At 41.2% G+C, this 288,358-nt stretch overlaps 2 protein-coding genes across 4 annotated transcripts; one reads left to right on the top strand and one right to left on the bottom strand.

Annotated features, from left to right (window-relative positions):
• Window positions 1-68,067: 68,067 nt before the first annotated feature.
• On the top strand, window positions 68,068-68,382 carry LOC308533583 (vesicle-associated membrane protein 3-like; the record flags this gene model as incomplete). Its single annotated transcript, XM_081111617.1, has 1 exon — window positions 68,068-68,382. The coding sequence occupies one exon, from the start codon at window positions 68,068-68,070 to the stop codon at window positions 68,380-68,382; it is 315 nt and encodes a 104-aa protein (XP_080967743.1).
• Window positions 68,383-90,199: 21,817 nt separating this feature from the next.
• On the bottom strand, window positions 90,200-234,956 carry RUNX1T1 (RUNX1 partner transcriptional co-repressor 1). Of its 3 annotated transcripts, none has more exons than XM_081110883.1 (11): window positions 234,863-234,956; window positions 148,059-148,196; window positions 145,203-145,444; window positions 141,508-141,597; window positions 136,711-136,892; window positions 127,241-127,491; window positions 121,470-121,555; window positions 120,491-120,692; window positions 108,010-108,078; window positions 102,232-102,422; window positions 90,200-92,116 (listed from the first exon to the last, which is right to left on the bottom strand). In XM_081110883.1, the coding sequence occupies exons 1-11, from the start codon at window positions 234,888-234,890 to the stop codon at window positions 91,841-91,843; spliced, it is 1,755 nt and encodes a 584-aa protein (XP_080967009.1). In that variant the 5' UTR covers window positions 234,891-234,956; the 3' UTR covers window positions 90,200-91,840. The 3 variants fall into 3 exon arrangements, with proteins under 3 accessions (XP_080967009.1, XP_080967010.1, XP_080967008.1); XM_081110884.1 differs by lacking the exon at window positions 234,863-234,956 and adding an exon at window positions 226,912-227,110; XM_081110882.1 differs by lacking the exon at window positions 234,863-234,956 and adding an exon at window positions 205,807-205,896.
• Window positions 234,957-288,358: the final 53,402 nt, after the last annotated feature.

The raw sequence follows: 288,358 nt of genomic DNA on the forward strand, positions 1-288,358 counted from the left end.
AGATGTATGATTTTATTTTCACAAGTTTCAGCCAGGGATCATTGTGCTGCCAGTAAAAAGCAATGGTGCTTGGAATCAATTATGAGGACAAAAGGCTTCCAGCTAACTGAGATGTGCAGAAAGGTTGTTCCTGAGTGAACTCACCTTGTGTAAATATGTAAATATCCCCTGGTTAGCCAGGAAGCAAGTTGAGATTGTTAGCACTGGTAAAACGCACTGCTTGGGGATTCAATGTCTCACATTGAAATACAGTGGGGCCTTGACTAACGAGTTTTTTGAGATACCAGCTGTCTCTCCGCTGGTTTTTTGCATTGAGTTGAGAGAGTAATTTGAGTTAATGAGCTCCTTAACGAGCTCCTTAACGAGCTCCTTAACGAGCTCGGTCTCGGAACGAATTAAACTCTTAAGTCAAGGCCCCACTGTAGTCACTCACTATTGATTACATATAGTTTTTATTTATTTTTTAAATCCTCGCTCAAGGACATGCTTAGAGAGAAGGAGGAAGAGAGAGAGAGAGAGAGAGAGAGAGAGAGAGAGAGAGAGAGAGAGAGAGAGAGAGAGAGAGAGATCAAAGTGAGAGAGAAACATCCATCAATTGCCTTTTGTATGTGCCCTGGCCAGGGATTGAACCCAAAACCTTTCAGTGCCAGGATGATGCTCAACCAACTGAGCCACTCTGGCTGGGCTACATATAATTTTTAGATATGTTTGTGTTTGTGTGTGCATATGTTGAGATAGAGGAAGAGAGAGAGAAAAAGAAGAAATAGAGAAGACAGGGGGAGAATAAAAAACAAACATTCACAAAATGTCAGCTTTGCAGGAATTTGAGTGTCGTATTCTAAACGTACAGAGGACATGCCGACAGAAGCATTTCAGAATGGTGTCCTCACACTTTCTCTTCAGTGCAGAACTCCTGCCTGGGCCATCCTAGTTCTTTTCTAATTCAGGCTCTGTTGTGCTGCCTTGGCACATTTCTCTCTCATTTCCTCCCTCCACAGGCCAATGGGTACCATGTCTTCTTAGCTTCCTCCAAAAGTCATTGTCATTTTAACCCTATGAAGATAAACTTCCTAGTTTCAAAAGATAGAATTGAGAACTGATTATGTCCTTTCTAAGCATACCGGTCTTTTCTCAGAGAACAACTCATTAAGAAAGATGAAAACAAATGCCCGAATTCTACCTACCACCTTCCCTGGACTCAGCATGAGGAGAAGAGGGAGCTCCTACCCCAAGGAAGAGGACAGACTCTTCAGAGGACCATTTACACCAGAAGGAGGTGCATGAACATGATCCCGGTCCCCATGTGTCTCTGAGAAGTGCTCCATTCATTTCCTCCCGAGAGAGAAGGACAGAATTCTTCCAGGAAGCACCAGCAGGCACAACAGCAAGAACAGAGACCGCAGTGCCTGCCCTGTCACCTCAGCTGCCCCAGGCTGTTCCCTTTATAGGGCGCCATAGGCAAAGCCCAAGTTTTGCAAGGGCAGTCTTCCAATTCTTCACAATTACATTCCAAAAGTCAAATATTCCTCGTTTCTGACACGGCACTGTTTCTGCACCACAAATAACCTGCATGCTTGTCCTTTAAGCTTTAACAGTGAGACAAAATAGATCATAGTGTTGAACCCAAAGGAAGAAAACGATTGAACCACATAGTGATCGCTGAAGGGGCTCTTAAAAGGGATCGTTTGAAGACCCTCAACAAGGTAACCACAGAACCAGCTCAAACTGGTCCTTCTGTCTAACAAGACCCAGAATGAAATTTTAAACCTTGGTTACACCACTCACCAATGATACTTGTGAGCACCACTTGTGACCACTTGTGATACTTGTGACTCTCTAACTGCTCCCCCTGTGGAACCAAAGGACGGGTGATTGACCCTAATCTCAACACTGGAACGCTTGTCAAAGCAAAGGATCCATTGTCCAGGAAGCTCTGGTGCTGAAGCCTCTTCAATCTTGCCTCCTTTCTCCTCACTGGTGCACTTCCCAATAAAAGCATTTTTTTTCTTTTCTCAAAAGCTGGTGCCATGGGATTGGCCTCTCTGTGGGTCAGGCAGTGAGCCCTTGCTCAGTAACCTAAACACTATGCTCACTGATGGGTGTGGAGGGCGGCCCAGGTCCTGAGGGTGGGAGAGAAGAGCCCTCATCGTAGGCTGGTCACTGGTTCATTACGCGAAAGGAAATCAGGCCTGTAATACTGCCAAGACCAGCCTCTCACTAGCACGTCTCCTGTGTCCTCTTATGAAAAGGGGGTCTTTTTTTGCTACTGTGATTTGTGTTAACCTAGAAAAGTGTCAACTATCATGTGAAGAGGAAGACAAAAATTAATCCTGCTATGCATACATTGCCTCCCTTAATCGTAATTATCTTCGCTTTACAAATGAAGACATTAAGACAAAGAGTGTAAGGGATTTGCCTTGAGTCACGTAGCTAACAAGCAGCAGAACCATGATTAGAAGCCAGGTCCTTCCCCCTTCAAAGGCTGTTGCTTTTAACCAATGAAACATAGTGCCTCTTAGAAAGACGGTATTATTTTGCCTCCATTCATTTTTTTTTCATTCATTTGGTGCACAACATTTTCTTCGTGCCTAATATGTGCCAGTCACAACACTTGGGGGCCTAGGAAACTCCTTTAAAGTTGCAGAAATCCAACAAAAGTCTTTCAGAAAAGAACTGCTTACTGCACTCATGTCTGATGGAAGACAGAGTCCTTGAACCCTTCAGGGACCCCAGTCTCCTGCTCATTTAATCAATTTGTCCCAGATTAAATGGAGCAAAAAATACATGAAAAAAAAGTAAGTTTATGTATATGTTCCCGTTCCCCCCAGATGTAACGCACACACATTGTTAAAGGCGAGTGTCCACACCAGTCAGAACAAGGGTTCTTTGAGGAGTGCAGGCCAAGCAGATGGAGACTCTCACTGCTGCTTCCCAGCCCTGTCACCTGACATCTGAGTCCCATAAGCAACAAGTCTAGGCAAGATAAATTGAAGAGGGATGTTGCTGCTCTTTATGTTCAGGTGTGGAGCAGCTGGTAAAGGCCAGGGGACCTCAAAGCCGTAAGCAATAAATTCTGTTGAAACTCTGGCCCCTTCATATGACTCCAGATTTCTCACATTAATAATCGCTGCCCTGAGCAAAATGGAAACTCAGGTGTTTCCAACATATCCACAGAGTCACCTGGTTTGGATTCATAGCAGGGCCTTGAAAAATGACAGCCCGAAAGCTGTGATTTATACAGGGAGAAAGTAATTAAGAAAAACTTCCCAGAAGGGCAGCCTCAGTTAAATTTGTTTCACGATCTTGATTAGAATCCCTGAAAAGTCAAAGAATCAATTTGAGTATATCCTGAATAGGTATGTGTACACACACACACACACACACACACACACACACACCTAAATGTTGAAGAGTGGATTGAGCTGTTCGGGTTATTGGCACTAACTCAGAATAGTATGAAGGTGTAAGCTGTCATTAGATTACATGCTTATAAAAGTTTTGCACACAAAAAGAAGGGGGAAAATTATAATTTATGCAAAAAAATAATTTGGCAATTTAACTATACCAAAAATTAAGTTGGACTTAGGGGATAACTAATTGAAAAAATCATATACCGGTTATTTTCAAGTGTCTCTTGTGTTAAAAATTATTTTGCCACAGTTTTATCTTTTGAATCACATGCATCTCTACATATAAATATGGCGATAGAGATGCAATGTGTCAAGAGTGGATTTTTGCACTTTGTTCTTGCTTTGGGACTAAGAGCCTATGTGTTTAAGGTCTGTAAAAACATACTTATATGATTATGGCAGCATTATTCCCAATAGCCAGATATTGAAACAACCTAAATGCTCTTTAATGGATGAGTGGATAGAGAAAATATGGTTTATTCAAGGATGGAAAGAAGTAGGTTTACAGTTGTGAGTACACGAAACACTGAGTTTATTCTTATATTATTATTTATTAATTATTGTACTATTTTCCATAGGAACAACTTCAAACTTACTTTTGCCCCACACTCTGTTAGTCTGTAGTGAACCCAAGGCTTGAGTTCAGATGATATAACTTCAAATTTCAGTCTCTTAGTTTCAATGTCGGTCTGCCTCCAAGGAAACTGGGAGAGATGAAAGCCTGCATATAATTAGGAACACACGTGAACATGTCAGATCTCTTCCCCCCTACTGCTATCTGTGCCAGTTGAAATTCTGCCCTTTCTTTGAGATCTGTCCTCCATAGTTGGAGAGCTTTGGGAATCCTATGGCTGTGAATTCAAATCCAGTTCTGTCTTCTACATTGTGCGATGGGGAATGGATTGCTTAACCTCTATGAATAATTCCTACCTCACAGGATTGTGGCAAAGAATAAATATATTGGCTTATGTAACATTCTCTTCGTGACAGGCACATAGTAGGTATTTAATAAATGTAGCTCTTGTCTGCTGCCTCTGCTGTGAAGACTGTTCTATTTCTCATAACTAGAAGAACTATTTTCTTTATGTTTTTATGGACCGTTGTTTTATCTACCCTTATAAGGATACCATGATTATTTAATGGTGCTCCATTTCCCCAATTAACTTGTAAAGTATTTGATGTCAGCATTGACCCCTTTTAACCAACCATATTTACTTACTCATCCAAGAATGGGGAACGGTGCATAATTTTGTCATTAAAATTCTGGCACAGAAATTCAGTCATGTCAGGAAGAGACTATGTTAACAATTCCTTGAATATTTTAAAAGTTCAATGAATCAAGAATAGCAGATTTTGTGAAAACTAGAAGCTGAATAAAAAGAAGTTGAAAATGGATGAATGCAAGCAAGATTAAAAATGTTCCGTAGTTATCCTGGACTCTAAGCAGAGATATTGTGAATGGCTATGATAATATTTTGGAATAACACCATCTGAAATAATAGTCACCTGCTTAAATTAATGAGTTAATCAGGTCATTGGGCCATCACGCTAAAGTTCACATTATAAAACACCCAACTGACTGCATGACTGACATTAATACTGAACTATGTTGTGAGTTGAAGCATTGCAAAGGCCACCAGCTTACATTAACCAAAGCTATCTGAGAATGGGTTAAAAGGAAGACATAGAATAAAGTTTTATGGAGACATTTTGTTAAACACACAATAGAATATGCAGATAATGTATTATAGAATTGTATATATGAAACCAATATATATAATATATATCTATTGGTTAGTTTTATTAACCAATGTCACCCCAATAAACAATTAAAAATTTTATGGACATGTTTTTCATAATGACTTTTAGAATGAGGTGAATTGTACATATGATTCTTTAAATAACCAAGAAAAAACACATAGGATTATCCATTAAAATAAATCTGAGGATTCAATTTTTAAAATAATAATAAAATTTTAAAAACTTACAAATCCTTAAAAATAAATTTGTAAGAAAGTATAAAATGGTGCTATTCAATTAATATAAGTACTATTTAATGGAACATGGTTGTACTAAAGGAATCAGTTTCATTTCAATTAAGGTGAAGAAAGCAAAACAACAAGCCAAGTAATTAAAATAAAACTATTATGAAAACATAAAAATCTTAGAAGAAACCACAGGCAGCAAAATCTCAGATATCTCTCGTAGCAATGGGTTTACCGATACATCTCCTAGGGGCAAAGGAAACTAAGGAGAAAATAAACAAATGGGACTACATCAAAATCAAAAGCTGCACAGTAAAAGAAACCATCAACAAAATGAAAAGAGAGCCACTGCAGGGGAGAACATATTTGCCAATGATACAACTGATAAGGGGTTAATTTCCAAAATATTTAAAGTACTCATACAACTCAACAAAAGGAAGATAAACAATCCAATCCAAAAATGGGCAGAGGACCTGAATAGACACTTCTCCAAAGAGGACATGCAAATGGCCAAGAAACAAATGAAAAAATGCTCAAAGTCACTAATCATCAGAGAGATGCAAATTAAAACAACTATGAGGTATCACCACACACCTGCCAGAATGGCTACCATCAACAAATCAACACACAACAAGTGCTGGCGAGGTTGTGGAGAAAAAGGAACCCTAGTGCACTGCTGGTGGGAATGCAGACTGGTGCAGCCTCTGTGGAAAACAGTATGGAGTTCCCTCAAAAAATTAAAAATGGAACTTCCATTTGACCCAGTGATCCCACTTCTAGGAATATATCCTAAGAAACCTGAAACACCAATCAGAAAAAATATATGCACTCCTATGTTCACAGCAGCGCAACTTACAATAGCTAAGATTTGGAAACAGCCCAAGTGCCCATCATCAGGAGAATGAATAGAAAAGCTGTGGTTCATTTACACAATGGAATATTATCTATATATATAAAAAGCCAGTGGCCTTAACACCGTAACGCTGCCACAACCAAACGAGCAGCAGTTCTCGCGGAAGGTGGGGCAGGGTGCGAGCCACTAGCAGTGGAGAGCTAGGAGCAGCAGAGAGCTATGAGCAGCGATGGGCAGGGCCTCCAGCTGAGGCAAGCGGAAGCAAGTTACTTGCACACGATTTTGTATACGCTGGGCCTCTAGTGTGGCTATAAAAAAAGAAGGAACTCTTACCATTTACAACATGGATGGACCTGGAAAGTATTATGCTAAGCGAAATAAGCCGGTCAGAGAAAGATAAGTATCACATGATCTCACTCATATGTGGAATCTAATGAACAAAATAAACTGATGAACAAAATAGATCCAGAGACATAGAAGCATGGAACAGACTGACGAATTTCAGAGGGAAGGCTGTGGGTTGGGAGAGAGATTAACCTGGGAACTTATATGCTTATATGCGTAGCCCATGGACACAGACAATAGTCTGGTGAAAGCCTAGGAGGGGCGGGTGCAGGGTGTTTATCTACTTATGCACACATTGGGTTAATATTTAATGAGCACATGTGCACCCTGTGCTAGATACTAGGGATGAGATGCCTCCAACTGGGTCACTGCCCTCAAGTAGACCATAATTTGTAGGCAGTCGCAGGCACAAAGCAACTAATTATGTTATTCAATTACGGTTAGTTAATTGGGGTGTGAATAACTCTGCCTGAAGTTATCAGGGAAAGTGCCTCAAAGAACTGATATCTTAGTTGGGCTCTGACAGATATGGCGTTGGTGAGAGAGGATAGAGGGAGTCAGGGAAGGTATTCATCAGATGGATTGGGCTAGAAGGAAGGCGAGCTCTCTTGGGCAGATTATAACTTGAACTGTTTAGTAAATAGTAGCCTGGCTGTATTATAGACTTGAGGAGTAGGAACCCTAGAAGAGAAGGTGCGAAAATCAGTTGGGAATAGTTTTTCAAGGGTTTTGTCGCCAGGCTAAAAGGGTTGCTGGGCTTCATCACATAAGCAAAATAACTGACTTTTTTTTTTAAGAGAGAGAGAATGTCATAAGCAGATATATGTTTTAAAACAGCTATAACTGAAGTGTGAGCTGAATTGGAGTTGAAAAAGACTAAATCAAGAGAAAATGACTAAATTCGGTAATTGGATAAAAGGATAGATATCACATAATTTATTATCCTAATTTTTATGCAATGGAATCATTATTTCTTCTAACTAGTCATTGACCAATTAGCTGGTTTCAATAAGCCAGATATCATTTGAGAGCTTAAGAGATCAGAAGTTTAAAATTAATTAATAAAAATGAATTAGTTAAAGCTAATGAAAACAGTTAAAGATATATTATTTTGACAAAAGATATTAAATTAAATGGTTAAATTCATTATTGAAGATACTCCTGGCATAAATGGTAAGGTGGTAGATAGTAACAAAATGCTTCCTTTCAGCAGGGAAAGAAGTTGCTCAAATAATGTATTATCATTGGCTCAGTAGACTTCAGTTATTTGAAAACTTAATCTTTATTTTTTTTTTCATTTAGAACACATTACTCTGTATAAACCTAGAGAGGAAAATATTTACATTAAAATAAAAGTTATTACATGTAAAGAGAATATGTTCAAAGAAAGAAATGAAACTAAGCTTACTTTTCTTTGAGGTGCTTTAATTGGAAATGAGATGTGCTTTATACTGAATTAGGGAAAATGTTCATTATCTAAATATTAGAGATAGGGTAGTATTTGATTCAGGAGATTCAACCAACTGGCTAATCTCAATCAATCAGAGTCTCGAGGAGAAATTTGAACTTGGTGTACAGGGGTACTAGTCAATGATCAGAAGTGTGAAGCTGACGGGGATACGTAAAGGGGCAGCATTGTCTTTTGTGTTCTAAGTATATGGCAAAGGAGAGAGTGGTAATCTAAAGAGAGAGGAAGCAAAAGCAGAAAGATCAGAGATCATGATATCTTGAAAGAAAAAAATCAGGAGAAGAGTAGCTTAGCTGCTGAGTACTTTCTATATACTGGGGCAAATGTTTATATGATTCCTTTGTGTCTTTGCAGTACATTTTAAATTTTTTGTTCAACGTTGCTTCAGTGGGTTTTTCATCAGTCAAGTAATCTTTAACCAAGAAGTATATGTTTTCTCTATCAACTACAACAAAATTAGGCAAGAATATTGGGTATCCTTGGACAATAAACTATTCTGAGATTAAACATATCAACATATTAAAGATAGGCAACCTAACCCTCCTAGCTTTACTTCTAGAGTGTCTCAAATTTTTAAAAACACGTGTTTAATGTTTACATGGCATTTCATAGAGCTCTGGAGGGGTTTTCCACAAGCATCTTCTAGAACCTTGGTCGAGTGTCAAACATACTCTGCCCTGAATGAGAAAAGCTATTAATTGCCTGTATTTGAGAAATAAAGTTAGTATGAACTCAGGTACAGGAATCCTCAGGAAAAAATTTCCTATTTTTCTCAATTCCTATCATCATGTGGTAGTATTTTCCCAGGTCTGCAATATGCCTAGGAATAGATGCATGAATGTATGATGGATGAGTGTTGGATAAGAATGGGGAGAGGGATGGGTGGATGGGCATGTGGATGGATGGATGGATGACTGAATGAAGCCTAGACTCTTAAAAGCAGGCACTACAAATTTCATCTGTAATTACATACTTACTCTTGTTTGTTAAATATGTGGAAGGTTTAACAACTATTCACAAAAGCTTTAAAATCTCCCTCCAACCCACTCTACAATCTAAAGCTGCAGCCAATTATTTCTCACTTAACAGGAAACCTCTGACAGAGCTGCCCTCAACCACTCTGAATGCAAAGCAAAGCATCTGCTGCATGTAATTGCAGGGAAGAGGTGGTGGTGGTGGGGCGGGAGACAGAAATAAACCAAATATAGGTGTTGAAGAACTGTCTTCTTCAATTAGTCCTAACAGAGATTTGTATTTATTGCCTTTTATAGAAACTCGATTATCCTTTTTATAACTCTAGCTGCCCAGGATTTGATTTAACCAGAAAACATGCTAGTAATTTGCTCCTCCGTACAGACATGTTTTTTTTCAGGATCTAGAAGTTATGGTAATGTCTTTGCTGTTCTTTCCTTACATCAATCAGTAGTTCCTTCAGAATGAAAAGTGCAGGTCAGACACAAGACACAGAGGAAGGACCTCTGTCAAGCAAGAAAGTATACTATTAGATTAATTTAAGCTCGCATTCTCTGGGACAATTCCTAACTTGAATATGATGTATATTGCAATTTTCTATATGCAAAATTACCATAAGCTACAGAAGTCATATGGAATATGCCACCTATTTAAATAAAAAATAGAGGTCCGTATAGATTTTTAATTGCTGCATGAATAAAAGAATTTGCATTAGTGAGTCTCAGTGTGGAAATCCATACAAGGAAAAAAATCCACCAATTCTTCCATCTTTCTAATTCATCTACACATATCATGTATCTTCCTGAGGACTGTATCCAATGAGATTTCACTTTGGCTTTGATTTAGTAATACTATTGAGGCATATGATTTATTAGATTCTAGTGCATGTTTGGATCCTCAAATGATGGCTAGATTTAGTATTGCCCTAGGGAAACATTAATTATTTATAATGATGGCATTTGATTTACTTTGAGAGAAGAAATTAGAGCATTAAATGTAATAGAAAAACAAGCAATACATAATAAGCGCTACTGTTGGCTTTTCTCCCCAATTTTATCTAAAATTGATATTTTTAACAAAAATATTCCTGTTCTTAAATATCCATTAGTTCAAATGTGATTAAATTATCTGTGTGCTCAGTCAGTGTGCTGCCGCCCAGGAAATGCTTTGGGGTCTGAGGAGACTAATGGTAAACTATAAAGCTCTTCGAATAAACAGGAGTGTAAATCACCCGCAGGTTTAGTCAGCTCTAACTCCAAGAATGTACAGGCTTGGAAAAGAATTATTCAACAATATTTCTTTTTCAGACCGCTCTTCAGAGAAAACAGCTAATTTAGATGGAAAGAAACAGATTTCAAAGAGAACTAAATATAAATCTCTTGAGCACCTTACCAAATTGAGGGGAAAAAGAGAGGAAAAAGTATGCATTTTACCATGGACATCTATTTATTTTCCCTTTTACTTTCCTAAGGAAAGGTGATAGGAAAAATATTAGTTAGGTCACACTCGCTTTTGATTATAGGTTTTTTAGTCCAATAATATTTGACAGATTTATAAGACCCCACGGAATGATAAAGCCACACTTCCCTTATTCAACCCTTTGAAAATCATGGCCTGTATAAAAAAGGCATACAAAACAAGTAATTTGATAAGATTATGCCAAAATACCAATTTTTGTACCTAAGTAGTCCTCATTTATTTATTGCACAATGGGTCCATCTGGGAAACTGTTGTACCAAATAACAGGTTTTTCCTAAGACCTAGTTTGGCACCTTTTACAGTGAAAGGATAAAACTGTCAACCAGCAAACAGAGCTAGTAGTTTAAACGATGTTTGCATAAGTTTAAAACTCAGTCAAGAGTGAAGGAGGTGAAAGGTGGGAAGGCAAAAACATCTGCTCTAACAGCTTGGAAGAATTTGTAACAACCAGCAAGATTCCAATTCCTTGACACCTTCCGATGCCTTGAGAAAATACCATAGTTAGGGCTCATTCATTGTGTTTGGAATGTAAGGGTATTATTTGTAGATGGCTTTTCAAAGGCAGGGGTAATACCGTATTTTTGTATTCCTGAAACTGAGAAGTGATGGGATTTCAGAATCTGGGCACTGTACATAGCTCTGGTATCTCTTTCAGAGGGACTTCTCAGGCAGTCAGAGCCACGTTGCTAGCAACACCTCCTCTCTTCTGCTTTCAAATGGCACAATTACTGGGGCTGATGTTCCCTAAAAGAGACTCCTTGTCAATGCAGCCACAGCTGTAGCTCTTCGTAAAACTGCAAATAGGTCTGCTAGTGTTGCAGAGTGGTTATCTGGGGGTATTTTGATATAAGTTAGCTTCCGACTATGTCTGCAATTATTTAAGCAGTTTCACAGGGGTTCCAATGAAGACATTTTTAAAAGGTTCAAATCATTCTCTATCTTCATGGCACCCAAAGGACAGATCCCAATTCCAGTACTCTGTACCCACCAAACAGAGTTCGGGAGTTGAGATTTAAAGCCTTGGATTTACTATGCACTAATGTTTGTTCCAAAGTTGTGTGCTTTCAGATACAACAATATGACATTTAATTTTACGATCGCTGTTGAAATCGTGCTTCCAAAAATAATATGACAGGTGAGTTTTTGCCTGATAAGTAAGGGAAGATGAGAGCCATGCAGAGAGCATCTCCCAGCTCTGAAGCAGCAGATATCTTTCAGCTATTTTTATTCTTTCTTCTCTCTAACAACCCAAAAGCTCAAACCAAATCTGTCATCAAATTTCTCATAAAAACAAAACCAAACCAGAAAAAAGAAGTAAAGTGAGTGCTCATGCATCTGTTTGCTGAAAGACTCCCGGGGGGGGGGGGAAACCTCATTTCTACCTAGAAAATGAAATGTTTTGTTTGTTTTTGTTAATCCTCATCTGAAGATATTTTCCCCATTGATTTTTAGAGAGAGTGGAAGGTGGGGGGAGAGGTACACAGAAAGAAACATCGATGTGAGAGAAACACATTGGTTGCCTCCAGCATGTGTCCCGACCAGGGCCAGGGATTGAGCCTGCAACCAGGGTACGTGCCCTTGATTGGAACTGAACCTGAGACCCTTCAGTCTGCAGGCTGACACTCTATCCACTGAGCCAATCTGGCTAGGGCTAGAAAATAAGTTTTGACACTGAAAGGGCAAACATCAAATCCTAGGAAAGCCTAACCTATAGTCTCCAGGTGGTGTACATCAAAATAATTCAATGGACTTCTAAAACTGTATCTCCTTTAGTTCCAGCCCTGAGGTTGTGACCCAGGTGTCTAAGTGTTATTACGTACTCACAGGTAACCCTTGTGTGCCCTACTCTTTGTTTACACTGAGGTTATGTACACAGAAATTCTGATTTTTAGCAATATATCCACCTTAACATCTTGCCATTACACTTAAATTAATTCCAATTCTCTTCCGTGGTAAATGCTATCTGGACATAACCCAGCCTGGGATGAACAGCAAAAATGTTTTAAGCGATAGCACAGGGCCAGGAAAATCTGTCGTGGTGAATGCCAACAAAGAGTTCGAGTCAGTACACAGACCTTAACAGAATCCGTAAGCAGGCCAACTCAGCACCATGGACAGCGCCCACAGAACTGGGAACCTTGCCTTCCATGGGGCTGCTTTGGATTTCATTGCAAGCCCTTTCAAAATGACGGAGTCAGGCCTGATTCTTGTACAATTCCTCAGACCTCGGATGGTTCTAAACCGAAAGTGTTTATCACCTGAAGCTTTTTTTTTTAATTGTTTAAAGTATTACATATGTCTCCTTTTTCCTCAGTTGACCCCACCACCACCACTCCCACCCCCAGGACAAGCCCCCACCGCCCCACTGTCCATGTCCACTGGTTATGCTAATATGAATGCATACAAGTCCTTTGGTTGATCTCTTACCTCCCCCCTTCCCCCGCCTTCTCTCTGAGGTTGGACGGTCTGTTCAGTGTTTCTTTGTCTCTGGATCTATTTTTGTTCATCAGTATATATTGTTCATGATATCCCACCTATGAGTGAAATCAAGTGGTATTTATCTTTCTCCGACTGGCTTATTTCACTTAGCATAATGCTCTCCATGTCCATCCATGCTGTTGCAAATGGTAAAAGTCCCTTCTTTTTTATAGCAGCGTAGTATTCCATCGTGTCGATGTACCAGCATTTTTTAATCCACTCATCTGCTGATACATGTGGAGCTTTTACAACCAATTCACAGGTCTTACCTCAGCTCCTCTCCTTCGGATGCTCTGTGATGGGTACAAGGACACAGGTATATTCTTACATCTTTACAGATGCATCTGGAAGAACTCTGGGGTCTCCAGAGGCCTCCAACTCCTTATCATTTGATCACTCAGTCTGATTAATCCTGCCAGCTTCCAGGCACTGATCAGACAGTCTGTCAGTGGGCACCCTGATCATCAACAAGATTTGTATATGGTAGTTTTTATTATTATTATTCTGGTACAGAGATATGCTTAGAGTCTCACCTAGTCTCACATTATTTTTTGTTCCCTTTACTATTTCTTTTAGCACTACTCCATTGTTATGGGTTAAATTCTCTCCCTTCAAAAGAATGTGACCATATTTGGAAATAGGTTCTTTACAATGGTAACCAAGTTAAAAGTAAGACCATTATGACAGGCCCTAATCATTATCAAAAGGGAAATTTGGGCAGGGATGAACGCATACACAGAGAAGATAATAGGAAGAGATGCAGGAAGAAGGTAGCCATATGTCTAGAGCAGTGGTCGGCAAACTCATTCGTCAACAGAGCCAAATATCAACAGTACAATGATTGAAATTTCTTTTGAGAGCCAAATTTTTTAAACTTAAACTATATAGGTAGGTACATTGTGATTAACTTAATTAGGGTACTCCTAAGGCTTAGGAAGAGCCACACTCAAGGGGCCAGAGTCGCATGTGGCTTGCGAGCTGCAGTTTGCCGACCACGGGAGAGTAATGCACGTAGGAACAAAGAACTGTCAAGGACTCCCAGAATAGAAGCGTCAAGGAAGGATAGTCCCCTAGAGATGCCAGAGAGAGTGTGGCACTGTGGACTTTGACTTGAGAATCCAACACCCAGGACTGTAAGAGAACAAATTTCTGTTGTTTTAAGCCACCCATTTTGTCCTTTGTTATGACAGCACTAAGAAATGAGTGCACCCATCAACAGCTAAATATTTCTGTAGTGCCTTATAGTTTATAATAGACTCCAATTATCATAGTCAATATAAGTAACGAAGTGAAAAGTATTAGTGATATGCTAATTTTACAGATGAGGAACCGAGATTCAGAAAAGTTGAGTGAGTTCGCAGACATCATAAAGAAATATTGACGTGGCAAGAACCAGGCACAGAAACCTGTGCTCCTCACCCTTCACCACCTTTTTTATTTGCAATCGTTTTCCAATCGAAAGGAGAAAACATTTGCTCCTATGTTGCAAATAACTTCATAAGATAGAAGTTTCAAATTCTTTCGTTTTGATTCAAAGCTATTAACAAAAGTCAGCAATGAAAGTTGTGTGAGTAACATGGGTTCAAAACTTTTCTCTGCTACTAATTACAGATATGGCTATAAGTAAGTTAAGTATGCTACCTGAGACATGGTTTTTATTGTTAAAAGTCAAACTATAATTATCAAGTAGGGGTTTTTGGAAATATAAACGAGATAGCACATACAAAGCTCACAGGAGAGGCCTTGCAGACAGTGGATATTTAATGGATGTTCGTTTCCTCATTCATCCCCTTGCCTTAGATCACTTGAATGCCACTTCAACATAAGCTTGGATGTTTAAACACATGCTTAGGAAACAATGATTCATCTTCATATATGGACAAGTCAGCATGCACTATTGATTAAAGTCTTGCGGTTGACATGAGAAAACCATCTTGACCACTTTAGTTTTACATCTTAGAGGCTAGGTTTAAGCTAGAGAAACGTTTTCTCTTTTTGATTTGGACACATTTTAGCATTTGGCTGTTATTTAGTCAAGAACACATGCTCCTATCCCCAGTCTGGAACACACAAGGAAAGTAGGCTAGAGGTTAAGGTTGGGATCACATTGATTATTCCTGGGTTCTTCTGTAGCATAGAAATCACTAAGGTCAAGAAAATTGTCATCACCTATTTCCACAACCAGACCATAATTTGTGACCCCAGACACAACGGAGCCTGGTGTTATAGACCAAAATCTCTCTAAACATCTACCAGTTATCATAACAAAACACTGACATTTTCATATTTAAAAATATATTTGTTTGCATAGTCAGGTTCTTTGATGGCAAGGGATAGTAAATATTTCAGCAAACTGAGTTGAAAATAGCATTTAAAAAAATAAATTATTGTGTGACTATTATGTTCCCTCATTTTTTTTTCCCCACCACTGGTAATCTCTACAATCTCAGGGATTAGGAAGTGTTCCACCTGAGATCAGATTCTGACAGATTAATGCGGAATAGAGCATGAAGGATTTAAAAATAAAATGTAAAGCATCAAGGGCTGGTGCTCTGTAGATGATATGATGTCCCTGAAGAATGGCAGCTCTGGGGTTGATCAGAAAATGGAGGATGAGCACTGGGAAACTGAATTTTTAAAACATGAAGAAATTAAATAGGATTGACTTTGATGTGTTGCTCCCAAAGGATCTCCAATGCAAACTCCAGGCAGATAAACAGATTTTAATTATTATGCCCAGCAAAAATAATATGAGACTTATACCACATGAATGGCTGATATTTTATTTCTAAAGTGTTTGAGTTATTTTTAAAAAAAACATAGAATTTAAATTTATTATCTCTTTTCTGAATCTCCTTCTCTCTTTGTTTCAGCTCCCTTTTCTCAATAAACTATTGAGAATAATGCTGCAATGAACATACAGTATGTTTTTAAAGACCTTAAGCACCAAGAACAAAGGGCAAACATCCACTCTTTTTTTAAATATATTTTATTGATTTTTCACAGAGAGGAAGGGAGAGGGATAGAGAGTTAGAAACATTGATGAGAGAGAAACATCGATCAGCTGCCTCCTGCACACCCCCTACTGGGGATGTGCCTGCAACCAAGGTACATTCCCTTGACTGGAATCGAACCCAGGACCCTTCAGTCCACAGGCCGACGCTCTATCCACTGAGCCAAACTGGTCAGGACCAAAAATCCACTCTTGACAGGCCCACACCAGCTCCATGACTTGCCCTCAAGACTCCTCACAACCCATGCTCTCTCCAGCCACATTTCCTGTCCCAGGGCAGTTTGACCCCAGGACCCCTGCACCTTGCACCTGCTCCAGCTAAAACTCCAGGCCCTGGTGAGGACTTCCCGCAGCCTGAGCCTGCTCCATCTACAACTCCAACTGGCCTGCCAAAGTAGACCCAGCATGGCTTGCCCCTGATCTACCCCATGACTCACACCCACTCCAGCTAAAGTTCTGGACCTGCCGTGGCTGGCCCATGGGACTCCACACAGTCTGAGCTCAGATCAACTATAGCTCCTACCAGCCTGACCAAGAGACCCCAGTGTGGCTTGCCCCACGGACTTCAGGCAGCCTGTACCTACTACAACTATAGCTCTGGGCCCCAGTGGGACCTGCTCCTCAGACTCCCTATAATCTGAGTCCCCTCTAACTACAGGTTCAATTGGCCTGCAAGGTTGACACAGTGCAGTTTGCTCACCCCAAATACAGCTCCAAGCACCAGCATGGCTTGCCTTCGGGACTAATCACTACCTGAGCCCACCCCAACTTCAGTCTGCCTGCCAAGGGAGCCTCAGGGCGGCTTGCCCTCAGAACTTCTTGCGGCATGTGGCTGCTACAGCTATGGCACCAGCTGTCCAGGTGAGGTGATCCTGGCCTGGCATGCTCCTGGGACTCTCCCTGGACTGTGCCTATTCTAGCTCCAGCTCCAGCTGACCTGCCAAAGAACCCAGCTCACACGGTCTACACAAGGTATGCTCCTATATAAGGCCATTCCTTTAAGACCAGGAGTGGTAGTTGTTTTGCCTAATTCATGAAAACACACACACACAGAGACAGCCAAAATGAGGAGACTTAAAAACATGTTCCAAATAAAACCCCATAAAACAATAACAAAACTAAATGAAATAAGACAAGCAATATACTTGATAAAGAATTCAAAATAATGGGGGAAGGACGGATAAATTAAGTGATAACTTCAAGAAAGAGATACATGCCGAAACCGGTTTGGCTCAGTGGATAGAGCATCGGCTTGCAGACTGAAAGGTCCCAGGTTCGATTCCGGTCAAGGGCATGTACCTGGGTTGCGGGCATATCCCCAGTGGGAGATATGCAGGAGGCAGCTGATCGGTGTTTCTCTCTCATCGATGTTTCTAACTCTCTATCTCTCTCCCTTCCTCTCTGTAAAAAATCAATAAAATATATATATATATTTTAAAAAAGAGATACATAATATAAGAGAAAGACTCAGAAATTGGGAATACATTAGCTAAAATTTTTCAAAAATACAGTACATGCTTGGCCAGTGTAGCTCAGTGGTTGAGTATCGACCTATGAACTAGGAGGTCATGGTTCGATTCCGGTTAGGGCACATGCATGGGTTGCAAACTTGATCCCCAGTAGGAGCACTTTTTTTTTTTTTAAATATATTTTATTGATTTTTTACAGAGAGGAAGGGAGAGAGATAGAGAGTTAGAAACATCGATGAGAGAGAAACATCGATCAGCCGCCTCCTGGACACCTCCCACTGGGGATGTGCCCGCAACCCAGGTACATGCCCTTGACCGGAACCGAACCCGGGACCCTTCAGTCCACAGGCCGACGCCCCATCCACTGAGCCAAACCGGTTTCGGCAGGAGCACTTTTAATAAAGAAAAGAGTCATAGACTGTAATAGCTGTAAGATATTTGGGTTATGAGAAACATTATACTTTTAATAACAGTAAATCATGGTGATTAAGAGGGTTTTATTCTGTTGGGTCTCTGAGGATGTTATTTAAAGTCCTTTAAAGATTTTAACCCTCTGATTTTCAGGAACTCCCTAGGATTTTGTATGGCTCAAAAATAAGAAAATATCTGTAAAGTGGTTACTGTAAAGCTTGGTATGATAAACATTTGGAAAATAGAAGCTATTATCAGTAGTATATTTGTTATTATTCACTGTCTTTATTGTAAATGATAATAAATAATGTCTCATTTAATAGACATGACCAAGGAAATTGAAAAGGAATTGGAATTATTCTCTTCATGATTCTTTTAGGAAAGGTAACGGAAAAGGATTTCAGGTTTCCTCCTCCAGCACATGACCTAAACAACAGATTTACAAGCTACAATGGAACAACTTGAATGGCATAAAGAATTCGTTTTTATTTTCCAAGGGCAGAATTAGTTCTATAAATAACCCACTCTTCAGTGGGAGGGGGACCAGGGTCATCTAAAAAGCAGGGTACAAAATAGCAGTCTTTTTTTATTGTCTAAAGTTTTATATGTGTTTCCTTTTTCCCCAATTGAACCCCCCACGCCCCCCCCCACCCCGCAGCCATTCCCACCCCGGGAAAGCCCCCACCGCCCCAGTGTCTGTGTCCATTGGTTATGCTAATATGCATGCTTACAAGTCCTTAAAAAACACAAAATAGCAGTCTGCCCTGTGTTAGGCAGGGACCGCCCTGAAGGTAGAGAGGTTAGACCAGACTATCACGGGTATGGGGTCTTTCCTTTTAATCCTGGGGTCTTTAACAGCGACTCGAGTCTTTGAGGGGATGAAACCCTGCCAAATGGCTTCAGAGCTGCCACTGGAATGCCTCTACATGAGACAAAGGTGGCAGATTGGAGTGTGAAAACTGCTGAGGAGATGTCCTGTCAATCGACTCCTGATGATGCTGTGGCGAGAATCCTTCTCAACTGGCTGCTTCCTGGAGTGCTAACGCGCACTTCTATCAGAGAGCCAGCTTGGCTCCAGGGGAGGAAGTGTTGCTGAGCTCTCCCCTCCATCAGTGCTAGGAAAAGGCCTGTGAAAAGTGCCATCTGTGAGACGAGGTTCTTTCTGGTCTAATGTAGGCCTTTGACAGTATTAATAGACGAGTGTTACAGCAACTTCCCAGAAAATACAGATGTCCCGAAATCGTGGGTGGTTCTTCTTTTAAATCTCCCATTGCCACCCCTAGAAGCAATGAGCCTGCTGGGATTCAGGAATATCTCTTCCAGGTTCTGTAACAAGTCAAACGACGGGGAGGGTAGCAGATGAATAGCAACAAAATGCTGGGCCGCTGGTTTCCTATTCATAGCCTTCTATTGCAGTGGTCCTCAACCTTCTGGTCCTTTAAATACAGTTCCTCATGTTGTGACCCAGCCATAACATTATTTTCGTTGCTACTTCATCACTGTCATGTTGCTACTGTTATGAATCGTCATGTAAATATCTGATCTGCAGGATGGTCTTAGGCGACCCCTGTGAAAGGGTTGTTCGACCGCCAAAGGGGTCGCGACCCACAGGTTGAGAACCACTGTTCTGGTGGGTCTCTAAGGATGTTCTTTAAAGACCTTCAGACACTTGTTTAGCTCTACATTTTGTGTTTATTTGCTTTTTATGAGTATAGGACCAGTGAGGGGTCAAGGGTCATACTAGACTTTGGGTCCACAGAATTGTGTAGCACTTTGCACAGTTTTTTTTTTTCTCTCTCTAAATCTTTATTGTTGAAAGTGATAGCCAGGTTGATGGAAACTCAGTTATGGTGCCCACCTTGCAAGCTCTGTGGGGAAAGGGATCAGAAAAGGAACGCTGGCCTCTGCCAGCACCTCTGTCTGGTAGAAAGCTGGCCCTTCAGCTCTCTCCATGATGCCAGACACTTCAGTTCCTCCCCATATATTCCTGGTGCCTTTTGAGCTGCAGCCCCAGTGTTGGTGCTAAAAAGGAGTGAGTCTAAGTATGTCTGTGCATGGGCTCTTTAAGAGGAACTGCCTGGGACTGCTGCAGCCCTTTTTCTACTCAGCCATAATTCCTGCTGGTCTTGACAGGCAGAAGTTATGGGGACTTCTCATCCTGGCACTGGAACCCTGGGCTGGAACCCAGGCAGTGTGGGGCTGGGATCTCTTGCTCCTAAGGGAGGACCTCGGAGGCCAAGATATCTCTCTTGGTTTTTATTTGCTACAGGTGGGTGTGGGTCAGCCCATTCTGCATCTCCGCCTCTCCTACCAGTCTCGATGTGGCTGCTTATTTATAACTGTAGTTGTAGGACTTCTGTTAAGTGAGGTTTCAGGCGGTTGTAAATGATGGCTGTTCTGTAGTTTAGTTGTAACTTTGAGGTGGTTGTGGGAGAAGGCTGGTGCCGCATTTACCTACATCCCCATCTTGAGCGGAAGCCCTGCACAGGTAATTTTTTACTGTGTGTCAGGAAAGCAACAGTTTACTAAGAGCCAGTGTATCTAAATTAAACGTGATGATAGACCAATAATTAATTGGGGTATTTGGATTGCATTCTGGAAGAACAAGAGCTGTGGATTTATCCTGCTACCTGTCTGCTAGCAATTAGGGTTTATCAAGAGCTTACGGATGAAAATAAATGTGATGATCATTCATGGGTCACTTCTCCTTGACTGCAGCTTATCTTTTCTACTTTGCAGTTTAGTTCCCTAATTGCTGAACTATTCTTTCTCGAAGAGATCTCAGACACATTTTCAATGCTATGGCAATAGAAGTTCTTGGGAATTCACATAGTGACATTTTGTTAGCAGGGCTTTTCAGAGAAATTTAAAAACAAACACAATATATGGAGCAGCATAATAATGAGGTGCTAATGAGACGTCTGGGATGATAACACCCTAGAGAATGTGACAAGCGGGAAGAAGAGGAAATAAACTGTTAACCACATGTCCCTGCTAGTAAAGTTCCATGTCCTGTCTGTATGCGATATACCCTCACGTGGTTTTCAATTCAGTGGATAACAGGAGTTTTCTTTGGGGGTATGGGCAGGGAGAATGGGGGTGGTCAGAAGAAGAGAACGAGACAGATCTAAAGGGAAATGGCTATGTGTTGCTTACCCAGGGAGGAAAAATCTAAAAGGAGCATACAAGAAGAAATGTCTTCGCTGGACATTCCATAGAGTGAAAGTCCCTTTAAAAGAGATCAAATAGCAGCTTCCTGTCAAGATCGCAGAATAGGCCAATGCTGTGCTTGCCTCCTCCTCAGATCACATCAAATTTACAAAGAAACGACAGGCCAGCCATCATTGAGATCTGAAACCCTGCTGAACAGAAAGTCTGTAATTAAGAAAGTACAGAAGCCATGTGGAGACTGGGGGGAGAGGGGGAGATGACACATGGGCTGGTTCCACACCCACATGTGACAGCTAAAAATTGAGAAGGATATCTGGGCTCAGTGGGCCCCCACTGAAGGGGAGTGAGAGGTCCCAGCTGGGAAGAGAGGTACCTATGTTTTCTAACTATAAAAATTAGCAGAGATTGAGGCTTAGCTGAGACAGAAGGCAGCTGGAGTCCCAGGCATTCCTCTTAAAGGGCCCCCACCCAGATTTACCTGCTGATGGACTCCCTCCCTCTGAGCTCCAATGCTGAGGCAGCAGCTCACAAGGAGGCAGGTACATATTGAGGGGAACTGAATTGCCTGGCATTGGGGTGAGGACCAGAGGGGCAGCTTTCTCCCAGAGAGAAGTGCTAGCAGAAGCCCTTGTTTATTTGCTGAGTCCCTACCCCACCATGGAAGACCCAAGCAGATACCATATCTGAGTCCCCATCATGCTCTGGTGATTCCCGGAGACTCTGCCCCACTTCCACTCTATCTAAAAGCAATGGGAAATTATCCTTAGGTGAGGATGAAAATGGAAAATAAAATGAAAAGTCATATGCATCCTTATGCTCACTACAGCATTATTTACAATATCCAAGATAGGGAAGCAGCCTGTCTCCATCAATAGACAAATACATAAAGAAGAAGTGGCACATATATGCCATGGAATATGGCACAGTCATATAGAGAATTAAATCTTGTCATCTGAGACAACACGGATGGACCTAGAGGGCACTGTGTGAGTAAAATAAGTCAGACAAAGAAAGGCAAAATACCTATGTGTAGAATCTAAAAAACAAAATAAACAAGCTTACAGATACAGAGAACATTTTGATGGTGGCCAGGTGACAGAGGGGTAGGGAGAAATGGGTAAAAAAAGGGGAGGACCTTAAGAAGTACAAATTTCCAGTTATAACAATAGTCATGGGGATTTGAAGTAGAGCAAAGGGAATACAGTTGATAATCTATAATAATAAAAGCGTAATATGCTAATTAGAATGGACGTCCTTTCGGGACAAAGCCAGGGCTGCAGCCACCTTGGCTGAGAGGGAGGGATCCAGGCAGTCAGGGCTGCAAAGGCCCACTCTTACACGAATTTCATGCATCGGACCTCTAGTATTGTAATAATTATGTATGGTGTCAGATGGGTACTAGACTTATTAAGATGTTTATAAGTTATATAAATGTCTACTCATTATGTTGTATACATGAAACCAATTTAATATTATACAGTAACAGTAATTAAAAGATTAAAAAAATATTTTTAAAAAGAAGATCAAATGTATGCTTCCATGTTCATAGTAGCATTATTTACAATAGCCAAAAGGCAGGAATGTTTCAAATGTCCATCAATGAACGAGTGGATAAACAAAATGTTGTATATTCATGTACAACAATGGAATAATGGAACATTATTCAGCCTTAAAAATTAGTGATATTCTGTCACAAGAAACAACATGGCTGAACCTCAAAAATATTGTGCTAAGTGAAATAAGCCAGACAAATAATACATGATACCACTTATATGAGGTACCTCAAATTCAGAGACAGAAAGTAGAATGGTGGTTACCAGGGCATGGGGGAGGAGTGCATGGAGAGTTAATATTTAACATCTGCTGAATGTGAATGAATGATAGTCATGGTTACACAGAAATGTGAATATACTTAATACCAAAGAACTATACATTTAAGATTTGTTAAGATGTCAAATTTTGCTTTGTATATTTCACCACAACAAAAACAAGGAATCAAGTAAACATTTGAAAGAGCATTTCTCAAATTGGTTCTAAAAACTTAACAAAAATGGAGTTCTTCATAAGTTATTATAGTGTTTGCTTGCAGAGAAAATAATTTCTTTAATATGCTTGACCAACCAAACTTGATTATGTCTTAGACAAGACCAAGAACAAAAGTCTGGGGAAAAGATTTTGAAAAAAAACAACAACAACAAATCGGTTGAATTTCTTATGAATGTCTCAAGACAACTATGACTATTTTTACTTATTGAGAAAACTAGCAAATAGGGTTAACAAAACTCCTGATCCTTTCCGGGGGCTTTCCAAGTACTTATGTGGGAGTGGGTGGAGGTGGATAAACATTGGTTATACACATACAGTCCTTTCAGAGGCAGAACAGAGCAATGACAAATGGGACTCAAAGGTCCAGGCACAAGGCAATGTTTAAAGCTACCTGGGGTAAAAAGGCAGAGGGACACAATGTTCACTAGTTTCTATCGTAATATGACATTTATTAGCCATAATATTTTTCAATGTCCAGGAAGAAATTTAAGGGCAAGAAAGACATTCACTGGGTTGTACTGGGAGAATATTGGCCCAACCAATGTACTGAGATGTCCAAAAAGGACTAGCATGGTGTACGAATGCATTTTCTCTAGCTAAGAAAAAGTGATTTACTCAGCAAAAGAGAATCAAAGTTGTACTTACTTACTTTTCTTTTTAGCCATGACTGTGCTGAGTTTGTGGAGTTATATAGCATCTAATTATTTTCAAAGTATGTATCTCAAAAATAACAAAAACAGAGACACTGAGTTAGTGCAAAGTTACTGAAAATATTATTTGAAATTCTCCAGAATCAGGAGTCTCAACTATATGATTTGGATTAAGATCTAAATAGCTATTTGCCAGCATTGTCCTACTCTGGAAGTGTTCTTTTTCCAAAAAGTGTGAAATGAGATATTATCACCTTTAAACACATGCACATGTTTAGATGGCAAAGGCTATCACATACACATGAACACACACAACACAAAAAATAAGTTGTTCAATTTTATAAAATAGGAAACCTTATAGAATATAAAGCCTTAGCCTAAGGCAGAGCCAATCTGATCTTTAAAATAATGAAAAAAGAAAGTTCAAATCAAATTTGAAAAGAAATGCCCAATCATCCAAATGATTGTCTACAACATCTATACTAATAAAAGGGTAATATGCTAATTAGACTGGATAGATCAGACGTCCTTCCAGACAAAGCCACGGTGGTGGGGGCCAAGGCAAAGGCGGTTAGAGGCGATCAGGCCGGCAGGGGAGAGCAGTTAGGGGCAATCAGGCTGGCAGACAGAGGGGTTAGGGGCGCTCAGGCAGGCAGGCAGAAGCAGTTAGAGGTGATCAGGCAGGCAGGTAGAGGTGGTTAGGGGCGATCAGGTAGGCAGGTGAGTGGTTAGGAGCCAGTGGTCCTGGACTGCAAGAGGGATCCCGGATTGGAGAAGGTGCAGGCTGGGCTGAGGGACCCCCCAACCCCCCTGCACAAATTTCATGCATCGAGCTTCTAGTAATGTTAATATTAAGGCCATTACATTTCTATGTCCTCATGGTGCTGTAAAATAATACACACAGTCAGTGACTCTGAATAAAAATGCGAGGTACCAGAGAAAAACTAACACATGCCATATGAAAGAACTTCTCAATAAAGAAAATTGCAGATATGGATATTGCATAGGATATTGATTTTTAAATGGACTTAAATGAAAAACTGTTAGTATTTTATAAACCTTCCTTATGTCAAACAATAGCTCAGTTCTATGATCCAACTCTATAAACTTAATCACTCCCATATGATAAAAATATTACAAATGCTCCGCAGATAAAAACTTTTAGAAACAACATTTTCTTGTAAAACTGACTCATTCTGATCAAAATAGGATATAGCTCTAAATTGCAAAATCTCTATTTAGTTATTCATAAATAATACTAATAGCTTGCATAATAGTTGAGAGTATATGACAACACAAAACAAGGCCAAATAGTTAAATTAAAAGAGAAAAGGGCCCTAGCTGGTTTGGTTCAGTGGATAGAGAGTCGGCCTATGGACTGAAGGGGTTCCATTCCGGTCAAGGGCACATGCCAGGGTTGCAGCCTCGATCCCCAGTAGGGGGTGTGCAGGAGGCAGCAGATCAATGATTCTCTCTCATCATTGATGTTTCTCTGGTTCTGTCCCTCTCCTTTTCTCTTTGAAATCAATAAAAATATATTTTTTTAAAAAAGGGAAAAGGTAATAGATTACATGTTTGAGTTCATATGTTAATATCTAATCAATTAGAAATGGATATACCTTATGTTCATGTAGATAACACATAGAACTTTCAGTATCATCTCTCCACTTCCTTTATTTATTTTATTTTATTTTTTCACATGTTTACCGTGACACACATTTTAAGAAAGAAATAATTTCTGAGCTTATTTATGGACTTGTTCTTGTGGTAAGTGCTCTCCTGCCAGCCAGAGCTAACTCTAATCATTCATCCCTTAAATACATCATAGTGTAGATTCACCGCACTCCCTCATTAGCATTCATTAGCAATTAATCAACACAGCAGGGGTCTCTAGAAAGTTCAATAATCCATAGGTATATTTACATTAAAAGTGAGCCAACATGAGGAGAGATAAAAACCAAAAATGAAGAAAAAAAAAGAAATAGGAGATGCACAGTGTCAGATCTGCGGGAGAAAACTAAAGTTTGATTGAATCTTTAAAAAAACAAAAATCAACAGAATTTGGTTATTCAGCCTAAGACTTAAACTCTTGATTAACAAGCAGCAGCCTGCACAGCTCTATTTCAGTTGTCACACACAGATTTATGCTCCCGTCAGCTTGCTGAGTACATTTGTTCCACTTCAAGTAAGCTTTATGTATTGTCATTATATCTTCAAAAGGAACGAAAAGATGTTGTATCCAATTTTTTGCAATTGTGAGCTATAGCTTAATTTAGTTCTAAATTGTTCTTTCAGAGAGTTGGGAGTTATAATGGAAGCCTATTTTCCTGCAGGATGAAGAAAAAAACTCCTGCTGTGGAATATAATGCCCATGGCTGAGAGCTGTATTGTACCCACTGAAGTGTCTCTCTTCAAAATGAGAGATGTGGGGGTGGGGGGGGAGGGGCGGGTACCTTCCCCGGTCAGCATCTGCATAGCATCGGAAACCCTGAAGTCCTCTTCTGCCTCACCTCCCTGAATTCCTCTGAACACTCCGCTCACCTAGCCTCAGTTTCCCCAGCAGGAAAAACAATCTCAGGGTTTCCTGAGGGTGAAAAAATTAACCATGACCAAATAATTGGCAGGCATAATATTTCAATTATTTGCATTAATTATTTCAATTTACCACCTGACCTTAAAGTAATTTAAAATTACTGTGCTCGCATGAGAAAAGGGATAGCCGCTTCAAAATAATATTCACTCACAAAAATATGTCTGAAGGTGCCATAGAGGTAACACCTACGGAAGCCATCCTGAGCTCATATAAATAAAACCAACGTAGGAAACAAATGCTGAATGAGAGCTGATGTGTTTTAGCATGTGAAACATTCCACTTACATGGACAGAGGAGTTCTCGCCTACCTGATGGTACCAGGGTTACAAATGATGTTCACTTGGCTGGCACGTGTTGCAGCTTTGGGCTCAGGCCATGAATTGGAAGCATTTATCCCCAAACAAACACCTCAAACTTCAGGGTAATGCAAACATCCTGCATCAGCACACTTATCTCAGCAGCAGGAGGACCAATTGTTGTCAACAGTATTGCATGGTTTGGGGAGTCGTAAATGGCCTTGTAGGATTTTGGTCTCACACCGCAGTGGGAAAAAACCCTACAGTATGTAATATATATATATATATATATATATATATATATATATATATATATATATATTTCCCTCTAAAGAAAATCTCACAAATGTCAGTTTTTTTTGAATTGGTCTAGTCTAGTTTTTATGGTTATAATTCAAAATAAGAGCGAAGTACCTGGTAGTCAGTATGGCTCATTATTTGAGTTTCAGAATAGACTTCCAAACTCTTCTGAACTGCTATCACCTCTCTTTTGATGGAGTTGTTCTGGATGTTTCCTAAAGGAAGACGATATTCTGGAATTATTTAGAAGAAAAATCGCCTTTTAAAAAATAATGTATGAGTGTATGTGTGTGTGTGTGTGTGTGTGTGTGTGTGTGTGTGTGTGTGTTTTCAAATACCTTTGGTCAAGGTTCAAACTCATTTGTAGTGCACATTTCAAAGAGCTGGTAAGGTTATGCTTAGAAATTGTTTTTATTTTCTGCTTTTCCATGTTATCCCACCAATTCATTGCACTGGAGGAAAACAATACAGTCTGGATAGAAACCGAATTAGCTGATAAAAGCATTAAATTAGAGACATGTTAAGAGATCACTCAGGCCATTGAAGACTACAGTGTGCTATTAGGCCCAGCGGTAGCCCCCATCCTCATCATCAGAGCTTCTGACTGCAGTCACTGGCAGAGACTGACAGACTCACATCAAGACACATCAAACCTTCATACATTTTTAAATATCCCAAATGATCCTAATGGCGAATGTAAAACAATTTGGGAATTCAATATAAGGGAAGAAATGCATTCCAATGCAAGACCAGACAAACATATTAGCCAATACTCAGAGTATTAATGGACCTTAGAAATAAATCTGTCCAGTTGAATATCATTCCTAAGGCCTCTGGACACCAAGGATGGTCTTTAGGCTGGGGGTGGGGTGGACACAGTCAGGAAATGGGAACAAAGGTGAACCAGGTGGGAAAAGGGGATGGAAGTCTGTACCAATGGGAGATGCAGACAGAGAAGTGATTGTTTTTTATCTCCTGTTTTTTAGAAAAACTGAATCATGCAATACACCACTTTCCAGCCATCCAGTTATACAAACTAGCATTCTAATTCTCATGAAGGCAAAAAAATTAAAAACGAAGCTGCCTGATGACGCTGTGACTCCACTTCTGGGAATCTATCCAAAGAGACCCAAGACACTGATTCAAAAGAATATGTGGGCCTCTGCAGCCTTATTTGCCATCACCAACCTCTGGAAGCAGTCCCAGTGCCCATGGGTAGGTGAGTGGACAAAAACGCGGTGGTACATTTACGCAACGGAATACTGCTGGGTCGGAAAAAAGAAGGAAACGCTACCCTTTGCAGCAGCATGAGTGGACCAGAGAGCATTTTGGGAAGTGAAATAGCCAGTCAAAGAAAGACAAGTACCACAGGATTTCACTCATCTGTGGAATCCAATAAGCAAAATGAACTCAAGAGCCAAGTGGTGACAGACACGTAGGTAGTGGGCAGGATGACAGCTATAGGGGTGGGGCCTCTGGGTGGCGGGTGGCATGGAGGGACTGTGCATAGAAGGAAAATAAAAAATAAAAAATAAAAGCAATGCACACTGACCACAGTGTGTTGATTGCTGGAAGGAGACGGGTGGAGGGAGGTCGGGGAAGGTAAAGGGGCACTAAATGGTGATGGCCGGAGCCTTGGGGTGGTGAACACACAGCACGAAGTACAGAGGATGTCTTGGGGACTTGTGTCCCTGAAGCCTGTGTCATTTTGTTTCCCACTGTCCCCCCAATAAATTAAAAAATAAATGTCATCGGTATAATAATTCTTACTTTAAAGGGTTGTTTGGGGGTGAAGAGAAGTGATGTCTGTGGGTATAATTCCAGGGTGCTCCGCAGAGCCATTCACACTCAAGAGCCTCCCAGATGCTTCTGGCTCATCAGGCCTGACAAACCAATTACGGACCATTGCGACGCCTCCATTCTTACTGAAGTCTTTCCCTTTAAATCCAACCAATGCTGATTTTTCTCTCTTGTTGAATATGTTTATTCACTCGCAGGCTATAATCCGCCCAGAAGTATTATAAATAGGCTCTCCCCTTTTCCTAATTATTGTAAATAGGCTCTCCCCTTTTCCTAATTATTGTAAATAGGCTCTCCCCTTGTCATAAACCTTTGCTCGTTCATTCACTCAGTTGATAATCAGTTATTAAATGGTTATATGTGCCAGGTAGTGTTCTAGGTACCTGGACTATAGTAATAAAAAAATCAACCAAGGTTTTAAATGCCAAGTCAAAAACTTTAATGTGTTTCCTTAACATACTATGTCTGAGCCCCCACGTATGTTGCAACCAGTTTCAGTGGATGGAGTCTCACCACTAATTGAGAGAACATATGCACCGAAGGGAAGGCACAAGGAATCCTGACAGGGCTGTTCCTTCTCGCAGGCAGTGCCCGTTTCTAGGCCTCTCCTGAGAGCCAGACCCTGAGAGTCCAAGCATTGGGACTCATTCTCTACTTGAGAGTCACTAACATTACGCTTCAAATAATTGTGATTAGTTCCAGGTCTTTCAAGGGGGGTGGGTCTTGTCCTAATTGGACTTTTGAGGAAGGGGAGCAAACCTAATCGTTTTGAAACCAGTGCTGGAAATGGAAAATAGATGATTGTGCCTTTCCCCCTTTTCTGACCAATATGCATAGCTGGCATTTATTTGTGAGTCGTTTCGGGAACTATGCAATTTAAATTTTCATGCATCTTCTAGCATACAGGGAAATCTGGAATTGACATAGTTGAAAACACATGCCTCATTGCTGAGTTTAGTTATAGAGACCAGATGCATCCTTTGAAATTGGGGTTTCCATTATTCCTGGGTACAGTATCTATAATAATAAAAGCGTAATATGCTAATTAAAGTGGATGACCTTCTGGACAAAGCCGGGGCTGCTTGGGTCCCGGGTGCCTGCTGGTGGCGGAGGGAAGCCGGGGTCCCTGGTTCCAGAGGGAAGCTGGTGCCAGCAGCTGGGGGAAGGAAGGCCTACTCTTGCACAAATTTCAGGCACCGGGCCTCTAGTGAAGTGTATAAATGACAATATTGGGGGGAGGGCTTCCTAACAAATGGACATACTGCAAAAAAAAATGTGTACATAGTCTGCCATAATGATGTCATTGCTGTATTTGTTTAAACCCTGAATTCCAACAGGAGGTAATGAGAACTCATTGAGGAAGCCATAAAATACACAAGGATGCTGGGGCTATTTGAATAGAAACCTCTTGAGGGTAAATCAATAGTCTTTTGTGATGTTTTGCCCTGGACCTAATGAGCAATTAAAGGTGAGAGGGCATCAAGATTCTTACACAAAAATAAAACAATTTAGCAAGCCCGAGTGTCAGATAGAAAGAGCTGCATTTGAAGCTCACAGTACAGAGCCTAGAAGGAAGATGAAATGCAGGTTAGTTCTTTAGTGATCTAAAATAAGGCAATCAATGAGGACACTTTCATAAGATTTAAAAAAATAAAACTTGCTTTCATTTAAAAAAAAATGAAACTTTCTACTGCTATCGATTCATCTTAAAGGTCAATCGGGTACTTTAACCTTTCATTTCATCGTGATGTAAACTTTGACGTTAGGGTATTCCTAATGTTTTATTTCATTGTTACATGCGACATACACAGATGCACCACTAAAGATGGCTATGAATAATAAAGGTGATAATTGATCATTCTGAATAAACTGAATCCTGTGAATTGAATCACAATTTATAAGTTTGGGGAAAATTTATTATACAAAGAAGTCTCTTCATGAATATAATCACCGTCTCCCTATAACTCTATGACAGTCTAATGTGCGCAGTAAAAGTACGCATGTAAGTCGGTATCAGAAGGCCATGTGAATGTAACTGCCCTAATTTGGGTTTTTTTTTTTATATTTTATTGATTTTTTACAGAGAGGGAGGGAGAGAGATAGAGAGTTAGAAACATCGATGAGAGAGAAACATCGATCAGCTGCCTCCTGCACATCCCCCACTGGGGATATGCCCGCAACCCAGGTACATGCCCTTGACTGGAATCGAACCCGGGACCCTTCAGTCCGCAGGCCGACGCTCTATCCACTGAGCCAAACCAGTTTCAGCCCTAATTTGGGTTTTGAGCTCCTTCTGTGACTGTCAGGGTTAATTTTGCTGTGTAGGATATAACATTATCAAACTACTTACAAAAGCTCTATTCTTCAAACCTTATTCTTGGATTCTCTTACTTTTTATATATCTGGCTTTATAAAATGCGGATCCAGTCTTATTCTATGTACCTATGTACTTCTATGAGTATAACTTAAAATCAACACATAAATTCTTACCTAAATGAATCTGTGATTACTGTAAAAAGTTTAAGATGATTTTCTGTTTTGAATTAATTAAGAGCAACTTTTGATTATAAGAAAAGATGACTGTATGAGTGTGACTTAGGAAGTTGATTTGATTTCTAGATAAAGTGCTCAGCAACAGCCTAGCATTTTCAAAAAAGCAATCACTGAGAATTTCAGGGATCATGGTTATTTTGTATGAAAAGTACCTTCACACTGATGGCACATGAGTTATTGCTTTGTTGTTAGTAAAAACATGTGGTTAAAACATGCATGCATTTTTTTAAAGAAAGCTTGCATGTAACAGAGTGACAATAATCTCAGGAAAAAAAATGTTCAAAATTTGACACTAGGCAAAAGAGATTCTGGGTGATCTTCCATTGCAGTACTTGGCTTGATGTTCTATTGGCTGGGCAATATTCAACACTAAGGGTAGAGATTGTTAGACTTTTTTTTTGGGGGGGGGGAGATGCAAATAAGATGTATCCAGTAAAATAAAAACCTCAAATGTTTCCATTTTTGGCTTTTTAAAAAAATATATTTTTATTGATTTCAGAAAGGAAGGAAGGGAGAGAGAGAGAGAGATAGAAACATCAATGATGAGAGGGAATCACTGATTGGCTGCCTCCTGAACTCCCCAACTGGGGATTGAGCCCGCAACCCGGGCATGTGCCCTTGACCAGAATCGAACCTGGGACCCTTCAGTCCACAGACTGATGCTCTATCCACTGAGCCAAACCAGCCAGGGCCATTTTTGGCTTTGTTGGACACTAACCAGTTTTATATCTAATGTAGCAATTTATCTAAAACATTACTTTGTTAAATTGCCTGTATGTACTAGCTTCTCAAAAAACATTTTTTGAACCACCTTTCAATATTTTACTGTTTCCCTACTAATTACTAAATTTAATAAGCCCTAGCTGGCTTGGCTCAGTGGATAGAGCATCAGACTGCGGACTGAAGGGTCCCAGGTTCGATTCCAGCTAAGGGCAGATGCCTGGGCTGTGGGCTCGATCCCCAGTAGGGGGTGTGCAGGAAGCAGCTGATCAATGATTCTCTGTCATCATTGATGCTTCTATCTCTCTCTCCTTCTCCCTTCCTTTTTGAAATCAATAAAGAAATATATTTTTTTAAAAATAGAATGTGATATGTGTTTATTTTGTATGTCATGATTTTGCCTCTTGGAAAATTATACTAGCAAACAAAATGAACAAGAACAGAGACAGGAAAGCTCATATTCTTTCCTTTATTTCCCTTTCATAGACATTTCTCTTTATTTTCAAGGTCCTATTATGTTTTCAATTCTTACCTGTTTGTTCATGTTTTTTTTCTCATTTCTAACTTACATGTAATTCACATAAAAATTTTACTGCCCACCCTAGCCAGTTTGGCTCAGCAGATAGAGTGTCAGCCTGTGGACCAAAGGGTCCTGGGTTCAATTCCAGTCAAGGGCACATATCTGGGTTGCAGGCTCAATCCCTGGCCCTGTGGGAGGGCGCATGTGGGAGGCAAGCAACTGAGGTGTCTTTCTTACATCGATGTTTCTCTGTCTCTCCTTCTCCCTTCCACTTTCTCTAAAAAGAAAAAAAAAATCAATGGAAAAATATCCTCTGGTGAGGATTAACAACAACAACAAAAATGTATTGTCCTAAAATGGTTTTAGAGATTTTTATCTACAAAGGCTTTTTTTTTCCTGTTCAGAATGAAGGTCAACCGAATAACCTATGACCCTGAGAAGCAGTAGAGCACTTGAGTAGTGCACCGCGTCTTGACGGTACATCACTCTATCATGATGCATCCACTTCTGGGAAAATGGCTGAATTCCTGACTTTTTATTTTTAAAATTTTGTATTAAGACTTAATTTGTTCAGAGCAGGTTAAGGTTCGTAGAAAATTTGAAGGGAAAATAACAGAGATTTGCCATATAACCTTTGCCCTCCTCATGTACAGCTTCCTCCGTTATCAACATTGCCCACTAGAGAGGTACATTTGTTACCACCCGTGGAACTACCTGGGCACCTGGAAAGCTTAACATAACACTTCCTACCATGTACTAGACACAATGAATTTACTTAAGGTATAAGTATAATCTGATTGAATCTATTCTGTAAAATAATAATTAAAACTATCATTTACTGGATATTTCCTATGCAGAAGGCACTCTGATGCGTATCATCTCATCTAATCCTCAACACAATCATGCGAGGTAAAGATTTTCATTATCTCCACTTTACAGATGTGGCAATAGTGGAAAAGAATATTTAAGCAGCTTGACTGAGTTAGGGACTTCCACAGAGAAGCCACCTGTTTACTATTTGCCCAGACTTTCCAAATTCTTTAGCGTACAATGCTCTACATGCAAGCAAATTAAAGGCAATTTCTTCTAATGCCACCTTAAAACAGAACCACTCGTTTTATTTTCAATCAGGGCCCTTACACTCAGAATTTGGCTAGTCGAAAGTAAAATGAAAATTACAACAGAATAAAAACTGCAATGGACATCATAACAGTAAAGCTTTAAGCATTTTATATTTTCACTAGAGGCCCAGGGCACAGGATTCGTGCACTGGTTAGGGGGTGTGGCCTGCGGTGATCAGCCAGCTGTGGGAGCACTGCTCATCCCAGTCAGCCGTGTGGCGGTGGACTGGTCCTCTGAGTGGCTACACTGTGGGAGCACACTGACCACCAGGGAGCAGATCCTGTGTTGAGCGTCTGCCTCCTGGTGGTCAGTACGCATCATAGCGACTGGTCGACCAGTCATTCTGGTCATCCCGCCGTTTGGTTGCTGGGCTTTTATTACATAGGATATGTATTCCTCTCATTTTTAAGTACTGCATTTACTTAAACACCAAGAGGTGTCCATATAAATCCTCGCTATGTACAGTGAACTGGCAGGAGTCATTTAACTTTAAAACATTATAAGAATCATAAGGAAAAGAACTACTTTTTATATTTTTAGAAATTTTGATGGACTATTTTACTGAGTGACAGCCAATGAAAGCAGACAAGCAATGCAACATGATTAGACAACTACCAACATATGGAGCTGTTGGAAATCTCAGCCCCCACGGGCAGCAGAAACGGGAGAGCAGATTTCTGGGACATTTTACACATTAGTACATAAACAGTCTGTTAAGAAATCACACTTTTCAGATGTCTATATCCTACAGTCTTTAAGGCATTACAAACTATCACAAATGAGACTTGCAAGGAAAAGTTTCCTAGCCTCAATAGAAAGTGACTGTCATCAGAGGCAAAGTCCAGGAATATCAAGTGAAAAATAATAAATCTTTTTAAAAAGAGATCTGATTGTGGGTTGTGCACCACTACAGCTTAAAAAATACTCAGTAAAGTTGTTGTTTTTTCCCTGGAGATGTAATATTTTGCAGCAAGGACAGATTTGAGCAAGGTTGAGTAAGAAACTAGATTTTAAAAAGGACATACTAAGAAAAAAAGTGCCTGGTAAAGCAGCCCTAAAAGTATATTAAAAAAAAAAAAAGCATTTGGCAACACATTGTAAAATGGGATAAATCAAAAGCTAATTAAGAAATCAAAATATATGGAGCCAATATCATAAAAGTGAGGGGGACAATATAGGCAGCTTGGAAGCTAATTAGAGTGGAGAGGTGATAATTGTATGCACTGGGGGAAGGCAAACTGTAGTGTTGAATGAAAATGAGGCAGAGATTGAGAAGAAAAATATCTCAAACACGTCTGCAGTGTGGTAGTAAATATTCAAACACAAAAATGTGAGAAATAAACCCCAAGGTGAGGTGAAGAAAACCTCTTATTAACCCTAAGCTTCATGGCTTAATAGACTCTACAAGGCCATGGTTCCTTGAAAGATTCAATTGTGGGTTCACTCTTCTGCTCTGCTGGATAAAGGATGCTCTCTAGTCATCTGTGTTCCCTTATTATTATTAATTTTTAGAGTGAACTTGAGGAAGCCTGAAGATTGGAGATTAGAGATCAAACTTCAGTGTCTAAATCTTTTCCCTGAACTGCATGCCAACATATTAATTATTTTATTTTATTTTTTGTTTTTGGTTTATCCAGTCTCCACGGCTCTGGGTTGTTTTTGTTTGTTTGTTTTTCCTTTTCTATAAAATTTGTCTCAGACTTATTGCTGTTATACTTTTCTTTCTCAAACTATTAGCCTTTCCAAGAATTTCTGCCAACTCTCATTCTATATCTCAGCCTGGTGATAACCTATTTGGTGAGATGCCTGTAGAGCTTTACGACAAATGACCAATGAAACAAAGACAATGCTTCTAAAAAAAAAATTAATTTGCTGAAGTGACAACTCCCAATCTGTGGCTAAAAAGCAACTTGAAATTTGGTGAGACCCAAAGTTTCTATGTTCTCTTGTTCCTAACCCTTGGAGACCCTGAACACAGAAGCTCTGAGCAGTTAGCTTTCTATGGCCTTTGTCAGAGCAACAGTATGCTTACATAAACACTCCTGTAGGACAGCCTCTTCCAACTGCTCCCATAAGTTCTATCCTTTTATAAAGTGATAGGAAGGATGGATACTTCAAGGTGATGATTAGATTGTTTTTGTTGAATTGCTTGTTTGATTTCTTGCCCAATAAACTAGTATTATTTATTAACTTCTGAAAGTATTATTCAAAGAAAAAAATATTAAAGCCACATTCTATACTTGTTTTAATTAACCAAGTGTCAAAAGCTACAGAAAAAGTACGCAGAGGAAAGAAAACACAGCATAGCATACAGTTAATGGATTAGCGGATTATAGGGACTGAAAAATTAATGTAATATATCAAAGAAAAAAAATTTGAATGGACTCAAAAATTAGTGATAGACTGAAAAGGGAATAAAACAGAACGGACTGATGAGTTTCCTCCAAGGAATTTCTTTAGATGACATCTGGTTGTGTTTGTGTGACGAGCAGAGTGATGTGTGTCACTCTGGGCCTATCCAGGGTGTGAGCTCCTCTCTGTCGTCTTCGGGTCAGTATTAGAGGTCACAGGTTGATGATGGAGAGAAACACAGTAGGGAAGGACCTGTGCCATAAAGAATTTGGTTTGCCCATGTCCTTGGTTCCTGGGAGGGAGCCTCTAAACACTTGGAATTTCCCAAGTGATCAGAGTGTCTTTGTTATTCATCCTGGACCCCTAGTTTACTCCAATGAGATGACTCAGAGGGCTGCTCATGCCAGAAATACCAACCCTGTGATTAGAGGGTTTAGGTTTTGAGCCATGTGGTATCAGTGGAATCTCCAGGGAGGGGATGGGTGTTAGACCTTAGTAACAAGGCCAATGGTTCAATCAATGATGCCTGCGTAATGAAACCCCAATAAAAACGATGAACTTCAAAGATCAAGGGAGGTTCCCTGGTTGGCAAAACCCTGGGTAATGTTACTCATCATAATGCCAGGACCCTTTCATATCTTGGTCTCTGCATATCTCCCTTTGGCAGCTTCACATGTGTATCCTTTTGCAATAATAACACTGTAATTGTAAGTATATCACTTTTCTGTGCACTGTGAGATGTTCTAGAAGTGAATTTTAAAACCTGACCGGGGCAACAAGAACACCTGAATTTATAACTAGTTTGTCAGAAGTAAGTGTGGCTGGGGACTCCCAAACTTACAGCAGATGCCTGAAGCAAACACACTCTTGGGTGGGGGCTGCTCCCTTAACCTGTGAAGTTTGCCTTGACTTTGGGTAGTTCATGTCAGATCTATGACCTGAGTCACAACCTGGAAGCCTACGAGTCTTCTGGTATTGAACTGTTATGTGAATAAAAATAACACCAGTGAGAAAAGAAATTAATGGAACCTGAATGAACACTGTTTGGTCCAATAATTTTTACAAAAAGTTAGACAATATATCTCATTGATGTAAACCTGTGATATTTCTGTTTTAAAAAAATTAAACCAATGAGCTTGGGGGACTTATCCTATATAATAAAAAGCTAATATGCAAATTGACTGAACAGTGGAATGACTGGTCGCTATGATGTGCACTGACCACCAGGGGGCAGATGCTCAATGCAGGAGCTGCTCAGCCAGAAGCATGGGGAGCAGGCCTAAGCCGGCAAGCGGACACCCCCTGAGGGGTCTCAGACTGCCAGAGGGCACAGGCTGGGTTGAGGGACACCCCCTCCCCAGTACGTGATGTCCTGCACTGGGCCTCTAGTATGTAATAGTAACCAGAGTTACCCTAACTGCATTACTATAAGCTCCCTTTTTCCTTCAGGTTTACTCAAAATTCTTCTCCTCATAGACTCTCCATTCATCCAATCTAAAATTTCAGCTCCCCACCTAACATTTCATATCTTCCTTTGCTGTTTTATTGTTTCCTTAGCACTTATTACCATAGCAGTCATATATTTTATGTATTTATCTTTTAGGTTCGGCCTCCTTTGGTAGAATGTAAGCTTCAAGAAGGCAGAGATTTATATTCCGCTTGTTCGCAGTTTTAGCTGTGGTGTTTAGAACAGTGTAGCAGGTAGTAAACGTTTATTGAATAAATGTATGAATCAATAGGCAGAATGTATTAGACGGATAAACAGATGGCAATGAGACAGTTCATAAAACATATTAAATTTCTATTATCAATAGGTGAGAAAATAAAAACTTCAAGTGAACTAGTAACAATAGTAATGGAAAGAAAATGGTAAATGTGTGAGTCCTTTAGAAATAGAAGCCATAGGGCCTGGGACCTATTAGGGAACAAGGTGATGAGAAGGATATTAATGAAATCTTAATCTTCAACAACCAGGGGGACTGAGGAAATTATGATGCAGTTAACAGAATTAGAGACACCATGAAGGAAATCTGGTTTTGAGGAAAACAGTAAGCTTAATTTGGGACAAGGCATTTAGACACTTTTCAAAAATCTTTTGGCCAAACCATACAGTGAAAACCTAAAAATAAACAAACAGGAGTTAGAAGCTGAGGAGTGTCGTGGAGGATATTCCTGAATTAAACAGAAATATCACAGGTTTATGTCATGAGATATATTGTCTAATTTCTTTGTGAAAATAAAAATTATTAGGCCAAATAGTGTTCATTCAGGTTCCATTTACTTTGTGTCTTTTAGAGACCCACAAGTGAACATTAAGAGAGTATTAGAATGTTACGGAGACTATTATATTAGAAAATCTCATGGATAGAAAATTCATTTATTGTAGACCAGCAGGTTTATTTACTACGTTCAGCATCTTCAAAACTCTTGAGAATTGAATGGATCTTATCTTTATAGCTGACAATAAACCTAGAGTACTTCATTACTGCTTCTTAATAACAAAGCCCTTTTGCAACCAAGCAGGTCATAAGCAGAACTGAAGATGAGTAATCACATCGAAACAATTTAGATGATCCATCATCTCACATATGCATAAAATATTAAACATAATGAACATGTGAGGGAGCTATTGATATATTCCAATTCAAGTCACAACAAAACACAAATGCTTCTGAGAGGCTGAGAGGATTTATTAGGTCCAGGGGTTCATAAATGTGAATAAGTCAAGCCCTTCAACGTGTGTGACTTGCAGTCGAAGCCAAGCAGCAGAACTCCTAACTCACTGGAGATCACAACGAGCTCTTTTTATTGAATTATTATGAAAAGGCTGTTTCAGATTGAGCCATATATTTAAAACCACCCCTATTTGCATTGTGAATTTTATAACAAGTTATATTGCATACACAGGTCTCCCCAGTAATGTTTGTCTGCCTGGCTTCTATTTCAGAAATCATTCTACCATCTATATTCTTCCTTTAACTCCCTTGCTCTCCCTTATCTTTGAGCCCTTGTGTTTTTCCTCATCTACCGTGTCCCATGCTCTCCGTGTCCCTGGGGCCATGTTGTTCACTGCCTTCGTCTTTGTACTTGTCCCTGCTGTATCCGAGGCCCTCTGTGTGGGATGCCCTTCCTGTCCTTTCCAAGCAAAGTTTTTCCAAGTGTGGTCAGAAAAACCTAAACCATTTCCATCAAGATAATTTATAAAAAGTGTCAATTCCACTCAAGAATTTTCATTTTAACAAGCTCCTGTAAAAGATCTTTTCTGGGCATGTCGTGATCGGTTCCATCCTGGCACTGTGCTGCAGCAGATCGGCAATTGTTCATGCCCGTATGTACCGGCTGGTCTTCGAGACATACCTACCATCTGACCACATACATCGGATGCCTAGTAACTGCTACATGCATAGTTTTTTAGGCTTGACAATGACAGATACTGCACCTTCACAGTTAATTATCTCAGAATGTGGGACAGAGTGGGGGAGGGACAGACACAAACCACTCAAAATTGTTTGGGTCTCCCCAGACCTGGTGGCTTCTTGATCCACGCAGGCAGGCTTTTTTTGTCACTGCCTCCATGTGCCTAACTAAGCAGTTAAGGACCACCAGGGAGCCTCCCGACTCAGTGGGTGTTTAATTTGAAGTTTACCCTTTATATTCTTCAATGATGATTCCATAGCCAAACATAATAAAAATAACTTTATCTGGGCTATAATTATAATTTTTGTCAATACTTGAAACACATAAGTCTGTCAAATCAGCACCCCAGGTGATTTTTACACACAGAAAAGTTTAGGAACTTTTTTTTAGTCCTTGGTAGATTGTTGCAGTAAAGGACCCCAATCTATATAAAAAAAGCTTAAGCGACTGTTAACAGCAGAACAACCAGAATGACCGGTCACTATGATGCACACTGACCACCAGGGGGCATATGCTCAATGCAGGAGCTGCCCCCTGGTGGTCAGTATGCTCCCACAGGGGGAGCACTGCTCAGCCAGAAGCCAGGCTCATGGCTGGCAAGGCAGCAGCAGTGGCAGGAGCCTCTACCGCCTTCGCAGCAGCATTAAGGAGCAGTGAGCAGGCAGGCAGTAAGGAGCGAGGGCATCCCGAACTGCGAAGGGGATGTCCACCTGCCAGCTTAGGCCCAGGGGGGTTGGCCCTAAGCTGGCAGGCAGACATCCCGAGGGCTCCCGGACTGTGAGAGGGTGCAGGCCAGTCTGAGGAACCCCTCCCCCAGCCCAGTGCACAAATTTTGTGCACCGGGCCTTTAGTATATTCATACATCACTGTACGCATGTCCCTTTGTCATGTGACTTTGCCATTTCTTCCATCAAAAGTGAAATCTATTTCTCCATTTCTTGAATTTAGTCTTAGTTATGTGACTTGCTTTAACCAATATATCAATAATACATGTGACCCAAACAGAGGGCTTATACATTGGAACTTGCCATCTTTGTCCCCATGTGAATAAGCTCAGGCTAGCATGTAAGATGAAGAGAGACTGCCGTAGAGAGGTTCAAGCCATTCCCGCTGTCCCAACCTTCTAGGGCTCAACTAAGACTGCAGACATAAGAGTGAGACCATTCTAGACCATTCGTTCCAAGCTGAGTTAGCCCAAACTAGAAGAACCAGAGAGCCAAACCACATATTTGTAAGATATAATAAAAAGGCATTATATTCTTGAAAGTCTCACTGAGGCCCTTGAAGCGCTCATTAAGATCCTTGAACAACCTTAAAACCATTGTTTTGAACTCTGTATCTAATTGTGTGCTTGCTTCCATTTCATTTTGTTTTTGTTTTTTTGTTTTTTTCTGGAGATTTCTTTAGCTCTCCCCACCCCAGAGCACATCACCCTTTCTCTTTTGTTTCCCCAGAATACTATATTCCTAACACTAACAAGGGCGGGGGGGAGAGAGTGCTCTTTGGCAGTGTATTAAGTTCTAGTACTGAATTAATCTCAACATATCTACATGAAAGATAATTTTATCCCCACTTTTACAGATGTGGAAACTACAGCTTAAAGAGGTTATATAAATTACTCAGGATCATACAGGTAGTACTAATGGTAGATGCAGTATTTAAATTGACAGTAGATTCTGGATACCTTGAGAATCAAAACACATTTTCATTTGTTTTTAAGCCAGATACTAGACATAATTCTGGGAATAACACAGGTGCTCAATAAATAATTGTCAAATAGAATTGACCTTTAATGTTATACTTATCTTCACAGGCCTTGTTCCTGGTTTGTCTTTGATCAATTTTTACCTACCACTTCACCACAAAACCAAAACACAAACAAAGAAACAAAAACCCAGAAAATTGAAAATGACAACTTTATGGTCTCAAGTATTCTGAACTATAGAATAGTTACCATTGTAATTAGCTAGTAATTAATAAGAAGAACGGAGCAAAAGGAAGGCCAAACATTATAAGCATGGCCATTTGGGCTACTTCACCAGGAAGCTGCAATGTCACACTCCCCAGGGAACCACCGGTGCATTCACTGCAGATTACTGCGGGAAGGGGCAGGACAAAGGGGAAGATGAGGGCAGGCACAGTGAGTCACGGTGACATAGGGAAGGTGCCTGTCAGTCTAACCGGGAACAGAGATTTTTGGCCCGAGGGGGTGGGGCGACTGCAATCCCATGAAAATTTGAGGATTCAGAATCCCAAAATAAAGGAACATTCACTCTCTTGATTCTTGTGGCTCTCTTGTTCCTCTGGTTTTGCTCCTACTTCCTTGCATTTGCCTGTGTTCCTTCCATAGCCACATGGCTGATGGCCATGCAGACCCCACACAAAATGGACTACAGCTGGGAACACACACGAAGCTGGACTGGACCATGCACAGGTGACATGGAATCTCTGGGCCACCGCTTTCATCCCAGCCCTGACAGAGACAGAGCTGGGTGTCTTCCTTGGCGGGAGGAAGGGAAACCGGGCCTGGGAAACCCAGGGATGTAGTTTCACGCAAATCAATGCCACGCATTCTCCCACGCGATACTCAGAAGATTCCTTTTCTCATGACATCTCATGAATCCCACTTCCCCCAGCAGTAGGTAGGGATGGGAAGAGCGCCTCGCCAATAACAGTATGTTTTAAAATGGCTTTCATAGGCCCCTGCCAGTTTTAGGGTTTGACTTTGGTGTTATGCCCTCCCTACAATAGTCATATTGTAATGTATCTTGAATGAACAGACATTTGTATGGCTCACTTAGATAGCAAGACCTTAATATTTATTAAAAAGAAGCATTTTCAGGGGGAGGGTGGGGAGGGGAGAGATCAACCAAAGGACTTGTATGCATGCATATGAGCATGACCAGTGGACACAGACAGTAGGGGGGTGAGGGCATGTGCTGGGGGGTGGGAGCAGACGGGGAGAGGTCAGTGGGGGGAAAAAAGAGACATATGTAATACTTTCAACAATAAAGAATTTAAATTTTTTTTAAAAAGAAGCATTTTAAGAACAAGATATGGGTGGGAACTGTGACTACCAGTCTGTCCTTTACATTGAAATATGACATACTCTATTTTTAAATCATGGTCAACTTTTATGTTTATATCAACCAATACAATAACTCTGAACCCATTCATGCTTTGTTGCCATGCCATTTAAATGAGGAATGTGGCATTATGCCTGACTTAAGTATAGTACATTCAAGATTGAGTCTTTTCTCTTTTTCCTCTATATGCATACTGCTGACAAGCATTAGCTAGTTAATCTCAGTGTCTCGTGTGTGTGTGTGTGTGTGTGTGTGTGTGTATTTGGGGGAGAGAGAACACATGACATTACCAATGTGAGAGAGGAAAACAAGGGTCTGAAAGAGTTTTTAACTTTATTTCTGATACAACATGAGCAGCCAAGTAGGACAAGAGTCACAATTCTCTTCATTAAAGTCTTATTGTTCCTCCTGGCAGTTCTGGTCTTCACTGAATGTTGTCAAAATTTTCAAACTTTTCCCCAAACATTTGGAGTTTTCAAAAAATGCATTTTGCTCCCAGGCAGTTTTCCATCCACTGTGGGAGAAATTGAAACAAACCCAGAATTGCTTATTCAAGCAAACTTAAATCCTTATAAAAATTAAAGCATGCTCAATTTCCAACGTGTTTAAAAAGTTTAATGTATTTTGTCCTCTTTCTTAAAATTGCTCTTCAAATGGTTTGGATTTACTCAAACATAAAATAGAATTTTGCCAAGAATCTTCTCCCTACCCTTAATTTTTAAACCCATGTGTATTTTAAGGGAAATTTAATACATATGTTTCTAATTCATGCACACTTAACTCATCGGAATCTTGTTTTGTAAGACCTGTTTGAAGTTTAAGAAGTCTTTTTGGAGCCTCCCTTTAATAACTCTTTTCAGGCCTTTATTCTTAGACGCAGGAAGTCACATTTTGCCAGGAGTAAATGAATGTCAAACCCCAAAAGTTCACATTTAGTCCAAAACTGACAGCTAGGACACTTTGTTAGTGACTTTCAGAATTGAGTTCGTTTGCCCTTAGAATAAAGGTGTTTGATATTTGTAAGCCCCAAGCTCATCTTGTTTGAACATATAAAAATCATCAGTGGTATTTGTGAAAGAACACAACTTTAAGCTAATTATTCGAAACACATCATAAAATTATTAAAGATTTGCTAATAGACTTTTCTAAAAAGCTAAGGTTGTTTTTGCAAAATAAAAACACAGAAAGTGGTGGATACTAAGCCAGAAATAAATGTTAATGGGGGAGTGAGGTGGTGATGTGAGATACAGACAGATATCATTAAAAAGTAATAGATGACAACAGCTCAGTGCATGTGAACACAGTATAACAAAGATGTTGATGAGTTTGTATCACGGGTCCATGTATCATAGAATCTGACATGTCTGGAATATGAGGATTGAAAAAGAGCAAAGGGGCTCAAGACAAGACGCTGAGCAACATGTCATTAATGAATTACAAAGACAAGGAAGACAACAGAGAAATCTGTGTTTCAAAAATGACTACTTAGAATAGGATATTATCCCACCAGATTTCGTTGTCACTTCCTGCTGATGTTAGCAGCTGTTCTCTCTGATATTCTATCTTTATGCAGCCTCCTAGGTGCACTGCCGACAGGCAGGAAGAAGAACCATCCTCTATCCCTTTGGCCAAAAGAAGTGAAAATCACCAAGACAGAACCTCACAGCTACCTTGGTTTCTTTATCCTCATTCATCCGTTTCAAATAAAATCAGCAATGCTCACGATTGTAAGTGGAGTGAGGAACATTACACTTTTTATGTCGCTTTCTATGGAAAAGAGCATGTGCACAGCCCAGTGAGGATCGCGAAGAGGGCTATCGTCGCTGGCTGGAAGAGCCGCCAGAGGTGAAGAAAGAATGACTCATGCAGAGTTATGCTTGCACTGAAAATGAGTTTTGCTTGTCTTGAAAGAGGTTCTCTTTCCATCGCTCAGTAAGACAGAGAGAGAGCTGGCCCCACGGTGAACTGAGGCAGCCCTCCGAGGAATCGCCGGCACTGTGACAGCTCTGAAAGGAGGGCCCGCAGTAGCACATGTGTTCCTCTTGATCTGTCCCCTGCTCAGGGGAGAAAGCCCTCGATGGAAACCACAATGTTACTAATCCATTACGTTCGCGCTTCCTGTGCTTTGCATCCTCCCTCTTTGTTTTCCATGATTTCCATGATCACTCTCTGATTGTATCTCATTCTTTCTAGGGTTTCATTTTTCCCCCTTTTCCTTCCCCGACAGTCTCCTTACCGCCCCAACTTCACGTAGCCTTCGTTCCAGTTGCATTTCTCACAAATGTGTCTCTCTGTGCCGCCTCACATCCCATCTGCTCTGTGTCCCCAGCTTCACCTCTTCCCGTGGCTGGGTCGGCCTGCCTTTCCTCTGGGCCTGGGAGCACAAAGGCGGCCGCTCCTTCCTTTCATTTTCCTCTTTTCCTAACGTCACTTCCACCCCAAGCCTCAGCTCTGAACTGGACATGGGTAACGTCGTATGAACAATTCACATTGTATTTTGCTTGACAACAGACAAGAAGGTGTCCTGGCCAGGTAGCTCCATTGGTTAGAGTGTCTTCCCAGTACTCCAAGGTTGTGGGTTCGATCCCTGCTCAGGGCACTTTCTAGAAACAACCATTGAATGAATAAATAAGTGGGACAAAAAATTGATATCTCTCTCTCTCAAATCAATAACTAAAAACAGAGAAGGGGAGAAGTGTACAAATATTTAGGAATTGTCTCATTGTAGAGGCACAGACGTACTTGATAAGCTAGTGGGTCCATTGTGATACTAACCATGAAGTTCTCACCTGCTGGGGCACCTAGCCATCGCATTAAGACCTAGGCTTGGCTGAGATCCATGGTGGTAGTTGCCTAGGAGGGCGCTGACCTTGCCAGCTCTTAGGAGAAAACTGAAATATACAAATATATAGACAGCCATTGCTCCTGCAAGACCACTGGGGGCTGAATGATCAGCTTCTGAGCAACGGAGAGAAAGGGACTGAATCAAGACGTCTGAGAAGCCGAGGAGGCTCTCTGCAACTGGGTGAACTCTCCAGGCCAGAGGAGCCAGCGGGCCCCCCTGTGTGTGTCCTCCTCCGTTTGACAGGGTGGGCAGAACCTCTGTTCGGGTGCTTTGGACCCCCTGAGATCCCACCACGACTCTGTGCCCACCCACATTGCCTGGAGCTTTGGCCTGGGAACACGGGCTGCAAGCAGCACCAAGAGGCCACGCTCCGGCCTCCCTGTGGGAAGCAGCATGAGCCCAGCGAGCCAGCTCCCTGACGACGGTGACGCCAGTGTCTGTGATTTACCTGTGGGCCTTCCATACGTCCCTTCTGGAGAAATGTGTATTCGGGTACTTTGCCCCTTTTTAATTGGTTACTTCACTTTAGTCCTTATTGTTCTGGAGTTGTAGGAGCGCTTTCCATATTTTGATTATCAGCCCGTTAGCAGATAAATGGTTTGCACATGTTCTTCCCATTTCGTAGGTGGCGGTTTCTCTTTGTTGATGGTTTCTTGGACGATGCAGAAGCTTCTCAGTTTGATTTAGTCCCCCTTGCTCATTTTTTATTTTGTTGCTTGCGCTTTAGGTGTCATGTGAGAAATCATTACCAAGACCCATGTCCAGGAGCCTTATACCTAGGTTTCCTTTCAGGAGTTTTATAGTGTCAGGCCTTCCACTTAAGGCTTGAATCCATTTGGGGAAAAATACTTAAATTTAAATCAGTCCCATGTTCAATATGTGTTTGAGCATCTCCATATACCTGGCAGCATAGTGTAGGCAACTTGCAAATACCTTGTGATTAGCATTTGTCCCTAGAAAATACTAAAATGTATTTTTATTAGTATTTTTAATACTAATACTAATATGTGTAGAAAGAATCCAAGGGAAATACATGAACCATGAAACAATACACACTGCATAACGTGCCACAAGTAGAGTTTCATGAAATTCTATTCAGTGACATTAGAAAAGAGTCATTTTTTATTATTTTTAAACATATTTTTATTGATTTAAGAGAGGCAGGGAGAGAGATAGAAACATCAATGATGAGAGAATCATTGCATGCCCCCTACTGGGGATCAAGCCCTCAAACCCTGGCATGTGCCCTTGAGCAGAATCAAATCCAGGACCCTTCAGTCTGCAGGCTGACACTCTATCCACTGAGCCACACCAGCTAAGGCAAGATAATATTTATTACCTTTACATCTCTAGTGCCTAGCAGAGTGCTGGAGAACAGGGAGCAAATTTAATGTGTTGATTTAACAGCTTACTTTGTTCCACTGGTATTATCATTGCAGTTTCGAAATTGTTTTTCCTGACACAGTGAGAAGCTCTACTCACTCAAGCAAATTGAGAGTCTGTTTCTATTAAGTCTATTAATTATTTGCATTGATTTAAAATTAGAAAAAATGATCAAGAGAAATAATCCTAAGCCATTCCCCCCCATTTATTTATCCTGCGTGTTGATGGAAACAATAATATGAAAGGCCTTGAACATGAGTACCTTACGGTTTCCTAAGGCACCACCCACCTGGCAGATGACTCTCAATGCCAGCCACCGATAATGCCTTCCCCTGCCCATTCAGGCACTGACCATCAGAAACCGAACCTGAACTGCAATGATTCATCCAAAATAGACCTGCTACCCAAACCTTTCCCCTCCCTCCTTCCCTCCATCACTGCTCGCTCCCAACCATGAAAATGTCAGGACAGCACATTTGCGACAATGGCCCTCAAAGCCTGAGGAATCAGCAGGGGGCAGAGAGGACACCAGAAATAAAAACATCCGGGTGGCAGCAGCATTCACATCTCCCTGCCATTTCCTGCCAGCCGGGCCTCCCCTGTCTGCCTGGGTGCTGGTCCTATCCAACTTTGGTCTTGTATCAATTTTTAGCAGCATGTATAATTTACTGCATGGAGGGCGATAGAAACCCGGCTTTCTACACCATTGAGCCTGCAAAGGATGTGGAGCTTCAGTTCCTTAATGGTGTCATTTTGGCTGAATGCTATTAACAGATTACCCCTGCCTCGGGGCAGCGGGGCATGTGTGGCAGAGAGATAACCTTGTGTTCCTAATTTAATATTAACTGTTTTCTCCATAGCACCTCTTTCCAGTACATTAACAACAAACCAGTATGGCCTTGTCCCCTGTGGTCATATTCTGTGGCAAAAAAAAATTAAATAAATAAAAATAAAAATGGATTACAGGATAGCAAGCTTCTGAAGACTTCCAATGAGGGATTACAAATCACTCACCACCCACTCCACAGAAATGAAAAAAATAAACAGTCTCAGATTCAATCAAGTTCAATTCCTCCAATGGGGCTTTCCTACACTTCAAAGGGTGCTCTTATTAATGTCGGGGCGAACAAATTGAACAGTCATTTTTCCTCCCTTTTTTCTGTGAAAGCCTCCAGTGGTGTTCAACATATAGTGAGATCAAGAAAGTATGTTATTTTAATTTTTTTTAAGTGACTACACTGTCACAGTGGAAGATAAAAGTCTAAGCCATTTACAGAAAAGCCTTTATGGAATTTTCATCCTATTCCGCTCCCGGGAGCTAAATTTCTATCCCGCGTTAGCTATCATAGCACGAGGGTATTAGTCGCCTCCCTTTGCAAGCAGCCCAGGGCTGTCGGAGGTCCTATCACCCTCCACCACTCACATCCACGGGCATTGTGAGTTTATCTCATCTTCCGCAGCAAGTACCCAGCCCGATTCATTCCTGCAGGCCACCTTACTAATAACCTATTCCTTATCAGGCCCTCTCCACCTCAGCTTGTGATCAAAGACCCAATTAATAGAACGGAGAAAGGTGAAGCATTCAAATAATGGAGACAGCTGTTCTTCTCTGGTGGAGAAAATCCATTTGTATTGTGATCACACTCCCAAGTTCTGCGGCTCCCGTTTAATTGTCTCCCTCCATTTCCGCTGATGATTAAAAGAAACAGAAAAAGAAAAAGTCACAATGAACGCCAAAGAGAATGGCAGAAACATCACCGGCTCTCAACTCAGTCTGGGAATTATCCATCCCAAAGTGAAAATACGAGTAGATAAGGGAAGGAAATATCCAGCAAAGACCATATCAAAAAAATTTAAGTTATTTTTTTCAAGCAGCATTCTCTATTCATCATTCTCTCTTTTATTTTGTTCCCTTCTTGCCCTATCCTGTATTGCTCAACTGTCTACCTCAGAAAAGCAGAGGATGATAATATCTTCAGTTCCACATGAGTTAAAAAGTAATTAAAGGCAGAGAATAATCGTAATTGGTTGGCGGAGACATTTTTATGAATTCCATGCGCTTATGGATGCAAGAAACCCTATTAGAGCTCTGACAAGAAGTTGGATGTTTCTCTGAGAGTCACATCATTTTCCCCTAGGCTGGTTTTTCAACTGTTTATTTTCCCCCTTTAAACATTTTAAACATTTCCTGCCTTCAATGACATGTATACTTTTCTCAACGGAGCCCCAACATGAAAAGATTTTTATCAGTGATTCTCAGACATAAAGTATGACCGTGGCCACATCATTCCTCTGCTAAGAAATTGGTCTTGTCTGTGGATGCTCTGGCCCTTCTGCCTGCTAATGGAGCAGGAAAGGCCTCGTGGTATTTCCTCTTAATAAAAGTGTGTCAGATTGAAAAAAGCTGGAAGAGAAACAGCGATGGTCCTTTGCTCTGACTTCGTGTGGAACATATTTCCTTGTAAGTGTCTAAATCGAGATGGTGTTTGGCTTTGCCAAATAAGAAGAGAAACATGTACATCGTTTTTCTTCCCTCGGGATAATTCTCTTGGAAAGCAAGAATGAGAATCACATATTTGAATTCCTGCCTGAACACATATAACTAGCAAAATAAACACATACAAAGCTATGGCAACACAGTAAATAGAGACAGAAAAATCTTAAAGGGATGTTCTCCTCCACGGCTGAGAGCTCGCAGGGGACTCCAGGGTTTGCGGGAGATCGAGTAGAAAACAAACCAAAACAGCGTTAGGCATTTGCATGTAAGATAAACACTTAAAAGAAGGTTTTATGGGAATAAAGAATAATAAGGACCAGTAAACAGGTTGCTCTTATCCTTTTTCCTTAACGACAACTGTTAGAAACAACAGTATTGAATTGACTTTGTTGTTGTTGTTGTTGTTAATCCTCACCTGAGGATAGTTTTTTCATTGATTTCTAGAGAGAGTGGAAGGGAAGGGGAGAGACGGAGAAAAACATCGATGTGAGAGAGACGCATCGATTGGTTGCCTTCTGCACACACCGAGACACACACACTTGAACACAATCAAACCTGTGACCTTTCAGCCTGTGGGCCAGTGGTCTAACCACTGAGCCAAATGGCTAGGGCTGAATTGACTTTTTACTTTTATCCTGAAATAAAGCAAACCTTGTTTTATTCACATGTTATAGATCTGCATAACCTTTGCTTAATGTTGAGCCTAGAGCAAATAAATATGAAATAAAAACAATTCACCCTCCCAAGAAGGAAAAATAGTAAAAGCAGCACTATCGGTAATTTTCCTTAGGCATACTAAAAATAGACACACTGTTGATGTCGATGAAATAAAAAAAAACAAACAAACTATGAAATGCAGCTTTAATCTTTCAGCCACAAAAAAAAAAAAGATCTACAAACTTTCAGTTTTTAGTGTATTTTAATTGTATCTATATAAAGGCAATAACATAGTTATATAGTTAATTTTGTGTAACAATCTCAAAATTATGAAAAATATTTTTTTAGATAAACAGACTCTGTTAGTCAACATATGAAAAATTATATTGTAGTAATAACCAACCACAAGAATCTCAGTGGTTTAAAACATTAATTTCTCATTTACACTGTGACCAATAGGGGTCAGCAAAAAATAAACTGATGAACAAAATAGATCCAGAGACAAGGAAGTATGGAACAGACTGATGAATCTCAGAGAAAGGAGGGAGAATGAGGCAGGAAGAGATTAATCAAGAAACTTATATGCATACATGCATAACCCATGGACACAGACAATAGTGTGATAAAGACCTGGGGTTGATTGAGGGGACAGGATTGAGGGGGTCACTGGGGTGAAGAAAGGGGACATCTGTAATACTTTCAATAAAGATAAATTTTTTAAAAATAGGATTTTAAAAGTGTTTTCATCTTTAAAAGAGTATAAATCTGTATAACTTCTTTCCAGGTTGATTTGGCAATATCTACCAAATTTTAAGTATATATCCTTTAACTCATCAATTCTAGTTCTAGTTAATTAATCTACAAAGATGTACATATAAGCATATTCAATATAAGAGAAAACACTGAAAATGACCTAAATATCCTTCCATGGTTTACTGAGTAAATAAATTGTAGTACATACCTGTGGCAAAATATTAAGCATGCCTTAAGAAGAGTAAATTATGGCACTATGTGAAAACCAGAAACATTTTTTTTTATATATTTTATTGATTTTTTACAGAGAGGAAGGGAGAGGGATAGAGAGTTAGAAACATCGATGAGAGAGAAACATCGACCAGCTGCCTCCTGCACATCTCCCACTGGGGATATGCCCGCAACCCAGGTACATGCCCTTGACCGGAATCGAACCTGGGACCTTTCAGTCCGCAGGCCGACGCTCTATCCACTGAGCCAGACCGGTTTCGGCAAAACCAGAAACATTTTAAAGATCCATTCAGACATTCATTTGTTCGTTTATTTGTTATTTCAGTATGTACTTATTGAGTTTATACTGCATGGTAGGCACTGTTCTAGATACAGCAACTCCACAGTAAATGAGATAAACATAACCCCTAGCCCATGGAGCCTATATAGAAAAAAGAAACAGAAAAGAAATAAATCAATAGATAACACATTATGTAGTGTGAAGTGTTACAAGGAAAAAATGCCGCGTGAGGGACTAGAGAGCGATGGGGTCAGTACCGCTGTGACAGGGTCATTTGGAAAGTTCTTTCTGAAAATGTAATAGTAGAGAAAGGAACTGAGTTAAGTGAAGACATGGGCCCCACGGACGTGGGCAGGAGAAACAGCAGGAAGTGAGAAGTCACTTGCGAAGGAGGGAGGGTGCTTGTCCATGTTTGAGAAATAGTAGAAAGGGCAGTGCGGTTGGTACTGTAGGAAAGAAAAGAAGTAGAGGATGAAGTTAAAGATTTAATTTATTTTGTAGCGTTTGACATCTTTTTAATGAAAAGAATTAATTTTGAAAAGCATAATTTAAAAAAATCTATAATAATAAAAGCATAATATGCAAATCAACCGAATGGCCGAACAGCGGAACGACCATCTGGACGACCTTCCAGACAACCTTCTAGGCGAAGCCGGAACTGCCAGGGCCAAGGCAGCCGGGGCTGTGAATGCCTACTCCTGCATGAATTTCGTGCATAGGGCCTCTAGTTACCACATAAAAAGACATGAAATTCATTAAAGTTCTTGGTAAATCTGTCAAATTATTTTCTATAAAATTATACCAATTTAAACATCCACTCACAGTGTATAAGTATCCCCATGAAGATATATTCTTATCAGCATAAAAGATTATAATTTTTTAAAATAACTGATCATTTTTCATATGCTGCTTTTTTGCTGATTTAATTTGCATTTTTAAAGTAAAAACAGTTAAATTTGGGGGACATCCAATTTTCTCTTTAACTTATTTTCCAGATTCCAAGCCATACTGTGAGAATAAATTTCTATTGTTTCAAGCCACCAATTATGTGGTGTTTTCGAACCAGAGCCTAGGAAACTAGTACATTGACCACCTCTAAATCTTTTATTTATGATAAAATGAATCAATTCTCATAATTAAAAAACATGGTTCATAACCATTCTCTTGCCTGTACTTTATCTTCTAAGAGAATGCTCATGGGATATTATATTTTTACAAATAAAATTATTTGTAAAACTGCATATATGATAAGTAATTAATAGTGTGAATATACATACCTTTGTCAGGAAAACTGCTTATTTCATGTTACATATCATTTCAAAATCAGGAATAATTGAAATAAGAACAAAGAAATATTAAAATGTAAACCTAGTATTGACTTCCTGAAGGGAAAAAAAAAAAAAAGCTGTGATCAAGGTTTATTAATAATCTACCAAAATAGTGAAAATATACTGAAAATAGATTTCTGCAAAATCCAGAGGAGCGCAGACTAAGTGATCAGCAGCATGAGTTATAAACAACCAGCCCAGGCCAGAGGAGCTTGATTGATTTCCTTCCAGTTTCATTACAAAACTAGAGCACGAAGGAAACCCCGCAGTAGACGCGCTATATTTGAGCATTACCAAAATACTTTAATTGGATCTCATAAAATCCTACTTTAAAATGGAGGTAACATTGACCTGCACACATACACATTCACACCAATGGAAAATGGGTGAAAGGAGTATAAACAAGGAATAAAGATAAACAGCAGCAGACTGAGTGTGTGAAAGAGCTACCCAGTAGTGAGTCAAAAGAATCAGGCTTAGACTGAGCTCCACTTAACATCGACCGTAATAACGAGGGAGAATGGATGGCTTTCCATGTGGTCATTAAAACAGCACAAGAGACTGACTTGGGGAGCCCTTGAACCCTATGGAGAAGTCGGGATCCAATGGAGTCACCACAGCACAAACAAGTAGGCAAGATGTCAAATGAGTTTTTTCACACACACACACAAAAAAAACAAACAGATGAAGTCCTAGGAAACAGAGGTAATGGTAGGAGAAGTTAGAGCATTCAGTGAAATAACTACACGATGACGAGTAAAACATAACACAATGATGTGAAAGCCAAAAGAAAAAGACTTCACGTTGACTTAGAGCAGTGGTTCTCAACCTTCTGGCCCTTTAAACACAGTTCCTCATGTTGTGACCCAACCATCAAATTATTTTCGTTGCTACTTCATCACTGTAACGTTGCTACTGTGATGAATTGTAATGTAAATATCTGATTTGCAGGATGGTCTTAGGCGACCCCTGTGAAAGGGTCGTTCGACCGCCAAAGGGGTCGCGACCCACAGATGGAGAACCGCTGACTTAGAGGCTGAAGCATGCTGTAGTTAGAAAAGCTCACTTGAGTCTAAGACTCTGTACATAAATAAAGTCTACTCAAAGTTAAAAAAAGTAGTTTTCCCCCCTGATTTGTGTTAAGAAAATTGAAAATTGGTGAAAACCTTTGTCATCTTCATGGTAGATTCCTCAGCGGGTCACAAAAATAATTCTTACTGGCACATGTCTTAAAGCTCTCCCTCCTGATCTATAAGGGTGTTGTTTAGAATAGAATGATGGTGTGGATTGATTGAAATGTAAAGAAACATTCATTTAGCAAATATTTGCAGCACAAAATATGTGATAGACACCTACCTAGGGCATGTCGTTTACTAATTTTTTTTAAAAAATAGGAATACCTGCTCTCATAAAGCTTATATTCTAATGGAGATAACCAGAAAAAAAAAAAACCACCGAAAATAAACAAACACAATATGGACAAATAAAGCAAGTAAAATGGAGTGTGATAGAGCAGGAAATGTACTATTTTGGATAGAGAGGTAAAAGACGGCAACTTTGGTGAGGGAACTCTTGAGTGGAAGAAGCAAATCCTGCAGATATAGGTGGTCAGAATTCTCCATGTAGATGAGTCAATGCAAAGGTGGGAAGACAGGAGACTAGTCAGTGTGTTCAAAGGCCGCAAGGAGACCAACAGGACAGAAGCAGGTAAGCTAGAAGGACAGTGGTTGGTGATACAGCACACAGGTAACCAAGAGACTAGGATCTTATTCTAGCAGCAGCTGGCATGGAGAGACACTACCGAGACCTCCTGCTGCACGGAGCATGATTGCCCGGCAGGTCCAGCAGCTGTCCCACAGGATTCACCCGCACATGTTTGCAAAGCCACCCTGCCAGTAGGCTGCCCCCTGTCAATGCCTGAGCACGTCAGGGGTACCACTACAGGCACATTCCTGCCCAACGCAGGCCTCTCTGAAAGGTGTCTTTGGCTTGGATACTTGTGAACCTGCCACTGCACTGTCCACAGCTGTCCTCCATCACTTATCACCACCACCACTGCCATCAGCCCGGCCTTCAGAAACAGGACATCACTCACCTCTTGTCCACTTCTTCCCAAGTGCGGGATCGAATCATCAATGCCCTTCGTTAAATAAGTTGGACAGTAGAGGCATATGTGCATTTAACTTACATGCAGCAGCAAGAAAAGAGAGAGACAGGTGTGGAGGGGGAGAGAGAGAGATGATTAAAAGAATAAAGTGAGGCACATTCAGCCCCCAGTTTTCTTTCAAAGTGACTGTTCATTAGAGGTTGGTCAAGCCACTTATTGTGGGAGTATTTCGCAGCTCAAAGTATGATTTAAAGACATGTATTTTTGGAACAGGTTATGCAAGAGGATCATGGATACACCTGAATAGTGCCACGTAGTACAAATACAACATAGGGTTTATTGCGGCAAAACCTTAGAAGGAGAGAGGTAAACGAACATACGCATTGCATGGTAGAATAATGATTCTACAGCATTGGTAGTCATCGCACACCATAGCCAAGATTCCAGGAGAGAGGGGCCTGCTCACCTGGCACAGCAAGAGAGAATGAGGTATACAGTTACAGGTTAGCCTCAGGGGTGCTGGTGAACAGCTAAGTTCTTTGAGTACCAGAAAAGATTTCAAGGACTCTCTAGGCCCAGAAACAATGCTACAGGTTATATCTCCCTAACTCCAATGTCCGCAAGAGGGCCCCAGGAAGATCCATGTCTACCCAAATGCTGACAACAGCGAAAGGCTGTGCTATATCTTTGCAAACTCAATCCAGCTCAATCAGCTCTCTGCTAAGCTACCAGGAGAGAATAAAATGACCTTCAGAATCATTCACATTTTTCTCTCATCAGTACACATAAGCCCCTAAATATAATTCAACATCTGATCAACAATCAAAGAAACAGCAACTTGATGGACTTTCATTTCTGCCCCACTCATTTCTTTGTCTTACCTTGAATCAAAATCATTTTCTTAGCTACTTTAATATGATGTATATAAGTACTATAACTTCGATAAGTTTTTTTAAAATTTTTATTTTTATTTCAGAGAGGAAAGGAGAGGGAGAGAGATAAGAAACATTAGTGATGAGAGAGAATCACTGTTTGGCTGCCTCCTGCATGCCCCCTACTGGGACCCTTCAGTCAGTAGGCTGACAATCTATCCACTGAACCAAACCAGCTAAGGCAAAAACAGGGTTTCTTTAAAAAACATTTTTCACCATGAAACTAAGGATACATACAGATAAAAAATTATAATGTGCACACTGAAATGGAGACTGAGCCTGTTGCTTTCTCTAGGTGCAGCCATTGACAAGTTAATAATCTGCTCTATCAAACGTCTTGTTTTTCAGTTCTTGCTTGAGATCCAGAGTGAGAACAAGTCCATTGGCATACTAGGAGACTGTAGGAGAATTTTTTAATTTCACTACTTAGAGGTCATCAGAGGGCAAAGACAGGCAAGCGAGTGAACCATGGGGAAGGACAATGAGTCAACTCAAAGAAACAAGGAATGATTAGTGACCAGATAAAATGAAGGAGTCTGCTTCAGGACTTCTTGTCCCACTTTAGAGACTTGGTTTAAAAGTAATATTATAACTGTTTTCAACATGTTATAAACAAAATGCTCTAGACTTAGTATCGTGCATGATTTTTCCTGGGGCAAAATCACTTCTCTTTGAAAATAAACTTGAAAAAATTTAAATATATATGGATGAAAAAATAGCATTTTCTCCCTAAAATTACATGTACTGAAAAGCAGATTGTAAACACACACACACACACACACACACACACAGAAAAAATACACTTTGTGTAGACATCTGGAATGGAATTCAGGAATTATCTTTTATATTCCACAAAATAATATACCAAATTATCTCCATTCACTCTCCATTTTTAGACTGTACTCAACAGGCACATTGTACAGGAATTATCAGCAGTTAGAGACAAATAGTGAAGAAAGAACATATGCACAGTCACAGAGCATGTTATATGGTTAGAGCATCCTATATCATTGCTAATGATACAAAGCTACTAGAGACATCTTTGTGTTGAAGTTTCCAATAGGATAATTAAGAATGATGCTGTGAAAAAAAAAGTGATATTGTGAGCTCAGAGGGTGAGATGAGCTTCTAAAAGAAGGAATTTCTCAGAAAAAAAAAATGAAGACATCATTTATTTAATGACTTTTTTCTGAATGTTTACTCTGTGGCTATAAGAAGCTTATAGTATACTAGAGGGCCGACGCACGAAATTCATGCAAGAGTAGGCCTTCACAGCTGCGGTGGCTGCCTCGATCCCGCGGCTGCAGCCCCAGCTTCATCCAGAAGGTCATCCGGAAGGATGTCTGGTCTAATTAGCATATTATGCTTTTATTATTATAGATTAGGAAATATAGATAGTAAAGAGGTAATTACAAAGTAGTGTGATAGCAGTAATAAAAATTGCTAATATTTATTGAGCACTTTAATACCACATTAAAATACATTCTCTCTTATCTAATTTAGACTTCACAAAAACGTCACAGAAATTTATTATTTCTCTTACAATACTTATTACAATTACTACCGTTGCCCCATTTTTCTGATGAAGCAACTGAGGCCCAAACAGTCTAAATATGTCCCTGAGCTTACTCAACTGGTAAGTGGAAGAGATGCAACATTGTGTGGCTTCAGGGTTATATGTTAAGCTCTCCTTTACGCGGCCTGCAGGAGAGGAGGGCTGGTAAGGAGCCAGGAAATGGGGCAGTGACCTGGCCTTGCAGAAGGAAGAAAGAGGTGAGCAATGCTTCGCTGAGAAAATAACTTACTGGTGACTCCCTATACTTTTCTCTCCCACAAGGATTTATTGATCATTTTATCATCAAGAAAAGTCTAGAGGAAAATGCCTGCTTGGCTCCCTGTGAGAGGCTGCATTGCCATGGAGCCAGGCCTCTTTGGGAGAGAGAGACCTTTGCTCACCCTGCAGAGCGATGTCACCTTGGGCAAGATTCTGTAAAAGGGAGATAAAGCGTTCTACCGCCAGGTGTATTATGGGAATGGAATGAAATAAGCTTATCTCTGTAAAACACTTATGCACCGCACACTACATAAGCACTAAAGAAATAAGTTGGCAAAGGTTCCAGTACCCAATGCATCTGCAGACATTCTCTGGGAGATGAGCGCTCAAGTGGCTGTGCTTAGGGTGCCTCCTCATTCCCAGCTTCTCTCGAGTGGAATTGTGAGGTTCTTGGTGGCTGCTGTGCGGGAAGACCTTGGAGTGAGATGGCTGGAGGCTTGGTCTTGGCTTTTTATGAAAAGAGCTAGAGATTGGAGTACAGACATCCCTGGATTCAAATCTCGGCTCTGTTTCTTAGTTCTTGGACAAATAATTTAATAGCTTGATTTTCAATTATTTTTTATTGGTGAAATAAAATAACAACTCCCGGAACTAAACAAAGCTTGACATCAAGTAGGAAGTAAAATGGTGCCTTATTAGCAGAGCATTTTAGGAAAATCCCATTTATCTTTGGGTTTCACTTTCCTAATTTATGTGTTAAAACTTATGGAAGGCCCTAGCTGGTTTGGCTCAGTGGACAGAGCATCAGCCTGCGGACTGAAGGGTCCCAGGTTCGAGTCCAGTCAAGGGCGCACGCCCGGGTTGCGGGCTCGATCCCCAGTAGGGGGCGTGCAGGAGGCAGCCGATCTCAAAGCCATGGAATCTGAATCTGTGGGAGGGGGATTCCGTGTGCTGGTTGTTTTAAAGGTCCTCCCAGCAATTCTCATGTGCAAATAACACTGGCCTATTCCAGTGGCTCTCAAATATGATCTTCATCAGAACGCTGGGAAGCTTGTTAAAACGCAGACTCCTGGGTCCCACTCGCAGAGCTGATAATGGGCCTGCATGTCTAATGATTACCAGGTGAGGCTGGGGTTGCGGGACTGGGAGCCACACTTGGAGAACCACTAGCCGATACTTTCATGTAGATTGCAGTGGACTTTGGGAGAAGAAACGCCAGAAGGGCTATTTTATGGAGGGAAACGAAGAGACGAGAAATGAAAATAACAGGGTGCCTTAGGCATAGCAGTTTCCTACGTAATCACTTCCATGCTGCTCACAACTGCATAGAGATGCCAGAAACCACAGAATGCCATTCAGCTGAGAGATGGAGGCAACAGAAGAGCCAATACACGGGCAACACACTCTGAACTAATTGTCCTTAAAGAATCCTGAGAAGGAAAAGGCCCAAGGGATGCTGGCGAAGAAAGACATGCCATGTGTCTCCAAATAGCCTATCGCTCCTCCACCAAAGCCATCATCAATTCAGTTCTGGTATTAAAGCTCTGTTTGAATAGACTGATTTCTATTTGTGATTTTAAGAGATATCTTTATGTCTGCATGCCATACTCAGCCTGTTGGCTTTGCGTTAGTTAACAGGCACGTGGAGTGGCAATTAACGGTGCTATTGTTTTCCACTTTTCCTTCATGTTTAATGTCTATGCTGCATCCCAGGTTTCCAGCAGGCGGAGAGGGTCAGTTTCCTGGGTAAAGGCAGGGGGTGCAATGCATCTTTAAATGCAACGAGGGTGCTCTGAGCACTTAAGAGCTTCGGTTCAGCATTTTGCAATCACATAGCTCAGAATAATTTATACAATCAATTAAAGAACATTATCAAGGGATGATTTGACTATTGTTGCCATGCCAACCAGTGAAATGGTGCCTTCATGTTTAAAACCTGCACCTGGTGATGGATGAAGCTGATTTGGAGGACTCAGACACAATCACAGATGTCCAAAGGTGTGGAGGGAACGTGAGTTAGAGCTTTCATGGTGTGCCATTTTACCGGCAAACGGGTGCTGATAGCATGTTGCTCACTTTCTCATTAAAATTCTGTCACTTATCACAGTGTTCTGCATTCAGAGCTGAAACTGAAGTGAGAGTGCACTTAGGAAAATATGATAGCTAAATGGATGATGTTCGTTTGCAGGCTGAATTCACTTTTTTAAAGTTTGTGTCAGCGTATTTATGAAAAGTCTGTTAATTAGGTACAGTTTTACCCACCTAAATGGATATGTCTTAAATACTTTCACAATGATAATTAAAATTTTGGATGGCCAATGGCTTCCAGTGCATTGAGCTGAAAAGTATTTGAAGTGGGTCTCTATGGAACACAACAGAAATAGAAAATACACTTTCCAATGTCCATATGTGGCCTGATTTTTTATGCTAATGGCCACGATGAAATCAATGAACCTTCAAGACTGCAAGGTAGACTGGTCTTTTAATTCACTGAATGCCAGAAATCAAGGGAGGTCCAAAGGCATTCTTAAGTATAGACTCTATATTGGTAAGCAACAGAGATGAAATTAGAGCTCATATATACATATATGGGATTGGCAAGCCAATTCTCTATCCAGCATGCCAAAATTGTTTGCCTTATTAAGTCAGGCCTTTCATAAAGCAATTGATTATATGATAATATATGATAATAATATGATAGATGCATTGCCCATAATATTTTTAATAGTGTGATGGTTATACATTTAGACTCTGGAGCCAGACTGTTTGATCCTCAACTACCCTCCCTTGCTAGCTACATGACATTGGGCAAGTTATTTGATGTTTCTGCCTCAGTTTCCACATCTGTAAAATGATAACAGCATTCACGTCATAATATTGTTGTGAGGATTAAATGAGTTACAATATGTAAAGCACTTGGAATAGTGCATGGTCGTTAGTATATGTATCATTATTATTACTGCTTTATCTTTTAAGACTCTTAGCCTTTCTATAAATAGTGGTTGAGGCGATTACTAATTTTTGCTTTCCATTCATGAGTCCATGGAACCTGGAAAGTAAAATGCAAAGTTCAGTGATATGCTGAACTGCATGATCTCAGGAAACGTTACACTGAAATAAAAGAAACAATGTAAATAAGATGAAATAAAAGGTGGTGGATCTAGGCGCAGGGAGCAGACACTGTGATGGTGTTATCTCATGTTCTATAGCAAAATGCGGTTTTCTCCCACCTCCAGCTCTTTTTTGAGGTGTAACAAATACTAACCAAGGGAATATTTTGTAGGACATAAAAAAGAAGCAGAGATACTTTAAAGGAAAACAGTCCCCAAGGTTGTGCTCAGAGACCAGGTTCGCAATAAAAAGATGATCTTTTAGACTCGCAGCGGTTCTCAACCTGTGGGTCGCGACCCCTTTGGCGGTCGAACGACCCTTCACAGGGGTCGCCTAAGACCGTCCTGCATATCAGATATTTACATGACGATTCATCACAGCAGCCACATGACAGTTATGAAGTAGCAACGAAAATAATTTTATGGTTGGGTCACAACATGAGGAACTGTCTTAAAGGGCCAGAAGGTTGAGAACCACTGCAATAGAAGAATATAAATAGGAAACCAGCGGCCCTGCATTTTGTTACTATTCATCTGCCTGTGCATGGACCACCACACGTTCAAGTTCACGCAGTGCCCCTGCGGGACTGGGGAACATGGCCTATAGCCTGGACACACAGACAGACGCTCCTGCTGCAGACAGAAGGTGGGCTCTGTGTGCCTGGAGATCCACCAGTGCTGAGGGCACCCCAAAGCCTGCTTGCCTCATCAATAAACACCCAGCCAAGAACAAACGCTGTGGAAAGCAGAGAGAGAAGAAAACATTGATTTGTTATTCCGCTTATTTATGCATTCATGGATTGCTTCTTTTTGTTTTCTTCATATATGTGCCATTTCCCAGAGCTCCATTTCCCCCTGTTTTTGAATTTATTGGGCTGACATTTGTTAACAAAATTATACATGTTTCATATGCATAACTCCACAACACATCATCCGTACATGCATCACCCCACCCCGAAGTCAAGTCTCCCTCCATCACCATCCATGGACAGCCAGCTGGCGGACAGCTGGCGGTTGGGGAGGGGGTATGATTGCTTCTTGTATGTGCCCTGACAGGGGATCAAATGCTCAACCTTGGTGTGTGAGGACGCCACTCTAACCACTGGGATACCTAGCCAGGGTTAGCCAGGGGTTTTGATTTTCCTGCCTTTGTTCACCTGACATCCTCAGCCTAGACTGACCAGCTCCTGTCAGCATGGTGACGATCTACTGTGTCAGCTACTCTTCAAAGTCTTCACTCACTATCACTGAAGAATTGAAAACACCGACCTCCCATTTCCAATATACTTCTATTGTGCATTATTACAGATTTTACTTACTTATTTTTCTCAACTACTGTGCTAAAAGTCAGAATTTTTGTCTTTTTCAAATTGGCACCCCTGATATGTTGGACAGTTCCTGGACTATGGTAAATGTTAACAAAAACCTGTTGAAAACATGAATGAATGAGAAGATTAGACATAGGCTATATTGACAGACACACACAAGCCTTCGTGCATATGCACATACATATATTTATATAGATACATTATGTGTACCATGTCTCTCCTCATGGCACTAACAAAGCTCCTCTTTCAAAGAATTCAGGGGGAAAAAATAGAAAAATATTAGGACATTGGGATAAAACTGAGTTTGGTAAAGCATATGTTGAGTGAGCAGCCACAGGAAACTGCCTATTTTAGAAAACTATCTAAGAAGCTTAGTGAATAATATAATACTTTCAACAATAAAGAATTTAAGTGAAAAAAAAATTCTCTTTACCATAAAAAAATAAAAAGCTTAGTGTACAAGGGTTGGCAAAAAAAAAAGTAGGTTAAATTACCTGCCGTCATTACCTAAAAGATAATTCATCAGCAAGGATATGAAATAATAACAATAAGAAGACAAAGAAGACAAATAAATAATATAATGATAAATAAATACATACTAGTACGTCCATACATACACACATACATACTAGTACAAGAATAAACTCTGTTTCAAGTACTCACAACTACGTATAAACATACTTTTGTCCACCCCCGTATTATTATCAACATCAACCACAAACACACATACCCACAGGCTCACTGAACTGCAGAAATAGTCAGAATTCTGCCTGAGAAACGCAGGGAGGGCATGAAGGCCTTCTCGATGACAATGGAAGACAGTTTAAGGCTCAGTGACTTTTGATGGGACAGGAACATTTCTGGTCACTAGAACGGCTTTTGCTATCTTTCTTTCATCATGAAAAATAATGAAACACAGATCCCCTTCCAACTGGGACAGTCTTTCCAGAAAAAGACTCAAGTTCGGGCGTTGGAGTCTCACACCAAGAAAACGGAGCAGGGAAAAGCCACGTTAGGGAAAAGCCTGCAGAACATACTTGCCCTTCTCCACCTCTGGTTTCTCTGACTTCCTAGTTCTAAGAAATAGTTTTTCTTGAAGGGTTATTAAAAAAAGGTGCATGAGGATTTTTAGTCGTTGAATAGCTCTTATGAAACGATATCACGATGAGCTAAGTGAAAATTAGAGCCACATGCCTAAGATTTCCCTGAGAAATACACATATCCTTTAAAATAAAGAACATAAGTGCCAGGAAAAGAAATATGTTTTTAATTTGCTTGAGTTGAAACATTTGAAACACATTTTTAGATAGTTGCCCACAATTTTCCAAAAGCCATTGAATTTCTTATAACCCCTAAAAGATGTCTTTCTTTTTAAGGAATGGCAGGGAGCCACTGGCTCATTAACTAACTCAAAATCCTACCTTCCATTGCCTTTGACCATGACTTTCCCTTCCCACCTCCCACAACTCTAAGTTTCTCTTTGTGGGCCCTTCTTTCAAAATCACTAGTATCCCAGTTCTATATTTTCCCATTGATTGGAAGACTCACACAGGTAACTGCAAATCATAAGGCAAAGCCATACTAAGAAAGGAACCCTAGTGCACTGCTGATGAAAATGCAGAGTGGTACAGCTGCTATGGAAAACAGTACGGAGTTTCCTCAAAAGAATTAAACATGGAACTGCCATGATCCCACTTCTAGGAATATATCCTAAGAATCCCAAAACACAAATCAGAAAGAATATATTCACCCACCCCTATGTTCATAGCAGTGCTATTTATAATAGCTAAGATCTGGAAACAGCCCATGTGCCCATCAATAGATCCTATATAATAAAAGCCCAGCAACCACATGGCAGAATGACTAGAACGACCGGTCGACCAGTCACTGGGACGCACACTGACACCAGGGGGCAGAGGCTCAATGCAGGAGCTGTCCCCTGGTGGTCAGTGAGCTCCCACAGGGGGAGTGCCGCTCAGCTAACTGGGATGAGTGGCTGCTCCCACAGCAGGCCAATCCCCGCCGGCCACGCCCCCCACCAATGTGCAAACACCGTGCACCAGGCCTCTAGTGAGTGGATAAAAAAGCTGTGGTACATTTACACCATGGGATACTTTGCAACTGTAAAAAAAAAAAAAAAAAAGGATCTCTTGCCCTTTGAGACAGCATGGAGGGACCTGGAGAGTATTATACTAAGTGAAATAAGCCAGTCAGAGAAAGACAAGTGTCACATGATCTCACTCACTTGTGGAATGTAATGAACAAAATAAACTGATGGACAAAATAGATCCAGAGACATAGAAGCATGGAACAGACTGATGAATCTTAGAGGGAACAAGGGTGGGGCAAGGAGATTTCTTCCAAAGAACTTATATGCATCTATGCATAACCCATGGACACAGATAATAGTGTGGTGAAGGCGGGAGGGTGGGGGGCGCGGGTGTGCAGGATGGAAGGGGTCTATAGGAAAACAAAAGGGACATATGTAATACTTTCAACAACAAAGATACATTTTCAAAAAGTCATACCTTGCATAATTCATATAATTTCTCTAAATGAAGGGTGCTAGAGAAAGGCCAGAAAGAGGCAGGATAGCTTCTGGAGCACTTTTTAAAAGTCTGCTGGTCAGAGAAAGTGCCCTGCAACTTTGCATTTCCGAGTAGCAAGACATTATGAACTGAATTCATGATGAAAACATATGCTCTCCTTGTTAGACCTTCCTGGGGTACATCTGGAAATCAGAACTTAGAGGGGAGGAAGACCAGCTGGGTTTGCTTAACAGAGACCATTGCAAAGTTTCCTCAAACAGGCTGGAGGAGTGGGAGCGGGGGAAGTGGAAGATTTTGATAAATTTCTGTGGTCTTTCCTCTGGACAGTTTGAAATGGGTCCTATCAGAGAGCTTCCTTGCTCTCTTCACCTCTCCCACCTTGTTATATTTGACCAAACGAAACAGTTTCTGGTCTTGGGGGTTCGTATTTTTAGAGAGAATTTGTTTTGCAATCAAAGGAATAACCATTCCAATGCTTGACATAGATTGATTTTGCCATAAAAAAAAATCTGAGTGAAAAAAAAAAAGCAGTTATAAAATGGTTTCAACAAATTTGGATTTGGGTGCCTGACTTTGGCAAATGACAGAAACTACCTGGTTTTGGTAAAGACATTTGGGTGGAAAACATGTTTATTTCAGCTCTGATCGGGCTGCCAAAGAAAGGATTATTTCTTAACATATTTTAGCAATTGTCTCTTTCAAGGTATGATTCACCTTTTCCATCTTTCCAGTAGATGGAGGTCTTCATGGAGCGTCTGATTCCTATTGTATCCGAGGGTCCCAGATGTCTTTTGTTCTATCTGGCCAATGAAGGCTCCTCCCCTGTCACTTGGAATTGAAGGTGGTAACCTGAAACCAGGGCTACTTTATGTCAGTAAGGCCTTTGTAATAACTTCGGGAGCCTTTCCCATCCTGCACCAGAAGGCCTCAACTTACCCTGTGAAGGTGTCCATAACACCAGGCAAGGTCTATCATTTCCAGGGGCTCTTGGCATCACACTAAAGTCTATTTGCCAATTGTCTCCTGATACTGTCCCTCGTGTTTCTACCCCTTTTATGACTAGAGCTGACCCGACTTGAGGATTGTTTCTGGTGAAAATCAGGCAATTTCGTACTACCTTTTCTATGGTCTTTTGCATTTGTGGACTGACGATAAACTTTGCAGCCAATGAAAAGTTGGATCCCTTCCATAATGGGTTTCTTGGTGCAAATGAGTAATCATCTGTCCCATTAAATGTCCGGGGATAAGCACGTGTCCCTGTTCGTTATAAACGCAGGCTTCTTCGGTTGTGTTGTACTGAGCATCTAAGTCTGGAGAGTTGGCATGAAAGTCACCCCCCGTCTGCTCTCTGGAGATTCATTGTTGAATGCTGTGGCTTCACCAGAGACCAATCCATACTGGGAGTGATTGCTAGATCCGTAGCATTTGGGTCTTTGGTTTATGCCTCCGGTTTTGTGGTTTGATCAGCCAAATTATTTCCTTTTGCTAGATCACTATCAATATTTTGGTGGCCTTGGCAAGGAACTATGGCCACTTCTTTGGGCATCATGACAGAATCTAATAAGGCCAGTATTTCCTCTGCATGTTCAATTTCTTTCCTGCCTGATTTTAATATACCCTTTTCTGTCCACATAGAAGAAAACATAGTCAGTAAAATCATAGACATTTCTTGTAACGGTATTTTTTCTGATATGTCTCCTCAAGCAAGGGAAACCAAAGAATAAATAAACAAATGGACTACCTCAAACTGCAGGGTTTTGCACAGCAAAGGGAACCATCAACAAAATGAAAAGACAACCAACTAAATAGGAGAACATTTCTCCAATGACACGACTGACAAGGGGTTAATGTACAAAAGTTATGAAGAACTTACAAAACTCAAGAACAAAAAAAGAAACAATCCACTTTTAAAAATGGGCAAAAGGGGAACAACTGCAATAATGTCAACGTTTAAAAATTTTTATTAAAAAAGTAAAAGAAATAGGCAAAGAGCCTGGACAGGCACTTCTCCAAAGAGGACATACAGACGGCAAAGAGGCATATGAAAAGATGCTCAACATCACTAAATATCAGAGAAATGCAAATTAAACCCCAATGAGATATCCCCTCACACCTGTCTGAATGGCTATCATCAATAGATCAACGAACAAATGCTGGCGAGGATGTGGAGAAGGTGGAACCCTGGTGCACTGCTGGTGGGAATGCAGATTGGTGAGCCACTGTGGAAAGAGGCATGGAGTTACCTCAGAAAATTAAGAATGGAACTGCCTTATGACCCAGCCATTTCACCTCTGGATAGACATCAGAACAAGCCCGAAACATTGATTTGAAAGAATGTCTGAACGTCTATGTTCACTGCAGCATATTTACAATAGCCAGTATGTGAAAGCAACCTAAGTTCCCATTAACAGACATTTGAATATAAAAGTTGTACTACATGTACACAATGGAATATTATTCAGCCATTAAAAAGAATAGGAAATATACCCACTTGTGAGAGCATGGATGGACCTAAAGGGTACAATGCTAAGACTGAGAAAGACAAATATATGATTTCACATATATTCTCAATCTTAAGAGCAAAATAAATAAACAAAATAGAAATAGACTCATAGATACAGAGATCAGACTGTTGGTTGCCAGAGGGAAGGGGGCTTAGAGGCTGCGTGAAAAGGCGAAGGGATTATGTAGTACAAATTGGTAGTCACAAAACAGCCATGAGAATGTAAAATAAAGAATAGAGAATAGAGTTAATAATATTGTAATATCTACGTATGGTGTCAGGTGGGTACTTGAAATATCAGGGGTATCATTTTGTAAAGTATATGATTGTCTAACCACTAGGATGCACACTTAAAACTAATTCTATATAATAAAAGATTAATATGCAATTCGACCAAACGGCAGAACAACCGGTCGCTATGATGCGCACTGACCACCAGGGGGCAGGCGTTCAATGCAGGAGCTGCCTCCTGGTGGTCAGTGTGCTCCCGCAGGGGGAGCACCACTCAGCCAGAAGCCAGGCTCACAGCTGGCGAGCACAGTGGCAGTGGCGGGAGCCTCTCTCGCCTCCGCGCAGTGCTAAGGAGCAGCAAGCTGAGCGGTAAAGAGCAGTGAGCAGGCGAGCGGTAAGGAGCGAGGGGTCCCAGACTGTGAAAGGGCGCAGGCCGGGCTGAGAGATCCTCCCAAGTGCACGAATTTCATGCACCAGGCCTCTAGTATAAAATAATATTGAGTGTAAAGTGTAATTTAAAAATTAAGAAAATAATTAATTAAAATAGTTAAGAATTGATACATGCTACAACATGAAGTTTGTGAACATTTTGCAAAGAATCAGTCTCAACGGATCATATATTGTATTATTCTATTTATATAAAATTTTCAGAATTGGCAAATCTATAGAGGCAGAAAATTGATTAGTAGTTGCTTAGGGTTAGTAGGAGTATGGAGCAGGTCACTGAAGGATAATGGCTTAGACCCCAGTTGGTTGATTCACAGTCAGGCATATGCCCTGGTTTTGGGCTCTATCCAAATAGGCAGCGTGCAGGAGGCATCCCATAGATGTTCCTTGCATGGGTGTCTCTCTCCCTCTCTCTCTCTCTCTCTCTCTCTCTCTCAAATCAATAAAAACATGTTTTTAAAAAAGAGGATAGGCCTCGTCCGCCCATCCGGCCCCGCCCTGTGACGTCATCGGCTCCTGCGCCGCCACCGCTCCGCCCAGGTCCTGGTCTCCGGTCCCTCTTCGCCGCTCCGTCGACACTCGCCCGCCGCCACCGCCGCCAAAATGTCTACGGGTGCGCCTGCAGGTCCAAGCGCTGCCTCCGGCAGTAACCGCAAACTTCAGCAGACACAGAACCAAGTGGATGAGGTGGTGGACATCATGAGAGTGAACGTGGACAAGGTGCTGGAACGAGATCAGAAGCTCTCCGAGTTAGACGACCGCGCGGACGCACTGCAGGCAGGAGCTTCGCAGTTTGAGACCAGTGCTGCCAAGTTGAAGAGAAAATATTGGTGGAAGAACTGCAGGATGTGGGCCATAGGCATCAGCGTGGTGGTCATCATCATCATCATCATCATCGTGTGGAGTGTGTCCTCATGAAGAACCAGCCAGCCTCCAGCCTGCGGTTCCGGAAGCCTCTTCAAGACTTTGACTTAGAGCCTGCTATCTTATCAAGCTTACAAACTGTAATGTGTAAAATGATTATTCTCTGCTAGTTAATGTAAAGTTTGATTTTTAGGAAATGTGCCCTTTTTTAACATGCACTCCAAACCGGAAGTGTGGTCAGCCCAGCCCGCAGTTTGCACAGTGCCTTCACCACTTCACAGGGCTGATGGGAGACTTCTGGAGTCCCAGAGTGCGTCACCTGCAGTCGCGCTGTCTAGCGATCGCCTTTAGTTCCAGTTAGGGAACTTCCTTCCAAGTTAGCTGTCCTCGTCACGTGACCTTGTCTTCAGAACCACATTTAAACCTTTGGGTAATCAGCTCTCCCGTCTGTGCCTTCCAGAGAGAACACTACTGTCCCTCAAATCTGTGACCATAACAGGTTGTGCCTTATTTGCTCCTTTTCTGGTTCCTTATGCGAGAACCTCTGCTGTTTAAAAGCACTACTGATGCTCTCACTGTGTTTAAAATAAGATGCTGGTAAAGAATTGTTGTTCTTACATTAGATACGAAGATGTTTACGTTCTTGTTACTGTTTTGTATCATATTTTTAAAATATTTTAATCAGAAATAACCTCTTTAAAACATTTTGATAGAACTATGGCTATGACCAAAGTTCCCATTTTGCCAAAAAGTTAAATCCAGTAAAATGCCCTTGAGTCTGCTCCTGACATAAATCCAGAAAGTGACCAATGGAACGCCAGGTGCCTTCAGAATTCAGGTTGTAATATTGCTTGTGAAGCTTCTACATCCTCAGGCCTTTCTTGCCTTAAAACCTTGCAGGTGTTACAACTCCCCTTCCTAGTCAGCGCGGTTCCTGGGGTTAGAGAAGGTTCCAGCTAGACCCCGACCCTCTCTCACCCAGAGACAGATGGCAGGACACAGCCGTGGGCTCCGTGTATCTCTGAGAATGATGTGAGCAACAGCGTTGTATGTCGCCTTCAAGGAAGACCCTCTGTGAACTGGTCAGGAGTGGCCCAGGCCTCACAGCCTATCGCTTTTTGGAGTTTGTTTCCATGTTCGTTCATATTCCCCTTCCTGGGTCTGTCTCCGACATCAGCTGCCGGTTAGCGTTGGTCAGGGCGGCTGGCTTCTCACAGAGAGCTGCCCGAGACACTGTCTGTCTTCGCTGTCAGACGTAGACTGTCGGCACAGGTGCTGCTTTGTCCCCTGAGAGGGTTCTGTGGGGACTGTCAGCATCAGGCTGTGCGGCTCAGGGCGGGCAGTCAGGTAGGAATGAAGACAGGCAAGGCGGCCCCGAGGGAGAAGCAGAGGTTCACACTCCGCCTGCGTCCTGGGGCGCTCACACGCTAGCCCGGGCTTGCAGAGCAGGCAGCCGAGTCCACCAGCACACAGGTCCGTTCCTTTGGCATCTGTCCCCTACGGCGCTGATGTGAGTGAGAACCCGCCGGCTGTGAGGAGGAAGCAGCCGTCAGTGTAGGGACGTCTGCCCCCTCCGCTCAGGGTCTCTGGCCGCGTCTGACGTGGAAACTGGTGCTCTCTCCTTGGCCTGTGCTCAGCCCCATGTAACCCACCGGCTCCTGCATTAACCCAGGATGCCTCGCTCGTGCCTGCATGTAGCTGGGAACTGCCCACTGTAATGACTTCAATAAAGTGTTTATCAACATCAAAAAAAAAAAAAAAAAAAAAAAAAAAAAAGAGGATAATGGCTAAGAGGTACAGGGTTTCTTTTTGGGGCGATGAAAATGTTCTAAAATTGATCGTGGTGATAGATGCACAACTCAGAGAATGTAATGAAAGGTGTTGAACTATGCACTCTAAAATGATGAATTGTGTAGTATGTGAATTATATCTCAATAAAGCTTCTCAAGGAAAATAGGAATACTTATCCTGAGGTCATTGTCCTGAAATGAAATATAGTAGGCCTTTTGTGGTTTAGTCACCAAATTTTAGTCCTTAATCCTCTTTAAATACAGTGGGGCCTTGACTTACGAGTGTCCGGACTAACGAGTTTTTTAAGATACCAGCTGTCTCTCGGCCAATTTTTTGCATTGAGTTGACAGAGTAATTTGAGTTAACGAGCTCCTTAACGAGCTCGGTCTCGGAACGAATTAAACTCGTGAGTCAAGGCTCCACTGTACATGTTCTTGAATTTACACTGTGTTTCTTGCTTAGTTAATTTTCTAGTCTTCCTAGTGCAACTACAGTGCCACATATTTCCACTGTTTGTGCAGATAAGCAGCCTTTGCTTCAAATGGATGTTTTTATTAACACTACGCCTAATGATCGAAAATAAACATGTGCAAGTCTGAGCTCTGCTGACTGCCTCTGACTCTCCTCCTGCTGGTTCCCGCTGCGAAGGCTTGGCTAGGGAAGCGTGCAGGCTCCCTGCTTTATCGGAGCATGGCCTTAACTGGCAGTCACAAGTGGAGTTCATCCTGAAAATGAACACTGACGTTTTTCTCTTTATCATCCTGATTAAGAAAATTCATAAACATATGCCTGTAAGAAGAGAAATAAGTTAAGTTCCATTCAAAAGGAAAAGCTCTACACATGGAAGACTGGGTTTTTAAAAGATAATCCTTTTTTCTTTGATGAGTACAAGCAGAATTCCAGAATCTGAAATCAATGTCCCAAAACTAAAGTCAGGAACTAAGGCAGAATATTTAAATAGAGAGAGAGAGAGAGAGAGAGAGAGAGAGAGAGAGAGAGAGAGAGAGAAAGTAGACACCTAATAATTTCAATTAACAAAATTGACACTTTTTGGGGTGTGATAAGAGTTGGTTGTTTTTCTTTTTTGTTTGCCTATAAGCTTTTGATTGCATTAGTCACCACTCCATTTTCAATAATTCATACTTCACTCCATTTTTATGGTACCAGAAATTCTCTACCCTCATTTTCACACATTGCGTCAGAACCATTCTAATAGTAGGGAGATGAACCTGGGAAATTGTCCTGACAGACACAGTAGATAACCCTTGAAGGTTTCTACCAAGTGGAATATTTTCATAGAAAACATTTACGTCAATATACAAAAACCAGGACATGAGATAAAATCTATTTACCTTCAATAATTAGGTATTCTAAAATAAACATGAAAGAATTTAGCAAGATATTAAACATGAAGTGATTCTACAAATTACAAGATGTTATACAAAGATTAGTTAGTATTAATACAGTCAAACCTTGGTTCTCGAATGTCTCCCATCTCCGGTTTTTCGGTTTCCGACCAAGTTGTTCAAGGAAAAAAGTCTCAGTCATTGAACAAAACTTTGGTTCTTGACCTGAGAACCCTTTCTATCCGCGTGACAGAAAGCCTCTCTCAGGCCACAAACAAAGGAGAGACTGCAAGCCAGTTTACCGCTAAACCTGTGCTGTGACTATTTTGTGGATTTTGTTTTTGCTTTGTTGCTGGTGAAATGGACGACTAGCACAATTCTAAAACAAAAAGAGGCCATCAAGGGTGCGAATGTGAAAGAAACAACAATCACAGGCCATTAAAGAGGTAGAAAAACCGTAGTTAATTTGGATAAAGAAAAAGCAGTTAGCTGATGACAGCATTCCAGAGGCAGTGATATATGCAAACGTGAAGATGCCGGATACTGAATTCCTGTAAGACACCCTGGAACCAGGGCTGAAAGTGGTCCCTTTAAGGCTAGTTGGGGGTGGTTCGAGAAATTTAAGAAAAGAAGCGTTTGTTTACAGATTAACCAGTACATTAAACATATACTGCATATGAAAAAGGTTAAAACAAGAGATCAACCAAAGGACTTGTATGTTTGCATATAAGCCTAACCAATGGACACAGACACCAGGGGGGTGAGGGCATTAGTTGCGGGGGGGGGGGGGGAATGAGGGGCAATGGGGGATAAGGACACATATGTAATACCTTAATCAATAAAGGAAAAAAAGAAAAGAAAAAGGTTAAAACAGGGAATCCTCTGGGGGTCTGGAACAAATTAGTTTAATTTACATTATTTCTAATGGGAAAAAATGATTTGTGTTTTTTTAACAAATCGCTTCTCAAACAGCCTTCTGGAATGAATTAAGTTCCAGAACCAAGGTCCCACTATAATTTCTAAGAACATATCCATTTGTAAAGCTGATGAAGTGAAGAATTCATAAAACTGAAATGTCAATCTGTAAAGTTCTATGGATATAAAATTGTAATTCAAATTGAAATAGGAATTTTAGGGGTGAAATAGGCAGGTTTAGGGAATTTTTAGAATTGGGGGTCCATGGAAATAAAACACAGGGCTACAGAGCAGAAGTTACATTTCCATAAGACAAGGGAGCATCAACAGTTATATTCCCATAAGGCAAGGGAACTGGGAGTAGCCAAAAGGTCTATATTTACAAAATAAAAGAGGAGGAAGAAAGCCCAGAGGGACTAGGAGAACAATGAGGGAGAAGGCCATTATATGTCCCATGTGATGTTTGACCTTTGAGCTCAGGAGTTACTATAGTAACCAAATCGAAGGGAATATTGACCAATCAGAGGGGATATAAGGGCACAGGAACAGCAGCCTATATTAACTGTGGACACACGAAGTCAGTGGGACTCTTTCCCCATCCCCACGTGGGAGTCTGTGTTGTGAGATTCTTCTCCCTTTCCCACGTGGGAGTCTGTACTTGTTATTCAATAGTAAAATTACAGTACTATTTTGATTTTTTTACATTCCTTCAACATGCTGTTTTATGTTTGTTTGTTTTTTAACGTAACATTTTAAAACCACCTACTCCTACTACTAATTCACATGTATTGTTAAAATGCTTGTACATAGCCCTAGCTGATTTGGCTCAGTGGATATAGCATCGGCCTGCAGACTGAAAGGTCCTGGGTTTGATTACAGTCAAGGGCACATGCCTGGGTTGTAGGCTCGATCCCCAGTAGGGGGTCTATAGGAGGCAGCGGATCAATTCTTTTCTTTCATCATTGATGTTCTATCTCTCTCTCCCTCTCCCTTCCTCTCTGAAATCAATAAAAAATGTATACATTAAAAAAATAATAATAAATTACAAATGAACATTAACAGGAAATGTAAGAAAATGGGGGGGGGGAAAAGAGAGCGTGCAGAGTATTGCCATTCATATAGTTGAAGGGAATGAAACCGAGAAAATAAAAGAATGACTCATGGACAAAGGCAACAGTATGGTGACTGCCAGCCCATAAAGGGGCATACATGGTGATAGAAGGAGATAATGAGACTGAGAGGATTTGACTCCCCCATATATTTTCCCTCCTTAATGTGACCACACACCACGATAGATTCCAAAGACCGTGATACATTTGACAGTTACAAAACTAAAATAGGTATATGCCTTGTCTATTTGATCATGGGAGACAACAAGTGTGCATATGTATTGAAAGTGCTCTAAATTCTTATGCAATTCTTTCTGATGACGCTTAATAGATTATAGCTATTGAGTTTTTGTGCTGCATGCCGCCTGAGGAGGTCGTGAAGAGGTTTTTGTTATGTTGGCACTTTTCTTTGTCTAAAACTTAAAACTCCATTCATGTAAAAATTCACATGAGAACACCATGAGGGGCTGTTTTACCCTTAAGTGGTGTCACCTTTTGGTTGAGGCTCTGTCGGCATGCAAAGCAGCGTGTATGATCTGTTTTGTCCTCCCAAGTTCTGTCTCATTTATTCACAAAATGCGTAGCGGAGGGACAAAATCAGCTCTATGACTAGCTTTCAGCTACATCGTCACAGTGGTGAAAAGGGGTGTGCGAGTGAAGAAAAAAAAATAGCCCATGTCGACTGCCAAAAGTCTCTTCTGTATTGTAAGAAAAAAAGAAAAAAATTAATTGCATTCACTGATGACAAGTGTGGGTGCCTTTGGCAGGCAAGGGGAAAGGACTTTGCCATGTATCTGCTGTTCAAAAACCCTTCCCATTCTGTTTAACACTTTCTTCCTTCAAGTCATCAAAAATAATGTTTTACTGGTTATGCTGACACCCTCCTAATGCCAGAATTTTCCTTGCATCTCAGATGTAACTGTCATGATCTGCATCAAGTGTGCTGTCTTTTTCTTAAATGTAGCAGATATGTAAAAAAAAAAAATACCTTTTGAAATCATTAAGCTGAAGTTTTACTTTGGCTTTATGAACACGAGTTCAGATCCGCACTGGAAAGGATAAGGAAAACATTCATTTTCAACCCTCAGAAACTAATTTTACCTCCCATACCATGTGGTGTCTTAAAGCAGGCTAAGCCATATTTGTTTGCTGACCACACCATGTGGTATAAAATAAGACGATTTTAGAAGGTGAATTATTTTAGTCATTTCCCTTGTAAAAATGGTTTCTTTTGGGATATTTTTAATGTAAAAGAGAAACATAATTTGCCCACAATAAAATGGGAAAAGCAGAAATTCACTACAAGTTGTTTCATGGAATAATTGTGTTATTGGAAATGTAACTGCAAACTGAGTCATATTTTTCCATTGCCTTGTTTAATATGAGAAAGATGTGATCGGTATCTTTTTTGCAAATAATATATTCAGTGCCATATTCTTGGAAAAACTTTGATTCTGCAGTGTTTCTACTATCTTTATCTTTCATTAACTGACCTCTTCTTAAACCTTTTATTACAAGTGTCAAAGAGTATAACTTCTTCAGATTGAAGCATATGGTTTCTGTAGTTTCTGCAAATAATCCTCCACCTCCTCCTTCCTTGATTCTTAGTAGAATTAAATGGGATCCTTTTTCTAGCACATAATCTTATGGATAAATTGAAAGTAGAATCTTAATTCTTCCAGTGGTTTTGTGCTCCAAATTACATTCAACTGAATATCATTCTACCTAGAATCACCTAGCCAAAAATAACCAGTCAATGGTGCTGCCACTGTGGAGAACAGTATGGAGTTTCCTCAAAAAACTAAAAATGGAACTCCCATTTGACCCAGTGATCCCAATCCTAGGAATATATCCCAAGAAACTAGGAACACCAATCAGAAAGGATATATGCACCCCTATGTTCATAGCAGCACAATTCACCATAGCTAAGATTTGGAAACAGCCGAAGTGCCCATCAGCAGATGAGTGGATTAAAAAACTGTGGTACATCTACACAATGGAATACTACACTGCAGTAAAAAGGAAGAAACTCCTACCATTTGCAACAGCATGGATGGAATTGGAGAGCATTATGCTAAGTGAAATAAGCCAGTCAGAGAAAGATAAATACCACATGCTCTCACTCATTTGTGGAATATAATGAACAACATAAAATGATGAACAAAATCAGATCTAGAGACAGAGAAACATCGACCAGACCATCAAACCTCAGAGGAAAGGTAGGGGAGGGTGGGGGTAAGGGGATGAGATCAACCAAAGACTTGTGTGCATGCATATAAGCCTAACCAATGGACACAGACAACAGGGGGGTGAGGGCATGAGTGGAGGGGGTAATGGGAGGATAAGGACACATATGTAATACCTTAATCAATAAAGAAATTAAAAAAACAAACAAACAAAAAAATAACCAGTCAATAAGATGAGCGCACGCGCGCGCACGCACACACAGTGAAGGATAAAAGACACAGAACAAAAGCAAATTATCAAGAAATAGAATTAAGATCAACCAAAGGACTTGTTGCATGCATATAAGCATGGTTATGGACACAGACACCAGGGGGTGAGGGCATGAGCTGGGGAGGGGGGCAATGGGGGCATAAGGACACATATGTAATATCTTAATCAATGAAGAAAAATAAATAAATAAAAAAGGAATAGAATAAAATCAATAACAAGCCAGAGAGGGAAATATATATATTTTTTCCTGTTACCCTATAGAGCAGGGTAGCCAATGGGCCCATAAGGCCCACAAAATCACTTAGTCTGGCCTTGCCAAGGCATTAGGGGTGAGTTAATTAAATGTTGGACCAAATAAAGCAGGCTAATTTTTAAGTTGATCATGTATGGCACCCAAATGATGTTATAAGTATCCAAATGGCCCTTGGCAGAAAAAAGGCTCCCCACCCCTGTTGTAGAGGAAAAGTACTAAAACAACATGGTGCCTCATGGAACCCATTTAATCAATCACTAAATCTGTTGGCTGAATCATGGATATATCTGGTAACCATCACCACAAGTAGTCCACACATCAAGCATGTTGCCTAAGGTTGTTCTATTACCAAGAGTTTCAGAAACACAAGTACTCTAGTTTGCCAGTGGATCTTTCAAATCTGTTTAGGCCTGGTTGGGTTCCACCAAGGGACACATTAGAACCCAAAGGAAAAGAGGATTTCAATGTAGCACATGTGATAAAAATACTGTCACACATCTCTGCCTTACAAACACAGTCTACACAGGTAGCATAATCTACTCAGAATAAATTTAATATATTACTATACACAAATGTACAGCTATGGGATACAAAATAAATACTGGCCATAATAAGGTTTGGGGGGAAAAAGCAAAGCAAAGAACTAGTTTTAATTCATTAGCATCAACAGGAATATAAAGATATGGTGGCTCTCTACTCATACTCTTGTTTACCAAATAGTCTTGATAAAACCTGATTGATTGATTTTATTTATTTATTTTTTAGTGTCTTTTATCTCTGACTGCTCTTTTTTTTGTACACTTTATTTATTTTTTTTATTATGTAAAAGAATTTTTCCCAGCACCTTTTCTCCCCTCCATGCCCTCTTCCACCTTCGCCATAATGCTGTCCATGTAGCAACTACACTTGGTTCTTCAGGATGACCCCATCTGAGTAAAAGCATTTCAGGGGAGTGACTCTGGGAAAGCCCACTCCCCAGCCAGAGGTTAGGAAGTCAAGCGCTGGTTTCCACAAGGAGTAGGAAGGTCTCCTTTTGTGGGAAGTTTCCCGAACATAAAAAGTCTGTGTAAAAGCTGTTCTGTGACCACACATATGACTTGCACACAAGATGGCAACTCCAAGTCACATGGAAGCCAAGGTTCCAGAGACATAGAAACCATGGTCCTTTGAGAGCAAACCTGACAGAGCAGAGATCCAGACAAAAGCAGTCCCAGGAGAGACAGAGCTTGTAAGGGAGGGAGAAGCCGGGCTGTCCTTGCTCAAACTGATCCCATGTATTTCCATCAGACACAGGTCCCTGGACCACTGAAATAGCACGTTTGTAAATGCATGCCCCACAGGGAACTCCTTCAAAATGTTGACAGAGATAAATAAATCTAATAGTGAGCCTCTCAGAGAACAGAGGGGTGATTATGTTTCTAATGGGTTTAGGAAGTGCTCTTGGATGGTGTTTAACAGAACTGAGCTTTGACAGCCCACACACTTGGTTTGAATCCTGGCTTCACCGATTGCCTTATCACCTCCCCATGTTCTAATGTCATGAAAGGATGAGTCATGGCTCATTTACATGTACATCAATGATAGCCCCTGCCTTGACACAGAACTTAGCAATTAATGTTTGCTGAACAAATTCTTTCCACTAGTAGTAGCAAAAATTGATTTTACTCCTTTAGATTAAATAGACTATACAAGGGACTACTTGGTAATTAGGGAGAAAAATGCACTGACAGTATGGGTTCCCAACAATCCAGGTTGGAATGTATCATTTCTAGAAGGGTTGCTTTGGAAAATTAATTGTATATCATTTTTTAATTGCCACACATGCATAAAGTGGCTTCAAAACCCCAGATAATGATTACGGTGGCTATATATCACATTGACTGTGACATTGCTTCTTCTAAGACCAAAAGCTAGTTACCATCTCATAGAATATTCACTGCCCTCTCTCTTTCCAATGTTTGTGTCTAAACATTGTTTCTTAAGCACTCATATTGATCAAACTGACTAATACTCTTGGTAGCAATGATGAAACACTATTGATTTCCTCTTGTAAACCCCAGCTCCAACTAAAATATCTGGAGTGTTGCTTCCTTGAACCCCATACGAGCTCTCTTTTCAGACCTCTTCCATTCTTATTGATTACATCTGCAGAAGGAAATCAGGTGTGAAAGTCATTAGGCCTCCTCACAATAGGACAGATTTTGACTCTTATTGAACTCTCATGTTCTCTCTTCCCTAATTAAGGCACAAGAACATTTTATCACGGGGAAAGAATGAGCTAGATTACAAGTCTTATTCCTTCTAATGGCATGCATTTCACCCAGTTGGGGGGATAACATATTTCTTACTTCGTTGCTTTGCTAAGAGCCGCTCACTCCGTTCTTCCAAGGGAAGAATAAGGAGCATGATTTTACATAAAAAGAGCGCTCTGCTATGCAGGCTACAAAAGAGAAATAAAGTCTACAGCTGTTCTCATTTTTTTTTTCACTAGACATTTTAAAACACAAATAAAGAATAGCATGTAAATGAGTGAGTGGCACAGAATCTTATTTTAGAGCTAGAATAACCCTTAACGTTGACAGTACAAAAAAAGCAGTGACAAGCATCAGCTTTGGAGGTAGGTGATCGGGGTTAAAGCCCTGGTTTTAAATTGACTGGCTGCGTGACCAAGGCTTAGGCAATTTACCAAACCTCCTGCAACTCAACATTTCCTTCGGTACAGTGATAATTTAATAATAGTTATAAGAACAAATAATAACATAGACTAAACTGCATTAAAAATAAAGAAAAATGATAAAATGTGACTGTAACAAAAACTTCCTCATAGGTTTGTTGTGAGGGTTAAATTAACACTCAATGCATGTTCTTTATTCTTTTAATATTCTGCACATTTCAATCCCATAAGCATAGCATGTTAAAAGAAAACAAACCAAAAAGCTTTCCATAACCTTTTGTCATCTTTAGTAATTAAATGAAAAAGCCTCCAAATGTTTATTTTTTTTAAAGCCCCAATGAGAATGTGTGATGAGGAAAAAAAAAAAAAATGATTGATCTCTATGAAAAAAAAAAAAAAAAAAAAGCCAAGATACAGAATTGCTCCAGACTGGTAGTAGTTTACTATAAATATGCAGACAGGATAATCTGGTTCACTTTTACCAGCTTATTACTACTGAAGTATTCATAAGAACAGGGTCATTTGATGAAGATTCAGCCTACAATAGTTCAGCTTTTGTTGATCCCAGATTTAAATGATTATTAAGAACAACAACAAAATAGCATTATTATTAGCATCTAGCCATGATAAAGGCCAGATCTACCAACTTGCACAGAAGTAGACACTTTATAAGCAAAAAGATGGGCATTAGGAATTGGAAAGCCCAGAAAATACAAATTAGATTGTATTTTACAAAATACGGCTGCTATCATTTTCAATGAATTTCTAGGGACTCAAACAAAGATGACAGAATAGTAGACCCCCTTCCACTTCTGAATTAGGCCTTCTGCCTACTTTATACTTAGGTTTAGAAAATGCAATAACGATGATAACAGCTGTCTAACGCTGTGCCAGGCATTCTACCTAGTACTGTGTGTGCATTATTTCATTGAATTCCTACAACAATCATGAGGAGGCCAATTCATTGTTCAAATTCTACAGATGAGAAAACTGAGAGTAGGAAGGTCCCAGGTCAGGGCTGGTAAACTGTTCATCAGTACTTCAGCTGGGCCCGAAGCTGGGCTGTGAAGAACCATTCACACAACCTCTAAGTCAGGTGGAACTCCCTACCTGAGTTATTCAAAGACTCCTTACCGCCTTGTCTATCCTGTAACTGTGAGTCCAAGGAGCTCCAGAGCTGGTGCAGCCCAGGGAATAGATATGTGGATAACTGAATTTTTTCCCATGCGCTCCTTCCCCATTGCCAGGTGTGTTCCTGTTGGAGCACAGGTCCTCAGGCGCCGGGCATTAGACAGAGAAGACACGAGAAATCACAGGCATATACAGGAGAGACTATTGCAGGCCAAGTAGCCATTGCTACTCTAGGGGCCATCAGACAAAGTCGCTCTTCAAACTACAAAAGCAGCTGCACAAAGCAGCCCAGCCACCTGGCTGGTCAGTGGCAACTGATATCCACGCTCAAACAGGAGAGGCCTCACGCTAACCCGTGATGCTCGTGCTACATTAACATAAGCCGGTTATATCCTCGCCCGCACGCATGTGTATGGCAACTTGGCCTTGGTCATCCGGCGTACTCTGGTTAGGGATCCCACAGCCCTCGAGGCCATACTGTTTAGAGGTGAGCTTTCCTTCTTGATGCCAGAAAAGGAGAAAAACCTGCTAATTTGCCTTAGATCTCCTGGTGCTAAGTTCTGGGGAACAAGGTGGAGCTATAAGGTTACTCAGAGAAAGTCACCACTAAGGAGACATATGTACTATTATTTGTAATACTTTAAACAATAAAATAAAATTTTTAAAAAAGAAAGTCACCCCTGTGAAAACTGCTCCTTTAAGTTTTTAGGCCACTGTGGATTTTATTGATGTAATGCCTTTGGAAGGCATTCAGTTGAAGAGAGGAAGTATGCTATACAGAAATAAGCTTCAAAACCAGTTCTGAGACAATAGGAGGCTTTTTTGTTCATTAGCTGTATAATAAAGAGAAAGAATTTAACTTCTTTGGATCTTGTTTATAATGTGGGCATAATGTAATAATTCACTTACTGTAAGACACACCTTCTTTTGCCTTTTAACATCTCTGAAATGGAGGTGTCTTACAACCGATAGCATCTTCCAATCTCTGCTTGCCAGGTGGCAGTGGTGAGGGATGTGTTGTTACCTGTGTATGTGCAAACAAAAGTCACAGAATGGGTGGCAATGGAGACAACAGAGCATTCAGTGAATCTCGAGGCTCTATACTAGGAGTACGGGGAGGATAAAAGATAGGGGTACTTGTAATGTGTTTATAAATACAAAGCATACACATAAAATGTTAACTCTGAGTTTGTTTTCAGTTTATACTATCTCCTTCCAAAACTTCCTTGGGGCAAACTAAGTTTAAATATCTTGTCCAATGCCGAAACCGGTTTGGCTCAGTGGATAGAGCGTCGGCCTGCGGACTGAAAGGTCCCAGGTTCGATTCTGGTCAAGGGCATGTACCCTGGTTGCAGGCACATCCCCAGTAGGAGATGTGCAGGAGGCAGCTAATCGATGTTTCTCTCTCATCGATCTTTCTAACTCTCTCTCTCCCTTCCTCTCTGTAAAAAACCAATAAAATATATTTTAAAAAAAAAATCTTGTCCAAGGTGGTTCAGTTAGGCAGACTTGGTAAATGGACCTATTCCCAGCCTATGCTGTTCTTAACCACTCAAACTCAACTTTCCAACTGCCCGTGGGTGAGAGCAGCAGCACAGGCTATGGTGCGAAGAGTTTAGAAAAGGTGCGATTCTGTTTGTGCTATAGAAGAGAATAAAGTGGGGTTGGAGAGCCAGCGGGGACTTTTTCCACCAGAAAGGAGCATCAAGAGCACTCGAGGGAAGAGGGTGTGGGCAAAGGCACAGAGGCAGGAAGAAGATAGCAAATTTATCCGTAAATAAATGTGTGTGTTTGGTAAGGAGAGTAGTGGTATCTAGAGGTGGGAAGAAGGAAAATGAATTATGAAAGGCCTTGAATCTAGGCCACGGTGGTCAGCCTTAATTCTGAAAACTGAGCTGCCAGTAAAGATTTCTGAATTCATCCAAGTTGAAGAGTTGCAGTTGGGGAAGATTGCTCTGTGAGGTGTATGTAGTTAGGAATGATAAAGAGCTGACCCTCGTAAATTAAATCCAAGGGGGAGGGACTGGTAAAGTCTATTTGTACGTAAGGTCTTGTTTATAATAAATGTAATAGAAAAGAGGGGCAATACATTACAGAAGCTCCAATGAATAGTGCCTTGTAGAAAGTGTTCCAGTAAGTTTGGGAACTGTAGCAGTACACAAAAGTACCTGATTATTCCAATACTACACTTTTCAGATCCTTTGGCCCTAAAGTTTAGGGGATATAAATTATATCATTACTCACGTGTTGGTCATTAAATGTTAACATTTTTTTTCCCACTTGGTGCCTATTACTGACTTCTGAAACCAGAGTTTCAATGAACATAGTTTGAGAAATGCTGAGTTACTCATTAACCCAGTTACCCCTCTTTAATTAGTAGGTTCTATTCCAGCCTTGAATGATCAACCTCAGACTCCTTATAAACATCTTTTATACTAAATTTAATATTTTTGACTCAGAAAGATAGGTGACCAAGTTACTGAAATTAACTTAGATGATAACATTGCAAGAACATTTTATGAAAGTAGGCAGCAATCACAACTGACATGAATGCATATATAACATCCGGATGTATATCATGTCCCCTCACACCCTCTTCATGGCATCTTCCTGGCCTCGTTCTTGTGTTGCTCCTCCCAAGAACATTCCCTGAAGCAAGTGCAGGGTCCCCAGTCAGTGAGTTGTGAACTGAACAGTTTTGGAAACCTGCGCAGTCTCTACTCTCTACTCCCTGATGACCAAGTGTTCTCTCCAACCCTTCAGGGAGATAGGGCGAGCTCTACAGTAAGCCCAGGATCACCATGGCTCCACCGTCATCAGTAGCTGCTACCTGTGGGTGGATATCTCGCATAGAAGGAAACAAAACTGCCTCCCGTGGCCTGTAGGGCTGCAGAAAAGCAGAAAGTGCTGCCTGTTCACCTTGACCCCAGCCCTACCATTTCCTTTCTCATGCATGCCCCATTACCATTTTCTCATGATTTTCAGCGAGTCCCCATCTAGGAGCCTTCATATATATTCCCTCAAACTGGCATGCTCTGCCCCCAAATGCTCATGTGGCTCACTCCATAACCAGGATTCTTCTTAAATATAACTTCCTTCGAGTGACCTTCCTACGCCATCCAAATTAATACAGTTCCACCCTCAAGCCCATCACTGCTATTCCTCTATCCTGCTTTATGGTGGTGTGTTGTTGTTTTTCTAGCGCTTATCAGTTACTAAATATTTATCTAATGACTTGCCTTTCTCTTCCACCAGAGTATCAGTTTCAGGAGAACGGAGATTTCTTTCATTCACAAATGTGTCCTTAGAGATTTTGATTCCGCAGGTCAGCAGCGGGTCCCAGAAATCGACTTCTAATTGGCAGCCCAGGTTGCGTTGAAACAACTAAGTAGAACAGTATTGGGAGGCACTAATTGACATCCAATTTCCCCTAATTCGAACTTGGTGGTTGTTATTGGAGGTTTACTTTGTGGTTGTCGTCCCATCTGTTTTGTTGGTTTTTAAGAAAAGAAAAATGCCACCCCTTCCATAAAACCTATGACTCAATGTTACATGATCTGCCAGGACTCATTTAAATAGTGACAATGATATCTGCGAAGGGAAATAGAAAGCCAGAACCGCCTGGAGAGATGGGGCAATCTCCAGGTAATTGAGAAATGACTCTATGCTGAAGAAAGTAGAGGCTGCTAACTTGCTGGACCCCCGTCAGTGAAGCCTGGTCATGGCTATCTTTGCTCATTTTCAGCTCCTGTCACATAACATTTATGTGACACGTTCCCTGCTATTGTCCTACCCCCAGTGTCTATGTTACTATCATCCACTCCTCCCACGTGGCTCGGTGGGTTACGCTGACATGCCTGAGGGAAGTGGAATGGGATTTTCAATCATAATATCAACTGGTTATGTTTGTTTTTTTCTGGGAAAGGACTAGCCCTGGATGGAGACTCTGTCTCCTGGATCTTAGTTAATCTCTGTGGGAGCAACTCAGGGGCAGCAAATGCTGGCAGACTCACCGAGGGACGTGCTGCCTAGACTCTGCTTTTGGAGAGAAAAGGGTGAGCAGATTCCTGCTCTCAGCCTCTAGGATAAGCTTCACGGAAGGGCCTTCATGGGATTTCAGGAAGGAGGCAGGTATGATTTGATAAAGTACTAAGATCAAAGAAGGGAAATAGCCGGCCTGTGTGGCTCAGTGGTTGAACATCGACCTATGAACCAGGGGGTCACGGTTTGATTCCCTGTCAAGGCACATGCCCGGGTTGTGAGCTCGATCCCCAGTGTGGGGCGTGCAAAAGGCAGCCCATCAATGATTCTCTCACATCATTGATGTTTCTATCTCTCTCTCCCTTTCTAAAATCAATTATATATATCTATATCTATCTATCTATCTATCTATCTATTATCTATCTATCTATCTATCTATCTATCTATCTATCTATCTACCTATCTATCTATTTTATAAAGAAGGGCAATAGTTCTAAATATAAAGAGGTCTGTTGTTAGTAGGTGTAGGAGGAAATGCGAGAGATAAAGAGAACAAAAACTCAAGGTGAGCTAAGCAGTCAGAAAAGGGAGCAGAGATGGGAATCCAGAACCTAGAAGAGTCCTACATGCTCGTCCGTGAGACCGTGAGTCCCACGACATCAGTTGTCCCTGTAGCCAGTGGTCGGCAAACTCATTAGTCAACAGAGCCAAATATCAACAGTACAACGATTGAAATTTCTTTTGAGAGCCAAATTTTTTAAACTTAAACTATATAGGTAGGTACATTGTTATTAACTTAATTAGGGTACTCCTAAGGCTTAGGAAGAGCCACACTCGAGGGGCCAAAGAGCCACATGTGGCTCGCGAGCCGCAGTTTGCCAACCACTGCTGTAGGCTGTTAGATGCCTGCAACCCCGAAGGGTTTTCTAATGTTCTGCTTGTGGAAACTACGTGCGTGCATAAATGAACAGAGAACTGTAATCATGAACTGTGTGTTTGTCGCCAATAACCACAGTGACCCCGTCAAATGGTGAATTGAACAGTTCCCCCCCCTTCGGCATTCGTACCCTCTGATGCTGGTAAACAGTGGCCCTGCTGCCTCCTCATCACCCTCTGATCAAGCTGCACGGGATTTAATCTTCCGCCTTCAAGACACTGCTCCAGCCGGTTAAACCAGTCCCCTTGCTTTCCGTACCCCCAGCCAATTTGTTCATTTCTGGAAAAGCTGGCACCGCATTCTTCTAGCTGCAGACTCAAGGCTGTGTTTACAGGAAATATTTACTGAGTGCTGACTGGGTGCTTGGCCCGCGTTAGGCCCAGGAAAGGGCTCCCGTTGCCACTGATTTTGTGCAGGTACAGCCATGGCTTCCAGGTGGCCAGGTTCTCCCCCAGTTTCAGATTCTCACGGTGTAACTGATCTCTTTCTTGACAGTGGAAAACAGAACTCCAACACAAGAACATTAGCCTTAAGAACCAAAAGTAGATATTCCTTCTCTTACCCATCAGAAGTTTTCTCTCCAAATACATTTTTTTCTTTTTGTAATCCTCACCCTAGGATATTTTCCCACTGACTTGTAGGGAGAGTGGAAGAGAGAGGGAAGGACAGAGAGAAATACCGATGTGAGAGAAACACATCAATTGGTTGCCTCCTGCACTTGCCCCAACCAGGGCCTGCAACCCAGGTACGTGCCCTTGGTCGGAATCGAACCCGGTACTCTTCAGTCCTCAGGCCAACGTTCTACCCACTGAACCAAACTGGGTAGGGCCCCAAATAATTTTTATTAGAATAAAATCAACAATGATATTATCTTCATCTTAAGGAGTTCTCACAGGCTTCCTGTATATAATCTTGAAGTGTTTTCAACAAATGTTCTATGATGCTGAACATTCCAGAAGCAAATCCCCAAATTACGTTGGCCCTCCAGCCCTGCTTATATGGAGAAGTGGCCTGGGAAAGAAAACATTTTCTGTACTAATTTGTCTGACTCAGTTTCCCCAGTATGACTGAGAATAGACTGCACAGGGACAGGTTTGAGCAAATACAACTTTATTTATTCACCTTGGAGTACGGGTATCAACACCCATGCAGAAAGCACCCCTTTGTTCATTCCCTCCCCACCCATTTCAGAAAAATAGCTCTACGTTCTTTCACAGTAACCAAACATCATTAACACAGCTAAAAAATGGTGTCCACTACCATTTGGATTTTGCTCCTATTTTTCATGTAATCTACAAAGCATTTCCTATTTGTCCAACATATCCACTTGTATGAAAACATCTCAGAGGTGATGTGTTCAACAACTACTTAGAAGGGAACTGTTTCATTGGGTCTCATTTCTTTCTTATCTGCTAGTTTCTGGCCCATTTTATTCTGAAGAGAAAAAAAGATATATTAACACATTAAAGCAGTGGTTCTCAACCTTCCTAATGCCGTGACCCTTTAATACAGTTCCTCATGTTGTGGTGACCCCAACCATAAAATTATTTTCATTGCTACTGAACTGTAATTTTGCTACAGTTATGAATCGTAATGTAAATATCTGATATGCAGGATATATTTTCATTGTTACAAATTGAACATAATTAAAGCATAGTGATTAATCACGAAACAATATGTAATTATATATGTGTTTTCCGATGGTCTTAGGCGACCCCCGTGAAAGGGCTGTTTGACCCCCAAAGGGGTCGCGACCCACAGGTTGAGAACCGCTGCATTAAAGGCTAAGCAACTTAGGTCCGGATGGCCTGTGTTTATGGAAAATAAATCATTAACTACTGCATTAAGTATCCAATCCTAACTATCACAATGGTGGGGGCGGGGGCGCGGAGAGGCAGGGATAGGGAGATGTCCATTATTAATTTAAAATTTAGTTTTGTATATTTTTCCTTGTGTGTGTTGCCAAGTTCCTGGAGTAAGAAATGTGAGAAAAGCCCCATTTCCCAGGACAAGTTAGGGAACCAGGCCTTGGGACAGGTACTTGCTGAAGCAGCGGAATTGATGGTCTCGGGAGAGCCTCCCCCATAACCCGCACCCACCATCATGCCTTCTCTACACACAGGTGTTTGCATGTTCTGTCCTCTTGTTCTTTGCAACCACCTTTTTGGTCCATAAAGTTGGGAACATTCGGGAGGAAGAGGTATTTCCGCTAGAATGCAATACATAATTAAAAAAAAAAAAAAAAAGCACCAAGAGAAACAACACCAAGAAACAAAATCTTGTGTCATGAAAATTACACATAAAAATTAACAGGAGCAGAGAGGTTGGGGCTTCAAACTCCAACCAACTTTATAACTACAGCGTGAAAAAAATATGTGGATGTTTAACGATGTACGAACACAAGAGTGAAGTCCGGCCGGCGTGGCTCTGTGGTTGAGCATCGACTTACAAACCAGGAGGCCATCGGTTCGATTCCTTGTCAGGGCACATGCCCAGGTGGCGGGCTTGATCTCCAGTCGGCGGGCTTGATCTCCAGTTGGGGGCATGCAGGAGGCAGCCCATCAATGATTCTCTCTCATCACTGATGTTTCTCTCCACCCCCACCCCTCTCTGAAATCAATACAAATAAAAAATAAAAAATAATAAAAACAAGAAGAGTGCAAATGCTGGCGAATTTAACTCGAGAAGCATGGTGGACAAGGCAGCTGGAAGGCAGCTCTGCACCAGGGGGCCTGCCAGTCAGGAGGGTCTGGGGGAGCTGAGCAACCCTACAGCCAGAGCCTATAAGGTCAGCACGACCCCCTCTGGAAAGGTGTAGACTCATTTCTCATTTGCAGTTCAACTAAGCAAACCAAGCTCTTCTTCCCTCTGACAGCAGATTCCCCTCACACTCTTCCAGCTCCTCTCGCCTGGGTAGCATCACCCCGGAACTAACCTGACGTGTGCAGCATCCTGACATCCTCCTCTACGCACCCATCATGGTGAGCCACGTTCTGTGGTCGCCGAGGACGCTCCACAGACGTGCTTCAGCGCCCCCGAGGCTGGGCTCCCGGGCCAGGGCCACTGGCTGAACAGCCATGGCACACACAAGGTAAGGGAGGCAGAGAATACAGGGTTTTTTTTAAAACTTTATTACACAGTAAAGAATACAACAATACCTGAATCATACTTTAAAGATTCACAGGTTGACAGACCATACATTACAGTCCAACTAAGGAGAAAAGGATAAACAAGAAACCACAGTTCAGACATAGTAGACTTAAAAGCTCAAGAGTATGCTGACAAAAGCATGATGCCTAGACCCCACCCCCCAGTGTCAGTCTACCATTCACTTGTGGTACATGTCTGAATTAAGTATTGCACAACAACTTTAATTTTTTCACAAGAATGTCGCAGAACCCAAAATAATATTTTAAAAAAAAGTTACTTCAAATCTGCATTTCAACAGTCTCCAATTTTTTTCTTCTTCTGTCCCTTGAGGAATTCGGACAACACGGAGTCACTTTCTTTCCCTAAGTATTTCAGACATAGGCATGCTTTGCATAAGTAAACCAGCCTTGAAATTTTTAAATCCCCAAGACATGCACCTACACGTTTAAAAAAAAAAAAAGTTAGGAAAAAAAGAAATTTAAAAGACAGGTCGCCCTGTCACACACAGTCTCATGACAGAGAAAAAGAAAAAAAAAAAAAAGAGTCAGAGACAGAAATAAGAGATAGAGGACGCCCTATTTCTATCTGCGACCACCATTCAATTCTATCCAAGGAAGATAACTTTTTAAAAATGTGTTATACCTACAAATTATACTCTCACGTGGCCTGTACATACGTGACAAGCAGGAAAGGAAAGTAAGGAAAGTTTTTTTCTTTTCTTTCTCTTTTTTAGGTTTATGAGGTCTGCATTGTTACCAAGGAGTGATATGGTTTGCAGCTGTATGAGCTTAACTTTTGGTATCCTGGTTCTTTTGTGCCCATTTGGTTTGTCTAGTCGACCAGTTTTTTGTTAGCTACTGGTGCAATATACATGCTGTCAAGAGGTAGAGTGAAACTTTTTGCCACTGAGGAGAATGTAGCAAAACAGGAAGAGGAAGAGGAGGAGGAGGAGGAAGAGGGAGAGAAGGAGGAGGAGTCAGAGATAGAGCTCAGAGTTAGGGATTTTTTTTTTTCTTATTTGTTTTCACTCAGGGTGCCCTGAATTAAAAGTGATGAGACGTACTGTTACTAATCCTTATTTTACACACGAGTGTTAAGATAACAGTGCTGTTTCACATACATCACAGCTTCTAGAGATAATGACCTGTGGGTATGACATACCTCATTTTTTTTTTTTGGAGGGGGGGGGGATTATTTAACCCTTCGTAGCCTAGAACTTATAATAGCTCTGTAAGAAAGGACCGTCCAGTGTCATAAGCAGACTAGAAAGCAGAGTGAGGTCAAAGGATTCTGGGAGCACCATGATAAAAGATCACCCATTCAGAGCCTGGTTATGTGCTTTCTTTCCCTTTAAGCAGGTGTGCTGGCAGATGGACTTCCGACATGCAGATAGATGTATATATTTGCTCATCAGAACTTTCTACACTAAAAAAGCCATTAAAAACAAACAAACAAACAAACAAACACAAAAACAACATAACGGCACCCGAACAAAAGTAAAGCCAACTTGAATAGGAAAATACTGGGGGTGGGGGGGATGCTAAAAAAAAGTTTAGGTTTAGAGGACGTAAAGCAAACAGATTTAGGATTGCCTCTATGCAGATACTGAAAAGCCGTTTAAAATGGAATCCAAGGGCTACATTAAAAACAAAACACACACACACACACACACACACACACACACACACACACACAAAAGAAACCCTAATGGATCACTTTAGATTTTTAAGTCAATGCCTGGTGTGCGTATGTGCGTGGAGAAGGGTCTTCCCAGCCTCGAAAACTTTGGTTGTTTACACAGCCTGCAGCACTGCTCCCCCTGAAGCACACGACCATATCCTGGGCTACTGGTTTCAAAACTAACAAGTAGTTCTGGTCTGGACCCTGGACAAGGAAGGGTTCATGGATTCACACGAGACCTTGCTGAACACAGTTAACCTGCTGAGCATTTGGAAAGTAGTCCTGGTGCTTTTCAAGATGCGGCTTTTGGTCCATCAGATCAGTCTTTGGCGGACTTCCCTTTTGTAAGAAAACTGTAACCTGGCATTCAGCACTTAAAGCTGTCAGTCTACACCTCAGCATTTGGACTCTAATGAGTTAACATTTTATTTTATTTTTTTTGTAAAATTAGAAATACTTAAACAACCTTACAGCAATATACATGCACTGTCTTTTTTTTTTAAAGTAGATTATCTTGTTATTTTTTTTTTTAAAAAAAGTCCCAATAATGATTTTTCAACCAAAAAAAAAAAAAAAAAAGGAAAAAATCCACTACTACTCTATGCTACAGCTAAACTTGGTGAAATGGCTCTAGCATATTCGAAGTTTGCTTAAAAAAAAAAAAAAGCATGCCTAGGGAGTCATGTGACAGTGCAAAATACATTTATGTACATCCCCTCTTACAAAAACACCAAGGTTAGCATTCCATGAACATGCTGGTTTTCAGGAAAAAAAATCCTAGAAGAGAGTGAAATAGCAGCTCCGAAAGATTTTTTTTCTTTGCTTTTTTCTTTTCTTGAGGACAACCAAAAAAAGTCTTTTTCCCCCCCGAACTACTAGAGAAATATCACTAATACATATAGATATAAAAGCAGCATAGAAAGATACAGGTTTCTCATCAACTAGGAATAAAGAGACTAATGCGGGCGTATGGTTAAACTACAATGCATCTTCACATTTGTCCAACACATTTACAAGAAAAACACCATTGGAAACCTCACAGGACAGAAGTGTTTTCACACGAAGAGAACTACTCGTCTTTAATTAAAAAATCTAAACAGGGCAGGGTTGAAAATTTGGAAAGGGGCTGGAGCTGGAGCCACCATTTTTTTAAAAAGTATTTTTCAATATAAAAATGAATGAGCTGGAATAGACCCAATGTCTTATTCTGTGGAGTCTTGAAAAAGTGAATAAACGTGGAATGGGTTAGTTAGGGCAGCCGGCTGATGTCAGAGCTGCCAGAATGCTAATTAACTGCAGGCTGAATCTCTTAACCTATGTGTGTGTGTGTGTGTGTGTGTGTGTGTGTAAAGGAGCTTTTTGTATTAGGGCTTTTTTTTTTTTTTTCTCTTGCTGCTGTATCCATACATCTCACTGCAAATCATCTTTCATTTTTCATTCTGTTGACCTGGATATTATTTCTTTTCAGAAACTGGGGGGTGGGGGGAAAAACGAACATCTGTTTCTCCTTCCAATATGCTGCACATATGTGTGTTTTGTAGCGGGTCTTCAGAGTTCAGTTAGCAACCCATGGACGCCATTCATCTTCTTGTTAAAACGTCTACCACTGTAGCCAATGCTCATGCCCTGGAGGGTTTTCCTCTTTTTTTTTTTTCCTTTTTTCCCCCCCCCATTATTATATATCAGGAACACTGTGTCTTAATCTTAGCATTTTGCTTTCAACAGCAATTAGCAATCTCTTGGTTTGCTGTTTGGTAAAGCATCGGTTAATGAGGTCATCTAGTTTAAAATCCCAGCTACTGGCGAATAACAGGGAGGAGGTCAAATCTATCATTTCATGTTATATTCTCTGCTCTCTTTTCAGTTCTCTAAGGAGGAGATTATCTTTGTTATCCACAGTAAGTCCTTACGACCCGTGACTGGCCCTCTGCCTTCCTACCGGGTAGGTTCTCTCTTGCTCAAGGACTGCAATAGGAAAGTTCATCTACACACAAACAAACAAACAAAAAGAACTTCGAGCATCTGAGGATGAAGAATTGGTTTCGTGTTGGTTGTGTTGTGTTTCCTTGGACAGTTCGGAGTTCACATCTAGCGAGGGGTTGTCTCTATGGTGGACGGGGTCCCCGGGGTGGTTGACCTCGGGGTGGCTGCTGGTGGGGTGTCCATCGGGCTCCCGGCCCCGCTGCTGGGCGTGACCGAGGAGCTGACGGCGGGCGTGTCCCCCTGCGGCTGGGCCTGCAGGGTCTGTCCACAGATGTGGTGGTGCTTTTCCCAGTCTTTGTGCTGGCAAAACGAGCCGCAGTATCGAGCCGTGTTGCAGCCGCTGCAGGTCTCACTCGCTTTACGGCCACAGTTCCAGCAACTCTAAGGGAGAAGGCAAAACAAAGCAAAATCCCAAATGAATCCACTGTCCAAACCAAAGTCTGGGGGACTGTGCTGGGCAGCACTACCCTCTTTTCTTTTTTTAAAATACATTTTTATTGGTTTCGGAGAGGAAGAGAGAGGGAGAGAGAGAAACATCAATGATGAGAGAATCACTGACTGGCTGCCTCCTGCACGCCCCCTACTGGGGATCAAGCCTAAAACCCAGGCATGTGCCCTTGACCGGAATCGAACCCGAGCCGACATTCTATCCACTGAGCAAAACCAGCTAGGGCCTGGCGTCTTATTTTCAAGAACTCTGTGGTAAGAATGAAAACTCCAGGCGTATGTGTGTATACACACTAAACACACAGAGATGCAGGTTTTGGTGTGATGGCTGCCCAAACTTCTCTGCCAACCACTCTTGTGACATCTCACACACTGGCTGGAGCTGCTTTCTGCTTTAACTGTAAAGTCCCTTCCTTTTAGGTTTGCTGTATCTACCGCATTTTCCCAACTAATACCAGTACCGCCATGGTCGCACACAAATATATCGTTCTTGGCAGAGGCATCTTCCTTCCAGATAGAACAGAAATTACAAAGGGCCAACAAGAACCCTATATGAGACTCAAAGAAATGTAACGAAGATAGAGTATTCTATTCCCGGCTCTATCAGACGAGAGACTGAGATAAGGCCCTCTAACCTCTCCGTGCATTTAGTTGTCCCCACTGCACCCAGTCAGTCAGTGTACCTGATAAGCAAACTCAAACAGTTTGGTTTGCTTGTTCTCTAAGCGCCCAGAACAGTGCCTGATATATATAGCAGGTGCCCAATAAATATTTGAATGAATCTGAGTATACTTCACTTAACTTTGAAAAACCAGAGATACTAAAACTTCATAAATAATAAGGCATTTTATTTACACACAATGCATTGCAGTTGACGGAGTTCCTTCTAGCTTAGCGACTCTGTGTAGTCAGAAAAGTGGAGGAAACGAAAAACTTAGACCTTAGCAAGCCCGATGCTAATAGTCAGTGCTTTCAAGAAGTGAAATAAGCTCAAAGGAGGTTGCCTCTGAGATTTAAACTTTGAAATAGTCACATCATGAATCAGAGCACAATGTATTAGAGACAGAAGAGCACCTGGATAGGACAGATCGCAGGGAAGAAAGGAGATTTGGGGAGGAGCTAAAAGGTAAAGTCCCTCAGGCACCCTAGGAGGGGGTGAAACCTCAGGAAGCCCACTTTAAATTTCCTACAGTAGTTCCTTTGGCAAGACCAACCCCATTGCAAATGCTATATAAGGGGATCTTAGCCCTGTGCAGTCATCTTTTTTTCTTTTTTTAAAAATATGTTTTATTGATTTTTTACAGAGAGGAAGGGAGAGGGATAGAGAGTTAGAAACAGCGATGAGAGAGAAACATCGATCAGCCGCCTCCTGCACATCTCCCTACTGGGTATGTGTCCGCAACCAAAGTACATGCCCTTGACCGGAATCGAACCTGGGACCTTTCAGTCCACAGGCCGACACTATCCACTGAGCTAAACCAGTTAGGGCGGTTTAGTCACTTTTTGAAGAATGCCAGGTGGATCCTGGAACAAAGGCAGCAAATACTTGAAATTACTAAATGACAGCAGAAAATTCCAATTAGAGAACAGAGACTCAGATCCAAAACAATATTTTAAGGAAATTAAATATCTATCTAAGTCGAGTGGCTTCTTTAAAATACACCCTGGTGTGAGGGTATTCTTCTCTGGCAGAGGCACATTTTGGCAGACACAACAGTGGTAACTGCCCGGGACTCAGCGCAACCGTCAGATTGAAATCAGATGTAGGCAACCTCCTCCATTTCAGCTGATTAAACACACAGGCTACACCAGGTAATTACAGAGGCATGTGTTGGGGGGTTGGATAGAGGAGACAGGATGGGGACTTCTTTTATTTTTAAAGTGTTTTCAAAGATGGGAACAATTTTACAAATAAAAAAAAATGGAATTATGCCAAATATAGAAACAGATGTTTTGGATCATGAAGCTGCTGGGAATTGAGCCTTCGTGTCTTTGTACGGCCGGATTCTGACCCAGGATTCAAGGGCTCTTGCTAATTTTACCTCTATCCCCATTCCCAAGTTGTTGGATCAGATTCATTTACCACCCACAGCTGGGAAAAAACAACCTTCAGCGGGAGGAAGGTACAACAAAGAGCAATTCAAATGACCTGGTGGGGAAAAGACACAAACGAACGACATATTTTTATTCCTCTTGACATTGCACTGCAGTGAATGTGTAGGGAACTTTAGCGTAAGTATTCAACTAACAAAACAAAACAAATCCAAACTGCACATTGCTTTTAAAAAGCTCATTAGAAAACAGACAAAGCAATTTCTATGAATATATTTCTCTTGGGTGGTTCTTCGGAATTTCCTGTCAACTAGTCCATACCTGCAGGCCTGAGAGAGCAGTGGCACTCGGCCCCTCATCGCCATGCTTCTGGGGACAGGGACATGCACAGAAGCTTGTGAGGACTGTCACCTGAATAATTTTACATTTCTAAGCTTTCTGCTGTTCACAAAGGTGGAAACTAAAAATTGGGTATAGTCCCCATAAATTGTGTACAGCCAAAAAGGGCAGGGATACAGTGATCCATGACTTCATCCAATTTTACTTTTTTTAAAAAAAATTTGTGCTTGTTATATTCAGGCTAGTATTTCCTGATACTTGCTCTATTTGTTTTGTTTGTTACCTGCTTTATTATTTTTTTAATAACTGAGCTTCCTTTCAGTCCCTGAAGGAATGATGCTGGTGACTCAATTATCACAATAGTGTAGAAGGCTCGAGAATAGCATTGCATAGCAAATTCCATTCCCAAATCTAATGGCACTTTATAGTCTTCCCTTATTTGTGACCATATAGTCCCTTTTCAGCATAAAGGATTTTTTATTCCCTATCTGAAAAGTGGGAATTAGTTCACTGACCAAAACTGGGCTGAGTCAGATGAAGAACATGGGGCTGAACACCATGCTCCCCTTTGCTAAATGTACTAACACTACATGGAAAATGGGAATGATGGATTGGAGCTTTCGAATGCCAAAGCTGTATGTCAAAGACTATTAATACTTTGTTTCATATCAGCATTTCTCTTCATTCCTAAGAACAAAATTATTTCTTTCATCTTGTTATTTTAGATAGAGAATGGACATTCTGCCCTACTGGCAAAATAATACCTTTTCTGGTTCCTCTGGTGGAAAATTCCTTTTCCAACCAACAAAACACTTCCTCCTGAATTACTTTGTTTCTCCAGTTCTTACATACCTATAATTCTCCAGAGAAGAAAAAAAAAACCCTCTCACCTGCAAAGAATGCTCAATGAATTTAGTAGAATGTTTACAATTAAAATTCCCCGAATTAAAAGAACTCTACGCAAGGTAGCACAACCTATATTCACACTAACGATCACATCTTACATTGCGCTCAACAATTTAAAACCCCTGTAAAATACATGCTGCAGCGCAGGAAACAGACCCCAAGAAACCTGAGGCTCAGAGAATAAACAACTTTTGAGCAGATGACTTACGCAAAATCACACAGATATGAAGTACATCGCCAACGTACTTCATACGTGATTCACCCAGGTCTTAGGCCTGCAAACCAAGTACTTTCGAGAATGTCACACTCTGTCCATTTCAGCTCTTTCTTAGAACCTGTTCTGGCAGATACGGATCTCAAAGAAGAGCTGTTGCGGGTTCTTTTAAAATAGGCCGTAGCTGACAGTGTTACTGGGCAGGGGGAGGGTGGTGGTGGTGGTGGTGGTGGTGGTATAAGTATATAAAGAGGAAATAAACATGGAAAATAAAAAGTCTCAGATGGCCAGATTCAGCAAATGTCCTTCCTTTTGATGTACGCTAATGTTGGCAGTACATTCTGGGTGAGATAGGTAAACACTGTAAAAAGAGAAACTACAGAAAATACCCCGTCGCTTAGATATGTCCGGGGTCCAGCATCATTCTGCGATAATAATGACAGACGATGAACCCAAGCAAAGTTAGAGAACCAGGTGGGAGTCATCGGGAGGAAGTCCAATGAGGGAACAGAGACACCACCGCACCGTCAGGACAGAAAGACGCCCACTCCTGCCGCGTGGCTGTCCAGGAGGTGGGGTGAGGGCAGCAGCCTGGACTGAGGCCCAGCTCGCACTCACTGCGGTGAGACCCTGAGCGGAGGCCTGACCTCCCTCGAATGCAAAATGAAGACCACAGCACCGTTTACTCGCCCTGAACTCACAGAAAGAGCAAATGAGCACGAGGACAGAAAGCACTTTCTACCACATCTGGCGCAGAGTTAAACATTCATTGTAGGTCTTCTTGTTTTACCCCCGGCAAAATAAACGTCATGTCACCCCCCAGTAACCATGCTGGGCAGGGTTCCCATGCGCCGGGACAGCCGGGGTTAGAGGACGGCTCTGTCCTGGAAAAAGCTCGCCCTTTTACTCCGAAAAGTGTTCCTGTTTGAATGATGCATCGCATGGCCCCCTACAAACAATACCCAAGTGCCATTTGCCTTACTCCATCCACACTTTCTCCCTGCTCTTTCCTCCAATTCGGTTATTTCCAGCCCCTTCTTCCTTCTGGAACGTTTCCATTCTTTACAGCTGGCCTTTCAGAGCTGGAGGGTTTTCTAAGCAGAATGGGCATTATTAGGTCCATTCAACACGTGTGAAAATGGAGGCAGGAAGAGAAAGACTGAATTCAGGTGTTAGAGAGAAGAAGTCCTTAACGTGAAGAGCTCAAAAGAAACACATGAACAGCCACTCCAAGCTAGAACTCTGGTCTTCCAACTCTGAAGTTCAGGTTCTTTCCTTTCTTTGTTGTTGTTGTTTTTTAATGTATTTTTATTGATTTCAGAGAGGAAGGGAGAGGGAGATAGAAGCATCCATGATGACAGAGAATCATTGATCGGCTGCCTCCTGCATGCCCCCTACTGGGGATCGAGCCCACAACCTGGGCATGAGGCTCCTGACCGGAATTGAACCCAGGACCCTTCAGTCCACAGGCCGATGCTCCATCCACTGAGCCAAACCAGTTAAGGCCAGGTTATTTCTTAAAGTCCCCCTGAAGGAGACTTTTCTATCATCTACATGTGTAGCTTTATTGATTCAGATTATAAAGATCATATGATCTAGGCAAGGGATGCACACATATCTACAATTGGAGGTGGCTTCAAATAAGGGAAAGAGGAAAAAGAATGTTTTAGTCAGAAAATTTCCTCTATCCTGTGACAAATGACTGTGGAAAATATGGCAGATAATGCCTTGTGCTATTGCTCTCAAAACATGTGAAATTAAAGTTTTTATGTAAAAAAAAATAACATCTCATTCCTTACTGAGAAAAATGGAGGCTGGCAGGAGCAAAACGAATCACCCCCAACCCCCCATGCGGTGACTGAGCTGGAGCCAGAATTCAGTCTTCTGAGTCCTCCTCCTGGGTTCCTCCTCCACACCCATCTGCCTCTGAGCTTTGCTAGCAGAAGAGGATCATCTGATTGGCTGAACGTGGCCTTTCAGGGGTGTGGCTCTATAATCTACTATCCAGGCCAGGGCACCTGAGAGTGAAAGGGGCGCTTTTGATAATTACATGGGGACAACAGAAGTAACTGAGAATGTCTCACTCAAACTGAGATGTATGGCACCCGGAACGCCACCTTTATATATTACAGTGCACGATCCTCATTTCCACATCAGACCGCATGAACTAGTACTTAAGCATTTGTGCTCTCTCTGCCCTTTCCAATCCACAGAGGAGATCTGTCTGGGATAAAGAACTGCTCTGAGCTCTTTTAAACATTTTAACTTGTGTTGTTCATGCACAAAAACGGAAGAAAACTTACTCCTTCGCCACCAGCACACACACTTTGGACAGATCAAAGCCACTGAGTTTCTGAAGGTTGCTCAAGGAAGATCACCTGATGGGTATACTCCAAACCCTGCAAGTCCATTGAAGAACCACAGCTCTTCCTTCTTCCTTGATGGCTAATGGATCATCAAGTCCTACCCATGCTATCTCATGGATATTCAGCTAGTACATTCCCAACACCACCACCAACCATCTTGATCCAATCAACTTCCTCCTCAGCTGTCTCCTAAAACAGATTGGTTCCTCCTTTTCATTTCCTCCCATCTCTCTACATGATGCAGCCTGAGTGATCTTCCAAAACATTCCTGCTCTCAAAGCATAGTGAAGCTTCCTTTCCCATCTTCCCTGCAATTTACAGTTATATGCATCAAGTAGCAAACTCCTCTGGGCAAGGCACAAACATGATTTTTTGTTTTCTTGTTGTTAATCCTCATCAGGGGATATTTTTCCATCGATTTTGAGAGAGAGTGGAAAGAGAGAGTGAAAGACAGAGAAACATTGATGTGAGAGAAGCACATCGATTGGTTGCCTCCTGCACGAGCCCTGACCAGGGCCCAGGCCAATGCAACCAAGGTATGTGCCTTTGATTGGAACTGAACCCGGGACCCTTTGGTCTGCAGGTCAACACTCTATCCACTGAGCCAGACATGATTTTTTAAAAGAATGTCCATTCGTTTCTGGATCCAGTTTTAAAATCAATGGATCCTATATTTAATGGAAATATTGTTTTCAACCAATTACTATGATGGCGAGACCTTTTTTTATTTATTTTTCTAAGAAAAATATGAGCAATTTATAAAATTTCTAAAGTAAAAGCTATGTGGGTGTTATCTGGTTTATTGACTAGTTAAAATTCAATCAAACCTCCTGAATATAAAAATATAGAAGAGAATTCCGAGAAGTACCTACACTGTCTTCTCTGTAGCTCAGGTGGGCCATGCAGTCCTGACCTAACGGATTCCCCATCCTGGGCCAGCCACGATGAGGCTGGAAGGGGAGCTCTGTCCTAGCCCAGGGAAGCCAGAGCTGTCCTGGCTCTGTCTGGGAGGGCCCCAGGGAGCTTTCTAGACTTGAGGTGACTTGTAAGCATCATTGCTGGGGTGGCTTTTATCACACTGTTCCTATGACTAGGCGTACATTCCTGAGTACAAGGGCAAAACAGGGTACAGAAAAATATGTTGGATTCAAAATTGTGTCCTCAATCTTAAATGAAAAGGAAAATTCCAAAGAGAGGGGTGGGGGGAAGGATTTACCTACAAAATTCCACTTAACCATTGGGCAAAAGATACAACTGAACTAAATCTACCACTAACCATGTAGATTGCTCCAGGACAGTCTTTCCTTAGGAGAATTAGAGACATTAATTTAGGGCTAATAGATTAACCCTTTACTTGTCAAGTCCTTGGTCAAAGCACTTTTATAGTGTGTGTTTGTGTGTGTGTCAGTGTGTGCGTAGACTGGTGTGCAAGTCTGGAGGAGACCCAGCTACATTCAAATGAAAATTTCTTCCGTATCTTTCTCTCCTCTCTCAGGAAAATGTCTACATTACTTTTGCAGAAAAGAGGCTTAATCATTGGCAAGATTGATCCATCCTGCTCAAGTCTTGAAAAGTGGCCTTGCAGTTTAGAGAGAAGAAAAGTAGGGGACAGGACCTGTGCTGCATTTCTGTACCTGCACCCCCAAATTACTGCCGTGATCCTCATGAAATGACCCTCCTTCCGTTGCTGTGGAACAGGTACAGGCTGACAGCACACTCCGAGTTCCAGTGTAGATTTTGCCATCTCCTAGCTGTGTGACTCTAGCCAGGTGAGTTCCCTCATGGCTAAAATTGTCATGTCTCAAAGTTATAGCCACTGTAGAAGACAGTTGCATGCCTCTTCACATCATGTGAAAGACCAAAGCTTATAGAGCCTTTGTGGCTTTCTCAAAGCCATAGAATTGTGGGAGGCAGAACCAGGAATTAAATATGGCCCTCTAAATTCCATACCCTTCCTCCCAGCACACTGTGCTTTAAATTCCTTGAGAAGTGTCACTGAAGATAAGAGTAGTGCCATATTAAAGATCAGTTTCCCAAGAGATCCCAAAAGGAAAACAGTAACTGTAGAAAATCACTCATACCTAGGTTTTTTCATGCGATCTACTATTACCATTGCTACTGTTTGATACACCACCTATATATATAAAAACCTAAATGACATTATGACTGGTCGACTGGTTGGTAGGATGACACAATGACCACCAGGGGGCAGACGCTCAATGCAGGAGCTGCCCCCTGGTGGTCAGTGCGCTCTCATAGCCAACCTCCTGCGGTTCCTCCCCCTGGACTGGGCAACAAGGCCTGGATGGGCCCCGATCGCGAGCCAGGCTGAGGAACCCCACCTGTGCACGAATTTATGCATTGGGCCTCTAGTATTTTTATAATGCTGAATACTAAGATCAAGATCATACATTTTCTATGTAAGTTTTATGAATAAAGATAAAAAGCTTATAGACACTGAAGGAATTAGAGCATGTTATAAGATGAATACAAAGACTTAGTTCTCAATTTCTTTCCACACATTTTCTCTTCAGAATTTTGTGACCTACAGAATACTCAATCTAAACAACAGACCTGAAACAGTCATATGAAAGTGAAAAGGTTTTAATAATGCCAACAACTGTGCCTCACAGCATTACTGACTTGAACAGAGCGGGACAAAGTCTCTCCAAAAGATGCGAATGATTTTTTTTTTTTAAAGCACAAAACAAGGTCCTTAAATATCTTAGCCACAGATGCCAATAAAAGTGAATTTATGCCTCCGTTAACTTAATAATGAAAAAGTCAGCAATGGAAGTGTAGATAAACTTCCCTTTGTCCCTCTTTTCCCGAGAAACTTTCAAGTGTTGAAAATCAATTCCTTTTGTCCTCTTAATATTCATCTGCTACACATTAAATAGAAATTCTGGGCACCGAGCGATTCCCACAGGGTCTTTCATCTACAGAGAGGCCTGGTACAAATCAAGTTCTTACTCTCCCCCCCAAATTATAGATATGTACTCTGGTAGACCATCGATTTATCAGCTCCTGGTTGTTCGAGTTCAGTTAATTGTCCTTTATGCACAGTTACTTTGGGGTTGGCCATTGTGGTGCTGTATCAATGCGGAATAGCACCACGTGCTCTGACTTACAGACCATTTTAGAACGCATTCTGTTAGAGCTCCTTGAGCCATTCAGGCTGTGTGTGTGTGTGTGTGTGTGTTTTAATATCCTGGAACAATACAAAATATCATTGCCCCTGTCAGTGGTGTCACCTAATAAAATGTTCATAATAGTTATTAGAAATAATGTGGAAAAACAGACTGTGCAGAAAATCTCTTAGAAATGTTTAATTATTGCAAACATGGTTTTAGCACTGGGTTTAGGACCAGTAGTTAAGGAAATGACTTTGATCCCAGGCATGTCATGTGTGTTTGGAGAGCAGCTGACACAGGGTATCACTGTTAAATCCCTGCCTTTAGAAAGAAGCCTCGTGCATATGCTGTCATACACAGCTGAGTGTTGAGTCTCCAAATGGTGCTAGGAAGTTATAAGAATTTCACTTCAATCTGTTACCTCGCAAATATATTAAAAATTTCCTTTGGCGGAGTTGTTCTTTTAGGTCTCTAATAAAGACAAAACTTGATCGGCGTTCAACCAATTCCACACGTGCCAGAACTTCCCAAATTATCCTAATTTTCACCCCAAAGATGTGTTGGTCTCAGTCCAATAGCTGCTTTGATTTGTGATCTCCTGGATCACAACTGAGCCCTCTAGAAAGAAGTCTTACCATTTGCAACAGCATGGATGGACCTGGAGAGCTTTATGCTGAGCAAAATAAGCCAGTCGGAGAAAGATAAATATCACATGACCTCACTCATTTGTGGAATATAACGAACAGCATATACTGATGAACAAAAATAGACCCAGAGGCGTAGAAGTATCGGACAGTCAGTCAAACTTCACAGGGAAGGCAGGGGAGGGGCGGGGGTGGAGGGTAAGAGATCAACCAAAGGACTTGAATCCGTGCATATACGCATAGCCAATGGACACAGCACGGGGGTCAGGGCATGGGCTGGGGGGCGGGAGAGGGCGGGGAGAGGTCAATGGGGGGGGAAAAGGAGACATATGTAACACTTTCAACAATAAAGAATTTAAATAAAGAAAAACCGGAGGCCCTGTCCGCCCCTCACCTCGCTGGAGTCCTCCTGCTGATTGATGACGGCCAGCGCGTCCTCCGCCGCCTGCCGCTTGGCCTCGGCCACCGTGCGCTCCATCTTGGCCCGCTCGGTGGTGATCATGTCGTGCGCTTTGCGCTCGGCCTCGGACACGGCCTTCTGCAGCTCGGTCATGGCCTGGCGCTTCACCTCGTTGACGGCCTCCTCTGCACGCGCGCGGGCCACAGGGGACAAGAGAACATTCCTCCGTTAGCTCGGGGCTCGGGGTGCCGGCGCTGTCAAACGGGGTTCTCTAGGACCCGTGGGACTGCCGCCCCAAGGGTGGGGTGGCGGCGCTTCTGGCTACCTACCCACACAGCAGATGCCTGAAATTCCTTAAGAAAGCAAAGGGTGGGACTTGGGCTTGCATTTCTAGGAATATATTTTATTTTTAAATATACTTTTTATTGATTTCAGAGAGGAAGGGAGAGGGAGAGAGAGAGAAACATCAACGATGAGAGAGAATCATGGATTGGCTGCCTCCTGCATGCTTCCTACTGGGGATCCAGCCGGCAGCCTGGACATGGATGCTTGAGTCCTCAGGGCGATGCTCTATCCACTGAACCACACCAGCTAAGGCTGGGAATATTTTGTAAACTACTTCTATCATTACTACAGCTTTCCTAGCACCGTGGTAGCTCCAGAAAGGATTGTGAGACCAGGCTAAGCATTTAAAGGACAAAACCACCAGGAGAAACCTGTCCAGATAATTCACAAACATAAAGGCGGCCTGCCACCACGCTATCGGCCGGCGATTTTCAACCGGTGTGCCCTAAGGATTGTTAAGACATGCAATACCTATTTAGTCAGGGGCGCTGACCTCTTTTCCGTTAGATTGCCAAATAAAACTTTTTAAAATGACAACAGCTAACACAATAGTCACGGGTGTGAATGAATCAACATTATGCCTATTTTTTTTTCCAGAATTTAGTCATTAGTTTACGTGTGCCACGATATGAAAAAAGTTGAAAATCACTGCTATACGTTACTACGAACATAGAAAAGTACATGGGCAAAGTTTTCAGAAAGAAGAAAGGAAATACATTTTATACACACACATATTTAAGGGCAAACAACTGTTTTAGTGGTAAAAAAATAAAGTACAATGGTAAAAAGGTAATTCGTATAGCAATTAAGTTAGTGCAGACCTTTTAAAGAAAATCGATGATAAAACAGACAGATGATTCAGCTTTTCTTTTTCTTAAATCATTTCCTGAGTAATAGGGATATGTACCTTTATAGACTAAATGACAGAGATTTTCAAAAATCATTTTCTCATTTACAAATTTTAGCCTGTTGTCTATCCAGTTAATCCAATAAGTGCACAGTTTCACATAACCAACTGTTGCTCTGGACAAACAGAACGGAATTATATCACAGGCCGGAACCATCAGGCCTGCCCACAAACCTCAAGGTGTCCAGTTAGCTTTTTTATTTTAGCTGTGGAAAGTGTGCAAAGATTTGGCTAATGCACAACATAAGATTGACAACTAAAACAAGTAATTTCCATTTAAAAAATTAACTGTTCTAATTAACAAGGGAAAATATCCTCCCTCTGAATTAGTTTATCTAATTTTCATCTTTATTCAAAGCAAAATGACAATGATTAATTGAAAATTTAATAAGCAGTAATTATTAACTTGGCAAACCTAGTACCAATTAACACTCTATTAAAACTAATTATGACATGTTTCAAGTGCTTGCACTTAATTGTTTCACCCACTTAAAACGCACCTTAATTAAATGTTCTGTTTAATTAAAAACATAGATTCCTAATAAAAATGTTTTACTGTAGATTAAAAATGTAAGCGATGCAAATACTCCTCTGGTTCCTTAAATGTTTATGGTTTATTTCACACATCTACGGTCCGTGACTTGAGGATCATCAAGAGCCCTCCACTGGTAATTAACTGCCATGACTTCTGTAGCCTTCCTCATGTTAGCAGCATTATTCCTTAAGTCCATTCATTTGTAATTACTGTCTGATGGGTTTTATAAACTAAAATATAAGGGAAAAGAGCCAGGCTGTAAATATTAAATAAAATACCTTAAGCTGTTATTGGTTGCTTTAAGATATGCAGTTAAACTCTGAATGGAAACGGTATGGCAGAGCTTGCAGCACCTTCTTCAGGAACAGACAGAAAAAATGCCTTTATTACACGACCATAAATGCCTTGGGGCACCAGGGAAGTGCTGCCCTTCTAACTATACAGCCAGGGTCTAATTTAGCTTGAATATTCAGAGCAAATTAAAATTCTATCTAAGTGGTAATACAGGACAATAATTTTTGCTTACCATCCAAGCTGTAGCTTGACTAATTGTATATGCAAATCAGGCAATTTGTATTTAAATTATGCATTCCTATTCTAATCCCACAGGCATATACAGATCAGCAAAAAGAATTGGTAGGACGTTTTCAAGGTGCTTGAATATTTATTACCAATGGGCAAACATTCGCTGATCAGTTGAAAAGATATATATATATTGAAGAAAACATTCAGTTGCAATGTAAGAACCATCTTTATGTTGATTTGTTCCAATTTTATTAAAGACCTTTTGTAATTTTAGAGTATGTTTTGTTTCCTTTGCTTTTAAAAATACTACTTGAGGGGAAAATTGATGGGACCTTCAGCATTTGTTAACATTCCAATACTTTAAAATGTATACTGTTATATTATACAGTATTATTGAGCAACATGAAAATTTTGAATAAAGTCTGTTGATTAAATAATAGTGATGTAACAATGGCCTGTTCTCAGTTTGGTACCCGTACTGTGGTTACACAAGAGACTGTCCTGTTAGGAAATTAACATACTGGGAAAATCACACCTGCCAGTTACTTTCAAATGTTTGGGGAGGGGGGGGGTGGATAATAGAATGCATAACAGAAAAAGGAAGGGAGGGAAGAGAGGAAAAGAGAGAGAAAATATATTAAAGCAAATACAGTAAAATAGGGGAAACCGGGTGAAAGGTTTAAGAGAACTTTTTAATAATTCTTAGAACTCTCTGCACGTTTGATATTGTTTCAAAATAAAATGGTGGAAGCTATTACATGATGTGCCTTTAAGTACAAGATACGCTTTTTGCAATTACAATTTCCTGTGAAAAGGGACTTGGGAATATGTGGATGTGGTTATATTTCCACTATTTTTGTTACACTACCATGTGGTTATACTACATTGACTTTTGAGAGCTCCATCCTGGATATTTTTCAAATGCTTTCAACTTTATTTTATTTCTTATCAACTGTCACAAAGGTAACGTATACTATTTTCATTGCAAAGACACACTTTATAGGTTTTTCTCTAAAAAAAAAAAAAAAAGCATTTTGCCCACAGCAAATTTCAGAATCCTGGAGAAAGCTTTCAAATTGTGACAAGCTGAGTGCAGGTGCCACTTCTGTGTTTTCATTATGAGGGATGCCATGACACTGCTAACACTAGACACGCTTTTTAAGACGCCTATGGAGATAAAGATTATAAGCAGTTATTCGAGATTTCAAGACGAAACTGTCATCTATACTTTCGGAAATGAATACACTCCTTAACATTTAGCATCAATCCATAGAAACTATTTGTGAATGATTCCTATGCATATTAGAGAGACCATATTAGACTGAAGACTGAATATACATAATAGGCATATCTAAAAAATACCCCAAACATTTACCTAATAACGTTTAACTCTTCTTTTTTTAGAGCAGGCACAGACACAATAGATACAGGTGTTCATCTTCCTCTACACTTGAAGTCTTCACAACGTAAATTATACCCAGAATTGGTTATAGAAACCCACAAAACAGACAATACGTAATAGTGAACTCAGTAGATAACATGTCTACCAAAAAACTGATTAAGTGGACAATACATAGTGCAGTTATTGTCTTTTTGTTAAAACAATCACTTGGTTGTTATATAATTAACAAATTATGAAATTTACTCATTTAAAATTTATAATTCAATATTTTTAGTCTACTCAGAGTTGTGCTACTATCACTACAATTAATTTTTAGTAGTATGTATAATGCAATTCTGAATCTGCTTCCAACTGCTTACTACTTATGGTAGGCCTTCCTTTGTGCATAGCTATTCAAGTTGACTTTCCTACAAAGATGGTATAGTCAGAAGAAGAAATCTGCTCTCACTTAAGAGCACTCAAACAAAGACGTGAGCACATAATGGCACAGAAGGAATTTGGATTACACAAGACTTTGCTGTCAATTTTTCTTTATGAACTATCGAGGGTTTAATCTAAATAAGGCAGATGCAAAAACTCTCTCCCTCAAGTAAAAAGTCATCCTTCTGCCATACAAAATAGGAATTGTTTGTGCCTCTTATTGGAATCAGTTGCACTGACAGCTTAAAAATGGGGGAGAAAAATGGCCAGAAGAAAGATGTAGCAATTCTTTTTCCAGATAGGTGGCAGCCAGCACATTTTAACAGCTTAGGAGTATCCCATCACTATTACTTACACAGAAAATCTTAGATGTGATGTTGTAAACCTGGGAAGACGAGGCAGCTGAGCAGAATATATAGCTGACCTTAATTTTAAGCTGGATGGGCCTGTCTAGTTTGCATATTGGACATGCAAGAGAGTTTTCTGGTTCTCAATCTAAGTTACTAAGCCTAGAATACTATCGGATTTTAAACTCCTTATTGCTCTGAAAAAAACAGGTATTTCTTAGAAAATCTATAAAAAGCACTTGGCTAAGAGCCAAGGGAATAAAGTCAGAAAGTTGTACAGAGCTGCACACACATCTGAGTCAAATAAAAACTGAAAGAGGAAACTTTTATAAAAAACAAAACGAAACAAACAAAAAACAGGAAACCCTTTCCCTTGCCTCTTGCTCCCTAGTTAGGGTTCCTAGCCCTACACTCACCTGGCCACTTGCAGAAATAAGTTTTCAGTTTCTCAGCTCAGAAAAGCTATTTTAACGTTTGGAGTCATAGCAGCTCCAAGCCACACTATGTATGTGTCATGTTATCTTTAACTCTTGAAACAGGCCGATGCTTTATCTCCTGAGTTGGTCTCTCTAAGATTTTTGCTCAACTTCTATAGTGTTGGTGTTCCACCAAGATTCTGCCGGATCTGAGCTGCGTTAAGCCCAATACGTTAATGAATCAGTAGGAACTTTAAATCTCATGCCAAGTGTAGGGCAATATCTCTTAAGGAAAATCAAAGGGAAAAGAAAAATGGTAGGAGTTTAGCAACTTGGTCATTTAACTTAAAAAACATTTAGCTGTGATTACTGAATATTATTAATGAGCTCAGAAGATCAACTTTAAAAATTGGTTATAATCATAAGTAACATTTCTGCGTGTCTCCACAAGTCTGTTAGTCTTGATGTGGTCTTCATTAAAATTTAAAAATTCACAGGAAAAGCCTAAAAGTACGCACTTTAAATTATAAAACACCAGGGTTTTTTTTTTTCATGAAGAAAACATTGCATGAAATGAAACCATGTTAGTCCCTGAAAAACAGGGGTTTATAATGAAAATATGGCCAGCCTCTCAATTACAGCGCCCCTAGCAAACGCTACTAAAATCAAAACTATCACAGGCTCCCATCAGGCCTCGTTTAAGAATATTAATCAGGATTTTTACGTTTTGTTTTGTTGGGGGGTGTTTTGCATGGTTTTGTGGTGGTGGTGGTTGTTAGCAGTAAAGTCCTTTCTTGTCATTCTTCACATCGCTGCATTTAACAACTGCACACAGCTGCCAGAACACTAGACTCGTGTTTTTAAACAATTCTTACCAGCTTTCTTCCAGATCTCCTCTGGCACATATCCAGAAGCAGGCCTGTGAAGGAATTCCCGATGTGCATCTATAAAAAGGATAAAAAGCAGTGGAGAGAGGAGGAAAGCGCATGAGCACCATTATGTCATTACAAGGAGGAGACGTTAGCTATGCCCATCCTATTGGCTTCTTTACAAAAACAGCTTTAAAAGGCTAAGCATTTCACTTCTAGAAAATAAACAAAAATAGCAAGACCAGTCATCAGGGCTGGGTCTTGGCCTAAATGCCTTGTATGCTTACAGCCGAAGCGATTTGAGTGACTTCATTCTACAATGTGTTTGGAAACACTGCTCCCAGTGTGGATCACTACAGGAATTTCCATGGGTATATTTTATTTACAGAAAACAAACTGCATTGGTAGTTTTTCTTTCAAGAGTCAAATGGGGAATTAAAAAAATAAAATGTTAGGATAATAAAATTTTCACCCAGCTCTGACTCTGCCACCTTCCCATAAATAGTGAGCCTTACTGTGTGGCTAACCAGTTCTAACACTCAATTACTTCTTGTCAGCTGATTTCTCAACAGAAACTTTGCAAGCCAGAAGGAAGTGGCAAGAAATATTCAAAGTGATGAAAAGCAAGGACCTACAACCAAAATTACTCTACCTAGCAGAGCTATCACTTAGAATTGAAGTTAAGATAAAGAGCTTCCCAGACAAGAAAAGCTAAAGGAGTTCATCACCACCAAACCATATATTTAATATTAAAATATTAAAGCATCTTCTTTAAGAAGAAAAAAAGAATATATGAATAAAATGGCAATAAATAAAATGGCAAAAAAGAATATATGAATAAAATGGCAATAAATATTTTAAATTTTTCACACAAATTAATTCACACAAATATTTTAGATTTTTCACATAAATAAAATGGCAAAAACGAATATATGAATAAAATGGCAATAAATATGAATAAAATGGCAATAAATATTTTAAATTTTTCACACAAATTAGATCACATGGATTTGACATGGGTGAAAGCAAGAGAGAATCATTAGAATGGATTCAAATATTCAGTGGACCAAACATGCTTTACAAAAAAGAAAATGAAGTTCCACTTTAAATGAAATGCTGTCCTTATTATGCTTGTCAAAATTCAAGTTTGAGAAAACAGATAATCCTATATAATAAAAGGGTAATATGCAAATTGACCCTAACAGCAGAACGACTGCGAATGACTGGTCACTGTGACACACACTGACCACCAGGGGGCAGACGCTCAATGCAGGAGCTGCCCCCTGGTGGTCAGTGCGCTCCCACATGGGGAGCACTGCTCGGCCACAAGCCAGGCTGATGGCTGCCAGCACAGCAGTGGTGGCGGGAGCCTCTCCCGCCTCCTCAGCAGTGCTAAGGATGTCTGACTGCAGCTTAGGCCTGCTCCCTGCTGGCAAGTGGACATCCCCCAAGGGCTCCCGGGCTGCCAGAGGGATGTCTGACTGCCAGCTTAGGCCCGCACCTCCCTCCCGCCCCCCGGAAGCGGGACTAAGCCAGCAGGTGGACATCCTCTGAGGGATCCCAGACTGCGAGAGGGCACAGGCCGGGCTGAGGGACCCCCCCTTCCCCGAGTGCACAAATTTTTGTGCACTGGGTCTTTAGTATAATAATAAAACTGATGTAGGAATGCTAATTTCCAAATAACATGTTCATGGAAATGACATGGAAATATATATATATATAAACTTCAAGTGTATACAATCATCTATAGCTAAAATATTCACTACATGTCTTCCATATTGGATTGTCAATAAAAGCATATGTAATTAGAAATTTTGAAGAAGAAAATCATTTTAACTTTAGATGATATAATAATCATTCAATTCTTGATAAATTTCAAGTAACTAAAATTTTCTCTACATGTTTATATAGCAAGTAGCAGACTGATTTTTTAAACAATATTTCAACTAATGGTATGTTGAAGGTCAAAAGAAATTCAATCCAGTTTTCTGTATTTGGGGAAGCTACAGAATATTGAAAATGGAAAAAAAATCATGTTAGCTAAGTATATGTCATTTTATACTTAAATGCCTCAAATAAATATGAATTTTTGAATCCTGTAGGGTACAGATTATCACCTGACCAGCAAACAAGATATCCCCAACTCTTTTGAATTAGGAAAGGCTTATTATGGTTTGGTGAAGGGTATATGAAGCCTCTGCACTATCTTTGCAATGTTTCTTTAAAACTAAAATTATTACAAATATAGAAAGTTTTATTTTTAAAAGTTTACATAATTTTATGACTTGATAATCAGAGAAACTAGGCATGTGCATACTTATGTGCACATTCATTTCTATAAAATAAATGACAAAACCCAAAATGTCTTTAAGTAATTTTCATTCATAAAACAAAAATCCTAGATAAGATAGTTTGGTGCATATATAACTTCAAGGAAATGTGATCTAGCTAATTAGATTTGTCGAAATTACTTTCTACATCACTTATAAGAGTATCTAGAATAAATGAAGTCAATCAAGTTCACATTCAACCACATGACACAATGAAACAGAGAGATTTACTTATGACAACTTTTAAAGGCAATTGTATGGAAACCCTTTGACCTAAGAATAGTTTATTGTTAGAGGAGGCAAGGACACACAATAGGGTAAAGACTATTCAATAATTGGACAGACAGATGCAAGAAAAATGAAACTAGACCACTTTCTTACACCATATACAAGAATAAACTCAAAATGGGTTAAAGAATTAAATTAAGACTCAAAACCATGAAACTGCGAGAAGAAAGCACAGGCAATAAAATTTCTGACATTTCTCTTAGCAATATTTTTTTCTGATATATATCCTTAGGTAAGAAAAACAAACAATAAAAAAGGGGGTCCCATCAAATTAAAAAGTTTTTGTACAGCAAAAGAAACCATCAACAAAATGAAAAAGGCCTACAGAATGGAAGAAGATATTCACCATTGATATAACTGATAAGGCATTGATATCCAAAATTTATAAAGAAGTCATATAACTCAAAACCAATAATCCAACTAAAAAATGGGCCGGGGACCTAAATAAACACTTTTCAAAAGAGGACATACAGATGGCCAAAAGACATATGAAAAGATACTCAATGTCACTAATCATCAGAGAATGCAAATTGAAACTACAATGATAGATCCCCTCAAACTTGTCAGAATGGTTATCATCAATAAATCAACAAACAGCAAGTGTTGGTGCGGATATGGAGAAAGGGAACCCTTGTGCAACTGCTGGTGGGAAAGCAGATTGGTACAGCCACAGTGGAAAACAGTATGGAATTTCCTCAAAAAATTAAAAATGGAACTGTCTTATGACCTAGTGCAGGGGTGGGCAACCTTTTTGTGAGTGCATGCCAAAACCAGCAAAATCTCTGACTCAAAATTCTTCTGCGTGCCAACCCTAATTTTTTGAGAACATGTTACGCCTACTTGATATCTCTTAAGGTATATGTATGTGAAGAACCTTGAAGAAATAATAAAATTCATTCAAGCGACAAAAACACAGTATATGATGATGAAAAATACATTTATTTTTTAATGTATACATGTTATGTAAAATTATTTATCTACCTAAGATGCACCTACACTGAATTAATCTGAAAAATAAAAAAGTCGATATTAAGAAAAAAATTGTAAATGGAAGATTATAAGAGAGGGTTTCGCGTGCCAGCAAAAGTTACTGGCGTACCATGTTAGGCACACGTGCCAGGGGTTGCCCAGCCCTGACCTAGTGATTCCACTTCTGGGTACATATCCCGCCAAAACCCAAACCACGAATGAGCCCCCTGTTCATTGCAGCACTGTTTATAATAGCCAAGATATGGAAGCAACCCTAGTGCCCATCAATAGATGACTGGATGAAAAAGCTGTGGTACACACGGGGGTGGGCAAACGTAGGTTTATTGTGAGTATGCAAAACACAGAGTTTATCCTTCTATTATTACTTATTAATTTGCATTTTTTCCATACGAACAAATGCAAATCTACCTTCGCCCACTCCTGCATCTACAATGGAATACTATACAGCCATAAAAAACAATGGAATTTTACCATTTGAGATAGCATGGATGGAACTAGAGCAGGGGTGGGCAAACTTTTTGACTCGAGGGCCACAATGGGTTCTTAAACTGGACCGGAAGGCCGGAACAAAAACATGGATGGAGTGTTTGTGTGAACTAATATAAATTCAAAGTAAACATCATTACATAAAAGTGTACGGTCTTTTTTTTTAATAGTTTTATTCATTTCAAACGGGCCGGAACGGCCCGCGGGCCGTAATTTGCCCACAGCTGAACTAGAGGGTATGATGTTAAGTAAAATAAGTCAGAGAAAGAAAGACAAATACCACCTGATTTCACTCTTATGTGGAATCTAAAGAATAAAATAAACAAACAAAAGAGAAACAGACTCAGAGAGAGATCAGGCTGATGGTTGTCAAAGAAGATGGCGGTTGGCGGTTAGGAGGCCGGATAAAAATGATAAAGGGATTCAGAAGTACTAATTAGTCACAAAGCAGTCATGGTAATGTAAATTATAGCACAGGGACTACAGTCAACAATACCGTAATAATATCTACGGTGCCAGGTGGGTACTTGAAATATTGGGGGGGATGACATGACTGGCCACTATGCTCTACACCTGAAACTCATACAAAATAATACCGAATGTCAACTGTAATTGAAGAATGGATGAATAAATATCATAAACACACAAAAGAGAGAAAAGTCTGGAGAGGAAAAAAAACAAAAAACAAAAAAAAAAAACCTCACCAAAAGAAACACATATACAAAAAATGCCCTCACCAAAGTAGCAAAAAGAGTTTTTTTCACTTATTGGGTTATAGAAAGATCAAGTGCTCCATAAAATCATTTCCTATAAATAGCCAATCATTTTACAGGGAACAGGCAAGGCCCGATATCCATGTATAAGATATCAATTACCAGTCCCAGGCAGCATAGTCAGAGAAGAGTTAGTTCTAGAGCCCAGTGAAGCTGAATCGAGGCTCAGGCCTTTACTCGCCGTGTGACACTGGGCAAGCTCGTTGCCACATGTCTCAGTTAGCGCATGTATACAGTGGGGACAATACTACTACATTTGAGAGCACTGCTGTGAGACCTGAATGAGGTTCTTCCTATTATGTGGTTAGCACAGCACATCCTAAACTCTCCTTAGATGTTGTTGCTATTATCCTCATTATTATTTAGTAGGTTGTCCAGAAGGACTATATACTTATGTTCTCATCAATAACTAAGGTGAAAAAAGACCTTAAAGTTTGTTTTTTTCTCCTAGCACTTAAATCAAATAGCATAAAACTTTAAAGAAAACAAAACCATTGTAGAGGTTTGAATTAAGCAATACATACCAGTAATTTTTTGTTCCCTGCTTTTAACTCACTTGAGGATAGATGTTATTTTTATAGTTAACAATTCACTGTCTTAGTCTTTGATGAAAAGTCCTCCAATTTCTTGGATGGTATTTTTATAAATTTTATTCTAACCTCATGAATGTTTATAACCTCCACATTTACTCAATTTATCAAAGATAATGTATATGGCTCAGTCGTCTGCCCACCTTCCCATATGCGGTATAGTAGGCATCGTCCACATACCACACGCTAGAAAGTGGTGTAGTATTTCACCTACCTGGCTATATCTCTTAATGGGGGGGAAAGGGGAGACATATGTAATACTTTCAACAATAAAGAATTATACAAATAAATAGAAAAAAAAGAAACAAAGCAAAAAAAAAATTTTTTTGCAATGACACTTAGGTTGAAACTCCACTTAACTTAGAAACCTGATAGAAATACTAAAGCCAATCAAGCAAACTCTTTCTTAATAATCTACTACTTCATTAAATAATCTTTTTTTTTCAAAACAGCAGCAGAATCTGAAGGCAAATTATTTTTACAAAATACACATGCATTGTCCTACATATATATATACTTTACAACATCCTCTTCAGTTCTAAGTGTGTCCTACCAATGGAAAGAATGGAGTAATTAATAATAGATGTACTCCTTAGAATCTATTTTGATACATCAACTAATACCATAACAGCTACACGAACCAAATGACTAATAAATGTAATATTTCTCTCCTGATGAAGTGTCAGCAATAACAGAATAACATTATCAGCAATAACAGGCAAAACTGAATTTTAAAAATAAAAACCTTGGCATTGATCAATATTATGAAAGAAAACTTCTTTCCTAGGACTTCCTTCCTTTAGAACAGTGGCTAAGTTAGGCAAACCTATGCCAAAGACCTTACGTGTCGAAGGCTCAGAGTCTAACGAAGCTATTTTTTAACCATTAACTCTTGACTCCCTACAAAATATCAGTTGCCATAAAATGGATAGTTTAATAAAATGCAGTGGTAGAAACAAAGAAGAGCTTACACGAGATGGTTTAAAATGTGAAACATTTATCTGTGTCTACAGAAAGATGAAAAACAATATAGAAAAGTCCTCCTCAAGTCAGTGCAGCTTGCCTTGGGATGCCAATTGCTTAGGGGCAAGAGAAGAGGAAAAGCCCCCAGAAGCTAACACATCTATTAAGAAAGAAGCCCCAGCCACGGTGGGAAAAATGTTACAAGAAACGTGAAAGAACACAAAGCCATAGATGGTGTATGAAAAACATGGTTGATGCACTACACTTACGACAGAATGGAGACCATTGGATACTAGATGCAGCGAGGGCCGCCATCAATAGACATGAAGGGATGAGCTGATAGCCTTTGGAGAACCAATGTGACCTCACATGACCCAGGACAGCAAGGCTCAAAGCTTGGCAGCACCTGGGCATGGCCTTCATCCTGTAGTGGGCAGAATGAGGCTGTGATCATGATAACAGCTATTACAAAACCATCAGAAAACAGGGAGGCTTAAGAAAGTTCACTTTTCACAAATGCTACGTATTTTTGTTTTTAAGGATAAGCCATTCAAAAATTTCAATATTGTGTTTTGAAAGCTTAAACCCAACCTTCATGAGGATTTCCATCTTTAATAATAAAAATACCTAACGCTCCAGGAGGCAGTCATCTCTTCTTGCTAAAAGATGGACATCTTTTAAAATAGTCACATCTTTTTAGACACCGTAGACTTAAATACACTAGGCACTTTCCATCAGAGCTCAGCTGAATGGTCTTGAAGTGAATTTCACTCTGTGATTGAAAGGACTCAATGCAAATGTATAAAACTCTAAACATTTATATGCAGATATACTCTGAAGAACTTGTCTGTGGCTTTTAGAATTTGATAGTATAGAAGTTGAATGCTATATTCCTTTGGTTGGAAGTAAACTATTTTTCTATGGCCTTCCATTATGAATTAGGGTTCCAAAGGTACAAAAGATCTACATATATATAAAAGCCTAAGCAACCGTTTGACTGTGTGACTGGTTGCTATGATGTGCACTGACCACCAGGGGGCAGATGCTCAACACAGGAGTTGCCCCCTAGTGGTCAGTGAGCTCCCACAGCAGGAGCACCACTCAGCTGACCGAGGGGCGCCAGATGCAGGGCTCACGGCTGGCCGCTGCAGCGAGCCTATAGAGCGGTGGCAGCAGGTGCAGTGGGGCCGGGATGGGCAGAAGCAGCAGGCAGGAGCAGCAGGTGGAGTCAGACAGCCAGTTTCAGCCCGATCCCTGCAGGCCATGCCGAGGGACCCCACCAGTGCACGAATCCATGCACTGGGCCTCTAGTTTATTATATAAGACAGAATTCCCCTGTTCTAGTTTCTCTGCCTATTAAATAAAGTTGTCACCTACAAATTACTGCCTGGAATACTTTCTAAATAAAAAAAAATACCTCAAAATCTACTATAACTTCATAATATCAGCTGCCAAGCAAAAACACTAGTTTCATATACCACTATTCTTTGAAGTTCCTTTTGAGATTACATGTTAGAAATAATAAGGATAGCAATTGCTTATGTCATACCTACTATGTGTCATTTAATATGCAAACACCTACGAGTTGTATATTAATTATTATCCCCGATTTACAAATGAGGGAACTGAGGCAGAGAGTTCAAGGTCACAAGACTAAGAAGAGAAACCAGGGATTCAAATCCAAACATTATGGTCAGAATCAGTGCTTTTAACCTTCATGCTAAGCCAGTGCTGAGAAATTCTACAATTCAATATGACAATCATAAAGTTTGCCAGCCGGAGGAATGTTAAATACCAATTCCTCTACCAATCTACTCGGGGCACAGAGTGGTATTAATTTTACAAATTTCTATGATTTTTTAGGAACAATTAACTTCATGTTTCATTCCATTTAAAGCAAACAAAACCTCTCCCTGAAATTTCTCTTTCTGGCAAGAGCTAAACCTTCACCAAAACACACTGGCACTTTCTACATTTCAGACCCTCTCGTCACAATATTATTTAAAAAAACACACACACACAGGGGAAAATGTGATCATATTTCAGCTTTATGCTTCAGTCTCTAACATTAGTCCTAAGTCTATTTTTAGATAAGACTCTCTAATGATGCAGAAGACTTCTTGAGAAAAATAAAGATTCTAGAATATACAGATTCTAGAATAGTTTAAAAGCAGTAAAAATAAAGTAATTTAGAGACTAAAATGTCAGGAGCCAAGAGAGAGCTGTGCAGAGCATATCGAGATGAAAGGAAATGAAGGCAGAGGAGGAGAAGCGACAACACAGAGACCCAGATACTCTGGGAGCACATCGAGTGTAGCCAGCAGCTCCCTACCTACCTATGGGTACAAAAGTAATTGCATGTAAGCAATGACATGTCAATTCTGGTGGCATTAACTTTTATCTGTAAAAATACAAATGCATTAATATGTCATACTTTGAAAAGTAGAAAAAAAATGTTTAAAAATTTAGCTTTCTGATTTTGTGAAGACTTGGATATTTAGAGTTTTTCCCTCGAGTAAGTTAATAATAATAATAATAATAATAATCTATTATTTCAAGAATAAATCTATTATTTTGAAAGTCCTCCAAGATATTAACCTATATTGAACTTAAAGAGTAGAAGTAACATCATAAGTTCAATGTGTACTCAATTTTAAAATTGTTTAAGAGGCTATTCCAAATAGTCCTCATTCAATATCTTCGGGGGGAAAATCCCAAAATTCAATTAGGAATAGTTAATCATGTTATCTTACTAAACCCTCACAATGACTGAATAATATGGATATATTTCGAAAGTAAGAATGGTGATGGGTTTAGCAAATACAATACAGCAGTCTTGTAAGTTACATTCTTCTGTGCAGCCCCCAAACAGAATTTTAAAATGCTAAGAATGTGTATGCTAAACATTACCAGAATTTCCAAGCTAGAGATATAACTAGGGCAACCTTGTGAAATAAATAGTATACTGCCTATACTGTTATTCTGAAGTTCTCAAGTTCTCATTTGAAATCAGACAACAGCTTAAGAATTCAGAAAGTCAGGTTAGAAAACACACAACATAACTCTAGGATATGGAGATCTGTATGTACATAAATATACAGACATACTATAGCTCCATCTGGATTCAAATACCTCACGACCCACATAACAGAGCCAACAACAACAAAAGCTTTATCAGCCAATAATCTCCCATCCTTTCATTACACATCACTATATTCAGCTCCAAAACCTAGGTGAGAACCTTAGAAAGCACTGAATGTAAGTGTTATGGTCCCTGATTACAAACCACCTGACCTGGTTTGTAATTTACAGACAGCCACAGCCGAATCTGTAAGTACAGTCACATGCCGACCCCACACGACGGAACCTCAAAGGCCTCAAGAACCTACTGGTGAGTGCACAGAGTAAAACAGCGGCTGCCTGCTCAGGTGTGCACATTGTGTGGCTCTTGACAGGTTTCCTCTGAAGGTGTCACAGTTTCTTAAGAGGAAATCTAGGGTCTGCGTCCCTAAGGACATGACTGTCTTACCAGAATCCAAACAAATAAATGAAATACTTGTAGCCTTTGAATAATACCACCTACCAAAGCTTAAAGCCAAAGCAGTGTTGCCAAAAATATGAATTCCTTAAGCACATTAAAAGTCATATAACTCCCCTTAAGAAGGAGTCTTTAGAAACCGTTTTACTCTTTCGGTCACACAACAGGAGAACGGAACCTCTCCTTCTGGGGAATGATCAACTTTGGTATCGCCAGGATCCACAGGCCTCAGGGGTAACTACATAACGAGTGTCCTCTGTTCTGCGTGCTGAAAATAACTCACGTAAGCATGATGTTCTATCGGTTTCTGAAGTTTTTCTTTTACAGAGCACAGCAGATAGATAATACTCATGCTGTCGGTTCGGGGACTGAACTGAAGTGGCCATCTGGTGCCAGACCACTCGCTGGCTCCTTTCCTATCTTCTCCACTGGGTCAAAAGTTCCGCAAGGGAAGGAATGATTCACCTTTTCCCTTTATCACAGTGTCTAGCATATTCCTGGCACCTAGCAAGCACTCAATCAATAAGTACTGACTCAATGAACTTGTTCAAAATGTATCAGATATTTTTACTCCCAAAGTTTTATTTACTTTAAGGCTCTCAATTTTTGCCTATACTGAATGGTTACAAATACCCACCCCACCCCCCTTTTTTTAAATCCTGAGCTGATCTGTCACGATTAACCAATTTTGGTTTACAATAAGGAAATAAAAAACAAGATGCTTATGCTGCTCCAGTCTAAATAGTTTTATTTGGACCAATATCAAGTACAAGTCAAACTTGATATTGCTTGCTATCACATAACCTAACACATACAGACTTGACTTTAAAATATGCTTTTGAATGATGCCTGCTGGGTAAATTAAGTGACTTAGAAGCTTCCTTTATTTAGTACATATTATGGTAATAGGCATTCAGCATTCAGGGATTAGTAGGAATCACAAACCTAAGCGTAAAGGAACCTTTATTGGCTAGGAATACTTTTAACTAAGAAGATCATATAATCAATAGTGATCATTGGGCCAACATCCTGAGCTTCGTCCAGCATGCTTTACAACATGGGCTGGACCCTACCCTGAGTTACCTGACAGGTGTGGGGCTGAACATAAGAAAACAAGAGAGAAGAGGTATCCACATCAATCCATCGCCACCAAGTTTCCTCACATGATATACAGATATAATGCCCAGCAATAAAAAGGGTGGCAGCTCATTCTTAATTTCAGAAAAACAGTTCATGGGCCGCTCAAAAATTATTTCAGGTTCAAGATTTCTTCCACACTCAGGAACCAGCTCAGAGATACTGCACGTATGGTTCCAGACCACCACGATGAAGCAAGTATCAAAATAAAGTGAGCCACACAAATTGTCTCGCTCCCCAGTGCATGTAAAAGTTACTACGTTCACACTATATTGTAGTCTAATAAGCGTGTAATTGCATTAGGTCTAAAAACACATGTACATACCTTAGTGGGAAATACTGTATTGGTAAAAAATGCTAACCATCACCTGAGCCTTTGGAAGGAGCCCGTACACCTTCCATTTGCACAAAAGGCGGTATCTGCGAAATGCAATTAAATGGGGTATGCCCATATTTGGGATTACATTCCTCCTTATAATCCCAACAATCTCCACATATCAGTAATAAGTATGGCTACTTATTCGCTTTCTACAATGCTCAAGTATGGCTATATGAAGAGTCCTACATGAAACCAATAGTAACAAAATCATGGTTAAGCCACCTAAGTAAGTTAAGGTAAAATCACACGGTTTGAGAGCTACATCTTCATCACTCATTTTCAAGGGTCAGTGGGCAAGGGATATAGCCCTTCGGTCCCTCTTCCTGGGGGAGTTCTGAGGTCCTGCAGTGGCTGGTTTTTAATGTAAGACACAGCTAAAAAATACGATCGTCTTTGCGACTGTCTTTCATTACAAATCAGACAGCACACATCCCTGCGGCAGACTCCCCAGAGCATGCTGGAGGGAGAGCCGCCGGGGGCCCAGCCCCTGAGCTACTGCTTCTGCAAGTTAGAGGGAGGGGCCGAAGAACTACTCTGCGTGGCCAGATGATTATGGCCACCCCAGCAGGACTTCACTGACACTTCCAAACATACTGAACATTGAAAACTTCCTCAGCAAATACTCAAGGTTTTATTATTATTATTATTATTTGCGTAACTAATTCACTTCATTGTACTGATGGGGTGGTCATAATAACCTGGCCGCTCAGTGGACATTATGAAGGCGCACATGTGTTCGTGACGCATGTGAAACTCCGGTTTCGCTCTGCAGCTGCACCATGGGCCCAGCCCCGTGACCTGGTAACGCAGCTCACGTTCTGTGACTGCCATGCACGGTCAGCCCATCTGCCCCCTTCCCCGGCAGGCCGACAAGACCTACTTGAAGATGTAGGCAGTGTTTATGGGTCTAAACTCCCCGGCATATCTTTATCTCGGGCAAGACGAGTTAAGACAGGAAGTCAGTTCTAGCATCAGAGAGATCTGTTCAATGGGTCCGGCGGCAGCAAAGATACCTAATGCCACGGGGTCCGGGTTGACGGGGCTCTGCTGCCGGGAGTGGCCGCTGCTGCTGCTGCCGCCCTTTTTCAAGTCCTCGGCGTCGCTGTACCGCCGGATCCAGTAATTCAGCTCCTCTCGGTCCGCCTCCTGACACCGCCTCAGCACGGTGAGAGAGCGCCGGGTCTTCTCCACCATGTCCATTATGCAGTTTAACAGCTGTGTGGAAGGAGGGAAGAACACCTATGTCAATCACTACAACTTCAAGACTTTGGTGGGTGGTGAAACGCACTATTTTAGGACAATGAAGGGCGCTGTTTTAATTCCCGAAGTCTTTAGTCTAATATTTTCAAAAGGTTGGATTTGAAATGGAGACTCAGTCGAGGAGTAAACTCAGTGGGAATGAGAAGACAGCGTGGGGGGCGTGGACAGGAGTCATGACAAAGAGCGTACATCATGAAGGTATGCAGCCACCTTTCCAAGTATTAATCCCAACACTGCATCGATCCAGCGAACCTTCCACAATAAAACTATCAGTCTGGTTTTAAGAGCTCCCTTCCAGGCCTAGCCGGTCTGACTCCGTGGATCGAGTGTCAACCTGCGACTAAAGGGTCCCAGGTTCGATTCCGGTCAAGGGCACATGTCCAGGGTGGCAGGCTCGATCCCCAGTGTGGGGCACGCAGGAGGCAGTCGATCAATGATTCTCTCTGATCATTGATGTTTCTCTCTCTCTCTCCCTTCCTCTCTAAAATCAATAAAAATATATCATAAAAAAAAGAACTCCCTTCCCTGATCTAAACATGTCCCTTATGTAAGTGGCTTTGTTATCAATTTAGAAATCAAATCCTATATTGCACTTCAAACATTCTCATTATTTTTTCCAAGGGTAGCAGAAAACATAATGCCTTCAAAGTAGCCCCACACTTTTACTTTATCAGGTAACCGCACTCTAGTTGCTTTCAAAACGTTTAAGCTAAACAATTACCAACATCTTACATGGTCAAGATGTTTCCACTCCTCTGCCCATTCTCTGTCAGTTAGCCTGTGATCAATCATTTCTTCTTGACGTGTGCCATGCAACCCTACAAATACAGAGAGGATTAAATCGTCTTGAAGCATTCAGGACATAAGTCATGTACACACAGTATGAAACAATATTCAACCTTTAAATGGAGACACTCAGATTTAGAATTACCTTAGGCAGGTTCCTCACAGTGATAAAATGTTAGAACCAGAGCCCTAGCCAGTTTGGCTCAGTGGATAGACCACTGGCCTGCAGACCAATGGGTCCCGGGTTCGATTCCGGTCAAGGACACATACATTGGTTGCAGGCGCCGGCCTGCGCCCTCATTGGGGTAATGTGCAGGAGGCAACCAATCGATGTGTTTCTCTCACATCGATGTTTCTGTCTTTCCCTCTCTCTTCCACTCTCTCTAAAAATCAATGGAAAAATATCCTCAGGTGAGAGTGGACAAAAAAAAAATTTTTAGTTTTTTAAAAAGTTAGGACCAGAAAGAATCTTAGAGGCGATCTGGTCAGAATCCTGTCTTTTACGCACGAGGGAGTAAAGTGACACTAGGCCCCTGAGCTAGTTTTTCAAGTTAACCTCCCTTGAGTGAAAATAAAGACAGCAAAAAATCATTCATGGGCAGGAATATGCTTTTCTAAAAACAACATGATAAAAAAGTTTCCACATTTCAGCATGGCATAAATGAGCACACTCCTATGACATATACCATACCTCCACGACAAAGTCAGGTCATAAAGAGGGGGCTTACATAATAGGAAAGCTGCACATACCCATTCAATTCACCAACATACATAAAACAGAAATAAATCGAACATCCTCCACGAAAAAAATCAATATAGCAGTTTTGGACAAATATCATAAATCCAAACCAAGAAACTAAAAAAACCTAGCTGGTAGTCCATAGTATATTTGCATCACAGTGAAGATGCTACCATTAAAAAAGGAACACATAAATGCTCACCAAGTGAGTAACAATAGCAAAGCACATGAGCAGTTCTCAAAGATGCTCATCGAAATAGAAAATAAATGTCTCTCAACAATAGCGAAAATATGAAGCAACAACCTACGTGTCCATTGATAGATGAATAAAGATGTGATACACACACACACACACACACACACACACACCAGTAAATATGCCATATTATGCAGCAATAAAAAATAATTAAATCTTGCCATTTGCAACAACATGGATGAATCTGCAGGGGTGGGGAACCTTGTCTCTGCCAAGGGCCATGGGGTATTTAGAGCACCATCCGAGGGCCATACAGAATTGTCAACTTAAAAATTCACCTGCTCTATTTGGTCAAACAATTAATTCACCCCTAATGCCTTGGCAGGGCCAGACCAAATGATTTCTCAGGCTCTATAGGGCCCTTGGGTTGGACGTCCCCCATCCCTGATCTAGAAGGCATTATGGCAAGTAAAATAAGTCAGACAGAGAAAGACAAGCCCCATAAGGTTTTGTTTATATGTGGAACATAAAACAAAACAAAACAAAAACAGACTCACAGGAATAGAGACCAAAGGATGGTTACCGGGGGGCCGGGGGCCGGGGGGGGGGAGGGGCAGTGTTGAAGGGGAATATTGTCAATAGCATTGTGAATAGTTTGTACACCGACAGATAATTACTAGAATTAGAGGGGTGGTCACTTGTATAAAAGTGCCGGGTCACTATGCTGTGCACCTGAAACTAATATAACCAATATAAGATTGTACACCAACGACACTTACATTTAAAAAATTGAATGAGCCGAAACCGGTTTGGCTCAGTGGATAGAGCGTCGGCCTGCAGACTGAAAGGTCCCAGGTTCGATTCCGGTCAAGGGCATGTACCTTGGTTGCGGGCACATCCCCAGTGGGAAATGTGCAGGAGGCAGCTGATCAATGTTTCTCTCTCATCAATGTTCCTAACTCTCTATCTCTCTCCCTTCCTCTCTGTAAAAAAATCAATAAAATATATTTTTTAAAAAAATTGAATGAATACCAAAACAAGTTGTTAAAACACGAAGAAACTGACACAGTTAAACTGGATAACACAATAAAACCTTTTATTTGCACTGCATAGAAAACGTCAGTGAACTATATAAAAAAGAATAGAGTGGGAGGCTCTGGCAGGCCTGGAAAGGGGTTGCTCTTCCTGCAGAGTCATTATGCATATAACACCTTTGGTTCCACTGAGAAGGAAAGGCACCAGGCTATGGCAATTTCCAGTTTAAACAACTGAAACTATTCTTTTTGCTTTAGAAACTCTGAGTAGCAAATTAAGACTGGCATGAATTGGGCTTCTTGCCACCTAGGGTCTTCCTCTGAGGGTACCATGTAAGGGTGCAATCACAATAGAGCTAGGAGACACTGCATCACTCACTGCATTACACTTCTGTGAAATCTGAGTGGCTGAAAATCCCCCCTTCTATCTGATTTGGAAAAATAAAGATGAAGAGTCACATGCCTGTTTTCAGCCAACCATAAAATATGAGTGAATATCAACCATGAACAATGAACAAATGTATGGCAACTTTTTCTCAGACTAACTACAAAGGTAAATATAAAACACTGCATCATTTCTGCCCAATGAGAACATAATCCGAGATATATTTTAAAAGTTAAAATTGCCAATGCCACCTATTGGTAAAACTGTAGAACTGCAAACATGTTGGGGAAAAGTAGCTGTTAGCTGTTGCTGTTTGTTGTGACTATTTTAAGTTGAAATGTTTGCAAATGTGTGATTTCTGTTGACTATTTGTTGCCTGTTTCAAAGAAAAAAGCATCGCCACTGAAATGAACCATCACAGAAGAGAACGAGAGACGATGAAGGTATAAAAGTAGCACCGACTTTCACAATGGAGACCTTTAAGAACCAAGAACCCCAGAGATTTCAAAAGTTTCAAAATTCAGCTAAGTCACAAGTTCTAACACATGGAATAATAATAATAAAGCGAAACAGGATGTCTGTGGCTAATGAGATTCCAACATTTGAGGAACAGTATTAAGCTTTATATCATTTCTTTTTTTAAAAAAAAGCAAGTGCATTAGAAACATGTTTGAGCCCAAGTACTTGGTGAAAAATATAGGACTCATTTGCTGCTTTTGAACGCTGAAGGTCATTTGTTAGAGTCAAGTCTTTAAAAAGAAAACACAGCACAACTCAATTCGAATAATGTAAAAATTTTACATTATTTCATTTCTCTATTTTAGATACTTAAATTCTCATCAGCACACAGTTTTTATTTATATTCATAACTAGAGGCCCGATGCACGAAATTTGTGCAAGGGGCTCAGTGCCCACAGCCCCACCCACTGGTCGTCTGGTCTAATTAGCATATTAGCTCTTTATTTTATAGGCTACCAGGGAGATGTATAGGAGACAGTGGCTCATTGGCATTAAGGAGCACATGTTCATTTGTGGGAAGGTTGACACTAAAGTTGAGTCTTAACCGATCCTTACACTTTGGAAGATTTTAGCTAACCAGGCTAAAACTCTAAGTTTATTTATAACTAATGCTGCCAATAGAGTTATTTTATTAAAGGATTCTAGTGAGTATATGTCCCTACATATAAGAGGCATTTATAAATCATATCGGACTAAGTATAACTTTATGACAATTTTTTTTATCTTCGCCTGAAGTTATGTTTACTGATTTGAGAGAGAAAGGAAGAGAAAGGAAAAGAGAAGAAGGGAGAGAGAGGAACAGAGGGAGAGAAGGAGAGAGGAGATGAAGGGATGAAGGGAGGGTGACATCAATGTGAGAGAGAAACATCGATTGGTTGCCTCCCAGACACACCCCGACTGGGGGGACCAAACCCGCAATCTAGGTTTGTGCCCTGACTGGGAATCTAAGCCACAACATTTTGGTGTATGGGATGATGCTCCAACCATTTGAGCCACCCAGCCAGGCTTTGATAATTTTTATATTTTCAAAAGGGCAGCCTGGTGTAACACCATAATTTCTCTCTCAGATACCAAGATTTAATTTTATTTTAACACATACTAAACTCTGCCAGATTTTAAGGATGATTACATAGTTGCACATATTTATAGAGATTAGCACTATAACTCTTAGAAGCTAATATAATTTTAAAGTAAGAAACATGGTCTGAAAAAAAATTACATAAAACCAACAGATGTAATGCATAAAGGGATTTTTAACATTACTAGGTGAAAACATCATCATTGCACATAAGTGTAATTACTTCCTTGATGGTTACTTAATGGTGCACTAGAACAAATATTTCATAAAACAGCATTTGCTACCGAAGAAACGGGCCATTTCCTAGCAGCTACAAAGTGGGATATCTTGAATGGCTCTTACAATGACCTGGTGACTCCACTTATACTTGAAAATGAACAATCAGGTGCCTGGGGCATTGAGTCAGAGACAAATGGCCAGGCTTTTGCTTGGAAGGGGGCTGTTATCACCTTTGATTTGGGGTTAAAATATCAACCCTGCCTGAGAAATAACATAACCACTTTTGAGAGTTCTTCAGAAATGGTACCGAGAGAACATTAGATGGGCTATTAAGAAAACACAAATTATATGCATAGCCCTTTCTCTGACACATTATGAGTGCAGAAGTGACTACTGTGGGAAGCAGAACTACTACTTTGCTATCTCACAACCTGGGCCTTAATTGCCCCCTCCCCTTGCCCTATCTCTCCCTTTCTGCTTTCTAATCATTTAGAGGGTTGTATGTGGAAAGGCAAACAGACCTTGTATATGGCAGTCCCCACTTGCTAGTAACCTAGTTATACATCTACATACACGGCTGCTCACCAGCGTACCTCTGCCTGTGGCGAAAATCACTGTCCCTACTATTCAGGCACTGAGTAACCAGCTGCACTTCCCAGAGTTCTGCATCCTCAGGTCTATGCTCTGGTTTTCCACTTGGACTTTATCCCTTACTGTTTCCAGCATCCTTGCCCAACAAATCACCCGTGTCAGGAAAATTAGTCAGCAACTAGCTAGGAGGTAAAGAGAAGTGCTGTTGGTGGGTGGCCTGGACCCAGAAGATGGAAAAAGAGAGGGTTGACTATTGCTCTCCGTCAGTTTATAAATAGCTGGACTCACCAAAAATTAAGAATCACTGGAATCTAATAAACAAAATTAACTAATGAACAAAATAGACCCAGAGACATGGAAGAATGGAACAGACTGTCAGATCTCACAGGGAAGGTGGGGGTGGGTGGGTGAGAAGAATTCAACCAAAGAACTTGTATGCATATATGCATAACCCATGGACATAGACAACAGTGTGGTAAAGGCCTGGGGCGGGGGGGCGGGTGCAGGCTAGAATGGCTAAATTCACCGAACTGCACACAGGGGGACATAAGTACTATTTTCAACAATAAAGATTAAAAAAAAAAAAAAAAGACTAACAGGAGCGCCAGGAACAGTGCTCTGATACCTTCGCCTCAACCACTGATCACGCATCAAAACCTACCTTGTTCATCTTCCCTCTCATTTTTCATGCTGTTCACTTGCTCTTTAGAAGGCAATGTCTCCTAAATGCTTCATTTCCAATGGTTTTATTCAAAACATGAATGGAGGCAAATGGAACACATATTTACCCAAACTCATTCCATCTCAGGAATTATAAATCTTGCATTTATTCACTGGCAGTTTCAAGTTAAAAAAAAACACACAAAAAAGGCACCAAATCATTCCTCAAAGAACATGGGTTAAGTCAGAGACATACATCCAATCCCGTAAGAAGCGAACAAATCTTTCCGTCTTACCCATAGGTCTGTTTCTGTCCCTGAGGTCCCTGTGGCTGGGGTGTCGGTAGGAGTCCCTGTAGTGGTGGGCAATGGCCATATCATCCAAACGGTAATGCTGAGGTGGAGGTGGGGTGGGGTGAGGCAGGCCATTGGGCTGGTAGGACAAGCCGTTATTTGGACTGTACCGCTGGCCGGGGCTAATGGTGCATGGCCGCTTGCTTGGATGTTCTGAGTGCAAAGGCTCTCTGTCAAAGCCATTTTCTTTGGTTCTGCGGGGGCGGGGGGAGGGGAAGGAGAAAAAGATTTTGTTTCATGATATATTCAGAAACCAGCATAATTCAAACACTCACATTTGAACTTGCAATATACACAATATTCCTGCATTGGCCGGAAACTTTGTAAACGCAGAAGACCACTGGCTGGTAATTCACTGAAAGGCATGCTGAGGTCTACATGATCACCGAACTGCACACAGGAGAAAATGGTTCAATTCTCAAACATCTCTTGGAAAATATATTTTCATTAGAGGCTCATATATGGTTAGGGTCATGAATAAAAGGAAATCCCAATCTCACTCCGTCGATAACATTTCCATTCAAAAGAGACTACTTGGTTCCTAACATATTACCCTAAGACATTGTATCTGGTGAAGATTCAAATTAGACATCATTCTCCTGATGAATTCATTCTTCAGGTTAGACACCTACTCCATGCATCCACTCTGGCTAACGTTCATATCAGAGAACACCTAAGAGCTGTGTTGCCCAATACAGTAGCCACATGTGTCTGCTTAAATTTAAATGTAAGTTAATTAAAATTAAAGTTTACGATTTGGGTCTTCAGGAGCAGAGGCCACATTTCAGGGGCTCAGTCACCACCTGGGGCTGTGGCTACAGACGGGGACTGCACGCACAGAGAACATTTCCGTCATCACAGACAGCTCAATGGGCAAGTGCTGATCAAATGAGCTAACACAATAAAGCAATGTAACGTCTCGCACTCTCCCATGGCCTGGTGTCACCTGGGTATCCATTGGCGGTCACACGGAGCTAGCTGCGACTAAAGAGAATTTAGGTGAATCCCTTTAAAATTGGGGAAACATGCTCAGAGAGCATGCGTGACCTCCGGGGGGTCATGAGGCCTCAGGGCAGGACAGCACACCCTGCCGGCACTTGATTATGTGACACACAAAACTCTGAACTTGGCTTTCGGAAGGAATACATTATATAAATGAGACCTGATAACTAATCACTGCTCCTACATCTGTTCGAAAAGAGGTGGGGCTAGAGAACCATTGTCTGGCTGACTAGATCTCTATTTGTAAGGACAAACTTCATGTACGCAGTCAGACAGGAACCAGCCACATCCCACTGTGACTGGAACAACAGCTCCCAAGCTCATTTCTGATGAAGGCGCGGGCCCTCACCACAAGACCAGCACTCTAGCATTAGACCCGTCGTAAGGTCTATTTTCCCTGTAAAATTTCCCCATGAGAATTCTACCAAGTCACAGCAGCTACAGACCTCTGCACGCCTTTTTGATTCTATGTTGGAAAGAATAGCATAGAGGCCTGAAGACATTTCCCCCCACTTTCCTGGCTCCCAGGATAGTCTTGGTCTGGTAGTACTAGAGGAACCAGAGTAGCAACTGACTTAACAGGGAGGTCATTAGGGCCACAAGATTCTACAATGAGCCATCCGTTACATCGAGTAGGGTAGACCCCCAGTGACAACTGACGCACACGAGACTGAGAAGGATAAAGGACTTGAAGACAGAAGGTATAGCACACAAAAAGCTGAGGAACACGGCAGAGTTCAGTGTGCAGTGAATACATGCCCACTACATCCTGGAGAAAGATGCACTATCCTGGAGACAGCAGACTGGCCAATACTGGACATGACAGCAGGACATGGTCCATGCGGAGGGGGGAGAGAGGAAGGTGTGGCTAGATGATGCTCCCATCAAAGTATGTGTCTGTCCTAAAGCATCATTAATATCAGACCAAAAAATGTCCACTAGAGCTCAGACATTACCTAAATGCGTTTCTTTAACACAATTTTTAAAAGTGAAAGGAAACATTTTAGATACTGATTTATCTTCTAAGAGTATATCCACGTGATTCTAATCTGTATGTCCATGTCCTATATATTTCTGAAAAATACACTTCCACATTCAATGCGTATGACCAGCATCAATCCGTTGAAAAAATACTGCAGACTATTAGTAGCTATGAATATAATGCTGACACATCACCTACCTTACGGGCAGTGTGGTGTAGTGGTAAGAGCTCTGGACTGGGAATCATGAGCTATGAGATCTAGTCCTGGCTCTTCCACGACTAGCTGTGTGGCCTTGGGCAAGCCCCTTAACCTCTCTGGACCTCAGTTTGCTCATCTGTAAAACGAAAGGGTTGGACTACGTCAGTGGTTTTCAAACTGTGCCACCTGAGGCACTAAGGGAGTCTGCAGGCAACGAAGAACTTTTCCCGTAAACAATCAAAATTTAAAGGGCCAGAGGAACCCACTTCTTATTATCTCTTTTTGTAAATTTAGGTTCCACTTAAGGCAGCGGTTCTCAACCTGTGGGTCGCGACCCCTGGCGGTCGAATGACCCTTTCACAGGGGTCGCCTAAGACCATCCTGCCTATCAGATATTTACATGACGATTCATCACAGTAGCAACATTACAGTTATGAAGTAGCAAGGAAAATAATGTTATGGTTGGGTCACAACATGAGGAACTGTATTTAAAGGGCCGGAAGGTGAGAACCACTGACTTAAGGTTTCATTTTATTTTATTTTTTTTTTTATCTTTATTGTTCCAAGTATTTTAAAGGAAAAAGTCTGCCGCTAAAATCAAGTTTGAAAACCACTGGACTAGATGATTTCTGAGGTCCCTTCTAGTTTGAAACCTCTTTCATTCCATTTTCCTATATTTACATCTAAATGTCCTGGTTCTGGCCCTAGATGGTTTGGCTCAGTGGATAGAGCATCAGCCTGCGGACTGAAGGGTCCGGGATTCGATTTTGGTCAAGGGCACATGCCCAGGTTACAGGCTCGATCCCCAGTAGGAGGCGTGCAGGAGGCAGCCGATCAATGATTCTCATCATTGGTATTTCCCTCATCATTTCTCTTTCCCTCTCCCCTCCTCTCTGAAATCAATAAAAATAAAAATTAAAAATAAATAAAAAATAAAATAAGTGGCTTGGTTCTGCAGATCTAAAGACATAGGGCTGATGGTCCTCTGGCCAAACGGTGCCTGTGCCAACCACTTTAGCCAACAGAGTAGTTCTCTGTTCTTTGCTTTGAACGACTTATTATTTATAGCTAATTCCTTGTGCAAAAATAGAAAATATCCTCTAAATAACTTATAGCAGCCACTGCTGCATTTCCAAATATACAAACGTTTTTGGCCCAGTTGTGTCAAACCACTTCAACTTATGGGTTCTGTCTACGCTTGTTCACACATAACAACATACAATATTAAAAGAATTCTTAGAATGTTGTTTATCTTTACCCTTAGATCGGCCATCTGGTCAGTGCTATTCCGTCAATGAACCATTATTATCAAAAGAGATATTTTCCCCCTCAGCAAGGACACTGCCATCCTAAGCAGGGCTCAGTCCCGAGTCTGTCCTATCATTTCTGGCAGGACTCCGCTGTCCAACCCTGGGCCCTATGGTAGCTATGGAAATAATAGAGCTCAGGTAGCTATGGAAATAATAGAGCTCATCGCCTCACAGAAGTCGTTAGATTTTAATAGCAAAACATGAAAACCTTCATGGCCCACAAAAACAAGTCGGTGCAAGGTCTCACTGGTGCTTCCTTGAATCATTTACGTCTAGTAAAAGGTCAAGCCTAGTTAAAGGATGGATGCACGTCCAGAACTGTAACTAAAACAACATAATTGTTATTCGTCTGTCTCTTTCTTAGGATGCCTACAACTATCTACACCTCATTTGCCTGAGCAAATTCCAAACTGGCTCATTTGTTACCCTTTCAAGGTGTAGTGAGCAAAACTAAGTGATTTAGATAAGAATTTTACGTAATACCTTTCTCTTTCTTTAATATATTTTTACTGGTTTCAGAGAGGAAGGGAGAGAGAATCATGGAGCAGCTGCCTCCTGCATGCGCCCTACTGGGGATCCAACCCACAACCCGGGCACGTGCCCTTGACTGGAATCGAACCCAGGACCCTTCGGTCTGCAGGCCAATGCTCTATCCACTGAACCAAACCAGCTAGAGCCATCATACTAAAAATGTATCTAAAACAAAATATATGACAAGTTCCCCACCTCCTTAAAAAAAAAAATAACAAACCTAATTCTTCCTGACAACCCATGGTGGTTTCTGCGCTTTGCTCTCATCTTAGGGGAGGGAGGATATTCAGATGAGAGGTAACAGAACGCTGAATGACACAGGACCGTTACTGCTGGGCCATGTGGCAGGAGAAGCCTTCAGTCTCTCCACGGCCAGACAACCACGGAGAAACCTCCCCAGCAGCATGCCAATACCTTCAGGAGGGAATGAAGCGCAGGTGGACGAGGACCACTTCAGACATATAAACATGCTGCCTGGACCTTCAAGGATGACAATACAGCAGGTTCAGAGCCATCTGGGCCTTCTTTTCTCCCCCAACAAGAAGGTGGGATGTGTCTCCCAGAGCTCGCCATCTGCTCAACGGTTAGGTTCCTGCTACTGCCTGTCCCCTGCCTTTCATAATTTCTGCCCACTGCTGACATCTTCAATTTATACTGCTCCTCCTGGCCGGAGCTGTGCTTTCTTGCTCTGTTCTGTCAGCGTTACATTGTGAGTGAAGCCCTCCGGTTTTTTTTGGTCAGTGAACCAATCACAGCATTTTGTTCCTGGGCTGTTGATGGCTATTTTCATTTTTGTGTGTCTCAGAGATGCAGCTTTTAAAACAGTAGAAAGCAAGACAGACTCTTAAGGGAGAGACTATTTTGTATTATACTGAAAATGACTACAGTAAGTTTAATGATTGATTTATTCAAGGAGTAGGGTTTTTGTTGTTGTTTTATGAGTGGGTATACATAGAAACCCACTATGTGTAATACACTGTCCTGAGCTTTAGTGGGCATACGAAGATAACCAAGAGATAATCCCTCAACACCCTCCATAAAATTATCACTTAATACCAGACATACATTCTTTGTAGAAGTATACTGGCAATACATCTTTTACTGTAAAGACAATTTAATTGGAGACATGACTTCTATATTTTCACATAGGACCTGCACTTGGCAGGAACCATAAAAATAGTACCAAAGTAATATGGAAGATGACAGTGAGAAAAAAGCACTCCAGAATGTGCACTTGAATGAGCAGGGTCCATGGAGTTGGTTCAAATTTTGGCTCTGCTATTTGTTGGACATAGGAACTTAACCTCTATGAGCCTCAGTGTTTTCATCCACAAAATGGGAATGATGACCTCAGAGCTACTGAGAGGACTATCTGAGAGAATCTACATAAAGAGCCTAACACATATTTAGCATTCAATAACTTCAAGCTGATGGTATAGAATCCTAGTTATAAGAGCAGGGGCGTTCTAGGCAGAGAATCCGGGGTTAGAATCCCATCCGTGCCTTTTACAAACTATGTGACCTCAGACACAATACCCCGACTGCCTGAATCTATGCAATAGGACGGTTAGCATGTAAATTATTTAGCACAAGGCCGGGAGCATCTTAAGGGCTCAGTGAATAGTAACTATTTATGATTGGGAAGCCTGTATTAAATAGTAGATATTGTCTGAGTTAGCCTGTGAAGCATGAACAGAATTATGGCATGAAGAGTATTTGGCAGTGCCCGGCTGATGTGGCTCACTGGTTGAGCATCAACCTATGAACTAGGAGGTCATGGTTCAATTGCCAGTCAGGGCACATATCTGGGTTGTGGATTAGATCCCCAGTAGGGGGTGTGTAGGAGGCAGCTGATCAATGATTGTCTCATCATTGATGTTTCTATCTCTCTCTCCCTCTCCTTTCCTAAATATATATATATATATATATATATATATATATATATATATATATATATATATTCAGCATGGCTAGGCTAGCATGTCCATGTTGAGACCAGTATGGAGAGACCAAAATGTCCTCTACAAACCATGCTATCTCATCACGTACAGCAACTTAATGCTATTTCACTAGAATCCTTCACAACCGGGAGTATTTTTTTAAAAAAATTCATTTCTACATGGATGATTACTCACTTCTTGAAAGTTCACCATGCATAAAAGATCTAACACAAAACAACAATATATGAGTATAAAATTAAACATTATTTTTCCTACAAAACTGAATGCTGTCAGTAATATAGATTTAATTCTTAACTCCTAGTCTCTTATTCATAGTCAATTAATCCTGCAATTCCTTGTAAAGTGTACCTATTTACCTTTTCTCTTAATAAATACAAAAATATTGAAACACCATTCATTTTACAGAAAAAAAATGAACCTAGTAGTTTCAGCTGGTGTGTACTGTGTTGGCAAATGTTATATAGTCAATGAACATGGTTTCAAAATGACGGCCTTCTGCCCTACTGGCGTGGCGGCTCAGTGGTTGAGCATGGACCTATGAACCAGGAGGTCACGGTTCGATTCCCGGTCAGGGCACATGCCTGGGTTGCAGGTTCAATTCCCCCCAGTAAGGGGCATGCAGGAGGCAGCCAATCCATGATTCTCTCTTATCACTGATGTTTCTATCTCTCCTTCCCCCTTCCTCTCTGAAATCAATAAAAATATATTAAAAAAAAGAAAGAAAAGAAAGTAGAATAAATTTCACTGCTCCATACAGGGGAAAAATGATTTTGTAGGCTTCCCTACAGAGTACTCATTTCTCTGTAAATAATAATAATAATGCTTAAAAAAAAAAAAAAAAGACACAACCAGCGACAGTCATATTTGAGGAGAGAAAAAAGTTAAATTTGCCAAAAAGCCATCCCTAAAACATGTGACAACTGTTTCATAGATTAAATCTGCAATTATCACAAAATTTAAGCCCCCAAAGTTGTAAACAAAATGCAGAGTGCTCTTTTGTTCATGGCGTGTCATGAACAAATTACCGGGATGTGTTTTCTCCTCAGGTGTCAGTTTTTCCCTCTTCCAGTGACGGATGGTTCCCAGTGTTATTACAGAAACAGATTGATCTTTTTAATGAGCCAGTTTAATAGACTCCAGAATCTCGACGTGGCTGCTCATCCATGTCAGACCATATGCACCCACAAAACATTCAGTGAAACAAAAAAAACCCCTCTGCTGTCAGGCGGCCCCGTCCTCTACCGCATCTCCTACAGCGGGTCTGGAGGTGCAGATAATAACCAGAGGAGAGGAACATGCATATGCAAACAAGATGCAGGGAACACAGGCAGAGGCAGGCGAGAGCGGCCCATATTTTCTCGGCTCCCATCGAATTCCCACAAGATGCAAGTGTATTTACACAACATGCTCTCATGCCCCTTCCTCCGAACTCTAAGGAAATCCGTTTGCCATCTTTCCATTGCAACACACCTTTCGGGGCACCACGTGAACAAGAAACTCCACCCAAGGGGCAAGCTTGTGCATCCCCACTCCGGCCGCTAATCCTGTCGATGCGTGACCACGGGGAGAATGTAGCCGAAGGCTCTCAGAGTCCTGCCTGACCCCAAGCATGCACGCACGCACGCAGCCACAGCGCACTAACGTGCCGTGTCCGTGTCCGTGTTAGCATGTCCTTCAGGGCTGACCTCACTGCCTGAGGAACGTCTAAAGGCACTGTCCTTTCAAACATAAATCACTGGAAAAGAACCAGCGGGGCGATGGCTGGGAATATAGAGAAATGAATGAAAAATGAATATCGAGAAATGAATGAAAACTGAATATAGAGAATGAATGAAAACTGAATATAGAGAATGAATGAACACTGAATATAGAGAAATGAATGAAAAAGGTGGCCAGGCTGCCTGTTGTGGCTACTTAGCAGCTAGGGTTTCTAGAATACGTTGTGTCCATTTCCAATTTTGCCTATAGGATGACTTTTATATGTATCACAGGTATCTAAACCTTTCCCTGTTACCCTCGCCTCCAGCCAAGCAAATGTTTTTTCTCCCCCGTTTTCCACCCGGTCTCTCCCCGATTCTTTTCCTACACTGTTCTGAAAGAAATGGGGGTGCACCCGCTTTTTCTCATCTCATACCTGCACCCAGGACTGCCTTCCTGCAGGTAAACAGGTCAGACAGGATGCACAGGGAGGCATCTATCCTGGGGCCGCTTCTTGGTTTCAGGTTGTGCCATGCAGACACCTGGGTTAAGTAGTTCCCTGTAAAAGCTAAAGGACTGAATGCTTACATATGGCCGAGGAAAGGTGACTTGTAAAAATAAAAATAAAAAAGTAGCACTATTGGTAGGTCACGTATGAAGGTGAGTCTACAGAATGCAGAAGTAAACTAATGCGTAACCTTTGCTTCGGGAATTTTATACTATTAAGAGGGAGGTCCTATGTCAAGAGAGAAATTCCAGAGACTCTAGCATAAAAATTATAGTAACTGTATATAAACTGGCTTGCTTTTAATAATATTCTGTGTGCCCTAGCCAGTTAGGCTCAGTGGCTAGAGCGTCGGACTGGGAACTGAAAGGTCCCGGGTTCAATTCTGGTCAAGGGCACATATCTCGGCTGCAGGCTCCTCCCCGACGAACCGGGCCCTAATCGGGCGCATGCAGGAGGCAACCAATCGATGTGTTTCTCTCACATTGATATTTCTCTCTGTCTTTCCCTCTCTCTTCCACTCTCTCTAAAAGTCAATGGAAAAATATCCTTGGGTGAGGATTAAAAGAAAAAAGAATAATATTTTTAAAATGACAATGTTAATACTGTGTGTCTAAGAACCATCAGTGGCAGTTAGCACATTTGAATAGCATTCATCTTTACCTTTTACTTTATTTCATTTTTAAAGAATTTTTTATTTTTTTAATTTTAGAAAGAGAGGAAAGGAGAGGGAGAAAAGGGAGGGAGAGAGGGAGGGAGGGAGGGAGGGAAGGGGGGAGAGGGAGAGAGGGAGAGAGGGGGGGAGAGAGAGAGAGGAGAGAGAGAGAGAGAGAGAGAGAGAGAGAGAGAGAGAGAGATTTGTCGTTCCACTTATGTATGCATCCACTGGTTGATTCTTGTATGTGCCCTGACTGGGGATCAAACCACAACCTTGGCGTACTGGGACAATGTTCTCACCAACTGAGTGAGCTACCTGGCCAGGGCCTTCACCTTTGACTTTAATATTATAAGCAACAAAGGTGAACCGCCACAAAACGCTGACACAGGCCAGAGTCATCCCTCTGTAACATCCCAGGCCAGAGCGAGGTCCCCAGGAGGGACCCTTTAGCTTATGGCTGTTTGCAACAGGTGTAGGTGAGCAGTCAGCTTAGACATCCCACGCAGCAGGTCCTCATCCCACGGGTACCAGGCCAAGGCCGGGCTAGCCCGCCGCGCTCCCCCTCACCTGTCTGGAGTCCGCCTCTTCCCGTTCTCATTCACGTCGAGGAGCAGCTCGGAGGAGTCCACAGGGGAGGTGGTGCTGGCGTCCAGGAGCAGCTGCTCGTGCTGGGCGAGGTACTGGGCAGGGTTCTGCTTGGCCAGCCTCGCGCAGTGCAGGAGCTCGCGCTGCAGCAGGGGCAGGTTCGCCTGCGGGAGCGGGAGGGGATAAAGGCAATAGGTGTGGTGTCCAGGCACAGGTCCCAGTGCTGGGCGACAGTGTCAGCTGCTCCCTGACCTGCACTGCCCCGAGCATGAGGTGCCTGACCTGTGTGAGCCACCTCACCCCTCCGGCTTCCAGGACCACGGGGAGCACCGGGATTGGCACTTATTTACTTTTAAGGTCCTTCAGATCTGAATCTAATATAATATTAAGCCCCCCAGGATATAAAGTTCTGGCTCCATCCATCAGCAATTTTTGTTTAATCCTCATGGAAGACACAGGGTATGTGAAATACATACACACTTCATTTTTGTATCTAGTAACTTGCCCAGGTAAAACAGGTTAATCCTATGAAACATCTCTGGTCGACTACTAACTTCATATAATAATAATAATAATAATAATAATAATAGAGTTGAATGTAGACATTATTTTTAGTAATCGTCAGATTCATACATTTAAGTAATGCCCAGAGTATGGTCAGATATCCCGGGTGGAATTCATGCACAAAGTAGCATATATGAGTGGTCTACGAAAATAATCTGCTTTCTTTGTAGCGTCCTTATTCTAAAAATTGCATACAGTTTCATAGGAGAAATCCTGTGTGCCCATAACTCTTGCTCCTCACCGAGCCCAGCACTTGGAAAAAGACTCTCTGAACATGTTTGTGGACACATAATTCGGGCGATCTCAAGTGTAACGAAAGGGAAGGAGACGATTCCACACAGTAAAGCGTTCAAACGGAAATGGAATTTCACTCCAAAAAGTAAACGTACTCTGACATTGTTGTGTTTTCTTCTCTCTCTCTCTTTTATTTTTATTCTTTTTTGGGGAGAGGCGGGGGGACAGTGAGAATAGGTGGCAGAGTGAAGAACAACAACACTTACCTCTCCAAATTCAAGGGGAGACCCATAACCTAAATCTCTTTGCAACCCAGGATCTTATTTGTAGGAACAAGATGCCATGGATATTAATTAGCCTGTTGGGTTGAAAAGCATTTCTGAATACAGGAGGTGCCAGCGGCCTTCCTCTATGGGCTCTCGGGTCTACACTATCAGGGACAGGCACCAGGGCTGGACTTGAAACTCCATCCATTATCTGAGGTATGAACCAAGGATCCATCTCCTAAGAATGCCAAAGCATGTTTCTGAACAAGGTATAAAATACTAGGATATTTGCTAAAGATAAGCACATACCACATGCTGTAGCTAAAAATAAACCATTTGCAGTTAGTCTAGAGCAGCGGTTCTCAACCGGTGGGTCGCGACCCCTTTGGGGGTCAAACGACCCTTTCACCGGGGTCGCCTAAGACCATCGGAAAACACATATATAATTACATATTGTTTTTGTGAATAATCACTATGCTTTCATTATGTTCAACTTGTAACAATGAAATTGGGGGTCACCACAACATGAGGAACTGTATTAAAGGGTCGCGGCATTAGGAAGGTTGAGAGCCACTGGTCTAGAGGGTCATGTGGGTAATAAATACATTTTCAAAATATTTTTAAACTCTGTTTCCTCCTTAGTGAAGGTAGCTCGCAGACACTGTGTGCCATCCATACATAATAAAACAGCAATTCCCCCTGAACACTTAAAAAGTTTTAAGAATCATTCTGAAGTCTATGGATAAGATTTTAAACGTTGTCCAAAACAATATATTGCAAACCTCTCTAGTCCTGGTTGTTTCAAAGGATTCCAAAGATTAAAAAAAAAAAAAAAAGATTTAATAACGGAGGAGACAAAATAAAACAAAAAAACAAAGTATCTCCAGTACTCCATTAACAAAGCATGAGATTCAAAATTAGGGGGGGGCGACGGGGGTGGGGGGTGGGGGGAGGGAGATCAACACTGTCCCATGACCTTCTTCATATTATCTTCAGCATTCTTATCAAGAGGAGGCACCTGGGATATATCATAAACCCCACCTCCCATGTACACTGCAAACAAGATTGTGGCCACGCTGTATGAAGCAGATTCGGTTGGGACCACAGAGCCAGGCTCTCTCAGATTCCTTCTGTGCAGCCTGCCAGCAACATTTAAGCAGGCAGGCAGACCGAGTCCCGCCAGCTCAGAGAGACGAGTTCCTGAATGATAATCAGGAGGGCTGACCCCCAGGCTGGACAGCTCGTGTGCAGATGTGTTTTGGCAACGCATTACCGGGCCCCGATCCAGAAACAGCCTTAAGATAGTCAGTACAAAAGTTGATTTTGAAGACACACAAAATAGTAAAACCCTGAAGACAAGTTATAAAATGCACATCTCTTGGGCTATGTGTTAGAGAGACTAACTTCTTAGTTGCAGACTCAAATCTATTTTTGCAAAGGAGACTGTTCGAGGGTGGATGTGGTTAAAGCATACCTATAGTTTTTAACTGGTGTCTACAGGGGAAGAGGCTTATAAGAAAAGAAGCTATATCTAGGACTGTTTTCACTAAAGAGTTTTCTTTAATCTATATTTTGGTGGGATCCCTAACTTCATGTTTTAATACAACCCCTGTCACACAACTGAGTGATTAATAGTAAACACGCATGCCTCCAGTTTCCAATTTAAATGTATGGATGGCACAAGACAAGAGGCTTTCACGTGGCGCTCAGCTTAATTTAGTGGTTCCATAAACATCTTCTTTCAATTTAAAAAATATGGTAATACAAAGCAATTCTGTTTGCTCTAATTCTGGTGCCAGATTAGGTAATTAGAATGGTGTCTAATATCTTTCCAGTAAATGTTTCTCCATAAATGCAAAATGGAATCGAGGGTCTGAGGGTTACATTAGCTTAATGAAAACAAGACTTTAATGCATATTGTTAGAGCAATGTTTGAATGCACTTATTAAGGCCCGAGTTCCCACAACCATATGGTTTTTGTCATTAATGTCTCCTTTGAGAAAAAGCACTAAAATTAGAAAAAAAAAAGTTTTATCTTTGATTCCAATGATCCCAACTAAATGATATGGTAACCATATGGTGTGCGGCAGTGATAGAAGAACATGGAAGTGTCCTTGTATGCTTTTAAAATAATTTTTGGCTGCCAACGTGACCCTGAAAGGAGCCCCCCCCCTTTTTTTCTCTCCTTTTCTTTCCTTAGTTTCTTGCAAGCAAAGAAACCAGTGGTATTTGCACAGGAAATGGAATTCATATGATGAAATCTTTACAGAAAGCCACTCTCTTAGAAAACCGAAGATTCTAGACTCAACTGACATGTTCAAAAAACAATTTGCTTTTGAGAATACATGATTGTAGTAGAAGCCATTTTGGAGGGAAATACCGATACATCATCCCTGTAACCTTATGTACACAATATAGAAAATAATGAAAAGAACATAATGGAAATCTGGGTTTCCATATAAAAAGATATAATTTAATGATTTGTAAATATTCTCAGAACAGAACTATCTCATTTCACTTCAACAAGAATAACAGCAGGAAAGACATATCACCCAGAAAGTTCTGAATTTGGGCTCAGTTCTGACAGCTTTTCTAGGTTTTTGGGGAGTTACTTGAACCTTATGTGTCTGATTTAAAAAAAAAAAAAAGATGGAACTTCACAGCAAAGGGGAAGGCGAATGAGTCTTTGTCATTTAATCAATCTGCAAAGCCTACGGGTAGGATAAAAATGGGTTTGTTCCTCTACATCAGCGGTTCTCAACCTGTGGGTCGCGACCCCTTTGGCGGTCGAACGACCCTTTCACAGGGGCCGCCTAAGACCATCCTGCATATCAGATATTTACATGACGATTTATAACAGTAGCAACATTACAGTGATGAAGTAGCAACGGAAATAATTTGATGGTTGGGTCACAACATGAGGAACTGTATTTAAAGGGCCAGAAGGCTGAGAACCACTGCTCTACATGGTATTCACTAACAACCCACTATGCCCAAGCGGTGGGCATAATTTGCTTTCCTATCAAAATTTTATTTTTCTATCAAAACTGTCAATTCTTTTAGTATCAATCAGTGAAGTAACCACCTGCTGTCCTGGATAAACATGTCCCTTCTTTCTCTTGGGAACTCTTTTTGTGTGCTTTTTGCAGTTGCTTTACTGGAGAGGCAGTAGTTGGAGAAGGTGAAGACCAGGAAACTGAGGAATACATACTGTTTCTAAATCACACCTCAAACGACTCTCAGACCGACACACCCTGCATCTGCCACTTACTCCCAGTTTCCTCACTGACGAAGGGGGTGAGGGCCTGCTCTTTCTATTGCATTAGGTTGTTGCAAAAATAAATCAGACGGATTTTTAAGACTCTGAAAAACTAAAAAGGAAGAACCAATCTTACATTCATTCTAAAGACAAGCAAAATGTAAAATGTAACTCAAAGGACCAAAACAAACAAACAATAAACAAACAAAACCTTTATTCAAAGAGATTTCTCAATTGTTCTCCCAACTTAACTATTCAAAACACTCTGAATTACCCTTTTAAGACTGCTTCAGAAATGATCAGAAAACCATATGTATTCAGATCGTTTTCATCCAGTAAACTAAGTGAAAGCACCCTTAAATTTCTGACCACCCTCCACTCCTAAAGAGAAACACTATTGTGACCTAGCGACAATATGCTCTGAAATACTTCCCAGACAAGTGAGCTGTACAATACCTTCAAGAACGGGATGACGAAAGGTCGCAGTGGGAAGTTAGTAGCTTCTTGCAGTTTGGAATGAAATTCTTCAATTGTCAAAGTAGAGTTCTGTGGAAGAAAATATGTCCTATAAACACATTTGTCTCTTGGTAGACAGTAAAAACAATGAGATTGCTAAATTACCAATACAGTTAAAACACTGTAATAACCAGCAGACACACATACAGGAAGCAGTATTTTCAATATACTACCGTTGACTTTGTAAAAAAAATACTGCATATTATAATTCACTGTATCACCCACCTTTTAAAATAACATCTGAAAATGAAAGACCATAAATATGGTACTTTGAGAATAATGTGCATGCTTTTGTCAGAGAATTTTGTCTCTAAAATCACGAAGAACCTTTTAATATTACCCTTTATGGAAAACTCTTTATTTAAAAGCACAACTGATTGCATAGTGGGCCAAAGGCAAGTGTCAGAATCTCAATTCACCCCACAGGTCATGTCTGTATTTCTGCTGGTGGAAATATTCTTCTCCTGTCCTTCCATCCTTCCATTCTTCCTATGTCTACCAAAGCATCCTTGCTCAGAATAAACAGCTATGTTGGTTGGTGTGCTGCACTATGAAAGCCAAAGAAAAAGTTTGGGCCTTCTCCGATTCACTGAGTCTTATAGAGGGTGAAGACATTCCCCAGTTATCAAAGACATTTCATTTAGCATAGAGGCAAGGTTTATGGCTCAACCCAAAAGAGACTACAAAATGACTCTATTCACTCTAACCTATGCCATGTAAACACGCCCCCAATACTCAGGGTTTGTATCCTGCAATGAGTGATTTAACAGACAACAACCTATTGTAAAGGTGTTGAGTAAATTAACTATATTTGGTTCATGTTCCTTAGTCCCTAGGCAGAATCGCAACTGTAAACTGTAGTCTGAACTTCAAGCCTTCGATTATCCTCATGCCTGACAAAATTGGGGTATTTGTGACCTAACAGCTTTAGAATATTGTTCCCCACTTTTTGGTGCAGTTCCTTTTCCTTTTATGATAAAATATGGGGGACCAAGTTCTAAGGTTTTTATACCCCCAAATTCAAAACATATTAACATGAAACTATGAATAAACGCTAGCTTTCCATCTGTAATAATAGAGGTTAAGGAGACCTTTATTAAAGCTTTTATTTTGCCTCTTTATTTTCAGTTAGTAATTTTTTAAACATTTTTAATGAATTAAATATATTGGGGTGATATTAGTTAATGAGATTATATAGGTTCAAGTATACATTTTCATGATGTAAGATCTGTACACTGCACTGTGTGCCCAATAGCCAAAGTCAAATCATCTCCCATTACTATATATTTGGCCCCCTTTACCTTTTACTACCCCTTCCCCCCATTTTGTTTCTATGGCTCATTTTCCCAAAAGCCATTTTGGTTATGTTTTACACATTAAAACAGTTACTAATATTTTTTCTTAACTGTCTAAGTAACAGCATAATGAGATTCATTATGATTTACTACCTGAGTGCAAGTCATAGGCCTATCACAATGTATATTTCACTTCTGCAAACCTCAGTTTCCCCACATACAAAATGTGTATAAAAATCACTACTTCAAAGGATGGTCCCAAGATTTAAATAAAACAGCTTGTGTTCAATGCCTAAAACAAAATGCATCATCTAGTCATTCGCTCATTTGACAAATGTTCACTGCCTGCCTCTCATGTACAAAGCACTATTAATTAATGCTTCCCCCTCACTTATCTCCATAAGGCTTTCAGATAAATAAAACATATCTTCAAAGTATGCCACTTAAGATGTGGAAAAATCTACTGACGGCTACCAACTTTTTGATACATTTAAAGTTATGGAAACCGCTGTTAAAGACATATCCAATTTATAAAGCAGTTGCCAGAAGAAATGTCTACTAGTAACAACACATTTACCGTTTTCTTAATTCAATCACTGTTTTGAATTTACTTTGTGGTTCTTCCGTCTAATTTATTTAGGTGTTGAAAAGCCTATTATGCAAAACATGAGAATGAATGAAAAGGAAAAGATAAGTGAGTGACAGAAGTAACTGCAGGAGGCTGACATTCTTCTGTCAAATTCACCTTCCTGTCCTGAGGAGGACAAGGTGAAGCTGATGGATTGTGGGGAATGTGCAAGCTGTTGTTCTTAGAGTGCGGAGGAGAGGGAGACGACACTGAAAAGTTCCACATACTTTAAAAAAAAAAAGAAAAAAAACGTTGAATTGCAACATCTCTGGCAATGTGAGAGGCCGTGCTTTGAAGCATGTCTACTGCCTTAGACTCTCAGCCAGACTTTTCATTTAGGAACTTCTTTGACAAAACACAACTGGTATGTCTTTGCCCTTGGTAAATCCACGCAATAAAAATAAATGATCTATTTCAAGAAAAAGGAAACTGCTGCCGATCTTCTGAATCTCAGTTTCATGATTAGCCCGGATACTGAAAGAACTGACGCTGTGACTCATACCTTCTCCGTGATTCCGTCTGCTATGGGAAAATCACCTTCCCAAATGGAAACCCTCCATGTGTATATGAAATCATGGACATGCTAAAGTGATCTAGGACTCTAAAAAAAGGATGTCTGTTCTCATGTCTAGAGTGATGATAATGTATAGAATATACTATAATGTTCCTTAGTCAACACTCCTATTCTCAAACGAATCATTTCAGTAATTCTACCTATACCAAAAAAAATTGTTTGTATTCAAAAACCAATTAATGGTTGTAGGAGCTGAGGGGAGATAAATTTGTGGTGTTCTTGTTTAATGGGGACATAGGTTCAGTCTGGGGTGATGAAAAAGTTCTGGAGATGAATGGTGCTGATGGTTACACAACAGTGAATGTGCTTAATGCCACCAAAATGTGTATACTTAGAAATCCTTAAAATGGTAAATTTTATGTTTTATATATCTTACCAAAATAAGCAATTCTTAATGTGATTAGCCCTAAAAATGAAAACACATACAAGGAGAATGTTATTTGTTATAAATTCTAGTTCATCATCTAGGCCAGTGGTCGGCAAACTGCGGCTCAGCAAACCGCAGCTCGCGAGCCACATGCGGCTCTTTGGCCCCTGGAGTGTGGCTCTTCCACAAAATACCGGCTCTTCCACAAAATACCGACTTCTGCGCATGGGCCACGAAGTTTCAATTGCACTGTACGTGCGCTCCCACACGTGGTATTTTGTGGAAGAGCCGCACTGAAGGGGCCAAAGAGCCGCATGTGGCTCGCGAGCCGCGGTTTGCCAACCACGGATCTAGGCGAATAAAAGTCCCCTAAAGCAATGAAGTTAAAAAGAGCACTGAATTACGTGAAGTGAATCATTCACGTACCCAAAACATTTTGTCACTGTTGAAAGGCACTAGCCATGCGAGGAGGATATACTTAGGGAATTTTAGACACACTACACATTCATAGCCAAGACAGCAATAAATATGCATAGAGCCATATCTTCATTAGTCAAGTAGTAACAGAAACCATGGTGGGGGTGGGGGGTCAACACGCAATGCAGAATTTAAAACCTTGTTATAGAATGATCAGACTTGGACCCAATCTCTAGCAGTAAAAACGACTAGAATAAAATACCCGTGAGAAAGGAGACTGTATTTTTCACCCCCCCCCCCCCCCCACGCACTCTCCCTTACCCCAGAAAATTGGGCCGGTTTCTGTTTGCTTACCACCAGTCCTAGGACGAGGGTGCGGACTCTCTCTCCTATCTCTGGTGAAATGTCATTGCCAAACTGCTGCAGGGTAGTAAGGAACCGTTTCAGTTTACTGAGTTGCCTGGCGCCACAGGCTGGGGGCAGCTGTTGATTAGCCAGAGAAGAAGAGGAAGAAGAGGAAGGCCCATTGCTAAAGCCATTGGGCGGCGAGGGGGCACCATTCAAGGCTGTGGGTGAATGGCTTGTGCCATTAGTTACTGTCAAGAGCACAAAATCAGAGAGAAAAGGTAAACGTATAGAGAAATGCACAAGAAAATTACAACCAAGTTTCCTTCCCTTTAAGTCAAGTGATTTTTTTTAAAAAAACTGCTAGATACAATATTATATTCATTTCAGGTGTAGAACCCAGTGATCAGACATTATATAACTTACAAAATGATCACCCCCAGTAAAACTAGTGCCCATCTGACACCATACAAAGTTACTGCAATATTACTGACTACATCCCTTACATTGTAATTGAAAAAATTTTAAAAGAAATTATTTAAAGTTAAAAATAAATACAACCGGCGTGGCTCAGTGGTTGAGCATCGAGCTATGAACCAGGAGGTCACAGTTCGATTCCCCGTCAGGGCACATGCCCAGCCCCAGTAGGGGGCGTGCAAGAGGCAGCTGATCAATGATTCTCTCTCATCACTGATGTTTCTCTCTCTCCCTCTCCCTTCCTCTCTGAAATCAATAAAAATGTTAAAAACAAACAAAAAGACTGTTGGAGCTTTTTTGTAAAATGCTTTGACTTTACAGGCTCACACCGGTTCAGGTATTCTATAATTAAATGGGTCTACTCCTCACACTGCACGAGGGTTTTCTGCACAGAAGCTGATTATAAATGGAGTCGGCTGTAGCACAGAGACAGCCCTGCCGCCCATGTGCACATATGCCAACCACCTGAAATGTTTCCAACACAGAGCAAACAACACTTGGATGTCAGCCTTTGGTCACCAGCTTACATCAGTGTAGCAGGACTATTTCTTTCTCAGCTGCTCCCCTCCTAGAGAAAGTGTACATTTGGTGGAGACTAAATTTATCACGGGACATTTTTAATCATGTTTTATACACACAAGCTGACAGCTATGTTTATAAAAATTGGACTTTCAAGCTTTAACCTTACAACCACCCAATGAGAAGGCTATTTTCTTCCCCTCATATTTCTTAACCCCTTCTTTAGGGAAAAGCCAAAATAGATATGAGAACTATCAGGGAGTTATTTCAAGAAATTCAAAAGGTACATATCTATCCCATTAATAATAGTTGGCGGTAATCCGGTAAATTCATTTCTGATCATCTTTACTTGAACATCAAGATGATAATCGATAACTTGGAGACTAGAAAGATTTGCACATTTCTCCCTGAGGAAAATGTTGATTTTACGTTAAGTCAATTAATTTGACAAACTGATTTTTCCCAAACACATTTTTAAATATAATTTTGATAGACTATTCCCAACAATAGTTTGAAGATATTTTAAGTACTCTATTATTCTTTAAAAAAAAAAAGTCTCTTGTCCTACATGAGTACCAAAGCAACCTGTCAAGAAATGACAGCTCACTAGGACTTCTCACGGGAGACATATGCCTATCACTATGGTTTTGGATAACAACAAAACAAATACAAGATGACAGGGTTACAACTTGGCACTGCTGCGGCCTCCTGCTCCTTACACGTTTGGAAAGGCCTTTCCAATGGCACTGCAACTCTGCATACACAGTCTGGGCTGTGTGTTTTGTCCATCCTTGTCAATCCCATGAACCTATTCTTGCCTGTTATTTTTTATGCATGTAGATTTAAGGGCACATCATCTATATGTACTATTATCTGCAGTAGATAGCTTTCTTTTTTTTCTTGGCTTTTTTTCACAAATCCTTGACAACAATTTTAACCACGACTTTGAGACAGATGAAAACAAAGCTACCTGCTATCCCTACTACAATAAACAGGAAAGAAAGGAAAGTTGAGATTCTGTCAGAATATTCCGTCCTTTCCTGCATGACACAGAAAACAGTACTCTCCACTGATTCAGAACAGGGGACCTGAGCCAAGATGGAATATAGTCTGACAGTTTCATGCACAGTGGACAGAGCATCAGTCTGCGGACTGAAGGGTCCCGGGTTCAATTCCAGTGAAGGGCACACGCCTGGGTTGCAGGCTCAATCCCCAATGTGGGGCGTGCCGGAGACAGCTGATCAATGATTCTCTCTCATCATTGATGTTTCTTGCTCTCTCCGTCTCCCTTCCTCTCTGAAATTAATAAAACTATGTTTAAAAAATAAATAAGCCTGACAGTTTCAGGACAAGAAAGATGCTCCTTATTTCAGAAAGATTTCTGTATACAACTGTTGTATAGTCATTTTGTGTGTGTCTAAACATTACATTTTAAACATAAATCCTAAAAATGTTAGATTTTAAAATGATTTGTAAATAATAGAAGAAAACAGTATTAGAAGATCAGATGTAACCTGAATTATTACATGTTCCAAGTCAAAATGAACAGACTACAATAAGAAGCTCCACATTAAGTCAAATTAAAAGTTACAGTGGTAACATCTCGAGTTATAGACCAAACGTAGTGTTCTTCACTCGCGGAGCTGTTAGTAAAATACATTTCTGAAGCAAGCACAAAAGACAGGCAAATAGTGCCAGCCCTACAAATTATACCTATGATACAACACATCTGTACTCAGTACCTCCCTGGAAAATAAATGATTTTTTTTTTTTTTGCTTCATTTCTGCCTAATTCATTGATGCAGGATCTTCTTTTAAGTTTTACTTGCAGAAAAACTTTCAAACTTTAAAACGAAAATGCCTACTCACACGTTGTTGGTGTAAATGAACTGGTTCTCGGGGCTCCTTGAGTTGTCGGGGGAGGTGGCATCGTGGGAGGAGTCAGCCTGGACGGAGTCTTCACATCCACAGGTGAGTCTGGCATCGTGGAGTGTTTCTCAGTCCGATCTGGAGGGCGCCACCGGGAACATGTTACTTTCTCAAGCACCTCAGTGTTTTAAGTGGGGGATTCGCCGTTTTTCCAGGCGAGTAAACACAGGAGACCCATCACCTTCCACCCATCAAACAAGGCTCGTCTACTGACGTTGAAATCAGGACTTTATCATCCAGACCCCACCGACGTGGGTGGGTGCAGCACAGATGACAGGGCCTCGTTTGTAACTGGGTGACTTTACGCCCTATCGTTATTTCTAGGGTGGGCAAATGCTCCCTTGTTAGTGTTGTAAACAAGAGCGCAACTTCACTCAAGGCAGGAGCCAACATTCGCAAGAGGTAAAAAATAGATGGGGAAGACAGCAATGAACCCCTCCGACCACTTCGGAATAACACCCATATAAAGTTCTGTGATGTAGATGAAATACTGGTCGGAGCCAGCCATGTTCCTAACACCGCTCACCCCCTTTCCATACTGGGTTTCCCGGCCTGTTGGGTGACGCAGAGTATGTCTCCACCACACAGACCTCATGCCAATGTCTTCTGCCCCGTTTGGAAAATCACCGCTCCCTCAATGGCACATGTCACACAACGAAGTTACGCTGTTATTTACTTAGACTTTGTGAGTTTACGACCCACCGCTTCAGAAACATGAGGCCAATATTTCAATTAACAATCTCAGGTAGAGTAAGAATAAAAAAGTCCCACATTGAGAATGAAAAAGAACTGAAGACTTTCCATATGTTGTTCCTGAGCAGGGGACAGACATGGAGGAGTTCTCTGATTACCCGATAAGGAACATTTGCTCGGGCCTGTTTTCTACAAGTATACTCTTCTCTTGAAATGGTAAACTTTTCTTCCTCAGTCTAATCTCTTTATCAAATCTCCAGTAAAAAAAATATATATATATAGAAGTTTCTGTTTGTTTCTTTAGACCCAATTTTCCTCAAACATGTGTAGAGATGTTCACACACACACACACACACACACACACACACACACACGTACGTACACACATACATACAAACATGTTTAATGCTTAAGGCACCTTTTTCAGCCTTAGATACAGATATTTCGCACTCTATATGAGTTTTTGAAAAGTAAAATAACACAGACTATTGGTAAAGAACGGGTCTTTAAAAATATTATAACCATATGGGTACAAACTTAATGACTCAAAATAAATGAAAAGTCAATTATTAAAAGAAAATGAAAAGCCCAAGTTACTACTCTGACCATTCTAAAACTACCTCCCCTTTATTCACAGCAGATTCCTAAGACTTGCGTTGCCATAGGACACAATATTTAAATGTTGAAATTATGTTAATGCCATGCTGGGGGAGGTGTAATAAAAGAAAGACCATCATCATCATCATCCTCCTCCTCCTCCTCTTCATCGTTCTCAGAAGAGCCCTCTGACAGAGGATCTACCTGGTTAGTAGTACCAGGGCCTCTGGTTGAGTAACGATGAATGTTGCTGTAGTGAATGAGTGCTCTGAGTGAGGTGATGGCAAAGACACCGGTGGAGAGCACTCCCACCTTTCTCTTACTGCTAAAAATAGCCTTCATGTTGCTTTTCCACATTATTTAAAAACCAGTATCAGTAACCCTAGCCTGTGGTGCTCAGTGGTTAGAGTGATGGCCTGTGCACCCTCCGGATGGTCGCAGGTCCCATTCTCAGTTAGGTTAAGGGCATGTACCTAGGTTACAGGTTTCCTACCTAGCCCCAGTCAGGGCACATGCGGGAGGCAACCAACTGATGTATCCCTCTCACATGGATGTTTCTCTCTTCTCTCTTCTCTCTTTTCTCTCTCTCTCTCTCTCTCTCTCTCTTTTCTCTCCTCTCTCTCCCCCTCCCCCCTTCGCTCTTCCTCTACCTCCCTTTCACTCTCTAAAAATCAATAGAAAAAAACATCCTGAGACGAGGATTCACAAACAAGCAAGAAAAGGCTCAGTAAATCAATTATTCTAGAACAATACAGAAGTTAGGCAGGTTTAGAACCACTTCTTTACTAGTTAAATTCATTACACAGCCTACTCACCTCAACCAACCTCAGCAACAGGGACTACACAGCTTCCTGCTTATGTTGCAGCTGAGGGAAAAGGTGCAGCAGCAAATACGAGTCACCCTAAATAAAGGCAACTATTCCTGTTATGCCCAGGAAGGGGGGATAAGGGGGGCCGGCCAGAGTCAGCTGGGAGATAACAGTGGGAACTGCTGGTCCATCTGGTTTTCATTCTGCTAACACTCACGCTGAACTGTTAGAGAAGCCAGGCCAGACACACAAGGGAAGCACAGCCGGAGAAAGGAGGAGCAGGAGGAGGGGGGTGGGGGAGCGGGAATAATGAAAAAGTCAAGTAGTGAAAGGAAAGGAGAAGAAAGAGAGGGAAGACCCAAACAGGGAGGAAAGAGCCCAAAGAGGGAGAAACGTGCCCTGGACAGCTTTGTTTACCTCCAGCTAAAAGCCAAGCCTTAAGGACACACACCCCACCTTACTTGACTTGACCTGATTCTTGAGCAATGCCTATGCTTGAAAACATACCTTAAACCCATATTTTTTATTTTTTTAATAAGAAAAAAAGAGAAATAAACTACAAAGATGACAATGGGTTTCCTTTCCAAACTTTAGAGAATCTTTGTCATTCTGAATTCATCTGTCCAGTGTTAGGAAAACATTGATATGTCATAATTTTTATTTGAAAACGTTTTGATGATGTGTCTTGGTCCGTATTTGCAACATAACTCTCTCCAGGAGATCATCATCGTCATCAAAGGTAGGCAAATGATTTTAAATTCTTGAAATGCCATCCATATTTTAGGAACAATAACAAGCAAGCCAATGCATAGCAAATCGCCACAACTTCTAACGGGAACGTATACATTCGAACCGGAATCCATGTGGAGCTCTAAGCATTTGACATGAGCCAAATTTCTGAGATGGTTCGCTTTACTCTGATCAAATGGAGTTCCAACCCAGAGGTCCTACAAACTTAGACAAAGTGGGAGCATATGGAACTCATTCCGGGCTGTTCGGTGCAATCAGGCCAGGATGGAGATAGATGGTGAAATAACCAGTCAGGCCTAACCCTTACACACACACAGAACTCTCTGGAGTCAAAAGATTTCAAATAAATTCAGAAAATGTGTTTCAAGTATGCTGAGTTCTGTTGCATTTGTTTTGAATTAAAAAAACATTCTGAAATATATATGCTTGTAATTTTTATAGCAAACAGTAAAAAAAAGCTGACTTAACCACAGAAGCATTTCACTCCATTTCAAATTAGAAGATATACTAAAACCAATATTGTTGTAATGTTTCGTGTGTAGTTTTGAAGTGCATGAAAGTATATTGTTCTTGTGCGTAATTTCTATTTTTGGTTGCTGTAGGAGAATGCTGACATTTATTGAAGGATTGTTTTCTACTAAGTATTTTCTCCTCTTGAAATTTTACACTTTTTTCCCCTCAAGCTAATAATCTCCTTATCAAATGATTAAAGAAAAACAATTTCTATCAGATCGGCAAGTATGTATAATCAAAAGAACTGACTTCACTTTTACCTTAATGATTCACACCACTTCTAAACAAGATTTTCCATATGTGGTTATTTCAACCCATATGGCATCTATCCAACACATATGTACTAAAGATGGCCGATGCATAGAAGAAAGTGTGGCATATATAAATACATTACGGATACCATTTCAATGTCAGGGTCTTCTAGAAGTGGTATGTTTTCCATTTCCTTTTTTTTTTTTTTTAAGTAAAAGGGAAAAGGTATGTCATAATCTACCCTGACACTTATTTTACTTTTAGTTAGTTCAAATAGTTCCAGACATGTTTTTAAAGTATAAAGAATAGGCATTCTACATTTCCCTTGTTTACATACCACTCAAGAGATGATTAGTGTGAAAAGACAGAAAGTTCAGTATTGGTAGATTGTATATCTTTTTCCATCAGAGTTTGTTATGTCAATTAGGATATCTATGCCTCAGGGGTGTTATGGATTGAGGAACTTCTTGGTCAGCTAGTAGGTAGTCCAGAGTTAGTCCTATTGGAGTAAGTGTTAGTTAAGAAAGCTAGAAGGTATGCACTAAAGAGGATGAATCCCAAGTGGACCAAAACACTACTAAATGAAAAAGAGAAGACAATTAGGGGAGAAAAACACTGGGTGTAGAATTTCATTTTTATTTCTCCAGAAAATATGGCAAACATAGTTCTGACACTACAGTCATTTAGCGACTCCAATGTTTGGGTGTGAGATATTCCAAGAGACTAATGGAGACCAGATGGTGGCCAGCCAGGCCCCACAATGATGCCATCTTATTTCCCTGAAAGCATTCCTGGTAATGTTCATTCCTGCTCAGAACCCTTCACAAAACAATGCCTGAGAATAAAAGGGAAGTGCTAACATTTTAAACATGGCAAAGTTATAAAGTGGGAGAATATTTGGCATAATAGGAGAATTGCTAGGTTTCAAATGTAGACTCGACAATTAGTAGTGAGGCCTCAGGCAAGGTAGCTATCCTGAACCTCCATCCCTCGTAAGAAGAATGGGAATACAGCCTGGCTGGAGTGGCTCAGTTGGTTGAGCATCATCCTGTGCACCCAAAGGTTGCTGGTTCGATTCCCGATTAGGACATATACAGATTACAGATTCAACTCCCAGTCAGGGCATGTACGAAATGCTACGGAAGGCAGCCGATTGATGTTCTCTCTCTCGTCCTCTAAACTAGTTCTCAGATAAGGATTAGCACACACACACACACACACACACACACACACACACACGAAAAAAGAAAGAATAGAAATACACCCCTCTCTACCTCTTCAAGAGGTAGTACAGTGTCCAACTTGTGTGAGCTTCATTCCCTTGTGTCTTCCTCTCTGTGATCCGTTCACAGCTTTATTGCCAATGTCTTTCCCCTGACACTATGCTCCATTTATATGCACCTTGATATTCCCTGGGTTTCCTGCCTTTCTTTTCCATGCTGTTGCTTCTTTCATCTAAAAGGACCTGTCCTATCTTACACATTCTTCATTACTACATCATTTTATAGCTTTCCCCAGTTTCCCGAGGCACCAACCACATCATGCTTTCTCTGACTATCCTTTAAAATTTACCAGAGTAGCCCAGCTGGCATGGCTCAGTGGTTGAGCATCAACCTATGAACCAGGAGGTCACGGTTTGATTTCCCGTCAGGAAATACGCCCAGGTTGTAGACTCGATCCCCAGTGGGGCGTGCAGGAGGTAGCTGATCAGTGATTCTCTCTCATCATTGATGTTTCTATCTCTCTCTCCCCCTCTCCCTTCTCTTAGAAAAAGAAGAAAAATAAAATTTACCACAGTAAATTTTACAACAATTACATATGTGTATTATACACTCAAATAACCCAATCAGTAATAATAGTAGACACCTTGATGGCAATTTTTTTAAATGCCTCCTTAGGAAGCATCTAAAATAATTGTAATCATAAGCAGGATGGTCACATTCCTAACTTTTACAAATCCATTGCTGGTATCATAACCAGTTCAAAGATATTAACCTTAATTTCATGACAAAAGACAAATACACAACCATCAGCAGCATACAAATATATAATGAGAATGAAATGTGGGTAATAAGGGGAAAATACTGGAGACCTGCAATTCATTTCTACTCTGTGACTAACTTATTATGTAGTTTGAGGAAAGTGTAAAAATGACCTGTTGTTACTTCATGTCTTATCATAGGTATTATATGAAGGTTGTTACTTCTCAAACATAAATCTGATTTTATCTATTCCTTGTTTTAAAAGATTTTGGGAGTATCCCATTGTCCACAGAATAAAATATAAACTCTTCAGCTTAATTATGTACTAACACCATTGAGTTCCTACTCAACCGCCATCTCTCCTCTTCCTGGACAACCCCAATTTTGTTCAGGCACACAATTTTTGGGGGCGGACCCTCCTCGTTTTACACTAATAAGGTTATCACATTTCTTTTGTCAGCAACAGGTTTCAGAGTTGGGTGTTGTACTCTGCTTCTGGACAGTGGCTCATGAGGGGGCATCTATGGAAGAGGGTCTAGGAAAGACTTCTTTGCTCTCTAACCCCAAGGAGGAAAGTTCCCTCTTCTTCTGATGTTGTACCTGTGAGTGATTCCTTCACTTCACTTCTCTGGAGTTTATTCTTCTTACATATAAAATTAAGCATCTTTTTGGCCTCAAGAATCTTTTGGAAAAGCTAATATTCTCTGGGGGGTTTTTTTCTCCAGGTATAATCATCCCAAACACAAAGAAGACTACACAGAGAACATATATCTGACAATAAAGTGACCACTAATAAAAATTTTTTGAGGCTGGCAACTATGAACCAGATTTCCCCTGTTCACATAAATGTCTAAGTCCACAGTATATACTAGCATATAAATTTTTCATAAACATTAAAATTAGCATGCATATCTTGTTTTCAAATATATTTTCAATCCTCATTCCTAAATCTCCATCAATGACTTAGCTATAAAATAACCACACAAAGGTCCAATGGTCCCTGTTCAGTTACCATCAAAACATTCACTTTCATAGCCCAGGTTCCCGAAAGAGTGGTCTACACTCACGTTCTCTGCTTCCTCGTTTCCTATTCCATCTTATACCTACTTGGAATGGAGACCCACAGAACTGCCTGGAAAGTTTCCCTCTCCATAATGGGACCTGCCACACCCTCTAGTCTCATAAATATCTTGGGAGCCACCATGTTCTTTCCTGATCTTGCATCCAGGATATTAGCAACTGGCCCAGGCATAGCACACAGTCCAAAATGGGTGATTTCAGCCATTCCCTAAGACTCTGATATTCAGAATTGATAAAAACAAACAAACAAACAAAAAACCACAATCCCACTCCAGAAGAAGAAGACTGCACTATTTATTGTCCTCCTCCATATCTAGAAAGTAGTCTTTAGTGAAAAAAGAATATCACTAACAGGCATAAACAAGCAGAGAGAAACGGCAAGAGATGATCTTGATAGCGTGAAGTCAAGGTCCTCATTTTACTGGATCCTACGGGCTGGGTGCATCATTCAAATTCCTGCAATTTGTATCTTCCAAGCCATCTACAGATCCTAGTCAACCAACCCTTCCTTTACCTGAGACCTAGTTTGAGGTGACTTTTCACTTGAAACCAAAGAATCCAGACTAAAACAACCCTGGACTATAGTAGCATCAAGGTATCCTAACCCAACTCTAGCTAAAATTCTTCTCAGTTATCTCTTCATTATTAATCCAAAAGTACTTGTATGCTTTATCTGGTATCTCTGTAGCATCTGACACTGTTCACCACTTCCTCCTTCTTAAAACATTATTGTGCCCGGAATTCCTGTCATTCCGACACTCTCCCCATTTTTCTCAGGCCTTTCTGGCTTCTCCTTCTGTTTCTTATTGGCTCACCTTTCTTCACCTCTAGGATAACTTCTGGTAACTATTTTCTCCCCATGGTATTTCATAGTTCGTTAAATTTTCATTTTGTACCTTTTTTTAAAATATATTTTATTGATTTTTTACAGAGAGGAAAAGAGAGGGATAGAGAGTTAGAAACATCAATGAGAGAAACATCGATCAGCTGCCTCCTGCACACCCCCTACTGGGGATGTGCCCGCAACCAAGATACATGCCCTTGACCGGAATCGAACCTGGGACCTTTCCAGTCTGCAGGCCAACGCTCTATCCACTGAGCCAAACTGATTAGGGCTCATTTTATACCTTTTTCTTAGTGACTTCATTTGTGCTGTGATGGTCGCACCATGGCCATAATGTGGATAACTTTACCTATAAATTTAGCCTGTAACACCCTTTCAAGTTCTAGACTCAAACATCCACTTGTTTTGTTAACTCCACCTTCCAAAGCATTTAGAAGAGTACCCCAAATAGCAGTCATTTGATAAAGATTTGTTGAATGAATGAATGAATGAATGAATGAATGAATGAATATATGAAGAAAGTAAGCAAGGAAGAAAGCAAAGCTAGTTTCTATAAAACAGCTAGGGACATATTAGTGATTCTATAGTTATTAACTAGAGTGGGACAAAGGATTAAATAAGGCATACTGGATAAATGTTAAAAGAACCACTCACAATGAGGTATCACCTCACACCAGTCATAATGACTATCGTGACTAAATCAACAAACAATAAGTGCTGGAGAGAATGGAGAAAAGGGAACCTTTATGCACTGTTGGGAGGAATGCAGATTTGTACAGTCATTGTGGAAAGCAGTATGGAATTACCTCAAAAATTAAAAAGGGAACTGCCTTTGACCCACTAACCCCACTTCTGGGAATTTATATGAAGAAACACAAAAGAATATATGCACCCCTATGTTCACTGCAGCGTTATTTACAATAACCAAGATTTGGAAGCAGCCCAAGTGTCCACCAGTAGATGAGTGGCTAAAACAGCTATGGTACCTTTACACAATGGAATACTATGTGGCCGTAAAAGGAAGAAAATGTTACCTTTTGTGAAAGCATGGATGGACCTGGAGGAAGTTAGCTAAGTGAAATAAGCCAGTCAGAGAAAGACCAGTACCATGTGATTTCATTCATATGTGGAATTTAATGAACAACTGTAACTAACAAGCCAAACAGAGACATTCATTTCTGAGAGAATAGGCAGAGAGCTCTGGCGAGAGGGGGTTTTGGAGAGGTAAAGGGATTGAGCAAAAAGGAGAAAAAACTCATGGGCATAGACAACAGTGTGGTAATTGCGGCGGGGGTGGGGGGAGAGAAGGGGAAAGAGGGTGGAGGTGAGAGAGGGTATTGGGGGGATAAATGGTGATGGAGGAAAAAAAATCATGATACCAAACCTCTCCATGTTTAGAATTGAAAACAGGATGTATGAAATAAAGAAAATTTAAAATATTGTTGAATTCAGACCATTGGCAACTCTTGCCCACCAATAACCACAAATTTTAAACTCATAAAGTAATCTCAATATCTTGCCTACCAGAAATAAATAAATAAACAAATCACAACAAAGATGCAAACAAAAAACACAGCAGGAAGAATTCATTTTGAAAAAAAAAAAACATTTTAGCTAATGTCTTGAGAGTTTAACCTCATTAGTATTTTTTTATTAAAATAAGATACGCTTTTTCATCTAACAGCCCGATGGGCATTTTGTGATAACACTAGAGGCACGGTGCACGAAATTCATGCAAGGGGCTCGGCTCTCTCAGCCCCTCACAGCCCGGCTTCATCCAGTCGCTCTGCTGTTCAGTCTAATTAGCATATTAGCTCTTTGTTATATAGGATAATTTTCAACTCTCTACCTCTGGTGTTTAAACATAGTAGGTCATAAAAGTTTGTTGCATTAATAAACCATTTTTGTTCGATTATCAAGATGTACATTCTACCCCCATTTACTATATACTATAATCATTAGATATAATGCAATCCCAATAGAAATATCAATCTAATGATCATCCATTTGCTAAGAATCAGTTATATTTCATATAGCACTTGAGATGTCATCTCTGAGCGTATGAAGAATTATAACGGGGAGAAAATCAAACCAAATATGGTTGGAAAACTCCAAAGAGTACCCATGTACAAACAAAAATGTTGCTTGCCAGAGAGCTGTAAGCTCATTTCCAAAAACACAAACTTCTTGAAGCTATTTGTCAGATAAATTAACCACAAAAGTAATACATTTCTAAATACAAACAAAACCGTGCTCCATCAAGGTTCACCAGCACAGTAACTTGTTACTAACAATAACTTAGGATTAGAATATATCCAAAATCATCCTTATAATAGCACTACTACTACTTCCTTAAAAAGCAAAGTGGTAGGATTTTTAGAACATGGAAAACACTACCATAGAAGTCCACTATGATTATAAATGCCTACATTCCTTGAGTAACAGTAAAAAAAAAAAAAAAAAGTGGGAACCTTGTTTCTCGAATTTAATTCGTTCCAGAAGGCTGTTTGAAAACCAAATCATTTTTTCCCATTAGAAACAATGTAAATTGAATTAATCTGTTCCAGACCCCCAAAATGATTCCTGTTTTGTTTTTAAATATATTTTATTGATTTTTACAGAGAGGAAGGGAGAGGGATAGAGAGCCAGAAACATCAATGAGAGAGAAACATCAATCAGCTGCCTCCTGCACATGCACTACTGGGGATGTGCCTGCAACCAAGGTACATGCCCTTGACCGGAATCGAACCCAGGACCTTTCAGTCCGCAGGCTGACGCTCTATCCACTGAGCCAAACCAGGTAGGGCATGATTCCCTGTTTTAATCTTTTCATATATAATACATGTCTAATGTACTGTCTAATCTATAAATAAACATTTTAAAAACAAAAAAGGACAATGAAATGTAAATTTGACAAAAAGGAAAGGAAATGTATAATAAAAAATGAAAATTTAATAATAATAAGCAGCAACAAAAGCAAAAGATACACAAAAATATTCACAGTACAATATCCTGAGATTTTAACAGTGGTAAACTGACTCATACTCACACATTCTCTCCTTTGTTTGTCGCCTGAGAAACTTGTGACTGACCAAATAGCTATCATCATGAAAGGGTTGTCAGGTTGAGAAGCGAATTGTTTGAGATGGGAGACAATTTAGAATCGAGGTTTGACCGTATTGGGGATCATATTTAAGTGCCTTTCCCTTCTCAAAAGCACTGGCCAGAATACCTCAAGCAAGTTACTGAAGCCTTATAAACCATTTCACATATTCTTATCTAAATCTTCTTTCTCTGAAAAACAATAACCTACTTTTACAAACTTAGACTTGCAAGAAAACACTAGACCTTGTCCTGGTAGATAATATCTTCTCTCTACTTGAGCTGACTATATGCAAAATTATGAAGTCAGGCCCAGCGGTGTGCCTCAGTGGTTGAGCGTCAACCTATGAACCAGGAGGTCACGTTTCAATTCCTGGACAGGGCACATGCCCAGGTTGTGGTCTCGATCCCCAGTAGGGGGCATGCAGGAGGCAGCCGATCAATAATTCTCTCTCATCATTGGTGTTTCTCTTTCTCTTTCTCTTTCTCTCTCTCTCCCCCTTCATCTCTGAAATAAATAAAAACATTAAAGAAAAAATGGTGAACTGTGTTAAAAAAAAAGAATATATATATATGGCCAGAAAAATGTATCTTCAGTGTGCCCCTGTTCTCCTTTGTTAGTACCTCCCTCTATTCTTCTCACCCCCAAGAAATCTGGAACTCTTATCCTGCCTCTTAGCTAAAGATTAAATTTTGACACCCACCTGGTCCCAAGGTCAGAAGCTTCAGATCTGTCCCAGAAGTCTACTTCTGGACTAAAGTTGCAGTAATAATTTAAAATAATTCATATAAAGATGGTGACTAATAATGGTGGCTACACACACACACACACACACACACACACACACACACACTCTCACACTTTTCCTCATGGGCTAATGAATCAGAATTATCTGAGTTGAGGGGAGGAGAAGGGTATAGGAAATGCACAGAGAAATAACCACCCAATGATGAAGGGAATATATATTCCCTTCTGCCCCACTCTGAATACATTACTAGGTGTCAATAACAGCTGCACTTCCAGGTAATAACCCTTTAACAAACATAGTCCCTCTCTGCCTTAACTTGAAGAATGATCGGGTATAGGTCTAATACCTTGATTCCTTCAGGAATCAAGGAAGTTCAGTGGAAAAGACAACAGTTCCAGGCAGTTATCTACTCATAGATATCATCCAATGCCTGTGGAGGGTCTATTTATGAATTAGATAAATATCAGGAAAAAATAACTATTTTCCTTGTCCCCTCTCTAAGTGCTCAGCTCATTTTCACCATTTCTGTTTGAACATCAACATCACCTCCTCGGAGCAGCAAGCCTTCCCTAGTCATCCAATGAAAAGCAGGTTTTCCCTCCCCTTTGCTTGCTTCCTTCCCCCAGCACTTGGAAAACGCAAAACTCTCTTTCATCCCTCTCCTTGGAGTTAGGGGGCTCCCACCCAGAGCATGGCTGCATCCCAACCCCAGCATAGTGTCTGGCACAGAAGTTCCTGAAAAGATCTGTTGAAACAAATAAAGATGATGAGATTCTAACTTTCAACAGGGCAACTATAAAATGTGAGCTGGTTATAACATCAGTCAGGAAAGAAACAGGGAGGTGTCATGAGCCAGAAAACACAAAGGGAGGTTCATCACCATGAGTTCATCCTGAGATCAAGGTTAGATGTGTGGTGTAAGAAAGCAAAGAAGAAAAGCGTAAGGAGACAGAGAAAATGAAGAATTTCCACACTGAATGAGCCTGAGGACCTCCAGCCTTAGGGCCCAGATGTGAGGCAAGAAAGTCATCAAAGTCGGGACACCAGCAGCATGGCAGCAGGAGAAAACCTCCAGGTCTCTTCCCTCCAAGTCACAGGTTGGGCAGCTATAATCCAACAAAGGATGCCTTGCTCACCACACAAACATGGATTAAAAAACGAAACCCAAATATTTGCTGCCTTTACAAAACCCATCTCAGCTGCAAAGACAAACATAGACTCAAAGTGAGGGGGTGGAAGATGATACTCCAAGCAAATGGCATCCAGAGAAAGCAGGTGGAGCCATTCTTTTTTAATCCTCACCAGAAGATATGTCTTTTTTATTGATTGGAGAGAGAGGAGAAGGGGAGAGAGGAAGAGAGAGAGAGAAAGACAACAACATGAGAGAGAAACATGGACTGGTTGCATCCTGCATGCGCCCCAACCAGAAATCGAACCCACAATCTAGATATGTGCCCTGAGTGGGAATCGAATCTGCACTCTTTTGGTGCATGGGACAATGTTCCAACCAACTGAGCCACCCAGCTGGGCCAGGTCTAGCCATTCTTATATCAAACAAAATAGATTTCAAGATTAAAAAAAGGTATCAAGAAACAATGATGGATACTTTATAATGATAAAGGGGACACATATCAAGAAGATAACTTATATATATGCACCCAACCCAGGAGTTCAAATTATATAAAATAATTAATAACAAAAGACATTGACAAAAGTACAATTATTGTAGAGGACTTATATAACCCATTGACAGCAATGGGTAGGCCATCCAAATAGAAAAGTATCCGTCCTGAATGACACGTAAGCCTAAATGGGCATAATTGATATTTAAAGAGCTTTTCAACCCCTTTAACAGCAGAACACACATTCTTCTCTAGAGAACGTGGGACATTCTTATGGATAGACCATATGTGAGGTCACAAAACTGGTCTCAAAAATTTTTAAGAAGATTCAGATCATACCAAGCATATTATCTGACCACACACTTTGAAAATAGAAATTACTGCAAAAACAAAGCTGGGAAAACCACAAATATGTGGAGTTTAAACAACATGCGACTGAATGGTGACTGGGTCAAAGAAGAGATAAAAAGATGCATCGAGATGGATGAGGATCACAATTCAGCGTATCAGAAAACTGTGGCTGCAGCCAACGTGGCAATAACAAAGAAGGTTATAGCATTTACAAGCCCACCTCGATACATAAGAAAAAGCCCAATAAATAACAACATTTCACCGTAAAGAACTAGAAAAAGAAGAGCAAACAAAGTCCAAACTCAGTAGAGGGAAGGAAATAATAAAAATTAGAGCAGAATTAAACAAAACAGAGAAGAGAAGAAATAGGGAAAAAATAATGAACAGCTGTTTTTTGAAACCATAAAAAGTTTTCACAAACCTCTGGCGGGGGGGGGGGGGGGGGGGGGGGGAGGGGGCGGGGGGGGGGGGTAAGAGCGCGCGCGAATGAGCGCGCAGAGAGAGATATCAAATAAACAAAATCAGAAGTAACACCAGACAACACAGAAATACAAAGGACTATGGAAGCTGTATGCTACTACATTCAATAACCTAGAAGGGACAAGTTCTTAGAAATATATAGCCTGCCTACACTGAATCTTGAAAAACATCAATAGGCCAATCAGGAGTAAAGAGATTGAAACAGTCATTAAAAACCTCACAGAAAATAAAATTCCAGGATCAGATGACTTCACTAGTGAATTCTACCATTCAAAGATTTAATATGAATCCTTCTCAAGCTCTTCCAAAAAAACTGAAGAAGAGGCAAATTCCCTAACTCATTTAGAATCAAGAATGAGACAAGTATGCCCACTCTCACCACTGTTATTCAACATAGTACTGGAAGTTTTAGCCAAAGCAATCAGAGAAGAGAAAGAAATTAAAGGAATTTAAATCCCAATCTACATTGGGAATGAATAAGTAAAATGGTCACTTTTTGCAGATGACATGACTTTATATAAGAAAAGTCTACAGACTACACCAAAAAAACTATCGGAAACAATAAACGAATACAGTACAGTTGCAGGATGCAAAATCAATGTACAGAAACCTATTGCCTTCCAATATACTAACAATGAAATATCAGAAAACAATACAATTCCATTTTCAATTGCAACAAAAAGAATAAAATATCTAGGAATAAACTTCACAAAGGAAGTGAAAAACCTATACACCAAAAACTACAAATTGTTCAAAAAAATTGAAGAAAACAACAAAGAAATGGAAAAATATTCCATGTTCATAAATTGGAAGAATCAACGTAGTTAAAATGGCCATACTACCTACAGCAATATGCAGATTTAATATAGTACCAATCAGAATCACAATGGCAGTTTTCAAAGAAATAGAACAAAAAAAATCATCAAATTTGTATGGAACCACAGAAGATCCCTAATAGCTAAAGCAATCCTGAGGGAAAAAAGAACAAATCTGGAGATAGCACACTCCCTGACTTCAAAGCTACAAAGCTACAATAATCAAAACAGTATGGTATTAACAGAAAAGCAAACACACAGACCAATGGACCAGAACTGAGAAATAAACCCACATGTATATGGACAACTAATTTTCAACAAAGGAGCCAAAAACATACAATGGAGAAAGGAAAGCCTCTTCAATAAAATGGAAAGACACCAGACAGAAAAATGAACTCAAAATGGACTAAAGACTTAAATATAAGACCTGAAACAATGAAATACATAGAGGAAAACATAGGTACTAAACTTATGGACCTTGGTCTTAGAGAGGATTTTATAAACTTGGGCCCAAAGACAAGGGAAATAAAAGCAAAAATAAATGATACTACATCAAACTAAAAAGCTTCTGCACAGCAAAAATAAAAAAAAATTAACTGAACAAAAAGGCAGCCAACCAAATGGGAGAGGACACTTGGAAATATTACCTCTGACAAGTGGCTAATATCCAAAATATATAAAGAATTCATATAACACAACACCAAAAAGCAAACAATCCTATTAAAAAGTGGGCCAAGGATATCAATAGACACTTTTCCAAGAAGTCAAGAAGACAGATATATGAAAAGATGCTCAACTTGCTAGAAGGGAAACACACACACACACACACCCACACACACACACACACCAATGAGCTACCACCTCATACCTATTCGCCTGGCAATTATCAATAAGACAACAAATACCGGTTGGAGAGGATATGTTCTGTTGACTGATTATTCAACACCTGAATTCTGAACAGTGCTTAGTACATAGTTGACTCTTAATAAATATTTGCTGGAAAACTTTGGTAAGTCAAACACACTACAATTTGAGACAACAAATTAAAGCAAGTTATCAAGTTATAAAAAGAAAAGCAAAGAAAGTGCGAAAGAAAACAGCATTGCACCATTAGACCCTGCTCTGAGCCAACTGGGAGTTAGGAGGTCTGGCTCGATACTGTACACCCGAACCCCTCTGTTCCCTCCTTCCTTATCATAACACAATACTCATCTTACTGTCAATATCTTGGTGTGTGTATGTCTTCCTTGCTAGGGTGAAATACCACTACTATTACTAATATTGTTGAAATATCTTAATAGAAGCTATAGTTATTGAACGTTTACAAAGTGCCAAGTACATAGCTAAATGCTTTATATGTGTGAACTCATTTAATCTGTTATTAATATCATTTTAGCCTGGCTGTTGTGGCTCAGTAGTTGAGTGTCAACCCAGGAACCAAGAGGTCGCCAGTTCAATTCCCAGTCAAGGCACATACCCAGGTCATGGGCTCGATCCCTGGTGGGGGCCGTGCAGGAGGCAGCCAATCAATGACTTCCTCTCTCATCAATGTTTTTCTCTCTCTCTCTCTATCCCTCTCCCTTCCTCTTTCTCTAAAAATCAATACAAATATTTTTTTAAAAAAATATTACCATTTTACAGGTGAAAAAAAATGAGTCTTAAAAAAATTAAACAATTTGCTCATTGTTGCATAGCTAGTGAACAAGATTAAAAGCCAAGGAATATGATTTCAGGGCCCAAGATCCTGATTTAACTATTATACTATATTACTCATATCCTCCATGAATAATCCACCACCAAATACACAAAGGCCACCAGGGATCTATGAAGGCATGGGCCAGGTCTGGCTTATTTGCTACTTGGCACATAGTAAATAGTAAATATTTGCTGGCTGACTGGCTGGCTGAATGGAAGACTGTTTCATTTGAGCCTAATGTTGCTGCTGCTGCTGTTGTTTTCTGTAAAATGAAGCTGTGGTTATTTAAGGTTTCTTTCAACTGTAAAAACTCTATGGTTTTATATAACGGTAGAATGCCTGCTACCTTTGATATGACGACGCTATTCGGAAGAGTACAGACAGGTAGCTAAGAGTATGGGGTTGGAGATCAGAAGAGCTGGAATGGAATCCTTGGTCCAGCTCCTAACCTGGGCAAATTCCTCCATCTCTGAACCTTCTTTTCCTCCCCTTTAAATATGGGTGACTTAACAACTGCCTCAGTGGGTGATTTTTTAAAAAAATATATTTTTATTGATTTCAGAGAGGAAGGGAGAGGGAGGGAGCGAAAGATAAAAACATCAATGATGAGAGAATCACTGATCGGCTGCCTCCCGCACGCCCCCTACTGGGGCTCAAGCCCGCAACCCGGGTGCGTGCCCTTGACTGGAATTGACCGTTCAGTCCACAGGCCGATGCTCTTCCACTGAACCACACCAGCCGGGGCTCAGACGGTGATTTCTGAGGATGAAGTGAGAAAATATGAAAGTGCGCCCTGACACAAAGCCTAGGACACAATCGTGCACTGATAAAGGGCAGGTACTACTCACTGCCACGCTCACAATCAGAGCCTGGCTGGCTCACTCGCTCACAAAGGGAAAGGGAAGCTTCTGCTCATGACCCGACACCGCCTTCTCAGAGGAAGGGCCTGTCTTATTTCTTATTTCACTGCCCTTAGCTGTCTTTCGGAGTCAGCATGTGCGTTAGATAGAAAACATTGGGCAAATGACTATGCTAAGTCGAAATTGTGGGTTCTTTCTTATTCCTTTCTCCTTGTGTCTCTACTTATTCTTATCCAGAGAATTCATCTAGACCTCAATCTCTCCCATTTCTCATTCCTCTCACAAAAAACATTAGTTATAAAAAATAATGGATGAGTATAGAGAGAAAAAAAAAAGACGCTTCCTAAGGAGAAATTTTAATCCAGACCAATTTCTCGGATATCTTCGGTAGCCTATCTGATTATAGAGCATCCTGCCCACCGACCTCTTTTAAAAAAAAAGTTTCCTCTAAAGTTAATTTTATTCAATTTAAAAGTCATTTTAAGGAAACTGACATCCATTATCTAAGATTAGCTACAATATCCTCAAATGTCCCTAAACCAGGTTTATGAAATCCCTTCCCAACAAGAAACATTTAGTTCTTTTTTCTTCGTTGAGCCCCAGTATTAGCAACCAAGAAAAACCTACTAAAAAGGGAAAAAAACAAAAACAAAACTAGGTTCTTGCAGACTCTCACAAAACTATAAGAAACTTTATGAAAGCCTCTATAACTCATTATTATTTCATTCAATTTAACATGTATACATAGATAAAATTTTAAAATAAATGAAATAAAACAAAAAATAACATAACTATTTTGTTTTTTAAAGTAACCGACATAAAATATTAGACTAATGACGGCATATGTAAAACTTGTCAGTCCTATCTTCCTTAGAGTTTTGGAAAGATGGTACTAAAAATCATAATACCTTAAGCTAAATTTATCCCAAATTTCTACACTGTTTATCAGATAATGCTTACTTGTTTTACACAACTACCAATTGTTACCATCCATATAACAGGAGTCAGAAATGGCATAAATAAAAACTCAGACAAAGCTCATACACAGTAAACAATGTACCTTCTCGCCCACTCTCAAAAACGCTCATTAACTAATTTTAATTTTGTTTGATCATTGCTCTTGCTTATTCTCTCGTGCAGAAATTAATTAGCAGTAATATGGGCAAAAGAGAGGCAGCAGGAAAGAAAAGGTCAAAATCAATTCACTCTGAGTAAACAGGCTGTAACTGACAGCTGGCTGTTTTCACATTTTATGAATGAGAAAACGGACGTGACTTCTGCAAGGTCTCACAGGAAGGCAGGTGTGAAGTCAAGGACAGACTGAGAACAGCCTCTGTGGGAAACATGGCTAACCAGGACCAAGAGGAAGTAAGGCTGTTGTGTCCTGAGCTGTCATTTCAGGAGTTGATAAAGTGACTTTTTAGACAGGGCAGTTACTAGTGAGGAGGAGGGCGGGGAGAGAGGGGAGCAGGGGTCGGCCAGATGTGCACTCAGTACCTCGGGGATGTTACTGCGCGTGCAATGGCCCTTTGGGGGTTACTCTTGCACAGAATAAAACATGTTTTGTTTTCACAAACCAAAGATGTACCAAAATATAGAAGGCTGCTGTACTTGCAGAGCTAAGTCCTCCAGTTCTCAATGCACTGACAGTAAAGGCTAAGAAAGGCCTCCCGGAGCTGTTTTGGGTGGCATGACACTTGTTCAGGAGGCATCTGTAATGCCAGGATCCTGCTTGTGCAAAGGGGGAAGAAACTGTGGGGTTAAAAAAAATAAAAACCTGGAATCATATGGTAGGTGGAAGGGCAGGAAGTGTTTCAATCTAAAGACTACACTGAAACCAAAGAAAGTGAAAACTCTATCTGGAAACAGGATGAAAAGCATCCAGATCAGCAAACTGCAGAAGGGATTGAAATGTCACAATTATGATGCTTGCTGTACCACCGCAAGCCCCTCCCCAGCTCCCCCTGTTAGAGTAACCAGTCAGAAGATGGCTCAGATAAATAAATGGCTTCGAGCTCTAACAGAATGCCAGGCTTTTCCTGTTTAAATATTATTTTTATTTATTTCAGAGAGGAAGGGAGAGGGAGAGGGAGATGGAAACATCAATGATGAGAGAGAATCACTGATCGGCTGCCTCCTTCATGCCCCCTTCCTGGGGATTGAGCCTGCAACCTGGGCATGTGCCCTGACTGACCGGAAATCAAACCATGACCTCCTGGTCCACAGATCGACGCTCAACCACTGAGCCACACCAGCTGGGCCCGGTTTTTCCTTTTTAGATCTCACATACTGGAAAAGACAGAAAATATGTTGTGGAATATTTTCATGACTTTATTTAAAACTCAAGAGAATCAGATGAGCAAACTGAGGGACATGGAGCAAGGAAGAGGAGGACAAATGAGGAAATCATACCAAGTTTTGCTTAACTGCAAAGTCCAAGCTTTCAAGATCTCCATTATCCTCCACCTACACACCATGTTGTTATAGCAAGCATACTCAGGAGTCAACTAATCCCACGATGAAGAAGCTCTACCCAGGGTACAAGTAACAGTAAGTAGAAGTGAAAGGTAGGGCCTAGATAGGATGTTCAGAAAGCAAAGGAGAAAGTATCGATAATTATGAGATGTGAACATACCTCTGATGATAACAAAAAATACATAAATGACATCTCGAAAAGATGGAAAATACATAAAAGTTAATTTCAAAATGGAAATGTATGCATGAGCACAACAAACCATAATTTAATAGCAACGAAATTCAAAGCTTTGACAAAACCTTAATCCAGTATTTTCCATTTTCTCAAAATGGACTACCCATTGTAGTAATGTACAATTTAATTTTTCCACTCCAATTTCTAGTACATCTCAAGACTTTGTTCCTCGCCCAAGCTACTGTTTCACAATTCCAACTGTCTGCAGAACAGCTGCTATTATTATTTTTTTTATTGATTTCAGAGAGGAAGGGAGAGGGAGAAAGAGATAGAAACATCAATGATGAGGGAGAATCACTGATCCGCCGCCTCCTGCATGCCCCCCACTGGGGATCGAGCCCGCGACTCAGGTATATGCCCTGGGCCAGAATCGAACCCACGACCCTTCAATCCACAGACTGACGCTCTATCCACTGAGCCAAGCCAGCTAGGGCTGAACAGCTGCTATTACTATAAGGGTCTCAAACTCAACCTATCAGTGAGATGACCCTTTCTACAAAATCATGTCTCCCTCCTACCTTCCTTATTTCCACGGAGGCACTGCCATCCTGCCAGTCACACAGGCTCAAATCAGCAGCAGCTTCTTGAGTCCATCCCCTCCTTTCTCTCAATAGCATGGCCCCGCTTGCCGTCTCATAACCTTCGACTCCTCCCAGCTTACAAACCCCGCCATGTTGGTCTGGGTCTTCCCTGCTTCTTTCAATTCATTCCCAATTAATCTCCACTTGCCTGCCCTCTCCATCTCCATGGCAATCATTAACTTTCCATCCCCTGCCGGACGTCAAGCTCCCCTCCTCTCTCCGAAACCCCTGCAGTGCCTGGCCCAGTCCTTCCCAGAGTCAGTACCAAAATATTTTCCCATCAAAATGAAGCCCCTCTACTGCGCAGCCACTAAAACTCGGTCCTACTTTGTGGGGAGGGCGCCTATGCAGCCACTCGGACTGTTACTCTGAGAAGGAGCAGCAACCCCGTGGAGGTCAGAAATTCCAAGTGGGTCCGAGGAAATGATTCACATAATTAAGCTGACACGACTGTGCCAGCCTTCCCCCAGGTGACGCACATACGTCCTCAGGGCATGACTCCCATCCGGGGATCATTTCACACTGCCTCTGCCCAGGAAGGAGTGGCCTGTTCTGCAGGTACCTATGCTGACAGGTACTGGAGTGACTTAACCATCTCAAGGTGCTTGGGAAGCTGACCTGACAGGCCCTAGCATGGATAGTGCTTGACAGGAGAAACGTGGAAGGAGGTTCTAAATCATCTATAATAATAAAAGCATAATATGCTAATTAGACCAGACAGCAGGAAGTCCTTCCGGACAAAGCCGGGGGCTGCGAGAGCCAAGCCCCTTGCACGAATTTCATGCATCGGGCCTCTAGTAGTTTATAATAAGCGTCACAAACAATGTCCCAAATGTATGCTTTACACAAAGATTTTTTTTTTCTATTACTATAGTGTGCTACTAATTTACCTTTAGCAAACACCCTTCCCTTAGCATGTCACGCCTAAAAGATTTTATATGAACTAGAGTACAGCAGCCAGGTCGCAAAGGAGACTAAACATGCAGCCTTGACCGGCACTCCATCCAGTAGTACCAAGGCTGAAGGACTCGCCCTGCCGTGCAGAGAACCAGAAAACACAAACAGATGCCAAGGATAGTAAAATAGGTATCTGCATGCGGCACAGGATAATAAATAGTAGGACTGTTCATGAGGCACGAGGAGGACTGGAGCCCCTGTTTAAGTGCCTGATACCACGGCATCACGCAGGAAGAGTAAGGTGCACACAGCCACGCTGCTGGGCAGAGGCTACCCGGGATGAGTGTTCGAAATCTGAGACAGGAAGGTCGCTCAAAGGCCTGAAAAGCCCTCCGTGACCAACCCCTCACTCCTCCTGCTGCTGCTGAGTCTCATCTCCCAGTGCACGTCCATGCCTGCCCGGGGCTAACCCAGCCACGCCGGCCCCCTTCCTGCTCATGATGGGGTCCAGGCCACACTCGGCCTGGGTGTCCCTCTGCCTTTACTAGAATGTTCTCTCCCCCACACAGCTCCATGCTCCTTAGCTTACTACCTCCCTCCAATCCCTGCTCAAAAGTCCCTTCTCCAAGAGGCCCACCTCAACCCCCCAAAATAAAACTGTAAGCAGACCCCTTGTCCCAACAGCCCTGGCACCGTCCTCATCCTGCTGGGGTTTTTGATGACTATCATTTCCTAACGCGCCCCTGCGTTCACTTACATTTCACTTATGTTTATTCCTTGTTGTCTGCTCCGTTTCCCCGCCTCCCACATACCCAGTGGTTCTCAACCTTCTGGCCCTTTAAATACAGTTCCTCATGTTGTGACCCAACCATCAAATTATTTTCCTTGCTACTTCATAACTGTCATGTTGCTACTGTGATGAATCGTCACGTAAATATCTGATATGCAGGATGGTCTCAGGCGACCCCTGTGAAAGGGTCGTTCGACCACCAAAGAGGTCGAGACCCACAGGTTGAGAACCGCTGCTCTAGAATGTAAGTTTGACAAGGGGCGAGGCATTGTGCCTGCTTTGTTCTCGGACTCACCCCCACTGGCTAAACATAAGGTGGGCATCTAGCAAGAGCCCAATCAACACTTGCTGCATGACTGATTAACTGAGCGCATGAACCATGGGGCCGTCATGATTGAGGAGCAGGTACTTTTCTGCAGCATTCGTTACCCACATGACGTGTAAAACGCAGTGCTGCTGGGCACCACGGATCAAAAAGGAGTAAGAGTCGAGAGTCCTTGACCTCAATTGGTGCCGCAATTGCTTCAGAGGTTCTATCAGGCCAAGGGGTGCCACCCCCACTTAGGCCCTTCACCCACTTCCTCCGACATCTGCCACCCACCTGCTTCGGTGCAGAAGTTCACTGTGGAGAGGAAACATTTGGTTCAGCAAGGACCTAAGCTCTGAGCAGCTGAGTGGGCCTCTAATTTCGCACGTTTAAGACTTTTTGCATAAATCAAGGACCAGATAAAGAGTATAACCTGTGGGTCTTTTGAGCGGAGACCCCAGCCGGGTGCCGTGGTCTTCCCCAGGGTACTTCCAGGGGAGGGAGAACCGCTGCTGCCGGCTGGGCTGGCTGTCGGGACTGTGATCGGGGCGTCTGTGAAAGGCAGGAAAGCCCGGAAACGGAAGAGGAGGCTCCTGTGCACCCTCTGGATCAGGGGTCCTCAAACTTTTTAAACAGGGGGCCAGTTCACTGTCCCTCAGACAGTTGGAGGGCCGGACTATAGTTTAAAAAAAAAAAAAACTATGAAGAAATTCCTATGCACACTGCACATATCTTATTTTGAAGTAAAAAAACAAAACGGGAACAAATACAATATTTGTATTTGCGTGTGGCCCGCGGGCCGTAGTTTGAGGACCCCTGCTCTGGATGCATCGAATGACACAGCTGCGGCCCAGGAACGCGGCCGGCAGTGCCCGGCGCTCACGGGCGACGTAGTGAAGTGCCAGGTGGAGCTCATCAGGAAGGTGCTGCCTGACCTGGCCATCGATGAACCAAGACTTTTAAATCCTTGGCTGCTTTGGCCCAAAGGAAGCGAGAGGAAGGAGCTGCCGCTGCCCTGGGGGACGGGAAGGAGCCAGAAGGCATCTTGTCCAGAGTGGCACAGGACCACTGAGGGGACACTGCCACCCCTGCCCTCTGCAGCCGCGCATCCCAGGAAAAGGCGTTTTCCCCGATGATCGATGATCGCCATTAAACCAGGGCTAGGAATCGGTCGCCAAGAATGTGTTGAGTTGGACTTGCAATGGTGTTCATTTACGTTTCAGGAGCGGAAGGAGAGAAGACGCCTGCCTGTCTGCCCTCCTTGGGACAGACCAGCGAAGGCGCATGTGGACTGTGCAAATAAGCTCCCCCCAGCCCTCACCCCCCAAAAAAAGTATCACCTGTGTACTTTCCACACGTGCTAAGTGACAAAAATGTTTCCAAAGAGCTCGCCAAATGGACGAATCCAACTGATCTGTTGTTGTGTGTTTTTATTCATTTATTTTCCTTTTTTAAGTGTTTAAAGCAGCGGCTCTCAACCTGTGGGTCGCGACCCCTTTGGTGGTCGAACGACCCTTTTTCACAGGGGTCGCCTAAGACCATCCTGCATATCAGACATTTACATTACGATTCATAACAGTAGCAACATTACAGTGATGAAGTAGCAACGAAAATAATTTGATGGTTGGGTCACAACATGAGGAACTGTATTTAAAGGGCCAGAAGGTTGAGAGCCACTGGTTTAAAGAATTACAAATAGTAGGACATATGTCTCCTTATTTTTTCCCCAGCTGACCTTCCCCCAGCCTCCCCTACCCCCTGGCACATGCCCTCACCCGCCTCCCAGTGTCTTGCGCCCATAGGTTATGCCTATATGCATGCATGCAAGTCCTTCGGTTGATCTCTTACCTCCCCCCGCCCCCCAACCCTCCCCAGCCTTCCCGCTGTTTTTAATAAATAATTAACTTGAACTGTACACATTTATCATTAGCGCTGATGACTTAAATGAGCATTCCACACGGGTTGTCAGCCCTTGAAGGACTTCTGGTTCGGTCACAATTTATGAGGTGTCAGTAAATGACGTGGAGGCCCTGTTCTCCCTCCAGTCTTAAGCTGGGGGCAGAGTATGACGGGTCATTATTAAGAGCCTGTGTTGTGCACTATGACTTCACCAGGACTAAAGCTTGTGATGGGTTTCAACCCCTAGAAATACTATCACCTCTGTGGGAGAAAGGAGAGAGACGGGAGGGAAGAGGGAAAAGAGAGAAATGGGCAGGAAAAAAACACATGATTGACACTCAGGCTGGTCTTTTGAAGGTGAGATGCTCACTTCACATAAAGCGACTGTGGAGTATGTTTCTTTTTTCAATCCTCACCCAAGGACATGTTTATGGATTTTAGAGAGAGAGGAAGGGGGTGAGAGAGAGAAAGGGAAACATGGATGTGAGAGGAAAATATCAATCATTACGTGCCCCGACCAGGATCGAAGGTATTGTGCCCTAACCAGGAATCGGGACGACACTCCAACCAACTGAGCCTCCCTGCTGGGGTAGTGTAGTATGTCTTTAAATATGTTCTAAGGAAACAAGTTTTGAGGAGGTACACATAACTCTTTCCACTACTGAAAAGCAAAAAATCACATGGGAGAATTGGTCAAAAATAAAGTTCACATTTGGACTTTAAAAATAAAGTAACTGAAGCCCGGGCTGGTGTGGCTAGGCTGGTTAAGCACTGTCCCGTGCACAAAAAGGTCACCAGTTCGATTCCCGGTCAGTGCACATGCCCAGGTTTTGGGTTCAATCCCCATCAGGGTATATGCAGGAGGCAACTGATAGATGTTTCTCTCTTACATCAATGTTTCTCTCTCTCCTCTCCTCTTCTCTCTCTCTCTCTCCCCCCAGTCCTCTATCCCTCCCTCCTTCCCTCTTCCTCTCTCTCTAAAATCAATAAACGCGCATATATATATATATATATATATATATATATATATATATATATAAAGCTAGAGACCGTAACGCAGTCACGACCATAATGACCTAACAATCGGTCGCTATGACACCCACTGTGGCTAGCGAACCGGCCAGATTGCTCCCAACACCCCGATCAGGGTGGCCAGGCTCCGATCATTCGGTGGCAGCGGTGACTGGCGAGTGGGCGGAAGGCAGACCTCTTGGTCCCTCCTCCTGGCCCTCAGGCTCCAATTGATTGGTGGTGGTGGCAGTGGTGGGGCAGAACTGGGGACTGGCAAACGGGCAGAACATGGCCCTGATCGCAGGCTAGGCCTAGGGACCCTAACCGTGCACGATTTCATGTGCTGGGCCTCTAGTACTCAAATAAAGTAACTGAAAATAAAAATTATCCACGATGTGGCCATTGTGTCTAGTAGGCAAGAGCAGAGAAATCTGGTAGTGCAATCTGCAGCATTCTATCATGTAAACCAAGCAAATTAAAAGGAGGAGGCATGATACCCAGGGCAGCTGTGGCACGGTACCATGCAGCTTCCGTGTGTCAGAGTCCTGTCCTGCTAGACGCAACACTGCTTCATGGTCTCATGTGATCAGCCTGGCTTTCTCCCTCCTCTTTCTAGAGCAGCGGTTCTCAACCTGTGGGTCGCGACCCCTTTGGCAGTCGAACGACCCTTTCACAGGGGTCGCCTAAGACCATCCTGCATATCAGATATTTACATGATGATTCATCACAGTAGCAACATTACAGTGATGAAGTAGCAACGAAAATAATTTGATGGTTGGGTCACAACATGAGGAACTGTATTTAAAGGGCCAGAAGGTTGAGAACCACTGGTCTAGAGGAAAACAAGACAACTTTTAAACATCTGAACTCATGGCACTCTGCAGCTTAGAATGAGAGTGCACACCGGGTGCTGACCTGACAATACCTGGAATGGCCAGTAAGACTCTTTCTCAGGGAGGTAACTCTCCCACTCTCTGAATTTTCCTGAAGCCTTGAAAACCCATCACTTCTGAAAGTGGCTGTTAAAAATCCCACTGGTATTTAACTAAGGAAAATGATCAATCTTAGAAGCAGGCAGGCACTGCCTCATCCTGAACTATGATTCCCACCTCTCAAGTATCAATAGCTCTTCTACTTGGCTCCTCTCATTCTTACATTCCAGCCAGAACACAGCAGCAATACATGTGACTCCTCTCACACAACGTGCAGATGGGGACAGCTCTGGACAGCTCTGCGGGACATCAAAGAACACTTCAAGAGTCTCAAAACTTGCCTGAGTTACCCACTCTAACTCCTCCTTCAGATTCCTTAAGCATCATTCGTGTTTCTGAATGTCTGAAGGAAAATACAAAAAAAATAATCTACCAATTGAAGGGGGCAGAACCTCTAGCCAAAAATAAATACATAATGGAAAAGCAGGAGCTAGTTTAAAGGAACTCAACTAATCCATATGCTCAATCAAGATCTGCCCACGACAGTAGTGATGAAACTCTCTTTAGATAGCCAACCATCAGCAACATCTGCCCCTGCTCCTAATCCCATGTTTCTCCTACAGGAAGTCTGACCAGCTCAGCATCTCCTCAGAGACCCAATGACAATATTTGGAGGATTGTTGCTTGCTATTAGGGCATCATTCATGCAAAAACAAAGGAGCTCTTAATTTTTCTCCATTTCAGTGAGCTTAAAAATTCCTTACGAAAAGCTTACATCTAGTAACTACGCAACTGATAGATCAACATAGTGACTATTTTATGAATTAAGACTTTTCTTAATCTATCCTTCATATAATCACAATGTTCAGAAGGCAATTTGGCTTCCTCATATTAACCCCCCTCCATACACACACACACACACACACACACACACACATAAAACAACAACAAATATTTACAGTCATGCACTGCATAACAACATTTTGGTCAAAGACAAAACCAGATTCGAACTGGTCCCATATGATTATAAAGAAACTGAGAAATGTCTGTTGCCTAGTGGCATCATAGCACAGCGCATTAATTACATGTTCCTGGTGACACTGGTGTAAGACAAACCTACTGCCCTGCCAAACCTATACAAGTATAGCACATAGCCCTAGCTGGTTTGGCTCAGGGGCTAGAGCACCGGCCTGTGGACTGAAAAGGGCACAGGCCTGGGTTGCAGGCTCAATCCCCAGTCAGAGGTGGGCAGGAGGCAGCTGATCGGTGATTCTCTTTCATCACTGATGTTTCTATCCCCCTCTCCCTCTGCCTTCCTCTCTGAAATCAATAAAAATATTAATGTTTTTTTTTAAAAAAGTATAGCACATATAATTATGAGCAATATGTAACACTTGATAATGGTAATAAACAACTATGTCCCTGGTTAATGTATTTACTAACTGTACCTTTCATCATTATTTTAGAGTAAGTTCATTCTACTTATTTTTTTTAAAGGTTGCCGTAAAAGAGTATGCCATGTTACCACGGCAGCAGCCTCAAACATCTTGTGATTACCACATGTCTTGATTGCATCCTTTTCTCTTGAGCTTGATTTTATCTCTCGTTTTGTACAGTAACATGCAGTACAGGTTTGCAGCGGCCTGTACCATCTAGGTTGGTGTACGTGCACTCTATGATGTTCGAACGACAACAAAATCACCTAATTACACATTTCACAGAACATATCCCTATGGCTAGTTAAGCAGCACATGACCATATGTATGCACGTATGTATGTGTGTGTGTGTGTGTGTGTGTGTGTGTATTTATAGTAAATGACAGAATTTTACTTATAAAAAAATTTCCAAGTTCACCGAGATACATTTTGGTTAAGAAGAAAAAAAAAAAATCCCCGGTTGTTTCACTGGACATGGATTTTGTATAGAATTCCTTGAGTTTTCTTCCTTAGGTAATTCTAGATCAAAGACAAGAGACTGCAGATGCTGCTGAGACCACTGCCATGGAGATATTTTAATAGTACCAGGAAAGTAACAATACCAGAAGAGGATTCCCAACAAGATGCTTCCAGCCATTTAAATATTCCTCGAAACCATCCCAAATGTCTTATTATAATCCATGTGTCAATGGTAGATCAGCCACCTGTTAGGAACTGGGCACTGTACTGGGTCTTTTAAATGAATGATCGCATTCCATTCTCACAATAATACCATGGTTTTAGCGACTAATTATCCCTTTCCACAGAGGAGAAGACATACTTAAAAAGATTGAATAATGCTCAAAGTCAAACATCAAACAAATGGCAAGGCTAGAATCCAAGAAACATCTTCCGGCTTCCAAGAATGCATGCTAATTCCAACTCAAAAGAGTGCCTCAATGGATTTACCGGTAAAGACTCATCGCGTTCCTTCAGTAGAACTGGGTAGTGCCTACGAAGAGCATGGCACATAGAGGCCCAAGTCATCCTTGTAAAAGGTCATTTAGATCATGTCACTTGGACGGCTTCTAGACACACTTAGAATGAATTCCCGACTCCTAGCAATGGGCCGGCCCCTGAAATGGGCTCAAATTACCTTTGAATATGCCAATCATGTTCTCATCTCCAGGCTCTTGAACTTGCTATTCCTCCAACACTAAACAGTCATACCACTCAGGTTTCAGCAAAAATCTTACCACCTTAAAGGGCTTGGTGATAAAGGGATTAAGAAGTACAAATTGGTAGTTAGAGAATAGTCATAGGGATATATAAGGTACCGCATTGGGAATGTAGTCAATAATATGGTAATAACTATGATGCCAGCTGGGTACCAGACTTATAGAATCACTTCATCGTAAGTTACATAAATGTCCAACCACTATGTTGAACACCTGAAACTTGTATAATATCGAATGTCAACTGTAACTAAAAAATATTTAATTTTAAAAACTTAATTTTTTAAAGTGTCTTCTTTAAATGATTCTAAAATATTTTTGTGGAATTTTTAAAGATATGTGAAGAAATTTTGCCTGCCGTGCTTTATTTTATTTTAAAGAACTTTTTGTCATGTCTACCACCATTTTATTCTAGCTTCATTTGTCTGTGTGCTTTTTGTTTGTGTTTTTTTTGCTTTTGTGAAATATAATTTGATTCAATAAGAATGATATGGAACTTATATAACCGTGCGCCTCTGAACTGGAAGCAACACTTGCCCAAAATAGTTTTCTTTCTATTTTTCATAGAATACCCTGGCCCTGAATACTCCCATAAGGCAAGAGGGAGGGCCAGACGCTGTCCATAAAAAACCAGTCACTCTGAATGAGCAACCCACCTACCCTCTATCCTGTGTTTGTTTGTTTGTTTTGTGTTTCTTTTTGTTAATCTTCATCTGAGGACATTTTCTTCATTGATTTTTAAAGAGAGTGGAAGTGGGGGGGGGGAAGGGGGGGAGAGAGAGAGAGAGAGAGAGAGGGAGAGAGAGAGAGAGAGAAATCTCTGTGAGAGACTCATTGGTTATTTGCCTCCCCCGTGTACCCTGACTGGGCCTGGAGTTGAACCTGCAACCAGGTATGTGCTCTTGCCCAGGAATTGAACTTGTGAGGCTGCCGCTCTAACCAGTGAGCAACAAAGGCCAGGGCTGTGCCCTGTTTTTAATTGCATTTATCCCTATCCGAAATTATCTATAGATGTGTCTGTTTCTAGCTTGTCTCCTCCTGTTTAAAATGTTAACGCCCTGAGTGGAGGCACTCACTAGTCTTGCTCACCACTGATTCTTCAACACTTAAAACAGTGTCACACCCACAGTGTAGGCTCAATAAAAAATCACTTGTTAAATGAATGAATGAACTCCAGATGCCGTGGAGATCCACATATAAATAGATACTGGCCTGACTCTCAATAGGTAGCCAGTTCGTATTAAGGGGACAAGCACACAAATATTCCACAAGACAAAATGTTTTAAGGCTATGTGAACTAACAAAGTATTATGGGGTTTAAAAATATAGAAGAAGAAAAAAAAAACAGAAAAACCATATATATCAACCAAATATTTAAAACTACTTACAATTTCAACAAGAAAAAAATAAGAGGGAGGAAAATAAATGGGGGAATAGGAGAGAAAACTCTCCCTCCCTCTCTCCTATCCTTTCTCCCATCCTCCCTCCCGCCCTCCCTCCCAAGATATTCCTCAGACCGGAAATGCTCAGCTCAGTCAAGGCTTGCAAGATATAAACAACATTGAAATTCAAAAGCAGTTCTGAAAGAGAGGATGCCTCAATTGGTATGCAAGGGATGTTCCTCCCCCTGAATACATTATGAACTTGCAGCATGCTAATATGCCACGCAATCATAAGCACCAGATGGGGCAGTAGGCAGTACACGTCCCATCAAACCTCAGGAAGATGTATTAATGTTCATGCTCTTTAAAAAAAAAAACCAACCCTCTGCCCGCGTCCCTAGACTTCCACATTTCTTAGCATTCAGTTCCTCTCTCTCCAAGCACAGTCCTCCAGGGCTCCGGGCTGCTCCTCTTCGCCAGATGGTGCCAGGAATCATTTCCATCTATTTTATCACAGGAGGCAAAGGCCACAGAGCGTGGCAGACTACGCTCACCAAAGGCACACCAGGCACAAAAGAGAACAACGGAAGATACAGGAGACAGAAGAGGTCAATCTTCTCCGGGCACTACCCATGAAACATTTTTTTTTTAATGATGCTGAACCCTTATTTACATTCAACAGAAAAAAATAATAAAAAGAAGACTTTCATCCGTCCAAATTTTCAAGACTACCTTATATTATTGTGAAATTGAGGACCAAACAAATATTTTCTAAATATGATCTGCTAAACAGACAGAACTATGAATAATCAGAAGGTGGCCTCAAAATGAGGCAAGGGCATAATAAATCACACCTGAGTGCCCTGAAACGGACTCGCTTGTTTAAAAGTAACTCTCTGAACAAACTAAACCAGAATTCAGGTTGAAATGCACAGTCTCTCAAACTATCTCAGTCAAGGTATGCCATTAGAAACCAAGGCTCTAAACCAACATGTTATTTGTCATTTCTTGAGTATAACTTTTTCAAGTACATCATTTAAAATAAACAACTTGCCCTGAGTTCCATTCATCTGGGACCTGACTGGTTTATTTACGATCAAAAGGGTGGGTGGGGGTGGGGGGCCCTAGCTGGTTTGGCTCAGTGGATAAAGTGTCCGCCTGCAGACTGAAGGGTCCCAGGTTCAATTCTGGTCAAGGGCATATGCCTGGGTTGCGGGCTCGATCCCCAGTAGGGGGCATGCAGGAGGCAACCAATCAATGATTCTCTCGTCATTGATGTTTCTCCCTCTCCCTTCCTCTCTGAAATCATTAAAAATATTTTTTTAAATGGGGGGGAGGCATTTTCTCTGGAATATACAAGGAGACAAAAATTGTAATTTATAACGATGATTCTTAACTTCAATATGCTTCAGAATTTTCTGAGAGCAAATGCAAACAGATTGCTAGGCTCACCCCCAGGGTTTCTGATTCAATCAGTCTGGGGTAGGACAGAGAATCTGCATTTCCCGTCAGTCCCCGGGTGATGCTGATGTTGCTTGCTAGTCCAGGACCCACCTTGAAAATCACTAATTAACATAATTCTGAACCATGTTTCCAAAGTGCTCCGCAGCCCCTTGGAAAGGGTGTAATCTGTGCAGAATATCAGTGATATTCTTGTAGAAATGGAGCCACTGCCAGCTGATAAGCTGACCATCTATGAATTCTTCAGAGGCACGTATCGAGAAAAACACAAAATATTGTCAAATTAGCAAGACCGCTCTTTTTACATGTACATATTTTTTTATTTTTCAATTACCATTTATATTCAATATTATTCTTTATTAGTTTCAAGGTACAGTGGGGCCTTGACTTACGAGTTTAATTCGTCCCGTGATGGAGCTCGTAACTCAAATTACTCGTATGTCATATCAAAAAGTGAACGAGTGAGACACGTGATGCTGGGCTGATGTTGTGGCGTTCACTGTGACGTTCGCTGCGACGTTCGCTGCGCCAACTAGCGGTGGGGTATCTGAAGCTGGCTTGTAACCCGAATTTTAGCTCGCAACTCAAAGCAAAAAAATCGGCCGAGAGACGGCTCATATCTCGAAAAACTCGTTAGCCGGGACACTCGTAAGTCAAGGCCCCACTGTATATCATGTAATGATAGTCTCTGAAACTCAAAAGTCCTGACTATCTCTTTTTTTTTTTTTCTTTTTTTGTTAATCCTCACCCAAGGATATTTTTCCGTTGATTTTTAGAGAGTGGGAGAGGGAGAGACAGAGAGAAATATCGATGTGAGAGAGACAGCAATTGGTTGCCTGCATGCACCCCAACCAGGGCACCTGCAACCAAGGAACATATGTGCCCTTGACCAGAATCGAACCCGGGACCCCGTTAGTCCACAGCCGACGCTCTATTCACTGAGCCAAACCGGTGAGGGCCTGCCCTATCACTTTCAAAGTGATTCTATTTAAATGCTGAAACACAGGTAAGAGGGCAAGATATTTAAAGAAATCTGCATGACTATAAGATAGCAAATGGTTTTCAAGAAAATACATATCATGGACTAAATGAAGTATCTTAGAAATCTCTCTGGAGTCTTTAGGGTAAATTTTATCAAATTGATAGTCATCTAAGATTACTGGTGGCTGAATTTACTGTGTAACTGAAAAGATAAAAAAAATATTTCATTAATATTTGTCTTTTGCTAGACACTTGCTCAAGATGTCTGTGGGAGACTGAAAGCTCACACCCATCCTCCTAAATGACATGCAAGAACTCAGGTAGGGGGAGAGACAATTTCCCAAAATATCATGTACAATCGTCAAAAGCCCTTGGCTTTGTTTTTGATTTTAGTAATTATGCCAAGAAGGTTTTCTGAAAGTTCATATGTTGTATTATACTCTTAGTAAATATGGTAATTATCAAACTTGTAATAGATGCCACTTTAACTACTATGCAACTAACCACGACCAACGAAGTTGTATGGTCAAAAAAAAAAAAAAAATTTGTTACTTTTCCTTAACTCTAATGGAAAATGCCTGATTCGTAAATATGATTTATAAAAAGTTTTATAAGATTCCATCTTAATTTTTTCTTCATCATTGACATGCTTTGTACATCCTTCTTTCCTTTAAAATCTGCGAACCCGGGTCCTCTTTTCATCCACGCACTTATGCATTAAACGAACATTTGCTGATTGCCTACTATGATTCCAAGCTCACAGGTAACCTAGAAGGAAATTATTAGAACGGGGAAATTAAGATCTTAATTTAAATGGTAGCTTTATTAAGAATTGATGATGCTTAAAATATCTATTTTTAAACAACACTGAAGAGTCTGCATACTGGGATCCATACAAGATTAGAGAGAATTTTGATCTCTAGCAACATCCCCTACCAAGAAACATGAAATTCAGCAAGGGGGGGAATGGCGCTGTCACCTAAACTGATGTCACAAATGAAAACTGCCTCTTGCCCTAGCCGGTTTGGCTCAGTGGGTAGAGCGTCAGCCTGCAGACTGAAAGGTCCTGGGTTCAATGCCGGTCAAGGGCACATGCCTGGGTTGTGGGCTGGATCTCCAGTGGGGGGCCGTGCAGGAGGCAGCCAGTCAATGATTCTCTCTCATCAGTGATGTTTCCATTTCTCTTTCCCTCTCCCTTCTTCTCTGAAATCAATAAAAAACATTTTTTTAAATATATTTTTATTGATTTCACAGAGGAACGAAGAGGGAGAGAGAGCTAGAAACATCAATGATGAGAGAGAATCATCGATGGGCTGCCTCCTGCACGCCCCCCACTGGGGATTGAGCTGGCAACCCGGGCATGTGCCCTTGACCAGAATCGAACCCGGGACTCTTCAGTCTGCAAGCCGACGCTCTATCCACCGAGCCAAACCAGCTAGGGCAATAAAAACATTTTTTAAAAAGCGTCTCTTATTCATATCTGACAAAAAGCTAAGATGGGCTTTTCATCCTTACCCTTAAGCATGTGCTTCATTATTTTTACTCACCTACCTGGTTTCCAAATTAGAAAATTACTAAATAAATAAAAGGGTGAGCATGTGAATAGAAAAGGGATGGGTAGAAAACTGAAAGAGATAAAAGATCCTATCAAGTGTAAATAAAACTCAGAAAATCCCATCAAATGTAGACAACAGTCACCAAGCACAATTAGTCTAGAGCCCTTCTGGGTGGTTCAAACACTATCCCCTATTTTTAAGTCCAGAAAGCACCTACTGTTTGCCTTTAATAATTACCACTTAGCCATAGCTGATTTGGCTCAGTGATAGAGCATCGGCCCAAGGACTGAAGGGTCCAAGGTTTGATTCCAGTCAAGGGCACATGCAGGCTCGATCCCCAGTAGGGGGCGTACAGGAGGCAGCTGGTCAATGACTCTCATCATCATGTTTCTAGCTCTCTCTCTCCCTCTCCCTTCCTCTCTGAAATCAATAAAAATATATATTAAAAATAATAATAATTATTAATAATTACCGCTTGCATGTAAACTCTGCTTTTTAGGGGCACACAGGTTTACAACCATTATTATTGCCGTCATGTGAAGTAAAAGTGAGCTAGACAGAATCACTGTATCTCAGGCAAATAAAGTAAAGCTCAGGCAAATAGTAAAATGACTTGTTCCTGGTCAGACCCCTAAGTGAAAGAACCTTGATTCATACTCAGGAATTGGCATTCTCAATGCCCTTTGCTTTTGATAGATGGCCTCATAAAACACAATATATTAAGTGTTTAATGTATGTCCTAGTCAAGAAGCATAAGATAAAACATGCTCAGCACAAACCGATCGAGAATATATCTAAGTATGGGGTGGAGGGGGAAAAGTGAAAAAAATAATAATAATATAGCTAAGTATGAAGACCATGGCCACTTAAAATCACTGATCAATAAGTACAAAAATTTTAAGCAAGTAAACAAAAGCAATTCTATCTTCTGCTCTCTGGAAAACACTACAAAATGGTTCAATTTTTCTAGAGGTTTTGGTAAAAGATGTATTAAGATCACACTGATATGACAACAAATGCTTTACCCCCAGAAAATCTGAGTAAATTGTAGGAAAAAAAGGAAAACAAATACAAAGACATGCCTCTATGTCAGTGGTTCTCAACCTTCTGGCCCTTTAAATATAAGTCCTCATGTTGTGACCCAACCATCAAATTATTTTCGTTGCTACTTCATAACTGTAATGTTGCTACTGTTATGAATCGTCATGTAAATATCTGACATGCAGAATGGTCTTAGGTGACCTCTGTGAAAGGGTCGTTCAACCGCCAAAGGGGCTGCGACCCACAGGTTGAGAGCCACTGCTCTATGTGGAAAATAGTTGAATAGCTATTCTTTCAACAAAACTCTTTAGAAAAACTCCTAAGTGTAAACAATAGAATAAGTTTTGAAAGCCTGATCACATCTACATTTACTAACCCTTCTCTTTGGCTATGTCATGCCTGCGCTGGTATATAAAAGCATGCCCGGGTAACTAAGGAGTTAGGTTTTGCCTCTGATTTTTGACACTACACTATATTTTATAAACCAGTGATGAAGAAAAAAGTCCAGAAAAAAACATACAGTGCTTTCTAAGGACAAAAATCTTCACTTTGATTCCTTAAATATTCTCCTGTCTCCAGGCAATACAAATACAACTAATAGAGCAGAAAGAAAGACCATGCATGTTCCCAGGTCTCCCAAGTGACGTGCTCCCACCGTGCCTGGTATATAAATTCAGATCTAACCATAATAAAGAGGAAACAATGCCGAGCTCAGAGGGCAAGTGCCAAAACCAAGGCCTTTCTTCATCTCAGTCACATCCTTGTCAGGACACATGTGAAGCATCTCAAATGCAAGAATATATAAATTGTTACCACAGGACCCTCACGTTTTATTATGTACTTTCTTCCCAATAACTTGAGAATCGTTCAAGCCAACAAGCCCTGGGAAAGGCAAGGAAGTTAAATCCTGCAAAGTTCACATGTAAAGTGATGTGATCAGACGCACAGCAACCCTTTCTCCGGGTGCCAAATAACTTAGCAGCCCATTAAAATCATCCCGGATTATTAAGAACGCTGTTTGTTTTGTCCAACTCTTTAAGAGTCTCGTTAAAGCCATAAACACGTGATAAAGACACCTTCTTACATCCCTTCTTTCTAAAGAGAATGTCTGCCTATCTAATTCCACAGCTCTTGAGGCCAAACTCTTTACAGTGTCATGCTCTCATTGGTACTTTCAAAATTATTGTCTTGCATGAGCACCAAACACTGTATGATGTTAACAAACCGCACAGAATGAAACGAATTCCTCTAATAAAGTGAGCCTTTTTTTTTTTCCCAGAGTACACTTACCACTTAGCTTTTAAAAGGGAAATATGGAAAACAGACGTGAAATCTTTTAAAGAAAGCATCCCACAATTTAAAAAATCAATTGCCTTTTTTTGGACAGGGAGTGCATGGTGAAAAAAGATACCTGCTTTCCTACGACATATTCATCTTCTGGAAATACTATTTCTACATGCCTAGAACCTCCTGGGGCCAAAACATGGTACCTAACATTCTCTCTATCAAAAGATCTGATTTTTTTTTTTTTTAACCACAAAATGTTTAACAATGTTGTCTGCCAATGTGTTGAATGTATCGTTTGCTTTCCAATTTTCTACTCATCCAAAGCATACAAAATCACCATCTGAGCTTCTCATCAACAAAAGACAGCCAGGATTACCACATTCCAAAAGCTTAAAAAGGTGAGGTTTTAGTTAACTCTATACAGCTTTGTCAGTAGTAAATTTATGACTTCTATTAGGCTTTTCAAAATAATGGCATAAGCCCCTGATGCCTATCTCTCCCACTGCACTCTTTCAAGAGAAGGAGGAAGCCCTGACCGGTTTGGCTCAGTGGATAGAGCGTCGGCCTGTGGACTGAAGGGTCCCAGGTTCGAGTCCAGTCAAGGGTATGTGTCTTGGGTGTGGGCACCTCTCCAGTAGGGGGTGTGCAGGAGGCAGCTAATCAATGTTTCTAACTCTATCCCTCTCCCCTTCCTCTCTGTAAAAAATCAATTAAATATATTTAGAGAGAGAGAGAGAGAGAGAGAGAAAGGAGGAATACAGAGAAATAACCACCATCCTAAACTGTTTCATCCAAAATCATTCTTGATGATTAAGGCGAATGCTTTTACATTTTAATTTTTTAGCAAAAAGAACTCTACCTTCTATGCTACTGGACTTGAAAGTCACATATTCCTCTTTAAATGTTTCTATCTGGTTTCCATTGTAAAATATCCTCTCATCAAGCCACAACATCCTCACCCCTCCTCAAAAGGAAAAGAAAAAAAAAAAAGGAATCTAAAACCAACAGGCAGAGAGATCTGAGAATCCCATCTCTGCCATTTAACTATATCTATATGTCTTTGGGCAAAACTGCTTAACTTATCCGGTCTTCAGGTTCCAAATTGATCACATGGTCACAGAAACCATTTGCAGAGCTGCAGTGAGAATCAGAAAGTATAGAAGGTGCCTAGCCTGGGGCTTGGCCCATCCAGGCTTTCAATAAAAGGCTGCTTTTACTATACTTTCAGAGATTTATTCTGTTCAGAGATGACAGGTATATATTCCCTTTGAGATTAAGAGGATCTCCTGGTTCCTTTGATTGGAACTCGACGTGTTGAAAAACATAATTAGGCTCGACATTCTCAGAAAGTACATTGACATTAATATTAATTAATGCAAACAGCTGTTTGAGAAAGCCAGCCAGATAGACCTGCTTCTTGGTCAGGTGTAAAATCTCATTGTACTCCAGTTAGGAGTCATTTCAGTCAACGACTTATTTCACCAAAGAACTGCACTGTACACAGTACTTTTGAGAAATGCTATGCCTGCTGTCACACAAATTACAATGTGTCACACAGAATAAAATTTAATGAAGGTCCCATCCTCAGTATCAGAAAAACAAACTAGCCCTAGAGGGTTGGGCTCAGTGGATAGAGCGTCAAACCTGCAGTCTGAAGGGTTCTGGGTTAGATTCTGGTCAAGGGCACATGCCCAGGGTTGCAAGCTCGATTCCCAGTAGGGGGCATGCAGGATGCAACTGACCAATGATTCTCCCTCATCATTGATGATTCTATCTCTCTCTCCCTCTCCCTGCCTCTCTGAAATCAATAAAAATACATTTTTAAAAAAGGAAGACAAACTAAAAACTATTATGTCACATTCATGGAGGGACTGAGTCATAGTCACCTTGCACCTGGAACATTTTTCAGCATCCTACAAATCTCTACTTCGGTACCTGAATTTCCTTATTACAGTAACCTTCCAGTTGTCAGATCTTTGCATTATTTGATCTGCTTAACACGCCGGCGATTAACTACGGAGGCTTTCTCGTTTCCAAACAATTCTAAGATGAATTGGATGGCACACCTTTGCCCCAGGCCAAGTGATTACTGTTAACCGGATTTTCTCCTACGTGGCTCTGCGGGCCTGGAGGAGGAGGTGAGAAAGCATATGGTAAAAGCAATCCAGGGCCCACGATAAACGACCACAAGGTAAGGCTGACACTAATAGGGTAACGTGACTTCATCTGCGTCTGAGGTTTAGAAGAGGCCTGGAAAAGGGGGTGAACTGGGAGGAACCTCTCACTTTAATAAACCACCTCACCAAGTCCCTTCACCTCTAGGAGCTTCTGCCTCGACAGCTGTAAAGCGAAGGCACCTGCAAGATAAACCTTCCAGCTCTACACGTGTTGGTTCCTCTAACGGTTCAGGAGGCGGTTCAGAATGTTATAATTACAGCATCTCCTTTGCAAATACTGGTGGTGAAATGATTAATAAATATTTCTACACTATATAATGCCCATTAAGCGAATGTTTACGGTAAGAAATACAAATTAACTAGTTGTCTTACGAAAACTTCACAAATTATCACCCTCCCCAAAAGATTAAACACTTACCTTTTTTTTTTTTTCAATAGATCATTAACTACACAGGAAGGTGCCTTGTGAAAGTTTCCAAGTATTACTTAAAATAAAGAACTAAAATGCCAAATACTCCAAATTATTTACTGGAAATCATTTTAAAAGGAAAAGGGATAGGGTGCCAGATATTGAAGAAAAGCTAGAAAACCTAAATGTCTGCTACAAAGAGGTAATGTTCAATACAATCTACATTTATAATTGGATATTTGCAGTGCATATAGTTGTTGTTTTTTTAATAGCTAGCAGGAGGCTTGTTTGAATAATTAGCCCAACGCAATGGCAAGTCAACTTGCAGGGTAAAGCTGAGGGACAGTGAATGAACTTCAGTGTTTTTTGTTCTTGTATAAGAGCATTTAGATGCCTCTATTTAAGGGGGGGAAAAAATAACCAGGTGCATTACCCAAATGTTCAGTTACCAGGGACACTCACAGTTGTCGATCCATGGCAATTTCATTGCTGTTTTTTTACACAAATCATCGCTTGCAAGCACTGATGTTAAAAACAGAAAAACAGTCTAGTACACAGTGGCTATAAATGCCAAATCAATTTTCAGCAGATAATAAAGTCCATGTTTTACAATCAGCAATGCACTGTTTTACTACCTAAAAATGTAAGCTAATAATATATAGCTCTACTAAATGGAAAATGCAGATACGCTGTTAAAACTCGGGCCGGCTGTGCGAGGATGGATCATGGCTGCAGGGACCTTCTTAAAGCTATGTGTAAGTGTTTTGAAAGTATCACGTGATGTGGCCATGTGTTAAAAATTACAGCCAGTTAAGTTCTCTGCTAAGAAAAATATGTGGGCAATTTATGAAATGCACTCCAGAATGGAGATGTCTTAAGTAAAACCAGATTTTGAAAACAAACCTTTTTCTTTTCTTTTTCTTTCTTTTTTTTTTTTTTTTGAAACTTGAACTTAAAAAAAAAAAAGTTCCATGCACATCTGGAGAGCAGGGCCATGGAGAAGGGTGGTCTGACCTCATATTAGCCATCTTCTGAAAGAACAGCACTCTTTCTGAGCTACACGGACTGCGCTCACTTATTGTCCTTTTAAGGAAACAGTCCGGAAAGCTTTTTGTAGGTCAACATATGTTCTTTGATAACATTATACGAAGATTGATTAAAAATATAAACGTTTCAGAGAGCTTGGAGTCATCTCTTGAAACAGTATAATACCCAAGGTGTCTCAGGCTTCTCATAAGAAAACATTTTCCGTTTTTCTTTTCTTAAACTCAGGATCTAGTTATTACAAAGTGACAGGCAGTGTAATGATATCTCCTTATACTGAATTAAACCATAAACATAATTTAATTGATTTCTTTAAAGCATGCCTGGCCCCTTTTGACTTTTCATAGTCCCTTTTTGTAACAATATGCTACCAACAGCTAAAGCATGTGTTCTAAACAAAACTAAGGCTAGAAACCCCTAAACTGAAGACTTTTGTATCTACCCACCCCCACAGATTGGTATGTCTTTGAACAAATTCAGCCTGTGTGTATCTGTTTCCAGGCATTCCCATTTTTATGGAAAAGGTCTGACATCTGAGAATTGTTAATGCAAGTTTGATACAACCAGGGACCAGTTCTGACACATGACCTACCAGTAAATAGTAATAAGTGGTGTTAGATATATAGTCAAATGTTAAAAACAGTGTCAACACCAGATTACCTAAAACACATCCTTTTAATCTTCTACCTATAATGTCTTATTTAAAAATATAAAATGTGCCCCAGGTGGTTAAAATTATCCATTAATATAACTACATGTGTATGGCCTAAAATATGCTAAAAACATAGTCCATCCAATAGTAAAGTTTAAAAAGCGCAAACGGGTGTCAAAAATAGCCAAGTATCTTCACTCTGGCACATGCTCACAGTCACAGCTGTTAATATTTTCTCTGCATCCAAGTAAAAGGTTTTCTAACAGTTGATGAGAGAGAGGGGGAGAGAAAGAGAGAGAGAGAGAGAGAGAGAGAGAGAGAGAGAGAGAGAGACTGCCCACACCTCAGGCTTCAGAACCAGACAGATATCAACAACTCAACAGTAAAACAAAACTTATCCATGATTCCAAAACTTTAAAAATAGTTCAATGCATTTTAAATAAAGATACTTTAAAACCAAATAATCCCTTCCCCCTATTATCATTCACAAATGTCTTGGGTTTATTGTGGGGTTTGTTTTAGCAAAACAAAATACAGGTTCTTCAAAATACTGATAAGTCAGATTACTTCACACATGTATGAAGAGCATAAAAACAAAGAAGATTCAAATGATGACATCAAAATCAAACGAAAGTGTTCCAATATCCTGGCGAAATAACACACACACACACACACACACACACACACTTTTTCACACTGATTATAAATAAAGAGGAGAGCTTCCGAAGTTCCAATGGCCCTTGACATACCTTGGTCATTGTCTCTTTTGGTAAACTGACTTCCCTCCTATCCCAGCTACACCCACTCCTCATCTACTGAACTAAAGAAAAACTGCCGTTCTGTCCCGAAGGCCTCCTGTCTGCACGTATATTAATAGCGACGAGGGTCACAAGACACATCCTAAAGGGGGAAGCATTCTTCAAACAACTGGCAATACCTACACACAACTGTGGCTGCGGAGAACCGCGGATAATGTTTCAAAACACCATCTGCGAGGTGTCGGCGCTCTGGGGCCAGGCACAGCCTCTGCTGCCTGTCCTAGCCAGGCCATGGGCACGGTGTGCCGGCTGGGGGTCTCTCTGCCCGTCCCTGTCCCTTCTGGCCGCAGAGGGACTGCTCCCAGCAGGCACCGCCTGGAGACGAGCAGAGAACCAGCCTTCCCCGGCAGCAGAGCCTTCGCTGGCAGCAACCACAGACAGGAACACACAGAGGCTCCAAAGATAATATTTTCCCGAGGAAATGGACGTACACTAAATTTCCAGACCCGCGACAGCGTCAGGAATTCGGCAGACTTTTTCTTTTTAATTAAATGATGTCCACGATTTGCCTGCGACATCCGAGGACGGTGATCGAGGGCTGAGACTGGAATGATTTGCAGTTCCAAAGCATTCTTTACTTTCTCTAACACAAACAGCTTAAAAAAAAAAAAAAAAGAACAGACCTCATCCCAGGGTTCCGCCATCATCTGACAACTCTCCTCACAGAGGAAATGTCCAGGCTACAAGGCACCGATGACAGGCACGAAATCCAGAACAGAAACAATACTTCTAAGTGGAGCTCCATCCCTCCAGCGAATGGCTTTGGCAACACATACATGGCTCAGCTTTCGAAACACACCTCCCGGGTTTTTTTAAAAGGAAGGACTCCCACACCCCGTACCCCTGTATCTAGATCTTGATGGCTCTCTCTCTCTCTCTCTCTCTCTCTCTCTCTCTCTCTCTCTCTCTCACCTTCCCTTCCACCTATCACCTCTGCCATTCCCAGCCTCTGCCCCACAGAAGGCACAGCACCCACAGGGCAGGAGGCCCCTTCCCTGCCTCCTAACAAGTAAGCGTCCTCCACGTTCCAATCAGAGGGAGGAGGTGCCGCGGGCTCACTCACCCGGCATCCCTGAAGGCGGCGTCCACAGAAGGTGGCTGCCTGCTGCACGCAGCGCGAGCGGAGCTCAGGCCTCGTGTTCTGGAATGAGCGCAGGCGGGGAGAGGACGGCCCTCGGAAGGGGCTGGGGCGGCATGGCCCCAGGCAGGGTGCTGGGCGCGTGCGCCTGCCAGCCAGAGACAGATGGAGAGCTGACACTCCGGGTTGCACTTGAAGCAGAAATGTGGATGATGACAGGAGCACATGTGGCCTTGAACCCAGCCCTGTCTCTCCAAGCAGAACAATGACAGGGATGTGTGTGCAAAGGACCGCAACCGTGGCCGGCCTGCCTCTCTCTCTCTCTCTCTCTCTCTCTCTCTCTCTCTCTCTCTCTCTCAGAAGTTCCAGAGCTCCAAAGAACAGACAGTAAAAAAAAAAGCAGAATGATAAGCTAAATGCTGAATAATTCATTCGCCGCCACCCCCAGCCAGTTACCAGTTAACCCTTCTTTTGCCAAAAGTATGACAAGGAGACTTGGGCCCCCCGATAAATGACTTCTCTTCACCTTCTCATCATGGTGAACTACGTTGAAAAAACAAACACAAAAATCATAGGCACAAACTTCAAAGTTTGTTTATGCAACTGAAAATCCAAAACAGGGCAAGAACGTATTTATAAGACTTTGCCTAGGGTGCCAGCTCATCCTAGGGAACAGAGTATCAGAATCCTTCCTTTTGTCAGCTTCTCAGGGGGTACGTGTGAAACAGAGCGCTCTCGAAGCAGAAGCAGGCCACTTCTATTTTACTCGCGTGCTTTTAACCCCCTGTGGTCCCTGTGCTGAGACGCTCCAAACACTGTCAGCTCACTCTCCTGTATTCTGCGGAGAGAGATCCCTGGGAAATGAAAACAAAATCTTCACAGGAAAAAAAAAGGGAGGGGGGCGCTTTTCAAAGGCTGAACAATCCTGTCCTTCTGGTTTATTTTTATTATTATTATTATTATTGCTCACCCTTCAATGCTGCTCCTTCCCATGAATGACACATACCCAGCCCAGTTCAATGGACTCTTCCCCATTAAGCTCTAATGGACACCATGATATATAAAACGACGAGGCTTTGTTATAGTGCTTTATCTAAAGCTGGCTATTTTCCTCTCAGCAGTCCCTCTTTAGTCCTTTGTAAAACATCCCTGCCTCACAGGAAAAACATACGCCTGTCTGCCTTGCGGGCTTTCCTTCCCTAAACGCACAAAAAAATGCCAGGCAGGAGGAAAACACTGTTCTCCTCTCGAACCCTCCCTCACTTTTGCCCTGGCACAACCTGTTCCCAGGTTTGTGTTTGTTTTAACAACGGGGCAGGCACGTGAGGAGACAGAGAGATGCCCCCTCCCGTTTTACCTTCCCAATGTCTGTTCCACCCACTACAAACACACAAACAACTCTGTCCAGGAGCCTCTGACAAGCCTGCAAGTTCAAGGAACATGGCAGACGGGATCATCCCCTTTAACTCTTGCCATCCCTTCACCGCCTTCCTCTGCTTATTCTACCCTTTCCACATGCTTTTAAGCTTTGTCAGCTAGATTTCCCCCCACCCCCTCCTTGGGGCCTCAAAGAAATCATAAAAGCCCATCTGAAAACACAGGCAGCGACTCCGACTTCTACCTACTCGCCATGCCTACACTTCTCGGCAAGAGTGCACACAACCTGTTTCAGAGCATACCCACCTACGCGCACACACCCTGCAAACCCTGAAAATGAGTCATCTTTAGTAAATGGCGTCAATCCCTAAGAACTTCTGCAGCCCCCCAAATACTGCACCCTAGAAGCGCTGCTGCATCTGGTGAACCCCTCAAAATCCATCACTGTCAGGGACAACCTGTGAAAAGACTATAATTCATAATGATGACTGCGTTCTGTCACGAGTAGTATACTGCACCCTATTTATGGGGCCAATCTTTTTGTGCATCTTAGTTAGATGTCACTTGTAATGAGGTTCTGTGTAATGGATTTCAGGACAGTTAAGCACCAAGCGCAAACATTCTTATGACAGAGAGCTTTCTAGCAGGCATGAGAGTGATAATTAAGGCCTGCAGTCAGGGCCTTTCTGGAATCCAGCATCCTCAATCTGTATATCTTCACTTTTTAAAAACAGTGTTTTTTTAAAGCCACTCAATGATTTTTTTTTTTTAATACTTTTACCTATGTTAGAAAGAAAACATTTTCACAGTGGGAAACCCAACCTTTCATCGATATGCACAGTGAATCACTCCCGAAATAGAAAATCGTACGACAAAAATGCATTACACTTTAAGGAAACTGGATGATATCCGGTTTTAAAACTAGGTCTTAATATCGGTACACTGCAAGCCGCTAAACCATAGCTCAGAAAATTGAACTTCCATATGCCGTGTGATTATGTATCTTTCCTATGTGTAAAAAAGCTTTTTAAGCTGTTATCTGACTACAGTAATTGCCACTTTAAATTGATCCACGTCAACAAAACCTGGATCCCCGGAGATTCTCACCTAGAAATCTGATTGCAGAGAGGGCCTAACTGAGTGCGTGTGCATCGGAGACTAGTTCAGCATTTTCTCCAGGAACCAGCTTCTTCTTCTTGCTCTTTAATCCATGGAGGCGAGCAAAAGCAGCAACCCTATTTGGCAGTTCACCTTGAACATGGACACCTGCATACACAGTTCTGTATAGTCACTTAGACAAAAATAACTTCCCCTTCAATAAAAACACACACACACACAAAAAAAAAACATAAGCATATAGGAGCCAAGAGCTCTAACGTCCAAATTGTATAATAAAAATGGACAATCAATAACATGACAAATGCATTTATGTACGTGCATGGGGGACAGGCGGGGCGGGGGTGGGGGTGGAATCTGAATTGCCAAAGTTTTCTCCAGTACGAAACACAGTCCTGCATCTCCACTAGAAATCGTATTTTTAAAAATTAGATATATTCCAAGCAATCACAAGGGATACATGGCTGGCCAATTAAGTACTTCCTCAGGAAAGCCATGCCAGTAGGCTGTGTCTTTTCATTAAAAACACAAAGCATTTTTAAGGCCAATTCGTTCAAGTGAGTCACCCAAATTGGTACATTTTCCAATCTGGTACATTTAGTCAACACCTGAACGCCAGGCTTTGCCAATAAATTGACATCATTCTCTAGAAAGGCATTAATGGACTTGGATGCCTCCAAGGCAGCGGTTCTCAACCTGCGGGTCGCGACCCCTTTGAGGGTCGAACGACCCTTTCACAGGGGTCGCCTAAGACCATCGGAAAACACATATATAATTACATACTGGTTTTGTGATGAATCACTATGCTTTCATGATGTTCAACCTGGAACAATGAAAACACATCCTGCATATCAGATATTTACATGACGATTCTTCACAGTAGCAACATTACAGTGATGAAGTAGCCACGAAAATAATTTTGTGGCTGGGGGTCACCACACCATGAGGAACTGTATGAAAGGGTCGCGGCGTGAGGAAGGCTGAGAACCGCTGCTCCAAGGTGTTTTCACTTCATTCCAAAACAGAGGAGCCCTGGCGGACGTCATTTTCCTTTGTTCAAAACCTGACTTACCAGTAAGGTCCAGGGGCCTATCAAAATCGTCTGCAATTCCTGAAAGCTCTCTACACCAGGGAAGGCAGAGTTCGCCTTACAGCCTTCCTACAGGTTTTCTCAACTTTCCTCCCTGCCTCTCGCAGGCTGTGACTTCACACGGTGGGTATGAAGTGAGTTAATTCAAAGGAGCTGAAACCTCATTGATCCTAATTGAAAGCAATACACCCAACCAAATACTTTCCTACCCCATCTGCTCTGGCCTGCCACCAGCTATTCAATACAAGAGAATTAATAGTTTCAGATATTCTAACTGACCCAATAAAGGCACTCATGTAAGCGGGGCTGCATTAACAACGCGAAAAAGGGGGCAAGACGGGTTCAAGCGGAGCATTTTCCTCCTAGTTGCCTGCAACAAAGCTGAAGAAGGCGGATTCTGACTTTTTATGTGCAAGACTTGATAAACTGAATGAGAAGGCACTCGGTGACCAGCCAACGGGCACTGATGAATGGTCATTAGGGCCCCCCTGCTCTTGGAGGAGACCCCGCCGCCAAGTGGCACACCCGCTTGAAAAGGGGGGACGCGCTCATGTCCAGATTTCTCTACTGGCTGGTTCCACTTTCAATCTCAGACCACTGGCCACCAAATGAGGCTGACATGTTGGAAAATAATGTTTTATGGGCCAGTGGTAAAAAATAAAATGGAGGCATTAGCTCTGCTTTCAAATTCAAATCTGCTAGATTTGTCAGCCCCCAAAGGTTTGGATTTTCCACCCAGCTGGAAGCTATTAGTACTTTCTAAAGGCATCCCACTGGCAGGGCAAACCTGCCCAACTTGTGAGCTGTTGGGCTACGGGGAGGTGGACCTCTCTTTGAGATGATTTCCTAACTTCTCCTCACTTTGGCAGTCAATTAAAGAGACACAACCCCTAATAAAAAATGCACACTAATTTGTTTGGAAACTGTACGAAATAAAGGCCATAACGAACTGTCTCATGACAAAGATAAATGCAATCATGTTGTGTCTACAAGAAAACATAGCTTATGTGTTAGTTAAGAAATCAGAGGAATGGGGGGGGGGGGCAGAAAGGTCATTAAAGTATTTCATCAAGGTAAGAAAATGGCTATCTATTAATTAAACTTCTTCCTATAAATGTCTGTTAAAAACAACTTAGACACTTTCCCTCTGTTTCCTTCAAATACCCTTCCTTTGAGGAAATGACTGGCCAGCACTTGCGCCCCCTCAACTTTGAACCGGTCCACAAAAGAGCTCACAAGAACTTGGCTTAAATGACAGAAGAACAGAGACATGGTTGCCATTTGAAAAACTCTGAAGGGTGTCTACACATTATGGGGCCAAAGGGTTATGTAGGGCTGCCCAGGAGGCCTCAGGGCTAGCAACAAGATGGAACCTGCCAGCTAGATAGAGGGAACGTGTCTTAATAGGCGATGATACCAGACATCACAGAAGCAGACAAGCTTCGGTGCTTGGGTCATCGGCAAGCTAGTGACAAAAGCACCATCCAACAGAATGCACCACGTAGGCCATACTGGACGGTCTGTCAAGGAACCCTAATCTACGGGGCAAGTGGCAGGTTCAGAGCTAGGAGTCAGGACCCTGCCCGTCACCTGTGACACGTCAAACCGGATGGTGGCGGAGGTCACTGTGATTCCTGTATCTTCCTCAGTTAAAGTACGTTAATAGTGTGATCTGAACTGTAATTTGAAGGTTCCAGCCATAACATATTTGATAAATCATAATGATTTCCTAAACGGAAAACCTGAAGTCTCTGTATTTTTCCCTCCTCAATGTGTCACAATAAAAATGTCATAGTATTTCCACAATTTTTCGAGCAACATACTTGATTTTTTTTTTTACCTCTGGTTGAAGTGTACTTTTCTGTATTTCATAGGGAAAATTATTTCCTCTACTTTGAATGAGAAGATGTGCATTAGTACATTTAAGTATGCAGGGTAGATTGGTATGTATTTATGCAAAATAAGATGTTTAAGATAAATATCATGTGCTAGAAATAAGCTAAATCTATATATTTAATTATTATGAATTGTTTCTGACAGTGTCAATGCCTTTAAACTATTATAATATATTGTGGTTCTTTTCCAACAACAATTTTTTTTTTTTAATTTTTGTTGATTTCAGAGAGGAAGGGCAAGGGGGAGAGAGAAACATCTATGATGAGAGATAATCATTGATCGGCTGCCTCCTGCATGCCCCCTACTGGGGATCAAGCCTGCAAACCCGGGCATGTGCCCTTCACTGGAATCAAACCCGGGACCTTCAGTCCACAGGCGGACGCTCTATCCACTGAGCCAAACCAGCTAGGGCCCAGCAACAACTTTTGGTTATCAATATCTAATACTCAAAAAGAATTCTGAAATGTTATAATAGATCTAACACTTGCCTTGGTTGACTGTTTTATTATTTAGATACAAACTTCAGACCTGCTAATGGTATTCACTACAGATTACACCATAGGCACCAGCAAAGGGTTAACTTATTTGTAAACTTTTAAAGCGTAACACTTCCTTCGGTTATCGACAAGGCTGAACACTAGCTCTATTAACTCTGTTTCTTCAAACAAAAGGATTTTCCTAAAAAAAGCCATCTGAAGTACACACTGGCATGTCAATCTGCAAACAGGTTGGCATTTATAACTTCCTCCTATTTTTTATGGCTATAAAAACCACTCGGGTAATAGAGAGGACACCCTAACTCCACATCCCTTAGCCCTCTGACAAGGACTGTAACGCGCGGAGTGAAAAAACCTTTGTTTCAATGTCACCACCTCCCCGTCCTGACGAATGGCGAGTCAGTTTTGTGAAAAAGCGAGGGGGGTGGCGTATGCTCCAATGAACTTTCCCTCCTCTCAGCACCAGAGACAAAACCTGCAGCTCTGCTCTGGGCAGCAGCCATCTGGACCGCTCTCCCCGCACACCCAGCCCACACCCCACTGCGGGCGGCAGGGGAGGGGCCGGGGAGCTCTGTGGGGCTATTTATGACAGGCCAATTCCACATTTTCTGCTTGTAGGCTTGCAACAATAAACGCTAATGAGGACCGTGCATGACAATTTTAAAGACAATAAAAAGGTCTCCACGTCTCTTGCATAAGGAAGACACTGTTTGCAAAACGTCACCTTCTGTTCCAGAGCTGCTCTAGTCGAAAGGAGAGAGAAATACATAAATAACCTCTGCAAGACAATAAGGTGTTCAGCGCACAACTGAATCCTTAAGATTTCCACAGAAAGCGGTCTGTGTAAGCCCATGGAACAACAGACATCATCACCCCTATGGACAGCCCAGTCAATCTCTCTACCTTCTGTGGACACAGAGCTGCTAAACACTGATTGTTTTGGAGCCTGGGAATTCTAAGAGTACCAGTTGCCCCCCCCCCCAAAAAAAAATTATAATAACCATCACACTTCGACATCATATACAACATTCCACATACCTTTAAATAAATGTCAATGCAAAATTGGCCTCTTCTGATAACATCTATCATTTAAAATAATGCAATAGTTCTAGGTGGTGAACTTATACATCGTGTTTATTTCCTTTTTTTTATTTTTCTTTATTTTCCAAATCTTTTCTTTTTTTCTATTTTCCAAATGAGCATGTGTCACATTTTGAACCAGAAAAAAAAAGAATATTCATTTCAATGCACTGGAAAAATTGCACAAAGACACCAATGTTTTGACCTCAACTGGAATTAAACTATTTTACACAGCAACAAAAATAAAACAAAAGATTTATGTTCCTATAAACGTGTGTAAAGGGGATTCTTTTCATTAACAGGAATTAAAACACTTTCAACAAAATCCACCAGGTGGAGCAAATACACAGCAATAAAATAAAACTCCCAGAATTTTTCCATCAGATATTTTTTTTACAGGCCTTTTATTTCTCACAAACTCTCCACTTCTATCTCTGCAAATTAGGAATATCTATGCACACACACTAATTTGCCATGTTTATAAACAAATTCAAGCTTGCTCAAAAATGATTCTTGGCTACCGTGGGTTCCATTTCAAATTTTCATTCCAAAATGAATGAAAATGCACACATACTAATTTGCCACCTTTATCAACAAATTCAAACTTACTAAAAATGATTCTTAGCAACCATGAATCGATTCCATTATAAATTTTCACTTTAAAACGAATGCTTTCTTTGTTCAAATAACACCCAGTACAGTATATTTGCCTTTATAACAACATAACTTTTAAAATTAATGTTTCGCTCCACCCCTGCTGGGTTTCATCAGGCGTGCCTCACTCCTCCCTACCCAGCAAGGCCAGGCAGAAGAGGGTTTGATGCTATCTATTCTGAAATGCACCAAACAGTTGTGAAAACCTGTACATCTCAACTTAATTCCCTTACTCTGTATGGAAACTTCAATTCCCACTCTTACTACTTATTAAAATTATTCTTAACTGTAGATACCAAAATCTTATTAAATTTTTGGAATACTGTGACCTTTTTGTGTTCTATCAAAATGTCCCGTTTTCATTCCTGCTGGTAAATTGCCACAAGTCTGCAATTCCTAAAAGAATTTGGTATTGTCCTAGCAGCCCCGTGGTCAGCAAACCACAGCTCGTGAGCCACATGCGGCTCTTTGGCCCCTTGAGTGTGGCTCTTCCACAAAATACCACGTGCGGGCGCGCACGTACAGTGCGATTGAATCCTTATGGCCCATGCGCAGAAGTCGGTATTTTGTGGAAGAGCCACACTCAAGGGGCCAAAGAGCCGCATGTGGCTCGCAAGCCGCGGTTTGCCGAGCCGCAGTTGCCGACCACTGCTAGCCAGCTGGCTCTGTGGATAGAGGGTAGGCCTGCAAACTGAAGGGTCCCAGGTTCGATTCCAGTCAAGGGCACGTGCCCAGTTGCAGGCTGGATCCCCAGTAGGAGGCGTGCAGGGTGTAGCAGATCAATGATTCTCTCATCATTGATGTTTCTCTCTCTCCCTCTCCCTTTTTCTCTGAAATCAAAAAAAAACATATATAAAAAAAAATAATTTGGTGCTTTCCTTCTCTTTTCGACTAGAGTAATTCACTTCCTCCCACTCTCTTCTCCCACAGATCTGACTTTTCCTTGCCATTTCACTCCACACTTACATCAGGCACTCGGAACTAGGCACCGACACCATCTTCTTGTTCATATTTTCTTCTTTAATTCCTGGTGCCACCTGCAAGCGTCACTCTCTCCATTCGCTTTTGAAATCCTCCATGCTTTTCTCACATTATACACTCTCTGCTGCCAAGTCTTAATGCTACAAATGGCGCTAATGTGACTTCACCTAGGAAAGCTCCAGTTGGCGCAAACTAGGAAGATAACTGGAGCTTAAAAATGGGGAAACCCAGTCTTCCCGTGGAAGGCACCAGACAGGAATGTTGACTGTGGCTTAAGATGTATTTATGTTTTCTTCTCTCCTATGGATTCTGAGGTTGAAAAGAGAAATACAATGAAAGAAATGCAGCCGGCCGATCCATAAATAAACACACGCACCCAGAGCCACTGAGGACACCCAGAGCCACTCACGGCAGAGCCACTGAGTGCAGAACAGACCGTGGCGATGCCGCCCCATCACAAGGCACACACACACACACCAGGCGAAGCCAAGTATTTACATGTCTATTCACTTTTCACTGAAGGGGTACACAGATACAGAAACTACGGACCTTACCTTTATAACTATAATACAGAAAGAAGCCTTTAGAGTAATCCCTACCAAACTCTTCCCTGCGAAGTCCAATTCCTTTATTCGATGCAACGAATGGGATCAATCCCTGGACCGGGGCTCATGCACATGTGAAGGTACCTGCTGCTCTCTTTCCGTGCCCATAACCCCTAGGAACAATGGGGCGCAGGTATGTGCGCCTAGAGCAGTGGTTCTCAACCTTCCTCATGCCGCGACCCTTTCATACAGTTCCTCATGGTGTGGTGACCCCCAACCATAAAATTATTTTCGTTGCTACTTCATCACTGTAATGTTGCTACTGTCATGAATCGTCATGTAAATATCTGATATGGAGGATGTATTTTCATTGTTACAAATTGAACATAACTAAAGCATAGTGATTAATCACAAAAACAATATGTAATTACATATGTGTTTTCCGATGGTCTTAGGCGACCCCTGTGAAAGGGTCGTTCGACCCCCCAAGTGGTCGCGACCCACAGGTTGAGAACCGCTGGCCTAGAGGCTAATGCCCTTCGGTCTCCATGACAGAACCCTAACGAAGTGGTAGAAAACCTAAATCACTGCGTGTGTCATCGCGCTTTCCCTCCCCTTTGCAAGAAGCCCACCCCCACCAACGAACCCCCGTGCCCCCTTCACCCCCAGTTTGGACTTTCAATCAGCCCTCAAAGTGGATAAAGACCCTGAGAGGTGTCCTCTTGGTCAAGATAACATTTTGGCTATTCTCTGGGAATCTCCCAAATGGTTCCACCTCCAAGCATCCCTCCGAGTTATCCTGTACCCCCTCAAACTGGCCACGCACCACTTTCCAAACAGGGTATCTCACCACCCCCAGCTTCATCCAAGGGTGGGGCCCTCCCCCAGCAAAGGTCCAAGTTCATCTTCAAATTCCGAGGAGAGAAAAATAGCCCCGGCCTTAAAAGTTCTATCACCTTTGTTTCAAGATGGACTATCTTATTTTTTTTAACATATTAATTTTCCAAAACTGCCTCCTGAAAAACCACCTTTAAATTACTGTTTCCATCCTGAACTAGTAGAACTATTAGTGAGTCTGACCCCCAAAAAACAGCACATGTAGAATGTTATGGAACAAGAATTAGGAAAAGAGGAGCCCGTTAACCAAGGCCAGCCCTCTGCTGGTTAATGCCTATGGCTGTCGATAAAGACCCTGTTCCACAGCAAGGCCAGAGTGTAAAATGCAAGAGCCAAATTTTTAGAGCCATTTGAACAAATTAAGAACTACCTGTCAGTGAATCTAGAAGGAGGGAGCAGGGGCACAGGCTGGCAGAACCTCCAATCCCAGCCCAAGGCCTCTGGCACACGATGCCCCCAGGGAGAAAGGAGCCGGGGCGGGGCTGGCCTTGCAGGATGCCCAAGTGCCAGGCGGCTGCGAGGGATACTGGCTTTGGCTGCTCACACACTCGCAGGCAGGCGGCCTGTTCTGCTCTTCAGGTAATTAAACAAGGAAGCAGGGCTGCGGAGTCTGAGTCTGACCCCAAAGCTGCGTCTCCAGGGTTCTGCATATCAACTTCCGCAAGGACTGCCTGGAGCATCAACAGAATGTCTCTCTCTCTCTCTCTCTCTCTCTCTCTCTCTCTCTCTCTCTCTCTCTCATTTCCTCCTCCCCCTCTTTCTAAATCTGACCCAGAAACAAATCCTCCCAACAAAAACATCCATAGAAAGGTCTGAATCTATTTGTAATAAAAAAAAAACAACCCTCAATGCTGTTCCCTTCCAAATTTTAAAAAGCAAAAATATTACCCACATGGCAGGAACTTCGTAAAAATTCATACATAACAAATCTATGTAAAGCACTGCATCTTAATCAAGATGAATTATTCAAAGAAAAGAATACCGATATAATCATCATTTTTTTTTATTTAGCACGTGCCTGCTTAAAGTGGGATTCAACATCAAAAAAGCTCCCCACGCCTAAGTAATTCTGAGAGTCCGGTTCACAAATTAAACACTTGTTGTGTTGTGTCATTTAATATTGTTCTTTTTCAGTTTCGATCACGGGCATTACGGCAAGCAAATGCTACCCATGATCTGATTTATGACATTTCTTCAAAAATCTTAATTTGAACAAAACTCTAAAATATTTCCTGTGTACAAAGAAAGTCACCAATAAAACTCAGAAATATATATAAAAAAAAATCCCTTAAAAGATTAAAGGGTAGCTGTGGTATATTACATATATGCACATCCAGATTAGAATCATATAAACAATATATTCTTCCTTCATCTCAAAATCCATAGAGTAAAATAGTGGCTGAAAGAGATAGAGACCAAAAGGGAGGGGGATACAAAAGCATGCCTGCCCGTCTGTGTTCAACACAAAGAACATTAAATGAAAACAACTGGCACGCTGCCAAATTCCTATGGAGGCAAAGAGATTCAAATAAATTGATTTCACGCATCACATTGACCCGAGATCAGTGTGTAGTGCTCCAATGAGCTCAGAGCTCCATGTGGGGTAAAGCCCATTAGTGCTACCAGACCCCTCAAACATGACCAAGAAAAACCATGAATAAATGCAGAGGCTCTGAAAACCAGCACTCCTTCTTGAGAAAAACAACTTTCTTCTTTTCCTAGGAAATACACCAATATTTACAGGTGCACAGCAGCATCTAAATTACCTTTATTTTATTTTTTTTTAAATATCCTTCTTAAAAATCCAAATGTGGCTCTCGAAACACAGACATTTCTATAAACGGGTCTTAGGCAAACATCCCATCCTAGGATATGAACATAAATGTTACTTTACAACCCGTTTCCTCTGACATAATTGCCTCCCATGCTCTTCCCTGTGCATCTTCCAGGCAACCAGTGGGTCATTTTGTTTTAATATGTCAAATATTGGCCATCACCCCTGGCTGACCCAAATCCGCCCACCCCTCCCAAGGCCACCCATTCCAGGAAAACAGCCTCAACCCTCCTTCGGGAGTGCCCAGCGCCGTGCAAATGTGGGGCACGATTTAAAACGCTGGCGGGAAACACAGGAGGGTTCTCCCTTTGTCAGCTTTCCCCGAAGCTGGTGGCTGCCCCTCGGCAGCGTTTCCTCCTGGGCCTCCGGATCCAGCGGGCCTGTCCCTGGGGACTTCCACCTGACGTCACCTTCGCCATAGAGACTCTCTGGGGCCACTCCAGGCCATTCTCACTTACAGCCCGAACCGTTCAACTCCAGAGTGCTTGGCTTTTTCTGCCTCCCAAATTACAACCCCAGGAACCCAATGGATTCCAGGTGTTTGCAAATTTAAAGTATGTGATTTCTGTTTTCTACTTCTTGGGTACACTTGAGTCTGAACCTCCTATTTCTATATACCCATTACTATGACAAAAAGGAAGAAAAATCAGAGGGGTAATTTTTCAATGCCACATTAAAAAAAAAATAAAGAAGCTGAACAGTTATAGCCAACAAATATATATATTTGTATATGTGTATATATATGTATATATGTGTATATATATACACACACACACACATATACACATATGTGTGTGTGCATACACACATCTTTTTAAAGAATGTATGCATACATGCATGTAGGAAAGAGAGAGAGAGAAGAAACTCAACATAGTGTTTCTGACACTTGATGCTGAGAATTCGGTATTTGCATATTATAACAAATACCAGGCATTAGGCTGTTTTAAAATTCACGTCCTCGTCATGCAGTTTTTGCTTTTAATGTGGATCTTGCATGCTGCTAGCGAGCCAGATATACACATACCACATGGCTAGAAGACAATACGATAGCAATCAGATGGGGTGGGTAAAAACAATGATTCTAGCCCTAGCCGGTTTGGCTCAGTGGATAGGGCATCGGCTGCAGACTGAAGGGTCCCGGGTTTGATTCCGGTCAAGGGCACATGCCCAGGTTGTGAGCTTGATCCTCAGAAGGGGGTGTGCAGGAGGCAGCCAATCAGTGATTCTCTCTCATCATTGATGTTTCCATCTCTCTCTCCCTCTCCCTTCCTCTCTGAAGTCAATAAAAATATATTTAAAATAATAATAATAAGTAAATGGATGGATGGATGAATGAATGAATGAATGAATGAATAAATAAATAAATAAATAAATAAATAAATAAATAAATAAATAAAACAAGCACTTTCTTCTGATGGAAGATGACAAGAAAATTCTAAAGCGGGGTGGTGGTGGTGGTGGTGGTGGTGGTGGTTATTATTACTAGTTTATCTCTTTATAATAAGATAATCTTTCTATTCTAGACTTTAGAAATCTAAGCAACAGAGATCTGCATTCTCAGGAAATTAATTTTTAGTAACAATAACATATAAGGTAAGAATATAGAAGCAGAGGTAAGAAATGTCTCGACTGCTTAATAAAGTTGAATTCCCTGCCTTCTCTTTTGAAGTTGCCTCTCTCTCATTGCAGGAGAAGACCATCATAACATGAAGAAGGGGAAGGAGAGAAAGAGAAATACAGAGAGACTAAACCGTGACTTAGGCTACCTGGAAGGAGTCTGTCACTACACAAGGAATTCTCTCATTTTCTCTGGTCTTTCAGAAACAAAAACACCCTCCCTTGCCAACGCCTTCCTGGGGACTTTAAGAACAAGCCAACGAGTATCTGTTAAGAACTGTAAAATAGATGTGTGGGGTGGGCACCAGCAGTGATGTTTCCAGAACACTAGCCCCAAATGGTGAATCTTTTGCCACCCCTCTTTTCATACATTCAGACGGGCAGTCCCAGAACCTCAGAATCTACCCCCAGAATTTATTCCCCAAATCACTTCCCAATTACTCAGAGTGCCAGCCAGTAGCATGTAACATTTGTGTTAGCTCTCAGTTTTTTCTTGGTGGTTTATCCTTATTCATCTGTGCAAGTCCACTAAATCTGAAACAGAGCTGGCTGTAGGAGACATCAACTCTCCAGAATCCATAATTCAGGAATCCCTTTAATTTCTAAATGCTGTAGGCCTCCAAAAGTCTCTTGCTAAATGGCAATGCACTTCGTTTATATTTGCTGTCTTTCTAAAGTTAGCTATCACTCTTTTCCTTTTTAATGTGCCTTCTGACATGAATTCTGCTTAGGACGTTACATTCGGCCAAAAAAAAAATTTTTTTTTTTAATCCAAATCAATAAGAAGTAATAAATTGAAAAGCACTTATTCTCCTCTTTCGTCAACAAACTATTTCTGAAAACACCATCTCTGGTTACAATAAACACAGAAAGCATGGCATAGCTTTTACTCTTTAACTCCAAGTACAGCTCAGCTTTTAACAGATGGATTATGAAACATGGCAAGAGGCACCGCAACAGAAAGAGGGGGAAAGACATGGGGTACTTGATCATTTGGTATCTTCAGACCCAGAGCTATCAAACAAGGGCTCCCACAGCTAGGCTGACTGACCCAAACCCGCACCCCAAAATTTCAAAAAGAAACGATTAAAATATATAATACAGACTCATTATCAACAGGCACTAGCAGACGTAAGGAAAAGAAAAGAAAACCTTCACAATTATAATTTACTGGTGAAAAATAACAAGTTGCTTGTTTTGGCACTTAAGTAAATTGCAAAATCAAAATATTTCTCTGTTCCTTACCTTGACAATATTCAAAGTTCCCCTTTTTCCGGCAGTCACCTATTACTAAACTCAGTGCTCTCCAAGTGTTGCTTTTGACAGATATCATGCTCCACCAATCGCTCTGCTAATCTCCTCTCTCCTTTTCTCACTGGGACAGATATTATGTTCACCAGCCCAGAGATCAATCTTTTCTATTGACAACAACAAAGGGGGAAAAAAAAACAAAACGCATATATCACAACCAGTCTAAAGTAGCACCCATCTGCTTATCCTATATAATAAAAGGCTAATATGCAAATCGACTGAACCACTGAATGACCAGACGCTATGACGCACACTGACCACCAGGGGGCAAACACTCAACACAGGTAGTCAGTGCGCTCCCACAGGGGGAGCACCGCTCGGCCAAAAGCTGGCTCACAGCTGGCAAGTACAGCTGCTGTAGCGGGAGCCTCTCCCACCTCCAAGGCAGTGCTAAAGATGTCTGGTGGGGAGCAGGCCTAAGCCTTCAGTTGGACATCCCCCAAAAGCTCCCGGACTGTGAGAGGGCGCAGGCTGGGCTGAGGGACACCCCCCCCCCAACTCCCTGAGTGCACAAATTTTGTGCACTGGGCCTCTAGTAAGATAATACTAGAACAGTGTGTTAGTTTGTTTCTTAAGAAATAGATACAAGCTCTTCAAAATTTTAGAAGATACCAAAATAATCCCCATTTTCTCAGTCCTTATAGTGACTTGCTCTAAAGGACTCTTAATTCTCCAATCATCTGGCTCAAAGCTAGATACATTCTGAATCTGACAATTCCTCTTTCCTTAAATTGGTATTAAAACATATGTACATCAATACCTTAAAAGAATGTTAGATCTTACCTGCTTTGATAAAAAGTGAAATGAAATAATCTGTCAAATATTATAGTTTCTTTAGAAAATGCTTTGAGACATCTGTTTCTGTTGCCATTTTATATTTTGGAATTTTATATGCAAGTTAAATCCTGTCTAAAACAAAGCGGTGTTTCCCTGTTCTGAAATTTAAATATTGGCATTAGTAGCTAAAATGGTCTGAAACTATTAATATTAGTAATGAATGAGCTTTATGTAATTAAATATATTAGTCACAATTACTGGTGAATCGTTTTACCAAATGAACAAACTTCTATCACATTCTTCTTTTTCTTAGAGTGATTCCAATATTCTAATTTTTCCTGCTACATTTGGAAGATTTAGAATTCACTCCTTTATCCTCAGATATTTACTGAGTGCCTATTACTCACTTTTGCTATTACTACCCACTACTATGAATAGAAAAAAGTATCCCTATTTAGTTCATATAATCTATGAAACAGAAACCTAGCACAATCATATGCACATAAGGTAGGAATTAAGTAAGTGAAAAAATAAAGATTTGTAACAGTCTCAAAAAGTATTACTAAGGCTGTTGCTATTATTTTTAAGAGACCAAACTACTTCCCAGAAATTAAAATTGGTGAATATATCCTGATGTATATAAACAAGCAGATTCTATTTTTTTAAAAATCGATACCCTGTTGAATCTCAGAAAGAAGGCTGGGGTGGGTGAGGGGATGGGACGAGATCAACCGAAGAACTTGTATGAATATATGCATAACCCATGGACACAGACAATAGGGTGGTGAAGGCCTGGGGGGTGGGGGGGAGAGCTTCAAGGGGTCTATGGGGGGGTGGGGGTGGACATATGTAATACTTCCAACACATTATGACTCTGCTGTTGTATCTTTTTTGTGAGTAAAAAATCCTAACATTTATTTGTACATATTAATGTGAATTACTAATGCAATAAAACATAAGATGGTATGTATTATCACTGTGGGGTCAGGTCTTGCTTGACTTTCACCATCTCGATCGAAAGTCAGTTGTTTCTCATTCTTTATGGCAAAAATCAAATAAGCAAATGTTTACCAATACGAGGTACTTCTTAATTGGACATTATCTTGAAGCTCAGCAAAGATAATTAAAGAAAATTAGCTGAAACTGGGAAACATTTAGTTTACTATGAAACCTAATAATTTTATTCACAAATGGCAAAACAAAACTTTCAGTAAGTAAATGACCAAGACACAGAGATAGACATACACACACGTATACATACTCACATACTGGGGGGGCCAGGGGGTGCAAGGGAGGGAGATTGGAAGTAAATACCTCTAGATGTTACATATGATTATTTCTGGAAATGGAAATGAGTCATTCTCTGCACAATCCTATTCTTTCCAGTGTTTCTATTCCAAGGAAAACAATAATGTAAAGAGGACAAACCAGTATTAGAGGGGAAAGAAAATGGATACTTGTCTTAGCTTCAATCAGGATGTTTGATATTTGTGCTTCAGCAACCATCAGCAAGAGATGCGAGAGAGCCTGACCAAAGTGGATCATGACTGTGGGCAATAGTTTAGTCTCCACTGAACAAATGAAGGGGGCAAAGCACAGTCACATCCCACAGAGGCTACTCCTTCCTCCGCATGACTGCTACCTACCAGACTCACGTCTGGGCTTCGTAATAAAGAATGGTGTCGTAGCTCTCAGGTAAACATCCTTTAAGGCAGCCGTGGGCAAACTACGGCCCGCGGGACGGATCCGGCCCGTTTGAAATGAATAAAGCTAAAAAAAAAAAAAAAAAAAGACCGTACCCTTTTATGTAATGATGTTTACTTTGAATTTATATTAGTTCACACAAACACTCCATCCATGCTTTTGTTCCGGCCCTCCGGTCCAGTTTAAGAACCCATTGTGGCCCTCGAGTCAAAAAGTTTGCCCACCCCTGCTTTAAGGGAATGCGGGGGGGGGGGGGGGGGGGGGAGTGGATGGGCAGGAGATAATCAACAAAGGACCTGATATGCATATATGCATGGCCCATGGACACAGACAATGGGGGGGGGCGGGGGGGGGGCAGGGGACTGAAGGGGGTCAATGGGGGGAAAAAGAGGACATATGTAATACTTTCAACAATAAAGAATTATATAAATAAATAATAAATGTCTCATTATAAATGATCCTCCAAGAGACAATATACTGTCTCACTTTTTAACTTTACTTGTGTCGATTTTAATCAGAGTATTCTGAGGTGAATGGAGAAAAGTTGGCAGGGGAGATAGTGTCACAAACTATTTTAAGTGTCTATGTTCATAAACTCTTAAATGTTAACACAGCATACAAATGCACGTTCAAAGAGTGCACGATATAAACTCATCGTGAATGACTCATGAGAATTTTCCTTACTTAACTGTATTATATAGAGAACACATTATATCACAATCAACAGGGTAATTCAAGAAAAGGGGGAGCTAACGTTTAGATTTTTCCAAATAATAACTTTGGGGTCTTGTGTATGTGCCTTAGACATCCAACACATGAAATGGTCTTCCAATATGAAATAATAAAATGAGTCACGGCCATGAGCACTAGGAAATACACATCCAGGTATTTGTGATACTCATTCCACCCTAAAGTCTGCGTCACATGCAAATGATAGCAAATGTCTCTTTCTCTAGTAATGGCTTTACTTGGAGTCTCAGCCCTCCAATTTGTAAAAACCTCATTATGAGGGGAACAGACTGAGAAACGTTTAAAAGCTACACTACACCAAGAGTAGAATGCTTCAAACAATTTGTAGCTCTACAAGTGCGTTATTAAAAAGGCTCAACATGTTATATTGCCATGGAAATTGTGGAAAACATACATTCCCAAACAAATATTACTTTTTCTCCATGGAATGAGGTAATGAAAACCACATGTGCAGATCTGCGATCCGTGCAGTAGTTCAAGCTGCAGCTAATAGAAAATACAGAATGTGAACTCTGCTATATAAAAGATTCTTGTTACAGAAATATAATGTGAAAACCAGATGCAGACAGAAAACCTTAATCACAGATGGGAATGTAATCACTGGCATACAGAATGCTTTTTTGGATCAATTTTAACCATATGCACAATGTATTTATTTTTCTAAGGAATGCAATAACTTGAGAGAACCTTCTATTTGAATTCAGTTAACCTCATACTTATAATGCTTTTATCTTACGCCCCCATCCCTTCAATGTGTACACTGAGCCAAGGTTTTACAAGGAAGAGTTGCGGGCCTTGGCAAACCATTCTTGTATCAGTTTATCTTTCCAAAAATTTTAATAGGATATAAAGACTACACACAACAGAATCAACCTCAAAAGAGAGCGAGTGCAGTTCCCCATTACTGGGTTTTTCAATCATGGCCAAACACACTTCTCTAGAGAAGTATATCAACACTTGGGGCAATTTCTCCTTTAGTGAATGACAGTATTCCAAACATGAGCCTTTAGACACACCTCTTTTTATCAATGAGCCTGGCCTGGATCAAACCTTAACTCTAACTTTCCTCTTTCATAAAAACATTGTATAGCAGAAATACTGTTCTTTTACATTAGTAAAAACACTATTAGTTTTGGGGTCCAAGGAGAATGACCACAAAAGGAGTGTTATGTCCTATCTGACTTAGAGAACATTACCTTAGTGATTGTAGCTTACCTTTGTTAAGCCTCCATGATCTCATTTATAGGACTAGAGGCCCGGTGCACAAATTCACGCACCAGTGGGGTCCCTCGGCCTGGTCTGCGGGATCGGACCGAAACCGGATCTCCAACATCCCCCGAGGGGTCCCGGATTGTGAGAGGGCACAGGCCAGGATGAGGGACCCCACTGATGCACGATCAGGGCAAAGGAGGGACGCAGGAGTTTGGCCAAATGGGGAGGGACTGCGGGGGGGGGGGGGGGGCTCCAGGGCGTGTCCGGCCCATCTTGCTCAGTCCTGATCAGCCGGACCCCAGCAGCAAGCTAACCTACCACTCAGAGCATCTGCCCCTGGTGGTCAGTGCACGTCATAGCGAGCAGTTGAGCTGCCTTAGCATATCATTAGCATATTATGCTTTGATTGGTTGAATGGACGACCAGACGACCTGACACTTAGCATATTAGGCTTTTATTATATAGGATGCTCCTATATCCCTGATATGAATTAGTCTACTGAACACCATATCTGGCTCACTTAAGGACTACACTCAACTTCCAACAGGAAGTGATTGGGACATTGTTACTTGAGTGTCCCTCATCATAGGCTGTGTGAACTAAACTTCAATGTCCCCACTCGTTTCCGTGACTACACTCACCCAGATTTTCCTTCTCTCTTCTACCTCTTAATACATATGCAAAGAAACACACAGTACTGCCCAGCCAGCATGACTCAGTGGTTGAGCACTGACCTATGAACCAGGAGGTCAAGGTTCAATTCCCGGTCAGGGCACATGTCTGGGTTGTGAGCTTGATCCCCAGTGTGGGGTGTGCATGAGGCAGCAGATGGATGATTCTCTCTCACCATTGATGTTTCGATATCTCTTCCCCTCTCCCTTCCTCTCTGAAATCAATAAACATATATATATATATATATATATATATATATATATATATATACCCACACACACATACATATATTAGTAAAAGGCTAATATGCTAAGTGTCCAACCGTCCGATGGGTCACTATGATGTGAACTGACTACCAGGGGGGAGATGCTCAACACAGGAGTTGCTGAGCTGCAGTGACTTGGCAGCAGTGGTTCTCGGGTGACACACCCCAAAACCAGAGAGGAGAGAGCCCGATTCCTCGCAGGGCCGCGTGATTCCACCTTAGGCTGTGGGTTATGTTGTTGCTGGGGCACTGTCAGCCCCAAATCTGGCTTACTGCACACTTGCATTTGCGTTCCACACCCTGTACGACAGCAACTTTGTAGAGTGCCCTCTCACACTCTGGGACCCCTCAGGGGATGCCAGGGAGCCGGTTTCAGCCCCACCCCCACAGTCCAGGCCAAGGGACCCCACCTGCCAGAGGGACCCCTGCTCACTCCATAGACACCAGGGGGAGGGACCATGGGAGGTTGGCTCCAGGGCATGTCTGGCCCATCTCACCCAGTCCCACCCCTTCAGCCACCTTCTAATTAATTTCCTATCAATGAGCATGAATCCATGCACCGGGTCACTAGTATTTTTTTTTTTTAAAAGAAAGAACCACACAGTCCTTATTCTTTCTGACACCCAAGACCGTCCATACGTTGGCACTAACCTACAGCTTTCAGCCTCCCATCCACCTGTGTCCTTCCAGCATGCAGCTCTCTGATGGATAAACCCCCACAGAATGTATCACTCCATCTTCACAGCTTTGTCCACTGACCCTTTACGCAGACTTTTGCATGGCCAGCTCCTGCTTAACACTCAGGGTTCACTCAAGAGTCACTTCCGCAGAGGTGATTTTTCCAGTGACCCAAAATAAAGACTCACCAGGGGCAACAGCACACCGATCATTCTCTCCGACATTGTTTTTATTGCCATCACTGTGTTTAAAGCTAAGGAGAATACTCTTATCAACGCCTTTATTATCTGTCTCCCGCCCCCACCGCTAAACTGTAAGCTCTATGAGAGCAGGGTCTTGCCGGCTTTGCTCATTACTCCATCCTCCGCACTCAGAAATGTTCTAGGCACATACAAAGAATAAAACATGGCCCTAGCTGGTTTGGCTCAGTGGATAGAGCATCGGCCTGCGAACTGAAGGGTCCCAGGTTCGATTCCGGTCAAGGGCACATGCCCGGGTTGCTGGCTTGATCCCCAGTGTGGGCCATGCAGGAGGCAGCCAATGAATGACTCTCTCATCACTGATGTTTACAATTCTCTCTCCCTCTCCCTTCCTCACTGAAATAAAAATATATTTTTTTAAAAAAAAAGAAGAAGAAAACATGAATTCCACCTAATGAAATGCTATAAAGGCCCAATTCCATTCCTGTGGCCTTCACACACCTTCCCCTGACCACTCCTAGGGCCCAGGATTGCCTTCTCTTATTTAAATTGTAAGAGCATTTGTGGTCTATTTCAGGCTGAACAGGCAACCCTTACCTGCCAGATATTGTTCATCTGAGCCAATTCTATTCATATAGATCGGCCAGGATGGGGATTACCCAGCTTCATCTAGGGCTGTGAGTCCAGCCCTTCCTCCCACACTGAGCAGTGGGAGACCATGATTGAAAACCACAGCACAGCCCTAGCTGGTTTGGCTCAGTGGATACTGAGCAAGAAGGGTCTCGGGTTCGATTCTGGTCAAGGGCACATGCTTGGGTTGTGGGCTCCATCCCCAGTAGGGGGCGTGCAGGTTGTACATATATAAAACCACAGCACAAGTCCATATCCACACAACCTTCAAGGTGTAAATGCATTCCAGTAGTTTTTATGTACAGACTTTTCTCCCACTTGAGTTTACCAACTGAGTTTCCTGTTGTAGAGAAGAGATCTCATCTCATTCTCTATACATCTTCAGACCCTACCTCAATGCACTCATTCTGTTGCAAGGACCACAGAAAAGGAGATATGTTTATTCCACAGTGTTCATACCAAGTGCCTAGCACAGTGCCAGGCTCATAGAAAGTATCTACTCATCATTATACACTAAGTGAACAAAGAGATAAATGATAACCAAATACTATTTAATTTTTCTTCAAGCCACTTCATTTTATTGAAATAAAGCATGACTGGTATTTTAAAATCCCTCAAATATTATTATTATTATCATTATTATTATTATTTAAATCCTCACTCAAGAGTATTTTTTTCATTGATTTTTAAAGAGAATGGAAGGAAGAGAGACAGAAACACTGATGTGAGAGAGACACATCGATTGGTTGCCTCCCACATGCCCCCCTGACCAGGGCCGGGAGCCTGCAACCGAGGTATAGTGCCCTTGACCGGAATGGGGACCCTTCAGTCCTCAGACCAACGCTCTATCCACTGAGCCAAACCATCTAGGGCAGTGGTTGGCAAACTCATTAGTCAACAGAGCCAAATATCAACAGCACTTCTTCAGAATAGACCAGCCCAGGCCGAAAACCGACTTCTGCGCATGGGCCACGAAGTTTCAATCGCACTGTACGCGCGCGCCTGCACGTGGTATTTTGTGGAAGAGCCACACTCAAGGGGCCAAAGAGCCGCATGTGGCTCGTGAGCCGCAGTTTGCCGACCACGGATTTAGGGCCTCAAATATTATTTTGAAGAATAAGAAGACAGTGACCAATCTGATTTACTTTTAGTCAAATCGACAATGTATATAACCAATAAGTTAACAAACCAAGCAATTAAAAATAGCGGAAAGCTCTTAAATATCTCCTCTGTTACATATACAATTTAATTTTCAAGAAATAAGAGATCCTAAAATGGCGGTAGCCTACCCACCCTGACCACACCGGAGACCCCTGCATGCGTGCTCTGGCTGGAATGGAATCTCAGCTCTTACACTTATCAGCCATTTGACCTTGGACATGTCACTTCACACCTCTAACCTTCAAAATAAATCTGTAAAGTAGGATAATAATACCTTGCCAGGATGATAGGGAGATAAGAGAAAATACTTATAAAGTGCCTATTGTAGTGCCCCTAGTTCAAGTACTTTTGATCCACGTGCTTGGTTCCTATCATTTCGTAGTAGAAAGGTGGCAGCGCCTATTCTAATATTATAGTCTAAAGCATTAAAATAAAAGCATTAGGTCACTATTCAAAAATGACCTAGTGCAATCCTAAGCTTTTCCTTTCTTAAAGTCACAGCTATACTATTAGCGATAAAAAAAAAAAAAAAAAAAATCAGTCAACAATACCAAAATGTGAGGGATTAAGCAGCAGCTCCTAAACATTTTGCAGAAGAAAAAAAAAAAAAAAGCTACAACCTAATATTCTGTGACATACATTTTTATTTTCCTCGTCTAATTTCATCTGTGAGGGGATAAGAGAAGAGAGAACCAATTATTTCCGAAGACTGGTTTCTCTAAATAAAGGCATCTGTTCCATGCCGGCATCTTCCACATGAGAGAAAAATGGGACTCCGAAAGAATCTGCATTCATGATTGATGGGCACACATCTCCCCCCCAAAAAGACAGACAATTGTCCCAACTGTAAACATGGTCTGGTTGCTGCTGCTCCTTCTCAGCTGATATCTACCTCTCTTCCTTCCCTCTCTTTCCTCCTTCCCTCCCCCCTGCAGAAACGTGTAAAAATGCAATAACAGTAACTTTTATAAGTGCAGTGAGAAGTCCTGATAACTTTTCATTTGGCTTTAGTCCAGTGGTTCTCAACCTTCCTAATGCCACGCCCCTTTAATACAGTTCCTCATGTTGTGGTGACCCCCCCCCAACCATAAAATTATTTTCGTTGCTACTTCATCACTGTAATTTTGCTGCTGTTATGAATCGTCATGTAAATATCTGATATGCAGGATGTATTTTCATTGTTACAAATTGAACATAATTAAAGCATAGTGATTAATCACAAAAACAATATGTAATTATATATGTGTTTTCCGCTGGTCTTAAGCGACCCCCAAAGGGGTCGCGACCCACGGGTTGAGAACCGCTGCTTTAGTCTGTTCCCACCTGCAGTCTATGTGGCTGAGGAGGGGAAAATTCCTAGGTGGGAGGATTCAAGACTTTCAGGAGAACAGCAGGGAGCCCTGGAACAGAGAAGTTGGGAATAAAAAAATCTAGGTTCAGAGGTCGTCCCCTACCCACCCCCACCCCAACACACACACTGGTTTGGTACAGGGTGACCTAAGGCAACTGAAGGATCCTCTAGGGGTGATTTACAAAATGACCTCATTTCCAGGTGAGTATTAAGTAAGACAATATGTGCGCTTCCATGAAGGCCTCGAATGTGCCCTCTCCCTGCACATCTGTCTGAACCGCAGGCCGCTGCCCTTTTGAAATCATCTCTTCAAATGGAAATGCTAACAGTGAGACCGTATACCCACTTCTGTTTCCTGAGTCACAGGACCTAGGGGCGAAATGGCCTGTCAGGCTGTCCACGGCCAGCCCTGGTTTGAAGACTAGTGCATCAGACAGCTGAGCACGTGGGACTCGCACACAGGGTCCAAAAAGCCAAGGCTGGGTGGGGAAGGAGTGGAGACAGGGGGTAGAGGACAGTGTTGGAGGGGCAGTGCTCACCCGGGGAGGTGCCCAGAAAACAGATCTGTCTGTCCAAGAGAGAAGGGAAGGGGTGACCTGGAGGCCTTTGGCAGAGGAAAAACGGGGGGCCACAAAGCTGGTGTTTAGTCTCACTGGGTCCCTGATCAAAGGGACAGTGCCAACTCATAAATGTGTCCAAGGCACACAATATTTTGCTTACAATTTTCAGGGAGATCATACTTTACAAAGTCTCACCTGCACACTTCAGGGCAAAAAAATAAATACACAGAACTAGTTAAGATGTGCCCAGTGTGCCCAGGGCTAATTCTGTCCATGGGGGTGTTTTTTGTTTGCTTGTTTGTTTGGGTTGCTGAAAGGTACATGCCAAAATATGACAGCAATACATTGTATATTCCGTAAGAGAAAACACAGACAGGGGACCAAGGTGGGAAGAGACTGAAAAAGAAACATGTTCTTGGAACCAAATTTTCATTTCCATCTTAGCCAGGGAAGATTTCAGAACAGTATGAGGTAAGCAGCTTGAGTTCAAGGCAGGAGCGATCAACAAATATTTTTAAAAATATCCAATAGTACCCCAGTTGTTCTAGACTCCTACAAACCAGAAGAGAAGTCTGAATCATATGGATGGTAGCAAACGTTGGATGCGGTAAGTCCTATTTGATAAGTCCTATTTCTGAGGAAGAGAGGTCATGAAGGCTTCAGAGAGTAGTTTTGTTATAGACTTGGGGGAGGATATAGTGGGATCCCTTCAGGAAAGGGTCTTAATTAAGGCTGAGGTGAGAAAACTCTAGCAAATGGGCAGTGTTGTCTATCTTGAACATCTCTATGTCCCCCAGACTCTGCATTAAGTATTTGCTGAATGAAGAGAATGGGGGATAATTCCAAAGAGGCCACGTGGGACACTGAGAATAAGCAAGTAAGTCTTGACTGAAAGTTATGCTTCACACGTATCTCGTGGGATCCTCATGACAACCTTAGGAAGTCATGTCATTACCACCCAGAGGAGGATTCTTTCCAGGTGAAGCAGGAGAGGGGAGGAAGAGATACGACAGGACATAAAGCACTTGGGTGCTGGGTCTTTCCACCACTCCACTCCACTCCTCTGGCAGTTAATAGAGCAACACAATTTTCCCCCCAGGAGGGCAGAACCCGCCCATCGCAGGCTGTTGCCGCAGTCTCCTGCCTTACAGTAAGTGAAACAGATACCAGACACACAAAAAGACTCAAGAGGACCAAGTGACGTAAACAAAAACCCTCCTTACAATCATTCAGGCCTAGGCCCCACTTTCTTCTGCCCAAGAAACTACCACTGTCAACTTCTTGGACATACCACCACAAGTTGTTCTTTATAACGGCCTATGATTAATTTTTATCAAGCACAACTGACAACAGAAAAACGTAAGTCTCCAAAAAATGAAATTCTGTCACAAAGGGTAAAAATGCCTTCCTTTTTTACGGCAGAGTAGGATTCCGTTGTGTAAAATGAGCCAGTCGGAGAAAGACAAGAACTATATGATCTCACGCATATGTGGAATTTAATGAACAAATTGAACCACCAAGCAGAACGGAGACAGTCTCATAGACGGAGAGCAGGCGGACAGCTTGGGGTGGGGGGTGGGGGGTGTTGGGGGACATTGAGAAAAAAAATTTAAAAAGAGAGAGAACTCATGGACATGAGCAACCGTCTGGTGATTCTTGCGGGGTGGAGGGGATGAATGGAGGCAGAAGAGGGCAGAGAGGGGATAAATGATGAGGGGTTAATTAAATTAAAAATTCAATTCTGACAGATTTTATAACAAAACCACAAATGGGAACCTAAAGAGACTTTGCTTGGGGTGATGGGCACATGACGCAGTGTTCAGATGATGTTTTATTGAGTCGTACACTTGAAATCTGTTTGGGTTTATGAACCAATGTTACCCCAATAAATTCAATTAAAAATATTTTTTAAAATATTGGATCACAGCCCTAGCCAGTTTTACTCAGTGGATAGAGCATCAGCCTGTGGACTGAAGGGTCCCAGGTTTGATTCTGGTCAAGAGCACATGCCCAGGTTGTGGGCCTAATCCGAAGTAGGGGGCGTGCAGGAGGCAGCTGATCCATGATTCTCTTTCATCATTGATGTTTATCTCTCTCTCTGTCCCTCCTCCCTTCCTCTCTGAAATCAATAAAAATATATTTTAAAAAAATACTGGATCACAAAAATAAATAAATACAACATATTAAACAGTTAGGCTGCCCACAACCCCACTACAATAACTTTGCCTTGATAAATCCTACCTGTCTCAAGACAAGCTTAAATCTCCAACTCCCTCCAGCCTCTAAAATTTCATTTACTGTATAATTTAACTGGTAAGTAATTAAACCCTATGATCATGTGTAGATATTTAATTTGTCCTGCGTGGGTTTACCATTCAGTGGGAACTTAGCTTACTACCTGCTTGGTGTCTCCATCTAAAATATGGCTTTAGATATAGTAGGAATTCATTAAACATTTATTAATTTGCTAAAGGTTTTCAGCCAAGACTAAAAATTTCAATTTTCTTTCAGATACTCTAAAAGGTGTCATTACCAGGGCTACCCAAAATGCACATGCCTTTCTTTAAAAATATTCCAATTAAACTTAGTGATTTGCTTATTTTATTGTCCTTCATTTATATTTTTCCTTTGATGTTTAATATCTGCTCCCTCTAGCCAACTCAAAGCTTGACTTGGACATGACAATGGAGATGGATCACATTTACTTTCCATTTAGACCTGAACCGACCTATCTACCCTTATTTAAACAAAGGGATAAGAATTCACTGTTCACATATGTTTCCCACCAAAGGTCAAAAACATGAGTCTTGTTTCTAAATAAATCTGGCTAGAGATGAGAATGAAAATATGTAACAGGTAGGCAAAGGGGTGGGTAGTAAAGAAGACTTGTCTGACACACGATAAAGGTTAGCCAATCCTGACACTCACTTAAAAAGGACACTTTCACAGGAAAGGTTTACTATGTCAGTCTGATAAACACCACAGTTCCAGTCCCAATATCATCTGCTGTTCTTCCCAGCTGTGTTTGCTCATCACTGTGTACATAACATATGCATAGATTCAGAAAATAAACTAGCAGTCTTCCCTAACCTGCTTTGCAGCTCACATCTTCCTATATCCTGAGGTTAGGGAAGAGAGCATAGTACATCTTGTTTTAACCAAACAGACCAACCAACTTCCTCAGATTTTGTATTTAAAGCACAACTTACATCCTGCTTACAACATCCACTGGGGGATGACTTCCCAATCTTTGATATTCCGCTTGCCAAATCTAATGTGCATTTGAAATGCTCTCTGCAAACGCTGCTAACTCCCTGCACCGCGACTTTCTGTCAGCATTTGCTGGTACCATTATCTCCCTACTTTTTCAAAATCTTTCTGAGCTCCTACCTGGGCACCAGGTGCACGAGGTGTAATAAAGGGACCTCTGAAACACTCTCTGTAACAGCACCTTACAGCTGCCTTTCCCTCCTGGTGCTCAAACAGACTTGGGCACATCTAGCTGATCACTGCTCCAGCAAGATTGCCTCTTATTTTTAGTGGCTCCTAGCTGTTGAGCTTCCTTAGACAACCTGCCATTACATCTCAGGGTAACATTTTCTCTAATGCAATAGTCAATCCAGTCAACTCAGGTACCAACTAAAAGCTCACCACACAACTATTTTAAGTCATTCTCCTTTATGGCAAACAAGTTCAATGTGGCCTCCCACCGAACTTTGAAAGCCAATGAGAAAATATTCTACAACCCATGAAGCAACAGTTGATTCTTGTGGCTGTCATTTCTAAGTGACAGATGAAAATAACTTTAAGTGTAGATATTCCTAAAGAACAGGAGAAGTTTCTTTTGTTGTTGTTAATAGTCAACTGAGGATATTTTTCCATTAATTTTTACGGAAAGGGGAAGAGGGAATGACAGAGAAATATCGATGTGAGAGAAACACATACACACATCGATTGGTTGCCTCCTGCATGAGCCCTGACCAGGGCCAGGGCCAGGGAGGAGCCTACAACCAAGGTATGTGCCCTTGACCAGAATCAAACCTGGATCCTTTGGTCTGCAGGCTGACGCTCTACCTGCTGAGCCAAACCAGCTAGGGCAAAAACAGTACATGTTTCTACTGCCATCCTGATGATGACAAAGTGCTCAACTTGATCAAATCACAAATATAAGAATGCAATAGTTCCTAAATTGCAAAGAAATTCAGCCCACATTCATTTTTTTAAAAATTCACAAATTAGGATTAAAATTCTAATAATGTCTATATTTTTTACAAACTAAAGAAAAGTGCAAAATCAAAGTGTTATTGGTAATAAGTGGGCTTTTAACTCTTTTTAGGAGCGTTAGAAGACTTTCTTCAGACAATGCAAGAGGGCAATTTTCCAGTCTTTCTTATTTAAGAACTGATTCTTAGCCAAATGATAATGTTCCTTATTCATTTAAATAAATTGTTACTTACCAGATTCTCTCAAAAAAATGACTTAAAGAGGCAATTTTCTAAATATCCAAGTAAGTGACTTAAGTCCAAACCGTGAGACTGTGGCATACGGTGAATGCATGATAAGCACAACCCATCACCACCATTCTTTAGCCCAACCCATTACACCGGCCCCCAGGCACCAAATTCATCCTATCCAGCAACTATGAAGGAAAAGCATAAAAGTTATTTTATTGAGAAAAACCTAAAATCTTTTGTTCCTTCTCATTGCATAAACAGGTTCATTCCTCCAGCACTCACCTCTGAAAAAGGTACAGTAACAAGCTAACATTTCAGACAATCATCTAAGGTCCAGGATGGCTATGGAAAAAAATGGCTCCCTACTCCCAATGCCACTCTTTACAAAGGAGAGCAGTAGAAAGACAGCAATGTTCTACACTGATTTCATTTCCCAGTTATATGGAGACTAGTAGTGTCCCCCCAGCTAAGAATTAAAAATATAAATAAGGCCCTAGCCACTTTAGCTCAGTGGATAGAGCGTCAGCCTGTGGACTGAAGGGTCCCATGTTTGATTCTGGTCAAGGGCACATGCCCGGGTTGAGGGCCTATCCCCAGTAGGGAGCATGCAGGAGGCAGCCAGTCAATGACTCTCTCTCATCACTGATGTTTCTATATCTCTCTCCCTCTCCCTTCCTCTCTGAAGTCAATAAAAATATATTTAAAAATAATATATATGTGGATTTATTTTCATCCACCTAACCATGGGAAATTTCTGAAAGCCTAGTCTGTATCCTATATAGGCTCATACATATTAACGTTGAGAAGCCTATTAATCACTGTGTCTGCCCATCATTTCACTACTGAAGAGGGAAGCCGAGGGCTAGAATGCACCTCTGGCCACACAGCAAAAGTCAGTGACTAAACTGAAAAGGGAACCCCAGTTCACCTATTAGTCAGAGAAAGGCACACATACCAGGTCCATCTTTTTGTAACACAAAGAGTGCTTGATACTATACGTATGACTACAGTTACAAACTCAAAATGGTACAGAATCCCTCTCTTTCTATCTTGAAAAGTGACCAAGAAGTTGGGCCTAGCTAATTGGGTGATGCTGAAATCAAGACAAGCTTGTGGTCCAGGGACACTGGGCAGAAGACAGGTCCATGGTGCTGAATGACAGATCAAGAAAGGAAACAGACTCATTCCTCATAGATTCAGTGAAGTGTGGGAAGGTGGTATTTGACAAGGGAACAGAACTTAGTAATGGAAAAACCTGAGATTAGGAAATATGGAGGGACACAAACTGGAATATACTTGGGGGTATCCTACGATATCTATCAGCTAGTAGCCAAGTCTGTTTCGTAGGTTGGGGATGAGGGCACAGGTAGAGAAAACAATGGATGTATAGACATCATAGCTGTTAAGGAGAATATTAAACCAGGTATTCAAAGAACAAGAAATTTGGGAACAAAGTAGGTAATCAATTTTGGGAACACACGAAAACTGCAGTTTTTTATGAGGGCAAAAAAAGGTCAGGTCAGAAGAGCAACTACAGCAAGTCTTGGAGTGAGGGCTGGAGCTCTCTGAAATAAAGAGAGTGAACTGCTGGTTAAGCATTTACTTAAAATCAGTGATGACCTGGTTGGGGGGTGGGAGAGTTGGGGAGTAACTCCAGGCTCATAGTAGGTCTCTAATATTTGGCAGTTCTGTTCTCTCCCAAGACCAACAACTAGGTGGCAGCCCTTGAAAGCTTGGAGCACACTCACAGAAGTAGTACGTGCCCCAGGCGATAAAAGATTAATGAAGCTAGTCAATCACATTACCTAAGGCACTTAGAAATGCCTAGATTGTTAGACAAATAATGGGAAAACTGTATATTCATACCCTTTCTCCATGTTCAACGAGATTCATATTCTAAAGGCCCCATTCACCCAAATACTAACTTTTCTTTGATATCTTGACCAAAATGAAATTACAAAAACAAATGCTTGCTTCATTTCTTCTTGAGTTACATTACACAGGTCATCACGCCCTAGCAGGCTTGGTTCAGTAGATAGAGTGTCAGCCTGCAGACCAAAGGGTCCCAAGTTGGATTCCGGTCAAGGGCATGTACCTCTGTTGCAGGCTCCTCCCCCGCCCCGGCACATGTAGGGGGCAACAAATCCATGTGTTTCTCTCACATCAATATTTCTCTCTGTCTTTCCCTCTCTTCCACTCTCTCTAAAAATCATTGGGAAAATATCCTCTGGTGAGGACAAAAAAACAAACAAACATTATACAGGTAATCTCAATTAGAACTATCAAAGAAGGGGGACATTAACAAAGTACGTGTCTGAATCAGAGCCAGGACATCACATCATAAAGAGTGAACATTTTGAAGAGTCCCAAGAAGTTCTCCCCTGTGGACACTATCTAAGGTCCTAAGATTCAACACTGAGCATGGCTCCAGCACAACCCACTCATTAGAGGAGACACCAAATGATGGGGCTGTGCCTGTGAAATACACTTCCTGACACTGACACATGACTCGGCACCATTTCTTCAGGGTGGCAAAGTCCTTGGGGCTTTACCAGGGAACATAGCCACATGGCGACCCAGGTCAGTGAAAGATGTGTTAGCACAATATGCCACAATGTGGCTTCAAATCTGAAACTCCTTCAAAGCATTATTCTTTGGTTGGCTACCTAGATGTCATCGCAAGAACACACTCCATACAGAGTGGGGCAAAAGTAGGTGTACAACTGTTACTATGAAAAATTAGACAATAATTAATCAATAATAATATAAGAATAAACTGTTTCATGTAAACCAACTTTTGCCCCACCCTGTATTGTTCTTTAAACTACCTCTTCTTCTGAAGCATTGCATGTGTTAATCCAGTATGCTAATGTGTCACATTGTCTGTCATCCCCTTAGCCCAGTGGTTCTCAACCTTCCTAATGCCTCGACCCTTTAATACAGTTCCTCATGTTGTAGTGACCCCCAACCATAAAATTATTTTCGTTGCTACTTCATAACTATAATTTTGCTACAGTAAACAATATGTAATTATATATGTGTTTTCCGATGGTCTTAGGCGACCCCTGTGAAAGAGTCATTCGACCCCCAAAGGTGTCGTGACCTACAGGTTGAGAACCGCTGCCTTAGTCCATTCTGCAGATATTGTGTGTTTATCTGTGTAGCGAGTGTCTGGAAATTCCAAGTGTGAAGCCACAAGCTACATAGCCTCTAGCTCAGCGGTTCTCAACCTGTGGGTCGCGACCCCTTTGGGGGTCGAACAACCCTTTCACAGGGGTCGCCTAAGACCATCGGAAAACACATATGTAATTACATATTGGTTTTGTGATTAATCACTATGCTTTAATTATGTTCAATTTGTAACAATGAAAATACATCCTGCATATCAGATATTTACGTTACGATTCATAACAGTAGCAAAATTACAGTTATGAAGTAGCAACAAAAATAATTTTATGGTTGGGGGTCACCACAACATGAGGAACTGTATTAAAGGGTTGTGGCATTAGGAAGGTTGAGAACCACTGCTCTAGCTGATCCTATGCAGTGATCACATCTCACCCTGGACACATTACTACTATAAACACAGGTCAACCCAACTGCAATTGTGGATGCAGTGAAAACTGAACCTGATCCAAATTTTATCAGTCTTCTGGCCTCAATTCTCTATGCCCAGCTTCAAATGGATTGCACTGCCATTCTCATTACAGGGATGCAGTATTATTTTTACTGATTATTTAAGATGTGTTAGAGTTTTCTTCCTCATTAATTCTGGCTGATTTAAAAAAGAACATGTCTTTTCTAGAAATGTCACCAGTGAAATGCATCTAATTTTTTCTCTAATGTGGTATTTTCCCTGTCCATAAAACTTATTTGATTAGCAGTGCCATAGAAGCTAAAGCTTTTGTATGCAGGCACTCAAGCATAATTTAATCATTTTATTTAAGCATGAAAAATATTATTCTGAAAGCTCAGTTAGGTAAAAAAAAAAATCTCTGATTCGTTTAAACTTACATTTACAGGTATATTAAAGGTGAAATAAATCACAGGATGCTCAGTATGCAAAGGAACAGTGTTAACTTTGTTATAATAGTCAGCAGTAAGTTAAAAAACGTGTTATTAGAAAATGTAAGGAATAACTATCTCATTTTAAATAACTGTATTTAAACAGGCTTTTTAAAAATAAATTTTGATTTGTATGAAACCCCTTTTATAATACCCGATTTTCACCTATGGAAACCACTTTCATAGTCAAACAAGATGAGGTTCTAATTACATAATACCATTTATCTGCTGAGGATAAAAGTGCCAACAAATGAAAATGCACATTAGGCAAGAGATTGTCAAAAAAGAAAATTGTCTTTTTTTTTCTTTTCTCTTTTTGTTTTTTGTTTTGTTGTGTGTGGTTTTTTTTTCTTCTTTTTTTTTTAATAACCCACTCACTAACAAAAGACTGCAGTGGCTTCCAAATTATAGGTTGTTATTTTTAGTGGAAGTAGTTCAATATTCATATTGGAGCAGATGTAGCAGTTTAACAAAACAGCTCTTCAAATCCTGCACAAATTGAAAACAGGAAAACTGATTGCATTTTCTCTTATCACTTTCCTTTTCTGAATTGACACTTTTGGCCTCCTGAAAATTTACACATGGCTTTCATCTCAAAAGCACCTGCTGATCAAATAGAAACCTAACATTTTCATGAAAATGGTATAAAGGACTAGTTTTGTTCTAACCGCTGTAAAGGGCATCGGTTGCCTACTTGATGGCAAAAATTGCTGTGTATAAGGCCTGTGAATAACAGCTTTATATTTCCATTGCGGTTTCGAAAAATATGTTATGTCTTTTTTGAGGTTTTTGCATATTCACTTTTTGTACAATTCACATTTCTTTGACTCAATGTCTGCCTAATACTTTTTGTTTTCTTATGCAGAGCCTCAGTAAGCGGAGTGTATAAAAAAGTAGATTACACTAAGAAAATAAGGAATACTTCGAATTTATTTTCCCTGCCTCTGCTTCAAATATGCATATATTTATCTTCACACATGACTGCCTATGCATGCAGGTTGGAGCAAAGGTAGGTGGATAGCTGTGGGTATGTGGAACACAGGGTTTACTCGTGTAATATTATTAATTATTGCATTATTTTCCATAAGGACTGTAACCCTACTTTTGCCCCATTTCCACCCACCAAAAGCAAACAGGAAGCAAGCAGTCAAGTCAGTTCCTCTTTTGGAAGGAGCCTTACACAGCCTTTTATCAGATAGAGATTTGGCAGGTTCTGGGATGTCTGGCCGTCCTGGACTTGGACGTCACCCACACACACCCTGGTACACATCTCCACGGTGTGACCAACCACTGTACACACCCCCAGAGAAAGTAAAGGCCGATCTTGAAAATGGTTATTTATACGGAAAATATGCAAGATTGGTATCTAGGCTGCTTCTGAGATTTCTAAATAAAAGTGCTCCACACAGTTCTCTGCAACACCCAGTTCTGGGTGACATTAAAGATGCTCCAACAACGTGCTCTCTCTCTCTTGCTCTCTCAGCCCACAGAGCTCTGCCCCTTCGGAGAGATTCCAGGCTGTCCCTTCGGATTCTGCCTGGGGGACAAGGTAACCTGAAGGCAGAAGTGGCACGCGGTAATGTATGTGCCACTCTGGCCAGTTGGCCTGTGAATCCCAGCGTTGCACCATGCTCACTGAGGCAACAACAAACCTGAAATGTCAATATGTTCAGTCACTGGAAGTGAAATAATGGGGCTCTATTGTCTTACCCAAAGGATTGTGCTGTCAACAAGAAAACATGCCCCCTAGCTTTAAACAAATTGTAATTAGGCTTTTAGAGACTGGATTGCATTTATCTAGGAAAACACCTATCTTGACAAGGGGTAAGAGGCAAAACAATCATTTTTTTTTTCCCATGTCCACCCATTTCGAGGACCTTCCAAAGTTGATATTACAGTTTTAGGAAATACACTCATGAATCAATAAAACATTTTGTATTCTTTTTAAAAACTAACTCCAAAGAAAAATGTCCAGGGTTCAAATCCAAAGTCCCAGTCTACCTAACAGGCTCAGAGTGACTTTTTTCTCTAGACCAAGTAGAAACAACACTAGAAAATCAACTAACGTCATATTAAAAGTAGGCTTTGTTAGCTTTTCTCGCTCACTCAAGTACGTTAGCACCGATTCATCACTCTTTCAAACCAAGTCACATAAAATCAGACACAAATGGTCAATTCCCAAAGCCTGCACCTTTTTTCCTCAGTTTGCCAATCCTCCAAATAAGGGATAAATGAAACTCCTGTTAAAATAAGGGGGGCAGGGGGGAAAGGTTGCTGAGAAAGCAGGGGGTGGAGGGGAAGAGGAAATCAGACATTTAAGTCATTCAAATCCTGCCGAAGTTCTCTGGCCCTCCCTTGCCCTAGAAGACGGTCTCCCCTTAAAATAAAAATGAACTAATCAAGTTGTTAAGAAGCTTTTTTTCTCTCCCCTCTTCATCTAAAGGCTTCGGTGTCCAGTCAATAAATAAGCCATTGTTCCCCCTTTTATAGAGTCTCTTTAAAGCTATTCAGGCTGGCAAACCTAAACCCAATTCAAGATAAGGCTCTCTGGTAATCTCACCTCGGTGTGTCCAGTCGGGATAGCAGAGGTGATGGGAGATAGCGGCCAGGCCAGGGCTGATGTCTCCTCGTCACCCATACAACAAAAGGCAGATTTCTCTTTCTCCCTCTGCTAATCTTGAAATGTAAATTCTCTCTGCCAGCTAAGAGGAGCGACAGATAACATGTTACATCTTCACTTCCCCTGGTCTTATCGACTTCTGAATCATTTGGAAAGGGAGCGAGGGAAAGAGAAAATCAGCCTCTCCGTGCTCCCCCCCCCCCACCCCGCTCCTTCCCACCCCTCCCACCTCCCCGCTCGCCTCCCCTCCCCGCTCACTGAGATTACCTTCTGGCAAAGGAGCGCAAGAGAGGCAAGGCAGCCCAGGCGGCACCCAGACCGTGGCTTTGTATTCATTAAACACACATCAGAGCTTATCAGAAGTAAAAGGCTTGTCAGGGTGGCACATTGTGTGTGAGTGAGTGTGTGCGCGCAGGAGGGAGCGGAGAGGAGCCAACGTGCATCGGGGCGATTACAATATCAGCAGGGCCCAGATGGAGGCAGGAAAATAAACAGAGGGTGCATGTGAGACAGAGCAGGAGAGAGAGGAAAAGTAGGAGAGAGAGGGGAGAGACAGGCTGCAGGAGAGAGAAAAAAACCCTGAAGGAATAAGGGGAGGGTTTCAGGCCCCAGGATGGTGCGGGGAGGGGGGGGGGGGCAGTAAGTAGGATGGAGGTACCCAAGGCCGGGTGAGAATGAACGGCGGGTGGTCTCCTGCATTCCCAAATCTGCCCCTAACCTGAGAGAACGGGGGGGAGTCCAGGCTAGCAAACTCTATGTCTGCTCCTCGGCTAGCCCACGGTCATTTTGGAGGTTCTGTCGAGGTCAGAGGGTGAGTGTATCAGTGACATATTTGCCTTCTTACCTCCATCCAAATAGCCACAGTTTGTAAAACAAACGTAGTTGAGTGCTCAGCGCGATTACACAGCCTTCCAGACCAACCTCAAGTGGGAGTTCTTGCCTCTTTCTTTGCTGACCCCAACACCCCTAAATCACTTACATGCGCGCGCGCACGCACATCCCCCCATGACAGGGACAGGCACAGGCAAGACACTGAACCTCTCTGCTTTAATGCATCCCAGCACAGGACGTGTGTAGCGAGTATTCCTGTGATGAGAAGGAGCACTAGGATTGGTGGCTACAGGTGACTCCTGGAGACATCTGCTCCACCTCCAGATACTGCTGGGGAGGAGGGTCCGTATGTGTACATCTCGCAACACAGATGCTCGGGGTGGGAATTTGCAATGGAGGCAACGAGTCCCTGCCTGAGCTGCCTCCCAGCTCTTCACCCACCCAGGGCCCAAGAAACCGTCAGAGACCAAGCAGGGCCAAGGCTTGCCCATCAGACCAGAGTTCATCCTCCACCCCATCAGGGTGAGGAAGGAGACACATCTGGTCAGCCCCGTAGCAGCCCCTTTTCACTTGTAAAGGCACCCATCAGACCATCTGAACACCTGATCACATCCTTAATGGAGTGCAGATAATGCAGCAAAAAGGTTACTTCAGCCCTAGCGGGTGTGGCTCAGTGGATAGAGTGTCAACCTGCGGACGGAAGGGTCCTGGGTTCAATTCCGGTCAAGGGCACATGCCCGGTTTTTCAGGCTCAATTCCAGTAGGGGGCGTGCAGGAGGCAGCCAATCAACGATTCTGTCTCATCATTGATGTTTCTATCTCTCTCTCCCTCTCCCTTCCTCTCTGAAACCCATAAAAATATATTAATTAGAAAAAGGTTACTTTATTGGTTGGGGGGGGGGCGTATGTGGTGGTGTTAAGAAGCTCTCGCTGCAGTAGGAAGTGTGAGTTCAGAATAAAATAGCCAGTAAACTGCAGAACTGCTCATGGCACACAGTGACGCTTCGGGTTATAACACACGGGGTGTGTGGTGTCTCCATACAAAGGGACAGAAATGGTAGGGCTGAGAGGAGGAAGGCCAGTGAGTAGAGAAAGAAAAAAAACAACATACATGAGCAAGAGCGTGGCCTCACAGAGGAGACAAATTTGAAGAAGTCCTTGAGAAAATGAGGTGAAGCATGGTCAACCCAAACACAGTGTTATGTGTAGTGGATCTTCCCTCCCCTTCCCACCCCCCACTCCCCCCCCACCTCCGACAAATGAATCACGGGAAATTTGATAGGTAAGGCACAGTGAAACAAACTGGGCACAGCTGGGGGAAGGGCGTGTGTGAAAAATCTTTGCAATGAAGGCCAGGTACAAGGGGGTCTGCCACAACCCTCCAGTAACCCAACAACCTGGGCAACCTCGTGGCATCACCGAGATGAGTAAAAGGTGATACTTCTCCAAAAACCCGCAGAAAGTGGGCAGGTTCAGTAGTTAGAGAGGGCGCGAGGGTAGGAAGTCAATCATCTGGCAGGTACATTCCCTAATGAGTGAGCTCTACATGGGCTACTCTGTCATTCTCCCGTGTTTTAAATTTAATAACAGATTCCTGGATATCATTTCAGCTCTTATAAAAGGTGACCTCTCACATTTTCCCTAGTTGTTATACAAAACTGCATTCAGAGTAACCAAATCCAACCACACATACTTTCCCCTTTATTATATATATTTCAGTAGATCAATTTGGACACAGACTACATGCAAATGCCTGTAAATCGAATGCAACTCTAGGAAGAAAAAAAAATACAATTTACAAATGTCCAGTGAATTTTCCATTACATGTTCTTTAAAAATATGCTATTAAAAAAACAAACAAAACCCATGCAGTACTTGCAAACTCAGAAAAGGCTTACATATTTTTCTTTTAAAAGCATCTAAACACTTACGACATGAAGAAAGGTGTGCAAAACCGATTTGCCAATGTTCTTATTTTGTAAGAGGTGCAGTATTTCTATTACAACCTTGTTTGTTCATTGACTTTTGACTCACAGAAAAGATCAACCAATTCTCAAATGGGAAGAATCCATGACTCTCTTCCAAAGCAAATACTTTGCTGCAAAGCTTTCCATTTTTAAAAAAGCAATATAACAATCAAGAGCTATAATCACAGAATAAGTGTCCAACAGAAAGTGGTTTCTATAATCACAGCTGTCTTAAAGTCCAGGCTGGTGACTAGAAATCTTAATTGCAACTAGTTCTCGTCTTAATAATAGGGTGCCTTTCTATAAAAGCAAGAAGTCCATCTGCCCCAGGCAGATAAGTTTTGAAGCATTAATTCAGATAAAAATCTAGCATTTTCTTTCTTTCTTTGAGTATGTGAATTCTAGTGTGCTATAATGTGAGAATTCCAGCATATGACCATTACGGCATAATATCTCATTGCTCAGCTTGTCATTATTTCATTTGTAATTCTTATGTTAATTATGTTCATAATTACTATAAACAGATGTGGTAGACATCCATGTGACCTTTTATTGAGGAATGCATTCCTCACTTATTTTACTTTAATTCCTCATTTATGTGAAACTGAACTACAGAAAGAAAAGAAAAAAAGGCTTTCTAATTTTCGGATGTTTAATGTACATAAGTTAATACAGAACCTAAACCTTCTACATCATCTTCATTTCAAAATATTAGACTGTTCTTAACACGTAAGCAGCTTCATAGCACATTTTTAACTTGCACGCTGAACCTGCCTGCTCCTCACTAAATTGCTGCTGTGGATGTCAAACAAAGGCTAGCATCCATCTTTAAGTGGCTTGTCTTTTTTTTTTTTTTTTTTAATATCAAAGGTTAATGCAGCAGAATTGTGCTTCGAAACCAAGTGCCTAGCAGCTACATAGCGATTTATTCACTCATAACTCAACCATCACCCTCTTTACATAAAACACATTTACAATAAAATCAGTATGGATTTCATTAGCTGAAAACCTCCTCGAATTTCATTTCTTTGGCCCTAATCTATAATTAGTGTGGACAGACAGGTGCAAACCCTTCCCTTCCACAGATGGCTACTGGAAATGGTGCAAAGTAGCTCCTTCTGTTTAAACAACACAGAGATAACCTGCTCTGTCTTATCACTCACAATTACCTCCATTAAACTGAACTAATGTTTGCTTTAATAAAATGCTCACTGTTCTTTAAACATTATTTAGGAACTCTTATATTAATGGGTGTAAAAAAAAAAGTGGGGTTGGAAGGTATCTCTTTAGATAATAACGTATGCTGAATAAAATGTCCCCAGGAATAGTTCACAAAGGTGTTCGTTGACTTAACAGTTATTTTGCATAAATAGGGTTCACTATGCTATTTTTTAAAGGCATTTTAGTGATAAGCACTTTAACAAGTCAAGTGGGAGGAAACGTAACATTTTCCTGAGGTTTCGAAGGATGAAACATTTCATTTTCTTCTTATAGATTTTAACTTGTTATTCAAGTATCTAACTGAAAATGCTAGATTCTTTTCAAAAGATATTTATGTCAACCTAATCTTATCTGTTTATTTAACTTCTTCTAGATTATTCTGAAAGTTGTATGAGTTCATCATTTTAAGGTACATTTTAGCCATGAACTATGGATGTGAGTGTACTGTGTAATAAATAAGCACATGGTTAAAAATAAATCCACTCCATACTAAATAACTTCTGGAAAGCCAGACACTACTTCTCCCTTCTTCTGCTAACAATAAAGTCTATGGAACACTATATGGTTAATAAGCTGCATGTAAAACAAAGAAGTTCAAATGCCCAAACAGCAACAAATAAATATCTTTTCTCACTGAACTTATGTAACTTACGGTAACAGACTCCAGTAAAATGCAACCGACGCGCTTTTTTTCACATGCAAATCCTGCAGGTGCCAATTTTTCAGACTGCTTTACTATGAAGGGCTATGTTGCCTGCCTAAAACCTCAATGAAGAAGGCTTTGCATTCAGTGCCTGTCAGCTGATGTTCACATCAAAGAAGTGAGAAACAGGATTTGACAGTGAAGAATGTCCTGAACTGACAACCACTGCCCAGTATTCCTATTAGAAGCATTGCTTTCTCGTGATCCCTTTTCAATGGGGGGGGGGGGGGAGTGTTTTGTTTTCTGCTAAGATTCTTTTTCACAATAAAATAAATAATAATGATACTTTACATTTGTGTAGTTCTCTGCCAATTTTGAAGTGCTCTTTTATCTGCAAATATTTAGACGAGCATCCTCAATGAGACAACTCATCATCAAATACCAGCATCAAGAGCAACATTTTACTTTACTTTAGAAAGGGAAAACTGTAAAAAGATTAAAAAGCTGCTGTCCTGTAGCTGCAAAACATACTATTCTACTATTTCCAGCAACTTGCAATTAATGGTACAGTTTGCATTGGATGGCAAGTAGAATGCTTATTAGAAAGGTCCTTTAAGGATCATTTTAAAAATCAAATTATTAGCAGGTGTTAGTGGGCCACAGATTATTTTAGATCTGAGCCTGGCCACTGGAGAAACTACATAGTCAAATTCTCCCACTCAATACTTAGCTTTTCAAATAAGGTGACTGCTGTTTAAATGATATGCAATAAATATATGCTTAAAACAAAGCCTTTGAATATAAAGACGCTCCCTTAGCATAATCTTAAAGTCACTTTTCATACACTCAAAATAAGCCTGACTCCCTTTTTTTTGGAATTTTGTCTTTTGAAAGAATAAACCAAGGAAATACCAAATGCTCAATGCAGCCCATGAAAAGAAATGATAGACTTCAACTTCCTCAACATCCATTCTAGCTGCAAAAACAACCTGGGTCAAACTGAGGTTCCACGATTAATATTGGGTAAGACTGTCAGACCTCCCTTTAAAAATAGCAATCAGTAAAATAAAAGGAAGGAAAAAAAAAATCAGACAGCCCTATCTATGTTATCTGAAAGCCCCCAGGATGTGAAAACTAGACTACATTTTACAGGGAAAGAAGCGGGGAGGGAAATCAGAGAATTGTGAATTTGCCTGTGTTTGTACACCTCACAGCTGACATATAAACACCCAGGTTGGGGCTACTCTGGGTTAAGAAACAATGGAGTTTGTCAACGTGTTTCCTAAGGAACTGGGTGACGGGAGGAACTGGGCACAACAGAATCTCACATGGCCAAGGCAAAACGCTGCCATAAACTAAAAGGAGGCTCCCGACACTAACAAACCATTTATCACAGAGAAGCCAGTCAATTTGTATTCTAGTGAGTGTGGGCTCGCTGGGCACAGACCCAGTTCCACTCTGTCCTAGGCAAAGGGAGGGGGGGATGATGATAAAAGCCACTGAGCGCACTTAAAAACGTTACAGATGTTTTAAAGGAAGACCAGGAGGGGCGAAGCCCTGTAAAACAGATTTCAGTTCACGGAGAAGGTAGAAAAGAAAATGCTTTGGTCAGCAACCCGACCTTTATCGGGGGATAAATCAATTTGCAGCAGCTGCGGACAGCCATTCATATACAGACCCCGGGCAGATTAATTAAGGGAAGGGAAGTTAAAAATTCAGGGAGGCTCCGAGCAACATGAAGCACATGAAGTTGGTCTGGGGTGGCCTCTCCCTGGCCTTGGGGACTCGTCTGCCACGGGGGATACTAGCTGTTCCTGAAAGCCTCGTTTTACAGACTCGCTCAGCAGGCAGCAGCCGGGCCCCTGGGGGCACGTTGGGAGTTGAGGTGCCCCATCTTGAAGGAAAGCTATGCTCCGAGGATGTCTCCATTATGCTTTGCAAGGAATAAGGAGACCCAGGACTGCAAGGTTCCCCTGCCGAATCCTCCGCACTGAAAGGCGGGCGGGGGTGGGGTGGGAGGGCAGTTAATTTTAGCAACCACCGTGATTCGCATCCTGCTTCCCATCATCACAGTCCTCCAACTTTCCCAAGGGTTGCCCACCCTTTCCAAGGAAAAAAAATAATAATAATTTAAGCGCCGGTGCCGAGATGACCGCATTGGATTGAGGCGTCCGGACCAGCGACAGGTCCGCCCGGGAGCGGGGTCTGGGTGCGCCATCCACCCAGTCCTCCGGGCTCGCAGTGGGAGCGGGGGGCGGCGGGGCCCTGCGCGCTCCTCCCCGGGTTCAGCGGCTCAGCCGGACGGGTTTCTGGAAATCAAAACAATCCCCCCGGACGAGGCTCCCCGCCCGGGCTCCTCGGGGCGGGAGCTGCAGAACCCCGGGCTCCGGCTCCGGCTCCGGAGAGGTGGGTGGGCACCGCCTCCGGGCTGGCACCGGGAACACCCCCGGGGCCGGGGCGGCGGGGCCCCGAGGGCGCAGAGGTTGGGCGGGAGCGACGCAGCCCCCGGCCCCGCGGGGAAGCCCGCAGATCCGGAGGTGCTCGGGTCCGGGCTGCCTTCCGCCCCCCGAAGGGCTCACGACCCTAAAAGCGTGGGAGCAACAAGGTGAAGTTCCCCGACCAGCGCAGGCGCCTCCGCGCCGCCGCCAGGACCACGACCCTAGTCGCAGCCGGGTCTCAAAGTTAAGACTCGCTCTCCTGCTCCTAGAGCCAAGTTTTCCACCGCCTAAACGAGCCTTTCCCTTCCCAGATGTAAAAACAAACAAACGCAAAAAAAAAAAAAAATCCACGATGCGGGTTTAGGGCCACCTGCCAAAACGCACCATGGGCGCCCTGTCCAGTCGCTTGGCCGGCGCTGGGGGGACTGGGGGGACCACGAGTCATCGTCCTGCTCACACAGCGTGAGTGACCGCGGAGAGAGAAGCAAAATTCTTCCTGAAAGGCCGTCGGGAAACCTGAGAGTGCAAATGGCATCCTTGGCCGCCCCGTGAAGTTCAGTGTCATCGCAGACCGAGTGGCCGGCGCTGTTCCTCTCGCCCCCGCCGCGTAGTCCGACCCGAGCGGAGCGGCCAGCACAGTACAGCCCAGCCCAGCTGCGGGCTCCGGACCGAGTCCCCCCACGCCGCGGCCCCCCCACGCCGAGGCCCCCCCACGCCGCGGCCGGCCATCGGAATCCGGGGAGCGATGGCCCGGGGCCCGGCCCCGCCGCCCGCCGCCCGCGGGCACTTACACTGCACAGGGCCGGAGAGTCCCACCATCCGCCACGGCTCCCGAGCTGCCAATAAAACTTCCCGTCGTCTCGGCCGGCCGGCGGGGCGCGGCGCCGCCTCCCTCCCGAGGCCGCCGGACCCGCGGCCACTGGCCCCCGCGCGCTCGCCGGGAGGCCGCCCGGTCCCGCCGCCGAGCGCCCGCGGCCGCCGGTCCCGCGCGCGGCGAGCTGCGGTGCCCGAGCCCGGGGTCTGGACGTCCGCCAAGGCCGCCTCCACGCAGCGCCCCAGGCTGGCGGGGCTCCGCACCGCGCGCGCCCCCCTCGCGCCCTCCCTCCGCCTCGCGGCGGCGGCGGCGGCGGCAGACGCAGGCGATGCGGGGCGCGGGGCTCGCCACGGTCCCCGGCGGCGTCTGCGCCGGCCTCGCCCGCCCTGGCTCACGCTCGCGGCCGGCGCCGCATTTATCTGCGGGGCGGCCGGGCGCCGGCGGGGAGCGGGCACCGCGCGCGCTGCGCGGGGAGCGCCCACCCCAGCCCCGCCGCGCGCGCCCGCGCCCTGGGCGCCGTCACCGCACTCGGGGGAGGCGGCGGCGCGGCCGCGACCAGGTGCCGCGAGGAGCGCTCCCGGCGGGGCGCGGGGCGGCGGAGGTGGAGGTGGGAGACAGCTGTGGCGGGCGGGGGTCACGGAGGTCAAGTATATGTTAACAATGGCAGTCCCGGCTGGCGGCGGCGGGCGGCCTCCCTCCCGCCGGCCTCGCCCTCTCGCGTGCGGGCTGGACGGCGGGCGGGCGGTCCCTGCAGACGCCTCCCCAGGCCGCCTGCGCCCCGGCCCGGGCGCCCGGCAGTCACCCCAGATGAGCGCTCGCCCCGGCCATCTGGACCCGAGCGCTCCCGGCCGCCCTGCCGGTGGCCCTGGCTGGAGGGGCAGCTCTGCTAGGCAGCCAGGCTCGCTGAGATCTCCTCTCTAATCCCCTTCTGTTAGCTGATTTAGACTATTTGCTTTCGCATTAGATAATAGCCTTGGAGAAAACAGTTATTTTTTTCCCCCTTTGTTTTTCTGCTTCTCCCCTAGACTACCGCGAAGAGGGGCCTCTTGCTAGCTGACGTTTTTTTTGTTGGATGTGTTCCCCTCCCCCACACGTGAATATCAATACTTCAGGAGGGGGGCGTCCCCAGAGGACAAGATAGGGTGAAAGAATTCCAGATATTTCCAGAGTAAATAATCTCAGAGTGAACAGGACTGATAATTTGTTTAGACAGAGTAAAAAAAAAAAGAAAAGTACTTAAATGATAATGAAAATATTAACATGTAAGTCAACTATGATCAGATCATGGCTTGCAATGAGGAAAATGGCATCTTTGAAAATGATGGAATGGTGCCACTGCTACAAACGATATTATATTTAGGACAACAATTTGAAATCCTGCTCTAAACCCTGTTTTTTTTCCCAACTGGCCTCAATCAGTGCAAAATATCCTGTGTACATGTTTCCAAATCTCCTCTTTACAAAGGAAAAAATACTTAAGGCAGAGTCAGAGTTGGCCTTATACAGTGGGAACCGATGAGAAGGTCCTGGATTTTAATTTTAAAAATGGCTCTTCAAATATTTCATATCCCTTCCCCCATCCTTTTAACCCCAGCTGGAGCTTCCAATTCTGAAGTCTTTTCATACTCCACTAATTTTTAGCAATTCATTTCCAGAAAATACTCATTGTACATTCTTCCCTCTCCTTGGGACATTTGACTAATGAATTATAATGGATTGGATTAATGAATTGTAATGTTAAGTCTTGGTATTTGATATTATGATGCAGTTAATTTGAATCTCAAATCTTATCAAGTTGTACATTCTGTAGCAGTGTCTGCATGTACAGCTCATTTTTTTCTATCCTTGCAAATCTTAGTATCAATAATCTTCAAACATAAAATTGTATGTACACTACTGTAACTCCATTGTGTAGGAAATTGTGTCAAAACACCTTTTTTTTTTTTTTTTTTAGAGAAAAATATTTTTATATTTTATTATCCTGTTACTTGTACTATTTTCTCTGTCCCCCAAATTGAAAACCAGTAATTTGGATTCTGGAACTACACATTTATCCTTAAAATTAATAAACTGATATCTAAATCAGGAGTGATTCTTTTCAAATAATGTTACTTCTAAAATCATTTTAAAGTGTAGAATTAAAGTAAGTCAACAAATTTTAGGATGTAATAAACAGGGGGAGAAACAAAATATACATATCCTGCCACATTTTTCTTGTAAATTGCACCAATGTAATTATATTAGAAACATTAAACTTCAAAATCAATGTTATGTAACTTGGGGGAAATCAAAACAGTTTAACACTTTCAGGCTATATTCACAACAACAAGGCATGTATTTTTATAAGATTCTACAAATCTTCCAGGATCTTCCCTTTTGCCAGTCATACTTCTGGAAAAAATAATATTCATTGTTCTAGTTATACTTCCTTTTTTAAAAATATGGTCATGTTTTCTACTCACTTTGGCTTTACATCAGGTAGAATATGTCACTAAATCTGAGACCTTTTTTAAAAAATTGATTTTATTTGGGAGAGAGAGGGAGAGAGAGAGAGAGATTTCAGTTTGTTGTTCCACTTACTTATGCATTCATTGGTTGACTCTTGTATGTGCCCAGACTTGGAATCAAACCCACAACTTTGCCTTATCAGCATGACATGCTGACCAACTGAGCGACCTGGCAGGGCTCAGATTTTATTTTTTTTATTTTAATAACAGCAGTTAAAGAACTTGACTCCACTGATTTCCACTTCCTTTAAAGGCCTGTGTTCCACAAAACATAGAATGTAGTTTTCGGTAGGGTTTTTTTCTTGTATTATGTTCTAACTTCTTTATACAAATAGTAACCGTGTATATGGACCCACTGAAGCTTGAGGTGAATCTTGAACTGCAAAGTCTAGGCAAATAAAACATTAAATGAAAAGGGAGGAGCTCATTGATAGGTGTTGTGGAAGGGTGTGAATCACCTGAAAACAGCACAAGTCCACAAAATATTTGGATAGCATAGCCTTGAGGTGGGAAATACACACCCCATAACATTCATAACACAGTAAACTATTAATAGATACTTTTTATAAAACTAATCTTAAGGGGACAGGGGTCAGTATTCAGTTATTTTATCTGCCACTCACAAGAGAGATCAGGTTTCCGTAGTTTCAAGACTACTTAGTTTGCTGAGCCAAAAAAAAGTAATAATAATCTTAACAATAAATTGTAAAAAGGGGAGGTTGTTTAGAAAAAAAATAGGCACCTACTCACCCTAATGAAACCATTAAACTGAAAAATAAAGTAATACAATGTTAAACTGTAATAAACCCTTACCAGCAATTTTCTTTTCCTCACAAGTTAGAAGACTTTTTTTTTTTTTTTCCACATCATTAAATTTTTCATTATTGTGAAGGTACCAGGGTCTTTCAACTTACAGGTTTACTTTTTCAGTAATGTTGCCTAAGAATGGTTTGTTTTTTCCCCTTAAACCAATCCTTTAAAAAAGCAGAGATCATTCAATACAAATTTTAGATGAGTGTTTATTACCTCTTTGGAAAAGTGTGACCTCTCACCAAAAGGAATCCCTATCCAAAATATTAATAGGTACTTAATTAGCACCTTTGAAATTCCAGATCTTAAAGTTTAAGTGACTCCCAAGCTGTGATTTTCTATACCTTGAAAAAGTTGTCCTGTTCACGTAGGCTGATGAAAATCCTTAATAACCAGGTTACTTATTTTTAACCAAAAAATTTATTTGTTTTATTTGTGAAAAAAAAAAAAGGATGGAAAACAAAAAGAATGGCAAACAATAATTATGTTTTCATAAATTTAGAACTTCTCCACTATTTGAAATTTCTCTCCCTTTGGCTGGGCAATTTTTTGTAGTTTACTTTTGGAGCTTTGCAAGAACAAGTTTTATTCCAAATCTTTGCAATTTTGTTATTTAACTTGCTTAAGGATTCAGACTACAAGTAAAAGAATAAATTACAGAGATCTTTTCATTTTATTCTATAGTAGAAAAAAATAGGCACCTACTCACCCTAATGAAACCATTAAATTGAAAAATACAGTAATATAATGTTAAACTGTAACAAACCCTTACCAGCAATTTTCACATATATTTAGCACACATTCAAGGTATGGTATAATGCATTATCTCTTAGAGACTTTTAAAATAAGATAATAAACAGATTTTAAATGAAAAAATGTATAAGTTAAACTAAAAATGGCTCTTGCTATCTGTGCCAATAATTTGATCAGATTGGTCTGATTTAGCTTCAAGCCTGCAGACAATGAGTTTAATTTTCATTTATGATCTCTAGGTGTTCAGATAATCATGTGTGTTTTCCTGTAGTACTTTAAATCCAGTCTGCATCCAAAAAGCCAAAGTCACAGAATTTCAGTTACTTATTTAATTTGCAAAAGGAATTGTTAAAGTTCGGAATGTTTTACAAAATAATTCATAGTAATGTTTCTTCAAATGAAGAGTTTTACTTCTTAAGTATTTAAATAGTCCTATTTGTCAGACGTTAACACATTAAACTGCAGGAATGTGTTTATTGAAAAATAGAAAACACACACATGATTGCATGTCATACATATAAAAGGGTTTTCATATGCACAACTCTCTGTAATCTATAAATTATCTCCTGTGATGGTTTATAGCTAATCCATGAAAAATAATGATGCCAAATAAAAATATTATTCATGTTTCTAATTTAAATTCACTATTTCCCACCTCTATTTTTGAAAGTTGATTATTTAAATACTATAAATCAGAATAAAATCATATAACACCCTTCCCTCACTGAAATTCTATATTTTTATTTTCTATTGAATGTGCCCAGAGGTTATTTTTCCTTTTACACCGTATTTTTTAAAATATATTTTTATTGATTTTTTCAGAGAGGAAGGGAGAGGAAGAGCAAGATGGAAACATCAATGATGAGAGGGAATCATTGACTGGCTGCCTCCTGCACACCCCCCACTGGGGATCGAGCCGGCAACCTGGGCATGTGCCTTGACCAGGAATTGAACCGTGACCTCCTGGCTCATAGGTCGATGCTCAACTACTGAGCCATGCCGGCTGGGCTACTCTGTATTTTTTTATTGGTCGTTATTCTGTCTATGTAATTCTCAATTAGGTGCATATTAGTGTGGTGCAAGTGTACAAAGACAGGAGTCTTTGTCTTGTTCACTGAACAGTGCTCGGCACATATGACTGGTATGTGCTCAATATTTGTTGAACGATGAGTGAAAAAGATTAGGATGCTACAGGAGTTAGATATCTTCTCTTATCTACATAAGTCAAAACACCACCAACTTCTATTTTACTGAATTACTAAGAAACCTATGATTTTAACACTACCAATTTTTTAAATGAAACAAATGTGGGCAACCAAAGAAAAGGTTCTTCTGTGTTGCTTTATATGTGCAGTTCAATGCTTCTTGAAATAATGGTCAATTTGATGTGAAAAAAAATATATACATTCTTATGTGTTTTTGTTTTAACTGTTTATAAGATTATTTTAGATTTTACGATAGACTATAATGTTTCTGAAATTTTCGTTTATTTAATAAGCTAATTTTTTTCTTAAAAAATACTATGGAATGAAACTTGAACCTAGGGGGATCGTAGAGATAAGCAATTCTTTCCTTCTAATCATCTACAGTAGTTGAACTGTGTATTCTTCAGTACACTCATCAATATGCAGTAAAAATTCATAAGCTGTTTCATTTGGAGCCTGTTCTTATTATTTCCTTTCATTATTATCTCATCGATGGTTCCTATAATCCATATTGTTTAATGGTGATTATACTCCCCTAGTAATCACTTTTATTTGGAAATTCATGCCTTAGTTATGCAGAATAAATGTATCCATGTTCACACTGAACCCACCCTTTAAAAGATGCATATGTTCCAGTATTTTAATCATTTCATTGTCTCTAATCCTTTAAAAATATCAAATTTACTCTATGGAACCTCTAGTCTGATGAATCCCATGTTAACTCATAAGACTTTTCATGTGGGACTCACTACCTCACTGTAGTGCATCTACCCCTCAGGGGGAAAAAAACAAAACAAAACAAAACACAGCAGCCACCTGGCTCATAGCCTAGCTGTGGAAGAGAAAAAATTTGGGGGCAACAAATCTGTAGCCAATCTAGACAGCGCATAACCATGCTTGGCATCGAGTTGCTTTGCATACAGTTTGTACAGTTCCGACTTTCTTCTCCGTAAGCCTGGCCACCAGCTGAGAGACCCTGGTGTCTCCGTGGCAGACACTAAGGGTGCCCCCATTGCCTGAGACTAAGGGGATTCTCCTTCCTAAATGCCCCCCCCCCCCCCGGAGGTCATCTCAGCAGGATGTTTCTTCGAGGACATCCTTTGACCAACGTACCCTTAACTCAGGCCCCTATAAAGCACAGGACCTGTTATGGGGACCACCCAAATTGCCTGCATGGGTTGCAATTTGGTCCAATCTCCTGAGCTGGGAAAAAATTCTACAAGACAGGAAATTTTGATTTGTCACGTTTTCTAGGAAAAATAATCACCTGTAGACTGACGTGTGTCCTCAATGCTCACATTTTTATTTTTATGTAAATGTTCCCTAACGTTTTTACAACAAAGATGTGTACCTACATCTAGTTTTTTACAATTTTAATACATCTCATAGAAATGAGACGTGTGTCCTCAATGCTCATATTTTTCTAATACAGAACAACAAAGAGATTTTCCTTTAGAGCAATGCATGTCAAGCATTAACGTGCATGCTAAGCATCCGGAGGATTGTGTTAAGTTGCAGAATCTGGGTCAGTGGGTCTGGGCTGGGGCCTGAGAGGCTGCATTTCTAACAAGCGACTAGACAATGCGCGTGATGCTGGCCCACGTGCTCAGAAACCAGGTTTTAGATGATTGGAAGCATGGAGAACGCCGTACCTTACCACCATCCTTCCCAGAGCATTATTTTCACCGTTTGCACAAGAGCCAACAGCCTGTACGTGCTCAGAAAACACACAGAACATCATACAGGGCTGTGGGAACCCTGATCAGAGTAGCCAGATGATCAAGGCCAAGTTGCCATACGCATGCGTGCAGGCGAGGACACGGCAGTATTATTAGGTGAAAGGCCCCTTTGTCCCTACGCAGATGTGAGGGCAGTGACTCAGGAGTGGCAATATACGTACTGCGCAAGCGCACCCTTACGTAAGCTGTTATGTTAATGTAGCACGAGCATCACTAATTGGCACGAGGCCTCTTCTGTTTGAGCGTGTGTAGAAGTTGCCACTGACCAGCCGCTGTGCGGCTGCTTTTGTGGGGCTACTTGGAAGAACTGCTTTGTCTGACAGCTCCTGTAGTAAGAAGGTAAAGGAAGGGCCCTTGGAGCAATGGCCCCTTGGATGACAATAAAGTCCCTCCTATATGTGCCTACGACTCCTCGTGTCTTCACCTAATGCCCGGTGTCAGCTGTGCTCCCACAGGGGCTCTGAATCTATAACAAGATTCAGAGAAAAGCACACTCAGATATGGATAGGTTCCTAACATCCCCACTAGCTGTTCAGGCACCTGCAATCAACAATGAAGCCCGTTATCAGAGAGTATTAAAATAACCAGTCACAAAACGGCTTATCTCATCAGGAGGGGAAGATCTTTAAAAGTTGAGCCCTGGGTGGGTGATTATTACAGGAGGGTTAAGTCACAACTCTCCCCTAAGGGGTCAGTGATAGCCATCCCTTGCCTGGGACTCTATTTGTCTCCTTCAATGTGTAACTGAGAAAAGCTACTGTAAACTAATTAATGCAAGGTGTGATAGGCAGCAGGTAATGGCACCAGGTGCATGACCAGTGGGGGCAGGCCAAACCTGGGTTCAGCAACGTCGGTGCTTGGGTTCTGGCTAGGAAAGAATTCAGAGCGAGACCCAACTGTAAGAGCACATTGACTTGGTAAATGACAGAGGTAGAAAAAGTAATTTCTTCTAAGGGGCTTAGGAAACAAGTTATGAAGATAAAGGAAGGGCCCTTGGAGCTTGAGAATGAGGAAGCTAATGGTAATCTGCCTGAGGGAGAAGGAGAGAGAGAGGGAAAGGCGGGAGTCCTCCTAGGAGGGAGAGTGCACTGGGTCCTCCATCCTTAGCGTTTTAAGGGCATAGATTTCCGGGGAGGCACCAGGGGAAGATCTCAATAGAATATTCAGCAGGTTTCCAGGTGTGTCCTCTCAGGGTTGTACTCGCCACGGATTGATCAGCCAGCACGGGGGCAGGGGTCATTATTCAATGCAGCTGGTCCTGAGGTCAGCCGTGGCTGGTTTGTTGCTTATCTGGGCCTGGGGCTGAAATACAACTGGAGGCCTAGATGTGATCTCTAGGGAGGAAAGGTCAAGGGGTCCAAACCTCAGGACCAGCGATCTGCCAGGGGAGGAAACGTCAGCCTGGGGCGGAAAGTCTCATCGGACAGACAATTGATTGTCCATTGCTGGGCACCTGGGTCTTTCCATCCTGGGGACCTTCTGTACCTGGCCCATCCTCCTTCCTCTGCTCACGTCTATTTAACTGTCTACAGCACTATGATAACTTCCTGTGAATAACCACACACACACACACACACACACACACACACTCCCTTGCAGTGGTGAGTGGAGGATCCTGAATCTGGGACATCGCATCATGGACTCTGTGGCGCATGGCAGGGCTCTGCCCTGGCTGCCTCAGCTCACCCACTTTGGAAATTACTTGACTTCCCCCTTTTGACGTGTTCTGACAATTATGCCATAGTGTGCTGGTTTAACCGAAAGGTATAGCGCCTTTAAAATTTAATGACAGCTAACGATGACTAAGAAGAGAGAAATACATATATTTTTTCTAAAAGCAATCATGTAGGTATTCTTATTTTTCTACGCATTCTATTTGGGTCTCATAGAAGAGATTTGAACCTTGAGGGAAGGCTAGGCCAGATTGATTTCTTATAATTGGGTTTGGGTCTTTGGAGCTGGAGGAGCATCCACGGAAAGCCTTGCAATTGAAAAACAACAAAAAACAAACAAGTTCATGTCATTTGACAGTGGTTCTAACACATACTCTCTTCCTATCAGTAATTGGGTATGTGTTTGTGCTACAGGTCTCTTTTGTTTCCAACTCACTGGGTACCGTAATGGCAAACAATTTATGTTCAGTTTACCAGAATGCCGCTTCTTCCCATTTAAAAACACAACAACAATCACAACAATAACAAAACACACGGTGATAATCGGGAACTCTTAATAATAATTGCTTGCTGCAATCTAAACGAATCCATACTTTTTCCACCTCTCGCTACTGTTTCTAATATTGGAGGAGGTTTTATATTTTTTCTAAACAATAGATTTTAATTAAGAAGATTTATTAAAGACAGTTTTCATTCTCTGATTACATTTCCAGTTCCAGAGACATCTGCATTTCAAAACGCACCACATATTTTCATAAATATTCCACAATTCCCTCGGAGCTTTTTGGTATTTCAATTTCCTCCAACCTCTTCTTAACATCCTCACATGCATTTGCATGTTCCACGTGTTCGTGCCCAGTCAGTATAAAACATGTCTTCACACAGGTATTGTGTTAGAAAGGAGATTCAAAGCATTCCCCTTCTCCGTGAATCAAGATTTTCAAAAAGGAACAAAGACAAACTAAGCTCAGTAACATGTGTCTAACAAAAGAGTTAGATTCCTTACAGAAGTACTTAGGGTGGCGGGGTAAACAAGAGGCTGAGTTTGCTTTGAGGTTTAAATCATTGTTATTTTAATAGAGTGGGAAATTCATTTAGATAGCGAAATCTGAGAGTTACCCAATGAAAGCTCTTTTTGTCTAAGCTAATATAGTTTTAAATTTTTAGTTTTTGAAACGTAGTTTTGCCAGAAAATTATTTGAATATAGAAGCCGTTTTAGCAGCTATCTTTAGACGCCCCTCATGAGTGGCAGTAAATTGTCCATTGGACCTTGTGTTTTATCTAAAATTGTAAACCAGCATATTAAGCTTGATCTGAAAGGTGCAAAGAACAGAAATACTCTCGGTTATTTCCTTTACCTCATGAGGGTTCATTGTAAGGATATGAGGGGACATGCAGAAGGCAGGGACCTGGCAGGGTACATACCAGCCTTACGGCAGCGGTTCTCAACCTGTGGGTCCCGACCCCTTTGGTGGTCGAACGACCCTTTCACAGGGGTCGCCTAAGACCATCCTGCATATCAGATATTTACATTACGATTCATAACAATAGCAACATTACAGTTATGAAGTAGCAACGAAAATAATTTTATGGTTGGGTCACAACATGAGGAACTGTATTTAAAGGGCCAGAAGGTTGAGAACCACTGCCTTACGGGCTAGACTACACCTGTAGTGACCCGATTATCTTTTTTGTGCTTCCTTGGCAGCCACCCCTAATGTCCCATTGGCTCCCTGCCTGAATGTGCTGGCCTTATCATGACCCTGTGCTCTCCATCCATAAGCAACTTCTCCTTTCACTACCAGCTAATTGCTCGGTCCTCTCGACTTCTCATCGATACTGTTATAATGAACTATTTATTAGTAATAGGAAAGGAGCAAAGGGAAGGCCAGATATTATAGGCATGTCATTAGGCAGCTTCACCAGGAAGCTACAACTTTCACTCCCTAGGGGTCCGACAGAGAGGAAATAGGTGCATGGCCAGTAAAGATGGGAGGACTTTCGGAGGTGCTTGCTGTCAATCACACCTGGGGACAGAGATGGTTGGCCAGAAAGGGCGGGGCCACTGCAAGGGCTCAACATTTGGCTATTTAATCCCCTGAACAAAGGAGTTCACTCTCTTCTGCTTCTGTGCTCTTACTGCTCTTGGGGTTCATGGGACTGGTGTGATTCTGGGTTTGTGGGGCTCCCCTTGCTTTTGGCAACATGGCCCATGGCCATGCAGACCCCACACACAATGGACTAGCCTGAGACTGACATGGACCCGGCTCCAACACGGAAAGCAAAAACTGTGGACATTGGCTTTGCTTCTCGCTTTACTAAAACCCAGTTACATTTCTTCTGTGACTGGACTAAGAGAAATGGGGCTTTGGAAACCCAGGAATGGAATTCCAAGAAATAATGCTTTCTACCATATCTCACCCTCCCGTGGGGGCTTATTCCAGCGGTACCCCAAGAACCCCACTTCCATCCATAACAATAGAGTCTGCTCATTCATTCTGTGATTTCTAATAACTCATTGCTTCTGCTTAATCTCATGTCTTTCAACTGGTCTCCTGTGAACTAACTTATACTCTTCTAAAATGGAGAGAGAGAGAGGCTGATGGGATCAGTCAGCCACCGACTAGACTTGGGAACCAGGTCACCTTGCTGGCTGGAGGCTGGCTCAGGATCCCATCCCCGGGGCAGTCTTCTGTGGTCAGGGTGGCAAGGTCATGTGCACAACTTTCCTCAAAAGGAAGACCTTCTTTACAGTGTCCCAGACTCCTCTCTAAAACACCAAAATAACATGAAGGTGCTTTGGGAAAAATGGGATTGTGTTTTTGTTGTTGTGTTTGTTTTTTTAAAAAATATATATTGTATTGATTTTTTACAGAGAGGAATGGAGAGGGATAGAGAGTTAGAAATATCGATCAGCTGCCTCCTGCACACCCCCCACCGGGGATGTGCCCGCAACCAAGGTACATGCCCTTGACTGGAATTGAACCTGGGACCCTTCAGTCCGCAGGCCGATGCTCTATCCACTTAGCCAAACCGGTTGGGGCTGTTGTTGTTGTTTTAAATTATATGTGAGTGTTTATCCCAATACTGCTGGCAGTATAGGAGGACAGCAGGTCATCCACAAACATACACTCTGCAGCCTGAAATAAGCCAGCATTTATATAGGGTAGTACAAAGATTACAAGGGGAAGTAGGGATTACAGGAATGGGGAAGTAGGCAATTCTGGCTGGGGTGGGACTCCATTGTTTGGGCAACAAGGTTGTTAATCTTTCCATGATAATAGACAGTGCTTGAATGAGAATGGACCACATTCCTAGGTTGACTACAGGTCCAAGGTTAACTCCCAGTTCCTTGGGGCATACAACTCAGGTTGGAATGTCCTTTCTTTAACCAGAATGGAGGCAATCACGGTTAACCGAGCATGATTAATATTTCCCATAACTAGTCCCCAATATTCTTCTTGCCCTTAACATCTCCCCAGAAAATAGGATTGTTTTAAGCTGACTAGATATTTGCCTGGTCTGAGAAAGGGGAAACAAATAAGTTAACATTGGCATTTAATGATGAAATGAATACTGTAGGAATTCTGAATATTCCCGAGAGGTTTTTCAGTTTCTATCCTGGGGTTCACTATGACCTCTGTAAAGACAGCACAGTATTAAGACAGCTCTCGGCCTTTGCAGTCTCAGAGACCTGGAACTGAATTGCTTTTCTGCCACTTGTAAGCAAGGTGGCCCTCAATTACTTCACTTTCTTTAAGTTTCCATATCCTCAACTGGAGGTGTTTACCTCTCGGTATCTACAGAGCATTCATTCCATGTTTCCCCAAAGTACATGCGCCCGGCCAGCGTGGCTCAATGGATGAGCATCGACCTATGTACCAGGAGGTCATGGTTCGATTCTGGTTCAGGGCACATGCCCAGGTTGCGGGAACTATCCCCAGTGTGGGGTGTGCAGGAGGCAGCTGATTGATGATTCTCTCTCGTCATTGATGTTTCTATTTCTCTCTCCCTCTCCCTTTCTCTCTGAAATCAATAAAAGTATATTAAAACAAACAAACAAAAACCCAAAGTAAATGTGAGCTAGTATCCAGGCTTGGTGTGAAGGGTGGTGGATTTTTAGAGTAATTTGCTACTGCTTCTTTGGGAAGTGAAACCTAAATACTTTGTACTTCCTTGCTCAGTAGGGATGACAAGAAATACAACGCTCTTTTTATTTGTCATCACTCCCCTTCCAACATTTTCATGACTTGACCTGTCTCTGCTTATATTAAGAGCTGGTTCTTTTCTATATTTTAGCCACGGCTCTGATATTATTATTGTTGTTGGCTTTAAAATGGGAACTAGAAAAGGCATAAGTGTTGTAGAAAAATTACGCATAGTTTATATGGCATATTTTAGTTACAGTTTTCACTTTGTAAGCCATTTACTCCAAAACGTAATGGCATATACAACATACATATCTTTGTGCTAACAGTTGGAGAAATAGTACTACTAACTGGCCATTATAGGAAGTGAAATTGAGAGCTATATAATAGATTTATGGTCACTTGGAATATAACAGTTTATATATATACTAGTAGCCCAATGCACAAAATTTGTGCATGGGGGTGTGGGGGTGAGGGGTGGGGCCAGACCCCTCAGACCGACCTGCACCCTCTGTCATGTTCCAGGACCCCGGCCACTCCGGGCCTAGGCAAAGGCCTACAGGCTTGGAGCGTCCTGGCTCCCTAGGCCCCATTTTATCAAGAGAACAAAGTCAGCGTTAGTTACAGCCCTCACCGAACCCAGTACAGTGCATCTGTGTGTACAACTGCCTCGTTCATGTGCCTGCTTCGCCCTACTGAATTACTAACATCTTGAGGACATAGCTCTGTCTTATCCTGCTTCACCTTCAGTGCCTGGCCTGGTGCCAGGGACCTGAGAGGGTTTGCTGAGTGTGTGAATAATGAGTGAGTAAGTGAATGAGTGAATGAATGAGAGAGTAAGTGAATGAGCAAGCAGCTATGGGGAAGTTCCCGCCCCACTCCCGCCCCACTTCCAGGGGCCAGCGCCCCTCTCCCGGCTGCATAGTTCCTACCCTGCTCCCAGCAGTGGCCTGGCACCCCTCTCCCGGCTGCGTATTCCAGCTCCCAGTGGCCCGGCGCCCCTCTCCTGGCTGTGTAGTTCAGTGATGGCGAACCTTTTGAGCTCGGTGTGTCAGCATTTTGTAAAACCCTAACTTAACTCTGGTGCTGTGTCACATATAGAAATTTTTTGATATTTGCAACCATAGTAAAACAAAGACTTATATTTTTGATATTTATTTTATATATTTAAATGCCATTTAACAAAGGAAAATCAACCAAAAAAATGAGTTCACGTGTCACCTCTGACACACGTGTCATAGGTTCGCCATCACTGATCTAGTCCTTACTTTCATCCACACTGGTGTCACTGAGGTTTCTCTCGCCTAAGTCACAAAGGCCTCTTGAAACCCACAATCCGACTTCAAAACTTTTCTAGGGAACAGGAATATTTGCAAAGGTGGTGAATGCCCCATCCCATCATAGTTCATGCTACATGCCAAGCTCACTTCTATGTAGCACTTTCCAGGTATTACCTCCCCCACTCCTAAAACAACAGTGCAAGAGAGGTACTAATATGTCCCCAGGAAACAGCCCAGAGCTGGAGTAACTTGCCCAAGCCATCTCATGTTGTAGGTGCAGGAACCGGTGGGGTCAGACCAAAACTGGGTTCTAGCTAGGAAAGAATTCAGAGCAGGGCCCAAACTGTAAGAGCACATTTATTGGGTAAATGACAGAGGTAGAAAAAGTAATTCCTAGAAGAAATGGGCTTAGGAAACAAGTTATAGAGGTAATGGAAGGGCCCTTGGAGCTTATGAGTGAAGAGGCTAATGGTAATGTGCCTGGGAAGGGGAGGGGGATGAGGAGAGAGAGAGGTCAGGGTGCTTCTGGGAGGGAGAGCACACTGGGTCCTGGTCCATAGGGAGGTTCCAGGGGAAGATCTCAATAAAATATTCAGTAGCTTTCCAGTGTGTCCATTCAGGGTTGTGGGTCTCCACTGGTTGATTGGTCAGCCATGGCTGGTTTTGTTGCTTATCTGGGCCTGGGGCTGAAATACAACTGGAGGCCTAGATGTGATCTCTAGGGAGGAAAGGTCAGGGGGTCCAAACCTCATATATGCTGGGGTCGGAAAAGGTACCCTGGGAGTAAGCTCCCACCCTACAATTGATTGTCTGTTGCTAGGCACCTTCTGTACCTGGCCCATCCTTCTGGCTCTGCTCTTGTCTAAACTATCTATAGCACTCACATCACGTAAATCACAGACGCAGGATTTGAACCCTGGTGGTCTGGGCTAAGGTAAGTCTAGTGCAGTCTCCAGGGCTTCCCCTACCCTCTAGAAGTTACAGTTGAAGTCTCTGGGATCAGGGTTGGTAAAAAGCAGTGTTTCTCTTCTCCTAAACTTCTCAGGAGAAAAACAGTGAAAGAATCTCTGAGATCATCCCACTGATACCGAGTTGTATGAGCTAGCCTGGCTGGAATCAAAGAGCAAAAGGCCTTGGCAGTCTGCTACAACCCGAGCTCTCTCTGTGGGGTCGGGAATCTCAACACTTGGATCCCTGAAAGCTGTCTCTACTTCCTTAAATGGGAGTTGACAGGATGCTGGTAAAACAATTTCTAACTCTGTGGCTGCTAACCTTGGCAGAAAACCAACCAAACAACCAACCAACCAACCAACCAACCAACCAACCAACCAACAAACACATCTCAAGGTTATTCCAGGGAAGGAATGGCCTTCTTAAGGAAGAGGACATCTAACTTAAAAGTTTTTAAAATTATTTAAGCTCTCAATGAAAGAGAGATTTCTAAAAGATTGAAAAAGAGAGAGAAAGAAGAAGAATGAATGAATGAGAAGAGAAAGGAACCAATGTCCAAATCATCTCTGCCCAGGTGTTTAGGAAAAAGTAGCAAAGTGATGCAAATGTGAGCGTTATCTCCACTGTTCATGGTCACCACACCTCTGGGTAGGACACAAGCCAGCACATCCCACCCAACATGAATATGTTTCAAGGCTTAAACCTTAGCTTAAGGAGGGAATCCGCCCTTCAAAACACCTACTTTGCCGGTAGGGAAAGCCTTTCTGACTTCCTCAATCATCTCCTTTTGTTCTCTCTAACTGTGTGAGACAAGTACATAAAGAGTCTATTATTTCCCCCGGGGTAGGCTCATTCATTCACAAATATAAGGATTTAGGGCCCCTGGATATTCTCTGATAACTGTATGAAGTAGGTATAGGTAAGAAACATAGAGGATATATATCCTATATGTGTATATACTTTTAACAGAATTGCTTTTTTTTCTATGTTTATACTTTTCAACCACTATGATGTTATTTATTTTCCTTACAGTAACAAATACTTGTATTTGGTGCTATTTTACTATTCTAGTTAAAGTGCCTTTTCTAGGGAAAAATTTAAGAGCCTCAAATATATTCTGAGATGTTACCTAGCATCTAGACTCTTGAAAATATACATACTAGCACTTAGAAATAAACATATTAAAAAAAGATTACATTATTGTAATTATTGTAAAAACACAATTTTAGAAAGTGGTGATTACATTTTCAAAATTGACTTGAGAGTATTTAAATTCACCTTACGAGTTTTTCATAACCGTTATCCTTCATGGCCTCACCTATTTGGCAGCAAATACAATATCATGTGCTAAAAAAATTGTTTTAGCTTAGCCTGTTTGGCTCAGTCATAGAGCATCAGCCTGCAGACCGAAGGGTTCCGGGTTTAGTTCTGGTTAAGGGCACATACTTTGGTAGCAGGTTCCTCCCCGCCCAGGCCCTGGTCCGGGCGCCTGCAAGAGGCAGCCAACCGATGTGTTTCTCTCACATCGATATTCCACTCTGTCTTTCCCTCTCTCTTCCACTCTCTCTAAAAATCAATAGAAAAATATCCTCGGGCCTAGTGGATATTTAAAAATAGTTTTTTAAATATTAAAAAGATTAAAAAATAGTTTTTACATTCTTCCTAGACACACACTAAACAACATGTCCCAGGCCCCTGTACATAGGTTGGGGCTCTGGGACTGAGTTCTGGTTAATGAAATATGAGTAGGAGTGATATTCATCACTCCCAGAGCTGAATTATACAAATCTCCCGGGCTTCATCATCCGGCATTTTTATTTGTTTGTTTTGTTTCTGTGGTAACTTTGGAGGTTACAGGTTGAAGTAGCATTGATGGGAGCAATCTGGCTCCTTTCATGAATATAAGGAGCATCACCCAATATCCCCACTCCTGACCCCATTAATTTCATTGGATGGTATCATTAGAGTTAAAATATTGAGTGTTAAATTACTGAGGGTTTTTTTTTCTTGTGAAATTACTGAGATTTGGAGGTGACCTGTTACAGTGGTTACACTACTCTGATTAATAATATTCTTAAACTTTGACTCTTTTTTTAAAATTTTTCTACTACTAGTTGATAGTTTATATACTCATTTATCATCTTAAGATATTTTTTTTCTTGAAATTACACATTATCCTTGATTGACTTACCTCTTCTCAAATAAGGCAAATATCTGAGAATCCTTATTTAACTGCATTATATGCTATTGCTTTTGAGTTTTAATATATAGATAAAGATATAATATATATATATATATATATATATACACATACACTATATATATACATGAACACATTAATAAATACAAACCCACAAGACATTATTATTTTTTTAAATAGTAAATATTTATTCAGAATTTCTCAGCTTCTGAATCTTGGGAAAAAAAAAAAAAAAAGGCCATATGTGGGGGACAGGAAGAATGGTGGTGAAGGGATTGAGCTGAGAGAGAGAGAGAGGTCTTATATTTGTGACTATCTTTAATAAATCCTGAAATTTAAGAAGGAAATGGCATGGCTTATGTACCAATTTTAGTGCAGTAAAGGAATGGAGGATTTATCCATCATCTCACATATGTACTTAATATCTACTTAAGTTAAAGGGAAGGTCCAAACTCTTTGAGAAAGACTTAGTATTCATCCTTTTTTTTCCCACAATTCAAGCATTACTAAAAAAAATTTTAAAAATCTATATTTTTCTCTCTAGTGAATTATAGAATGATATATTGTTCTTTTTTAGATTTATCAAAATAGGAGGCTGTTGTTTTTCATTATTTTGTTCTATCAATGATATTATTTGGTTTTGCACCAAATAATGTGTTGTTACCTTCCTCTTCACCAGTTAGACTAGGGGTACAAGAAGACCAAATCAGAGAGAATGAACTCACCTATGGGAAGTAAGAGAATTAGTCATTAGGGGGTTAATAGATATTGAAGAATTTCTGACCAGTGTGGCTCAGTTGGTTGAATGTCATCCTGTGCACTGAAAAGGTGCCGGTTCAATTCCTGGTCAGGGTACATGCCCAGGTCGTGGGTTCAATCCGAGTCCAGGTGCCTATGGGAGGCAACCAATCAATGTCTCTCTCTCTCACATCATATATTTCCTTTCTCTCTCAAACCAATAAAGACATATTTTTTTAAAAAAGTATTTCTGAAACAAACACTACAGGTGTGAGATAGGTAATAACCAAATTTTCTAAGCAGTTAAGCTACTTAAAAATATACTAAATAATTTTGGTGATCAATTTCTACCTGACTATAGAAGGGACCAACGTAGTATATTGGAATTAAATAGACTGGGCATGCCCAGCCTGGTGTGGCCCGGGTGGTTGAGCAGCATCCCGTGCACCATAAGGTCGCCTGTTTGATTCCCAGTCAGGGCACATGCTTAGGTTGTTGGCTTGATCCCTAGTAGAGGGCACGCAGTAGGAAACCAATTAATGTATCTTTCTCACATCAATATTTCTCTCTTTCTCCCCTTCTCCCTTCACCTCTCTCTCTAAATTCAATAAGAACATATTAAAAAATAAATAAATAGACTGGGCCTGGATCCTGCCTCCATCTTGAGAAATTTACTTACTGGAATGTAATAATGCATCTCAAAGAATTGAAGGGAAAGTTGAAGAACCACTCAAAGAAAATGATAAGTATCCAGTCAATACTTGAGGGGCAAGAGCAGGACACAAGTGAGAGTCTTAAAAGGCTGCTGCTGCCGTAATGAACATACTCCAAATGTGTTTTCCCCTCTCTCCTCATATTACTCTACTCAAATACCTGCCCATGCAAATGAATAGGTGTGTGCACTTAGGTTGCATGTCTATCTCTTGACTAGGTAAGAGCATACTTCCAACCTGAGGCTATATCCAGTGAGAAACAGCTAGTCTCCAAAAGAAGACAGGATGCTTTTATTTTTTATTTTTTTCAGAGACGAAGGGAGAGGGAAAGAGACATGGAAACATCAATGGTGATGTTTCCGCTCCTTTCATGAATACACAGGGAAATGACATGTGAATGTGATCTATGAAAATCATTGCAGAACAAGGCAAAGTTGCTTTTAGGGTTAGTGAGGTGTTATATTGAATATACTTTAGATTTGAGTACAAAGAGGAAGCTAATTCAGAAGAAACAGAAGCATAGCAGACCCCTGAAAATGACTTATTTAAGGACCCTGAGGACATTTAATAGTTTGACATAAAAGGAAAGCTCTATATCATTTTTTAAAAATATGTTTTTATTGATTCAGAGAGGAAGGGAGAGGGAGATAGAGATAGAAACATCAATGATGAGAGAGAATCATTGATTGGCTGCCTCCTGCACGCCCCCTACTGAGGATCGAGCCCACACCCCAAGCATGTGCCCTTGACTGGAATCGAACCCAGGACTCTCTAGTCCACAGGCCAACGCTCTATCCACTGAGCCAAACCAGCTAGGGCAAAGCTCTACAACCTATCTAATAATAGACAAACAGGGTAATTGACCGTACCTTTGCTACACCTCCCATTGGCTAATCAGCGCGATATGCAAATTAACCACCAACAAAGATGGCGGTTAACTTGCATACGTCGGCTCCAAGCAGCGGAGCGAAGACTGAAGGTGAGCCCGAGCAGCGAAGGTGGAAGACGGAAGGTGGCTCCGGTCGGGGCCGCGAAGATGGAGGATGGAATGCGGCTCTCAGTGGATAGAGCATCAGCCTACAGACTGAAGGTCCTGAGTTGGATTCCAGTCAAGGGCACATGCCTGGGGCGCTGCTTTGATCCCAAGTAGAGGTGTGCAGGAGGCAGCCAATCAATGATTCCCTCTCATCATTGATGTTTCTAGCTCTTTCTCTCCTTCTCCCTTCCTCTCTGAAATAAAAAAAAATAATTAAAAAAATAATTAAAAAATAAAAAAAATAAAAAATAATTAAAAAAATAATTAAAAAAAAATATTAAAAAAATATGTAACAGAGTCATCAGCTTTGTTGCCTCTGGTTACCTCTGTTTATTCTTCCCACAGGTCCTAGGATAGGTGCTGCAGACCCCTGCTTTCCTTGTTTCTAGCCATTCTTGCCCCAAAGTCTGTGTAGGATTTCATTGGTTGACTACCATCACCCCTCAAATGGTTCCATATGCCAACCCTGACGTTACCACTGTTTCCACTGATCCTTTACCGAGGGTTCTAAGTCTTTTCAGACTTTTAATCTGGTTCCTGTGGCTTTTGCTCCTTGGCTGCTCATGGCCCAAATAGCCTTCCCTCCCCTTGTGGTTGTTTCATAGCCTCGCTCGAAAGCAGATGCTCTGGCTCCTTCCACAACGAACCCTGCCAGTTTCACAGTGTTTTCTTGCTGCTTTTGGCTAAGCTCTCAACTTTCCAAGGTCCAATTGTAAGTCGCCATGTGGGACAGACCAAAGGGGAGGGAGATGGTAGATGAGGGAAGGGGATATTGTGAGCAACATGTGAAATAAAACTAAAGTTATTCTCAAGGCATAAGTCACATTTTTCTATCGTTGATTTTCACATATTTCAGATGTCAGTTGATTAACAAGAACACTTTTCCTGTGGGATAGGAAGAATATTGATCAGCGGGAACTGTGCTTTTAAGGAATTAAATCCAAGGGGCCTGTTTTTGGCAAATGTTCTGTCTTTATTTTTTTAAAATATATTTTTATGGATTTCAGAGAGGAAGGGAGAGGGAGAGAGAGAGAGAGAAAGAGAGAGAGAGAGAAACATCAATGATGAGAAGGAATCATCGATTGGCTGTCTCCTACTGGGGATGGAGCCCACAACCCAGGCATGTGCCCTCGACTGGAAATGAACCGGGGACCCTTCAGTCCGCTGGCCCAGTGGATGGATCGCTCTATCCACTGAGCCAAACCATCCAGGGTCAACTTCCTATTTTCATAACTATAATAATGATGGCGTAGAGCTGATAAGTTTCATTTATGCATTTTAGCTTGAATTAAAAAAAACCACACAACTTGATTGGCCCAGCCAGCATGGCTCAACCACAGAATCATAGTTGGATTCCTGGTTAGGGCACATGCCCAGGTTGTGGGCTTGATCCCCAGTAGGGGTGTGCAGGAGGCAACCAATCAATGATTCTCTCTCATCATTGATGTTTCTATCTCTCTCTCCCTCTCCCTTCCTCTCTGAAATCAATAAAAATATATTTTTTTTAAAATTGATTGATTGATTTTAGAGGGAGAGAGAGAGAGAAAGAAACACTGATTGGTTGTTCCACTTATTTATGCATTCATTGGTTGATAATTGTATGTGCTCTAACCAAGGATCCAACCTGCAATCTTGGTGTATTCAGATGATGTTCTAGCCAACTGAGCTATCCAGCCAGGGCAATACTTTTTTTTTTCTTGTATCAATTTGAAGAGAAAGAAAGTAATTCTGACCTAATGATAAACTTTTTAGAGAGTCATATGCCCTACGACACATAATATCATGCCTCCATCTCTCCCATGCAAAGTTCATTCAGCCCTCCTCAACATCTTCTCAAACAGATGTTAGGTAACTAACAGTGTTAACAGTTAACATTTATCAAATAAATGAAATCAATCTCTACAGTGGCAGGAAAAAAATGCAGTTAATTTACATCTGTGGACTCTCTGCAGTTTATGATCATTATTTCACTTTGCTTTTATTGCTCAAGGTAAAACTATTCTCTGTTGGTCATTAATAACTGGAATGAGACTGTGCAGTATTATGGAAATGCTATGGGATGGGGAGACAAAAAAATATATCACTGCTTGGCTACTATCTAGTTCTGTGACCTTAAACAAGCCATTTTATTTTGTGCCTTCGTTTCCTTATCCGTAAAGTGAGGGAGATCGCCTCAAAAAACTTCTACGGTGCTTTCCAGATCCCAACTGTAAAATTCTATGACTTTAAACTATAGATGAAATATGTATAATGGCAGATGTTTATAATCGTGGCCTTCTGAGCAGAAGAAAAATTTTGACAAGTCCTCAGTTATCCAATATATCTAATTCCTAGACAAAAAAAAAAAAATCCAAATATTGAGATAACTTGTTTCACTTAAATGTGCATCAACTTCTATTTCCTCAGTCAGTTCTAAACCCATATTATGTTCATGACATCGTTTGAAGCTATTTGCCATGTCTCCATCAATGAAAATGTACAGAAAAGAGTGCTTTCTAGAAGTTACCCATTATAACGATAAAAATAAAATGATTCTGCTGTATAAAAAGAGGGAAAACAATCTGAGCTTTAGGTGAGGAACTTCAAAGTCTAGTGGAGGGCAGGCTTTGGTTCCATTTATTTAAAACCATTTAACTTTTTAGGCTCAAGGAGTCAAAAAAAAAAAAAAAGGTTTTCAGGAGGGAGAGAAACTTCTGATGGTTGGCCTAATAAAATAAAACTACACGTTAGTAAAACTGAATTCAGAGATGATTCCAACACAGATGAGCCTCTTGCTGGACCCCATCCAAGCCTGACGGCTGCGCACACTGTAAGCACCATGTGTTAGATGCAAACCAGATCGTCTCCATGTGGGAAAGACCAGCCAGCTTTCTTGGCCAAGCTGCTGCCATAAAGTACACTCGCGATATGGTTTTTCATGTTTTTAAGGATATTATACTTCGAGTCACAGTATACATTTGGTCTCAAATTGTCCAGAGCGCCATCGCAAGTGCCTGGTTGCTGACTGTTTTAGCAGAATTAGGTTATGTATTGCCAAACTGCTTTGTGTCACCGCAAATCATTGCTCTACGATGCAAACTGCTGCTGCTGCTTCTTTTCCTTCTCTTTTTTCTGAACTTTTAAATCTTAGGCAAAAGAATACAATGTGCAATTAAACTCTCTCATTAGGACTAATTTGCCTTGAACAATGTACGTGCATCGGCTGCCTTTTGATATCATCTGTGAAAAGCAAACCGTCATGGGATTTCTAAAAACACTGGAAACCTAAATGTCAAAACTACATTTTTACACTTGGCTAGAAAAGTCCCTGCCTAGTACAAAACACCTATGTTCCCAAACCTGGTATTTGCTTTGGAGACTTGTAAAGAGTTAACACGGCTTGTCTGGCATCAGATATCGGTATAATGGGCTTTTACTGATGTAATTAAAATTTGCTTATAATTAATACAGATGAATTAGTTTCTGCACAATAATAGTTAGGAGATTAACAAAGGCCACATTTTGGCAACAAGACTACATTCTTTTCCAAGTGCTTTGGGACCTTATCCAATGAATGTCTGTCCAATGCGGCTGATTCTTCAGAGATGCCATATGGCACAGCTATGCATTCTGACATTTTTTTTTTCCTCTAAAAGGCAGCCATATGACACAACTGATCTTTAAAACGTTGTCAGAAGGTATTACCTGGGTAGGCTTCGAGCAGCTTTCCAAAAACTTAGCAAGCACAGGGGCTATTAATTATGAGTAAAAGAAATGTGCACGCACACACTGGAAATTGGCATTCTTTCCTCTCTATTCACAGCTGATCATCTCCCAGCCTGTTCTAGCTGGGGAAGTAAGAAGCCCTCCCATCTTTCAAACTTCCAAGAAAGAAAAAAAATTATATATATAATAATATAATATATATATATTCTGCTTTAAAACATATATTCAGCATTTCATTATAAAATATCTGTGCAGCCCTGGCCGGTTTGGCTCAGTGGATAGAGCGTCGGCCTGCAGACTGAAGGGTCCTGGGTTCGATTCCGGTCAAGGGCACATGCCTGGGTTGCAGGCTCTATCCCCAGTAGGGGGCGTGCAGGAGGCAGCCGATCAATGATTCTCTCTCATCACTGATGTTTCTATCTCTCTCTCCCTCTCACTTCCTCTCTGAAATCAATAAACATATATTTAAAAATAAAATAAAAATAAAATAAAATATCTGTGCACTTGCTTCTAACATCCAATTATTTCACCACCTGTATTTTCACCGTGTTCACTGATTTTATTTTTTAAAATATATTTTTATTGATTTCAGACAGGAAGGGAGAGGGAGAGAGATAGAAACATCAATGATGAGAAAGAATCATTGATAGCCTGTCTCCTGTACCTCCCGCACTGGGGATCAAGCCTTCAATCCAGGCATGTGGCCTGACTGGGAATTGAACTGTGACATCCTGGTTCATAGGTTGACTCTCAACCACTGAACCATGCCGGTCAGGCCATATTCATTGATTTAAAAAAAAAAAAAAAAAGATTTTTAAAAGGACTTAATTGTCTAGTAATAGCCATTTATGGTAAAAGCTTACAAAGATACTATACTTTTCTTGCTGTCATAGCAACTAGTATAACCACACAATTTTTGTCCCTGCCTGGTTGCCTTTAAATACTTTAAATATGAAATGTTAGTGCTCATTGATCTAGATATTTACTCCAGTGTGTATATTCAGGGTGGATTGTATCAAGGCCTAAAACAGCAGTTCTATTTTTTAAAAAAAACAGCAGTTCTTAAAGTATGGCTCCTGGACTAGCCGTATCAGCATCACCTGAGAATGTGTCAGAGATGCAAAATTTGGAGTCTCATCCTAGTCCTACTAAATAAGAGACCTGGGGAAGGTTGGATGTGGGGAAGGGGGGCAGGGAGGGGAGATAGCAATCTGAGTTAAAACAATCCCTACAGATAGTTCTGATTCTTGATGAAGTTTGAGAACTGTCAGACACTAGAGGATGTATTTGCTCAACACATTTTCTTTCTTTTTTTTTTTTTCTCAACACATTTTCAAAGGTTACTTAGTAAGTACCTGGTTTCTTCCTATGTGCTAGGATGTAACTTGGTCCTGCCCCTTAAGGAATATGTATATGGTATCAGTTGGTTCTAATCAGAGAGACACTAACTGTTTTAAATATTTAAATCAGAGGACATTTAATATAAAAATTGACTAGACAGGAAACGGAAGAGCTTGTGAAGACAACAAGTGATGATACTGAGGCATCCCAGAGATTACTAACAGCCAGAAGTCAACGATTACTCGTGGACTAGTGCTCAAAGGGAGGTGGTGTTCTCAGAGCTTAGGGGTCAAGGTCACCTGGCAGATCTCTTCTGTAGGCGAATGGAGGTACAAAGAGTGGCAAGTGTTGCTATAGACCCGAAGTTCCTGGGCAGAGAGCGTTGAGTGATATAGTCTGCTTCTTTTTTCCTACCATCCTCCCACTAGTACCCGCCATTGTCCAAGCCCAGTAGGAAGGGCATCGGTTCTCAACCTGTGGGTCGCGACCCCTTTGGGGGTCGAACGACCCTTTCACAGGGGTCACTTAAGACCATCGGAAAACACATATAGCATATCAGATATTTACATTATGATTCATAACAGTAGCAAAATTCCAGTTATGAAGTAGCAATGAAAATAACTTTATGGTTGGGGGTCACCACAACATGAGGAACTGTATTATAGGGTCGCGGCATTAGGAAGGTTGAGAACCACTGTAGGGATACAGAGCAGAGCAGAGAAGGCTGGGGAACCAAGGGGGCCACACACCCTAGCACTAGTGCATGTACCTTCAGGGGATTATGATTATTATCCAAATGCTCTACCTGGACTCTACTTTGTAAATTGCAAGTAAAAGTTGAGAAATACTTTAAACTTGCACGATATATGAAAAGTCTGAGTAAATTAAAAATAAGAAGGAATATTACAGGGAAAATAAAATTCCAATTTTTTTCTTATCCTGTCAGTGTAATACATTTGCATATTCTCCCACATGAAGGAAATATTTAGCATGAAGGAGATATTTAAGTTCATGTGCAAATGAAATGGGTGAATTAATTATACCACATTTACTAGAAGTTTATTTCTTTAATACTGACTATAATGACTTGAGCTCTCAAAAAGCTAAGCTCTCACACAAATCATGTCTCCAGTGCTTTGTGCTCATCAATAATTGTTCTGTTAATTATGGAGATACAGGACGCATTAGGCCATCTGCATACTGAAGAACAACTCTTCAAAGCTGAAAACACCTTTCTGTTTAGGTTGGCTTAATGCACTGGAAGATGAGTAGACCACATTCTCAAGTAATCTTTTGGCAAGCAATGTTTTCTTATTTTCCTACCAAGTATATTTTTGATTTTGAAAAAACTAAAAACTAAAAATCACTACCAACCTACATATATATTTTTTCCGCCTGGGTTTTTATCTAGCTTTAAAGCATTTCTGTGAAGCGATCTTTCATTCATTCAACAAATATTTATTGTGTGCTTATGTAGCATACAATGTAGTGGAGGAGAAACACACTTTTAATAAGAATGAAACTTGTGCAGAGAGCAGTCTCCACGGCCGGTTTTCAATAGCCTGCTGGTCAGATCAGCTCTACTTGTTAGATGTGTGACCATCCTTTAATTAGTTAACTTGTCTGAGTCCATTTCTTTTTTGGTAAAATGGGAACTGTCGGATCTATGTCATAAACAACTAAGCTAATTAAGAAAAATATACTATGTTGTTATGAGTCTAATGCTGTGTGTGATACAGTCAGTACTATTGTAACAATAAATTTTAGTATCCTTCTTAAGTTTTCTGCACAGTTTGCCTCTCCCTAGATAATTTCATATTTTTATATTTCTTCTCTAATGCCACCTAACTCCCTCTGTGCTTTTCTCATCGTCTTTCTACATTTTTTACTATCAGAATGACTGACCATCGTTGGCAGCTAATCCTAGTGCAGAGAAAAGCTCCCTTTGTCATTTATAATCTACTTTGACAGTGGCTTCATTTACTCAAAGATATTTATTAAGGGTCTGGTATGTTCTAAGCACTCTTCTGATAGGTCTGACTTCTACTAAAACAGACAAGATATTTTTCCTCATTCAAGTAAAAAGGCATTTCAGCAAGTATTTACTAAGTGTACTACGTCTTTGCCCCATGAAATTGATGGACTCCAATTAGCAAAGACTGACAATAGGCCAATTACCAACCAATTATAAAATAGGCCATACAGCGGTAAGAACGTTGAAGACAAATGCAGCAGGGTGAAGGGACTGTGGGAACAGTGTCTGATCCATGCCTCTTGGGCATAAAGATGCATGCAGCAGGGGAATGGATGCTGGGAGTATCTGTTCGAAGAGGGGCTCAGGCTGCAGAGAGGCCGAGGGTCATGGCTAAATGCCAGGACAGGGCTGGCATGCAGGACAGTAGAGGCTGGTGAGGAAGAAGGGTGAGAAAGGGGCAGGGTAAGGAGATAAAATCGGAGAGGTAGTGGGACCAGTCCCCAATGGGCCTTGTGGGCCAAGGTAAGCATTCTACTGTCATTCTGTGAAAGGAGGAGTGGTTTTTCTGACTTCTGTTTCCAAAGGCTCCCCTTGGCTGCTTGGTGGAGGACATTCAGTGGGAAGCAGGCTTGGGAGTAGGGAGGTGGCTCCCACGGGACAGAGCTGGTGGCTTGGATAGCTTTAATAGAGCTAACAGTGTGTGGAGGAGCCAGATTCTGGATATATTTTAATGGTGGGCAAATAGAGCTTGCTGAAATTTGTACCAGGTATATGGGAGGTGAGAGAAAGAGAAGGCAAGTGTGACTTCATGGGTTTTGATTAGAGCAACTGGAAAAACGTTCTCGTGGTGTGGATTCTAGTGAGGAAGGAAGGCAGTGAACAAATTCAGTTGATCCTTGAACAGCATGGGTTGGAACAACAGGTCCACTTACACATGGATTTTTAAAAGTAAATATATTGTGAAAAATTTTGGAGATTACCTCACTACTGTGAAACAATTATATTGATTATACTAGGGTACCATAAAGCAATCATATTACTGCTTATTCATTATCAATGCCTAAATCATTATACCTATAAATAAATATGAATTTCTTTTTTATATTTCTTTGTATTTTGATGACTAGTGTTGGATATGTATAATATGTACCGTGTTTTGTATAAGACAATATTGATGTAGGTGCTGACAGACAATTCATCCTATAAACAGATGATGTAAACTCACAGTGTCAATAAATACAGTATAGGACTGTATATGTATTTCCTCTTCCATATGATTTCTCTAGATTACTTTATTGTAAGGCTACAGTATTTAATACATATGACATATAAAATATATATTAATGGACTTTTATGTTGTTGGCAAGGCATCCAGTCAACAGTAGGGTATTGGTAGTTAGGTTTTGGGAAAGATAAAAGTGATATGTAGATTTTAACAGCACCCCCCACCGCCGTGCTATTCAAGTGTCAACTGTAAACCTAAGTGAATTGCAGTTATTAACTTGATGGGTGCTAATTGGAAAGGGGAGGTGTGGTCAGGGATCCTTTTCTGGGAGTCCTAAGCTGAGACCTGGAAGGTGAGTGAGAGTTAGCTGGGTGCAGTATGGGTGTATGTCTTTAGGGAAAGGATAAGAGGAGGGGGGCAATGCACAGCATGCATTTCAACATATGCAAAGACCCTGAGACAGAAAAGAGCTTTATCACACATCTGACTGTTGAATAGACTCAATAGAAGAACCCAGACTGGCTTGTTCGCTTCTATCTCTTCAACTAATGAACAATTTTTGCCCTAGTTCACATATACCAAAGACCCTTTGTTTATTTTTTTCACATTCAGCAAAGTTTCAGTTAGAAGTTCTGGTTATGTAGCTCTCTTATTTTAATAACATTATAGTTTTTAGCTTGAGAAAGAAAATAAAGTTAAAAGAACAATAAAACACTCATATGCCCACCACCCAAAATCAATAGGTATGAACCAGATCAGTTTCCAGTCTTTTTTTTTCTTTTTTAAAATTCTTTATTGTTGAAAGTTTTACATATGTCTCGTTTTACCCCCATTGACCTTTTCCAGCTCCCTCCTGCCCCCCCCCCCCCCGGCCCCAGGCCCTCACCTCCTATTGTCTGTGTCCATTGGATATATATATATATATATATATATATATATATATATCCTTTGGTTGATCTCTTATCCCTTCCTCTTCCCCTCCCCTGCCTTCCCTCTGAGGTGATGGTCTGTTCTCTGTTCAATGCTTCTATGTTGCTGGATCTATTTTTCTTCATCAGATTATGTTGTTCATTATATTCCACAAATGAGTGAAATCATGTGATACGTATCTTTCTCTGACTGACTTATTTCACTTAGCATAATGCTCTCCAGGTCCATCCGTGCTGTTGAAAGAGTTCTTTCTTTTTTATAGCAGCGTAGTATTCTATTGTGTAGATGGATCACAGGTGTTTAAGCCACTCATCTGCTGATAGGCACTTAGGCTATTTCCAAATCTTAGCTATTGTAAATTGTGCTGCTATGAATATATGGGTGCATATGTTCTTTCTGATTGGTGTTTCTGCTTTTTTGGGATATATTCCTAGAAGTGGGATTACTGGATCAAATGCGAGTTCCATTTTTTTTTTTTTTTCAGGAAACCTCATACTGTTTTCCATAGTGGCTGTATGCATTCCCACCAGCAGTGCACGAGTGCTCCTTTTTTTCCACATCCTTGCTAGCACTTGTCATTTGTTGATTTGTTGATGGTAACCATTCTGACAGGTGTGAGATGGTACTTCATTGCCATTTTGATTTGCATCTCTTGGATGATTAGTGACTTTGAGCATGTTTTCATATGTCTCCTGGCCTTCTGTATGTCCACTTTCGAAAAGTGTCTATTTAGGTCCTTTATCCTTTTTTTGATTGGATTGTTTATCTTCCTTTTGTTAAGTTGCATGAGTTCCCTATAAATTTTGGAGACTAAACTCTTTTTTTTTTTTAAATATATTTTATTGATTTTTTTTTTACAGCAAGGAAGGGAGAGGGATAGAGAGTTAGAAACATCAATGAGAGAGAAACATCGATCAGCTGCCTCCTGCACACCTCCTACTGGGGATGTGCCTGCAACCAAGGTACATGCCCTTGACCGGAATCGAACCTGGGACCCTTCAGTCCACAGGTCGACGCTCTATCCACTGAGCCAAACCGGTTAGGGCTGGAGACTAAACTCTTATTGGATGTAACATTAGCAAATATGTTCTCCCATGCAGGGTTCTCTCCAGCTAGTCTTCAGGATGTTATTTTGTTTTTGTTTTTGTATTTTAGTTATAATTCCAGTTTGGTCCTGGGAACATGTCTGTGTAGCATCCATTTACTCCACCACCATTTTTAATCTCCCTATTAGTTTTTCATGAAAATATTTTATGATTCAGTAAACTGCCAATTTGATGGTAACTGAAAATTGAAGGAATTTAATTTACCTATTTATGCAGTCATTGGAGTGTCCTAATTTTCTATAACTTTTCTTTTAAGGATATGTGACAACTCGCACCTATTATTTCTTCTAGTCAAGTCTACTCACTATGAACACATATCCTTTGTTAATATGGACTTATGTATTATTTGGTTGATGTCAAAATTCGTTGGCATACTCTGCTTCCTAAGGAGATAAAATAATCCTTAAATTTAAATACATTGAGAGCTTGTTTGGAGGTCCTAGCAGGGGAGCGCAGCTACTCGTATACCCTTGACCGAAGACCGGTCCTCCCCTTGGGGGGGGGGGGGGCGGGGGGGAAGGTCGTCCTCTTCGACCAAGCGCGCAGCTTCGGGAGGGACGCACATGGATCGGTGAGGGGGGAGGGGGTCACCCGCCTAGCCAGCCAGATCAGCCAAATCAACCCTGGCGATCAATGGGGTGACAGATGTCACAGCCAGATCGCACTCACATCCTAAATACATTGTTTACATTGATGAAGCTACGTAAATAAAGCACTAATACTGCTCCTATAGTATGCTGGCTTTCATAGTGAGAAAATTGGAAATTTTGGTTCAGATATGCTTCTGAGTGGTGATATTAGTGTTTTTAGAATTATTCAATTTTTATAGTTAATCCAATAGGACACAATTTTTTTCCCACAGGGGTTGGGTTATACTTTTTTTAAGGGCTGGTTTATGTGATTTCAACTGAAATAATCAAATTAATTGAATGTAAATTTTTTTTTCCAAATTATGCACTCTTAGTTGGTCTGAAAAGGTTGTTTGGTTGAATTTACACAAGTTTAGCAATGTGCATTAAAGCTGCATTTCCCCAGAATAAAGAGATGATTTTTCTGGCCCTAAAACACACCAGGAGTTAAATACCACTTATCCAGTCAAATAAGCATCACAAAACAAAATAGACAAATATCATGGTCCAGTGATTCTGATAAATACAAATTATCCAAAACCTTCAATCCAGGAATCAATGATAAGCAATGCCCAGTTTTCCTGAACTCCCTGCATAAGAAGTCATAGAAATAATTGTAATGCTTAAAAGCATAACAAATAACATTCTAGAGGTTCCCTGTACAATCTTTGGCAAAGACAGAAAGAACTTGCAGAGCCCCACCCATCGTGTAGGTGAGCATTTGAAGTTATGATCGCTTGTCTGAACTCTCCAGCCTTTGGCTGTGTGCCCATCTTGAGGGGAGACCTTGTCATTTTTGGCATGAAACAGAATGAGGTGATCTGAACCTAGGAGTCTATTTTTTATTTTTTTGCTAGATGCGTGTGTACAATTTCTATTAATTTTAATGAGAATTATGTTTGCACGTTGAAGCAGGATAAATTCAGGAGGAATCTTGCCCTTGGATGCATATTTGTAATTTCCATTATAGGGACAAAACCCCAGGGGAGCCTTGCATGGGTGCTGAAGGGCAAGCTCGGGAGCTCTGCATAGGAAACACTGCACAAATCACCAGGTCATCTTTCACTTGTAATGCCACAAATATGAGGTGTGTATGCACTCTGTAAGCCCGAATCTTGTATTGGATGTGGATTTCCCAGAGTACTACCTTTAACCTGTGGTCATATAAATAAGAAATGGCTACCAAACAATAAAATCCGATCTTATAATTAAAATATCATTAAGGAATGGTATTAGGTGAATAAAGTCATGTATATTTTTTAAAGAAATAATATAGCCCTAGCTGGTTTGGATCAGTGGATAGAGCGCGGACCTGTGGACTGAAGGGTCCCGGGTTCGGTTCTGATCAAGGGCACATGCCCAGGTTACAGGCTCGATCCTTAGTAGGGGGTGTGCAGGAGGCAGGGATCAGTGATTCTCTCTCATCATTGATGTTTCTATCTCTCCCTCTCCCGTCCTCTTTGAAATCAATAAAAATATATTAAAAAAAGAAATAATCCAATTGAAATAAAAGAGGCAATGAAAATTGTGTAAATGAGGAAATTGACTCTTGCTTCCAAAGCAGACATTGAAGATTATGGACAATTTAAGTCTGTACGTTGGTGCGTCCTGTGTGAAAACTTTTTAAGTGGCCCGCATATATAATGAATAATCTCATAGCAGAGATCTGTTTGAAAGAGAGATGATTGATGGTCTATCATTCCTAATTCACTGTTTATACTGGTAGTGAGACTACTGGGAAAATACCTCATTCATCAGGGTATTAGCGAATTCATCCAACGTATGGCACCTTCATTTTAACAAACGAAGGGAGAACAGCTTAATGGGGGAAATTGACAACCATCTCTGATTCCATGGTAATGCAATCAGGCTGCTCCTCTCCAGAGCTTTTGCTAATTCACAAAACAGCTTCAGTCGGCAGGTCATAAGTATATGATCATTTTTCACACTTTGAAAACTAATGATTTCTTGACATGAATCAATAAATCTTGGTGAAGTCCTTTATACTTTTTATGTTCAGCATGCAAGTCAGTTTTAAAACTCATGTGTATTAAATCTGACTTGCTATCCAGCCTGTGTTTACATAATCCAATTTAACAAAATCTCAAATAAATGTGTAAATGAAGTGTTTATAGTAAGCACAAGGAAAGTTTCCCTTTCATTGAGAAAGTGTGATATGGTGCATCAAACTATTTTAATTTGCACCCTGAAATACCCATATTTGCAAATGTGCCACATACAGAGAACTGTTGCTCTTAAAATTTCTATATTAAATTTTGTGTATGTTATTCTCAATAGATGAGTAGAGAAAATTTACCACATATGACACAGGATGTACTACATTATTTATCTAAAATGAACCTATTGCAAACTGACGAACGGAGTGGATCCAAAGACATGGAAGCATGGAACAGAGTACGGAATCTCAGAGGGAAAGTGGGGGAGGGTGTGTGGGTGGGAGGTAATCAACCAAAGACCGTGTATGCAGATATGCATAACCTATGGACACAGACTATAGGGTGGTGAGGTGAAGGCCTGGGGTGGGGAATGGGCATGGGCTAGAGGAGGGTTAATGGGGGGGAAAAGGGACATATGCCTTACATTCAACAATAAAGATTAAAATAATAATAATAAATAAAATAAATTAAAAAAATAAATTAAATGAATCTATTACAAAGCATCCAGAAAATATTAATAACTAGTTTCTAGGCCAAAAAAATGTTTGTTCATCTTTCTAAAACAATTGCATAAAGACAGGATGAAAATGTATATACATGTATTAAGTGGCAAATACACATAGCAGCACAGCATTTTTCTAACAATTATAGTTCCGCATTCTCTATAGGGAATAAGAACATGGACAGGCTAATGAATACAGCAGGCAGCAAGCAGTCGAGGTTTGCTTAAGAATGAATTATCAAACAGCTACAAAAGAGGTTATGCTATGAAGTACATGGCATTTTATTTCTTATTCCTGGAATAGTTGACAATTTTCCTGGGTGCAAACTGAAATGATACTCAATCATAAACGTACCTGCTGTGATGTCCTTCACATTAAATTTGTTTTATTCACTGTCATGGTTGTAAAAATGATGCGCTTTATAACAGGGGTAGACAAAGACGTGGGCAACAATATGTTTTTAAATTAAAAATAAAACAATTGGCACTTGGCTCATGAGGTTTTCACAGTTATTTGGAATTGTTGATGAAAATAAATTTTGCATGGAAAATTGTTTTTCAAGTGTTTACGCATTCTGCTGCACTTCCATTATTTAATATTTGCTCTGATGAGTAATTGAGATGATATACTATCTAGAAATAGACTGTGTCTTTACAATGCAACACTAAGGGGGTGAGGGGACATCAATTTCAGTGATTGGAATTTCCATCTAGTCTTGCGCTCTATAAATCCAGCCATAAGCACACATACTTCCTACAGGCACCACAATACTGAGCAACAGTGGGAAATGGCCAACATAAATTACATAAATTCTTAAACACTGAACATTTTTAAACCAGATTACTAAATTGCAAATCATGAAGATAGTTTGGGAAAGCCATTTTAAGAACAGCCTTCATATGTTCACAATCCAAGAGATACTAATCAGTACTTCACAACTAGTATTACAGAGGGACTTACCTTCTTCAGATCCACGCACAACACATTGAACTTTTGCACATCTTACTATAGTGGATTTTGGATTGATTTTGGGTAAAGTATGCAGTTCCCTCCAAAATAACCAACTTTCCAACAAGACAGGCTGTGAAATGTGATGTGAAGCAACTTCTAAAATGATTGGACCTCATCTGGTGCCTTGCCCTCTAATTCGGATCATGAATCTGTTGGAGGCCTGGCATCCATTTTGTGAAGGTTTTTGCAAGGAAAATATTGGGATTAATGGTATCATTTAGTGACAATTTAGTGACAGTCGGTCTAAACCAGCGATGGCGAACCTTTTGAGCTCGGCGTGTCAGCATTTTGAAAAACCCTAACTTAACTCTGGTGCCGTGTCACCTATAGAAATTTTTTGATATCTGCAACCATAGTAAAACAAAGACTGCTATTTTTGATACTTAGTTTATATATTTAAATGCCATTTAACAAAGAAAAATCAACCAAAAAAATGAGTTCGCGTGTCACCTCTGACACGCGTGTCATAGCTTCGCCATCACTGATCTAAACTAAGCTAAGCGACAATAGAACTGGAAAAGCCAGCCAGTGGGATAGACTCGACTGTGGCTGTTGGGGCAGCAGCAGGAGTCACCCTATTGGCATCGTCACTTTCCCCGCTCATCAAGGAAGGTCAGACTTCCCGAATCATTTGCCAGATGGGCAGCTCATCAGTTCAAATACCTGATATGAAGCCATCCATCATCTGATAAGCTGATCGTTGGGCTGCAGCTGGCTGGGTGCTCCGCAGCCCGAGTGCACACGTGATGGACTGAAGCCAGGGAGGTGGACTTAGTCGGTGGCCCTCCCTTGACAGGATTTGTAGTTCTCCACTGGACCGTGGAACAGGTGGAGGCTGGGAGAGAATCAAAAAATTACCACGTGCTGCAGGGATCAGCGCCTCACCAACTCACCACTCCACTTGAATACCAATCAATGCCAGACACCAAAACTGGAGGCAGACCGATGTCAGGCATGGCCAGAGGACAGAAAAATAGAAGAGATGCAAATAAAACAAACTGGAAAACCTGGTTTCCTGTCGTAAGGCCAACTTGAAAACATTTGTAACCTGCCTACATTTTTTCTAAACCAAATGGCTGGAGATGAGATTTTTCTCTGAAAGTCAACTTTGTTTTACTCTTTTTTTTAAAAAAAAAAAAAAGTAAAAATAAACAAAGAATCTTGAGCATTTTTAAAGGAGAAAGGGGAAAGAGTAATCTCTAGGGAATCATAAAAAATGTTATTTTATGCTCACCATGGAGAAAAACCAATGCAACAAAGAAAATTAGATAAAGACACAAGTTATGAGCTCTTAAACCGAAAGTGTTTATTGCATGCGAAATACAATTATGCTGATTTAAAGTGCTTGCTGCTCAGACAGTCGAGAAATTACTGGAGTTAGTCAAACCTGTCACTGGAGACAAAGGCTTTTGCTGAATTCCGCAGTAGTTTCGAAAAACGGGGCTGTGTAGAAGCGAGGTCCACTCCGGTGGACCGCTCTGCGGAACTATTCTTTATTTGTAAAAGTTAAAATCCCTCAGGTGGTGAGCCTACAACCGAGACAACAAGGTAACAGTGATGACTTAATCCTTTTACGTCCAAGTGGAATAATATAAAAGTTTATTCTGCTTTGCATACGACGCTCCTTATTGCCGTACTTCTCAGCGAGGGACTATTCTAGTAGATTTGCTGTTTCTCACCAACAGTAAGCTCTTGCTCTCATTCTGTTTCCGATGAGTGAGTTGGAGTTTCCGCCAGACATTACTTGTGACTCCCAGACACTTCCCCGTGAATGTGACTTTGCAGCTGTGAGGGGTGGAGCCCTTTCTGAAGCAGATTCTACAGCTAGTTTCCATTTATTCCTCTTCACATTTTCCGCTTAGGGTACTTTATCTGTCCATTCTTAGGCAAATGAGGAGTATAAATTCTCACAGTTTGGTCCAAAAAGCACTGTTCTGATTGGTCAGAATAAAGCTTCTCTGATTGGTTGAAGACGTTCATTAGGATTTAGCTGCACAGCTCTGATTGGATGATCACAGTCTCAATGTTATTGGTTGAAGCATAATTCCAAGGTCTCCTTTACAAGGGCTGGCTCAGATGGCAGGAGCGCAGTGGAGGCTGGCAGTTCAGTGTGGCTTCTCCCTTGAAGTGCAGTTCCTGTGAGAGGGCCGTGTTTAGGAAAGGATTCTAGCCACCAGGACTTTATTTAGTAGCTCTCTTCTTTCCCAGGGTCAACACTAGTTAATGTGAGTGAGCCACTAATATATCCTGACTGGCTCAGGTGTCACTTGTATTTATTTTATTATTAATATTATTAATACTTACAGGGAGCAAGTAACTCAGATTGATGGAAGGGGAGAGCTGGAGGGAGAAAGGAATTAGAATCACCACCGAGAGAGAGAGAGAGAGAGAAAGAGAGAGAGAGAGAGAGAGATTGAGAGAGAGAGATTGTTGCCAGGCCCTGGAGAGTCTCTAATATTAATTAACCTAAAAAGCCCTGATGATATATTTTAGTCAATAGACATTGTTGAGATACTTTTATCATGAGTATGTCTTAGATCACATGCTTAATAAATTATTATTGAAGAAATGTGAAATTGCATGAAGCGTGAATAGAAACTCTTCAACAAATATTTTAAATCAATTCATCACACCCGTAGACTGTTGAGAGATCTACTTAGCCATGAAACAAGCTGGCAACAAAAGATATGAACGAAGCTATTTGTAGAGCCAAGGGCAACCTTGCAATCAATGACAAACTATGTCAGCCCAGGCCAAGAGGTGGAAATAACTACTGGTTATAGACTGATATCTTCAGCTCGTTGAAAGACATTCCCTGGAGCCTCCATATACTAGTACAACATGACCTTGGGGCATGTACCATGGAAACACTTTTGGTGCAACTACCTTGAAAGGAGAGCTTTCGCTATTTAATGACATGATCCTCTTGGAACTGGTCCAGGCTTTCAGAAAAACTTTTTCATTCCTGTGAGCAGTATTATAGTGAGGTTTTAGAAATGTTTACATTTCAAATGGACAGCTAGCACTAAATATGTCCTTAGCAAGTTCTAATGTTGGGGAGACCTTGAAAATAGAGCATGAAGCATTCGATTGCCTCAGCTCATGAAGAATAGGCCAAATGAAGGTGTACCTAATCACTAGGCTTTATTTCCCATCACTACTGTCATCATTATACAACTTTGCTAGAGCATCAACTCTCAGTTCTTTAACATCATTTCTGAACTTATATTCTCTATGGACATCAATAACCAGAGACATGGAGCGGAAAGGAGCCAAAATAAAGAACGCAAGTAGTTTAGAAACAAGAGCATAAACCAAGTGACCAGTGAACTGTTCCATACTGACAACACATAAAAGAAGGTATTTTGATCTGTAACTCACTATAGCCAGATCGTTTACTCCTCTGTAGACTTGGCTTTGTCTTTGTAACAATCAAGTGCAATTGTAAAAATGAGCTAGTAATCAACAAGGTGATGGTTGCCAGAAACTCTTAGACTGATGTTGGAGTCACCCTTCTGACCAAGGTTTTATATAAAAGTCCAATTGGCTACTGAGGTCTAAATACACTTTTCGACTAGTTAGAGACAAATGACCCAGTGATGAGAATCTGTAACAGGAAATGTGAGAAGCACATACTCTAAGAAACCATTCTATTAAAAATTCAAGGGAGCAACATGGGCATTCATCCAATGTTGTTTAGTAAAGAAAATGATTAAGAGATATTTATATTCATAAAAATTAGAGAATTAATGTTTATGAAGGAAGAACACTGTTCAGTCAATAAATAATTAAAGCTGCACTTCCTCTTTGCTTCTACTGACCTTTCAGTCAGGAAAATAAAAGTGCTTTAATTAAGCTTAAGATCTTCATCAGGTGGCTTAATTCTTTTGAAAGAGCTACTTGGGACTAATGTGTCTAGTACTCCCATTGTCATCAGTGGGAGGTCTGCCAGTTTCAGAATAGAAAGAACAGAATACATGATTATAAATGACTTACCCTGTTGGAAATTATCCCAAAAGGTAAAAATATTTTCTTGAGGATAGTTTTCTAACATCAAACTGCCTAGGGTTCTAATGTAATATTATCATTTTATGTATGTATTTATATATGTATGTATGTATGTATGTATGTATATATGTATGTATGTATTTATTTTTTAGTGCTCCAGTGCATCTATTCAACAAAGATGTTTACTGCCTGTGATAGTTTTGATGTGTAAAGGAGATAATACATGAGACATGCTTACAATCATGCCTGGCATATGGTGAGGTCTCAGTATATGTTAGTTATTATTGTTGAACTAGAGATCTGGTGCACAGATTTGTGCACCAGTGGGGTCCCTCGGCCTGTCCTGTGCCCTCTCACAATCTGGGACCCCTCAGGGGATGTCAGACCGCCACATTTGGCCCTATCCCTGCAGGCCAGGCCAAGGGACCTGACTGGTGCATGAATCCGTGCACTGGTCTTCTAGTATGCATATAAGATCTTTGGTTAATCTCTTCCCGCCCTCCCCCTTCCTCCTTCCCTCTGAGATTCATCAGTCTGTTTCATGTTTCCATGCCTGTGCATTGAGCGTCTGCCCCTTAGTGGTCAGTGCTCATCATAGCTACTGGTTGAACGGTCAGACAGTCACTTAGGTTTTTATATAGAATCTAGATAGATTATAATATTAATTCTAAGTTAGGGTGGGCATGTGTCAAATAATAGGTGAAAAGTACATACTACAAGAAGTATCTGCCGGTACTATGATACAGTGCTGGCCATTTTCCTCTTAGATATGTGTAACCAATGAATAGCTCTTGATTTCACCAAATTCATTTGGCAGAGATTTTCCAGTGTTGTAGCAGTGAATATAAGTAAATGTGAGTCTGGAAGAAATGTAAGAGAAAGATGAAGATCAATGACTAAGAAGGGCCAGATACCCTGGAAAGAAGATTTCTGGGGTATTATTGAAGGAATACCTGACCAGAGTGAGAAAACTTCCATCTGCCTCCCCTAGACGACAAGCCCTCTCCTACTGGGCATCATGTTTTATTCTAAAGAGAACCCTCCATGCCTTCTACAGTGCTTGGTTCACAGTAGGCATTCAATAATTGCTAAATAAATAAATGAATAAATGAACCAAACATTTAATCTTATAAAAATCACAATTTATTTGAATCCCAGTATAAATTTAATTTCTTTTATTCTTAAAATTATGAGTTTTTTGCTACTAATCTTTACATTTTTACAAGATCTTCATATAGTAAATATCTCAATTATAAAAAATTAGGAATTTCCTGAGAATTTGAGCTATTACATAGAGCAGTGTGTCTTAAACTTTAATGCTCATACAACTCACTTGGTGATCTTATTAAATGAAGATTCTGATTTTGTAGATCTGGGACTTGAAATTCGGAATTTCTAAAATGTTTTTGTGTGAAGCTGAGGCTTCTGTCCCATGGACCGCAGATATCAAACAGGAAATGTTCAGAGGGTTGTTGTGAATAGCCTCTCTTAGATCATTGGAAATAGGGAAGAGTGACTTTAAATATATATTTTATTGACTTTTTACAGAGAGGAAGGGAGAGTGATAGAGAGTTAGAAACATCGATCAGCTGCCTCCTGCACACCTCCCACTGGGGATGTGTCTGCAACCAAGGTACAAGCCCTTGACCGGAATTGAACCTGGGACCTTTCAGTCCGCAGGCCGACGCTCTATCCACTGAGCCAAACCCATTAGGGTGGGAAGAGTGACAGATACAGATATATTACTATTTGAGTTCAGAGAAGGGATGGAGGACTCTTATTATTTAAAGACTTCATGAAAGATATGACATTTGACCTTTAGTTGAAGGGTGGGTAGGATTTGTGACAGTACTTTACAATTTGCAAACTATTTTAAAATTTCATATTCCAGTGGTTGTCTACAGAGATCTTATAGACTCTTTTAGTTTTACAATAACCTGAAGAAGTGGACATAGATTTTTAGCTCCATTTTACAGAACTGGAAAAAGTACTAAAAGAGATTAGTGAGTTTCCTGGCTAGTGCATAGCAATTCTGAGGCTGAATCACAGGTAGCATTTTTATTCAAGCACATCACATTTCCTCTACGTAGATAGGGCTAAGCTGATGATGCTATGAATTTGTCACTTATGAAAATTGACATTGTTTACCAGGACCCGAATAGTGAGGAAGCCCTAATGAACATCATTGCCATATGATAGAGTGAAGCCAACACAGAGACTATACCCACTTCTCTCTTTACTTACAAGCTATTTTCAAGACTCAGCTAGGAAATTAAAAGGGACAGAATCAATAAGCTCTGATATATCCATTTTTTTTCCCTTGTAGAGAAAAGTATCCACGGAAAATGTCAAACAATATATTAAAGGCCTATGCAACTAAGAGTTTGTCAATAGATTTGGTCTCTAGTTCTTACTTGATAAGACCACACTAATACTCAGGCAATTGTTTTAAAGTTTTGAAGAGGTTTTTGAATTTCATTATCATATGTTTTTCCCTCTCAGCATTCATGAAGGTCAAAAGTACAGAGATCGATATGTCTGAGAAAACATCAAACATTAACAATGTATTAGTTAACCACCACACAGCACAGGTATTTAGGCAAAACTCTGTTCAGTTCTGATTGATCTGAAACAGCTTTGACTCCATAGAGATTTACCAATGAAGTGAGCGAAATGTAAATGCATTTTAAAATATTTTCCTGTGCTTCCAGGTAAATTTTTCCTATAAAATGAGAACCAATGTATTCATTCTTACAAACGTACAACAATTCCCATGTCCTTTGCCTAGTCTTAATTTTGGTTCATAAGGTTGCCCATAGAAGTGCTATCAGTGGGGTGTCCTCCGTGTCCCCACCTGTTGCTGGTGGAAGTGGGCTTCTTGGGGTGCTGTGGGAATAAGAATTTCCCGAGGCTCCCACGGGAGGATGAGCTATCATGGAAAGCTTTACTGATGAGGTGACTTTAAGAGAGTTCCCCTCCAAGGTCCCACAGTGGGAAAGTCCCATTTTGTCTTCAGCAGGGCTAGAGTCAACGCCAGTACCCAGAGTCTCACTCCACAGTAAAGTCCATTCCAGTCCAGTACCTGGCTAGCTTATCTCGTGTTCCCAGCTGAAGTCCACAGGGCATGGGGTTCATATGACCGTGGTCCATGCAGCTTCTAGGCCACATGGTAGACTAGCATGGGTCATGGAAGAAGCAAGTGTAAGGAAGCAGGAGCAAAGCCAGAAGAAAGGGAGAGAGAATTCTTTGTTTGGGAATTTCACTAGGAGCTGAACCAATGAATCCTTCAGGATTTTGCATGCCTCTGTGGCTGCACCCTCCCAGCCAACCCATGTTTCCCCAGCCTAGACTGACAGGCAAGCACCTTTCCTACGTCACCCCAACTTCACTGTGCGTGCGCCTGATCGCCGTAGCAATTAGCTAGTTATTAATAATAGGAAAGGAGCAAAGGGGGAAGGCCAGCCAGTGTAAGCATGCCATTTACGCAGCTTCATCAGGAAGCTGTACTTTTACACTCCCCAGGGAACCCCCAGCCTATTCCCTGCAAAACATTGGGAGAAGGGATCCTACAAAGGAAAGAGAGACGCATGCCCAGTAAAGTTGGGGTAACATAGGGAAGGTACTTGTCTGTCAATCATACCTGGGGACAGAGGACAGAGATGGTTGGCCAGAATGGGCGTGGCCACTGCAAGCACAGGGGCATTTGGGAATACATAATCCCTTACACAAAGGAGTTCTCTCTCTTGTTGCTTGGCTGGTGACTCTTGTGACTTTTGGCTTCCTTGAATTTGATCCTGTGGCCCATGGTCATGTGGACCCTACACACAATGGACTAACGGACTCTAGTGGGAAACGCAAACCCTGATGCTGGATTGGACTCAGCTCCAATATGGAAGGGAATCTCTGGCCACTGCCTCTTAGCTCCACTGAAGTTCCAGCTATACTTCTTTTATGATTAGACTAAGGGAAACGGGACACTGGAAACTCAGGGGTGTAATTTCTCCAAAATAAAGGTTTCTACAATATTCCATCCCCCACTGGGATTCTTATTTCAGCAGTACCCCAAGAACTCTACTTCCACAAGCAACTGGGGGAGATGAGGCCTTCTCCTATCCTGTAACAAGCCCATCTTCCCTTTTTTAAATTAATTGGTTAATTAATTTTTAAAATATATTTGTATTGATTTCAGAGAGGAAGGAAGTGGGAGAAAGAGAGAGAGAAACATCAATGATGAGAGAGAATCATTGATCGGCTGCTTCTTGCACACCCCACATTGGGGATTGAGCCTGCAACCCTGGCATGTACCCTGACCAGGAATTGAACCATGACCTCCTGGTTCATAAGTGATGCTCAACCACTGAGCCATGCCAGTTGGGCATCTGCCCTTTTTTAGAACCTTCCCCCAGTGATCTGCAGGGAATAGATCAGTGGTTCCCTGGGGAGTGTAAAGTTGCAGCTTCCTGGTGAAGCTGCCCAGATGACCATGCTTGTATGTCTGGTCTCTCCTTTGCTCCCTTCCTATTATTAATATTAGCTAGCTAGTCATGATGGTAACAGAAGGTATCTGAAAAATAGCATATTCAGCTGTAACTATATGTTAAAAATAGCCAGGGTGGAAGCTACAGGATTAGTGTAGTGGCCTATACCACTCAAACATATGCATTCGGTCCTAACTTCTCATTGTCTTTTGTTTTTAATTCGTACCAATTCTACTTTTGTGGGCCTGTGTATAAAAATAACGAGAGCAGATTCTTCAGAAGTTGAGAAAAACCGTCTAGCCTCACAATTGCTCTCTCAAGCAACAGAGATGGTACCACAGGATTTGAGACAGATGGCAGCCAATCCAAATTCGGTATGGTAAGCAGGCACCACTCAATAAAACTTTAATTGATGCATATGTTATCTGCTAACTTGTTTAGAAAATGGATCTGCAGCATTAGCTCAAAGCATTTAAATGGCCTGATAGCCCAGGACAGCATGTTGGGCTGCCACCTGGAAGACCTAAATTTCATAGCAGATGCAACAGTAGTTGAATGAAGCTGGTGGTTGGTAGTTCTAGAATGGAGATGGTGTAGTCAGCACCCAGCTGTTCCGCCACCTTTGCTGACTCCTCTTGTTCTGGTGTCGCTTCCACCGGTACCTGACATCACTCACGTATGGCGTTCTCCTCCCAAGGAGAGAGAAGCAAAGCTATGCATCAGAAGGCTGCCATGGGAAGGGGTGTACGCCCCTACTTCACCCTGGGAAACGTGGAAGATGCTTTAGAATGCAGTTCAGTGAGGAGGAAAAAAAAAAAAAGAAAAGATAAGGATCTGGATGAAGAATGCCTGACATATGTGCAAATTTGTGCCAAAGGACTGGAGCCAAGACCGAAGAGAAGGTTCCTTCTGAGAATGCCAAAGAGATCTTTGCAATTCATCACTCGCATTTGTCTTGCTCTGGCTAATAGTAAATAACACTTTACACAAGCCTAGGAGGTCAGCTTATCAGAGCCCTGACTTCAGAGAGAGATAAAGAGTGAAACTTATCATTTCTCAAAACAGGGACTCTTTACCCACCTCCAAGTTAAGTAGGGGAATGAGTAGAAGAAACAAAATCTCAAGATTTTGGTCTATTTAAAGACAGAAAATATTAAAGAAAGGAACAAAGCGAATTGCTTTTCGGAATGATCACAGAGGAATTTTTGCATTTGAACATTAGTGCGCCGCTCTGCAGAACCCCAATCTAGGTTAAGAAAACTCACAAATGGCCCTAGCCGGGTTGGCTCAGTGGGTAGAGTGTCGGCCTGTGGACCGAAGGGTCCCAGGCTCCATACCTCGGTTGCAGGCTTCTCCCCGGCCTGGGCCCTGGTCAGGACGCGTGCAAGAGGCAACCAATCGATGTTTCTCTCACATCCATGTTTCTCTCTGTCTTCCCCTCTCTCTTCCACTCTCTAAAATCAATGGAAAAATATCTTCGGGTGAGGATTCAAAAAAGCAAACCCACCAACGCACTCCCCCGATACAATATTGGTTTCTGACCTATACATGACTCTATTACTCTCCATGCAAAGGTTTTGGAGCAGATGAGGGTCTGCAGTAGCTTGGGTACTTCTCAGCGGCAATCTGCATAATGTTTAGTATTCAGTGAGTTAAAGCAGGCAATGAAAGGGAACTGTCAACGCAATCTAGAAGATATAAAAAAAAAAGGAAGGAGGGGGGGCAGCAGTATGCTAATAATCCACTCAGTAATTAAGTGAAGATCTCTGCCAAGCTCCACTGCCACTTTCAAAGGGTAATTTGTACAGGAAATCATAGAGTCATTGTCAAATCATTTCAGGATAAAAGGAAAGTCATCAACTGAGATAAGATAAATGCTGGGTGTCTGGCAGCATGTGCCCTAGGAAATGCCTTTGCTTTTTAATTTTTTTTTCCTAAAAAAAAAAAAAATGCAAAAGTGAGGCTAGGAAAACTTGACAGGTTGGAATCTACATTTACTATTAATAACAGGGGCAGTCCATGCATGGGCGCATTTTTAAATGGGTTACTTGAACAAAAAAATGGTGCAATAAATCTGTTAAGAGCACTTAACTTGTAACTAGTATACCACGTGTGGTTTTTTCTGTCCGCCACCCCCACTTTTGTACCAGGAAGAGACTTTCAATCATTTTCCTTTTGCATCTCTATTTTAGCTAAATTAGGGTATTTTCATGTGCTATTAAGCATCCTGTTCTCTTAAGAAGACAATGCTTCCATTTCTGAAAAAATCAATTTTTTTTAAAAAGAAAATCCAAGGGGGAAAAACACAGGTCCTTCCATTATTTTCCCTTTTATTCCTTGAACTCAATATTTTAATTTTGATCTTATTTGATCTTACACATAATAGTATAAGATTAATGCTTAAGTTTGTGAGAGACTATTGTCATTCTGTAAAAGTAGAGAGCACAGTTTTTTTTCTTTAATGTTATTCTTATGGAAAAATCTCAACAAAACGAGATGTCTATTTTCTTTGTCATTCAAATGTGCATGCTACCTCATCGCCTTATTCCGGCTAACCTGTGTTAGACAAATGTCTCCAAAAAGAATAAATGGATGCGTGCATTTGCGGGTAGCTATTTCTATACAGCTAAATTGATTGCTTAGATGAAATGTTTCACCCAAATATTTTCTTAAAACGGATGTCTCCTGTCATACTGGAAGAGAAGTCTGTTTGCTCTAGGGAGCAAAATGTCGCAATGTTTGAGACTCGCTCTGAAAGGACTCTCTCCCTCTCTCCGTATGGCACTGCTCCACCCATAAAAGCATGGACGGGAAAGTCAAGAGAGCAGAGCTTTATGAGCTGGCTAAACATAGGAAATACGGAAAGATTGTTCATTCAAAAGCATTTACCTCTTATTTGATTGCTAGACAAACCTTTTTCAGATGGAACCACATATTTTATAATTTATGAAGTTATTCATTTAACCAGCCTATAAAGAGTAACTAACTATCTCTGTGCCAGGCACTATGTTAAGTCACTGAGCAAAGAGTTTACTTCTAATGAGAGAAGTAAACAAATAATTAATGAATTTATTTATTCTATTGACCTTGTCTTTATTCATATCAGTTTGCATCACAGGATTTGTTATTTGGTTCTTAACGTAAAGAGGATATTTGGTTAATTTTGTGTAGATTTCTAATGATTCCTTAAGAACAGTTAGGAGCCTGTAAATTTTTTCTTCTTTTGTTCCTTTCTCCCTCTCCTCCCTCCTTCTCTGTATCCCTCCCTTCCTTTCTTTGTCTCTCCCTTCCTTCCTCCTTTGCATTTATCTACTCTCCATTCTACTAATCTATCCATTCAACTCTATAGAGCAAGTACTATGTAGTAGATAGTATGATATATGTCAGAATATAAAGCATTTGTGCCTTTGAAATTATAACTGAGTGAAAAAGTGATGGGAAAGAGGACATAAAGGGAAAAAAGAAGATGATTGTCATAAAACCTTAACACTTTATTTTGTGAGTTAAGCAACTATGTTTTAGGTAGAGTTTACAGAATTCATTTTGAATATAAAATTGAAGGTATTGACTTAACAAGATCGATCACTTCTATTTATTTATTTTTATTAAATTTATTGGGGTGACATTGGTTAATAAGATCATATTGGCTTCAAGTGAACATTTCTAAGATTGATCATTTGATTCTCCTGAAAAATTTTTTTTTAAATATTTAAATCTTTTTTTAAAAAAAATATATTTTATCGATTTTTTTACAGAGAGGAAGGGAGAGGGATAGAGAGTTAGAAACATCAATGAGAGAGAAACATCGATCAGCTGCCTTCTGCACACTCCCTACTGGGGATGTGCCTGCAACCAAGGTACATGCCCTTGACCGGAATTGAACCTGGGACCTTTCAGACCGCAGGCTGACGCTCTATCCACTGAGCCAAACCAGTCAAGTCTCTCCTGAAAATTTTTCCTTAAAATTTAATAATGCCAGAAAGCAATTGAGGAGGAAGACTATAAAGCAGACATATAAAGAAGGCTGAGCTGACCATAATATTATATATTATTAATGTCCACTAGGAGAAAACAAAAACTGATATTCTTAATAAGGACCTGAATTGTCATGAACCCCTTAAAATGTTATTCACTGTAAGATTAATTTTATGGGGTGCTCCCAAATTGAAATGTTGGGGGGTGGGGAAGATGAGCAACAACAAAATAGGCCTCAAAGTGCATAGAACATATAGTAGGCTGCTTATTTTCAATCTCATATTTTGGTTTGATTATTGTGCATTTAGATTGTGCTAATGTTTGGAGGATGACAAGCATATTTGAGAAGTGATTTTTATTTTTTAAATATTTTTATTGATTTCAGAGAGGGAGAGAGAGATAAAAACATCAGTGATGAGAGACAATCATGGATTGGCTGCCTGCTGCATGAATGGAGCCCGCAATCCGAACATGTGCCCTGACAGGGAATTGAACCCTGACCTCCTGGTGGACAATCAACCATTGAGCCACGCCTGCCAAGCAGAGAAGTGATTTTCAGGATCCAAAATCCTAAGTAGCCATGCTATTTAGAACCACGAGCTATTAACTATTGTTTAAAAACTAAGTAATTGCCATTTTTCCCAGCAGAAAGTTTTATTTGGTAAGGTTGATTTGCAATAACTGGAGAGTCAACTTGCAATGTGACTTGCGTTTTATAACTCAAATCATAAAAGAAGCCCCTCTATTTTTCTAAGCATCCCTAGACCCACAGATTTCTTAGTGCATGAGAATAGCTTCTAAAGCCTTTCTGTAAAAGTGGCCAATTCATAGACCTCATTTGCTTTTTTTGTAAACGAAGGTGATAGTCATAACCTTATTGGAAATTCTAAAACGCTAGGTAGTACCAAAGATATTAGAAAATATTAGTTAGTCCAGCAATGTCAATAACAATTAGTGAAAATTATTTTGATTGACACCAATTAATATTAAATAGGAATAGGTTTAAAATAGCACCCTTTTTCTCAGAGTATCACAGGAGATATTTACAAAGTAGTAAGTTAAAATACTGGGAACAGCGTGACTGTGCTAGCAAATGAATTAGCCATTATGCGCCCAACAATAGCTCACACACGTATAAGTAATTAATGTCCTTGGAATGTACTTCATCGTACTTACTTTTCACAGTGTTAAATTATTACCCTAATTTTTATTCCAAAGACTTTCCTATTTATCTGGTATTCAATTATTTTATTGAGTATATTACCATTTAATTTAAAAAATTACTATCAATTTAATTATTTTTTGAAGGAGCTTTCTAGTTCATTGCTCTGCATATAATCTCATGTGCCACTTGAGTATTATAAAAAATTTAAAAATAAGAATGGTATAAAAATTAATAATCCAAGTTAGTTGCTTTATTTCTCTATTTGTAGCCATAATGGTAAATGGGTCTTTCTCTTTTAAATTTGTTTTGAAAAATATGTATTTGTGTGTGTGTAAATGTGTGATTACTTTTGTTCTTCTCTCATGAAACAAAAACAGATGTGTCCATTGTTATTACATTAAAGATTAGACATATAGTATTTTATATAATATGTTCATTTGTTTTTTTATAGTTTTTTTTTATAGGAGAAATTTCAGATTAGCTTAGAGGTAAGCTACCAATATCAATGATTCATCTTTCAAAACAAATAGTTTTACCCAATCAGTGAGTGGCCAAGATTTCACAAAGGGTGTTTGCTGAATGCACAAGGTTAAAAACAGAACAATATATGCTGTGGCAATAAATAATTTTTGGTCTTACAAATCCTAAACATTTCATGGTTTATCTGAACAGCACTTAAATATGTTCTTTGAACTCCTTTCTCTGTAACAATATTTAGATTTTTTTTTCATGCTTCTGTGGGTGACATTTTCCAAATCAAGCAAAGGCACAGAAAACTTAATCATTGCAAAGCATAAAGCAATTTGTAAAATTATACAGCCTTTTCCTTCCTCCACCCCACTCTCCTTCCACGTCAAGTGTAGACCATATGCTGAGGCTACTCCTTAACTCTCACCGACTGTTGTTACTGTAATAATCAGTCTGTGTCAGAGCAATTACTTAAATTCATCCATCCTGGTTGCTTTTCACCATCCACAGCACACTGAGCGGAACAATGCAGCTGACAATCCAAATGGCGCAGATGGAAGGAGCGCCCCCCCGCGCCCTGCCGGCCTGACAGTTACCTGCAGGACGGAGGAAGGACCCTGTCATCTGGAGGAGCAGCTTTCTTGTTGCCCAAGAGGGAGAGCGAGAGCCCCCGGTGCACATTTGTCATCTAGGGACTCAGCGGCGACATCCCTGTGGCACATGCAGAACAATGACATGATCCTTCCGGGTGGGCGGCGCGGTGGGCAGCGCGGTGGGCCTGATCCATGTGGAGACACTGGCTTTACGGTAGGACATGGCGGGTGTGGCTCCGTGGTTGGTTTTCATCCTCACACGGAAAGGTTGCCCGTTGAGTTCCTGGTCAGGGCACAGGCCCGGGTTGCAGGCTTGATCCCTGTCACGGGGCGTGCAGGAGGCAGCTGATCAGTGTATTGGTCGCACATCGATATTTCTCTCTCTCTCCCCCTCTGTTTCTCTCTTTCTCTCTAAAAAAGAAATGTCAATACAAAATCTTAAAGAAAAAGATATTAAACCGGTTAATCAACGGGTGCTGAAGCCTTTGTAAGACCCTCAGGAGCAGACCATATGGATGCAAATCCAGTCGTCTCTTTGCCTGTTACCAGATCAATATTTCCTGTTTAGAACAGTGTTTGTCTCTTATATATATTTCCTAATCAATAGATGTTTGGGTGTTTGTGATGTGTGTGCATGTGTGTGTGTGTGTGTGTGTGTGTGTGTGTGAGAGAGAGAGAGAGAGAGAGAGAGAGAGAGAGAGAGAGAGAGTTTTCTTAGAACATAGCCATGCCCATTTATTTACATAATGTTTGGGGCTGCTTTTGCCCAGAAAGCCAGAGTTGAGTAGTTAAGGCAGAGACTGTAGGGGATGCAAAGCTAAGCATATTCCTGTCTTGCCCCTCACAGGAAAGGACTAGGCCCATCTAGATTCCTCTTCACAAATCATTCTGCCTATTAATTAACACCTTTTCCTTAGGAATTGTGTTTTGGGGCTTCTTTCTTTTCAAATTTTATACTTCTTGGATGCGCTACTCCCATTTCTTCATACACATAAACTCCTAACATTTTGTTTGCTGCTGGTAGCTCTTTCTGTAGTGATGTTGTGGTCAGAAAGCCTGGATTCCTTTCTGGGCACTGCCACTTACTAGCTGCGCGTCCTTGAGAAATCTGTCCTTACTCTCTCTGAGGCTACCTTTGACTATCTGTTATAGAGGGATAATCGTTCTTACCTCTCAAAAATTGTGCTGACTAGCCCTAGCCGGTTTGGCTAAATGGATAGAGCATCAGCCTGGGGACTGAAGAGTCTCAGGTTCAATTCTGGTCAAGGGCATATGCCCTGGTTGTGCGCTCGATTCCCAGTGTAGGGCATGCAGGAGGCAGCCAATCAATGATTCTCTCTCATCACTGATGTTTCTCTCACTCTCTCCCTCTCCCTTCCTCTATGAAATCAATAAAAATATTTTTTTAAAAAATTGTGGTGACCATGAAAGGACCTAAAGTCATACCTGGGACATAACAGGTTTCTCTCCTTTCCCTAAACTCGGTCCCAAACCAAGATTGTTTGATTCTCTGTTTGTACTCATGGATGAACACAAGTCCAAACTGCTTTTTATCCATTCCCCTCATCAGTTATAGTGTTACTTCTAATGTTGCTTCTATAGCCTTTCAGACTCTCATAAGGAAAGTATTTCTCTCATTAACATTTTTTAAAAAATTACAAATAGGTAGGTCAGTGACGACTACTAATAGCAGTGATCTCCTGAGAAGGGTCACTGAAACAGACTGCGAAGGCAAAGAAGAGGTTATTGAATCCAATTTGTAGTTGACCACATGCTTAGAAATAAAAGCGATGCCATGTTGTCTTATTGCTGAAAGCAAGTAAATAACCTTGTAAAGAAGTTCAGAATTAATTGAAGTTGCAATAGCTATGGTATATATGGTGATAAGCCAGCCACCAGAGAAATGCAATAAAAAGTCAAGCCGGGTGGTAACAAATACATTGATTAACATATGTTAAAACAGCACAGAATGTAGCTGAGAATCCTAGAATTATGAAGGTGGAAAAAAAAACCCCAACCGGCTTCAATAACAGTTTTCATCTATAGCTCAGTTCTCCATTTCTAAGATCAGAGAGACTCCATTAAAAAAAAATCTGTTTCAGTGAGAGAGAATTTCAGCCCAAAAGGCCAGCCTGCTGCATGACCAGCAAAGTCACTGATTTAAATGAACAAATGTATTTAATACGTATAGAGACGCGTATGTTGATTTTCTGATCAACCGATTAGTGGGCCATCCCCAGCTCTTGCAGTTTGAACGAGGCTTGCCAGGGTCAAACGAGGACCTCTGGAGTCCTCAAAGCATCAAGTGATCTATTAAAGCTGAAATGCCTTCCGCTGGAGATCTTCAGAGAAACCACTTCACCTAAAAATGAGTCCACTGTGTACAAAGGGACTGGCATGTGACCCGCTTGCAGCCCAGAACGGAAAAGGAATCCTGAAATAGCACATATGGCTTTCGGATTTTCAAAGTGCTTTTCTCTCCATTAACTCATGTGAAAAGACCAGGTCCATTAACTTATTGAGAGAAAACAAGGTTGCTCTTTGCAGATACAAACCTCCTCTCACCCTCCCATTTTTTTTTCCCCCCCACAGAATATAGGACATGACTCAGTTTCTTAACACATTGGGAAACATTTCTTCAAAGAATGGAGTGATGTGTGAAATGAAGAAACAGAAGGAGCATAAGGAAGACAATATGGTAACACACACTTAAGTTTCCAAGACTTGATAATATATCTCTTGCAAAATATCCCTGTATGCTAAAGTGCATTCTGTTTATTATAGCTCAGTGGCTCAGCTGGCCATGTAACATGTTAGCAAATGGCAGACGGAACATGTAGAGCGAGGTTGGACTATGGGGGCTCTAATCAAGAGGGAACTCTGGGGCTTGGTGTGAGTTTATATAGTCTGGGGGGCATCAGAGAATGACTACAATTGTGTGATGGGGAAAGGGAACTGGAAAATGAAGAGGCTGAGTCTCCCAGGCTTAATCAATGGTAGCATCCCTAGCTCATCACAGAATCGTCTATATTAGTAAAGCATAATTGTATCCTCAGAGAATTTCAGTTTAATTGCGACTCTTTTTATCCGGGTCAATATGGGCTCTCCCTAGAAGAGAAGTGTCACCGTGGGTGGACATTCGTTTGATGTCAGCGTCTGCTGGTTGAAGGGAGGATGCCGCTCCCCACACCAACGCACTCAGAGGAGAGAGTGCCACGCGGCCTGAGCAGTTTATAAAGAGCGAAGCAAGCTGGCCACATACTTTTATAGCAAGTGAGTTCTTGCTAGGGAAGTAATGACCAACATTTTATATTTTGCAAAAAGCCTTATAAGCAATGTACCCTCATCACTCTCCTGCTGTTTGCACCATCCTTTATAGATTAGGAAACTGAAGTTCACTGGCTTACAGAGACTTTCCAGTAATTCAGCAGCAATATTTCATAATACGACACTCTCACAATAACAGAGGAATTAAAACATTGCCATTTAATTCATTTACAGATGCATTATACCTACAAGGCTTTTTGTTTTTCCACTTGAAAAATGACATATCTCTCTACCTCCTATATGCTGATCTCATTTTATTATTATTACTAGTGACCCAGTGCGCGAAATCACGCGAGACCCAGACCCCGCACACCGGTGGGGACTCAGCATCAAGTCCCTGCTGGTGCCCACAGGGATACAGTGTCAAGCCCTCACTGGCGCCATGCGAGACTCCCCCTGAGTCCTGGAGTCCCTCCCCGCAAGGTCAGCGCTGGGTGGGACTTCCCCGATGCACCTCCTGGTCAAGTCCCTGCTGGTGCTCATGGGGACGCAGTGTCAAGTCTCTGCCCACCTGCGTGTGCCTGCTGCGCATGCAGCCTCTTGGTGATTGGCTGTTACGGTGTGATGCCGTGACGACCACAGGCTTTTTATTATATAGGATTATTATTATTATTATTGTTGGTAATCCTCACCCCAGGATATTTTTCCATTGATTTTTAGGGAAAGTGGAAGAGAGAGGGAAAGACAGAGAGAAACATTGATGTGAGAGAAACACACTGATTGGTTGCCTCCTGCACCAGACCTGATCAGGGCCCAGGCTGGAGGAACCTGCAACCAAGGTACATGCCCTTGACTGGAATCAAACTTGGGACCCTTTGGTCTGCAGGCCAACGCTCTATTCACTGACCCAAACCAGCTAAGATTGATCTCATTTTTTAAGATAACAGATTTTCCAGAAAAAAAATTCCCCTTACTCATGAAAATAAAAGTCCATTAAAATAACCCATAGAAAGAAGCAGAGCATATTGTATATATTATAATATTCTTATGTTTATAATTATTCTGATTTATTTATCTTTTACTCAGGTACATTGGCCAGTGTTTATTTTAGCGTTGTTGTGAAGGTTATATCCAACTACCAAGTTGACTGCATCAGGAAGAGA

The sequence above is a fragment of the Myotis nattereri genome (genome assembly GCF_964212035.1).
Source record: "Myotis nattereri genome assembly, chromosome: 17".
Taxonomy (NCBI): domain Eukaryota; kingdom Metazoa; phylum Chordata; class Mammalia; order Chiroptera; family Vespertilionidae; genus Myotis; species Myotis nattereri.

What these genes read in the sequence shown, in the direction of transcription:
- RUNX1T1 (XM_081110882.1), bottom strand. Translation starts at nt 205,894, where the DNA reads ATGATATCTGTCAAAAGCAACACTTGGAGAGCACTGAGTTTAGTAATA. An exon ending in GGAGATCTGGAAGAAAGCTG is followed by an intron (nt 102,423 to 108,009) that starts GTAAGAATTGTT and finishes GCGCGCGTGCAG; the next exon opens with AGGAGGCCGTCAACGAGGTG. An exon ending in AGCAGGAGGACTCCAGCGAG is followed by an intron (nt 92,117 to 102,231) that starts GTGAGGGGCGGA and finishes CTTCTCCCTTAG; the next exon opens with AGTTGCTGGAACTGTGGCCG.